We start from the raw sequence: 205,000 nt of genomic DNA on the forward strand, positions 1-205,000 counted from the left end.
AAAATAAAATAAAAATTAAGATATCCAGGGGTATCTTATATATATATATATATATATATATATATATATATATATATATATATGTGTGTGAAGGAAAGATATATATATATAAAAGATACCCCTGGATATTTTAATTTTATTTTATTTTTTTTTTATTTGAGCTGGAATTGAACAATAATACATTTTTTTTCTGTCTGTTATGTCACTGTTGCTTTGAATTTAGGCAAAACCGCCCTTTCCAATGAGACAATTGTGAGAACTGCGCGTGTTCTGAGTCCTCTTTCTCTGGTCCTGTAAAGCCTGCGCCTATAAGTTTTCATCGTGGCTCGTTTACTAGACTGCATAGGGTTAACGGGTTAACACATAGGGTTCATCGCGAATCCCTGTCCGGCAAGATCAAACATAGAGTGAAGTTTGCGCAATGGGAGTCTGCTGTGCGCGAGATTCCTTTCTTGTGCGGTCTGGTATCCATGGGTCAGACAAGGCATTGTTTTAACATCCGATTTAGTCCAGATTAACACGGTAGTTCATCTGGAGTGGCTCAGTAGGGTCGCGAATGCGGAAACTCCGGACCTATCTTTGGGAAACCAATGTCCTATTTCGTCACCCGCATCAGCGCGCCGTAAAAGTGATAAAAGTGTTTCGCACCGTCTCGTGGGGTAACAGCATCAGCACGCCATATTTATCGCTGTCAATATATATATATATATATATATATATATATATATATATATATATATATATATATATATATATATATATATATATATATATATATATATATATATATATATATATATATGAAGGAAAGATATATATATAAACGATACCCCTGGATATCTTAATTTTTATTTTATTTTTTTTTATTTGAGCTGGAATTGAACATTAATACATTTTTTTCTGTCTGTTATGTCACTGTTGCTTTGAATTTAGGCAAAACCGCCCTTTCCAATGAGACAATTGTGAGAACTGCGCGTGTTCTGAGTCCTCTTTCTCTGGGCCTGTAAAGCCTGCGCCTATAAGTTTTCATCGTGGCTCGTTTACTAGACTGCATAGGGTTAACGGGTTAACACATAGGGTTAACGGGTGATTTTAATTGCGTGAGCGACACCAATGAACGTGTCAGTCCTACACATGATGCTCACTGCGACCATTGTAAACGACCAAAACATTTATTGCCGCGTGCGTTAACAATGGCAGTCCAGCTTTCCTTTCACCAAGACGTTGTTTGCCGCGCGGCAAATGTTTAGGCAAGACGTACGAGCTACGGCTATTGAAACTGGTTCTTAGGTAATTTCATGAGAAACATCAGGGGCATACATTTAACAAAAACTCGTACAACATGTATGAACTGGTATGTAAAGCACGTCGATTATTTGAAATTGATAATAAAATTGCTTGGGTTAAAAGTGAATTGAAAGTGCGCGATGCGGAATGACTCAGCCGTGCCGGAGCTCGTTCGCGTAATGGGTGCATTTCACATGTGAAAGCTCAATAGGAAAGGCATTGCTTTATCAGCGCCTCCATGTGACTGCAAAATCGATACTGGGGATGATGTCCAATGGCATCCATGTTGAGTAGCACGAACGAAGTAATGCCGGTATTTGTCAATTACGGCAACGCGTTGAGTAGTGCTGTTCCATTACATACATCAATTAGGTGCATTATTCAGACATTCTCACATTTTTCACATCTTTGAACCGCCTTTATCAGGAAGTGATTTTGTTTCTAGTTGCCCTTTCATGCAGCAAAAAAGAAGACCTTGCAATTGGTCAGTTACTTACGACTGCAATAAACGCATAGTCCTGATGGGATTTTGCGTGAATTTTACAAACCATTTAAGTCTATGCTCACTCATATCTGGCTACGGGTCTTCGAGATGGATTTTGATGTACCTTTCCTCAGTCTTTTATAAAAGTCACTCAACCTTAATTCGGAACAATTACGGGTGAATGGAACATTTGCTCAGTAGAAGGCTGTAAACCCGCCGCATTGACAAATTTATATTACAAAGCTTTCGCTAACATTTTATCGAGTCGTTTACAATTTGCAATTTTGGTTCAGACGTGCGGTTGGAGGACCATTCTATTGTGAGTAATGTAACCTTGACATGTATGTTTAGCATCCTCGAATCATGCTTCCGCTCTCAAGGCCAGGCTACTTTACTTCGCATTGATTCTTTTTTTTTTCTTTCTATTTTTTCACAAAAGAAATTTTAATTATTTTTTTCTAAACATGTTTTGATGTCTCTTGTTTCATTTTAAACCACAATTATCGCCTAGCCAATTATATCCAATTTCCTCCGGGGTGCTCCTTGCCTTTTAGGCTTCATTTTGAGTTGATTTAGCAGCAAAAATGTCGTTTAAAATGCTTTCGGACCAGCCTTCGAGCCTGAACGTTGGCACAGTGTACCGTCTAACGTTCATAAACACGGATCGCCCGCATCAGCTTCGCCAGAGTGTTGAATGCCTCGTATTCAAAATACGAAAATAATATGGGTCAAAAACACAAGAATGGTGCGGTTCCCGCTTTACAGCATATGTGGCAACATAATAACGAAATACTCTGTCATAAGGTTAAAATCCCTTTTTTACAGCTTAGGGACACCAACTTTCCAGGGGCGTTGACGATTCTGCAAAAACGGGAGTACATGGTGGTTTGACAGGTAATGTACTTTATGGAAGAGGCAGGACCCGCAGTCCCGAATATCTTGCACTATGAAGCAGCGGGAGGTCATATGCTAAAGCACATCAGAAACCTTTTTCAGACCTAAATCATTGTCTACCGGTGCTTTGTTTAGTTCTACCGCCCTCCTGCGCTTCTGCTATACTTACTTTTTCAGGTCCTACTAGGTTGGTTGAGGCGACAGGAACGACATTATCAGCAGCATAACTAAGACCGGCTTGCGACTCTCGAGATGGACGCTTTTCCTCCTCTAGAAGCTGTGCAGAGGAAAAAAGAATTGACTTGATGGAGTTGGTGGGATTGTGAGCAGCGAGACCAGCACTATGTTCCTGTCAGGGGAACGTGAAACACCGTTCGCGGAAAAACGATCGGTGTCTGCCCACATAATTCGATCAGCAGGAACCAATTAGGTCCGGTGATTGATGGTGGGACAGAAATGTGAACGAGGAAAAAAAAGTACTTCTCCACAGCGGCTTCCTGCTTACGGGACTGAGCTGCGGCTTGATGGACCGTGATGCGGGTTCTTGTCGTCGACAGTCTTGCGGCGTTCAGTGATTAACGGTAATGCAATATGACGGTCTTGCGTCGAAAAGTGAAGCTCGGAATATATATGGTCGAGAATCTCTGCCTAGGATGTCTAGCTTACCTGGACTTTCTCTTTTGCAAGCCAACTCAGTGCTGATTCCCCTGAACGAATCCCGGCCACGGAGGCCGCCTTTTCCACGGAGGCAAGACGCAGATGGCGAACTTAATGATTGTGCGATATCGGCGCAAAATGACAGAGCTATAACAACAGCAGCTATTTTGTGGAAACTCTTGCTACTGTAACGAATTCTCTTTCCTTCGTCTTTGTAAATGAAATAAATAACTCCTTGTGCCTGAAAGTAATCCCGAAATCTCGTCAACAGAAACTAATTCTCTATGCTTTTTCTTTCATTCTCTCTTCACCAATTCGCTTTATATCGCCTTTTCTTAAAGCATTTCTCAACATCTCCTTTTGCATGAAAGATTTCTTTCTTGGTGCACAAGTATAAGAGTTCATTTCATTTTCATTTCAGTATATTTCATTGAACAATTTGTTTCTGGCTGTTCAACGGATGAAGAAATGTTCTTTTTTTCTTTTACACCATGCCTATATTACCAAACATTTGTCTGTTGGAAACCTACTAAACTAAACAGTGTCATTCTATATAGTTCAATACCCTAACAACAACATCCCATCAAATTTAGAAACGCAGGCGACAGGTTAAGAGCATTTTTGTTCGCAAGAATTGCAACGACAAGTACGAATATTAGTTAAATCTACAATTAGTATTGAGTTTGGCTTCCAGTTGCATTTTATACACTCGATTGGGTAGCAAAGCTACACTGTTCGTATTCGATTCGGTTTTGTAAAAGTGCTATTCAGACGTCACTAATTATTGTAGTAAAAAACAGCACAGGGCGTTAACTTACCCACAGATTTGTTGGCAAGTCATCGGAGGACGGATTATACATCACTAAGCTATTTGCATGCCTGTCAGTTCAGATTCACTTTTTATAGCATAAGTGCTGTCAGCTCTTCTTGACAAAGCTTTATTATACTGCATTGAACACAAGACCCGGTATGACACACCATGGCTTCACTTTGAGTCATGCAGTGCCAAGCAGAAGGCATACATCTAGACGATCCAGATAGTTGCCATCGTCTGAACGGAAGGCGGCACATCTAGGAGTGGTGCTAGAAGCGAGTAAATAAAAGGAAAATAAAAGAAAACATGGAACACTCAGATGCAGAGTGAGCAAGACTGGAGTGATGGAGCATACGGGATGGAAGTGAATAGCGCACTAATTAGCATGGCCGAGCTCACAATGGAGGGTGGTAAAGGCGTTGGCAAACGGACTAAAATGATGTGGCCTTACTTACTGATGACCAGCGATGTCCCTGTATACAGTCAGCTTTTTTTCTCAAGGCACTCCCTATTTTGCGGCATTTTGTTTCACAGCGCAACGCAAAATCATCACCTCAACCCCCCTCCCTCTAAAGCAGTTTTTCTTTTTTTTTTTTTTACATGCTCCCTGCTTTCAATTCCAGGGAAAGTCCCTGCGGAGAACAACAAAAACATAACGGATTCCTGCCTATTACGAAGGAGTTGGTCATAAGTACAAACTTGTTAGGCACGTTTTTTTTTTTTTTGTTTTTTTTTTTTTTTCTTGCGCAATTCTTTATTCTTTATTCAATGATTACCCCGCTTAGCCCGAGGGCGCTACAGCAGGGGGGTTACAGAGTGGAAAAAAACACATCTTCATTTGTGGAGTACACTTGATGACCTGAAAGCCGATTCCATTCACTGATGGATCGAACAAGAAAGGAACTGGCATACATGTTAGTTCTGGCACGGTATTCCAAAACTTTAAAACAATGACCTTGCGAGCAGAGACATAATGTGGCCTATGTAAGTATGTTTCCTTTCGAATGCCTGTTTTGTTGTGGTATATTTGGTACAAGAGTTTAAGTAGTAATTTCCTTCTTCGAGAGGAGAGGGTTTCCCATCTGTCCCTTCAGGAATACAGGCGCTCATAACGGCGCTAGGGTCGTCCATCAGGCATAAAGCACCCCGCTGGCCATATGCACTACTTGCAGACACGTGCCTGGACTTGGTGAAGCTGTGCAAGGAAAGCAAAATGGTGTCCCTGCCGATTTTATTTCGAGCTTTGTTTGCAAAAGTCGTTCTACTATCAAGTATAAAACATCGCATTCCCCATTACAGAAGATAAAAAAAGCTAAACGTTTTGGGATGGGATTGGGATGGAGCGCATTTGGCAAGCACTCGCAGATTATGTCTAGCAACTTACCGGTATCGCTAAAGAGGAAAGTATATAACAGTTGCATCTTACCTATACTCACCTATGGCGCTGAAACGTGGAGGCTAACCAAGAGAGTTCTACTTAAGTTGAGGACAGCCCAGAGGGCTATGGAACGAAAAATGGTAGGGGTAACATTGAGAGATAGGAAGCGTGCAGAGTGGGTCAGAGAAATAACTCAAGTTACCGACATTCTAGTAGAAATTAAGAAGAAGAAATGAACATGGGCAGGACATGTAGTGCGGAGAGAGGATAACCGATGGTCGCTGAGGGTAACAAACTGGATTCCAAGAGAAGGAAAGCGTAGCAGGGGGCGGCAGAAAGTTAGGTGGGCGGATGAGATTAAGAAGTTCGCAGGGGTCAAGTGGATGCAGCTATCACAGAACCGGGTTAAGTGGAGAAATATGGGAGAGGCCTTCGCCCTGCAGTGGGTATAGTCAGGCTGATGATGATGATGATGATGATGATGATGATGATGATGATGATGATGAAACGTTTTGGGAGGCTGTGATACACACAGATGCGATACTATGTTCGTACTCCGGGATGGTCTCAGATCGAAGTTTCTAATTTCTCCTCCAAAGTAGGGAATAAGTCTATTGCAGTTAGGGAAGATAGACGATTTATTTTGCATGAGATGTTATAACGTGAATGAAGCGAGAAGAGATAATCCACCTAAAGTTGAGTCTTGCAGACTGCTTTAATAGTTGGCAATTCCTCAGGTACCCATCTGGGGAATCTTGGTCAGTAAATGACGTCTATCCCGTTTGTTGCCGAAACCCCCCACAAAAAGACGGCACCTGCACATCCTCGCAGTTCCGCCGACAGCGATATCGACGTCTTGTTCGCTCATTACCCCGTGGGAATACAACGTTTTACGGCACCGAATAAGGTGATCTATATTCTCGCGGTCATGCTGGACCTATTGCTTGGTGATGTGCAATCCCGGAGTCTGTCGGTCTTGGATGAACTTAAGAATCCAAACAGCGGCTGTCACCACTGATGCCTCTCGGCTTCTCGGCTGAACTACTGTGTTTCAACCGTCCCAGTCGCCGTGCCTCTCTGGGCAAAGGCCAGCTGGCATTTTCAGGCTGATTGACAGCACTCACAAAACGGCAAAGGACAATGGGTCGTGCACTGACGGCCCCACCTACGCAGGAAGAATTCCTTTTGCCACAGTAGTGCTTTTCGCTCTTTCGCGATCACGCAGAGGGCAACGGGCCACAGGTGAGCCTACGTGCGCACGCATATATAAAAACTCGCGGCCCATGTAAGCACACATCCGCACCAATGTACCACTCTCAGGCCAGCTGAAGCGAACTGACTGTTATTCCAGTCAGTCAGACCTGCTGGCGCCGGCTGTTTGCGTTGCAGGGGACAAGTCGAGCGCAGCATATTTTCTCAACAACAAGTCAAGAAATATGCGTAAAACGTACTCCTTGAAAAGGCAGAGGAACGGAGGCAGAGGAACGGATGCGTGGTTACTCACTCGAAAATAAGGGATTTTAAATTTCCTCCGTTTCCATATCTTCCCCTCAAGCGTACCAGTTTCAATGTGTTGTACAGTGAATTGCGTAAAATGAGGTGCAGGCTGGTTTTCTTTAGCGCGAGAGCGTTACAGCTAATTGTGAGCTAAAAATCACGGGTATGACTATAGCAGGTCGTAAATGACATGGCCGAGAATCGATTCTTCGCTGGGTTGTATGGCGTAACGAGACCACGTGGTATCACAAAGTTGGGAGGGGCTGCCAAATAGCGTTGCTGATTTTAGTTGGGAGGGTGGGATAACAACGTTCTTAAGTGTTGTAATAAGTTGCCATCAAGCTTAAGATAATTTTTTAGCACGGTGGTATCCACTCTCACTAAGTGGGACACCCTTCGGAAATGAAGATCTAACAGAGAAGATCTAACAGCCTGCCTCCAACATAGAACGTGTTCCGATATCTAATAGACCTATCTCAATCTACGACACCACTAAGACATTACCTCCCAAAACTAAATCACACTTCCCACACACTGCCCACAGAGCTACTTGAGGACATCAATGAGACATATACTTCTCATCTCACCGACCAACGCCCCACTCAGACTATCAAAGACTCCCTAATGATCTTCTAAGTCAGCCCATCACTGAATCAGAATAAATGGCACTACTACAGAGCCTAAATACCCATCAGCTCCCGAATTCAAATGTATCACCATAAAAACTTTTAGCAACTTAGACATCCCCTCCATAACCGCCTTAACCAACTACTTTAATGAACGATTAACAAGACAACTCACCGACCCAGTGGAAGGATCGAGCTTCATACCAAAACCAGATAAGCCGCTTCTCCCCACCAATCTCCGACCCATTTCCCTCAATTCTTGTATAGGAAAATTAACGGAGCATGTGATTCATACACTACTTTTCACCTTCCTCTAGAAACGGGAGCTTCTGCTCACCTGCATGTTTGGTTTCTGTCCGGCTCTGGCAATGCAAGATGTATTTCTCATCATACACGAGCCATTCTTGGAGTCGACCTCATCAAAGCATTTGTTAATGTAACACACTCTGTCATTCTTGATAATCTACAAACACTACAAGTAGGCATCCATATATATAACTACATAAGGGCCTTCCCCAGCTACCGAACAGGGACTTTCACACTGTGCCCCCATATTCTCCCTAACATCAAGCTCGGCGCTCGGGGAACACTTCAAGGAGCGGTCGGGGGGTCCTTGCACCGACACTCTTTAACACATTGCTCTTATTCATCTCTCGAAAAACTTTCCAGACATTCATTTCTCTCTCTATGTGGACGACAACTCTGTCTAGGCATGCCGAGGCAGTGACGCCGTCATATAGACCCATCTTCAAACAGCCTTCAAAAAGCCTTCAACACTATACTGACCCAAATGAGGAGAGAAGCTTATCCTACTCCCCGCCTAAGTCTCAACTCTCCCTCTACCGACCCAAATCTACTCACCTTGATAGCCTACCCGAAGTCTCACTTTCCAGGCTGGGGAGGAACGGACCGGTGGGGAGTGCCCGCTGTCCTTGCGTGACATCCTTGCCTATATACTACTGCGAAAATAGAAGAACATACGCACTCCCTGCCCCGCCTCTCACAATCACACAAGCTGCCCATTGGCGAAAGCTATAGAAACGCGCACAGCTCCATACCTCATCCTTATCCACGCACGCTTTCCTGATAAATTTCCTTTTTCGCGCAAACTCTGTGCTAAACCTGGTGACTTTATGCAGACACTACTCACCTGCCCCTCATTCCCGCATCCTGCTTCGCCAGAGGTTGCCCTAGATTACTGAAACTACTGTTCAGCACCTCCTATCAGGACCAACAAGATTATTGCCAGCGTGTTCTCTCACTAGGATAGCCCAACAAGGGCTCTCCTTTGATTTGTGAGATGGCCCTCCCTACAATTGAGGGGCACTAAAGTGCCATGTATGGGGCTGCGTCCAAACCCTCTCTAATATTTGCAATAAATGCTTCCACTACCCCCGGGGTAACGGTACCATTATCCAAATATTCCGACGTTGGCGTTGCCGGCATCGTGGCGCTGTGAGCGAAATATAACGGGCTTGGCCTGGCAGATGGCAGCCGAAATGGCATGACACTGATTAGTTTACGGTTGTGCGACGTCTCACGACCACGTCACATGGCGGGATCTACCAACTCGGACTTCTGATCTCAGGGGAGGTGAGAGGAGTATAACACTCCAGGACCCTTTCCGGCGAGTAAGACATGTTCGTACGGCTTATATCTCCGCTTTAAGTGATCTCGAAATGGGCAGTGAAGATAATCTATGAGTTTCGCGCGTTATTTCACTCTTCTGTTGACATTAAAATATGCGTCGGCCCCAGTGGGGGCAGTGGGAGCGGCGATATCAATAATTTTAGATTTTTGCCTCTCTCCAAATGTTGCTAAGCAAAATAATGACAAAATAAATAGAAGTCAGAAACTTCGATTACTAAAAGTCTCACTGTCTGCAGAGTTGGCTTGATAAGTCAAGATCATGCATGATATTGCCGCGAAACCTGCAAAACAGTATTTGTTGTTTTTTAACAGCCGCCGGCATACAGGCTTATCACTCTGATTCTGGACCGCGTATCAGTTCTGTAATCTTTGTTTGTTACTGCTCGATGTCGCGAGTCACACCTTTATCAGTTTTGTCGTAGCGCAAGACGCACCGAGATCTGTCTGGAAGGTTCCGGCCACTCGGCTGTCTTTCCACAATGTTCCAGCCCGTGCTGGTAGCTGTTTGCGATGTTATCTAGATTGTTCTGTGCAGCCTTTAAATTGAGCGTTGCCGAGTGTGACGAGCATTCTTTGTTCGACGATCGACGAGCACGTTTGTTTCTATCGCCGCCGCCGAGTTGCTTAGTTCTTTTGCGGGCGCAAGTCAGCCCAAATAAAGAGTTTCTTTAGTGCAGTCATCGACCCCTCATTTGTGTTGTCGACCTCGTCACCACTACGTGACATCTGGTGGAGGTGCTGCCTTTATCCTTCAAGCGAAGACCCAAGCCGTGTTCCTGTCGCCCTGGAAAACCATCCTACAGGTCAACGAGCCAGCCGCCGACTTCAAGGCCTACAACCCGAACACGGTCTGCTGCCTGACCCTACTCGATCTCGGAAGACATCGACGCTCACAATGGCCCAGCCTACAGCACCGGTTGTTTTCGTTCAACCCCGTGAGCCCCCCTGCTTCCATGGACGACCGGATGAAGATGCAGAAGACTGGGTGGACCTTTTCGACCGTGTGGCAGAATTCAATGGCTGGAACGACGCCACGAAACTCAGGCAAGTCTACTTCGTTCTTCAAGGACATGCCCGAGTTTGGTTCGAAAATCATGAGGCAGCTATGAAGGACTGGGACATTTTTAAGGAAGCGTTTTTGACTGCCTTTTCAAGCGTCGTCCGAAAAGAAAGAGCCCAGGACCTCCTTCAGTCAAGACTTCAACTTCCTAACGAGCCTGTGCTGGCGTACGTTGAAGAGATGAAGCGCCTCTTTCGCCGCGCTAACCCTAACATGACTGAAGCTGAGAAAGTCAAATTTTTAATGCGAGGCGTCAAAGAATCGCTTTTTGCAAATCTTGTCCGAAATCCGCCAACAACAGTGGCGGAATTTGAAACGGAAGCGTCTGCCATCGAGAAGACGTTGTACACCCGGATGCGCCACTACGAGCGACCACTTCAACCAGACTACTCATGCCACTACCCCAGCGCATCTGCAAGCGGAGAGAACCTTCGGGACATCATCAGGGAGATTGTGCGAGAAGAGCTCCGCAGAATGCAGCCATCATCGCAACAACCCCAGGTGGCGACACTCGCGGACGTCGTCCGTGAAGAAGTCCAGCAGGCGCTGGGCGTTCCTGAAGCGACGGCTGCGACTTTTCCAGCACAAGAGGCAACAGCGATGAACTACGCTGGTGCATTACGTCGCCCTCCGCCCCGACGTGATGACTTTCCGAGCCCTCGCCGCTACCGGCCTGTTCCTGAAAACCGTCCCTTGGCTCCCGCCCGCCAAGCCTACCAACGACCAACAAACCCCAGGAAGTGCGACGCCTGGAGGACTGCAAACAACCGGCCATTATGCTTCCACTGCGGTGAGGCCGGCCACATTCTACGCCACTGCCCGTACCGACGAATCGGTCTCCGCGGATTTGCAGTCGACGCTCCACGACCACGCCCAGGTGAACGGCCACAAGAAATTGACAACTACCTGCGTAGCGGTGAGATTGCGCCACCAAGCCGTCGATTCAGGTCTCCATCGCCGTACAGGGCCCGCTTTGCGTCGCCAGGACGTAACTATGATGAGAGTATGCGCGGAAGGTCCCCAAGCCCGCGCAGGGGAAACTAAAGGCAGCAACCTTTGGAGGTAAGGTTGATCAACGGCGAAAAGAAGAAGATCCTCCGCCGCCGACGACCACTAACGACGACGCAACCATTTCATCGCCGCTCCACACGACGACATCGCCGACAACACGACCAGAGTGCAAGCAGACACCGCCGCCCAGCGAAGTAACAACGGTATGCCCCGGCCATGACCTGAAGAAACGACGAAGCCGAGATCGGACACTAAGGCCCACGTGCAATGCGAGGACGCGAACAAGTGACCTTGAAGTTGATATCGACGGTCGCAGAGTCACTGCCCTAGTAGACACCGGAGCTGACTATTCAGTCATTAGTGGACCGTTAGCCTCTCAGCTCAGAAAAGTTACCACCGCTTGGAATGGCCCGCTGATTCGCACCGCAGGTGGCAACCTGATTACTCCATCGGGACGATGCACTGCAAGAATAACCGTAAATGGGCGTACTTACCCCACCAGCTTTGTGGTCTTGCAGCAGTGCTCCCGCGACGTGATTTTAGGTATAGACTTCCTAAATGAACATAGGGCTATCATCGACCTGCGATCCAAGCTCATCAAGCTCTCTGCAGACAAAGCCATTCCTGCTACGACGACGTCGATGCAACACATCGCTCTAAACGTCCTCGATGAAGAATTGACCGTCCCGCCCCGATCAAGCATCGCAGTCTGCGTAGGTAGCGCAAACATTGAAACCGCTGAAGGCATCGTCGAAGGAAATATCCAATTGCTCTTAGAACGAGGTGTCGGCATCGCAAGAGGCATCGCGAAATTCCGGAGAGGTCAAGCTCAGGTGCTGGTAACAAACTTCACCGAAGAATACCGGCATCTCAACAAGGGCACGACGATCGCTTTTCTCGACGAATTAGCCGACCTCAAAGATGTATTCTCCCTCCACAACCAAACGCTGGAAGACGCACCGGACCTATTCCGTCAGCCCACATTTGACATCAACCCGGCATTGACCCACAACAGGAAAGACCAGATTCTCAGTCTGCTTCGAAGCTACGGGGAGTGCTTCTCATCGTCATCGAAGGTACGACAAACACCACTGGCCAAGCATCGCATAATAACGGACGAACACGCCCGACCTCTGCGCCAAAGCCCTTATCGTGTATCGCCGCGAGAACGCCAGGCCATTCGCGATCAAGTTGAGGAAATGCTGCGTGATGACGTAATCCAGCCATCGAACAGCCCCTGGGCGGCACCAGTCGTTTTGGTCAAGAAGAAAGACAGCACACTTCGCTTCTGCGTTGATTATCGCCGCTTGAATAGCATAACGAAGAAGGATGTCTACCCGCTTCCCCGCATCGACGACACTCTCGACCGGCTCTGCAATGCAAGGTTCTTCTCATCGATGGACCTGAAGAGCGGATATTGGCAAATTGAGGTCGACGAAAGAGATCGCGAAAAGACCGCATTCATCACACCGGACGGCCTTTATGAGTTCAAGGTGATGCCATTTGGGCTCTGCTCCGCACCAGCCACGTTTCAACGAGTAATGGACACAGTCCTGGCAGGCTTGAAGTGGCAAATTTGTTTGGTGTATTTGGACGACGTTGTTGTCTTCTCGTCAAACTTTGAAGACCACCTAAAACGACTACAGACAGTGCTGGAAGCCATCAAGTCATCGGGACTAACGCTAAAAGCAGAGAAGTGTCACTTCGCCTACGAAGAACTCCGGTTCCTAGGTCACATCGTTAGCAAGGACGGTATTCGCCCAGACCCGGAGAAAACAGCTGCAATCGCACAATTCCCACCGCCTGCCGACAAGAAAGCTGTGCGCCGATTCCTTGGGCTGTGCGCTTATTATCGACGATTTGTCAGAAACTTTTCGCGGATCGCCGAACCGTTGACGCAGCTTACAAAGACTGACGTACCTTTTAAATGGGAAGCGCCGCAAGGAGAAGCCTTCAACGAACTTAAGCGCCGCCTGCAATGCCCTCCTGTACTTGGCCACTTTGATGAAAACGCCGAGACCGAAATTCACACCGACGCGAGCAGTGTAGGCCTAGGAGCCATTCTCGTCCAGAAGACTGCCGGACAGGAAAAAGTAATCGCCTACGCTAGCAGGTCTCTCACAAAAGCCGAAGTCAATTACTCGACGACCGAGAAGGAGTGCCTTGCGATCATCTGGGCTACTTCTAAGTTTCGTCCATACCTATACGGCCGACCATTCAAGGTGGTAAGCGACCATCACGCGCTCTGCTGGCTGGCTAATTTGAAAGATCCTTCCGGCCGCCTTGCCAGATGGAGCCTACGACTTCAAGAATTTGACATGACTGTAGTCTATAAGTCGGGCAGGAAGCATTCCGACGCAGACTGCTTATCCCGCGCTCCCGTCGATTCTTCCCCGAAGGACGATGACGATGACGCCTTTTTGGGACCGGTAAGCGCCAACAGTTTCGCAGAACAACAGCGATCAGACCCTGAGCTGAAAGCGCTAGCCGATTACTTGGAAGGAAAGACCGCTTCCCCTCCTGGTGTGTTCAGACGACATTTATCATCCTTCACGTTAAGCAATGGCCTCCTCGTGAAGAAGAACTTCGCACCTAACAAGACCGCGCAGCTTCTCGTAGTGCCTAAAACCCTTCGGCAAGAAATTCTGCAGGCGTTGCACGATGAGCCAACAGCAGGCCACCTCGGATTTGCGCGCACGTTGCGTCGAATCCAGGAGAAGTATTACTGGCCGCGACTGCCTGCCGAAGTTGCCCACTACGTGAAGACGTGTCGTGAGTGCCAACGACGCAAGACGCCGCCGAACAGACCAGCAGGACTACTAAACCCGATTCCGCCCCCAATCCTGCCCTTTCAACAAATTGGGATGGATCTCCTCGGCCCCTTTCCATCTTCGTCTATGGGTAACAAGTGGATCATCGTGGCCACTGACTACCTTACCCGTTACGCCGAAGCAAGAGCACTACCAAATGGTACCGCGGCAGAAGTCGCCAAATTTTTTGTCGAACAAATTCTCTTGCGACACGGCGCCCCAGAAGTGCTCATCACGGACAGGGGAACGGCGTTTACGGCAGAGTTGACGCAAGACATCCTGGAATACAGTCACACAAGCCATCGACGAACAACTGCGTACCATCCCCAGACCAATGGCCTTACGGAGCGCCTGAACAAAACGATCGCGGACATGATCGCTATGTACGTCGACGCTGAACACAAGACCTGGGACGCCATCTTGCCGTACGTGATCTTCGCGTATAACACGGCAGTCCAGGAGACGACCAGAGCGACCCCGTTTAAGCTTGTGTACGGCAGGGAGCCCACGACGACGCTCGACGCAATGCTGCCGCACGTAACCAGCGAGGACAACCTTGACGTCGCCGCCTACCTGCAGCGTGCAGAGGAAGCCCGACGACTCGCACGGCTGCGTATTAAAGACCAACAGCGCACCGACAGCCGACGATACAATTTACGACGACGTCACGCAGAGTACAATCCAGGAGACCAAGTGTGGGTTTGGACACCAATTCGCCGTCGCGGATTAAGTGAAAAGTTGTTGCGTCGATACTTTGGGCCATATAAAATCCTTCGCCGCGTCGGACCCCTGGACTATGAAGTCATTCCCGACGGAACATCAGCATCACAACGGCGACGCGCACGCCCAGAAATTGTACATGTTGTACGACTGAAGCCATATTACGCGCGTTAAAGAATCTGTGGTGTTTATACTTTGCAGTGTTTATGTTTAAGTTTCTTTGTTTTGAAACATCGAGGCGATGTTTTTTTAAGGGGGGAGTAATGCCGCGAAACCTGCAAAACAGTATTTGTTGTTTTTTAACAGCCGCCGGCATACAGGCTTATCACTCTGATTCTGGACCGCGTATCAGTTCTGTAATCTTTGTTTGTTACTGCTCGATGTCGCGAGTCACACCTTTATCAGTTTTGTCGTAGCGCAAGACGCACCGAGATCTGTCTGGAAGGTTCCGGCCACTCGGCTGTCTTTCCACAATGTTCCAGCCCGTGCTGGTAGCTGTTTGCGATGTTATCTAGATTGTTCTGTGCAGCCTTTAAATTGAGCGTTGCCGAGTGTGACGAGCATTCTTTGTTCGACGATCGACGAGCACGTTTGTTTCTATCGCCGCCGCCGAGTTGCTTAGTTCTTTTGCGGGCGCAAGTCAGCCCAAATAAAGAGTTTCTTTAGTGCAGTCATCGACCCCTCATTTGTGTTGTCGACCTCGTCACCACTACGTGACAATATAGTACGCGAACACGTTTTGCAAGTCACTGGAGTAAGTATGTGACTGGCATTTTTGATCTGTGAATCGCCATTCCAGACAAGAAAACTTTATTGCCTTTGAACTTGAAATGCAGAATCAGCTCGCCACGATGGCTCAGTGGTTGCGCACTCGACTGCTCAAGGACTCAAGTGGTCAACTCAAGGACGTAGGGAACGCGGGCCAAATCCCGGCCGCTGTGACCTTTTTTCTTGAAGCAAGCAAAAAACAAAGCGTTCGAGTACTATGCGATGTCAGTGTACGTTAATTAACCCCAGGTGGTCGATATTTTCAGCGCCCTTTATTACGGTTCCCTAAAAATCCCGTTATACGCGTTCACACGCTAAACACTATAAACCTACGAAACCTAATCCAGAATCACGCGCCAATTGACATATACAGGGCTACAAAAAATAGCGCTCACTAAGCAGCGCGAGTACTTAAATTTCCAGGCAATAACCAGCAAAAATGTGGCAGTGTGAAAATATTTTGTGCATGTTGGCAGCGTTGAATTCATCCGCAGCCTAAATATCATTGTGGTCGACAGCGCTAAGACGCACCTACAGAGGACAGACATAGAAAAGACGACAAAACAGGCGCTTCCGTGCCAGTCTTCTGTCAGCGCTGTCAACCACAGTGGATAAGCACCAAATAGCCAGACAGCTCGTCCTATTCAAGGCGAAATATGCTGCCAGAAGAATGGTCTGAAATGCGCACTCCAAAAAAAAAAAATGAAAGATAGTCATAACATGAAGCTGTGCTATCCACACGAACTACAAATAGTGCTACACCAAGCAGCGCATCCGGACGAAATCTGCTCATACATCACCGTAGCCCCCATCCCGCGAAATATGCATCCTACATACAACAAAGACCGGCGCCTGGCAAGAGTTCGGGCTCTGAGCAAAGTGCACGGAACAAATCCGGAAACGAGATACACTGATGCAGCAAAATACCCGGGAAGACAAGCCCACTCCATTAGCGTCATGGATTCCACATTTACAGAAAAGACCTCTGCAACTATTCCAGCAAATGACACTGCCGCAGCCGAAGAAGCCGCAATTGCATTGGCGGTCTCGACGAGCAAAGAACACGTTGTTATTCTCACTGATTCACAGTCTGAATGCAGAAACTACCAAAAGGGAAGAATTTCCACCATAGCACTTCAAATCCTCCGTCGCACCACAACTCATCATCTCCCAGATACCTACATCATATGGACTCCGGGACACGCTCACTTGGAAGAAAACGAGGCCGCCAACACCTCAGCCCGAGGATATGCTAACCGGGCACCATGTCCAGAGAGGTTTCGGAGCACACATGATGTACCCAAGAAATATACTGACATCCTCCTGCATTACAGCCTTGACAGAAGAAAATATTCGCCGCCCCACAAGAAACTAACCAGAGAAGAAGCAGTCACCCTCCGAAAAATCCAAACCAACAGCCACGTCCACGGCACCTTACTACACAGAATCTCGCCCACCACCTCCAGATATGAATGCGCATTTTGCAACGTACCAAACACCCTACAACATATGGTGTGGGGATGCAAGGGACCAACTGGTACTATAACCACCATGGCCATAACGGAGGAGCAGTGGGCGACTCTGCTGTCAAACCCCAGCCTGGAGGATCAACGTAGTCTGGTCAGCCGGACTCGGGAGATAGCTCGGGTCCACGGCTTCCTGGACTGAAGAGACTGCCCACCTAGGGCTGAATATTTCACGCCTGCTCATAATAAATGTTTTTCTCTCTCTTTACTACTGGTATGCTGATCTTTCTTCATAATGGCGAGGGCTTTCTGTCTAATATTTCAATGCTTAGACAAGAGAAATTTCACAAATTCATGCGCCCTACGAAAGAACACGTCCCTTGGCGAACACGCTTTCGGTTTCGCATTTGTGGCACATGCAGAAAGTCGGAGCCATCGCGGCACGCATCGCGTGACGACAGCGCCATCAGCTCGTTGCGGCGGCGCGACAAGGAACTGCTCTCCCCTCCACTTCCGCTCCCCTTCCCCGGCGTCCGTGCGGTGCGCGTTCAATGGTGGCCGCGCTGTGTCCGTGTGCGTCTTCGCTGCTGTGCTTCCTATCTCAGCCGAATGTGCGGTCATCTGTGAGCCGACGCCAATGCAGGATGGAATAATGATCTCAAGGGGAGGTGCGACGTTGCCGCAGAAGGCGGACGGCAAATATGGCACCGTCGGCGGAGGCGGCTCGCCGACCAATCGCGGCCTACACCACAACGCGGGAACGCTTCATGTGAGTTGTCTTTCAAACCCTCGTCTGCTCTGTCGGCTTGCTTTCACCCCTCTACGACCCCTGGGGCCGCGTGCACAAAGGCTCGTTAGACCCGGTGCCCAGCCCTAGGTGTGATGAAAGCCCGACGCGGCTTCTAACAACGTACCGTCTGATCTCACCATCGACGTCGCGGTGGAGTTCGGTGTTCACTGGCCGCGTCTGTCGCTTTGCGACAGCTAGAATCGAGTACGATATCGAACAAAGCCTAAGTAGCCGATCTCGCTTGCTGTCCTCCGCACGCTGGACCTTTTATATGCCGGCTTCGTAAACTGCACGAAGCGGGCGTAACCAAATGTGCGGCCTTCGGAAGAAAGGTCTGTCTTTCGCCCCCTACGCGTCGGCGGTTCGCTTCTCCTCTCTACGCCTTCCCGCCCCGACTTTCCGGTCTCCCATCTGTGCGCGTCGGCCTCCGCCGGCAGCTTTCGTTTTGGTTGTCGTCTTGCGAAGGACTTGCTGTGACGGCGAGTTTCATTGCGTGTCTCGTCTCGCGGGTGTCTGCGTTTGTTCGTTTGCATCGTCCATGGCATGTCGTCCCCGTGTTTCTGCCTGTCTCACTCTTCAGAGTACTTTGCGCCGATTGCCGCTGTTGCTGCTGCGTGTACCGGAACGCTGGCGAGAACAAGAAAAGGCCGGCACATCGAGCGATTGTCGTCGCCGAGCGCTTGAAACGGAAAAGTGGACACTGCTTCGATCGGCGTCGCGTTCCAGTGCTGCTGGAGCTTTTTGTGTGTGCCCGTTCAGTTGCTACTATTGCTCATGTCGGTGCCTGTTGGAGCAGGCGCTCGATTCTGCCTTTTGTGTCGTTCTTATCTCGGAAACAGTTCCGGTCGCCCGAGTGCGGGAAAGCAGCGATCGAAGCAGTACGAGCAGAAATAAACAGAAAAGAAGAATGAAAATAATCGTCCGTATGCCGAAGCGCAGCTGCATATATGCTAGCACGCGACATTCGGATAGCGCGCGCGGGTGAGGGAAGAATGGGTAGGTGGAGCCGTGTTTTGCTGTTTAGTCTTTTTTTTTTTTTTTTTTTTTGCGTGTACTTCATTGACGAAGTCTGCGCAGTGGTTCGTGACGAATACATCTTCTCTATATGGGAAGTCGCGTTCCCTTGCAGACTCTTCGCAGACGTCTCGTGATTCGATTCCCGGCATCTTGCCGACCTTGCATGTTGTGTTTGATGAAGCTTGATGAAAGGCAGTTTCTTTCGTGGAGCGCCTCTCATGGAAGGCATTCAAGACAGCCGCTATCGTTGCAGTGTTTCACGCATTTGTATTTGTCGAGTCTCGAACTCGCAGAAATACGACGCGGCGAGTCGTATTGTTTTGCCTTAGTGGCAGCTGGCGGTTAATTGTCCTTCCGAGGTCCGTGTTCAGCCTTAGAAAGCCGCAGCAGCTGCGTTTTGCTCGTGTTGATAGTGTGACAGCTCGCCGTTATTGGTGCGATGACGATTGCCTTGGAGAGGTGAAAGCTCCATTTCGAAGTTCACGGTGGCTGCATGATGTGACAACAAAATGTCAACCTTTCTAGTGCGTGTCTCGCTGAAACGCGTGAAAAACGCGTTATATTGTGGCAGGAGAGGATCATATCCGGTATTGTTGACAACTGCTTGATGCTGAGTTTGTTTTTCCCTACTTTACCTTGTTTAACAGTGTCGACGTGCGTCATAATTTTAGTGCTATTGTGTTCCCAGTAACACGTCCCAGCAGCTGCTTGAAATGCACGGGCACAGTTCCACTACGAACTCGCAACTCGGTGACGTGAAAATTTTTCAAATGCGAATGCGGCGCCTTGAGGTCGCCTTTGTACCTTTGTACCTGGCCGGTAAAAAAAGCACGCATGCGTCGTCCAAGGCATCATCATGTACGATTCCGCCGTGTTTTTATTTTATTTTTAATTAACGGGGAAGCTTGACCACAAGAAATTTGAACAGGGAGCGGGTAAGCGGCACGCTGCTCAATTCGGTTCTCTCTCTCTCTCTCTCCGTTTTTTTTTTTTTTTTTTTTTTTTTTTTTTTTTTTTTTTAACAGGACAGTACGTTCATAGTTGGCTTAGTTTATATTTTAGGGCTCTTTAAAAAGGCAGTCATTTGGCGTTCAGGGCAGTTTCCGCTTGTAGTGGGGTGTCGGCATATTGCAGGAGGGGGAAATAGCTGAATGAAATGATGCTAAATCGGCCTAGAGAACGGTTTTAACCAAGGTTTTAATGTGAGAACTGTCCGTTCGTTGAAGACTCCTCACTGCATGTTGATGTTCTTTCCACCGCCTCTTCGTCGGCTTCGGGAGCCAAAGCCATGCATGACTCGCGCTGTACGTGTAAAGGCAGGGCCCGATAATAATAATAATAATAATAATAATAATAATAATAATAATAATAATAATTGGTTCACAAGAAGAGAAAGGCACAGTATTTGTCACACTTGTTTCTGTGGGCACCTGGCCTCCGCCGTAAGAGAAGGGAGGAAGGTGGGAGTGAAAGGGGAGCCGTAGTAGAGTAATTTCGACCACTTGGGGATCTTGAACGTGCGCTGACATCGCACAGCACACGTACGCCTCTTCGTTTCGCCTCCATCGAAACGCAGCCGCCGCGGTCGGGATCGAACCCGGGTACTCCGGCACAGTAGTGGGGCGCAGGGCCTGATACGATGAAGAATACGGTAAAGTGAGAACCCTACAGCGCATTGGTCAGGATTAGTCTAGGTCGTAGTCGGGTGCTGAGACGAGTGGGGAGGTAGACAGCTGTTCTTGAGGACGAGGCTGTGAAAAAGCGCAAAGGGGAGGCAGGCGGGATCACAGTGCAGCAAGAATGCTGGCGAGTCGGCGCGATGTGGTTGGTAAACATTCATTAAAACAGTCAAGGGGCCGAATGCCCAGATCTAGGGGTCGGCCAAGACTACTTGGAATCTGGCAGCATCTAGAGCGAGACCGATGAGAGTTCGTTGGTTGTCCAGGGTAGAGCTGCGCAGACGAGCCTCCCAAATATGTTGTGTTGGTGTTGCCATGTGTTGTCGTATGAAGGAGGTCTGCTGGGATATTGGAGTGGATGGATGGATGGAAACAACTTTATTTAACAAAAAAAAAAAAAAAAAGTCTTCCAGGGTGGTCCCCAGTGTTTACACATCGGCATATATCGTTCAGGAAATATATTATGGAATCTTTTGGGATTGGGGAAAGTGTCCGTCTGGAGTTGGCGCCACATGACGCCCTCTGTCTTTGTTAGTTTTTGGTGCGGACCTGGATAGAGTTGGCGAGAAAGACGAGAGTGTTAGAGCATGGTCGCGTGAAGTGATTATGGTGTCCTTCCTGCCGGTGAAAATGAGAGCAGACTGACAGTGGATGATTAAGGTGAAATGGTTAGTCAGAAAGGAAATCGTGATAAATGCGACACTGTAAGACTGACTGCTGAAAAGAGCAGTTATTGAGTGAAACGATTGGTGCGACTAAAAGAGTAAAAATAAGGACCAAGCATAGAACGATAACAAGGAAATAAACATGAATCATAGCATGAAATAAAATTGGCACGTCTTCGTTGCAGTCATCGTTTCCATGGGTCCCGCCGGGGTTGGCGCAATGGTTAGGGCGCTCGACTACTGTGCCCAAAGTTGCGGGATCGAATCCCGACCTCGTGTTAAGACGTCCGTGTGCTGTGTGATGGCAGTGCACGTGAAAGAACCCCAGGTGGTCGAAATTTCCGCAACCCTCCACTGCGACGCCCTTAACACATAAACTGGCCAGAATAAATGCAGAGTTGAAAAGGCAGTTTCGGATTACTGCGGTTGGTCATCTCGAAGCTTTTTTTTTTTTTTTTTCCGCTCTCAGACATTGATTGTGCTCGCTTTTGTTTGTTTGTTTGTTTGTTTGTTTGTTTGTTTAAGCTCGTTTGGGGAAGCAAGGCAAGAAAGAGTTCGTTGGTGTGTAAGTTGGATTTAAAAATGGACCAGCTTCTTCCCGATATGACGTCAAGACCGAAAAGCGTTTTGAATTGAATGGTGGTATAGCATGTCTTCAAAGATCTACGTCAGTAAAAGGAAAAAGAAATAGTGGCGCACCGCAGTGTGTTGCTGAAACTGCTTGGTCTACGAAAAGCGATACCTGAATTTAATTTCTGATATTTTCAGTAGATTATAAAAGCCCCCTTCGTAGCGGATGTGAACTGTTAATCGCTGGAATGGCGTAATTCGCAGGGACAAGCCAAACAGATAACTGACGGTTCGTCCCTGTAGTGGAGCGTATGTTAATTTCACTATGCCAGCGGAGAGTCGAGTCGGGAGATCGGATTAATGCTGGGGTAGAGTGGGAGTTACTGGCAGCGATATTTGTCGTGCAGTTCACGGTAACCTTGGCAGGTATACTTGTCGTTTTGGAAACAGTAGCGAAGTCAGGAAGGAGCTGCATGGTTCGAGATTTCGAATTAACGAGCAAGGAAAAAAATGTTTCCTTGCCTGAAAATTCGGCCTTAAACTCGGCATTGCTGTTCGGGTCGCATTGAGGAAATTTCGTTCTTGAGAGCCAGGAGCCGAAAAATAAAACACAATATAAATGCATGAATAATATAAAAGACAAGAACATGAAGTAATGAAATTGGTTAGAACGAACAGAAACGTCCTGCTCCCGTACCACACTCACTAATCTACGGGAAAGGAGCAACGGCGCGTGTTCCCTTCTAGCTAAGCGCCCAACGGTCGTCACTTCAGGAAGGCTAGGATAGATATACTGGAAGGGCGCAGCTGTTAATAACGGTCGTCACTTCAGGAAGGCTAGGGTAGATCTACTGGAAGGGCGCAGCTTTTAATTCAACAGTCAGTCATCATGAGCATGAAGTAAGATGAAGTTCTAAGTCAGAATCCGCCCGCACCACTAATGTGTCGCGGGTAGTCATCATGAACAGAAGACAATAAAGTATACTTGGAGATAAGAGAGGTGAATTGACCTCCGCCTTTTTATACAGGGTTGTAAAGTCCGCTTGAAGTTCGTGGAGATTTTGTGGCCAATGTCTGTTTTAATTTCCACAAAGAACGCGTGCCGCGTTGTGAAGAGATCTTTTAGTTATTTTAGTTGGAAACCGAGTCTGGTATTAAAATTTCATGGAAGCTCGCGCACACTTTGGAACAAAGGCGGATAGTTTTTGAGCTAGCGGGCCTCATCACACCACCTCGCGGGCCCAAACTCACCAGGCAACAATAGACGATCCTGCGTCGAGCGCAGGCGGGATCGCTTGCGCATCCCGTACTGATGAACCGAATATGCCCTGCTGAGCATGATATGCTCTGTCTTTTTTGTAAAAAAGAAAAGGGCACCCTGCCGCACGTTTTGGCAAGGAATGCACAAAACTCCAAGACCTCCCTTTCCCGTCAGTACCCCTAATCCCCAACCCCTTGAGCGATGGGAGACCTTATCCAGCCCCGCCCTATCGATTCAGCTCGCACTGACGAACAGGGGTCAGGAGCTGCTGGGAACATATGGGTCCCGCAACTAGGGAACCACCCCGTCTGATGCCTGCATGCACCACCGATTTATTTCGGGCCTAATAAATGTTGACTCCTCCTCCTACGCGTGTTTGAGAAATCTGGTTTTGAATATTGTGTTCTGCGTTCGATTTGTTCATTCCTAGGAAGCGCTTGGTGTTCACTGCGTATACGTGTGGTTTGATTGGTATCAAGAGCCATTGCTTATTTATTTCGCTTTTTTTTTTCTTTTCTTTTTTTACTAAAAGGAGTGCTTCGCCTCGTGTGAACGGTAGCGTGGTGCTCGATTCCCAGTGCGGTCATTGATACTGTCACTCGAACATCGCCCTGTCGCACAAAGAAAGTAAAAAATCTGTGCAGGTGCCTGGTTGTAGAGACAACGGCTGTGCTAGAACGGATGCTCTTAGGCATATTATTTGTAGACTGACAACTGCACTGTACCACTTACAGAGCAGCCGAGCCAAGATTTCACTTTGTTTGCTCCGCTGCACACCGCTCCAGTGCTCTAGACAGGCGTACGAGCTCTCCCCTGACTTTGTGGTCGGCTTCTGTGCCCCTGGTGAGAAATGCTTGCCACAGTGTTATTTGTGAATAGGAAAGAAGCGCGCATCAAAGGAAATGAACGGGAAAATTGGTGTCCCAACTGAAGAGAGCTGCGATATACTTTCAAGCACGCTGCCGCTGTTAAACGCCGGGGAATTATTCGCGACATTTTCTGTCGCTTTATTTACTCGAAATTTTTTCGGAGTCGTGGTCGTTGTTGACATGCCTTGTGAATGGGGAATTTCGCCACTGAGTCAATGCTCTCCGCGGCAGCGCGGAGCGTCGCTTGCCCTTGTGTTCTCCGCATCTGACGTCGTATATACGTAGGCTAGCCGGGCCGCCGCAGTTTGGCGCGGTGCCGAAATATGCCGCCGGTCTTGCTCTGGGTGCAAATCGTCAGCTCGGTTGTGTATTCAGCGTGCGGCTTCCCGCACCCGTTCCTCTCGGTCGGTCATAACAGCGGCGTTGACGTGAACCCGACAGGGCCGCTTTGAGTCTTCACTTGTCGAGTGGACAACCGGTTATCGGATTCGTGTAAATGCCGTTGAGTCTGTTCGAGTCGGAGATGCCCGACTACTGTGTCAGCGTTCCCGCTGGTTCGATTCCGACCGCCGGCGGCTGCGTTTCGATGGAGGCGAAACGGAGAGGCGTCCGTGTGCTGCGCGATGTCCGTGTTCGTTAAAGATCCCCAGGTAGTCGAAATTACTCGTTAGCCCTCCACTACGGCTCCTCTTTCTCTCTTTCTACTTTCACTCTAACCTTCCTACCTTCCATTAAAGCTCGGTTTCGGTGTCCACGGAACAAGTGTGACCAGATACTGCGCCTTTCCCTTCCTGTGGCCCAATTATCATTTATTAAGGCGAAAGCATTTAATCTCTCATCGTTCTCAGCAGGAGCTGTCGGCAGAGAGTGTCACGTTTTCGAGAGCGATAGTTAAAAATAAGTTAATAAACCTTGTCTCCACCGGGAATCGAACCCCCATCTCTTTGATCCAGCCGAGCACTGTATACCAACTGCGCCACGCCCCGGATCGTGAAACGCTCTTCATAATTCCTCTTGTCTACGAGGATGATAGCGGGACCTTTCCTGTAAAATAATTATAGCAAGCCGGTGAAATTTGATGCGCTCAATGAAATGCTGGCTGTGTTCGACACGGGGCGCGCGATGTACCGGCACGACAGGTCATGACGTCGCCAGGCGATTCATGCATATACGAAGCTGACCCACTGGGCGTCCGTGCGGCGCCTTTCATTTTCCGCTTCCTTGAACGCCGCACCACAAAGCAAACAGAAGTAGACCCAGATGTCTAGGAGGCGTTAGTACAGCAGGCATCAGCGGCGTTTGAAATTGATTAACAATGTAGGAAAGGCGCAGTATTTGTCACAATTATCCGCATGTACCAGCAGTAAAGGAAGGCAGGAAGGTGGCACTGAAAGAAGAGAGGGAGATAGAGTTGCCGTTGTGTAGGACTATACGATCCAGCGCGCTATAATGGCCTTCGCCTTATCTCACTTTAGTGGTCCAATTTGCCCTCTAGAATTTTTATTATTTAGCTCGGCGTGACCGTGACCTTTCGTCAGACATGGCAGTAATTCAATTAGTCATGCAATTACTGTATTCATTACTGTAGTTTATTCCTTCTGCCGGTAATTTTTTGCTGTAATGAATTACTTTTCCGATCTAGTAATTTAGTAATGTATTGAATTCTTTAGGGTAGTAATTTCGCAGCATAAGTAATTCCTTTTGAAATTACTATTATTAAAGTGCACCGCTGCTCTTTCAATAGACAACACGGTAGAGTGCCGCGAAAGCAGCAACGGCGCGCGGTAAGCGTGTGCCATCGTAATGGATAGGCATGCAAGAAGAGACAGAATTGAGTAGAATGTAGAACGACATGGGGCGAGGGAGGGGAGAGACAAGCGGAAAGATCCCTAGCCTGAACATTACTGAGCGTAAGTTGCCGAAGTAGATTCCTAGGACCGTGAAAGCAATAAATAACTTAGCTGTTTCCGGATTCGGGGGCTTCAAATGGTGGATACAGCTCCGAATCAGCAAGTCTGTGTTCGCCGCTCGTTTCTGCCTTGAGCGCAATGGAAGAGGCGAGTCTTCGGCCATGTTTCTGCTCAGTTTAGTTGCTGTTGATTTATGCTGGTAATAGCGCGCACTACGGAAAGATGGAGGGATCAGCTGTTTGGGGTGGAATTTGGCGGGAAGATGGAAGAATGTATGCGTCACGTCGTGAGAGAGGTTTTTGTTTTGTTTCCTTAGTTTGCTTATATAGATCAAAACTAGAGAGCAGTTTTTAATTGCATTACTGCAGGAGTAATTCTGGTCTAACGTCATTACTTTTTAGGGGCAGTGATTAGGGATGTATTTTGATTGCATTTTTTTTTGCGATTTTCAGCAATAATTAGTAATGCAATGTAATTCGTTTTCAGAAGTAATTTTGCCTTGTATGCTTCTGGTACGCTCGCGCACTCGGTATATTAAATCCTCTGCCTCGGCTGAGATTCTGGCGGAAAGCGCTCTCGGTACGGAGCCGATCGCACCCGCCGTGAAAACCGGCATTATACTCCGTTTCATACATCAAGTGCAACACTACCAAAGCTACAGCTCTTGTTTGCGCTCTCTGCATCCGCGATAAAAAATACTGCCTGCTCTTGACGAGAGAAAATAATAGTTGCTTTGTCTGCAACCTTAATACATTTTACATTTCCCATCAACTTCATAAAAAGCACCTTTTTTAGGGAGAAAAGGTCGGATTCGGCTAATTTGTATGTTTTTTTATGTCGTTTTTGTTCGTGCCGCGTTTTGCCGCCGCGCAACCTTGCCAGCTGTGCCACCAGATGGCGCTGGCTGTGCCCTCCGCGCTGCGCATCTCTTTTTGAGAAAATGGTTCTTTGGTGCGCATTTTTTCTATAACATCCGCTCTGTGAAGATGTCTAAGCATGCGAAGCATGTTATTGCAAACGTGTATGCTCGGAATAGAGCCCGTTTCGGCAGAAACCACTCGCCTACAGAACGAGCGCGTAGTGATACGCCTCCTGATTTTTTTCTTGCGGACTACTTGCGTAGCTTTCGCTGCGTTGCACCTGATGTATGAAACGGAGTATAGGAAAGGAGAAAACGTTAATTGTTCCGGTAGTGGAGGAGACATTCCGTCTGCTGTGTGAAGTTATGTACCTCGTGAAGGGTAAGCACGAATACTGTAATGACAGCCTTTGAGATTTAGAAGCTGTTAGCAAAGTTCCCTGCGTGTCATTATCCGTTATTGTATAAAGCTGTGGATTTCTATAGAAAATGGCATCGCAACAGGGGTTCATGGATAATCTTATAGGCAGGTGAAATTAGGTTATTATTTACGCTATAACGTAGACGTAGATAGTGCATGACGGATATGATTGGTAGTCATGTCCAAGATGCCTTTGGCCTTCGCTGTCTGTACTTGTCCGCTGCGACACGGCGAACAACTGTGACAATTTTTTTTTTTTTTCCTGTTCACTACATCACCCATGCGGCTCCGGTGTTATGTAAGCGAGGGTTGACACATGGTGGGCTTGCATTTTCTTTGGGAAGGCACTCGTCTGGAGCCATGCGCAGTAATATTTCAGTGTCACAGAATGAGGACGACTGATTCGAGTGCGCCAGTAGTCCTTTCCCGTGCGAGTTCTGTCTCTCCGTCACTGTTTCTCAAAGAAAAAGAAAAAGTGTGATGAAAGGACGTTCGGGGCCGGACCAGTGTAACGATTGTGTGCCGCGGTTCTTTCATGACCTTTAATTCGTTTTGTCGATCACCGTTCGATTTCGAGCAACTCCACATTCACTGCTTCCGCCGACACCTGCCAGTGGACGTGGAGTGGAGAGATTGAATGGAGCCCTCTTTATTCCACTCGGAGTTAACAGTTTTTTTTTTGTATTAATGTTTACTATGGATTTCTTCCTAGTAGGGGGTGAAGGTCTCAGGTGGTGCAACCGAAGCAGGTAAGTAGACGCTTACTATACCTCTCGTAGGTCTGTAGCACGGTGGTGTGACGAAAGCGAGACATAAATTCGCGTCTGTCTGTCCACTCGTGCTCGGCGCGAACTCACCGCCGGTTTCGTCAGGCTGTCTGCCGCCCCCATTCCGTCAGTTCACTCACATCTGTCAAAGTGTGACGTCACAGGCAAAAAGCACCGTAGCGCCTGCTTAAGCCCGTCCCGCCGGAGAGTAGTCGCGACTCGCCCGGCTGCTGCCTTGCTCGCGCGTCGTGTGCGCGTCCTGTTTCGTCCAGTTTCTTTTCGCATTTCGCACATTCCGGTGGCCGCCTCAGTGCGGCCGGCCCCATATTGTGTACGGCGTTACACTTCCGCGGTGATGGCTTTTCGGTGTCCGAAGGTGTGGCCGCGATCGAGAACTACTGCCTCAACCTTACGGTCAACTAGTTTAGTGGTCTTGAATTGGCCCGGGGAGTCGGGCCGAATTAGTCTTGTGATCCGGACCGGCGCGCGCTTCCTCAGTCATTGTGTGTGTCCGCTTCCTTTGTCTATATTATTTGGGCTAACTTCTTCGTGGCTAACGTGAAAAGGGAAGTTTTCGTCTTTTCGGTGACGCTGTCTTAAAGCCGGTTACTTGCTTGACTAGCGCACGGGAGCGCCGGCGACCCGTTGTGGTACTGACCCGGTTCGGATCTCGCATACGTTGTACATACAGAGCCCACAGACCCCGCGGAACGGCTTCGCTGTAGAAGAGTGGACGACGTACTTCGCTCCTTGCGGAGCTTCGCGAAGTCAGCCTACTCGGCAGTATATATTACGTGCGCTTCCTTAAGCCTTCTATACCCCGACCTTTTCTCCTGCGTAGGTCAAAGCGCTGCTAGCTAGCTGTCTCATTAGTTTCGATAATTGGGTCATTCCAAGGCACCGCTATCCCTTCCACCTCTCTGGAATATACTGAACCTGTACTGGTATGCGTTCTGAAAGCGGCGACTGTGGGGGAGGACTGCTTGGCCTTCCGCGCTGACTTGGCTGCGCGCCTGTGACTGCGGTTATTCTTATTAATATTTGGGCTGGTCACACACAGACAGACGCGAGCGGAATTCGTCTCGTGTGCAGTTTCTGAATCGCTTTCTCTTCCAGATGTTGTGCGCACACGAAGACAAACGCAAGCAGATGTCTTGTGCACATTTTCAAGCAGTTCGCGCGGGCGCGCCCTCACTCTGCAGGCGGCAGGCGCGTGTCTCGCACTGTAAGAGAGATTGAGGGGCACGTACGTACCTGGCGCCCCTGTGTATATACTGATGCAGCTCTGACAGGACAAAGCGACGTGGTGGCCACGTCACCTCCTCGTGCGTCGGTGAACGGGGGTGTGCATGTGTACTGTGCGGTATGGGTAGGTTTGTGCACGGTACGTGCATCATTCTGTTGCGGGGCCGCGTAGTGGCTAACCTTCGTTGTTCGTTTTATTCTGTTTGAAGGGGTGGGTTTGATGGAGGGGAAACGGAGTGACTGTTCGATGCCAATGCACGTTGTAGTAGGGCCCCAGGCGGTAGAAATTATCCTGAACCCTCTGCTACAGTGTCGCTCATACCCCGAGTCGTTTGGGATCTTAAACCCTGTATGCTAATCAATTTTTTTTTTTTTTTCATGGAGAACGAAGTTACAGGTACCTCACAGTGCTCCGAGCTTTATTTTGGGTACGTCTGGGGTAAGTGCAAACTGCTTGCTTCGGTATAGTTTATGGAGTTTGCGAGACTAAAGGCGTCCGTAAAGCGCCTGAAATATCCGGCGTGGGATCATGTAATACGCCTCTTTTTGCATGAAATGAGAATTCAACGCAGTCCTTTTCACTCGGCTTCGTTTTGTTGCAACGGCTCTGTTATTTGGCATGCTTGTTAACGCTGTTCACATTTAACCGCAGGGAGACTTTCCTCGGATTTGCTCCGGTAGCCACGCGCTGCAAGAATATATACGCCCACATGCAAACTTTCACTGTTAGTAGTTCGTGTAAAAGCGAGCGCGTGCGATGGGCACGTATGTCTCTCCGTGTTTGAATGTTTTACAGAGGAAAAGCATCCGTCAGTCTTGACAGCATTTTACGTTCTTCCGCGCCTCTTTCGAGTCTATAGCCTTGCTTGCTTTAAGCGTTTGGCATTACTCACAAGCACCGGGTCACGCATGGTTGTCAGCGGTGCTCCTTAGCATATGTATACAGTACATGCAGTATGTATATAGCGACGTTGAAATACAGTTCGCGGGCAGGTTTTGCGACGACCTTTCGTGGGCGCGCTGTAGCGAGAGAGAAGCAGCTGCCGTCAGCGCGGCCCGCGGATGATTGATGCCCGTGGACCGGAGTCCCATCGTAGGTGGCGAGAGCTTTGTTTTCGTCCAACCTTTTGGGCTTTGCGAATGGTCGCCTTAACACCGGGCGATTTCTGCAGCGGCTAGCTCAGCGAAGACCGGCCTAGGTGAAGCGCTTGTTCCACATTTGCCGTCGCTTAATCGTAGAGGGGGCTCTGGGGATTGTTATGGACACCTGGGGAGAAAGGTCATCAGTATCGGCTCTCGCATTGCAGTTGCCTATAGCTTTAGCTGCAGCGGTGGCGTAGCGGTAGAACATCCGCCTTGCATGCAAGAGGACCGGGGCTCAAATCCCGGTGCCGCGCAATTCTCCACCGGATTAAAAAAAAAAAAAAAATAAGTGTGTCGATGGAATTGCATAAACAGGTTTGGGGTGCGACCTGATGCCGGTGAACACCTCCGGCAACGCACTCCCTCACCAGAACAGGAGTTGGCCACCCTGGTGCAGTAATTGGCCGCAACCTCTCATGATAAGCTCCACAAAATTAGCCTAAATCTGAAGAAGGAACGCAACAGAGTAGTAAGAAAGAAACCCATCAACGAATTAGCGGTGAGGGGGAGGGCAGAAGAGTTCAGGATCTCGCTACAGAATAGGTATTCAGCTCTAACCGAGGATGGCGACATTACCCTAGAAGCAAGGAACAATAATTTCACAGATATCATTACTGAGTGCGCGGTAGAAGTAGGCGGTAGGACAGTTAGAGAGGATACCGGTAAGCTGTCTAAGGAGACGAAAGATTTGATTAAGAAACGCCAGAGAATGAAAGCTTCCAATCCAACAGACCGGATCGAATTGGCCGAGATATCAAAACTAATCAATAAGCGCAAGGTGGCCGATATAAGGAAGTATAACATGGAGAAAATTGAGCATGCTGTAAAGAACGGGGGAAGCCTTAAAGCGGTAAAGAAGAAATTGGGCATAGGCAAAAACCAGATGTATGCGATAAGGGACAAGGCGGGCAACGTCATCACGAATATGGATAAGATAGTCAAAGTAGCCGAGGAGTTCTATACAAATCTCTACAGTAGCCAAAGTAGTCAGGACCGTAATGAGATTGGCGGTAGGCACTAACATGCAGACGTTCCACCAGTGACGAAGGACGAGGTCAAGAAAGCATTAGAAACTATGAAAAGGGGGAAATCAGCTGGAGAGGATCAGATAACTACGGATTTGCTGAAGGACGGGGGGGGGGGGGGGGGGGGGGGGGATATCGTGTTAGAAAAACTGGCCACCTTGTATACGCAGTGCCTGGTGTCATCGACGGTACCGGAGCCATGGAAGAATGCAAACATTATCCTCATTCATAAGAAAGAGGACTCTAAGGACCTTAAAAATTACAGACCAATCAGCTTACTGTCTGTTACGTATAAGGTATTTACTAAAGTAATCGCTAATAGAATCAGGGCAACCTTAGACTGCAATCAAGCAAAGGATCAAGCAGGGTTTCGGAAACGGTACTCTACTATCGATCATATCCATACCATCACTCAGGTGATAGAAAAATGCTCGGAATATAACCAGCCCTTATACATAGCATTCATTGATTACGAAAAAGCATTTGACTCAGTTGAAACCTCGGCGGTGATGCAGGCATTGCAAAATCAGGGGGTAGACGAGCCGTACGTGAAAGTGCTGGAAGATATATACAGTGGCTGCACAGCAACCATAGTTCTGCATAAAGAAAGTAACAAAATTCCCATAAAGAAAGGTGTTAGGCAAGGAGACACAATCTCCCCAGTACTATTCACAGCTTGCTTAGAGGAAGTATTCAGAGACTTGGAATGGGAGGAGTTAGGGATAAGGGTAGATGGAGAATACCTCAGTAATCTGCGATTTGCTGATGACATTGCCTTGCTAAGCAACTCGGGAGATGAACTACAAATATTGATTGATGACCTAGACAGGAAAAGTAGAAAGGTAGGCTTGAAAATCAATATGCAGAATACTAAGGTAATGTTCAACAGCCTCGGGAAGGAACAGCAGTTTACATTAGGTAGCGAATTACTGGAAGTAGTTGGCGAATATGTCTACTTAGGACAGGTAGTAACCGCAGCTCCGGACCATGAAAAGGAAATAACAAGAAGAATAAGATTGGGATGGAGCACATTTGGCAAGCACTCGCAGATTATGTCTAGCAGCTTACCGGTATCGCTAAAGAGGAAAGTATATAACAGTTGCATCTTACCTGTACTCACCTATGGCGCTGAAACGTGGAGGCTAACCAAGAGAGCTCTACTTGAGTTGAGGACAACCCAGAGGGCTATGGAACGAAAAATGGTAGGGGTAACATTAAGAGATAGGAAGAGTGCAGAGTGGGTCAGAGAAATAACTCAAGTTACCGACATTCTAGTGGAAATTAAGAAGAAGAAATGGACATGGGCAGGACATGTAGTGCGAAGAGAGGATAACCGATGGTCGCTTAGGGGTAACAAACTGGATTCCAAGGGAAGGAAAGCGTAGCAGGGGGCGGCAGAAAGTTAGGTGGCGGATGAGATTAAGAAGTTCGCAGGGGTCAAGTGGATGCAGCTAGCACAGAACTGGGTTAAGTGGAGAAATATGGGAGAGGCCTTCGCCCTGCAGTGGGTATAGTCAAGCTGATGATGATGATGATAGCTTTAACACAGTCTGAGGAGAACTCTTCGTAGAAACGTATAGATGAGAGTCCACGTAGCTGAAAGGTTGAAGGAAACCGGTGGCGCCGATGTTGTTGCAATCGCTATTGCGTTTCTCCTATGCCTTGTACCGTGATGCGGAGTGATGTCCCTTGTTGCGCAGATACACTTTTTTCTCTTGGTTAGTTTCTGCAGCCGAGGGTTTGGTGTAATTCATTAGGTCTGTGGTCGCATTGTGAATCGCTCACGAATTCTCGGCGTCCGGGATGACCGAACGAACCATTCATGGTCGCGAAGGGCTCTCAATCGTCACTCTGGCCAGGTGAGCTGGGTTTAAGTTGGGAATTTTCGATGGCGAAGAAACATTTCGAGGATATAGATTAAAGGACTGGCCGAGAGCTTTAATTTCGCCAGTAATTTGATTTCGCGAAGTGCAAGTCGGCACAGAAGCCGATCAGCGAAGAACGACTCGTTTTTCACAGCGCATATATTAGAGACCACGAAAAGCTGTTTACCAAAACTCGCATGAACGAACAATCGGTATTCCATCGGTACTCCCCGCAACTAAGTAATATTTGCGTCACTTGAGAGGGCGTACGCAGAAAGCCCAGATGACGTCAACGGGAAGAGGACAGTACGAACGCGTGCTGATGTGTCGCCCTAATCGATTTCCAGCGGTCGACAGGAACACGTTTTGAGGATTATTTATATGGCTTACAGGTTCCACACAGAGCTTTTAAATTATACTCGACTACTGATACAGGCCACTTCTACGATATGTTAAACTAGAGTATTATCAGGGATACCGTTTCAGGGTCCCATTAACTTTCTTCCGCAAAATGCTCAATAATCATGCAGTGCGCACTTGTGTGCGCCACCCCTAATTGACTCATGTCGCCCTTACCATTCAATGTGCTAAAAAAGCGGGTGAAGCGGATCATAAATATATAGGCAGTCGTGCCTTGAGCTGGTCTCATCTATCGTTACTTATACATTGCGCCTAACTCGTTTCAAAAGGCGCTTGATTGCGCCGCGCATAACAAAAGAAAAACATCCACGTGCGTAGATTTATGAGGGACACTCTGAAAATATCTCATTTTCTCCTCGCAGTATCTTTCATTTCTCTTTCTCTCGAAGCCTCCGCCTCTCAGGATTTTTTCGTATATTAACAAGGAGACTCATTGTTAGTTACGCATGCGTTCCACCCCCTCTGGGCTGTGTGGCGCTGAGCGTTGTCGTGCGCCGGACTCGTACGGAGGTTCCAAACGTCACTCTTCGGTGTAGTTGTCGAGCAAAGCGTGGAGAGGGAGACTTGATTGATGGGGCACCTGCAGACGAGTGTGCGCTGCCGGTTCCTCGCTCCCAGTGTGCGGGCCCCGGGTATAGGACCGCTCTCCTCTGTCGGACAGAATAACGTGCTGCAGCAGTAAGGCAGCAGGAAAAAAAAAGTAACATCCGTTCGTTTTTGCGGTTTTTGTGCAGCTGACAGCTCTGCAGCGGCGGACTGCACGCGTTCTCGGACGCTGACGCATCAGCGCCGCACATTTCTTTTTTCTGCCATGTAAAAAAATATAACAAAAATGATCTAGCAGCGTTGTCTGACGAGGTTCGTTATGATCGGAAACATATTGTCACGATCCGTCGCCGGTTCTTGCATAGTACCGGTCGAGATTTCGTCATCCGGCGCGCTGCGCTGTTTCCGGAATTTGTTTCAGGCAGATATTTTTTTTTTTTTTTGCTTTGACGGCATGCTGTTGCAGGAGGATTCTTATTAACTCGTTATCATTGGCAGTCCCATCGTGAAGAAGAGGCGGCGTTCATAGAATAATACTACCACCCACGGCCACATCACCACAATAGCCAGATGTTGTCTGGTTGGCAGCAGGTAGAATGGGAAGGAAATTTCATATTTAGGAGAGGGAAAGGAGAGAATGTGGCTGCCATGGAAAGAATGTTATTATAGACCCGGCAAAGAACGATGCAAAGTTGCTCAGCTGCTTTCTCAGAAAAGTTGTGCAACTATACGTGGGAAAATATAAAAGATACGAAGGGAAGGTATGTATAAGAGAATCGATAGAACGCGAGAACATGTAATCCCAACGCATTGTAAGAACGTAGCGACAATTAAAGTTTCCGTAATATTTTTTTATTTTTGTTTTTAGTTTTCTTGTGTTACAATAGGGGCCGTTGTTATTAGACCTAGTGTTTTTTTTTTTTTTTCTTTTTTTAAGTGGTGGCTTTAATAGGGAGATCAGGTTTAATGCCAAGGAAAGGTTCCAGACTCGCTTCTATACCCACTACAGGGGTAATTACAGGGGACGAGTGGTGGTAAAATGTCAGGTGTTGGCGGTGATGATCTCTGAGAACAGTGATCATCTTCTGCTGCCCCTTCTGTCGCTTACCGGACCACAAAAGGAGGCAGAACCCGGATTGAAATGTGCTAATGTGGCAACACAAATCAAGGGGTGTTCGCACTAGTTCGCCTTTTCTGTTCTTTTCTTAACCACGCTGTAAAAATAAAAAGCTACAGCAGTCGCACCTCGATGATACATTCATGCCCGTTTAGATACACCGCTTGATAATGCAGATGTCACGCTTCGGGCATGTATATATAACGACGCATCCAGGAGTACGCTCCGAGAGTCTAGCTGGAGCGTTCGAACGCGTGCTGTCGTGTTTGCGGACACGTGATAGTTTGGGCTCGTGTAAGTTCGCCTGCCTGCTTTACATGGCGCCGACATTTCCGTCTTAGCGCGGCGTGGTCGAAGATCACGTTCCCGGACGGGCTGATAGCTATCGCTCTGTAGGATATCTCTCGGCGAAAGCGTGCACCGCAACTCTTCGGTGTCGCGGACGCCGCGTGGTGCAGCTGTTTTGCCGCTGCCTTTATTTCCGCTATTAGGCATAAGCAAGGTGCAAGAACATCCCGTCCTTGCAGCTCGTGATAACAGCCACACCATTCAGTCAGTGTCAGCGACGTGTCTTGTTGCGTCAGGCGCAGTGGAGGTTAACTCTTTCGCTACCGCGCCATAGGCCATCAGACATATATGTCCGACGATTTGAAAATGCCGCCAAACAAAAATTGAAGCCAGTTTTCACGGACAAGCTGCGCCATCTAGTTTGTTTTTCTGCAACTAACTCGTTTTCAGTTTTGTTTTCTGCATTTCTAACGTGAGGGGGCGTCGCGAAAGCTGAAACTTTGACAGGGCATAGGAGCGTCAGTCCGCGACCATGGCGTCCGTTTCGCTCCGCGCTCGCCAAAAGCAGAAGCCAAAACCGAGCACGTCTGCTGCTTCTGATGCCGCTTTTTGCGATGAGAGCAGCAGTGATGAGTCTGAGAATGACGTACAAACGTCAGATTTCAGCTCGGACAGCGACACTTCGTCTCAGAGGCCACGCCCCCATTCCACCCATAGAGCCCATTCGCCACCAACCGAAAAAAATGGAGAAAAGGAGGAACTGTAAGCTCTGCTATCAGAAAACAAAAGCAGAGCTCAGAACAAATGTTATGTGCAGCACATGCCAGATATACCTCTGCTTCACTTCCTCACGTGACTGCTTCTCAGAGTGGCACAGCTCTCATGACCCTTGACTTGAAAGGCCATGAAAAGTGTAGTGATTTTTTCACAAAGCTGAGACTTGCAGGAATGACAGCTACGAACATGTGCAGCAGTTTGTATATTTCAGTTTTTTTTCTAATCAAGTTTGGGCTCAGTGTCGCCGCTTATTTGTGTTTTGCTTGTCTTCTTTTTTTGTGTTCTCATCATATATAGAAAATAAACTTTCAAAATCTATTGCACACGCAACTCTAGAAATTGTTTTATTCAAAAGTGTAAATAATAAGCTACAATTTGGTACATTGCGATGCGCAATCCATTGAGCGTTTCTTGAAGAAATAATTTTTGTTTCCAGGCACCCAAAATCGGCCATTTTTCCGCGGTAGCGAAAGAGTTAAGCTGTACGTATACCTCCTCCTCCTCCGCTGATGTCAGTCGATTGGCGCAACGGGCGCCTCGTACATCTTCGCACCGCGTGAATAGGCGTCATGGCCTGTTTGCGTTGGGTCGGAGGGCATTGTTGCTCTAGTGGGCCTCATGTGTGAGTGTGCATAGACGACCTTTCACATCCCTTCTTTCTGCGATTGTCTGTCTCTCTCTGATGGATTTGCGAAGAAGGAGTGGAAGAAAATGCCCCTTGATTATTTCCCTGCCTTTACCGAACCGACCGAGAGTTCAAGATTGTTTTTTGCCTTCCTTGCCGGAGAGACGCTGTAGTACCGGTGGAGTTTAGGACTGTATTTCTCTTGAAGGCAGTGGACAGCGGGAGATTCCTGCGCACTTTGAAGGAAATATATGCCACCGCCCTCCCTTCACGCATACTTCAGATCTGCTGGCGTGGTGGCATCAGAAGGTGGCAGATGGAGTGATATCCTATGGTCGCACTGACCTTGTATGACAGCACGGAAAACGCACGTGGACGATATAAGTGCAGAACAGTTTGTTTCCTTACCCCTGCGAGTCTTTGGAGTTTTCCTCGTTGCTTATTGTGGAATGCTGTCCGGCAGATGCCGCGCCCACCGAAACGCGTTCCTTCACAAACTAATGCCAAAGCAGCGAACTCGTAAAGGAATGCCGAAGCGGCGAACTCTTGTTCTCGAGTGCCTTACATGTAATTGCATGGATTCTGCAGCGGCCTTGATCAAATTGGCCCGGCATGGACGGTGCTGAAGCCAGACAATTTTAACGGCGAGACATCGAGGCAAGGACGGTGAGGGAGGTCTTCGATGTGTGCTGCCTTTAGGTTTGTTGAGTCGGCCTGACGTATAAGTTAAGGCGCGTGTAGAGCGAACAGTCCTCTCTGCACGCTACTGTGCCATGCTAACGTCGCTTTCTGTAAAGCTGTTGTCCTTTCTTTTTGAAGCTTTGAATTGCATCTTATATAGGTAGACGGCCAGCGGTGCGAAGTTGTCCATCGCTTCAGGAGGTTGCATCAGCCGGAGAAACCGTCATGACGGCGGGAATAGGCTGATCGCGGCCACCCTTCGTCTGCAGCTGGCTCCAGTGTGAAAGGAAACGCACTAGCTTCATCGGAGCAGCAGCTGCTGTACAAGTAGGAGCGAGCAAGTACGTCTTTTGTGTTAAAATGCTCCTATTTTGAGTTGACAACGTTCACGGGGCGTTTTCCGCTTCAGCTGGTAGTAACGGCAGAAATTCGTCCTCGTGTGCAAAATGGTTGTTCCGTCCCATATTGGAGCTGCGGCCTACGCACAGACGCGGGGATCTTTTAAGTTCTTCGTCATCTCCACTGTATGTATCGATATCTTCGCGGCAGTTGAGGGGGCCATTCCTGAATTCTAGCGTAGCACCGACAGGGAGTGCATGAATTCAGCTCCAAATGCTGCCCGTGCGAGTATGTGTACGCTGTACAGCTAACACCCGGTCCGACCGGGCGTGCCGTTCTTTGTTCCCGGGCAACATGCGCTGCCGAATCCATGTATTCGTGCGCGTTTAGCGACGCGATTTTCGCTTCCACCTTTTGTGCCCTCCGCGGCAGCCGCGTGGCGGAAGCCAAGTTAAAGCCAAGGTCAGGCACACGCCCCATGTTCCGGACGCGTGTCCCGGACGGCGTCGTACACATACCTCCTGATCGGCCCTGCTGCTGCGGCGGCTCTGTCGGGCTCGTCTCGTTTCCGCATGAGCGGCGCATACGTTGCGGCTTCAGTGGTTTGAGTGGGATAACGAGTGCGATCGCTGGCGACGTGGGGGACGTTTTGCGGTGGGGGCGCTCCATGTTATGACTCATCGCGGGAAAGTGGTCTGCCGCCGACAGCAATGCGTGCTTCTCGTCGGCCGACTCGTGGGTTTCGTGCCGCGCTGCGTTCTTGAAAAATCGCCTCCCTCGCGGGGGCTTTGCTATTCGCTTTGCCTGTGGGGTTTTGGCAGTCTGCCGAAGTTATAGAGCGTAGTACGTGTGTGCTTCGTGTGCACGTGGCCGTGACTCGCATCGGGACGGAATTGAATTTTGGCAGCTCTCCTTTTTCTTTTCTCTCTTCGAAAGCGAAGAAAAACCTGGGCACGCCAGAGCGGAGATATTTCGCCTTGATATGTATTCCTTTACTTACGTGTCCAGCGTTTCGAACGTAAACAACTGAGTATGCCCCGTGTTCAGCTCGTTTCCCTAGCCGCCTTCTGCAGCTGTTTTTGAACGGCGCGCTCTTGGTGGCGACGATAGTCGCCGTTCCCTTCCTCTTGGAGGTGCGGAGTTCGGTCCTATGGGCCGGCGGCTGTATCTGAGGTTTTCAGCGGACATGAGGTTCCCCCTGGTGTGGGGTTCGGCTTGTCTGCGCTGAAATGCTTGGAAGCCAAAGCAAACAGTCTAAAACAGTTTATAGCCGCGGCTCCCTTTTGCTACACTGGACTTGCGCCGTTAAGTACTGTTTATAATAATCGTACTCATCGTCCCCACAGTCGAATTCGATTGCCGCTGGGCTTATACTCATCGTCCCCACAGCCAAACCAGGTAGCCGCTGTGCTTATAATCGTCGTATATACCGTCCCCACAGCCGAATTCAAATGCCGCTCTCCATCCACCGGGCTCCCGTTAGAGGTAGTTCGTTGTTATCTCCTGGAAATCGGGCCGAGTATATTTTTGTTTTCTTGAGTAGCGCCTTGGCTTGTTCGCCACTCTGCGTATATGCAAAATACTATTTATGCATGTGTGTGTGTGTGTGTGTGTGTGTGTGTGTGTGTGTGTGTGTGTGTGTGTGTGTGTGTGTGTGTGTGTGTGTGTGTGTGTGTGTGTGTGTGTGTGTGTGTGTGTGTGTGTGTGTGTGTGTGTGTGTGTGTGTGTGTGTGTGTGTGTGTGTGTGTGTGTGTGTGTGTGTGTGTGTGTGTGTGTGTGTGTGTGTGTGTGTGTGTGTGTGTGTGTGTGTGTGCGTGCGCGCGCGCGCGCGCGCGCGCGCGCGGTATAAATATTCACAGACAAATACCAACGGGGGCATGCGTCTTTGCTTGGTAGCCTGTTGGGCAGAAGTTTCGGAACTCCTGTTCTCCTTCCCAGGGGTTACGAAGAAGGGAGTCGACTGCGTCGAAAACCTCCTTTCTCTTCCAAGAGGCGACTGGTTGGTTGCGAACAGTCCATTCTTTCAAGCCATCTGATGGAGACGCTAGGAATAAGTCGGCAGGCATTGTGAAAATCGCTCTGCTGTTGGGTCTGGATTGCATTGCGTCACTAGAGTGGAGGGACGGTTCCGCATCGGGTGTTCGAAACACTGTTCAATAGCATTTCGAAGTGATTCTTTTCCCCCTCATGCATTCCTTGCCCTTCTTATCGCTTTCGGCGCCCTGTCGATGGACCTTGCTCTCTGTCTTCTAACTTTGATATCAGAGGCGGTGGCCGGAAGATGCGCTAGGCTAAAAGGAATGAATCCACAAAATGGCTGGAAAATAACGACCCTAGTTTTCCGAGTGCAGCGGGGCATAGATCGTCGTGTGTTCGTTCAGGATGCAGCGCCATGGGTCGATAGAATGCAGGGTGCATTCCTTTCGCATTGTTTCCAGCGATGCTGATTGTGCGAACGCCTCTGCTTCGGTTCACCGCGAGGCAGCAAGGAGGGGGCCGTTGCATTGTCCGGTTTCCCGTTGGCGTGTCACTTCCGCCCTCTTTTCTCCTCTCATCACCTCTCTTCTCCCTGGTTGCGTGAGTTCTCGTCTTTCACAGCAGGCCAGTGTGGCTCTGTCGCCAGGCGCTTCCGTGCAACAACGTATACTTCGCTCTTGTTTTTCACCCCTTTTTTTCCCTCTTCCATTGTAAACTGGGGCGCGTCCTTGAGCTTTCTTCTTGCACTTTTGTTTTTCCCGTTTTTTTTTTCCCAATAAACGCGGCGGCGCTCATTTGCACTCGTTTTCCGTCTTCTTCTCTTTTGGTTCTCTGTCATTGTTGGAAGCGTTCCGGTCGCAGCGCAGAGGCATGTTGCCGTATTGCCATAAAAAAAAAAAAAAAAAAAAAAAGAAAAGAAAACTTCAGTGCGGATTCTTCCAGGAACGAGCTGACTAACCTCGCAGCGCGTGGCTTCGTGTTCGGTGCGATGACGCCGAACAGTGTTCCTGTAGTCGGGTTGCCAGTTTTCACACCGGTGTGGGCACAGCCGCATACTCAGTCGCGGTCGCTGGGTGCCGTACTTTTCCTGCGGATGTGTACTCAATTTGACCGTATACAAATAGGGCTGTTTTACGTGGTAAGCTGCATCGCATATCCCATAGCTGCGTTAAAAATTAGGAGAACACTTAAGCTTCGTCCCAAGAGTAGACGCGATAGCGCTTTTAACCCCTCTTCTCATTATGTATTTTTTTTTCGCACAGTGTTTGGTAAAGTGTTAACTGAGGCCGCAGTATGTCTCACTTCTCGGTGGACATTGTTCTTGCAATGAATGGCACACAATTGGAAGTACTCAGTTCGAGTCCCTGTAGCAAAGTAACCTCAAACTTTACTAGCATATGCATGCGAAATTGTATGGCGTCGTCCTGAACGCTGCACAAAAAAAAAAAAAAAAAAAAAAACGGTTGCGTTGCAGTTTTAATGCGAAGTCGCGTGCGCATTTTTTTTTTTTTTTCTCTCCGGCACGTTTATCTTAATTCTGGGTAACGGCGATGCCGCTTCGATCTAACGAGCTGCGTTAGCTACAAGTAATCTTTTTTTTTTTTGTTACTGGCAGGTTGCAGTACTGCGCATTAGTGTGTGATATGCACGGACGAGGCACAGTAGTAGGTATAGTGTGTTGACGACGTTGGCGCATCTGTGCAGGTTGTTCGAACGCTGCTGTTGGGCGGGACTGTCTCTTCCCTGAGGTGGCCGTTTACTCAGCCCAACTTTACTCAGCGTCCTGCCCCCTATACCTCGTGCCCTGGAGCGAGTTCTCGTTGTCTCTTTGTTTGGACGTGCGCTCTGCTTCTCCGCCGCCGGTATTTTCTCGGGCGCGCTTGCAGCAGCTGTGTGCATTTTAAACACGGAGTCGCCGGCACGCACAGAGCGAGCGGCGGCGCTGCTCGAGAGCGGGCGCTATCTATTCTAGGGTTTTGACAGCTCCTGGTATTATGCCGCTTTAAATATTCAGGACACTTATCCTCTGCGCCTAAAAAAAAAAAATACAGAGAGAAACAGAACATGGCCAAAAATATGCGCGGTACACCTCACCTGACGAAGAATAAGCCGGCACTCATGGCCGCTTAGAGATTCGTTGACACGTTCGGGAGTTGCCAGTGCTGTTCCTGCTGGCGTTGTCATAATTGATGATGACACTCCGCTATTCGAAATCCCTCCGTCATATATCGAACTCAGTGAGGGGTGCGTTTCTCTTTTGTTGCATTCGTTTCCTTCCCAACGTTTAGATATTGATCGAGGGCCAGCCGCATTATCGTGCTACTTCGTTTTGTCACTTGCATCGCTGTGGCTTGGTGCGTTGAAAAATTAATGTCCTAACGAGATCGCCGATCGGCAGTCTAGGAAGGCGTTCCGCAATAGATGGCCGGGACGGAGGGAAAGTGAGGGGGGCGCGGGGTGGTTGAGGAAGGAGGCATCCCAGAAGTGGATGTGGTTTCGTATTGAGCTTCTCACGACCGAACCCGACGCTGTCGGTTGCGGTATAATTTTATGCCCAAACCGACCTCTACGTTTAGCACTTGCCGTACAGATTTCTGAACAGTACTGCCAAGCCGCAGGATTTAGTGTGTGAAACTAAATGGCACTACGTTGCACAACTGAAACACAGGAGCTGAGCTTCGAGAGATATCAGCACTCGCTGTCGTTCACTGTTTCGATGCTTAGAAGGGGGGGGGGGGGCCTTGAAGTTTACACGAATACGCTTCTGAAGTGCAATTATGTGCAGCGCGTGAGCCGACCTCTTTGCTCTTGCCAGATGTCCTGCATTCAACGTAAGTAGCGCTTTATTCCAGCCCGTGGCCTCTTATTTATAGGCCGCTCCTGTCGAATTCTCTGGACCGTGAATGCCGCGAAAAGGCTGTGATTCACAGTTTTTCAGCTCTTGCATACAGCTCTGCAAAGTGTTCAACCTAAAAGACTTTCCGCATTAAAAAAAAAAAAGAAGAAAAAAATTTCGCAGTCTTCGGTGTTGTTGTTGTGGCTGTAGAAAGAAGGAAAAGAAAATGCACGGGCCTGCTACTTGCTCTGTAGCTGAGCCACCTCCGCTGCCTCGTGCAGACAGAGGAGAAAATGAGAAGAAAAGAAAGAGGGAGAGAAAGACGCGCGCCGCAACAACAGCCGTCGTCCACCACCGAAGTGGTGGCGGGTGCAATGACGGCCTACCACAGATAAATATTTGGTGGCAGGCTGGCCCCCGCCGCAAGCGGCGGTGACCTACCTGTCCCCGCAGTCTTCGGTGAAACACCCTGTATAACCAGTGACGCGCGCGCCGGGAATTTTTTTTCGTGAATGAGATGCTCCAAAAACACCCGGTGTCGACTTAGTTGTTACCGGCGTTGTGGGTGAAAAATCGCAAGCATGTCTGTAGTCTGGGGCAGCTCTTTCTAGACAAGGCTATACAGAGGCGGCGGCTTCTTTACGGTGTTACTGCGCTAAGTAGTTCAGATTAATCTGGCCTCAGTTACGTTCTCAGTTTCATTTTGACGTCAACGTTGAAATAAGTTTTAAAATGTGTCCCTTCACGCAACCGAAAGCTTATGCGAACGTAAATTCGCGACGTTAGCTGTCAAAGCAAGCGTATAATTGCACTAAGTGCACAAAACGGACTGGTAGACGCAACACCGGCGTCTAAGCCATCTCGGATACCATGGTCATGCGTATACGCTTCATGATGTCGCTGCCATCGGTGTGCGCAAGACGTGTTACGCTCATGCTGCACTGGCTAGTACTTGGTCTAATAATAACGTTAACAATTCCGTAACAGTATAATTATATTCCGGAGCCAGATCCTCTTGATTTCGTGTGGGACTATACTCTGCTGCGGAGTGAGATGACGCGCTTCGGCTGTACATATACTTTCGCCGCATTGCCACAAAAAGCTGCCCCCATCCGTATGACAGGTAGTAATTGGCAGGTGGTACATGGCCAGGTAGTGATTTGTCAGTGGGTTGGCAGGGAGTCGGGAGCTCCTGCTAATCCTGAGAGTTTCTATTTGATGTGACGGTAAAATGGGAATCCGACCCGTGGCCAAACACGGTACCTACCCTATATTGCGCACTGGCACAATCGTACGACTGAGTTGGAAGAGGGGATTTTATTGTCTGGTGGCCTTTCACGTATGTGGTAGCTGGCGACTGTATGTCATTCTGTGTGCATGAATAAAATAGGCGCAAACTAATTAGGCGAGTAGCAAAAGGCATGTCCGCAAACGAGGAGTCGTAAGGGGAGCCGCGAACGGGAGCCATTAACTATTAACCGTCGCTTCGTGCCCTTTATAAGTGGCCTCATCCTCCGCCTGCTTCTCTCTCTCTCTCTCTCTCTCTCTCTCTCTCTGTGTGCGCGTGTGTGTGTGTGTGAGAGAGAGAGAGAGGAGAGAGAGAACTATGCGTAACCTCATGCCATGCAAACACTTGCAATGGCGCAGATAGAAAAGTACGAGCCTGCCTGCTTGTGTGTGCGTGTGTGTGCGTGCGTGTGTGTGTGTGAGAGAGAGAGATAGAGAGAGAGAGAGAACTATGCGTAACCTCGTGCCATTGCAAACACTTGCAATGAAAAGTACGAAAAGCTACAGCCGTGTAAGATTTTGGTCATGTGCTCTGTTTAAATTTTATCTTTTGTTTTGGTTTGTTTAAATGTTCGTTTCCGCAACGAAAGCAGCAAACCTGCCGTTTCCTGCCCCACCCTGTGCCCTTCGTTACAACACTGGTTCGGATGGCTGTGACATTTTCATCCGTGGACAGGCGCCCGAACAGCATGTCTGGAAGTCGTGCAGGCTTCTGCGCCTTGCCGGATTACCGCAGCTGACCGATCGCCACGACAGCGCCGTCTGACTTTTCACAGGGGCGGCCGCTTCGCGCGCCTCAAGGGAGCGAGGTTCGCGAAGTATGTCGCGTTCGACTGTTCGATGCGCACCGCCTCGGGCATGCGAACGTCGAGATCCAGTGCCGGCAAGTCAAGCCGTGGTCGGACGCGAGTGCCGCCAGGCTGGCCGTGGTCAAGCGTAACGTATACTGCATGCGCTGCAATCAGCTCGGCGTACGGGACATGTCAACTTTCCGTTTCTCATATTGCCACTTACCAGTCGGCGGATGCATTAGTATTCGTAGAGCGAAAGTTCATAAAATCTGTATATTCCGCTCCTCTGGCGCAGTACAAAAAGGCTTGAAATAAGCTGCGGACTGTGCAGCCTACTATGGAAGGGGAAATAAGCGATGCAGCGTTAAGTCAAATAGTTTGTCGGGGAACAAATGCGATCATATGACTCCCTAGTCGAAAAAAAGAAATGAGCATGGACGTGGCATGGGTACCCCCCCCCCCCCTCCCTCCCCCGCTTTTTCTTTTCCCGGAAGAAACACATATAAAAATAAATAGGGAACGTTATGCTCATATCTTTCATCTTCAAATCTGCGCGAATAAAACAAAACGAATCAGCTAGAAACACCTCTGATCTCTCATATCTTAGCCGTCATGTGATGTAGGCTACGTAAGAATGTACATGCGTATTGATGTGTGCCAAACCAGTGTTGCCATTGAAGGAACAAAATTAGTGGCGTTGAATGCAACTAAAGATTGTACCAAACCAGTGTTGGCGCTAAAGTATTCGTGGCATTGAACGAGCTAAAGAACGGTCACACGAGCTAATGAGCTAAAGAAGGTTCACACCGTCAGATGGCAGGCTTTATGGAATAATGAAATCAACAATAAACTACATCTCGTCAAACCACTCATCGAGGAATGGAAATCATGTTGTCATCAAAAACGCATCATTGAAGTTAATTTATGTCGCCTCCGCATCGGATACACACACTTAACACATAATAACTTCATACTCAAGAAAGAAGACAAACCTGCATGTGAGGGATGCGGAGAGGAACTAACAATAAATCACATATTACTTTCATGCATTAAGCTTGAGAAATTAAGGAAAAAATATTTTAAACGTTTTTACAATGAACAAATCCCGTTTTATCCTAGCTTGATTTTGGGAGAAGATGCACTGGTAGAAACTTCTCATGTTTTTAAATTCCTAAAAGAGGCAAATCTCCTAAGCAAACTTTAAAATTTCTCATCTACAAAATAAAAACACCTTGCTCTTGGCGCATGATAGCCTCAGTTGCTTACGCGCCAAAAACCCCAACACCACACAACACGCAAGAAAGGTCACTCGCACTTGTGGTTTTGACAATTCCGGCTTGCAATTACAAGGGCAGATAATAGACGTATACGAGCAACTTCTTTACTACGCCTTCGCTGTATGGCATCTTGTGGCAAAGCACATTCTCTCGGCTCATTTATTCCGTGACGTCGACGCATAGGTCAAGCGAGATAGAGGAGAGGACCGGGAGGAAAGGTCACTTCTTGCGGTAAGAAGGCGTAACTTATCCGGCACGTGGCGGCTGCACCCTATCGGCTGTGTGGATGACCAACGCGGGTGGCGCGCGTGTTATTAGGCCGCGTCCAGGCTTGCCTTGCGCGACCAACACGGAGCTCATGAGCCAAGCGGAGGAACCCGCGCGAGCAGCGAGAGCGAAATGGTCGGCGGCGACATCATCGAGGACGTGACTGGAAGAGAAAAGGGGGCTTGATTGCTGCCTCCTCCCAGCTGGCGTGGGAGCCGGGCGCTCATCAGCGATGCCGCTGGCCAGCCTCTCGGGAGGGGAAGCGGCATCCCTGATGAGCCTCCGAGCGATACGACGCGGGCTGCCATGAAGGACGACCGGTGCACGCGTCGTTGGTCATCGGGCTCGAGCCTGCTCTTCTCTCTTTCACTTTCATTTCACTCTGGGATGGCATATTTCTCGGGCGAGGCGTTGCACACGGTTTGTTGTGTTTTTGCAGTCCATAACTCAGACGTGTTGTCGGCAAAGCGTCCCCCGTTGCTGCAGGCGTGAAAACACTAGTTTCATGCGCCGCCATGTTGGAGAAGTAGCGCCACCGTTACTGAAACGGACATGAGCGCCATGTGTTTGTGAAAGCTTGCTGTTTCCTACTTAGCCTGGGTTGGGAACATTTCTGTGTAAGTTTTGTATCTTGGGGGGGGGGGGGGGGGGGGGAGGGATTGCTGGCTCCGTATTATAGGGTGCCTCGACGACGCGCGTGAGAGCATCGATGTACACTGTAGCGTCGCAAGGTTAAACATGGGGAAGCCCGGTTTTCAGTTACACATAATATTTTGAACCCGAAAGCGTTGAAGTTCTCATTCTCTAGAAGCGCTCCCAGCTTAACACGACCACGTTGGCATGGAGCTGCCTTTGATATGCAACGATAAGATCGCAGTCGAAGCCTCCGAGACCTATGGATCGCGAATATTATAGGCTTTTGATCAAGCAGACACGATTGTACGCCTTGATTAAAGCAGGGTTTTATTTATATCCTTGTCGTGTAGCACATGCCTTGGTAGCTTACGAATGTATGCTAATGAGTGTATATGTGCGATACATAATACAGGCACAGATTAAGGGATTAGTGATAAGCGAATAGCTAGGTGCGTGTATACGCCAACGATGATCTGCGAGGGGAGCCGTAGACGGCCGGGAGTCATCACGTCATATTTTTTTAATTGTACACTTCAAACCCCCAGCGGCGGAGTTTAATTGTTCAGTTAGCTCCAATTTCTCGCCTGTAATATAATATAATATAATATAATATAATATAATATAATATAATATAATATAATATAATATAATATAATATAATATAATGTAATATAATATATACAAATTTTTTTTCGCCGATTGCTCTGATGGTTGACTCGTAGCATTTTCTCCATGGGTTGGGCGGGTAGGAAAATAAAAGCAATACGAAACCCCCGACATCCTCGCGCTGTCGGCAGTTCCTAAAGCAATCCATGGACGTCATAAGAGCGTCCACTTTGACCCTGGAAGGTAGTGGACGCGTGCCACCGGGCCCTGTAATCTTTCCTATTTGCGAAAAAAGAAAAGCTTTTGTTAGCTTGAAAGCGGGGCGCTTTCTATAGCGGGTGTCCAAATCTGCCGCAAGCCCGCTCATATAGCTTTCGGAGGCGCGCTAAATCCGGTCGCATTTATATATTTCTTTTTTCCTTCGGGTAAGTGTCGTGCGTTGCTCGCTGAGCATTCGATCGTGTCTCCAAAGCCCCCTTCTAGCCTACTTCAGGACGGATGGTTCGGCGAAAGGCGCGCTGCTTTCAAACTGTCGCCTTGCACGACTCGGCTGCGAGAGAAGCCTGCTTGGAGTAAAGGCGTGTCGAAGTGCTGCGAAGGCTTCTGCGAGCGGTGACGGTGAAGTGGCTTGCGTGGGTTAGCCATTTGTTAAAAAAAATAATAATAATAAGACGGAAAGGGGGAGGGAGAGCACGGGGAAAACTTGAAAAAGAAAAAGACGAGTTAGAATGATGTGACAGCTATGTAAGAAAACAAAATTGTGCTGTCCCAAAACTGAACTACTATACTGTCTAGCATTTCGCTTTAGAGCCGCGTCCATCTTCCGTCTCCTCAGGAGCTGACACTTCCGTTCCCGTGGCGTATCGACGTGATCACTTCCGGCTTTCTGGCGACGTGAGCCTCAGAAAGAGGGAGAAAAAATAAGAGAAAGAATATTTTTTTTCTTTTCTCAATTTCGCTGAATGCCGCAGTCAGCGTCTTCTGCTCGTGGAAGCCTTGCATCTGGGAACCGCTTGGAAAAAGAAACCAGTAACCACGGAGAAGTGGAAGGAAGCCGGGCGAGTGACGGATTTTTTTTTTTTTTCCTTCTTTCTGAGGCGAGTACGAATGTATGCGACTGTGAAGCCCGGAAAGGGAGAAATATATTTTCATACAAACGAAAAAGGGCGGTTGCAAGTAAATGTGGGCCGCGGTGCAAGAAGCGTTGACGGAATGCCGCGAAGAGTTCTCGATCACACGGGGCGGGGTGACAGGCACGCCTCCTGGTATCCGGAGTGGTGACGATATCTACCACTCGCGGATTGACCCCGTAGGACCCGTTCCAGCGCCGTCGATATAGTATGCCTGAAAAGAAAAAGGAAAGCGAGGAAAGGAACGAAGTGGAAAAGTGTACGAGGTGGTGCTGCGACCGGCGGTGAGACAACGAAAAAAAAAAAGAAAAGAACTGCGGAGGTTCAGCTATCCTTGAGCCTAGTTTCACGACCATCACGCATCGCTGCTTCGATCTCGGCTCGCTTCCGCGCTCGGTAATTAAGCTTGTCAATGGGCTAGCCTGGCTTCTCGTTCTTCGATATTGTCTCGGCAGCCTGTGTAGCGCCGCTTCGGTCTGTGTATTTAGCGAGAGTGGCCTCTTCTACGCCACGCGGCCTCTTTTTTGTCACGCCGCCTGGTGGATTCGTCCGACAGCACGCTCGCGAACAGCGGCCGCACTCGCCCAGATGGCGTATTTACCTGATTAAATCAGGGAGCGGAGCAGGTGAAAGTTCACGAAGACAACGATGCTCACTGCACAGCGCGAGAGTGTCTTGGAGAATGAGGACGACGATGTTTGCTGCACTGTGCGAGAGGTCAAGGTCAAATGTTCGGAGCCAAATGACGTTGAGGTGTAGTATGGGAGCTGTGGAGCGTACGCTGTAAAAAAAGTCAAAGTAAAGTTTGATGACTGGTATCCTTGTCCGCTGTTGCCATCGAGCCATATACATTTATCGGCGTAATAACCATCGTTGTGCGTATCATTGTTGTATTAGTCAACACTGGGATGCGACGTGCTGCCGGACAAATAGCGTGGAATCTTATCGCAACTGCTTGGTTGCGCCTCGCGAATAGTGTTTTTTGGGCCTTCATCATTCATAATAAGAGGCAGTGCTTGAATGCAGCGATTGACTTTGAAAACCGTTGCTTGCATTAAAATCAGCAGAACCAGAGCGGTCCGCACGCTCCTTAACAGAACGCCTGGATCTGGCGGAGAGTATGCGTCCCGGCTCTGCATGCGTTTGGAATACGTACTCGTGTTCCTGCTGGAGCAAGTAGGTGTCGTTCGCCAACTGACGGAGGAAAAATCCATCATCCCTTGCGCTTGCCTTCGCAAACGTTGGTCAGCGCTTCATGTACGCGTGTCGTCTGTTTTCAAACCTTTAACGGATCTGCGTTACTTCCGCTATATTTCTCGAGATGGCGTTGACATCAACAGCCTATGCGATTGTTTCATTCATGTTCGCACAGCCGAAAGCTGAAGCACAAGCGTTCTTCGTCTCAGTTGTCGAATAAAACAAAGTCGCAGTGCCCCGTTTTCAGTCTCCCAAAGCAGAGCAGCAATTTATTTTTTTCGAGTTTACGAAATAGAAGCACATAAAGGCAGTTCACGTATAGCAGTCGCCCACGAGCTGAGGTTGCTCCCTGACTTCCTGTCCTCAAGAGCCAGCGCTAGTTCGAATTTCGGATCGTTTGCTAAAAAGCGCAGAGGGCAGAGCCGGCGCGGAGGAGACGACATGCTGCCTAAAATGGAGAGGGCCGCTGAAGGAATACGTCACGCAAACTTACGGCCGGCTCCGCCGATTTTGGCGGAGCAGTCTTGACTGCTTCACGGAGCGGCCTTCGCTCGGCGATTGCTCTCCATCTGCATTTGGAATGCGCGATCCGTGGTCCCGATCTGCGTTTGGGATACAGTTGCTCCGAAAAGAGCAGGAAACGTTGCTCGGAAGTGCTCCGACTCTGCGATTGGAATTCACCATCTGTATGTGGCGGTGTAGAAACTCCGTTGTTTAGTGGGATTGGGACACGCACCGCGCAGATATAATCCAGTTTATTTATGCTCTGCCGCACGGATTGTTAGTGTTAACTTGCGTTAATTGTACGGCTTTCTGGGCACAAGCAGTGTGGAAGTTATATTGAGGGACCGTATACCAGGCGAACTTAGCCGCATAAGTCGCATCCGCAAAGAGAATTCCCGCTGTTCTGATTACGAAGCTATAATTTGTCTCGCGTTTAATTATTTACTTTTGAGATTGCGTGCGCTTGAGGTGCGAGTGTGTCACGACGCCGCCTTCCTTGCGCGTAATAACAAACCGCGCGGAGTGGTGCTCGCCCTGCGCGATTCTGCAACACATTGCAGATGGCTGTGTGCGCGAAAGCTGATCTCTCGGAGCGGGGGCGGGGCAGCACATAACGAACCTCTGGTAATGAACCGATGGTAATGAACCCCCCGAGGTAATGAACATGCGCCATAATGAAGCCCGAGCCGCGCTTGCGCCCCGAGCGCAAAGTATACTGCGCGCATAAAACGCTCTCCCCCAGGGTCCGTGTAGAGCGTGCCGGTGCCTGGGAAAATTCTTGGCCCCGCACTCTCGCGCTCCCCTTCCTGATGTGGCTGCCCTGTTGTTTTAACTGCTACGCCGTAACGGGGGTTTCGTTTGTCCCTAACAACTCTGCTCCTACGAAATGGCACATACGCCTTATCTTTGCAGCGTTGTTTGTTGCGTTTGCTCGGAATGCTGTTGGCTTGCTGGTACTGCGACGTCTGCACACTGCCGATGCGTGCTCTAGGGCCTACATCGGGCACCAGTATTGGTTGACGATTCTAGAGCAGTCTCTTTAAGCAGGCGGAGTACGCGTGCTGGTGTCGGAATTGATGGTTTCTTTGTTTCTTTAAGGATATGAGTTGCACACGCGCATATAACGAAAGGGAAGGCGGTAGAAACAGCTATAGACTGGGGACCTCCGGTGCTGAAAGAGGCAAAAAGCCTCTGGTCTTTCTCACGTGACCTCTATGACGTTAGGGGTGTCTTGTGCAGTCAGGGAAGTTCATCTTCGATGGCGGCGAGGTTTTTGTGTGGCCGGAACAATAGTGCTATTATGTTTTAGGTGCAATTCCTTGCCTGACTTTGTGGGTCGAGTCATTGGCTAAATCCAATCAGCGTTTGGCCGTTCGCCTGCATGCGCGCACGTCCATGCTCCGGTTACGCAGTTTGCGAACCTTTCGTGGCAATTTGGAGGGTGTCAAGATGAGTCCGAACGGGAGTTGGTACGACGACGTCATTTCGAAGTAAACTGCGCGCTGCTTAATGGCGGTGTAACTTGTGCATATAATTCACCTCCATTGCTGTCGCTTGCGGTATGCGCAGACGACTTCTGGGGACGCATTTTTCACTGTTGTGCGCAGATTGCCGAGGGATTGTTGCGAGTTCCTTCGCCCTCCTCCCTGTCCCTCGTCTTCCGTACTGGCCGCTTCGCCGACCTTCGTTGCGACCGGGCGGCGTTCGAGACGCCTGCGTACGGGCAGACGACAAGCGAAAGATATTGCCGCATGATTGGCACGAGTGGGCCGAACGCAGCAGCGAAGCGAGTGGATCCGTCCTTCGGCGCGGCTGTCACGGGCGAAATATACGCTAGCCGCGACGCGTTTTACACCAGCGTTCGTCATCATGGGCTTCGAGCCAGTCCCTCTACTCCAGCAGAGGGCGAAGGCACCGCTGTCTCATCCGCCATCTCGGAGCTCGGGGTAGTCTCTCTGCCGCCGTCGATGAAGTTTCCATACATGCCAGGTGTTTCACGAAAGCCGGCTACTAATTTAAAAAAAAAAAAATCTGGTTCTTGAGGTGTGAAGACTGCTTTGGCAGCACCATATAATGCCAATGTTGGTGGACATGAGAGAGAGAGAAAAAAAAAAAAAGGTCACTGACGTTAATTATTGAAGTTAATCGGTGAGCTGGTTAATTTTTTATATAACATTTAAGTACGCCATTTAAGTACCTGGTTGCTACTGGAATTCGTAGCCGTCCGCTGGCAGTGACCATATCGGTTTTTAGAATTTCGACAACGCGACTTCCCTCGAAGCTGTGTGTCTCAACAGAATTTCGCTACCCCGCGGCTAAGAAGCGAGGTTTCGCTAAACCCGCGCTCTGAAAGCAATGTCCCAACGCTTTCAATTAGTAGTTATATAGCGCCGGCCTTCTCTGCACGTCTGCGCAGCGGTTCTCGGCATCGCTCGTTGCTTCAGCCTACGTGGGACACAGAGGCGGACGGCGCTTCTAATGAGTGATGTAGTATGCAGTAATATATATAAAAAAAATTCGAGGGCACTTTGCCGACTAAAGTGATGAAAGGCGAAAGCCTGAGTGCTGCATTCTGCTACGCGACTGTTGCGCATGTAGCCATGAATGCTGCTACGAATAAAGTGAGTTACTACTCTTACACATTCTGCGGGTGCATTTATTCAGTGAATTCTCCTTGGCAGCGACGAGATCGCGTTCTTTGTATCTTCGCAGTTCTGTTTGCTGTTGTTTGGTTGATTTTACCGGGTGCGCGACATTAATTAGTAATAATTACGCAACTGTCAATAATAAGTAATTAATAATGAATTAGAAATTAACGAGTGATTATATATTATGAATTAGTAATTAATCAATTGTTAGTAATTAATTGTCAGTTGATTGATCATTGAGCATTCGCGCATACTGTGATGGTGCTCTGTAATTGGTCGAGACATCCATGACGTCATCCCGTCTCGACCAATCAGAGCCGCCGCAAAAGCGTGACACTTTTGCTGACGACAAAGATGAGGCAGTAAAGGCTTTCGCCTTAATATGACGTAATATGCGTATAGTTATCTCAATTAAAATTCAGGAGACAAATAATTTTCAACAGCCAAAGGAACAGTAGTTTGCGACAGGAAGCGAAGCGCAGGAAGCGGTAAGGCAATACGTCTACTTATGACAGGTATAGGTTTGGTTTGGTTTATGGGGTCTTCGGAAATTTCCACCACCTGGCGCTTTTTAATGTGCACTGACATCTTAATCGAAAAGCGCCCGCCGCGGCCGGGATTCGATCCCGCATTCTTGGGCACAGTAGTCAAGCGCCGTAACCACTACAGCGGCGGGCATTTTCCCCAATGGACAGTATACTTCTATAGAGTGAAATGATTTTCTCTTTCCGCGCTGCGCAAGCTCGCAGTAAAAGTATTGAGAAAGTTAGCATTCCGCATAAAGACTGCCTGAAGCTAATCCAGTGTAAACAGAAAGGTAAGTGGCAGTCTATGTGCAATAATGAAGAAAATAACAAATTGCACCTCATAAAAGCTGTAATAGAAGAATGGAAATCGAGCACACAGCAGCAACGTTTCATGGAAGTGACAGTGTGCCGTCTCCGTATAGGACACACACATCTTACACACTTTTTAAAGAAACACGATAAGCCCATTTGGGAGGAATGCGGAGAGGGGCTCACAATTAACCACATCCTAATTACATGCCCAGAACCTGAGTCGCTACGGAGAAAGCATTTTACCATTTTCTACAATCATGCCATCCCTTTCCATCCCAGCTTTACCTTTAGGAGAAAGCGCAATAGTTCACCTAACAAGTGTTTTCAGTTTCCTAAAAGAAGGAGACTTTCTAAACAAACTGTAGTTTTAGCACACCCGTTTTCCCATTTTTTCACAAAAGAAATTTTAACCTTGCTGTTTGCGCATGATAGCCTTAGTTGCTTACGCGCCAAAAAACCCAACACAACACAACACGCTCTTCTCCTGTGGACCGGGCACACTTAGGCTAACGCAAGGGCTATATAAGTTAAACTGCACCGCGCAAGGAGCTATGGAAATGAATATAACGGGCCTATCGACAAGACACGGGAAACGAACAGGGTGTAACGGGCGCTAAACACAATGAAGTTAATCACATCCAAGTCGCAGTCAGTGGTGGAGAAACAGACGCGACACGCAGTTCGAAGGGAGGGGCAACCTACGGTTTCTGAAGCGTAGCGGAATGAATTGCTAGAAAGGGTAAACGCAGCGGCGGTCGTCGGGGTCAGGCAAAACAGATCAGTTAATCGAATTTCCGTGTGCTGCGGCTGGCTTGGGACAGGGTTGATTGGAAATCTGTGGGCTAGGGTGTTGTCTGGCAAAGAATTTAAGGTGATGACCGCAACGACGTTGCGTCCGTCTCGCCGAGCCACGGCGGTGGCCAACCGGCGCCGGCTGTTGGACACGTGGCGGCACGTCGCTCCCGCTCGACCTCCGGCCAATCGAAGGACGTCCGGCTGTGCTGCACCGATGTGCGAAGGCAGCGTCGGACCGCGAGCACAGTTACGCCCTCGGTTCCATCTCATCGCGAGTGGTTAGCTCAAGGGCGCATCACAGGGGTTATGAGGAAGCGAGCTGAACCAACGCGACGACGTCCGCTTTGCACGCGTCGTTGCAACAACCCTTCGTGGCTCTTGAGCAGCTCGCGCGATTTGCGTTGCGCCTCGGATGACGAATGACGAATGGCGTGTTTCGGATGGGACTCGCTCCAGGAAACTTTGCTGTTCGCGCGTCCTTGGATACTGCGCAAGTACATCGCCTGCCTTTTGAGGTGGGCGCATCATCGTCGTCGACATCATATTCAGCTTTAATAGAAGAGACATCTGGGCGAGGAGACATCTGGGCGAGTTGGTGCGGTGACATGATGAATAAACAGCGCTACAGACTAGGACGTAGGTCAAGAACAAACACAGCGCCCGTCCTGTTTGTTCTCGACCTCCGTCCTAGTCTGTAGCGCTCTTTATTCATCATATTCAGCTTAATTGGCTAGGACCTTTATGGTCTACCTGGTAAAAAAGGGAAGCCTCAGTACCAATCCAATCCACTCCAATTAAGCAAGCCTGCTTCAGGGCGATGGATGCGCAACAATTTACTTATGTGCATTGGTAAAAGCTGACAGAAGTCCGCAAATGAATTTGTTTCGCCGTATATAACGGCAAACGCATTCCCTCCCACGGTGCGCAGCTGTTAAGAGGAAACGAAACCATTAATTTGTAATATAATCTGAAAGGATGGAAATACTTTAGACGAATGTTAACTTTCCAGGCATAAATACATCCGATCCCATGTCCGGTGCACAGTAACTTTAGGCCTGCCTGTGTCACAAACGCTTCGCTCCCAAGACGCAATTTCTGTTTTCTACGCGGGCAGGTGCAAACGCATCCGTACACACGCAGGCAGGCATATCCACGCTGTCTCCGCAAATCTCATGTGGACAAAAGGCAGTACAAACCGTGCACGTATATACATGGTGGTAAACCTTTGTGGCACGGGGTCTGCTTAGGGGCAAATAGCGCCATGACACGTTTCTTTCCTTTTCTTTTTTTTTTTTTTTTGGTCTGCACAAAGCGGAGTACAACACTATAGCTTCCGAACGTTTCGCCTCCACTGAAGCCGAACACGTGCAAGACCCTGTGGCATATTGAGGATCGGAATGGGGACACAATATATAGTTGCACGCAGGAACCGCGAGTGGCTTAGGGTTAGGCAGTTGCAGGGGCAGAAACTCGCCACTGAATGGCTCGACTCTTGCCATGCGCTCGTTTACCTTGCCTGGTGTGTAGGCCCGCCTGGCAGTCAGTTTAACAGTGAGACGTGCGGAGCACACCAATGACGATGTCAAAGGCGAAGGAAGCGAAGTGCATTCGACGCTCTGCAGTTTCTCTTTTTTGCGGTGCGGGGAGACAAGGTGGAGAGGGTAGTGCTACCACAGTGCCCTGTGACGTGAACCGAATGTCGACGTCGCTGGGTTGTTGTTTGTTCTCTTTACTTCCTCCCTTGACCTCTTTTAGCTTGCATTGCCTCAGCGCGACAGCGTATTAGTTCTTCCTGCGATAGTTTTATTACTCATGGTGCCTGCAAAGCTAGAGCTTAACGGTGGAGAATTAGACTTGACTTGCGTGACTGATCCAAGTGTTTCTGTGCTGCGTAAAATACCGGCATCGCTCAACCGCCAAGGCAGAAAAAGAGAGAGAGAGAGAGATGATAATTATGTTAAGGTCACGGTTGATTAGAGGCTAAACGACGAGGAGCGCGTCCACCTTTCTCGTGACCTTATCTGAATTTGTTGTAATCTGTCTCCTCTGCCATGAACGAGTGCCGTATACTGAGCGTGCGTACAGATAAGATCCTCTTGCGTCGCGTGCTGTCGCTGTGCCTCCCCTCCGCAGCGATGAGATGCCTCCGACGGTCTGAAAAGCGCGTCACTAGCGCATCTGAGAAAGCAACCTCTTTCTGAAAAGAATGGCCAGCCCTGTTTGTGGCATGCGAGAGCAGTCCTCTACAGTATTCCTTTGTCTCGTAACGACTCGTGGTCCGTGGACGTGAATAGAAAGGGTGGGGCAGATGCACAGATGACAGGTTTAAGAGAACAACGCTGGGCGGCCGGCCGCCCTTACTGCCACGTTCGCTGTCGCGTGCGTCTGAAGTGGTATTTAATTAGTATACGTTGTGCCGAGAAGATATAGTGGGTTGCAAAACTGAAGAGAGAAAAAAAAAATAAAAAGCCTGTGTTAGGTGCACACAATCGCTTGTCGATTTACATAGGTCTTTCAAATGCATATATTTCTCATTTTGTATATTTTTGTTTTCGGTTTATCGCGCGAAAGCATTTTCGTACACACACCGACATTCACTGTGCATATTGCAAATGCTATACTGTCAGTAATAACAGATAGGCAAAACTTAGAAAGCAAAAATAATTACAGCTTTTGTCGTAAGAGTCAACGAATCGGACAGTGGCATACGAGGGGTGGGGCGACGCGCTCGCGTTAGGCCCGTCGGGCCATTAAATCAATTATACCTTCAGCCATCCGTCCGGCCCGTCGTAGTCGTTATAATTCTAGTTTTTCTGTTATAGGCGTGTTTTTTTTTTTTTTTTTTTTTTTTTTCTGAAGGATGCTTTGTTGAGCTTTTAGGTCGTTTGCTTACCGCGTTTTCTTTTCTTTTTTTTTTTTTGTCATTATCACGCAGTAGGATTTTAGCATGATCGGCCCCTTTACAGCAGCGTTGTATTGTTTCGACCAAAATGCTACTGATTTTTGCCTATAGTTTTTTCTTCGTTTCTTTTCCATCAGTACATTTAATGTAGTTTTTCGGTAGCTGTTATTATTATCAGCTGTTATTATTGCATTAGCTGCTATTATTTGCCCGAAAAAGCCTCTTAAAGTAAATAATAACAGCTAATGGGCGCCCACGCACACACACGCGCCACACCACGCCACGCCACGCCACGCAAGGAACATAGTACTGAGTAGGCATTTTCTTCTTACATTTTTGATCGTGTCCTTTGTTCGCCTTGTCTTTTGCGGCGCGCTGTTAGTGTACGTTCTCCCCAAGCCAAACCTAGCTGGCAAGCTCGAAATATCAGCAGCAGCGGTGAACAGACACTGGAGGGGAGGACGGTTTACAGAAGCTGCGAATGTGCGGGTAGGTGCTGTTTGGCGCGCGATGTGCAGGGCCTTGGATTGCAGAAAAACAAACAAAAAAAAAACTGGAAAAAGGAAGCAAGAAAGCTGAAACGCGCACAAAATAAACCTTAAATTAACGCGAGGACAAGGAAAATTCGCGCGGCAGAGTCGAGCGAAAATGCGAACCACTTGCTCTCGTGCCGCTCGGTTGACCTTGATCGACCTTCTGCTGCTATCTTGTTTTTTCGTCTCGTTTTTGTCGCAACATAAGTGGCAGCGCTGGCTGCCCTGACCTGCTGTGCGTGGCGCCATGCGGCCCTTGTTATGCGGCGCAGTGTTTTCCTTTTTTCGACGCAGTTTTGCTTCCGTTTTAACATAAGAGTCTTGCCGAAGGTTAAATATACAACGAGGCACAGTTGGTAGAGGCAGTTTCAGGCACTGGACGGGCCATTGTAGTAAATCGCAGAATATGGTTCGATTCAAAAAATGAACACAGTGAAAACGATAGCTTTTTAGCCATTGCGTTTCTGGCGAAAACTGTAGTGCGAAACTGTGGAACATCCGCAAAAATCTTTTGAATAAGTTTTTATTTTGATGGATGAGTATTTCCTTTTTTCCTCTTTTTTTTTTTTTTTTTTTTTAACGCCAGAAAGGGAGCGAAATGAAAAATCCCAATTGCTACTCTACGCTCTCAAATGCGGAATTCGTGGACGTAACCGTGCTTGATGTTGCGGCTTATGTGGCAGTGCGAAAACAGCAATGTGAACCCCGTCCTTTACGGCGCGGTTCAGAAGTTTGACAATCGCTGAGCTTTTCCTTTCCTATGTAGACCAATTTGTATTTTATGTATATTTTTTTTTGTAGCTCCAGCTTAGAAAGTAACCTGCCGCGGTAGCTCAGTGGTTAAGACGATCGGCTACTGAGTCGGAATACCCGGGTTCGAACCCGACCATGGTGGCCGTGTTTCGATGCAGACCAAACGCTAAGACGTCCGTTTGTTGTGCTATGTTAGTGCACGTTTTCCGGAACCCTCCACTGGGGCGTCGCTCATAGCCTGAGCCGCTTTCGGACGCTAAGCCTTACAAACCAGCCAAACCGATTGAAATCATCAAGGCGTTGATTTGTGTAAGTAATGCTTTAGCAGTAGGGATTGAATGAAGGAATATGTGATTTATGCGCAAGTTGTATATGGGTTTTGTCTATGGGATTTAAAGTTCCAAACAGACTCAGACTATGAGGAACGTCGCAGTGGAGGGCTCCGGAATTTTCAACTACCTGGGGCTCTTTACCGTGCACTAGCATCGCACAGTACGCGGGCGCCTCGCTTTTTGCCCCAATCAAAAAGCGGCCATAACTTGCGTCCTTGGGATCGGTAGTCAGCGCCAGACAGGCGGAATAATTACACGGAAGAAATAGGATTTATTTGAACAGATTGCCGGTTCGGGGCTGTTTCTCTCTCTCTCTCTCTCTTTTTTCTTCAACTTTGTTTTCCTTAATAGTCCATATTCCTGGCTTCCTTTTTCTTTTTTCTGCTGTGCAGATCGGACCTCGTTGGAGAAACGTTTTTCTAGCTTGTGCGGACTGCGTCGCGCATAGCGCGATCACGCGATGTCCCATCAAGTCGGACCACACAGCATTGCGCGCTCAGAGACCGCGTCGCGCAGAATCCAGCGATTATGTCGGCGGTCGTCACGTTGAGACCCGCCTTGCGTGGTCCAGCTGCTTGCCTGCCTGCCTGCCTGCCTTGCTTATCTATGTATGTGTCTGCGGTGGGAGGGAAGAAAATATTTGTAGACTCCACGTACGCACGGCTAGCGTCGTCGACTTGCGACACCTATTTTTCTCATCGCGTTCCCTTCCATTGTTTTCTATCCAGAGTTTCCTGGAGGTTTCGTTTACTTGCAGTATTTCCAGCCATGTGTCTCTTCACTCGGCTCTGACAACAGGCCCGTTAATGAAAGGCAGCACAGTCTTCATTGCGTACGGACTCATCAGCGCCTTTGTGCGGGGCGTGGAGCAGTCTGCAAAGGGGACAGCTCGGCGCCGCTTCACAGTCAATGCAGCTAAGCGAACCCGTATACCATAGCAGCTCCTCGTAATTTGCGACGCTCATTTAGAAACTGCGCACTTGTGGCTGCGGGGGTCGGTGTCCTTCGGCAGTCGAATCTATGGCACCGAAATACGGCGAAGGAGTGGGGTGGAATACGACGAAGTGGCTATTTCTTCGTGGCGCGCTGTTGTCTTGCCCCTTGGAAGCTCTTCATGCTTACTGCTCAGGTTCCTTTGCAATCGGTGCGAAGACACGTGGTCGTAGTGCGTCGTAGTGTGAACCTCCCGCGTCCAGCTGATCACCAATCTTGCAGGGGGGAAAGAACGCCGAAGGCAACGGTGAAGCAGGTGTCTCCTCTCCGCCAGATCGCCAGAGCCTCCGGACCGCATAGATCACGTCCTCCGGCTGACAGGTCGCTGCTCTTTTTCTGCGCGTTTCTGCGTGCCGTTTGACCTTAGAGGAAGAGCCGGTCGATGCACAGAGGATTACCCCGGTATGGGTAATCCTTTATGTGCAATGGGAAATAGTTGAACCAAACTCCTCGTCTCTCTCCACTAGCGCTATTCCTGTACAAAACTCGAATAACTTAGAAAAAAAAAAAGACAGTCACCACATCCCATTTCATTCAGCTTTGCTTTTAGTCGAAGAACCACTTGTCTATATTTCGTATGTTTATAGGTTTCGGAAGAAAGCCAATGTTTTAAGTCAGATATAACATCTAGGCACTTAAATCAAGAGACTAGCTAACCTTGTGTTTGGCGCATGATAGCTGCAATCGCTTATGCGCCATAAAACCCAATATAACTAGCAATTCCTACTTATCACGGGATGAGCCAAGCTGTGCCAATCAGCCTCAGACAAATAAAATGGTCGCTACTGTCACTGTTGTGCGGAACGCCGCGGCATTCTCCTTGGTTCGTTCTCGTTCCCGGCTGGATGATCGGGCCTTGTTTCCCGTTCGCTCCCAACACCCGTATCCCTAACGGCGCTGTCTGTCTTGGCTGGCATGTTCTTTAACCTCGTTGTTAAGCTTCTTTCTGGGACGCGGCAGCGGACGTCGTCGACCGAAGGCGTTCTCCTCCTTGGTCTCGGGCTTCGGTTCCTTCTTGCCGTCGGCCCGTATCCCGTCAGCGAGCACAAATCCCTGCTCCTGGAGAGCGCGCACGTCGAGTTGGTTGCGCCGCGACGCTCCGTCGTTCGCTCGGTTCATTAGCGCCGTCCTGGGCCAGGCGCGCTCCTTCGCTAGTTGTAGTATTCCTGCTATCTGGAGTGCCCAGCGATCGAGCGCTGCTCGCTGCGTTGCCGCTGTTCCCTATGCGACAGCGTGTGCACAGGGGTTTTGGCGTTCTGTCCCTGTAGCGCTCACAAGGAGGCGGGGGACTCCTTTGCTACTAAGCAATGTGCACGGGGGGAGAGAAATCGCATTGTAGAGTTTTCGAGTAACGATTCGGAAGGCACGCGTGGCAAACACGCGCTGCTCTTTTCCGTCCTTTTAGCTTTGCCCTTCTCTGTCTGCCTTGCGCACTCATTTGTTGTCTTTTTAAAGGGATATTTTTTTTTTTTTTTTCAGCCTTTCTTGCGTTAAGAAAAGCGCTTGGGTGGATCGACTGGGTACCAGTATCTTTTCTGTTTGCAGCAGCAGGTGGGCACTGCTGCCTCCGATGGAGTCCGCGTTGGGTTCGTCTTCTTGGACGTCTACCTTGGCCTCGGCGCACACGGAATTTTATGTGGTAGTCTTTTGTGCTCGTTGTACCAAAAAGCCGTCGCAGCAGTTTAGAGAAACGTGTCGGGGCGAAAATACCTGACTATTTGCTATTTGTATGTAAAGCGTGTTCCGCTCAAGCTCTGTATTGCCGAGAGGATCTAGCAGTGAAAAAAAAATAAAAATGCGGCAGAAACTACAAAAGTACAAAGTGTCATGGGTGTTGAAAAGGAGCAGCAGCGTTGGAAAAAAAAATAATAATGTGCTGAAGTTTACGATGAATTGGTGGCTTTTTTCAAGTTCTCTCGTCATTACTGCTTCCGGAATGTCTCGACTGTAGAGTTCCAGCGACCGCGGAATGACTTCCGGTAAAGAAAGGCACTGCATGCATTCTTCTTTTTCGCCCTGCTTTCTTACAACGTGGGCGCCGACGTATCGCCCATAAGTGGGTAGCGAGGCTAATTGACGCGCGCTCGTTCGTACTCCTTCGCTGCATCGACGACACTGCTGGTCGCTTCTGTGGTCGCTCATGAGCGCTGAAAGCCATGTTCTTTTTGGCAGCTGCGACGCGGACAAAGCTTTTGCACGCGGGGCATTCGTTGAATGCTTCACGTGGGCTGGCTAAACAGAGGCCGTGGGCTGTTGAATCGCCGTCAGGCTGTGCCTTCATCCAATGCTGCGCTTTTTTTACCTCGTGTCCTGTTTTGGTTAAGTTAGCCTGGTGTGCGCGTGGGCATATATAAATAGCGGGAAAATGGCTGTGGATATATGAACCCGGGGAACATGGAAAAAGCGCTTATTCACTTGATGGACAGGGAGGAGGATTCTGCACACCGCCTGTCTCGGCACAATGCTTTCGCCTTGGCGCTGAATAACAAAACATGCCCCTGATGCGAGGTTTCAGACCATTTCGATCTTACCGAATTTCGATCTGCTTCGAATGCGGGCTGTTCCACGTGGCGGGCAGGTGGAGGCACCGGATATGGGAGCGGTACGTAAAATGATAAAAAGAAGGGAACTATCGCTTTTAGTTGTTTTTTAGTGATTTGAGACGCGGAGTTGTGCTGCTTGCTTTATACATTTTCACTTATTAATTGAGCTCGTGTGTCTTTTTTTTTTTTTTTCGGCTGTTTCACTGATTCCATTTCCATCAACCGCGCAGCGTCAGTCACTACGTCGTATCAACTGTTTCGAAGTACTGTTCGTTTTGCTTCCCACAGGCCACTATAGGTAGTCAGTTTACTCCGTTTTTTTTTTTTTCTTACTGAGATCGTATTTTGGTACCTGGTATGTGTGGAGAGCCTCGGAACAGGATGAAGTCCCCATATTACCCGCGTACGTCAGCTGTAAGTATACTTACCTAACCATATATGGTTAGCGTCGGCGGTCTTTGCGGATCAGTGGTGCGTATACTACGTCTTTGTGGAAGATGAATGCAGGCGTGCGGTTGTTAATATGGCACTTTGGTTTTCAAGCAGAACTGCCCATAAAGCCGCTCAACAACGAATAGTGAAGAAATTGTTTTTTGTTTTAAAACACGCTACAATTTAGGTCTGCTTTGTGCATAACAATGACGAGCGAGGTTGAAAGTCGAGATAGTATTGAGAGCTACAAGCTCATTCTCCCGGTCACCATTATGCTCGTAATAATGTGATGCAACGTTACGAGTCTAGTGGTCCATGATATGCTTGATGCGTCTCACGTTTGAATGGCAATTCGCACGACAGCTGTTCACATCCCACGAACAGCTGCGACGTAGCAGCACTTGAGCGGCTGAAAGCTGCGTTTTAAAACGCGGTGCAAGCTGCAGGTGTTTTGCTTCCCAGTCATTCGAGCAATACGGAAAATGGTCAGGTGCATCGATTGGACAACTTCTCACTGCAAACTATATATATATATATATATATATATATATATATATATATATATATAAAGAGAATGAAACATCTGGTTTGGGCAGTAGGGATTTTGTTCTCATCACTGACCATATGCGGCGCAAATACATGGGCCTTAATAGGATTCGTGCATTTTCTCCTTTTCTGTCATCCGCACAACTAAATTGCATATCAACGAGGCTTAAATACATAGAAAAATTGATGCCTGAATATGTCTATAAAACGAGTCACCCATATTAACGGGGGTCATATGACTGCACCTCCATCCTCGGTTTGTTCTTAGTTTGTGAATTCGAAGTCGCCTTTGTGTCTCTATCGTCGCAAGAAACAAAACCACAGAAACGACAGGACAGAGCCCTGTCGTATTTGCGGTTTTGTTTCTTACATGTCCCACCAACTGGCCTGCAAACACGCTCTATTATGTGTCTCTTTCAGTCCGGGGAGTTTGGAAGGTTGCATTATCGAAGCGCTCGAACGAGCTGGAGGGGAAGCTGGAACAGAGCGCTGTTTTCGTGCCCGAACACGTGGGTTGCCGTCACTACAGGCTAGCAGTGTAACTTCGCAAGATGAAGAACCCAGTCTTGCCTGTGGGAGACGCGAAGAGCGGCTTCGTGAATGCGCACCCCACACCAGAAAGCGGCAAAAATTCACGTGGTGCCGTGCGGTATGCGAACGTGGTTTATGTTCAGAGGAAGAGCTGGCTCATCAGCTAGCCCGCATATTCACATCCAGGCGCCTGTGCTTCCGTGTTCCAGCCCTCCGACGCTGGCCTATGAACCCACAATTGAAGGACACTGCCGCAAACTAAAAATTACGGGAGGCACTTAAGCTCTGCCTTTAAGGGTATAACAAGATAGCGTAGGCTACAAGCTAACATATAAAGCCCCGCTTTAACCGAGCCGTATGAACGTGCCTGCGTGGCCTATGGATAACGTGAATGCAAGGACCCTGGCAGGCTGATTCTGATATCACCCTCCCTTATGAAGGGAGAGGCCCGAGTTGACAGCTCCTGCCAAACGTAATTTCTGGTAACCCTACGTCCGGCTAATGATCGGTCATGTCAGCTGCCAGCTACTGCCTGCCTGTGCCATGCATGATTTCGGTGAACGCTGTAACGATATCGCGTTAAGACGTTATATATAGACACGTACCCCGCCCCATCGACATCGACGTTACTCATGCGCACACACACTACAATGCAGTCAAGCAAACGCTGTTATACACCTTCCCAACAATTCCATTCCGTCCTCGTTCTGGCTACTCCTGTCCCAACTGTCCTGCCCTGTATAACAGTCTAGAACTTTGCCAGTCCTCCTGTCCTGTCCTGTATGTGTGTCGCCCAGTCCAGTCCCTACATGCCCTTCCCTTCAGCCCCCACTCCTGGAGGTGGTGTTAATGGGTGTGGTGTCAATTGATTGACAAGCCAGGTTATGGTTGCTGTGGCGCATCCGCCACCGCCTATTGCTCGCGTTGCGTCTTCGCCCGAATATAGTACCTAGAAAATAACCCAACTCGCTGACAAAACCTCACCAACTCTGGCCAGACGGAGGGACCTCCGAGCAATGGCTTTCTGCGTCGTTTCCCATCGCTGGCTCGACCACTTCGAGCCTATCTGTTCCACTGTCTCACTGCATATCTGTCAGTGCGGTTAGGAGGTTACCGGCTGCGAAGAGGCGAGGCATGTTTTGGCTCAGTTGCTTCGCCCTCTTTTCTAGTCCGGCAGTGTTCGCACAGCGACAGTGCGGCCATTTGTGGTCTCCCCTCAGATCGCGTCTCGAGGCAGATAAAGCGTTGCGCTGCCTTTCCCCTCGTGCCGTGCTTTCACTTTCCGCTCTACCGTCGGTCGCCTTTCGTTCTCGAGAAGGGTGATGCGTTTTCGCCGGCCGGCGTTTTTCGGCCTCACCAGAATTCTCCGCTTTCCTTTCTTCGCCCTCCTCTCTTAGCACCTTCTCCTCGTAATGTCTTTCCACGGGCGTTTTCTTCTCCCCGCGTGGCTTGTTTCTGGTTGTAGGGCACAGCCATGAACAGTCCGGTTTCGCGTCTCCTGTCCGCCACTCAGTCGCGTTGTCTGCTCGAGGCCGGTCGTGCCGGTGTGTGTGTGTTGGGTCCAGTCGCCTTCGCGTAAGATCGCTGGCACGCGTTGCATCGCTGCGCCAGGCGCATTGCAATTTATACGTCGCCGGACAAGGACGTCAGAGCAACAGAAACAGCGGCGGTGAATCGGCTTCGCCATCCATGCAACGGGAGTTTGATTTTTGCTCTTCTTCCTCGGCGTCGTTCCTCTCCTCCGCGACTGGCGACGGCGCCGTCTGCGAGTCGCGCCGCAGTGCTTTGCTTGGCGTCGTCTGCTGTTGTATTCGGCGGATGGTGCGTCGTCTGCTCCTCGGCGTCGCCGTTACGGCCTACGGTGTTGCGTTCCTGCGTGAGCTAGTCGACGTCACCGAGCATACGTGCGGCTCGTTTCCGTCGCTGCTGACGTGACTACCCTACAGTGTGCAGAAAAGTTCGCTAAAGAACGATTGTTTCGCCGCGAAGGTAAACGCCAGGAAGCTGCTCAGTGTCGCCTGCAATTCACAAGGTCTGTCGTCTGCTGCCATATTTCGCTTTTGGAGAGTTTTCAGACGTAGCTGCACCCTATGCAACCCCGGTTGTTTACTCCCCGTACTACAAGCCAACATCTCGATGTGGACATTCTCAGTCTGCCGATTGTTCGCTGCACCGCAACGCCATTTTCCAGCCTAAGTAATGAATCGTCTGTGAAGCAACGAACGAACGTTCGACGTTCTCTGCGCTGCCGCTTCTCTTCGACTTTGTCTTCGTCGCCGTGTTGTGCCTAGCGCCTGGTGGCGCGTGCTTGGGCTCTCTTCCGCTGTCTCGGCGCCGTGCTTTGTTGTGCCGTGGCTGCTGCAAGCCGGCGTTCAACCGGAACCATTGTCTCAGAAACACTGTGCGCGTTCTCGTGCGTGGGCTGTGCGACGGCGGGGAACTGGTAGAGAAGCCTCTCGAAAAAAAGGAGTCCCTTTCCCCCTCATCCGCGACCACCTGTGTGTTTTGTCGAGGCACAGACCACGCCGAGATGATTCCTCACGGCGTGAACAGGATGTACGCCAAGCGGGTACGTAGTGTGCCTACTAATATACCGCGTTATGGTTTAGCTGACGACATTGCCGTGTAGCCCTCTTGTTGGCGTGGCTGCTCGCTTTGTTTTTATGCGCGTTTGTTGCTGTCGTCTACCAAGCGGTCGGCGCCACCGAGGGCGGTTGTTCGTTCTCAGACGGTACAGCATTTTTTTTACTTATCTGCCGAGATGAGCCGCTTTCGCCGGAAACTGCGGTGAATCATCGGCCGTTTTCCGCGCTACGTCAGCGAGTGTGCGTGTGGTTACGGTTTATGGGGCTGCGCGTCCTCTGGCCCTGAACGCTGACGTGTTTTAAGTGCCTGTTTCTCTTTTCACATAATGCCCTTTAGCGGCGTCGACAAAGGGTAGGTCGGCTGTTTTTATTGAAGGCTATATGTCTTCTGTACTGTAGACTTGACCGCAAAGTCTTACAAAAATACAAGGCGCTCAGTAAAGTGCCAAACAAGTGAAATATGGAGCGTGTGTGAACTGTTAAAGCTCCGTGGATGTCAGATGGGTACAGGGTTTACTCGGTTCCGGTCGTTGACCTCTTCCGCACTGCCTACGTTAGAGGGGGTTGGGGGTGATAGCTGCCAGGGCTCGCGTTAAGGGACAAGCCACTTTCTTCGCGATCGATTGGGATTTGAGCCAGAACAGCGCTGTCCCCGATAACGCAGCAGTACTGATACCTTGTCGGCTAGTTAGGCGGAGCGCAGAGGTGTAGCGGAAACTGTGATAGGTGGGAAGGGCTGTAATAGTAAACGGGCCTTTGACGTTGGGAATGATTATCATCGTACGTGTGTGCACGGCGGTTTCTCCTAAGGGGGTAGAGCGCGTCGAAACAGGCCATGGAGTGTGGCAACTATGTATGGACACTTGGGCACATTGTGGTCAGCTCGAAAGGTAAATTTCTTTGTTATCGCGTTTAGTGGCCAAATAACCAATATTGCAGGGCTGAAAAGGTGCAGCATGAAATAGATAATGGACTCTAGGACATCCTATAGTTCGGCAGGAGACTGTGGGCTTGGCATGTGAGGAGCAGAGAGAGCCGTGGTGGGTTCCATAGGTAGGGTAAACGTCGCACGGAGGCGTAGGCTTAGAGATGAAATGTTGAGGTGCGAATAGAAAGTGTGTTGCCAGCGTCTAAGCGCGGTCGGATGCTAGTCGCTTGTTTGGTAGGGAAGGTTTCACCAGGGAGGAAGCGGAGCCGGGACGGCACCCTGAAAACGCAGTTCAATTGGCGAACACTCCGAGTGTTTTGGAAGCCGGAACTGTGCTTGTTGACGGCATTTCAGGGACGAATTTCAGGTTGGTAATAACCATCATGTCCCGGGAAGAGCGTGCGATATAGTAACTTGGCTAGTTTAATAGAGCAGGTCTGTGCTGACTAGTAAAAGTGTATGGCTGGTCTCGCCTAGTTGTGCGCCTTACGGCACATGTTCGAAATGAACCGCTGAAATGGCCCTGTAGGAGAAATTCGGGTAGTAGGTGACGTACAGCCTTTGTCAAAAGTGCAGAGCCTAGTGGGTCCGCTTCTGAGCCGTGTACTGGCGCTGATTTAGCATTACTGGAGGATCTTCCCATTGGAGAGGGTAGGGCAAAAATCTTCTGGCCACCGAGAGATCGATCGGGACACTGGAAATGCATCAGAAGCCGCACGAAGTGGTTCAGAATCACACCCTGTGGGTTCTATACTTTTGACAACGACTTTACATTGCGTGGTTGCTATGTTGGTATATCAACAGCCGATCGTTGAGAGTTCTGCCAATTCGTGTAGTCTCCACAGTTCACTGGTGAGATGCTGTTCAAGTCGGGCGGGTGGATGCACCATGCAGAGCCGGCTCTTCACCGTAGCCGATTGAGCGTGATCAGTGTTGGTATCGCGGAATCCGCCACCTGTATTAGTACACGAGATCACGCAGTGGAAGTTACACTGTAAAAACAAAAACACCTTATTAGGTGTTTTCGCATGTCTATAACTAACACCCATGCACCCTTGAAAAAAAGTGGCTTCAGAGTGCCAGTACACCCTCAAAGATGGTGCTTTGGTTGGTCATAACACCCTTCTATGGGGCCAATGCACTGGGGTGTTTTCATCACTTTTACACCCTATTGCAGGGTGGAAGCAGAGGCATTGCACCCTTACACCCCTTGATAAAAATCAGTGCGGATAACGTCCATATATTGCATTCTCTAATTAGGAATTACTTTTGCCACTACACGTTCCTTAATGCTTTTCCTATGTGCACATTTGCAATCAAGCTTAATGGTATTCCTTTTAACCACCTGTAATGCCAAATGAGCATGTAAAGAGATGCTGCATGCCATTATTTTGACATCTGGAGTGGCCCATGCCAGTATGATTGTTTTTTTCAAATTCACAGAGCATGTTACAAAAAAATGTCACACAGAAGGAAACTGGAAGTCTTTTATTCGGCATAGAATGGTCAGGGTTCGGGCTAGTGGGTGCTCGGGTGCTGGTGGAGGAGGGGGGGAGGGGGCAGGGGGGCACTTGTGTTCTGTTTCTTCATTGATGCGCGCTATGGAACCTCATTTATTTAACAATACTGCCACTCTCCACCGAGAGCCCAGCAGACGGGCAAAAACAAACATGGTATGTACGTAAATACCTAAAAAAATGAAAGAAGCAAAACGGTTCCAACAAATGCAGACAACAAAGTATACAATTTTTTTCAAAAACAGAACCGAACAATGAACACAAAGCATGGTGACATTCCTTAAAAAACAACAAAACGTTTAGTCGTATGCAACAATAATCGCAGTACACAATATTAATCCTATGCTTTGTCAGTGTCAACGCGTGCGCTTGCATAACATTCGGCCTTAAGCGATGAAATAAAGCATCGTGCAGCGCATCTTGGCTTCGACACGCAGACGCCCAAAAGGAGGTGCTCTATAAAGCAGCACAAATTGTCGGACCCCTTGTCATATGTCAGATTGAACAGCCAAAATCAACCCATTATTGGAACAATACCCTAAGTAGAGTCGATGACTCGAAGAAGCTTCCGCTGCTGAATGAAGGGGAAATGCTCTTCAGCTTCTTTGATGCTGCTCCCAGTATATCCGACGCACGGCGTGGCAGGCTTTTCTTCCTGTTCCTTGATAAAATTGTGAAAGAAGTGCATAACAGAGCAGCTGTATAAATATGCACTGCACCTGGCAAAAAGCAAATTCAACATATTTTCTACTCTATATTTAGAATACGCCAATGTCCCTTTAGTGTACAGCAGTGTGCTGGAAAAGGGCCCTATCGGAAACCACTGGTGGTTATCTCACAATTAACAATGCAGAATATACTGTTATGGTTGGTTCAGGAGGCACAAAGCCAGCAGTCTGATCAAGTCATAAATGAGAGCACATAATGTCAACCCATTTTTATTCATGCAGCATGCTGTTGCTTGGTAATTTTAGATTATGCAAGCTATTTTATCAAACAAAAATGGCTACACTCATCAAAAGCACCTGGGTTAGAGAACTTCTACGCTGCCCCACGAACTTTTCATTTCACATGAACTGGAATGCTTATTATGATAGTTAAAAATGTAAATAAACAATAAACAGCGCTGGAGCACGGTGTTTACTACTAAAATATTAACAGCTGGCTCAATTCAAGGCTTCACACAAGGCCTACAGCATACCCTGCACTGGCCAAGTAGATACTGCAGAACCAAACAAAAAAAATACGTGGAAAGAGCATACTTAGTGATGGGGCACTACAAAAAAAAAACAAAGTGCATGTAATACATAACACATAATGCATTTCTGAACTTTTGCACGTCTTCTTGTGCTAAGTATGAACCAGCCAAGCCCTAGGTCATCGCAATGCTTCCTGAAGTGTTTACATTTAAGGTTTAGTAACAAGGAAAAAGTGTTCTCGCTGCTCTATGTGGCAGTTCTGAAACTTCATCACACATTATTAATTGAAAGTGTACACTGGAGCTTTGAGTCGAGCGACAATTACATGTGCAACAGCAGAGCATTACCAAACAACCAAGCAGCAGAAGCTCTAAAAAATGTCAACACTGAAACATGGCATGTTAAAACATTTTCCACGCATAGCACATTGTATGCATAGACATCCAGAACCTCAGTGGTGAGCCTCAAGAGGCGGCAGGAAGCTCAAGTGTTCAAGAAGTTGTAATCGTTATAGCGGCAGGCAAGTCTGAGCACTTTGAAATACTAAAGGTTCGAATACTAAAAATATGTTGACTAACCTGAAATGCAAAAATAACAATTTGGATTTATTGAGAATGTTTACTATAAATGAGAATGTCTATGACAGTGCCACATGGTTAATGCATGAAATGTTAGCATCTGTAGTTGAAGGCATTATATTTATACAGCATGAACCTTGAAACACAGCAGTATTTTCTCCCAACCAATGTTGTAAACCTAATCTCAGAAGAATTAAAATTATTACATCATTTCAAACTTGGCTAGAAAATTATAGCATTTTTTTAAAAACAACCATTAAACTGCATTACCCACCTTCAGAAGCCTGTAGGATAAGACAATGTGGCAAATATTTCTTTTGAAGCAGTCTCAGATTATATATTCCAGGCATTAGGAACATGTTAGGTACTAGCATGCATGAGCAGGTTGAGAGACCCCTTTCCAGCAAATGCTAAACCCCACCAAGCTGCCTGCAAGAGCCATCTGATAAAGCACTGCTGGTCCACTGCAGCAGAGTGCTTAGTCAAATGGCACGCTGCACCAATCTTGACATTACCAGTGCTTCATCAGGTGACTCTTGTATGCAATACGACGTGGTAAGCATGTGATGGCAGGAGTCTCTTAAAAGTGCTTTTGATTGTACTTACAGTGCAACTAATCCTTTCACACCAAAGAATTCACAGTTGTGATGAAAACTTGTGTAGTATTTCTATTTGAATTATGAATCACTAATACATATTACAAGTTAGACTGTAAACCATTTTAGAAACAAAGAAAATTCGCTAATAATGTCGGTTTCAAGTAGGCTTCCTGAATATTCAAATGACAAAGAGAAAACTTACAAATGATACAAACAACATCCAGAGCTCTCGGCTGGTTCCCAATGTTTGCCAAGAGTTGCAGAATGCATACTGTCTGTACATCTACAATAGAAATAAGCAACACAACAATGGTGTACCTCCTTGCAGGTAAAAAGAGACAGCCGAGTTTCGAGGCGATAATTTATTGTCTAATTTAGGAAGGCAAATAAACAAAATTGAAAACATGTAGAGGCACGCAAACTGAAAGCCGAACATCTGACAGCAAAAATTAGCAAAGCTTGTGAAGATTTGAATCAGGTATCACCTAATTCTCTGCTACTAGTTGAACAGATTCGAAAAGGCTGCACCATTACAATGGAGAAGAACAATAGGTAATTTAAATTTAGCTAATGCAAAAATTGTTACATAAGAAGAAATGCACAGGCTAGTTATGGTTTTATTATTCTTTCTGATGCTCAGCCATGTCTTTAGTATATCTATAAGGCAATGCAAAATTGCAAAAATGTAGGCATTTAGCGAAAACTGCCAATTAGATAGCACATGCAGCAAACAAAAGGAAACAGCTTAATACTTACGCTTCTTTCTCCTTTCACGCATTCCCTCAGAACATACTTCGAGCACCCGGGCAATGTCCTTTTTTCTTGCACGAATGGTGTCCTTCAAAACCAAGACAAGTGTCTTGTTAAGGCCAATTTCAAATGCCTCTTTGCCGTCCTTCTTGATCAGCATGTTGACGTCATGTAAGAGCTGCAAGTTTGTGTGAATGATAGCCATGAAGAATTCATTTTACTCAATGTTTCAAGTAACTGAATATTAAAAATCATTGTACAAAAGCTAAGGCAATTGATGCCTTTGTACATATCTGAAAAAAAAAAAAAACTGGCATTAGCAAACAGCAAATACAAATATTTACGAAGGTTAGAAAACTGCAAAAACCATCAGTATTTTGGCACTCATCGCCAAACTGCAAGGAATATTAAGGAAAGTCTAATATAAAAAATAACAAAGCAAAAATTATGATCCTCCTTTCCTCAACTTGGCACACGGCTGAATGGCAATAAAATATGTAATATATCTCTAAACTAAAGGTCCCCGCTCAGCTTTAAAACATAGGCTTCAATTCTCAGAGACAATCTACAGACATGCATCGTTAGCATATGAAAGTCAAATTGTTTTCTGGGCCCTTTAAATCAGTAAACTGCTTTCAATACATACATTACAAATTTTTTAATAACAGTAAGTCACAAATTTGCCTGCAATATGCGCACTGTGATGAGCAAAGAAGGTAAACATATGCGACTAAGGCTATGATAACCGCTTCATATGTACATTTAAGCAAAAGACAAAAAAAGTAAACATCTGGTCAGAATCAAACTTTGTAATAGCAACATCCGGTACAATATTTGGCCACAGAATTCAAGCTGTCGACCTCTACTTGAATGCTGAGGCATCAGTATCGAATATCCATTTATTCTAGTCTAAAGACACTACAAAAATCAAGTAATGCGGTCAAACAGTTATGTTGAAATGTGACCACAAAAATAATGAAAACTGGATGGTTTGAACCACATCAGCTGACTTAGCACGTGTACAAGTGCCTTAATTGAAGTCTTGCTGAAAATAAAATACTGTACCTAAATGATTCTTCGAGAGCGAAAGTAAGCGCCATAACAAAAGCAGCATAATAAAAATGCAAATTCGCACTCCATGCAACCACAAAATATGGTCCCCGTAAAATGAAAAATGTTCCCATTGTGATTAAAAAAGGCAAATCCAGACGCGGGGAAGTTAACATAGGCTGATGATAGCGGCATATAGTTTACGCAGTTTGGAATAAACTATTATGCAACCAGGCCGGCCGACCAGCGCACTTCGATGCCGAGAGCACGAGCGCAGAGGCGTGCCGCGCTGAACGGCTGCCGAAAACGAACATAGCCTCCTGAACAAAAAGTTTAAACGGAAGGGCTGCGGGAGGACGCTCCCCAAGCAGCAGGACAGTGCGCGCCTATGCTCCGAGTAAATAAAAAAAAAAGGGGGGGGGGGGGTCGCAGCGCTCCGAGTGAAAGAAGACGACGAAGCATGAAAGAGGTTTCAGGAGAGCGAGCGCGAAGTGTAAGAGATAAGGGAGGAGGGGGGGAGGGGGAGTCGAGAGTGCTAGGAGAATTAAGGTAGTACGCCAACATGACCTTGCCGCACGAACGGAAACGGTAGAACAAAACCGAGTCGTTGCGAACTGAGCGCAAGTATCAAACTGTCAAGAAACGAAAATCGTTTCGTGAACCTCCTGCGCGCACAAAATGCAAGGAAACGTAGCACATACATTATTTCTGTTCAAGAAAGTTGAGACTGATGTTCTTGTGCGAAACCTGCGTAACTCGCCGCGACATCTACTACATGTGCGATGTCATTTTGGCAGCCAGGTGAAAACAAGCGCTTGTCTTACGTTTTCATTTCAGCCCATTCTGGAGCGTTCCGGCACAAAAAGACACAGAATGCAGCAATCCGGCAGGACACTGTTCCCACAAAGCGCAATATGCGTGAGAATAGGCTTACCTTTACAGACGATTGCGTCAGCCGCAAAGTACGCTGTCCGCCTTCGTATCACCGGCACCGAACCAACCAGTGCGATTTCAGCGCGAGTGCAATATAATCAGCGCATATACCTCTTAGTCACGCAGAAAAAAAAATCGTCCATGCCTTCTTCTTTCGAACATCTCAAACATAAAGCGATGCAGCAGTCCTTCGGCCTGAGCAAAGCAAAAAGAAGCCCGGACACTTGCCGACACGATAAATGCCCGTTTGCGTTAAACACCACATGTAGAAGGCACTTCACAAGCGTACACACTTCTGTAACACATATGCATGGGAAATGCAACACATTTCACGAGGGTACACAATCGAAGAAGCACATTCAGCATTCGCCGAAACGTGGTCGAAACGCACCCCACAATGCTAACGGCCATATTGTGAAATTTGAAAAGAGCGTTCGTAGCTACCGGCGGCCTCCTGGCGGTGAAATTTTGTTTGTTTCTGTTTCATTTTTAGAAACCATTCGTGTGTAATTTTAATTTTAACGTTACTTTTGGGGCTTTATTTAGGTGTTGGGTTATATTAGCAGCGCCGCTTGTGTATAAAAGGCTACGAAGTTACGCAGCCATATACCCCCAGCATGTTAGGTGATATTGCTTGCCCATAACACCCTAAGGCATATTCTCCAACCAAAGCACCCCTTTGGCATGCAAGAGGTGATTTCCAATGGCACGAACACCCTAGACTCAGGGAGTAAGGGTGTTTTGAATCAGACAAATGCCCAAAAAGGTGTTTTTGTTTTTACAGTGTAACCTTCGTAACCGAGGTGGCATTCCTTCTCGCTTTGAAAGGATGAGGATGTAGGCAGAGGGCGGAAACGCCCGAGTACTTCGACTTCGGTGAGGGTCCAAGAATACACTGTACAGTGCATCTCGTATAGCTCACCCCGTCGTAGGCCGCAGTATTAGGAAAGTAAAATGGTCAGAAAAGCGAGTCGTAGAGTCGGCGGCACAGAGCGCCAGCTGACTGCATTGCAGGTGGCGCCCGCTGCGGTTCCTATGTTGGCACACCAACCAACTGATCAGTGAGGCGAAGGTGACTCGCTGTGCTGCATGGTCGGTGTGAAGCGGCGATCGACGTTCACCTTCGAGTACCGCACGGCGACGAGCAGCTGGTTGTATCGCGGAGGCCGGAAAGCGACCTGCTGCGCCGCCGGATCCGCTGCCGGGTTGAACGGACCCGTTATTCACCCGCGTCGATATGTGTTCTCGCCCGTTGGGTCTTTTGCCGGAGGGATGGACGAGCTGCGCCTTTTTTCGCATTGGCGGAAAGTACACGTCTCGAAGGAGCTCGAAGGAACAAATAGCCCTGCCACAGGCTATTTGTTTTGTTGGAACTCTGCTCCTAATTCGCCGTGGCTAATGACGCTCTGGCGGCCAGCAGTGATTCGTGGGCAGCCGGTGTCTCTACCAAGGGCGAAAGAGTAAATTGGAAAGTGAACGGTAAACACCGGTTCTGTGGTTTTGTTTCGGACGCGCCATGTCCAGAATTCGCGCGTTTACGTGGTGTTGGTATAGCGGCGGTTGACGGTCGTTGGACACCACATAATCATTACCGTCGCGAGGGAGGGCCGTTGCTACTGCGAAAGTGCTGTCGTTAACGCTCGGTGTGAATTCCTTCGTGTGGCCCTTCGGGCAACAGCCGGGGGCGTTAATAAAGTGTGTCTACTTCGAGGGAGCTCATTTCGCGTGCGTTATATATATTGCTTGCAAGCGATGAAGGCCCTCTTTATGCGCATGAGCTGTGAGGCAACGGAGGTGGAGGGCTTCAGTTTCGTTATGTCTGGGCTTTCCGTTTTGCCTTGCGGTCTTCCGTAGCCGCTTTGTTTTGCGGTTCCTTTCCTTTTTTTAATTTCTTTCAGTCGTGTCGAATAAAGGCATAAAAAAAAAAAGAAAGAAAACGCGGAGCGACTGCCCGCCTGCTCCTTGCTCAGACACCAAAAACCATGCAACCTCCACTGCGATGCGCGTGCACGTATTTGACTGCTTGCAAAGTAAGTTGTAAAATGAAAAGCAAAAAGAACGAAAATTAAAAAAAAATACTAATTTTTTCTTCCGCTTTGTTTTCTCTATCTAAATTTTTTTTGTGTGTGTGATTTGACTTTTTTTTTTTTGCAATGAACAGAAATTTTTTTTTTAATTCACGAATCATTTGTTGTACTACGTTTTTTTTATTTTATTTTTCTTTCATTGCACGGGGGTTTTTGTTTGTTTTATTTTTTCTGGTGCCGCTTACAGAATGACGTCTATTTTTCATTCATTCTTCTTTTATTTTGCATGTTTTGTTGCCCGTAAAAGGCAGACAATCCCGTTGCACGGAAGCTCTTTTTTTTTTTTTCTTTTTGGCGCTGGCAGTATTCGATGGCACCCATAAAGTTGGCCTAGCAACATTCGTTGTCTAGCCACCGAAACGGCGAATGGAATGAACGCATACATGCGTACAGATACCACTGTGGTACGGAGCCACTTCGCACGTTAAAGATCCCCAGGTGGTCGAAATTTCCGGAGTCCTCCACTACGGCATCTCTCATAGCCTCAGTCGCTTTGGGACGTTAAACCCCACAAACCAAACCAAACTTGCCCTTCTCTTTTGTTCCACTATATGCTCGTAGGCACCAATAACTGACCTCAATGTGGTGCCACTAGTTATCCCTTCATGCATCAAAATTGTTATGCAGCTGTTCTTCGGATGGCTCCTTCTTGGCATGGTTATACCGTCTCGCTTCCAATTTAGCAGACGTCTACTATCCGAGTACTAGCGGCGATAGGGAGTTGAGCAGACGACATATGTTTCTAAATTTGTTTGCCTTCCAACCAAGACTTCGGCTGCAAAACAGAAAATTAGTTTTTCTCTTTTTTTTTTTTATTGTGAAAGTGTTTCGGTCAATACGGGAACAGAAATTTTATTTCAAAATGCCTGTTATTTCACGCGCATTTTCTACAGGGATATAACTCCGGAATAAGGGACTCCACCTAGTATTGTAAGGGGAGCAGCCCACTAGGGTTGGCTCTTCAAGAAACCTCTCATTTTTCAATAAATGCTTTCCACCACCACCACCCTCTGGGCCATACTCGAAAGCTAAGCATCGATCTGTATTTCAGGTCAGACGTTCACACATAGAGCGGATGATTCGAGCTTGTCATGGTGGCTTCTTTCAGGAAATGCACAAAACTAAACAACTTGACGTTGACGTAGTCGGGAGTGCACGCTCACATACTTCATACTGTGTCGATAACTTACCGCGTTCTCATACGAAGAGGTGCACTTTAGTCAAAGCCGGCGGCTGCGTTTCGATGAGGGCGAAACGAAGAGGCATCCGTGTGCTGTTCTATATCAGTGCTACTGTTGTTGTTTGGTTTGAATTGGGGGGTCTAACGTCCCAAAGCGAATCAGGCTGTGAGAGACGCCGTAGCGGATGACTCCGGAAATTTCGACCACTTGGGGTTCTTTAACGTGCGCTGACATCGCACAGCAAAGGAAAAGAAAATGCACGGGTCTGCTACTGGCTCTAGCTGAGCCACCTCCGCTGCCTGATTTATTTATAGGAAGGGAAAGGCGCGATAACTGTCTCACTTGTTTTCTGTGGACAGCGCAACCGCGCCGTAAGGGAAGGGAGTAAGGTGGGAGGGAAAGTGGAAAGAGAGAAAGAGGAGCCGTAGTGGAGGGCTACGGAGTAATTTCGACCACCTGGGGATCTTTAACGTGCGCTGACATCGCACAGCACACGCACGCCTCTTCGTTTCGCCTAGCTGAGCCACCTCCGCACGAGGCAGCGGAGCTAGCTGAGCCACCTCCGCTGCCTCGTGCTGACTAGAGAAGAAAGAAAAAGAAGAGGGAGAGAACGACGCGCGCCGCAACAGCCGTCGTCCACCACCAAAGCGGTGGCGGGTGCAATGACGGCCTACAACAGATAAAAATTCGGTGGCAAGTGAACGGTTGCCTGGACATGGAGCTATTGCGGAGGCCCGCCCGATGTGCCGTGTACTCAGTGACCTAAGACATTTGCGGGTGGGCCTCAAGCAAACTACTGTATACTGTACCATAGTGTATATATTTCTTTTATTTTTACCTACTCTTTTCTTTCTCCCTATCACTCACCTCTTTGATTTCCTCTACCTTCTCCTCGCTATCCCTTTATTTCCGCCGCCCCAGTTCAGGTGCTTCAGATATAAGATAGCAGATACCGGGGCTGGCAAACATCTTTTCTTTCCTTTTGTACATACAATAAATAACCACTACAACAGCTAGCCCCCGCCGCAAGCAGCGTTGACCTACCGTGCCAGCCCCATAGGGCCAGGAACAGCCCGATATCGGTGCATGTCCTTCACTATACGGCACCCCTTTCTCTTTTCGTTTTCACTCCTACCTTCCTCCCTTACCTTACGGTGCGGTCAGGTGTCCACAGAACGTGTGTGACAGATACTGTTGTGGCTGTAGGAAGAAGGAAAAGAAAATGCACGGGCCTGCTACTGGCTCTGTAGCTGAGCCACCTCCGCTGCCTCGTGCGGACAGAACAAAACATAGAGAAGAAATGAAAAAGGAGAAGGAGAGAAAGACGCTCGCCGCAACAACAGCCGTCGTCCACCACCGAAACGGTGGCGGGTACAATGACGGCCTACAACAGATAAAAATTCGGTGGCAGGCTAGCCTCCGCCGCAAGCGGCGGTGACCTACCTGTCCCAGCCCCATCAGGGGCAGGAGCAGCCACCCCCCCCCCCCCCCTCTCCTGACAGATACTGCGTATTTCCTTCCCTGTGAACCAATTATTATTTATCATTAGCCGAAAATGAAGCTTTTGCGAAAATCTAGATATGGTAAAAACAGGAATGCCCCGCCGGGCTGGTGCAGTGGTAAGACGCCCGACTACTGTGCCGGAGTACCCGGGTTCGAATCCGACCGCTGCGGATTCGTTTCGATGGAGGCGAAGCGAAGTGGCGTCCGTGTGCTGTGCGATGTCAGCGCACCTTAAAGATCCCCAGGTGGTCGAAATTACCCCGTAGCCCTTCAAGTCAAACAAAGGGCATAGTAAAAATACCAACCAAACGGCCCTGTTCATGTGCCACCTGTAAATCCGCTCCCCTCTTTACAACGTGGCGCATGATAGCCTCAGCTCTTTTTGGCGCATGATAGCCTCAGTTGCTTATGCGCCAAAAAAACCCAATACAATACAATACAATCTTTACAACGTGATATATTTGTGCGAGATTGCGTCTTCGCTGCCGGCATATGCATCTGTCAGTGATGAGGCAAAAGTACTCTCGTCCATTCGGTTCTCTCGCGTTGGAAAGAATCTGGGCTCGCGCTCGGCGCGTGTCTATAGGACATTGTTGCGCGTCCTGCTTTGTCCGCTCTCACGGCACTTTCACTCTGACGTTTTACCGTCGTCAGCTGCCTTGCCTCTTGCCCGTCTTCACTGTATACGGATGAGCCAACTTGTGTATCTCTATCACCTTTCTCCTTTCCTTGTGCACGAAGACGTCTCGCAGGCTTCCGGCGTCCCGCGGTGGATTATAAACACCGCTAGGTCGCATTTCCTTCGTTGGCGTCTGGGTGACACCGCACTACTACTACCTGTGGATGTTACACCGCGTTGATAGCGATAACGGGCTGAAGTTATAGCTCTGGCTGTGTCACCAGAACGGCGCCCGTGTACTTTGCAATGTCAGTGCAGTTAAGGAGCTGCAGGTGGTCAAAATTATTTGAGCCCTCCGCTACGGTGGCGCTCTCCACTCGTGTATAGGTGTGTCAGTCCGACGTTTTACCGCCGTCAGCTGCATTGTCTCCTCTCACCTGTCTTCACTGCGTCGTTTTGGGACGTTAACCTCCCGTAAAACCACACTATTCTCAATTGGATTTGCGATTTTGCCGTTTTGCAAGTCTGTTTCGGTTTTTATACCATCGGTGCCGGAAGGGACGCTCTCATCTGCTATTGATTTGGCGCAGTCAAACGTGCCTCGCCGGTTCAAGCGACGAGCCGAACTGTGAGTTGAGCTAGTTGGTGCATCATTTTTTTTTTTTTTTTTTAGATACGCAGCGCAACAAACATAGGACAAGCGAGTCCTATGTTTGTTGCGCTGTGTATTTTTAAAAAAACGACGAACCGAAGTTGGAAGGCGCGGGCGAAACCTCGCGACTTGTGCTTAGTCGTCCGCACGATCCAGCTTTCTTTCGGCGGGCAGAGAATGCGTTCCTTCCACTTGCGCGACAACAATATTTCTGTTGTAGGCCGTCATTGCACCCGCCACCGTTTCGGTGGTGGACGACAGCCGTTGTTGCGGCGCGCGTCTTTCTCTCCCTCTTTCTTTTCTTTCTTCTCTATTTTCTCTTCTGTCTGCACGAGGCAGCTGAGGTGGCTCAGCTACAGAGCCAGTAGCAGGCCCGTGCATTTTCTTTTTATTCTTCCTACAGCCACAACAGCAATGACAGCAATATTCACTGTCATTGCTTTGTACGCAGATCCCCCTGGGTGTGCCTTCGAGGAGAGTCGAATAAGCCTAGTCGGCTCTTTCTGCGGGGAGCTTTTGTTTCCTCTTTCTGGCGTCGGATTCCGGTCACCGAATAGCTTATTTATCGTGCGCGAAACGCGTCATGCTACTCCGGCCCTATGGGTGCGCATTGCTCGCATGCTTGGGTTATTTGCTAAGGAAGGCGCGACTGGAAACCGAGCCCTGCGCCGTGTGTGTGTGCCGATTTCAAGGTGCCCGATAAGCATTCAGCCGCCCTGCACTGCCTGCAACGGGATACCATCAGGTGGGAGGCGAACTGCGTCCATTGTTTTCCACCGCATCGGGAACAAAGCGCGTGCCGCGGGCCTCGGTCGCATTTCAGCCGTATTGGTTGACGAGCGCCGACGAGTTCGTATGTTGCATCGGTCGGCGTCACCTAGACGCTGTGCTCTATTTTTGTTTGTTGTTATTGTTGTGGTGTCGTGTAATGGTGCTTTTATACGACGTCGCGGGCGCCTCTAAAGCTTTAATTGCATGAGGCGATCATGTTCTTTGGCGATGCGTCCGCCGCGCAGTGACGTCGTTGCCGCTGGTGCCCCTACACGAAGCGACGGGACTCGGTTATAGAGCGGCGCCTGATCGGCGTTGTTCCGTCGCGTTGCCGTTCACTCAGCCGTCGATGAAGTATAATTCTACCGATATTCTGTTTTTGAGGCTTCACGGCGTGAAGTAAGGTAAAAGAATTGGTGCAAATTCTTCTGGTAATGCCTCGCATTTCTAAAGGACACCTGATGCTTAGCCATGTAGCGACTTGAAAGAAGTGACTTCTTCCGCTTCTTTCGGTAATAATTAGCAACTATCCAGCCGCAACAGTTTTTCTTGACCTTTATTACCATGCCAAGCTTGCATCGGACTATATCGATGCTCTTTTATGCACGGCTGAGACGATGCGAGAGTCTGCATGTTATTCGCATAAGCCGCGCAAAGAAAACAGATTCCGCTCGCTAAAACAGCCAGAACGGAACTTCCGTGCCCCACAAAATTTTTGCTATTGGCTGCATCGTGAGCTGATTCTGGGCGATGCGCGAAATTATACAAACCCATAGCCTGAGCGACGCCAAAGCACTCGCAAAAGCGAGTGCTTTGGCGGCCCTCACGCCAACGCGCGATGCTGTCGCGTGGCCAGTTGACGTGAATTGTTGCCTCTTGCGGTTAGCGCTTAAAACTCTGCTGCTATCAACTGGCGCCTGATCATTGTAAAATCCTGGAAATACGGGGTTTTGTTTCTCACTCTCTAGCGACTTCTCTTTCACAGTCTAACGTTGATTATGGTGGGCACAACGGCACCGCTACTAATGCTATAGCGAAAGGGCGTCAAGGACTCCTTATGTTTGCAGATGAGTTTGACCTTAACGATAGCGCTCCCGCACGGAGAACCGCTGCCGCCGGTCTGGCGGCGCGTTCCCCTTGGACTGCGTACCGTGAGGAAGAAAAAAAGAAAGAAGCCGATAGTGTGTATGATTTATATTTTATGGCACATTCAAGACGGCCGTGCGCCGACTTCGTGTCCCCGTGTTTTGTTTTGCAGTTATTGCGGCAGAACACCGAAGGCATGCCAAGGCGACAGTGACGGAACTCAATAGAGAGTTTTAGTACTGCGTACGTAAGCATACGCAGAACCCTTGCGTACGTAGGCGGCCTGCGTGCTGCTTACTGCGCATGCGTCATACGCAGCACGATTCTTGCGTACTGAGTATACGTTGCTTGCATACGCAGAAATTCCTACATCTGCGTGCGTTTCCTGATCCGTCTGCGGGTTGCTCTCGTGTGTGAGGAAGCTCGACAGACACTTTTGGCTATATTGCCGCGCATGATAAGCAGCAAACACGCAACACGTTCGTTTCTTTTCTTTTATTGCAGACGATTTGGCGTTTCGCGAGAAGTAAAAACTTCTAATTAATTTGTTGCGCCGCGGTAGAGGGCACGTATTGCAAATTGTGCCTTACGCGACGCCCAAATTGTTTTCTATGAATGCACTGTGCGAACGCTCCAACTTCTAGCTGGTGTATTTCGTCGCCAGGATCGCTGAAACCTGTAGCAGCAAATACCAAGTTTCCCGTGGGCTTCACACCTAAAGACAAACGCCGTGTTTACAAACAAATGGGGCGCTCTCGACCCTGCCGCAGACTTGGGGTGAAATGTGCAGGCTTACCACCCATGAGAATATGTGGAAGCGAAATATTTCAAAGCCATTTTATGTCTTTACGGGGCACCTATGATGTTTTTTTTTTTTTTTTTTTGGTATAGAGCAACTACAAGCATTCTAGAAAAGACTGGGAAAATATGAAATGCCATTTCAAAGGCGGAGTATCTATATGACGCTGCTAGACCTATAGGGGTACGAGTTGGTAGGGCCCTTAAAAAACATGTAAACACAACTTACTATTGTTCTCGTTTAGTGTAGTGCCAGTGGAGGCTGCCTATAAATAAAAGTTGGCGAGTGCTTTGAATAAATGTGTGATAAAGTATGCTGAGTCATTCCACGGGTAATCTATTTATAAACACCGCTAAAATGTGTGTTGTGAAGCCACACATACCGCATACACGCTCGCTATGCGCTGGGTGCTTCTCCCAATCGCGGAAGCTTCTCGTATGCAGCTGCCGCACGTACTACATTTTTTTAATATCTGTCGTTCAAAGTAAGCAGCCCATAGACACTACATTCAAAAAGCATTTTTAAACGTCAGAAGGGAACGGTCCATTGTAGCAGACAGCAGCGCAGACGACGTCGGCGACCACGAACGACATTCGTGGGAGCAAACGGACTGTTGGGCGTCTGCTGCTGTGCACGGTTCGTTCTCGTGCCGAGTGATGACTACCTTCAGCTTAAAAGCTTCTATCGTTTCAGCGGCTGCATTTAATAGGAGACATTGAAGCTCTTGGAAGAGCGGACAGCTAGATTTCAGGCGTATGTTGGTCTTTACAACGCAGCTTCCTCGAGGCGCATTTAATATTTCTTGGCTCCGAAAAAGCCATGGCATATTTTGTCATACTTTTTCTTCAAAACATTCGCTAACTTTTAACCATCTGTCGTGATATTAGGGCTGGCCTAAACTGGAAAATTATTTTTGTAAGTTTTCTTTGCCTATGGGCCATGGGCCATGCTCCCGACTTTACGGCTTACGTTTCGTGGCGTTTTAAATATACTCCGTCCCTCTAATGAGACTGCGTTAGTTTCGCTGTGTGTTCTCCGATGTTATAGTTACTTTTCACTGAATGATGACATCATAGGCGCACTGTGAACTCAAAAAACTGCTTTCACATGGCATCGTTTCTCTTGGTAAAACGGTTTGCTTCTTCGGATTTCAATTTTGCACGGGGTTGTACTGTTAATTTTTGCTTTCTACTACGTTTGCAAGAGTAGTGTCCCGATTCAGTCAAAGTTATTCCTTACATTCTCATCCTCTGCAACAACGACGAACCAAAGCAGCACCTTTGCAGCATGGGTTCCATCTCTCGCCTGTCGGAAAAACAAAGAAGCAGGAGTTCCTGCGCTAGAAAATTCAGTTTTTGGATGGCTGCGAGATGGCACTACACAGGCCACTGCACTTGCCGCGTTAGCTTCCGGACTCCTGCGTACGTATGCGCTTCCGCCCTACTAAAAGTCTTTCTGTAGCATGTACGCGACCATGCCGTAGCGTTCCGCAAAGTACGTGGGCTGTGCGTACGTGGCGCTCACTACGCAGTACTAAAACTCTCTAATATATTTAACGTACGCTGACATCGCGCAGCACACGGACGCCTCTTCGTTTCGCCTCCATCGAAACGCAGCCGCCGCGGTCGGGATCGAACCCGGGTGCTCTGGCACAGTAGTCGGGCGTCTTACTACTGCACCACCCCGGCGGGGCACAGATCTAGCCCCCTGTGCACGAATTCTATAACAAATAAACCCTCGGCGCTCTGAAATGCATTCGCGATGCTAATTAATATGAACGACGCGGCGCGCATGCAAGCCGGTTTTTTCTTCGTGCATACACAGTAAAACACGCGCCGAAGCTGTCCCTTGACCGCGTTTCCCTTCGCGCGGCTTCTCGCACCTGCGGAGGCCCTCGGAAGCGTCGCGTTTCCCAAAGCGACCTCTCGTTTATTGATAGGCCATCCCTTATTTCGTTTTGCTTGTTTTACTCGCATCTCGGCATCGTCGCTCGAGCGCAGCGAAGCGTCGTCCCGCGCGTGTCTCGAGACGCACTAAACCGCCGGGCGGCCTTGACACACCGGTGCACCTATACCCTCTCCTCCTCATCGTCGCGTCTAATCCCTTGGCTAATCGGCCGAGCTTTCTAACCTCGCAAGTTGCGCCGCTTGTGCTTCCAGTGATGCCTGCGGCCCCATTAGACGGTTGCGGCAGTGCATGCTATTGCAGCTCTGTTTATTTGTTACCGGTTCTACTCGCGTATGATGAAACGACCCTTGTGCTTGCACATTCGGCGGCTTCGGCGGCAGTCAATTCCGTTCGCCTCCGATCGTTTTAATATTGCGCGAGCGCCGCCGCTTTCCCCAGCCAGCGTTGCATATGGATGGAGGCGGGAGTTTGGTGGGAACCGGCTGTCCAACACCGATCACGGCGTCGCGAGCTACATGGCCGCTCCGCTGGCCCAGTAAGATTTGTGCGCGCGGTGTGCTTACGGTCGAGGCAGGTGCAATGAGGCCGGGTGTCCACACCCGATCGCGGGGGTATGAACTCTCTCACGCCCCCTCTCACGCCCCTGTCGATTGCGCACACACGCACGCTCGTTCGCTCGTGAGCGGCTCGCAGCGGACGGGTGCACACACGGTTTTGCGCGCGCCCATTTCGAAATTCCCGCTCTTTGCGAGCGCGCGCTGGTCTCGCAGACTGGCCCCGCCAATCCCTCTGCGTGGTTTCGCGGCGTTGACATCGATCGGCTTGATGTTTGTTCACTAGCGCGCTCCCAATTAACCGCTTTTCAAACCTCGCGCCCTGTGCAACGAAACATGTGCCCTACTCAGTTCCCGCATCACTTTCGCAACCGCCATATACCCCGTTGATTGCGCGTGCAAGTTATAGTTTAACCGCGTTGCGCCAACGATTTGCAGTCGAGTTGGCCACCACCGGCGGTGTACTGCGATTGCGGCAGACTGGCGGGCCGCGCGTTTCTTGAGCTTGGCGAAGTAGACGACGGGCCTTCCGCAATGCTCGCGAATAATCTAGTCTCTGCCGGCCGAACAACGCGGAGTGCTGGGCGAATATTCGCACGGTAGGCGCGCGTGGGGAAATCGGTGCTTTCGAAACTGCCGCCTCTGCGCCTTCGTAGCCGGGTAACACCAATAACCCGCGCCGAGCGCGCGTTGTTCGTGTGGTTTGTGTCAACGGCCAGCGGGGCTGTTCGGTTGGGGGAAAAGTGGCCTGCTTTCCCAACTGACGTTGCCTTGCGTTGTGCGGTAGATACCTGCTGTGAAGAGTCGTAGTTTCTTCAAGCTACCCTAGTTTCTTCACGTCGCGCTTCTGTGCAGTGCGTCGCGCGGTGAGGTTTACTGCATCCGATTATTTATCCAGTGTGAAACAGAGGCGAGGTTCAAGAGCGTTTTTTTGTGGGAAGGGGTGTTCGGTGGGTGACCGGAATTCCGTAACAAGAAATTTTCTACTGTGGCCCGTACACGTCCGCGTTGTTTTTTACCAAGGCAGTTTAAGAACGCATGATATACAGCAGTGGAAAAACTTGCTGGTGGTAATGCTGCAATTTTAGCTGTGCATGTGGCGCCATCTAGGAGACGCCGCGTCAAATGTTGGAGGCTTCCGCGATCAGCTCCGGTTACAGTGTAGCTCGGTTAGCTCCGGTACAGCGGCGCGCTTGTTCGCGGAGGCCACTAAAGCTACACTAAAGCCGTATGTGGCGCTATCTGGAAGCCGCCAGGTTAAATGGCTGATGTTTCGTCATAATCAGCCGGACTATACACACTGCAGGGCGAACGCATCTCCCCTATTCCTCTGATTAACCCGGTGATGTGCTAGCTGCACCCACTTGACCCTCCCGAACTTAAACTCATCCGCCCACGTAATTCTTTCTGTCGCATCCTGCTAAACTTTCCTTTGCTTGGAATTCAGTTTGTTACCATTAGGCTGATGTTTACCTTATTTAAGTGTTGTAACGGGCGAAGACACCTGGCGCAGTGGCTCATTTAAGACGCTCGGCTACTGAATCTGAAGTACCCGGGTTCGAACCCGACCGGTTCGTATCCGCTCCAATGGCTTTTTTTTTTTTTTTTTTTTTAAGTGCGCAAAGAAGTCATGACCATCATAGTCTCCATCACTCTCTCTGTTGTGGCGAATTTTAAAGACCCGTCAGGGAGACTCGCCAGTTGGAGAGGCTATACCGAATTTAGTTCGAATTGCCCGCGCTAAGCTACGCAGTTGGTCTCACGAACCAGCTTAGTCATTCAAAGCGAAGGCGCAACAACGGTCGGACAACCGTCTGCCTGCACTTTAAGGTAGCGATATCGAAACAAAAAGGCGCCTTTGTGGTAAAAAAAAAAAAAAAAAAGAAAGAAAGAAAGAGAGAGAGAGAGAAATCGAGACACCCGGGGCCGCCTACGTCCGCGAAAGCGAAAGTTCGCTCGTGCAGCGACGGCCGATTCGAAAACGCTCGTGTTAATGTGGGGTGATAAGGGCATACATTTGAGACCACATGAGTCAGTTCGAATCGCTGTCACTTACCAAGGCCACCTTAATTTAGGGCTACAATCCGTGTCCATACTTAGAGAATCTAACCTTCTACTTTCTCTCTGTCTCTAAAACCATTGGCATTATTATGTGCCATTTCCGGTGCCACTTCATGTGGACGATTTCCATGACAGGTTCCGATGACAGGAGTTCGTCTGATGAGCCATATATCATCATCCTCAGCCTGCCTATACCCACTGCAGGGCGAAGGCCTCTCCCATATTCCTCCAATTAACCCGGTCCTGTGCTAGCTGCATCCACTTGACCTCTGCGAACTTCTTAACGTCATCCACCCACCTAACTTTCTACCGCGCACTGCTACGCTTTCCTTCCCTTGGAATCCAGTTTGTTGCCCTCAGCGACAATCGGTTATTCTTCTTGCGCGAAGAAAGTATAACCTCCCATGATTAGCCATATAATTATAGTGGCCTTAATAAGTTTACGCCGGTTAAACGGCTCTGAGTAACTCGACTGCCTTCCCGCTATATCGTCGCGCGGACGCTCGCATTCGTATCTCCCTTTCTTGTCGATATTGCTTGCCAACATGTATTTAGGAACTTCGACGATCATAGTCGACGCCATTAAGACAACGGCACAAAGCTATCCGCGAGGTTGCACCTGCAGTCTGCGAAAAGAAATGTGCCTAATTGCTGGTCGGTTAGAGCTGCTGGCCACTTGTTCGCAGTTACTTTATTGCTACTAACAGTAACTATAATGGTAACCCTTCCAACATCAAAGCTTTCTATACTTTTGTACTTGCTGGAACACACTCTCGAAATATGTTCATGTCCCCATGACATATTTCCCAGACCAGACAGTATAGTCGCCGACCAAGTCCTCATGTCAGGTGTAACATCGATCGGTGTCTACTGAACCTGCATACATATAGCGCTCCATAGAGCCAGTATACTGTATGTTGCGCGAAGTACCAACGATATGGCGTCCCTATAGTATCCTGAGCCGCTTCGGGACGCTAAACCTGCATAAATCAAAGCAAACTAAACCAATTGTTTTTTTGTTTTTTTTTTCTCTGTTTATTTCATCTAGAATGGAGGGTGTCGTGTGAAAGCAGCTTTAGGGGTCGTTCTATACTCTTATTCTGCCTACGCGCGCAGTCAGTGCAGAACAGCTTATTTCTGTTGACGAAACGGAGGGAGCTGTGCCAGCTGGGTCAGTGTGCCTGCCCTGTGCGCGCGATAGAGGCGGGCTCGGGTTCAGAGACCAGTTTGTGCGCTTGTTTCTCCTCATACCGATTTCCACCTTTCGTGTGATCCGAAAAAAAAGCTTTCTCGATAGAGGCGGGCTCGGGTTCAGAGACCAGTTTGTGCTCTTGTTTCTCCTCATACCGATTTCCACCTTTCGTGTGATCCGAAAAAAAAGCTTTCTCGCGACGCGTTTTCGTTTTCTTTCGCACTGCGGGAGGTTAATTATCGCTTGTTGAGCTCAACCTGAGCGGCGAGACATATATTGTCTTGTTTCGTGGGACGTATTGGGTTCTGTCCTTCGACGCCAACCTCTCTCTCCTTGATTGCGAAATCAGAGCGGCCGTACGTTTCCACGGTGTGACGCTCGACCCGCGCTGAAAACATTTTTTTTTTTTTTTTTACTCCTTTTCTGTTCCTTTTCGTTTGCCAAGCGTCGCCGAAGGAAAGTTGACTGCTCCACGTGCGTTGGCTGACGTACACGAAGACGGTGGTTGAGAAGCCCCCTGGAACTCTTTGCTTGCACGTTCCTATGAGGCTGCTCATGCGCAACCACAGTTATTACCACGTGACTGACTCGGAGCGGGAACTTGCTCCTTTCTCTCTCTGTCTCTCTGGAACAATACAATAGAAGACCGTGTTTCCTCTCTCTCCGTTTGAGTGCTGTTGCGTCACCGGCCTAACTGTGAGTTCTACTCAGAGTGCGTAAACACGCATAGTATATCCCGAGCTATACCACTTACGCAACAGCCAAACAGGCGAATGAGCCCACGAGAGCGCTGCGTGGGAACTCTCGACTCTTTGTCGTCCGAGTCGTTGCGAGAGAGACCCTCGGAGTTCCTGCCTTGCGACGACGACGCTGCCAAGCGGAGCTTCTTCCTCCGTGACGGCCGGTTTCGAGGGAGAGCGCGCTTCCTAGGCTTGGGGTGGGGAATGGTACGACTTCTCTTTCACTGCCTCTACAGCCCCTTTCTATGTGTTTGCGGTCTTTGCTGGGGACGTGGCCTGTCCCCTTATTAATTTATCCCATGTGGCGAGACCCGAGAGGCTCCTTAATTAGACGTGGCGCGTGGCTGCTTGCTCTGTAGCCTCTGCTTGAGCATAGTCCACCTTTGTCTGGAAAGCGGCGGCCACTAATTGTTCCCTTGCCCCCTTTCTCACATTCTGCGTGAGCTGAAAGCGCGGTGCGTTTTGTGCGGCAGTGGACTGATGCGAGCCGAGGTTTCTGGGCTGCGTTGCGAGCTTCGAGCGTTCTGCGGCTTCAAACTTGAAATCAGTGGACGGAAGGCGCGCGTACGGGCGATGGAGACCAACGCTTCGCACACTTGTTCCCGGCTTCTCTGGGATCTGCTGAAATGGGTGGGAAAATGGCGCTTTGGCATCTCCTTAACCAGGCTAGCTATAACGTTAGCAATTTCTGTTAATGAAGCCTCTCTTGCGGCGTTCAAAATCAACTCGTAATCAGTAGTTTACGCGCTCCTTATTATTAGGAACATGAATTGTAAACCACGTCCATGGGATAAATGTTCTTTTGCACCTTTACCTGTATCGCATGACGGCGGTAACAACGGTTCCAGCGCGTGATTCTGCTTTTGCTGTCATCGTCTCTTGAACCCTAACAACGCCCACTGCGGAGCAAAGGGCGCCTCTCCCGCAGCCCTACGAATTATCCCGGTCCTGTACCAATCTGGTCACCCTTCCCTTGGAATCCAATCTCTTATTCTTAGCTACCATCGCTTATCTTGTCTCCGTCTTACAGGTGCTGTGTGTGCCCTTTTCTTTGTGATGTGTTCTTTGTGATGATGCGTGTGCCTCGCATAAAAAGTTAAAACTAAAAGGTAACGAGGCACCTCAAATACATTAAAAAAGCTAAAAAAATCAATTTGTAAAAGAAAAGAAATGGCAGTGCAAGCGGGATTCGAACACTCTATCTCTTGCTACGTAGCGTCCTGCGCTAACCACTCGGCCATGCCGAGACATGCGAACATAGAAAATATTTTTGCGTTTTATGTCAGTGCCGCATTTATAATGTTGGAACTTTACGTTTCGAGGTGTACAGGTGACTCGCGGTGACGTATACGGTATATGTACTGCCTGTCACCGCAATGCAGCGCCGCTTCGGAGCACGTGAGCGCGCTATTATGCGTATAGCTCTAGAACGCGGAACAGTGCACGCGTTAACACGCAGTGATCCCGCGGCGCCGTCCTGTCTGCAGTGAAATGCAGTTGGCGCATGGTTGGCGTGCACGTACACACGCGTTTACCCTTTCGTAAAGGCCGATCGGGGTGCAACCTTGAGCTCTCGCTGATTATGTCTTCGTGCGCTCTCAAGTGCGCTACACTGCGATCCAGTGTGACACACTTCCAGCATAGACCGTGAGGGAGAGTTGGATCGCGTCGCCTTTCGCATCGAGATAACGCAGCGGCCCCCTTTGGCAAGGTTTCGATATCAGCGTCTTGATGCGTTGGCACCTTTTCGCTTGCGCGGCCGCTCAGTGGAGGCGCGACCTTGTCACTTGCATCTGTTCGCACTGCAGTGGAAACTACTAGCTCGACTGGGTAGCTTTCACTCCCTTTTAAGCTGCAAGAAGCTGTGAGGCATACGATTTTCTTTCCGGGCAATGCGAGTACTCCGAGCTTATCCAGCTAGAAGCAGTACGAAAGGGAACACGGTAGCGCGTGGCCTTCGCATTTCGCAAAGCGCTGCCATCAACGGAAGGCGAGAATGGCTGCCACTAGGAGCATGCTCTGAAAGAGCAGCCGACTAAGCTTACTTTGGATGCGTCTTTACCACTGATTCTTATCACCTGTCGGTGACAGCGCATTTGAAAGCGCGGAGGCCACGCGCTTCAGTGTTCCTTCGCATATTGCTTCTAGCTGTGCACCTGCTGCGTTGTCAACTGTTCACTTATAGAATCTGTCGCGTTTTCTGGAAACTGTGCGTCGACTGGTCACATGTCCTCGATACAGCCAGCAGCGCTTGTGCAGTGGCACTGTTTCGAGTAGCTCGCATTAGCGGTATTTCTGCGCAATTTTAGGCGTCAAAACCACGCACGCTCTTTTCGAATTAGGTGCAGTACCCTCGTCCCGCCGCTCACGCTCCGTAGTCCCTTCAGTTTAGAAGGTGGAATAATGACAACAAACGTGTCTCTTTAACGATCACGCCGTATCTACCTCACTGCCTGCTTCTCTGCGCCGGATCTGGCGGGCTTCGAAGACTTTCTCCAACGACATGCGTGACGAAGACTGCAACTGCGAGTCGATTCGCCATGGGCGCTGTTTAATTGAGTCGTTGCGGTGGTGCCTTGGTCGATGGTTATCGCACGGGGCGGCCCTAATTCGGCGCCTAAAGGGACGCGTGCCGCTGCTCCAGATCCCGCGATGGTTATCGCTGGCGCCACCGAGTCTGTTCTTCCCCGCTGCCTTGGCCGCCACGCCGTGCCTGCTTGAGCAGGGAGCCTTCGACATCGTTATCTCCGCGTATCAGTACCCGGGCAGCGGGCGAATGCTACCTTGAGACTGTTGCCAGCGCACTGCGAAAACTACTCAGCGGATACTTTCGCCAATCCTAGCCAGCGCAGTGTTGCGTGATTGCCGCGGTGCGGTTTTGAGTGCGGTGCTATTGGACATCTGAATGCGTGGTCTTGGCCGCACTTATCAATGTGTATCAACTGACCAGGAGGTCAGGGTCCCGTTAAGATTTCAGAGGAGGCCTTTGTGTATGCCGACACGCATACGCGCGTTAAGGACCTTCCTCGTGGTCCAGCCGCTATCCTGGCTCATGAAAAAAAAGAAATATGCACTAACTAGATTTAGCTCCGCACGCGCCTCGTACGTGGCTTGCCAATGGAGAAGTCCTTGAGTTTTGCGCATGCCGCCGGGAGTTGAGCTGTACCGAGCGCTGACGCGCGTGTTACTGGCAGGAAACGCGGAAATGCCTGCGCGAGCGTAGCGCGTTCGGGGAACGCGTTCACGAACCCCGTGGCAAGGCTCTGGTCGGTCTCATGGGCTGCAGTGCAGGCTCGCAGTCTGTTTCTCGTGGCTTCCATGGAGAAACGCTCGATTGGTTTTAATGTCCGTTAACCTGTTGTCATTATTCTACTCGTCCTTCGTTTGATGTCGCTAGGGTGGGCGATATTTATAGGTGCACACCGAAAAAAATTTGAAGTTGGTTCATATTGATAGATTTAGATATACTGTAGTAACACATCCAAGCGACAAAGAAGCCGTATAAGCACCCCCCCCCCCCCCCCCGACACACACACACACACACACACGCGCACGCACGCACGCACGCACGCACGCACTGAAGTGTTCGCCAGTGCTAGGCAGGGGCCATCCCCTAAAGTAGAGTGCACTATACCTAAAGAATAATCCGGACGTGTATTCGACTACGTTATAGACACCACTGCTCTAGAGTTATTCGTTTTCCTCCCTCCGTTACTCCGTTAGCGTGTTAGCATTCAGAACAAAGGCTTGAGCAGGCGTTGGCTGTCGCAGAGGCCTTCTAGTCGAGCGAAACTATATATATAGTATTGTCACGGAATGCCCGGTCACATTCCGGACGACGTCGTCGGCGAAAGAAGGGCCGGTGGTTTCGCTTGGAAGACTGTTTCGTGGACGAACGTGTGGTGTCCGCACATTGAGGCTCAACTCTGCAGCAGATACAGCAGCGGGTGCTTCTCGCGGCCGCGCTCACTGTAGTGGCGACAAAGCGCTTTCAGGGTGAGGAGTGGAAAGCGCGTACGCGTTAACCTCCAACATCGCAGAAAACAGTAGCGCCCGCCTCTACAATCATTCTTGGTAAATATGTGTCCCCTCTCGCTTCGCGTACAAAGATCGTGTAAAGACGTCTGCCGGCGGCTTCGAGCGGGAACATGCTTGCATTGCAGCGTTTCGCGACAAAACGGTGTCGTATATTAAGATGCCGCGTCGTATGTGTCGCTGCTGATAGACCGTACACGCGCACAGAATACAATGCAATAATAATAAGTTTATTTCCAGGTTCAACTGAAGGGTTTCCCGGATAAAAGCTGCCTTGGCAGCTTGACAGTGTCTAGGAAACCCAATAGAGAGCGCAGTCAATTCGTGCGTATTGTAGCGCAAAAAAACTGAGAAAAAAACTAGACACAACCGAGTGCTGGCGTACAGATATATGGCTGCGTTTATATTACAGTTAATTCCATTTCGTCCTTTTTATTTTTTCCCAAATAATACTCCAGCCCCGGCGGGGTGTTGCAGTGGTTAGGGCGCTCGACTATTGTGGCCGGGGACGCGGGATCGAATCCCGGCTGCTGCGACCGCTTTTCGATGGAGGTTCTTTAACGTGTGATGTCAGTGCGCGTTAAAGAACCCCAGGTGGTCGAAATTTCCGTGTCATAGCCTCAGTCGCTTTGGGACCTTGAACGCCATAAATCAAACATAATACTGCAGGTCCGAATTCATAGGAGGGGCTTGTAGTGTTGTTGCTCGTATCCGCAGGTTGTCTTCTTTGCTTGAGTGATTAAGAGGGAAAAAATTACGAGGGACTTTAGCGACTAAAGTAGTGAAAGGCGAAAGCCTGAGTGCCGCATTCTGCTATGCAACTGACACTAATTAGTAATTAGTTAATTATTATTTCAGTATGTAATTATTCAGTATTTAATTAAATAATCATTAATTAGTTGATGACTTACTTAGGCATCAGTTGATAATTAATTCGCTAATTAGTAATTGATCATTGATTGACATATGGCCGTATAGACTCTATTCACTATCAGATTTAGCAGGCGGCAGATGTGGCAGCCCTGTACTGCGGAGACGCCATTGGGCGGTTTGAAACTAAAAGCAAACGGAAGAATGTTTCCGACGCATCAGCGCTCCCTGCTGCGTGACGCTCATTTGTCGGACACTTGAGGCCCTTTCTCCTATCATTTGCCTCTCATTATTTGCCTTTTATCGGCGTTCGTTGTAGTGCTACACAATTATAATTATAATTGGTTTACAGGAAAGGAAAGGCGCAGTATCGGTCATACTTTCTCCGGCAAGTGCGAATTTGGACGGTGCACCATCGCTCCTGTCGCGTGGCGTTCCTTGGCGCTCGTTCAAGTGCGGGATTGCAGATGGCAGGAGCGCTAGACAAGATGAGACTTCTGGTTGGTCGTTTCGAATTTGGTGGTTGGTGACGTCACTTCTCTGTCGACCAGTCAGGTGCGCCGCTCGCGCAGACAGTTTTTGTCGACGACAGTATGAGCCATTAAAGACTTTCGCCTTAAAAGATGGCGTATATAACAGTCACATCTGTTTGGAAGCGAGCATTCAGCGGGGAGCGCGCTACCGCACTTGGTGTCTCCAGACAGGAAGCATGGGCGATAGACGTCGGCTCACGGCTCACGTGAATTTCTCTAGAGCTGTGGCTATGGGGTGTGTCGCAAAGCAATGCCATGTTGTCCCGAGAGTCAGCGCAGTCGCATTTAATAATTTTTAATTATTTCAACAAAGCAACCTTCATTTTACTTTTGACGGCTCTTGTACAATCCTGGTTAAAAAAGAAATTGAGCCGAATGTATTTTTAGTATCGTAGGGCATTTCAATATAGCACCCGAAAAAAAGTCTTAAACGTCGAAGAAGTAAATGCGAGAGTTCCTCCAGCTTGATCAACGCACCAAACCCCTCGGGATCATTAATTTTCAGGAAGCGTGGCACATACACTGCATGTAAATGGTGCATGGCTCAATGTTCGACTAATGATCTCGCAGGTTGCCGAAAGTTTCACATCCCTGTTGTCATCATGCGGTCGGTAGCTGCAGCCATTTCTAACCGCTCGTCGCGCCTAAACCAATCTTTCTTCTCGAAGCACCCTTGCGTAGTTCGCGCGTTTTCGCTCCTGAATACCGGCCGTGCAGTCAAACTCCATTGCTTCGCCGCGCACTGCCCAAAACACCACTGGCATCTGCGGCGGCGTCGGGATGCCCCATGTAAAGTGCGATCGGGAAGAGCTACCGCACTTGGTGCCTCCAGACAGGAAGCGTGGGCGATAGACGTCGGAACAGCTCTCCGGGGGAAAAGTGGTTATAGAGCGGTAACAACGCTATATCCTCATCTGCGATGGGGAAGACGACTCGTGAGTTTCCCTCGAAGCAGGCTCTCCCGCAACGAATGGCACGCGTCATCTAGTCTGCGAAGAGCTGGCGTCAGATGACGCCACGATATGTATGGATCGCACTCGGTGGGCCATTCCCGACTCCTTGAGGTACTAGTGCCTCTCCCTTCACGATGAACTTCTCGATCCCTACCTGTCCCCGCATGCGCGAAGTATGCGGTAACGAGCCATCTGGCTCCCTTGTTTGATTTAATGCTGTTCTCTAAAGCCTGCCATTTAATGCTTGTATATTTGGCTAGCTGATATCTCCTCTCATAGCGGGACTCGAGCGGCGACGGCACGCTGCCGCCGCTTGAGTCCGGCCGTGGTTCTCTGGTGATTCATTTTGTCCGGCTGGAAGCGTTGATGGCGAGTCCGCTCATATCGGAAAAGTCAGATAGATGCGAGCCGCATTTGAGGCAGATCACAAGGAGGGATAGGTAACTGCAATCTCATCTCGCTTTTACCGTATGCGACTCGTCGGTCTTTCTGGTATCCAGTTTCGACTATTCCTACCATGCATGTCCTGATTCACAGCGCGCACTGCAGCCGCCGGCTGTCACGCAAATGGCAAAAAAAAAGATAAAAAAAAAGAAAAATGCTTTAATCATTCACATCGATCACTTTACACGCTGCGACGACGACCCGCTTTGGATCACCTTTCACCCTTGCCTAACTCGTTGCAAAGCCTTCGAGCCCGCTTGTATCGTTCTGATCGGACAGTAAACACGGGCGGGCGGCCGGTTGTTTATTTGTCAGCGCTCTCGCTAGCCTGCGCTGGCCCGTCCTTGCGCCGCTTTGCGCTGCGCTCCCGCAACTGTGTTACGGGGTGGCGGCCTTGGCACAAACCCTGCGGGTGGCGCTTGCGGAACCCGCGATGCTTATCCGGTGGACTACGCCTGAAACGTTGGCCTGAACGGCGATTATGTGCACGCATGTATGCGCAATGGGATTGCGTGTGGCGTTTGCTTTTTCGTATAGTCTTTGCTCGCTTATTCATCGGGCGGAGTCATAGAGTGATTGCACCAGTCTGACGATGGATGTCAATCGTTTTCTTTGGCTTTTCTTTTTTTTTTTTACCAGTGCCGTTAATAGTGGCGCAGGGACCACGGTTGGGTATCTGCGTTCCGCTACTAAGATGCGTAACTGTGTATCCGCACCGCAGCGCAGGTACCCCCTAACTGTGCCCGGTTAAACAACCACCCCCTTCGTTACAGAGCTGCCGTACGCTGTACATGACCCCCCCGCGCCTCCTTGTCCCCCGTCCGGATTATATATATATATATATATATATATATATATATATATATATATATATATATATATATATATATATATCACTGTAAACATGTTTATACCTTTTTGGGTGCAAAAAGGGTGCTCGAGTGTTCCAGGGCTAACAACCTACGTGAAAAACGGCAAAGCAGGAGTGAGGCATGGCGGTTAACGATCAGGAATTTCCGGTTGGCTACCCTGCTTTGTGCAAAATGGAAGGAGGGTATATAGGAAAACGCTGAAAAGAGAAATGCGGCTGAAAGCTCAAAACGGCTGCAGCAGTGTCCCGAACACTGAGGGATGCCGCGCGCTGCGGCCTCAACAGAACACAGCATCCGCTGCCAAACAAAGAACATTTTCACTACGAAGGATGTTCGCACAAAGAACGTTTGCACGCCAAATAACATTTGCATAACGAAGGATGTTCCTCGCTGAAGCAGTGCTGCTTTACTCATAGGGTGTTCGCCCTGGGACAGCGTTACACATTTAAGGGTGAAAGAAGATTTAGAGTGATATGCTAAGCAGAATGGACTAGTGGCGATAGTTCTCAGTTGAATAGACACCTCCTGAGCCTGTCCCGATTCTTGCTTCTCTTGCACGCACATTTAGGCGTGTATCCAAAAAATAAGGAACGAAAGAAAGTACCATTATATGATATACGTAATTCTCGCGCGGCTGCCGTCGTCTCTCGTTCGTGTCGTCTCCCGTCTGCAAACGAGGCCGCAAAATAGGCTGTGCTACCGTCTAGCCTCGTCCGGCGATGTGAATACGCGCCGCCTCTTCCTTTCCCTTCCGAAGACAAGTCTGCTGCACGGTTTGAGCGCTCCGAGAATCCTTTTGACTCGCTCCGTCCACTGCGTTGGCTGCTACCTTTATTTTTTATTTTTCATTTTGAAACCGTGCTTCGAGAGGAGCGTGATGAGACCTCGCTAATGGACTTTGCTAATGACGCGGCGCGGACGGAGGTAAACATTGGAACCGCGCCTGTCCTCGTCATCTCTACCGGTCTCCTTTCAGCGCCTGCCGTTTGGCGGGAGACGTATTTATGCCACATCCGGAGGAAACCCGCTGCTGCTGCTGCTGGCTGTCTCGTTTTAAGCGCGAGCCGTGGGCTCGGCAGTGGCGTGTGCAGCGAGGCTTTAAAGGCACCAGCGCTCGTCTTGTTTTGTTTTTTCCTCCTCTTCTTTATCCTTGGCTGTTTAAAGCTGTCGTCGAGGTACGGCCCATTACACCCATTGAGATTCGAGGGGGGATCTATAGGAGCTGCCCGGATCGATGGGCGGATCTATAAAAAGGCTGCGCCGATAGTGCGCCCCGGGCCGGGTCTATGTATGCGTGTGCGTTTCTGTGTTTGTGCGCGCACACGCGGAGGTTGAATCAGAAGGGAACACACTCCCCTGGTGTCGGTGCGACCTTGCCCCAAGGAGTGTAAAGGCGCTGCTTCCCTCCTCTCTTCGTTGTCCTCTCCGAATTCGGCCGTTTAGGCAGTGCGTCTCTCTCTCTCTCTTTTCCGTCAATCTTCGTTTTTGCAGCTCGATATCGGGAAACTCAGTCCGAGCACGCACCGGTCGCCCAGTCGTTCCTCTGTGTGGTGGTGGTTTAATATGGTAGCGCTGTAAGACCTTTCTGATAAGGAAGGGCTCGCTAGGCTTCGCCATATTGCTCGCTGGACTGTTATGTGTCCCTGCATTTAACGTGCCAGAGGCGGTAACAAAGTCTGACGAGTCTCCCTCGTCAGATGTAAAGATGTGTTAGTGAGGGCTGCACGCGCAGCTAGAAAAAACTGTGTACTGATAGAGCGTCGCCGCCGCTCATCGCGAAGCCTGCGTACATGTCCCATGTGCCATCTTTCATCAGTGGCGGATTATTTTACTGTACCCTGGACAAAGACCTTTCTGTCCCTTCTCCCGGAGTAATTTTCGGCCCGAATTCCTTAAATGTCAACTCGGTGGACTTGTGGGCGTGGGCCCATAAGCCCCTACTGTGCGGACGTGACTGCTGCCCTTGGCGTCACTCGACCCGGTCTTTAATGTTGCGTCATGTCGGCTGAAACTGTCCTTGCCATCGCATGAGTAGAAGTGAGAGAAAATGCCCCTAAGCTTGTAATGGTTGCTACATGTTCTCAACTTGTCACAAAATGTTGCCCATGCAGCACAAATCTTGGACCCATTGCTGGTACAGTATTGGCAATGTCCGGCCAGCTATGCCCTATGTAGGACCGGTCGTTATACCGACGTAGAACCACCACTGGGCCCAAGGTTTGTGGTGTCTGGGTAGTAAATTTCGCGTTCGTACTCAGCTGCTGCGATGCAGAAGCATGTTTTTTAGTACGGTGAGACTGGTTAGGGGGGGGGGGGGGGGGGTTAGAACGTGCGACGCCTATGTGGACAACCGCAATTAGCGGACTCTTCCGGAAGGCGGAAACTCTGCGGAAACTCTTTGTTTCCGCAGCCGCGTCCTCCCTCCGTACCTTATTGGTGTAATACCCACAATACCCACAATTTGGCTACTCTGTTGTCACCTCTTTGGGCTTCATGTGGGCGTGCACCCCCATTGACCAGTTAACACCGATTACGTCATTCTTGAAAGCTGCCTTTGAACCAATGTAACACATTTTTTTGCGGAGTGCGTACAAAAGCGTCAAGAAATAGTCCACGTTGTCCCTTAAATATATAGTTCCTTATTTTTCTTTTTTTTTACGTTTTTTGGGGAAGTTTGTGTACAAATGCAGCGAATTAACAAAAAAAAATCAAGGAGTGATTGCAGGTTAATCTTCAATGCGCCTATATTACCCTCCTGCTTGATGTGCGGTAATCTCTTTATCCCGAGAGCGTATGCGGTAATCTTTTTGCTGCCCTTTTGACGGAGCTCCCATGGAGACTCAGGTATCCTTCGAGACTATCATTATACCGTCGCAAGGTGCTCCGTTTTGATGTCCTGGGTACATCAGTCCTATTATGGCGAAGCGGGCTCTTTCTGATGTTCGTGTAATATTTCGCCCTATAGCTTTATGGTCATTAGTCAGGTTGTTTAGCGTTCCCGGAGCAGGCGTAGATTCGGCCTTCGTCTAGGTGTTCTGAGTGGACGGACGACCGGAAGCGGGCGGGCAGGGGTAACTGAACTGCGCGAGACATGATTAGGGGAAACTCAGTGTCACCATGAAATGCATCCCATGCATTAATGTCGTTAATGCATGGAATGCATCGTCCGATCATTACTAACGTGCACAAGTCGTGGCTTTCCGCTGCTCATATCAACTGAGATTTCGCAAAATGTTACCGAGTGCCCGGAGTAAGGGGAAAGAGTGGATATTCTGTTTCCGAAAGCAGTTTATCTGTCACAGACCTCGGGTCTTGCGTGAGTGGCTGAGGAATGCGGCGCCGACAACAAAGAGGAGGCGTGGCAGCAACGCTCTGATAACGAGCTACTACTGTGTCAAAATAGTCTTCCGTTGACACTTATATAGTGTGAACAGTGGGAAGCACGTAGAGGCATGGATTGCGGACCTAATTCCACCTGCCGCTATACAAGAGAGCTCCTATGTGTGTGTGTGTGTGTGTGTGGGGGGGGGGGGGGGGGGTGACAGTTTACTGCGGTTTCTTTTAACTCCCCGTAGTGCTTGGTGTTTGCAGCATTTATTTCGGCGTTTTTCTCATGTCTGAGCAAGTTAAAATTTTGCGGTGCCGAGTTTTTCATTCGCAGCAAACACTCTAAAGGGAATCGCATTGTGCGGATGGTTTAGGCAAAGTTGGCTAATTAGACCGCGCGTGAAACAAAAAAAAAAAAAAAGTTCCTGTGGAGTTGTTTCTATGGGCAGACACTGGGCGAAGACGGCGGAAAAGCCTGTTCTACTCGGCGGTGCTTGCTTTAGTGACATATCTCCTAACAACAGTCACTTGATTAAACGTCGGAAGAACGCTTCGGTTTCCTTCGAGTCTGTGGTCCGAATTTTCATTGGGATACCCCATATAGATAGATGCTGAGCTGCCGTAGTCTCTGTTCACTTCATCGTGAATAGCTCGCCATGGAGGTGCAGTGGTTAGGGCGCTCGACTACTGTGCCCAAGGATACGAGATCTAATCCTTGTCGCGGCGGCCGCTTTTCGATGGAGGTGAAAAGCAAGGCGCTCGTGTGCTGTGCGATGTCAGTGCACGTTAAAGAACCCCAGGTGGTCTAAATTTCCGGAGCCCTCCACTACAGCACCTTTCATAGCATGAGTCGCTTTGGGCCGTTAAACCCCATAACCAAACCAAACTTCATGAATACGAATGCTTGTAATATTGCACACCATACGTAGCAATACATGTACTTTACGTGCTTAATTTTGTCTATCTATTATGGCGGTAAACGATGACAAATTCAACAAGCCATCCGTACAAATATATATGAAGCAGGCGACACAGAAGGCAAATAACTGTGCGCACGTGGAGTGATAGCGTGTGGAACGAATTGTTTTCGCATGGATGAAACGCATTGATGGCGCGTTGCACAGCAAGGACACACAAGCGCGCCCCAGTGTACGTGTCAGGGGTTGTTGACGGGACCGTTATTGATGTTTTTAACTTCCGGTCTATTGCTCCCTTGAACAGCTAGAAGCAATATGAAATGAGATACGGGAGCGCGTGGCCCCCACGCTTTCAAATGCTCTGTCACCGACAAGCGATAAGAATCAGTGGTAAAGACGCATCCAAAGTAAGCTTGGTCGGCTGCTCTTTCCGAGCATACCCTCGGTGCCACCCATTCTCGTCTTGTGTTGGTGGCAGGGCTTTGCAAAGCACGGAGGTCACGCGTTCCCGTACGTGTTCCCTTTCATAGCGGCGCGCACGCCGTCGCACCGCACAGTTGATGACGATCCGCATACTTTAAAGTCCAGCAGTGCGCGACCGTTGACCCGAATTGGCAATGCGTCAGCGCGCACTGCTAAGCTGGCAACGTGCCTTCCGATACGTGTCTCCGCCCGTGCTTTTCTTCTTTCATTGATAGCGGTTCGTCCGTGTCTTTTTTTTTTTTTTTTCCTGTCAGCGTTTCTGTTTTGTTTTGTTTTGGGGGCTTGTGTTTACCCCGGGTAGTGAGGTCGGCGGTGCGCTGTCAGGCTGCAAAGAACGGAAGTGACCCGGTTCTTGCCTTCTTTTTTTTTTATACTTTTGTTTAAGTTGATTTTTGGTGAAAAGCGCAGTATCTCACTTTTCGGCGAACACCTACACTTAACTAGGTCGAGGTCATTCGAACCTAGCCAGGCAAAATCCTAAGCTGCACCCCAAGTAGTACAGTTTGCGCTCCCGAATACTATCTCGAAAGGCGCTTCAGAAAGAAATCCTCCGAGCAAGTGCTCCGGCTCTATGGAAGTGTTGCCGAGGCGCGCTTATCACTCGGCGGCTATTTCTGACGCGTCGATTCGCTAAGCGATGTCCCCGCGGAAGGAAACCCGGTTGAGTCATACCGGGCAGCAGCACACGTGGCTGTCCGCTGGTTGGCGTGAGCGCGGTTATCGTGTGAGGCACACGCCGGCGGCAGCGTTTGTTTGACACCAGCCGGGAATCGGTGGCGCAATAGCGCGGAGCCGACAGTTTGCGCGTGGCTCCTTGCCAACTTTGGGGAAATAGCGTGCGACACCGAGGGTCTCTGCATATTCGATCGCCGCGTTCGCCCGTTCGGCACATCCGCCATTTTGTGCCTCCTCAGTCTCCTCCTCGGTGTCGGTGCCTTCGGTACCACGTTCAGTACTGACAGCGTAATCGGTATCTGTACCTCCTGGGAGTGGTGCAGAGGGCGTGCCCGCGGATGCTGACAGTGTGACGGGAGCGGTGTACGTGGCGCTTCGAGTTTCCCGTTACGGGGCTCAAAGAGAAACTCGTGCATCATGCGAGTTGAGAAAGAAAGAGAAAGAGAGGTCTGCGTCGGGGCCTGTAATCGTTGCTGACTAAGCGGGCATCATCTCGTGGACGTAGTGCATGCCTTCAGCTGGGCGTATTCTCTTGGTCCAGAAAACTGCAACCACCGCTGCCTCTCCCGTTTCGGTTCGCATTTGCTGTTCAGAAGGTCCCGCCGGCGTTGAATCAAATACGGCCGCTTTTTTTTTTTTCTTTTCCCTTTTTGGAATACCGCCGTAAGATATGCACTTCGGCACTGCCGCTACAATGCTATTCGTGTAGGGACAGGTGGCTCTGAATTCAGCTTTGGCGGCGTTAAGGAAACGAACCATTTGGATTTCAAGCAATCGATGAGAATCCAAGTGAACGTCATCATTTCGCGGACATTCGCGGAAACGGTCCCCGGAAGGAGCAGGAAGCCCAAGTGGGCGGAGAATGGCGGAGCCAGTGGACTTCGGCATGTTGAAGCGGATTACAGGATGGAATCCACCACATGACCCCGGTAGCCGCACCATACCACCCGGACAGAAAAGTTTGCTGTAAAATGTAAATGTAAAATGTAAAATGTAAAAATAACACGAGAAGGCTTCATACTCAAGTAACACCAGCGCGAAGAGCACGAACACTATCTCGGTTCGTCGTTCTAATTAAAAAGAAAGGCATTATTTCCGCATGTGACGCAATCTCCTTCCCCTCTTTCCGTCATATACCGCGAAGTACCCCAGAATTACGGCAGCGCTGATCAGGCGCTCGACTTGTGGGTGAGGTGTCACCCCGGACATGAGTAGTTGTGCAGCGCGGTAGAAGAGGAACTGGTCGAGACTCGAGGGAGCTAAGCGATTGCTGGCCGTCTGCTGTCAGCATCCCCTCTATCGTCATAGTCGTCGCGGTCCGGGGGTTGCCAGTAGCCTTGGAACGACCTCTGTTTGTTCCTCGCTTTAGCTCGAGGACTAGGCGCACTCCGAAGGCGCATTGCACGCGTCATAAGCATGCTGGCTGGTGTTTCGGTCACACAGGGGGCGAAACATTTGATGCGATGCATGCTGGGCAGTGATAAGTACGGGGGCACTTATTTGGAGACTCGCTCCGTGGATGGGGTTCGTTGCTCATTGCAGGGCGGGCCATAGATGTTGCCATGAGTGCCTTTCAAATCAGTCATCTGGTTTTTAGACAGGGTTGCTCAGCTTTTCTTAAGCCTTAAAAGACGCGTTCGGTACCCCTTCTCGCAATCGTTTTTGTCCGCATACATGCCGTTCTCGTGTCCATTCCATTCGGAAAAGATTTTCTGTTGTCACAACAGCATTTCTTTGCGGCTTTTGACAGTGAACCTGTTGTGACAACAGAATTTTTTTGTCAGACTACAGAAAAATACGACAGGAGATAACTACACAACTGCAGAAAAATATGTCGTTTACGATAGAACTACAGAATATTTTGTCGTACTTTTGACACAGTTCTGTAGTTTCTTTCGACTCTGTGCTTGATGTCCGTGCTTCGGTGTCAAGCCGGCGTCGCAGGTCAGGTTATCTCATAATACTAAGTACCATACATTCGTGAGCTACCAGATTTAAAAAAAAAAAAAAACCACCTGGCATAGATATAAAATTGTGATTCAAGGGTCCCGGTGGGTTATATCCCCGTCTCACGTTCCTGTCTCATATGAGCTGTCCGATTTGGCAACTCCTGCCATATTGGCCAAACTATACATATAAGTCCAAACCAGGCCGTACGGACGTGCCTGCGTGGCCTGTGAACAGTGTATTTCCGATCTCATTGAGAAGCCAGAGTTGACAGCACCTGCCATGTCGTGCCACCACACCACTCGCAACCGATGAGCACCCTGCCATGTCACTGGGAAGCTGCTCCCGCCAGAGCCATGCCTGTCATATTTCGCTCACAACTCTAATTGCGCAGGATTTTCTGCGGAGCATGGCCTATGATGCTATCTCGTTAAAATATATGAAAACGGGTAGTACCTCCTAGAACCTTTCTAGCATGTGCTCAGTCTGTGAGGTGCAGTGCAGTCAAGACTCCACTCTACGGCGCATTCAGGCGTGAGTTACGGAATCGCGCCACTCCATTGTTGTGTAAGTGTGGCGCTGCTAGCTTGGCCGTGCTGGTGCACCAGAATCGCCGTGCGTTTCTCAAGGCCGCCGCGCCGTGGTCATTATGCGCATATTCCCCTTCTCCTTTTACCCTCGCCTTCTCGTTGTTCCAATTGATCGCATCGGCGGAGGCCCCATTTTTCTTTCTCTTTTTTTCTTTTGGTTGGCCGTTGGCTCGAATGGCCCCTTTCACCGCGAACAATGGCCGCTCACAATGACCGTATACCCAAATATCGCGAGAGAGTGTGACGACCGTGAGAGAGGGAGCATGGTGTCCGCTTGCGCTTGACTCCTCTGATGCTTGTGCCGTCGTCTCCAACGCTGGTCGGGGCAGTGGAGTGTACTCTGCACCGACGGAGTAGTACACTGCTCACCGCAGTGCTGACCTCTTAGCCCGGTGCGCGTGCCCTCCCATTGTTGTGATTCTCCCCGCGTCATCATCGTTCATCGTCACTCAGGCGGGCTTGACCGCTGAAACGAGAGTAGCGGCGGTGCTTATTCATTTGGCGCTGATCCGGCTTATCGGTTCAAGCTGCGGGCTTTGTCGCTGAAGCGCACTTTGCCAAAGCGTCTCCTCCTCTCACTCTTGGGAGACATGCGGGCGCGGGCCCGCTTTATCTTCGCCCGATAAAGCGAGATAGGAGGGCGAGGCTCGTGACGTTGGGCACGGGCGTAGCGGTACACTTCGCCCCATTGCGTCTGAACTCTACGGCAAGCTTTCCCTCCTCCTCTTTCGTATCCTATCAGTTCGCTGTTCGCCTCATTGCGTCTGCACTCCACGACAAACCGTCCTCTTTCGTGTCCTATCAGTTCGCTCTTCCGTGTGCGCGTGTATGCAGGCTTCAGAGAGACGGTGGCAGTCAGACGCTGCCAGTCGGTGTCTACTCCCAGCTGTGTGCGAGCACTTTGCAGGAGTGCCGGCTCGACTGGAACAGCATCGCCGCTGTAGCAGCTGTTGCTATATGGTTACTCGTCTAGGTGTACCTGTGCGCCGGCCGTGTTTGTTTATACCTCCGTGCGTTCCCAGTTATTTTTTGTGGTGACGAGTTGTGCGCGTGTGTGAAAAAACCACCGCTGGTGCCGAGGTGGGCAGCGTTGCCGACCATACCTTTTGTTGCTGTTTGGGGAAGAATCTGTGCGCGTGGCGGCGACCATGATGAGGCGGCTGGAAGCTGCGTTTCTGGGGCGCAGGGACGCGCACATCAGCGACGCGTGCAGGGAGGATGAGCGTGCCCAGGACCGGCGCGAGAAGCGGGTAAGAACTGGTCAGAGAGGAGGAGCCGGTCACTCTCTCCCCGACCGTGTGTTGTACTTTGCGAGTGCGCGTGTGTGTCAGCCGCTGAGCCTGTGACCGCGTGCCTAGAAATTGTAAAGCGCTCTGAAAGTGACGTTATTTGGAGGTGCCAAATTCCGATGTAATCAAGCACGTGTTCCAGTTAACTCATGCTAACCCTTTCACCTTCGTGCACGTACGGACACCGGTTACTGGTATTTAGCTGATCCGATCCGATGTGGAAACTTCCTTGTTCGCGGCCGCCACGAGGTATAGCGGTGGGGGCAGCTGGGAGACACACACACACACACAAAAAGCAATCACGGGAGCCATTTGGCTTACGGCATCTCTGTGTTCCCTAACTTTATTACTTGTCTCCATACTGTGCCTGGAGAACGACAGCAAAAAAAGAAAAAAAAGAGGGCTTTCCACTTGCAAGCATACATCGGCGGCTTGATTGAAGGCAATTTGTGAGCTTTTCCTGGCTCTTTTTAATTAGTGTTCGTTTGTTCCGAACGTTCAGCGCCTCTCCGCGCAAGGGAGGGAACCCGAAAGCTTTTACATGGAAGGAAACAAGACGATAATAGGCAGTAACACATCTGTATACTTCCACTGTTGTCAAAGTTCCTTGGGCTGTTTTGTTTTGTCGCTGTGTCGCCAGAGTTGTCTTAGCAGTTCGCCCCGATTTTTGCATCGACATTACCCTGTTGACATTTATCTTTGTAATGGTTAATAAATAAGAGACTGCACACCTAGAAATCTTGCTCAAATTCTGAGAAAAAAGTTTTTGAATTTAATTTTTTATTTATCATGTTGTAACTGAGTAATTTTATCCGCAGATCCTCCCTGGACAGGCTTCTAGTTTCCCGCTATTTTCAAAGATACATCCCACTTGTTTCCTGTGGCAGTCTTAATTACTTACCAAGGGAAAACTCTGAAACTAAATTTACACATCTCTGTCTTACAATATCCCGTCTCAGAATTCGAAGGTGTCGTGGTAAGCTGTACTTGATATTCCAGCTGTTCGTACCTTTCAGTTTAGTGCTGCCCAACTATGAATTATCTTGCCGTTAACAATTATGTCGTGCTTCAAACAGTTTCCGTTGTCATCGCTGGTACAGATCCCCCCACAGTGTAACCTTGTGCCAGAATACTCCTCCCTGCGTCGTCCACCGCCGCGTGCTTATCGTCTTCCCATTTGGGCACCGAATGTCCGCTTTGATTTTCTTCGGTTGCAGCATATAGTCCTGACGGAGAGTTCTCCGGACGGCGCTCGCGGTTCGTCGTTGGGCGTCCGGTCTTTCGCCGCCTGTGGCAATCAGCCTGACAAATTCGATCACACCACCGCTCAGATAGCGAGAGACCGTTGTAGCAGTGAGCTTTCTGGGGGCTTTGAAGTAGAGCTTGGAGGTATGTATAGACAGCGACAACTCTAGCGCTGTTTACGGCGATGGAAATAGTTTGATGCTCAATAACGCGTCGTGCGGATTTGCTTCTCCCGTACTGCTCCCTGCGAAATTGCTGTTTCGGCGGCGAGGCCGGCCCGGAGTGCACGACAAAATAATAATAATAATAATAATTATTATTATTATTATTATTATTATTATTATTATTATTATTATTATTATTATTATTATTATTATTATTATTATTATTATTATTATTATTATTGTTATAAGTATAATAATAAATAAACCTGTACTGGGTGCCTGCCAGCTGAAACTGCTATTGATATAATGAATCGGCGATCCGGGCCAAAATCTTCATTTCTCATTTCTTGGTGCTGGGAAGTGTATGCAGTACCTTACTTAATTAGCTTTATTATTACTGCAGTTACTTCATGAGCACAGTGCACTGCTGCGCACAGTCCTGCAAATTTTTAAGCCGGCCGGGCGTTGCATGCTTGAATTGCAAGTGCCACATATAGTCGTGAAGTAATGGAACGTGAGCCCGACATAGTCCAGATAGGTATTTTGGTGCACAAAAAGGAACGAATGAAAAATTGTGGAAGTGTTGGATTAGCATCTAAGGCTGATTATTTTGTTAATGGCGTCGATATAGCAAACGCTGTCAACTTATGCGCACGTACTCGTGCATGTACCGTTTCGCAAACGTATTAGAAAAAGCAAAAGAGGATTGGACTGCTTTATGCAAAATCGCCCATGTTGTGAGGTTATTTCTCGCAGTAATAAACATCTACGTAGTCGATTGCAATCCGTGCAACGTCATAGCCAAGAGTTTGCCCAGCCAAAAAGATCAATTCACTCCAATTGGCATTACCAATGGGAATAAATTGGAATCAGTTGGAAAATATACATTCCAGTTGGTTACGATTGAGTGAGAGGAGAAACCGAATGATTCCAATTGTATTTAGCAGTGGGAATGAACTGGACCAATTGGGAATTTACTGACTTCAGTTGGTTATGATTGAGTCATGATTAATTCCAATTGAGTCCAATTGGTCTTGCAAATTGGAACCATTTGGGAAAAGCAGTTGGTGTTGCCAATAGGTCCAATCGGTCTGCCTAACTGCGTCCAAAATATCCATGAGAACGTTTGCATATTTGACATATACGGCAGAATATTTATGGTTTTTATATTAAGAGCTTTCAAGACGCTAACTTGCAGGATCGTACACATGTCATTTGTGTTTTTGTGCTGTTGAAATAAAATAAAATAACTGTGCTGAACTAACAGACATTACTATTCCCAGCATGAGAGAAATATACCGGATATATAAGTGGGAACAAATATGTCCCATGAATATGCTTTCGGGTTTTGTTAGCAGTGTGTGATATTAATAATGCCCATTGAGTGTGATGCTTGTTTGCTTGTCTTGATTTATGTGAAAACAAGTAGTTGTCATGATTTGCACTCCTTCGTAAAAAACGGTACAATAAGGTTGAGTGCCAACCATGTACACCTATCACTTGTGAATGTCTACTGGGTGCTATTACCTCCATGAAACCTTATGGCTGGAAAAGGTCAAGTTCCAATTGGTCCAACGGTCCTACTAATTTACGACTGGAAATTTCCCAATTGGTTTTGTAAAAGTTTTGCAATCGACTACTCACAGTAAAGCGCGGCTGCACTAAAGCTTAGTCTCACCTCGGGGTCTGTTGGCCACGGCCATTTCATTAGATATAAGCTAGAGTTGGCCTCGGTCCAGCACGTCGCCACCCGTCGCATCGTGTTATCAGGAGGAGGGTCGGGTTTTGGCGAGTGATGCCGGTCAGTGTGCCGTCCGCGGCGGGTGTGTCGTCGCCTCGACATTCCTATTTTGTTTTACTGAAGCGGTGCGCAAAATGCTTGCCGATCGTTCCACACCCCAGCAAAAGCGCTCGTTCTCAGATGCACACCATATATATATATATATATATATATATATATATATATATATATATATATATATATATATATATATATATATATATATAGACAAAGTAGGTGACACACGGTAGAAAAAACAACACTTTATTCCGACGTTTCGGCCGGGGTCCGGCCTTTGTCAAGGAATGTATAAAGAAGCTGTCGGTTCCCATTTCTTATATACATGCACAATCGAAGAACACGTGACCAGCTAATATCAACAAATAAACATCAAAATATCAAAAACAAGATTTCACACGCGTGATGTAATGGCGGTGCAAGGTATATAGACAGAATGACACGTGTTGCGCTTAGGTCATGCATCTTAATATGTTGCACAAAGAAAGGAAGATATATCGCTTAAAAGATTGTTGTCACTATCAGCGCACAAAACAAAATATCACGAGGTTAGGATGGGTGGAATACATGCCACACTTAATTCTGCAATATTCAGGAGGGGGGGGGGGGGGGGGGGGGTCTATGCCCTACCGGACCCATTCGAGCTTCAACCCCCTCCCTATATATATATATATATATATATATCGGAACATCAATGCAATGCGGTGAGAATAGCTGCGCAAGCGATTACAAAGAATACGCAGTAGGACCTTGAGGCGGAGCTCACTGCGCATGGCAGGAAGATTGATGAACAAAAGAAAAATGAACGAGCAAAGTATTTTATTGCGAGAGCAATACTGCGCCAGGTTTCGGCCCGTCGCGTCGTCCCGGGAAGGGCCACATTTGACCTTGAACAGCCGCGAAGAAGATGTTGAAGAAGAACGCTCGGTCACCCGCAGCTAATGCTTTCGCTCCACATTCGGTTCAGCAGCATTGAACCCTTTTCATTTATATGTGGGCTGGTGTAGATTACGCTCTAGCTTAAGTGTCCACAGTAATGTAGCACCTCACACTGATAGGGGAATAAAGTAGCAGGCAAAAGAAGCTTCCGCCGTTGCTATCGCAACTCAACTAGGGTTAACCATAAGTAAACCACAGCTAATTTTTTAATACTCTTTTTTATATCGTAGCTCATGCCGGAGGACGTCGTCGTGGAACCGCGGCGAATACTGAAGGGAGAACGTGAAACCGAGAGGCGAACTTTCTGAAACTTTCCGTCTGAACAGTAGTAGTAGTAGTTGTACATGGTTATTAATTAATAGATATCAGAAGGATATATGGAAAAGATGTTTGCCTGCTCCGGTATCTGATATCTGAAGCAATTGAACTGGGGCGGCTGAAATAAAGAAATAGGGAAGACGCGGTAGAGGAAATCATATAGGTGAGCGACAGGGAGAAATGAGGACAGGGTATACGTCAAAATAAAAATAGAGATATGTACACTATGGTACAATATACAGTAGGTTGCTTGAGGCGCGTCCGCAAATATCTTATGTCACTGAACACTCGATCGGCACATCGGGCGGGCCTCCAATATATCAATATACAGCGGACTATTCAGTAACCGACACGCCGCGCACGCGTCCTGCACGCGTTGTTGGCTTATTTTAAAGGCTCTGTCGTGCACGGCCGCTCACTACGTGACGGCCGTGGCTCTGCTACCAAGGTAGAGATAGAATTTTTGGCTGCAACGCTGTATGTCATGCAGAGGTTCCGCCTTGATATCGCGACCCGGTGGCAATGATGAGTTCGGGCGTTCGGGGCGGACAAAGAAAAAAAAAATAGAGGGTCTCTTAGATGTCTCTTAAGAGGAGAATGACGAAAGCCTACCCTTTCTCTCCTATCATTTGCCTCTCATTGTTTGCCTTTTATTGGCGTTCGTTGCAGTGCTACATATAATTATAATTGGTTTACAGGAAAGGTTGGTTGGTTGGGTTGTGAGGTTTAACGTCGCTTAAGGCTATGAGAGACGCTGTAGTGGAGGACTCCGGAAATTTCGACCACCTAGGGTTCTTTGACGTGCACTGACATCGCACAGCACAGGCTCAGTATCTGTACAGTGCCTAGAATATACTATCTGTCACATGTGTGCGTTTGGACGGTACACCGTCGCTCCTGTCACGTGACGCTCCTTGGCGTGCGTTTAAGTGCGGGATTGCAGGTGGCAGGAACGCTAGACAAGATGAGAATTCTGGTTGGTCGCTTCGAATTTGGCGGCTGATGACGTCGCTTCTCTGTCGACCAATCAGGTGCGCCGCTCGCGCGGATAGCTTTTGTCGACGACAGTATGAGCCAGAAAAAGTAAGAAAAGAAAAAGAAGAGGGAGAGAAAGACGCGCGTCGTAACAGCCGTCGTCCACCACCGACGCAGTGGCGGGTGCAGTATTTTCTCAGAATTCTGTCTGCACAAGGCAGCGGAGATGGCTCAGCTACAGAGCCAGTAGCAGGCCCGTGCATTTTCTTCTTCTACCTACGTCGCAACAACAGCAGTATGTTTGTTATTAATACTTTAATAACCTTAATAAATGGTTTTTGGTGGCTTTAACGTCCCAAAGCGACTCAGGCTATGAGAGACGTCGTAGTGGAGGGCTCCAGAAATTTCGACCACCTGGGGTTCTTTAAATTGCACTGACATCGAGCATGATGAGGTTCGCTGAATAGGCATTGGTTCGGGCCACGCGCTCCAGCGTTCAGGAGGCATACGTCTTGGCTGTTGGGGCTGTTGGCCTGACTGTTTGCCTGGCTCGGTCTACGTCCAGTGAGGCCGAAACAGTAAGAGGTTTGGCATATGGCCTGGATGAAATTCGTTTCAAAAATTTAGCTAGGACTATTAATAAATACGCTCGAAAATATGAGGATATGAGAGAGGCTGTTTATTTTTACGCCATCTATACTTTCGCGCGTAAATCATGTCCTTGGTCCTGCTGATGTCGATGGTAGGTGCGTTGGGGAAAAGGGCAGCTTTGCCTTCCTGCCTCATAAAAAGGTCGCGCGCTAAAACGCGCGTAATTTTCTCCTAGGATTCAACGCACGTACTGCTCGACCGAGCCCTTGGAGATAACTTCTTGCTCCGTGACCGAGCCGATCGAATCGAGGCAGCGAACAACTATCTTTCGAGTTGCTCGTCTGTTTATTTGAACGCTTCCTAGCCGTGTAAAGGTTCTCTTCAGATCAGACTAGCGTCGTCATCGGATTGGACGCCAAGCTCTCACTTTCATCTTGATCAGTTTTCGTTTTTATTTTCTGTCCTTCACTGGCTAAAGAGGCGCCACTCTCCCGCAATAGCTGGGTCTGAGCCAATTAGCAAAGAGCGACCGCGGGTTGTCGCGTGACTTCAGCTTGTGACAAAGAGCGGGAAATTCAAAATTGAAATGTAACTGTGATGTGGTGGTTACATTGTCCTTGCCCTGCTGGCTAATAGAGGCTTAATCTATGTATACTGTGTCATCACAACTTTTATTTCTCTTAAATTGGATGGAGTTGCCACTTATGATTATTCCTTATATTTGGTGTTGTTGTTTCTCTCATTATGTGCTATTCATGGCCAAGTAAAGTCCAAGTGAACACTTGAATAGATGATGGGGAAGTATGCAGTGCACTAAGCTCCCAATGTCAATTCACCTGAGCAGAAGGGGAAAAGGTGGCCTAGTTTACGGCTTCAGTGTGCCTATTCATTTAAGTCAAAGCGGAATGTCTGGCTAGTTGCGAGATTCATATTGTTGTAGAAGTAATGCTTGAAACCAAGGGCCAAGTAGTAAAAGGAGGAGAGCATTTGCTAACATCTAGTCTTCATGCTTCCTGTCTTCTTCTCTTCCTTGTTCCTTCATTGTCTGAGGCAGTATTCTTTTTATAACATTACATTTCGTTCTTGTCACCACTATATGTCTATGGTTTGTGGTGACATGAAGCTCCAGCATTTACTCACACGTGCTCATCGCAACAATTTTTAATGTCATATCGATCATGTATGAGTTGGTTCACATGCTGGGGAACAAAATGCCAGTGACCATATCATACACGATAGTCACTTTGCATAGATGTAATTATCACAACTGTTTGTATTCTGTCTAAAATGTGGTATCTGTGACAGTGCAGGTACAGAAAGAGGGCCAAATTAATAGCTGGCACTGGCACCTACTAGTGAAGATGATGGGTCAAATCACTGAGAAATTGTGCATTGAGAATCATCATTGCCTGCATATATTGAAGGTCATTGCCTATTTGGCACGCAGTGGAGCAAACGTCAAATCTTCCCCGGCAACAGAAGTGCTCTGCTGTCGGATGTTCATTTCTTGAGAGTGCTCTGGTCTTTCGACGCATGAGACACTTACTGCCCGTATGTCAGGCTATGATTGGCAAATATTTGCCGCCAACATGCGATGAGAGACGCGGCGTAGGGGAGAGGGCGCACACAAGGCTTCCAGGGAAGGAGCCAGTCAAGTGTGCCAGTCCCACTCTGTGTGGGCCGGTGCACTGATAACCCGTTTTTGTGTCTAGCAGGGCATAGCTGCGCTAGCCTTATCTCATCTCTCTTTGCACTGGTCCACTCGGTTTCCCTGCTCGATGGTCGCTTATCGGTGGAGCGTTGTAAACACCTCTGACACTTCACCATGCGCGCAATGCTTCAGCTCCTTTGAATGAGTTGGGCACTGATAGCTGCTGACGTCATAATGACAGGGCAGTCAGAGTCATCCTTGGACAGTGTTATTACGCGGTTGGGATGAAAGGAAAGAGTACAATGTGTCATGAAAGGAGTGCCTTTCTGAACTCTCGGTTGAGTGGTTTTCACCATGTGTGTTTGCAGAGGCCCTCAGCAAAATATCTTTTGTGAGTTGCAACACATTACAGTGTCTGTATTTCATTCTTTTCTGCCTATCTACTTTGTCACACTGGAATGTTCGTGTTCTAGATGTCATAACGTTGTTTCAGTGAACAGGGGGGCAGCCATTTTTAGAGCTATTTGCACATTGTCGTGGATTGCACTTAGCCATTAGCTTGGCTGCGACATGATAGGATGTTATGCTTAGTCATGACCATAGTATATTTATAGTGATAGTTAGGGAAATATACAAGACCATGGTACTATATGAAGTTTCTTTGCGGTAAAGAAAGATGTTCTGATTCTCCTTTTAGCATTTTTTGGCCTGAATGTGATAAGCTGTTTGTTTGTTTTTTTAGCACAAATTACCTTGGAATCACACGGGAGAATTCATTTCGTAAGGATGGATTTTGCTAGGAACAGCAAAGTGTGCATTTCTAGTAAAGAAAAGAGAGTCACGGAACAGTTTCTTTGTGACAGATGGATGAGATCAGTTGAAAATAGAATAGAAACTTGTGAAAAGACCTAACATTATACCACTCCTCTTTAAGAATACACAGGTGCTTTCAGACTTAATAGCTATTCAAGCAGATGCTACAGCATGGATTTGGCATGTCCAGGTCTAATCAGTGTCTTTGATACAGCTTGGAATTTCTGTACTCAGCTCATTCCTTCCTCTCGCTGTCAGCCTTTGGCCTCCGCAGCCAAAATGTTTATCTCTCTTCTCTTCCTAGCTTATCGTGATTTACTCATTTTATGTGTAGTTGGTACATATGTTCTCGGGCTTCATGTATCCACCCAATTTCGGGCCATAACGCATCCTGTGTCCCTCTGTGGCTCTGCAGGAGATGGAGCTTCGGCGGCTGCTGCACCAGGTGCGGTGCTGGCTGCGGGTGATGTTTGTGCTGGCCAACAACCTGTACTGCATCCCCACCTACCTGGCATGGATGTGGTGCATCTTCTACCCGCTGCGCCTGCTGCTGCCCCCGCTCTACTGGGCCATCGAGCGGCAGCTCTTCCGCCTCCTCCTACTCATGGTCTCCTTCTGGAGCTGGAGCGCCGAGTATTACGGTCAGTCCACTGGCCCACATTACGAACTGGTCTGCCTTGTTTGTCCCAAGGGCTCTTGCACTTGTATTGAATGGCCTAAAGATAGGGTGCTCCAACTCTCGTGCAAACTGTGCAAGACGGGCGTCGGCTTAGGTCCAGTAAAGATTGACGTTTGTTGTACCATGATGCGAGAAAATGTCACATTGTTTATTTGCAGAAGTGTTTTACCTACATTTCAGAACTAGAAAGCAAATTCGAGGGGCACTTAGCGAGAGGCTTGACATGATGGCTTTTTAATGGGTACTTTCAGCTGGTTGATGTTGCCTTTATGCATCACTTTGCAGGTGCAGATATTGCTTTTATTGTTGTTGTTTTTTGTAGCAAAAGTTACACTGCAGTTTGTTTTTAAGACCTCGGGTGGCTGCAGCTACGCCGTGGAGAGGTGTAGCTATGGTCTCCTCACAAAAAAATCAGCCTGCCATGACATTTGAATTCACGTTACCCTTATGCCACGGGCAAGAGCTTCCAACTCGGGTCCCTCCTTTCATATGGGAGGGTGATATCAGAATCAGCCTGCCAGAACCGTTTGCATTCTCATTACCCCTAAGATTTGCAGGTACATCTATATGACTTGGTTGAAGCGTGACTTTATATATGGGCTGGTACCTTACGCTCTCACGTCATACCCTTAAAGGATGAGCTTGTGTCCCTAATACTGTAGCACCTTACACTGATAGGGCATGATAGGGGAATAATGTAGCAGGCAAAAGAAGCTTCCGCCGTTGCTTTCGCAATTCAACTAGGGTTAACCAGAGTTAAGCCGCAACTAGCTTTTTTATTTACCATGATATACACAAGGTCTTCCTTAATCAAGTCAAAAAAGTTTGCCTCAATGGCTAATTCAGTGTGGCATGTCAGAATCTCAACGCCGGGCTACTGCGTTCGTTTCCTACCTTTACAAATTTTCTTTTCAGTACAGTTATTTCACTTCGCATTCTTACATGCCGTAGCGATGTTTAAGTCAAGTTGCAGTTTTATGTCATCACAATTATCTCATGTCTCAGTCAATTTCGATTTCATGTGATGTTACAACCCGTTTGATTAAGCAAGGGTTACCCGACACAACACAATATGACAACAACTGCGCCGAAGTTTCCGCTGAACAGGACCCTTAATATAACAGCTTGAGGGTCAAGTTGGTGAGGCCTAGTACCCAGGAATGTGGTGCAACAAACACAATCACATGATAGCGCTTGTGTTGTGTTTCTTCTCATGTGATTGTGTTTGTTGCGCCACATTTCTGGGTACTATGAAGGACCCTTAACGTTGCCGTGCTAAAATGCACTTTCTTTGTGTGTGTGGTGCACTGGCTAGATGTTGGCTAAAACATGGGACATGAAGAACCCCAGGCGGTCAGAATTTCCAGAGTCCTCCACTACGGCGTCTCTTATAGCCTGAGTCGCTTTAGGACGTTAAACCCCACAAAACAAACAAACAACCCTTTTAACCAATAGGCAGTGTAGGCACGAGCGATCCAGGTTCTGTTGATTTTTTTTCTTGTGGACATGTCTGTGCTGAAACTGATGCTGAAAGATGTCTCGAGTTTGCGTCGACAAGCTGGCTTTTAGGTGTTTAAACTAGTCTAAGTTAACTGGGGCATTGCAGCTGCGGTTAGTACAGAGGAGTGCCTGGTTTTGACAGTTGTGAACCCATCAAAGAAGCAGGCATGGGAGTGCAAGCTCTTGGCTTGGCGTAATCACTGGATGAAAAACATTCAAGAAGTTATTCCTGCCTCCCATATCATGACATAAAATGTTGTATTTTTGCGTTGCACATTGTGTCGACATTTTCCACACAAGATATGTCGAGGATCTTTTACTGCTTTCGTCAATATATCAGCTACGGGTTGGCTGCAGTTAAGCAGTTTGTGCTGCTGTTGTTGTGGCAAGATGTCAGTCTATTGGGGTTTAACTAATGACGGCAGATGTTGTGTGCTGGCCTGCACAGCATAAAGGCATTTTAATCTGGTGTTTGGTGCACAATAGCTTAGCTTAGTCACTTATCATAACAGTAACAACATCACAACAGCAGCAACAACAATAACATTATTTCCAACACTTAATTCTGGGCAGCACTTCCTTGAGGATCATGTGAAGGTTGATCAAGAGACTGCTGTATACTCTCCATACAGTCTGAAAATCACCGGCCTTAAAGGATTGTAATAATGACCAAATGGAGTGGATCATTAGTACGACCCCTGCATTAGGCACCTTGTAGGGCAATTACTGCTCCTAATGCTGTCCAGTTATTCCGGTGCTGTGCCAATTTTTGCCACCATATCAGCAAATTTCCCAGCCTCACCTGACTGTCGGCCTTGCCTGGCCATATGTTTTCCTTGATTTGGATTTCGCTTTGTTGCTCTTAACAAGCGATTAGTTCACTGCAACACATGTTTGTCCATAGGCAATTTTTCGTTCAATTTTTTGTCCCTTCATCATCGCTCATCTTTCTCACATCCTCTTGTGCAGTCGACGAGGTTGGCGAGGACGTGAGCGAGTGCTACGGCGACCGGACACTGGTCCTCGTGAACCACCAATCGACGGCCGACGTGCCACTGCTCATGGCTTCCTTCCAAGGGAAGCGCTCGGTCACTGAGCACCTCATGTGGATCATGGACCGCCTCTTCAAGTACACAAACTTTGGGGCCGTCTCAATGACCCATGGCGACTTCTTCATCACGCAGGCAAGTGCCTTGACGCTAATCAAAATGCGGGACACTTATCCCATCCAGTCACACAGTGGACCAGTGATCGAATTAATGAAACAATTTTCATACATATTTGACATTTTGAAATCATTTTAAGTTTTTTTTCATCATAAGCAGGAAGGCCAGAGACCACAGCCTTAAGAAAAGTCAATTGTACAACATTGGCAACAGCTGTTTGTGAAGTTCATAAAAATTTAGGAGGAGCAAAGTGCTTCAAGGTGTCAGGCAGGTGACACGGTAGTTTAGCTTAGCATGATGAGGTGCTGCAAAGACTTTGTAAGAATTTGCTGATAGAGCACCTTGGTCTATTCTAGAATTATACTAATCTGTGTTTTTTCTAAAGAAATTAAACCTATTTCGGCTGTTATGGATTGTTTATGCTGTCCATTGTGGGCTAACAGCAGTATTGTAGAGTGGATGCCAGTATTTCCAGAAATGCTACATTGAAGCACCACACGTGATTGAATCTATCCTTAGCTCGCATGTGCTGGAATCACTGTCTCCATGATTGTGAGATGGGCTATCAGGTCTTCAAAAACGGTCAAGGAGTAATGAGGGGTAGAAACCACAAATGCTAGAACCATTTATATGCCCTTATCTCGCAGAGCAACAAAAGAGTAGGTGCATGCCACAAAGCACTGGCAGCACGTAGGCTATCTACTATTTTTAGTACCTATGTAAGTAACCCAAGCACCTGTATAGCCTGAACACCTGCGTAGCTTGAATGCCTGTGTAGCTTGTGAGTATATGTGTATTCACCTGAGTTTTCTATTTGTCTTACGACCTGTTTATAATGCAGGGATGCATTTACCACAAATTTTTACCATCTGGTGTCGGTCTGCATTGTCCTCTAGGAACTTTTTAAACGCCGAAGGGGCTTCTTATAAGGGGTTAAAAAGAATTTCTCATTTCCTGCTTCTTGTTACCTGTTACTTTTCAATATCGTCAATTTGAGCTGCACCAAGCTTGCATGTTATTAAATAATCAGCTGCAATAACAATGTTGCAAAGGCAGCTGACATACATGGCATCACACAGGGGATTGTTGTACTTGAAACACTGGGCAATAGGAGCCGTATAGCACCATTACGTGGTTAGCCCCCATTGTTTTGTGTACATTCTCTTACACTCCGGCCACATTATGTGCTCTTTGCAAATACATGCTAGTTGTTGATACATTGTGCCTAACACAGCCGTTTCAAGTCTCGCCCAGTACACTAGATGAAAATGCCATTGACTCACACCTGAAAATTTTGCTTGCAAGATGTGTTGCTGAGACCGAAGATCATGAGCCAGCCCACATTTATTCCTGGAGTGGAGTAATCTATATAGCGCAGGTTTTTCAGCAACATTTGTTTCGGGGCCACTTGGTTCATGTTTTCAAAATGAAATCCTTTTTGGAGTTAAAGTAGAACCAGAGTGCCTGTCTTGTCCCTCTTATGTGTTGCGCTAAAAATAGATTCCAGTTTGATAGCACAGGTTGCACTGCTTCTTCTTCCTGCTGTTCTATGAAATGAAATTAACCGCAGCTTTCTCTACTGGCTTCCATGCCCACTTTATCTTTGCTTTTTTTTTTTAGCACTTTGTATATTAGTTGTAGGCTTGCGACATCATAGACCCATCTGATACTCCTAGCACTCGAAAGGTCAAGGAGGCTGAAAGGGCATCCCCCTCCTTTGTTCAGACAGTGGAAGTGCCAAAGTGGCAGTGATAGTACTTTGGCCAGATATCGTTTCTCTGGCACACTTTCAATTACGGTAGCTCGAGAAGAAGGGATGTGAATGGTTAAAGATGTTGGTGGGGTTCTTCCACTTGCCCGGTGTTGTGTCACGTGTGAGTCCTGAAGTCCTTATTCCCAACGACAGTGGTGGTGGCTGCCATGCAGGGCAAGGACACGCGCAACACTCAGCTGCAGCGTCTAAGGGACCACATTGCAGAAGTGTACCTGCGGAGGGGCCTCAAGTGGATAGTCATCTTCCCCGAAGGTGGCTTCCTCCACAAACGGCGGGCCACCAGCCAGAGGTATGTACCCCACACCCTGGCTCTCTCTGCCGCTCTCCTCAAGTCGACCTTGTGACAGACGTCTCTTTAAAACAGAAGCACTGCAGAAGGTAAGCTGCTTTGAGAAAGTGGTCCTCCATGAACATTCCTTAGTAGTGGGCTTTAATGAAATGTACACCTTGCAGTTGGCCTGTATAGGCAGGTCCATGCCCACAATGTGGCTACTGTGACGGAAGCTGGGGCTTTTACAAACTATAACTGGTTAGGAAATGAAGTGCCAATATCGCCTCCACTAGCCATTTATTGTGAGTCAACCGCAATGACACCAAAACTCTGTCTTGTTCGTTGATGCCAGAGTGTTACTTGTGCATTCAGTCACTTCCAGGCAGTGATCGTAGAATCTGTTTCAGTCTTGATGCCACGGGTTTGAACCGAGTGGCAAGGAAATGACATGTTCCATTTTTTTATAATCAAATTTGATTGCCAATTGCAGCATCTTTTGCTCATGTTTGCAATTTTCATAAATAAAAATAAACACTTTTCACTTTTCATATCCAAAAAGAGCCATGAAATTGATTTTTCACTCAAAATAAAAATAGGATGGAATTGTCCTCTGTAGGTGCCCTGTAAAAGAGACGGAAACACTGTATTCTAAGCATGTTGCAAACACTGAAAAAAATACTTAGAGAGACCTTTTTGATCACTACGTATGCCCATTTTTATGTATCCCAATGCTGAAAAGCATGTTTAGCAAGCACAATAGCAATCACACATTGGAAAAAGTCATTAAAAACCAATATAAATATCTCCTGCCAAACAGTTAAAACAGTTGTGTTGTAAAGTAGCGGTCATTTCATTTTCCATACTCAAAGCTGTTATGATACAGGGACGTACCCCCTTGTTGATAAAAACTTTGGTGGACAGTGATCACCACTTCAAGATATTCAACATGCTGTGGCACCATAGCGACAAATGCTGAAAGCACATCATCGACAGTGAAAAGGGAGTGGCAGTTGAAGGGAGTGGCACTAGCTGCTGCAGAAAGCCATGAAGGTTGAGCAGAGTGTCAGGCTGCATCCGTTGATGGTGCATTGCTGACACCGAGTTACATCAAGCAATCCTTACGATAGAAAGCAGCACGAAGCTGAGTTAGCAAGTAAAAGAGCAAGGCTCAGGTCACTGTTGAAATAGATGAATCTTCATCCTTTGCCGGGGTTGCTGGGTAAGCAGAGTGTGACCATGTTGAGCAATAAAGTTTAGTAGTCAAGCCAAACCATGTCAACTGAGCTATCACTTACGCACTAGGTTGAGCCGATCAAATATTTTTAGGGGAATCCCCCAAAGTGTAGTAGATTTGTAATAAAGGAGTAATTACTCCCTTATTACTCTCTTATTACTAGGTTGAGCCGTGTTGAATGCCAGCAATTTTTTTGAAAACGCGCTGGAGGGAGTATAAAATATTCGAAAGCGTGACAAGTATCTTTGAAAGAACAGAAAAAAGCACCTTTTTAACGAAAGAAATTAGAGATATTTTATAGAGATTAGATCACGTGATGGGCTGCACTGATATCAGCAAAGTTTCATCGTAAGGTGACACTTACATTCATTTTGTGTGACTTTCAAGGCCAAGTTAAATTTATAAATCCTGGTTTCTTTGGTGTTGAGTGCCGAGTCGGTACAGTATGGGCAAGATATTTTCTGCCATAATATTCTAGTACATTTTGGTCAATCTTGTGTTCCTTTAAAGGGGCGATGACAAAGTTGTTCGATGTATTGCCGTTTTATACTTCTGCGAATAATATATGATTCTACTCGCAAAAGTTTTGTACCTAGCGCGCAGCACATATTACAAAAAAACGCTATAGAAATTGGAATCTGGAGACTCCTCCCACCGAGAACGAGCGCCATATTGAAATGCTCGTATGACGTCACAGGAGATAGATCAGCAGATAGTTGCCTAATATTTGTTTTAGTCAGATCGGAGGCCGAGCGAGAACTTGATGCCCAATGAGTTAATGGCCTGAACAGCTGTCTGTAGCTTAACTGTGTTAGAAATAGAAAAACAAGCAGCTACACTTTAAATGTTTCCACTTTTCATCAGCAATGACCTTGGCCGGAAATGCCAGTCTGCGCTGAACTGCCGGCCTGTTATGCGACAAGTAGGCCTAGTGCGAGTACGCGGAGTTCGGGTCTGTAATTTCAGCTATTACGGAGCACGCATACAAACTTTAGAGGTTGCATGGGGCCATTGAGTGTAGTTCTGGCAGTAGTGACTCCAAATCGATGACTGCTTACATCACAAAATGCGTGCACATTGAGCGAGAAGCGTTGATGTGACCTGCCTGACAAGCAATACCGAAGCAACCAGCAGCTGTTGACGCCACTTATGGCACCGGTGCAGGCAGCGACGTAGCGCCCGCCGAAGTGGCGCAGTGGCTCCAGCGTTCGACTACTGTTCCCACCTAGCAAACCATTTCGTACTCAATAGACATTCAGTGAACATTCAGAGTTCCTTGGACTGCCAGAAGATCAAATCAGTCGATATTGTCGACCATAAACCCTGACTGCTCATTGGAGGGTCAAATTCTAAAGTTAAAGCTCAGCTACTTTGGTCATCTGATGAGAAGAGAGTTGTCGCTGGAGAATGATTTCATGTTGGGAAAGGTTGAGGGTCGCCGGAGAAGGGGTAGGCAGCGAACGCGATGGTTAGATGGCATTCTCGAGGCATTGCAGATGAAGCTATGTGATGTTAAGAAGATAGTGAGGGACCGGAAAGCGTGGCGTGACATGGTCCATAGGGTCACGAAGAGTCGGACACGACTGAACGCCTGAACTGAACTGAACATCCACCACAAGATATCTGATGTCTATGTGATGTTTACAAAAGCTGATATTATATTGACATAACATCCATAGAATGTCCATTTTGATACGTGTGGACACCCATATATTGACCACAGCATGTCCATACAAAATATTGATGAGACATTAAGTGACATTGTATGGATATTATAGCCAATTTATTTTTAGGTGCTGTGATTTGTCCATTAGGAGTGCGCTACTTTATAAAGCGAGTAATTGCTTAATAATGTCCACCCAAGCACAACCATATGGCTCCACTTGGGCGGACGTTATTGGGCAGCTACTGCTGTCCTGCAAATATGCTTCACCTTGGGGGATATCCCCTAAATGCATTTGAAGTGCACTATCTTAGATTAAATAGATTGTATACTTTGCAGCTACTGCTGAAAATCACCAAGAAAAATCGTTGTTCTACGTACAGTCATGTTTATTTGGTCATTTATGTTTTACTTTGCGTCTGTAAAATCAGGTTTAGGGTGTACATTGATGACCTGTAAATATAAAAGTGCACATATATCATCATATGCTCAATAGTAACGGCAGCACATTTAACAAAAACATGAAAAAAGAATGATGGGTATGCTGCGATTGAAACATGTTCACTGATGCAATCTGAGCTTGGAAAAGTGAACTCAGCAGCAGTCAGAATGCACTGGCAGTATATCCTAAACAAGCACACTTGTGGAGACCCCACTGCATTCTTCACAAAATATTTTGAAGAGCCATGGCAAAACTCACATTGTAAACACACTGCAAGAAGTGTTAACGAGAGCTTTTTTAACACAAACATGAAAAAAAAAATGAAATGGTGGGTATCTTGCCGAAGAAAACTTGGTATAATTATACCAACAATATACACATTCATGCAATGTAACATTTGCTGGGCCTCGCAAGCAGTGGAAAAGATTTTGATGCAATCTTCCAGCTGTGTTCCCAGAACAACATTCAGTGACTCCCAAACAAGAGCAAAAGCATAGCAAATTTGCTCATAAGAACTTAAACAGCTATAAAAACCCAAGCCCTTCTGTAATTATACAGGGTCTTGAATATTTGGGGGCTGGGATTTAAAAAATTCCTATGCAAAATCTACTACCCCATTCGAGCTGAAATATCGTTCACAAAGTAGCAAAATATCGTCTACATTATCTGATAAGTGATTCAACATCGGCACTTGCCTAGATTTCCCGAAATCGAGAAAAAACTGCTCTCGGCGGCGTGCACAATTTTTGCAGAAGAGAGTCGAAAAGCTATTTTGACATGATACGTCATCTGTCGAGCAGTGAGACAAGCTCCATCCCGGCCATTGGCGCGCTTGTCTCGCTGCCCGACAGATGACTCACCATGTCAAAATAGCTTTTTTGACTCTCTTCTGCAAAAATTGTGCACGCCTCCGAGAGCAGTTTTTTCTCGATTTCGAAACATCTAGGCAAGTACTGATGTTTAATCACTTATCAGATAACGTAGACGATATTTTGCTACTTTGTGAACGATATTTCAGCTCGAATGGGGTAGTAGATTTTGCATAGGAATTTTTTAAATCCCAGCTCTCAAATATTAAAGCCCCTGTAGATAACGTTCAGCCTGTATTGAACGCCTGCCATCATGCTGTGTGAGAGTAGCAATGAATAAGCGGCTCTTGGCAGTTTCTTTCACCATTACAAGACAAGGCCAGAACTGCCTTCTAGAGTTGCGCTAGGAAGCTGTCCACTTTACTAGTAAGAGGCAATGTATATTATGGTAGGGGGCGGGACTACCCTGCAAAGTGGTTTATGCACCCAAAGCCGCATTTAATTGCCTCCAGCTTGGCTGCCCTCCCTATTGAACAAGTCCCACACTCACAGGTTGCCTTCTAGAGGCAAAGAAGCGGCACTGAGTATTTCTTGCCCATATGGACAGTTCAATCATCCTAGCTCGAACCACAATGACTAAATGTCATGTATTTTTAGCGCACCACTGCCGTGATTCATGTTTTCGATCGCTGTCTTGGCACCAGATCGCAACCCTTGTCCGAAAGGTGACCAGGGCCCGTATTCCGAGTTTGCGTCGTTATCAGAAGTGTCACTATCTCCCCCAACCGCGGGTCATCTGATTTGTGGAAACGCCGGAACATGTTGTTGCCACTTCTTCCGGTTCCGTAGTGGCAACACCTGGTTCCGGCGTATCGACCAATCAGGTGACTCGAGGTCACGTGAGATAGCGACACTTTAATAACGACGCAAACTCGGAATATGGGCCCAGATACTCGAACGCAGCGCTTGTGCTTGAATGACCATTTTCGTTTTGGATATCCCACTTGTTAACTACCATTTTATGTTGCTAAGGTTCTATGACCTCTCATACTGGCATCATTATCGGCAGTACCCTCCACGAGTATCGCTGTCGCTAATCTCTGAGAACACGATCGCCTTCGGAAGCGACAAGCAAGAACACTGACCACAGAAGAGGACAGACAGCGTAAAAGCCACTACCAAAAATGCATTTTGCACTTATTACATCTTTGCACTACTTGTCAATATAACCAGCATGAACAATGTGTCTTATTTCAGTTACCACATGCAATTACTCATTGTCCTGCGGCATTTTGTGGTTGCCCCTCAAAGTAAAAAAGTTCTGCGCTTGTGCGTCCAATGCCACCCCGTGCCAGGTGTCAAATAGGGCCAAGCAGTGACAAGCACCTTCATGTGTTGGCTGATTCACTTTCCTTCTCGAACCGACTCACTTGATTAGAGAATTTCACACATTATGATAAGAGCAGCTCTCATTCTCCGTGGCAATAACAGAAACCTCACAGTCCGCCGGTTTCTGTGAACCGATAAGCTGTGTGCAGCTCGGGTGCGGGACGACAGCGCCGCATGCAGGAATGCCGCATGTGCGCCCAGGAAATGTGGTCTAGCTTATTATCTATTGAGAGTCTTTGCTTACGAAATTTTTCCATAGAAACTCTTCTTTCACATCTGTAAACAAGTTCTTCATCATGCATTTCTTGAAAGTGCAACCAAAGAGCTCCTTGCTGATGAAGCATCCGTGGTCTGGCTGTAGGGCGTGGCCAGTATAACTCAAGAGGCCCAAGGCCGGTGAGAGACCCGTGCAAATGCGAACTGCTGCTTAACATCGTGCGAGGTGCACTCGGCCTGCTTCCAATCGCATCTGCATCGCAAGCACAGTTGTTACGAGGTCAGCGTGTTGATATGGCGTTGAAGCTGAAACTATTGGAACTGTCAACTGACTTAACCCGGTTGCTAGATAGCATCTCCTCTCGCTTGAAGCTCTATCCTGATAGCACTGTATTATTAGCAAGGCCAGAACTGTTAATTTAGGCTGAAAATTGTTTGGATTCGCGTATGGTACGAGGTGGACACAGACAGGATAAATTCGAAAGAAAAAAAAATTCTCTTATTATATGCGGGATTTTACGGTACATGACCAGCCAATGACCTTTTCTTCTCCTTAATTTTCTACTAGAACGTCAGTAACTTACATTTGTTTCCTGGCCCGTTTGGCATATTTGCTTCCTGTCGCTTACCGTGTGGTCCTCTTTTTACGTTGAACTCTCTTCATTCACCTTCGCGTTTCTGTCCCATAGCTCACACAACGAGCGCTGACTTTCAACAATGTTTATTTTGGAACACCCTCAGCTTCTTATACCCTAACGCCACAGACGCGTACAGATGACTTGCACATATTAGCAAAGTTACAAGATGTGCAAGTCATCTGTACGCGTCTGTGGCGTTAGGGTATAAGAAGCTGAGGGTGTTCCAAAATAAACGTTGTTGAAAGTCAGCGCTCGTTGTGTCGTCCTCTAATCTTGTGCTCCCGTCCTGTGTTCCGCGCTGTTATCCTCAAGATGCATAACCATAGCTGAGTACAGGCAAGATACAGTTTTTATATACTTTCCTCTTGAGGTATATAGGTACAACCTGCAATTCACTATCTGATAGTACTTACTGAATTCACTCCAACCCAGCCTGATTCTTTTAGTGATTTCCTGCCACTCAGGCTTTGGAAAGGTGTATGTGTTCTTCGCGCTGAGTAATTTTGTCGACCTTTACCTCGGCAGATCACAACCCTTAATGTTCATGTTTGTTTGCTTTCTTGATCATTTCTTGAGAATAACCACTGCCTTCTTTGCCCATTTGCAGCCTCATTAGCCAAGATTCTCTCAGCTTGTTATGCAGTTCGAAATGGGAGCTTACACCAGGTTCCGCCGCATACATCTGACATTGAGGTACAGAGCAGTAATGGATCATAGCAACAAGTGAAACAAGTTGCAACAACCTCAGCGATGATGCAAGATCAAAATGTGCATTGCTTACACTAAGAATTCTTTACTAGGCTGATGCCAGTTTCATTCGCTCCACTGCTGGAGCTTGCACCTAGTAGTTCTTATAAGTGCACGCTACACGCTCGGCGCTGAACTCGCCAGTGCAAAATGCACCATGTCATGCCTGAATTGGCCCGGGTTCACAAACTGTGAAAGACTGCCATTAACTGCTACATCAAGAGAGACGCACAGCTATGTTCTGTGGATTTTGAAACAATGGGACAAAACTCATCCGGTAAAGTCGACTGGTAATGACACGGGTATCTCCTGTAGGAACAATTAATCGTTACATGTTCAATCCAGCTTTATGAAGTGCAGTGGTAGCGACACTAAAATTCTAAATACGACTGATCAAGTTTTGCATTTGCTTTTTTTTTTATCTGCTTCATTCTGACAAAAGTTTGGAAATATGCTTAGTTTGAACATCTTAAAATTTTAACATCTTACATTGTCGGATGAGTTCTCAATTACCTAGTTCCTGCTGTAGGTTTTGTCACTTAAGCTTTGATTTTAGTGCTAGTATGCTTTTCATTCCTGTGTTGTGCTCATTGGCTATCACTATGCTTATCGGCTCAGCTCCACAGGACAGCGTTGTGAAGGTGTAGCTGCCCATATGTGTTCCCATTCCCATGCCCATGCCCATTAGGTTCCCATTCCCAGCTCCAGTTGTTGTTGTTGTGGCTGTAGGAAGAAGGAAAAGAAAATGCACAGGCCTGCTACTGGCTCTGTAGCTGAGCCACCTCCGCTGCCTCGTGCAGACAGAAGAGAAAATAGAAAGAAAGAAAAGGAAGAGGGAAAAAAATACGCGTGCCGCAACAACAGCCATCGTCCACCACTGAAGCAGTGGCGGGTGCAATGACGGCCTACAACAGATAAAAATTCGGTGGCAGGCTAGCCCCCGCCGCAAGCGGCGGTGACCTACCTGCCCCAGCCCCATCAGGGGAGACTTGTCTGTAGTATTGCTGGCCAAGCCTGTGTGACACATTGAGCAAATTTGACTTGAGCATGTAGAGAGGCGCTTTTTTTGAGGTGTTGTGTCTGCAGAAAGCATTCACCAATTCGTAAATTGCATTGCAGGCCACGCTGAAGTGAAAGCCAGTTCTGCTATTTGTGGACCTTCTGTGTGCTGCCATTGTGGCACCTGACTGAATATTAATACCGAGCTATCCTCGCTTGTTTGAGTCTTACTGCAGCAGTGGACAGGTGGTTTGATCGTCCTGCTCGGGTGTGGGAGACATGATATTTTCTCTTCTCAGTGCGACTTAGTACAGTGGGTTCAGCGTTTGCCCTGGGCTGACGCTTGGCTTCTATGGGCCAAAATGCTTGGAACGGTCTCGTGCGTGTGTAGACAACAACACTTTCTACTGTGTAGCACTCTTTGACTGAAGCTGCCTTTGCACTGATCGGAAGTCTCCACCAGGCCGTGAGACAGTTTGATGTTTGTGAGCTCATGGAAGCATTTCATCTCCTTTGCGCAGGTATGCTAGGGCCAACGGCTACCCCATCTTGGAGCATGTGACGCTTCCCCGGGTAGGAGCCATGAAGACTGTCCTGGAGACACTGGAGACCGAGAACCTGGCCAAGACCCACAAAGGTGTGTGCCAGCTTGCTGTCAGTTCTCTATTTTCCTAATGCATGCACACCTGGGCATAACGCGAGGGGGAAGGGAGGGGGGGGGGGTCAAGATGCAAGAAAGTTTGTCTAGAAGAGCTAGCTTATGGTATACTGTCTGTGCCACCTGCCTGCCCATGTGCAGTTATCGCCCCGTGCCAGGCGTCCTTACCCAAGCCAGTGTGAATTTTGTCTCCGCATAATTTGCCAGCCTCAGCTGAGTAAGCATCATTTCAAGAATTTTATCAGCACCTCATCGTGGTGGTGCAGTGATTAAGATGCCCGACTAATGTGCCGGAGTACTTGGGTTCAATTTCAATCGCCGGCGGCTGTATTTCGATGGAGGCAGAACGGAGTGGTGTCCATGTGCTGTGCGATGTCGAAGAACTCCAACTGGTTGAAATTTCTGGAGCCCTCCACTACAGCTTCTTTCATAGCCTGAGTCGCTTTGGGACATTAGGCTCTACCCAAAACAAACCAAACCAAACCTTATCAGATAGCAATGTGATGGCAGCAGGAGCCCACAAACGGGATGCACTCAAGGGATTTATGTCCACTTCAGCAGCAACGCAAGGGTTAAGAGTTAATCAAGGACTTCAGTGGTACACGTCATGTACTATGTTTCATTCTAAGCACGCAATGCTCAGCTGGAATGCAGGTGGCTTGCCCGGGCACAGCAGCGCATAGCAAAAAGACAGGAGTATTGGAAGGATACTCAAGTTGGAACTCGCGGACCCCCCTTTCCCCCCACACTAGGAAAAATAAACAGTTCACGGAACGAGTATAAGTATAATTTTCATTTACACTGAAATATATCTCGGGTGTAGACAGGATTGTATCGGATGGGCATGCCAGCCATATAAATATCACTCTGCCACACTTTGCAAGGTCTTGGTATGGTTTGGGTTGAAGATGGAATAGGGTACTCATTGCCAGTCACAGTATATTTACTCGAATGTGACGCGAGTTTTTTTCTCACGATATTCGTCTCTCAAAGTCTGTTCCCATAATCGAATAATCGAGTCTGTTGCTATAATCGAATGCAATGATCCGATTGGCCTAAAGCAGTGCCATGGTGCAGATAATTTTGAAGCCGTCGCCCCTCGGTTTCAGTTTCCATGTTTCTACAATGTTATGTTGGCAATATGGGTACCAGAGAAACCAAATCCCAATCCGTCCAGAGTCACATCGTAGCGCTTTGTGCGTGTTTGCTCGGGATTCCATTATCACATGCTTGTCGCCTCTTTCTCAGTGGGTTGGTATGGTTGTTTCGGTTGTTATCACAGTTTGTATGATACGCCAACGCATCATGCACAGTACAGTGCTCACTTCAGAAGAAAAGCTATCCTAATAACTGAAGAGATCAGAAACTCTGTGGCAGCCCAACAACTGGCTATTAACGAATCTACCATACATGGGTGGCGGCTGCAGCGGGAAGGGATTTTTAATGTGAGCCTGACCGCAAAGGCTTTTATGGACCTTGCCATGGCCATCATGTTGAACTCGGGGAAAAGGGCCGGACTTCATAATTAGTGCAACCTCCTCATTGGGTTCAGTGTCAAGCTGATCTGTTGGAAAGGCCAGAGACGTTGCTCCCTTGGGGAAGATTTAGAGCATCTCCTGTGTGGGTCCAAAAATTCATGAGGAGGAATGGCTTCCTTTTTTGGCAAACAGTACCAATAAAACAGAGGTTACGGGGAGACTTCAAAGAGAACTGTTAGAATTTTAGCGCTGCATCATCAATTCGGGCCATTCGTCGAATGTGCCATTGGGGCATATTGGCAACGCCGACCAAACTGCGGTGTGCATGGACTGACTGTGCGCACTGTAGGTGCCCCTGAAGTTCTCATTAGCACCAGCAGTGAAAAAAACCAGACTGATTGTGATACTGCAATGCCTGGCATATGGCCACAAGCTGCCACTGTACATCATTTCTCGCCGCAGGACGGTAGCGAAGGCGGACGTTTCCAAAAATAGGATCGTCCGCTGCTAGGAGACTGGGTGGATGCAGGCATTGCTGGTAGTCGACTGGATCAAAAATGTGTGGCACCATCGACCAGGCACGCTTCCTCACCCGGTGTCAATCCTGGCGTTGGATTCTTTTCGCGGACACCTAACTACTGAGGGGAAGAATTTGGAGGACACGAAAACCTACCTTGATGTTATTGCTGGGTAGATGACATTTGTACAGGCACATATATCTAACTAAACCATTTAGGTACAGAATGTGGAATATGCCGTATAAATGCGTGTAAGGGCTGCACCAGTGTAAAGGCCGCACCCCCTATTTCCCGAATGAAATATAAAAGAAAAATTATGTAAGGGCTGCGCCCAAACCTTTCGCGACCCACGTGGGAATAGCTTTCAAAATGCACGCGCATAGGAGCTTCCAGATTGCGCCTAAGTACAGTTGAATCCCGCTATAACGAAATTCACGGTGCACGAAAAAAAATTCGTTCTCGCGGAACTTCGTTATCGCAAAAATTTGACGTGAAACGCAGAAAGAATTGCCCAAGCAGCAGCAAAGGCGTTTAATGCCAAAAATCTGTAAGTTTGCTTTGCTTACGCTTCACGGCGAGCAACGCCGTCACGCGATTTTCGCACTCGGTCAGCAAACCCATTGCAACATCGTCGTCTCGGACAGCAACGAAATTCCTGATGACATCAAAAGCGTCCATCACCTGTACGGCGGTTGCCGCAGCCGGCGCTTCCTGTACGTCGTCGTCTTCTTCATCGGAAGAGTCCTTATCATTCCGGGCAGTTTTCATGATCTGCTCATCACTCACATCTTCGTGAACAACACAAGCGTCAGCGCCGATGTATTCGTCGAGCTCGAGATTAGGCGGCACGGTTCCTATTTCTCCCAGCGTTTTCCAGGCGGCCGCGATCCCCGGAGCCGGTGACGCCTCTTCGTCGTCGTCTGTAACGCCTGGTGTTAGGCCAGCAGAGTGTACGGGTCGACCTTCGGCAAATCCGGCGTGCCTGAAACAGTTCACAATTACTGAGCGCCCCAGTGTGCTCCAGGCAGCAGACATAATCTGCAGTGCCACGTACAAGTCCACCTTCGTGTCTCGGTCGGTTTCAGTGTTAAAAAGCAGCCGCTGAATTAACCTCCCGCGGTAAGCGCGCTTCAGGCTAAGAATCACGCCCTGATCGAGAGGCTGTAAGACAGACGTGCAATTGGGAGGGAAAAACCTCAGCTCCGTGTTAGTGAGCTTGACTTCGTCGGAGTGATGCGCTGAACAATTGTCCAAAAGCAAGCAAACTTTACGGCCCTGCCGCTTCATGTCGCGGTCGAATGCCATCATCCACTCGGTGAAAATAGCGCGGGTCATCCATGACTTGTTGTTCGCCTTGTACTGCACAGGTAGGCTACGAGTTCCCTTAAAACAGCGCGGCTTGGCATTTTTGCCTATGACTAACGGCGGACGCTTGTCCGAGCCATCCATGTTTGTGCAAAGCAGCACTGTGATGCGTTTTTTGCTGTGTTTGCCGCCGTGACAGCGCTGCCCCTTGAAGTCGAGCGTCCTAGCCGGCAACATCTCGTAGAATAGCCCGGTCTCGTCGGCGTTGTAAATGTCTGCAGGCGCGAAGTTGCTTAAAATTCCGGCCATATTACTCGCCTTCCAAGCAGCTGCTCCGTCCACGTCTGCTGACATTGACTCGCCGCACAACACTTTTCCAACGATGTTATGGCGGGCCTTGAAACGGTTTAGCCAGCCAATGCTGGCTTTAAAATCATCAATGCCAAGTAGGCATGCATAGTTCAAGGCTTTCTGCTGGACGATGCTTCCGGACAGGGGGACGTTGCTGGCTCGTGCTTCCACAAACCACGCATGCACTGCTTTGTCCAACTCTTCATGGAGGGGCCGCGTCACCTTTTTGTGCTTCGAGGATGTGCCTGAAGCAAGTGCCATTCTCACGCTGTCCTTATTGCCTAGAATCGTTGACAGCGAACTTGCAGGAATTCCGAAGTCTTCAGCAATTGCCGCTTTCTTCCTTCCGCTTTCTGCTTGGGCGATTATTTGAGCTTTTTGCTCAAGGGAAAGAGTTTTGCGTTTTTTCACTTGCGTTGCCATCGTGTCCTGCGGATGAAAACTCGTCGTTGTCGAAGAGAAAGGCAGCGAGTGAACAACGCGACCACGACACAAAGCCAAAATGGCGGAACTGCAATCACGTGATTTCATGCTTAATGTGGCTTTGGATTTGACTTGGACTTCTCGCCAATAAAACTAGTTTCGGTTTCGATTTTGAACGCGAAAATTTCGTTGAAGCGGAAACGCTCTGCAAAAATGGTTCGTTGTGCAGAGAAATTTAGGCCATTAATTCTTATAGGATACTCGCGGGGAATAAAAAATTATTCGTTGTCGCGGAAATTTCGTTGTGGCGGTATTCGTTGTGGCGGGATTCAACTGTATGGCGTCTGAAGTCGCAGGTCATCATCATTATCATATTTTCCATCTGCCATGAGCTTCCGCAATCCATATCGGCATCAGTATCGCCAGCCCCGGCCACCCCGGCGCCCAAGCTTTGTTTTTCGACTGCCGAAGGCACATGAGTAGTGGTAGCGTGGTTGGCGTGGTCGCACACCGTAGTTGCGGCTCTTGCGTGCTCTCTGCTTTATTTTTCGTTGCAAACGGTATTAAAGCAGACTGATGGCAAACGAGACACTGGCCGAGTGGATTAAGAAGGCACCGCTCGCGGCTGTGCTTGGCTGGATTTTGTCTACATGGAACTCTGTATCTACGGACATTGTATCCCGTATATTCAAGGTGACCGAGATTTCAAGCAGTTTCGACGGGATTGAAGACGACAACTTGAGGGGTAAACGTGCACCAGAGCACAGCACCAGCTGGAATCTGAGGATTCCGCGAGTAACAATTGAATGGCAAATAAACGCTGCACATTCAATGATTGGTCTGTTTTCACTTGAAAAAAAGGTACAACATTTTCATATGTCGCGTGTGTGAGCCGCTCCCTGAAAATTGTCCCTCGAATCTGGCAAAAAAAGTGCAGCCCTTGCACACGTTTATACGGTATATACATCAATTCGTTCCGAGAGGATCAGGCTCTGACACAATTCGGAAGGATAAGATCACTGTATGCATCTCAGATTGCCAAATGGTATCTACCGCTTGTTGTAGCCTGTTTTGTGACACGGTCACTCGCTGTTTCAAGTGCTCTATATCGAACAGCAACGGTACAGAGGATGACATCATCTGGGAGTTGACAGAGAGGAGGAATGCTGTTGTTTCCGAGGGCTCTGGCTCCAAAAACGACGAGGAGGATGATGAATGAGCAAGTTTTCGATGAGATTGTGAGTGCAGGTCGCAATGCCTATTAAGCATATCTTTTTTTTCTACCACTCGTCTTCATTACGTTCATTTTCTTTTTTTCCCTTAGGGCAGTATGCAAAGTTAATTTGTGGCCGTGTTAAATTCGAGTAATTACGGTACTTGCGGTTTCTGCAAAACCAAACACGATGGCATACGAACTGGCGTCTACAAGCCAAGGCATGGGGGAATCCTGGAAGTTCGAACAATTGTCCTCTGTCTGTAGCTAAAATCGTCCTATTCAGCGGCGATGGGAACTTACTTGGTAGGGTGAGGGAAGCAAGGGGAAAAAAGGCGTAGGAATGCGCGCGGACAAAAGAGGAGCTCTTGCTTCGACGGAAACGAGTTGCACCTTTGGCGGTGGGTGCTGAAGCTGCCCATGGGTGGCTTGTCATTGGTCCCTACCTGTGAATCATTTCCGGCGTCGACGTTGAGGTCTGGCACCGCCAGATACCTGCGTCTTTCAGCGTCGCTTCGCTTCAAGGGCCAGAATTGCGCCTCCGGCGATGCTGATAGCCAAGACGCTGACGCGGCACCGAAGAAACACTGCCATGAGGTTCAGCCTTAATACATTGAATGGAACATGACTTGGTTTAAGGTTGTCATCGACTACAAGCACGTAAGTGAGCTGGCAAGAGCGGCACTTGGCGTCAGTCACGGCTACGAAAGTCTGGTCATGCATTGAGCTTGACGTGACCGATACAAATGAAACATGAGGACCAGAAGAATTGAAAGCCGGATTAACTGCCTTTCACCACAGTTTAAGGTACTTAACCAGTGCTCATATAAAAAAAAAAAGGAGCGCGTCCATCAGACTGCAATACAGCTCAAGCACAGTAATGTTGAATACAAAGTGAGTCGCAAAATAGTTGGAAGTAATTGATAATTCAGTCTATAAAGAATTGCCACAATGATGATAGCATACTGCTTACATTGACTTTTCTTCACGCTGGCAGTGCACTGCTTGCTAGATTAGTGCTAGACTTAACTTGCTTCTTATTGAGGCCACAGTGGACAGTTCTTCGAAACTAACCACTATCTGTCGTAAGATGCCTAATCGTGGTGCCAGTACACTATAAATCGAATAATTTTTCTCTAACGGTAAGGTACATTTGGTTTCTCCTTCAGCAGATAACCACGCCACTGCTAAGTTCGGGTTAAATCGGCTTCACTGAGAAATGTGACTTAGGAAATGTGTACAAGACGTCAGAGGTCACCCGCGCCGTCAAGCATACTCGATGCACACATCTCGCACCGCTACACTGAATGAACAGCAAAAGCTGCGTGACTTTCTTGTACTTTTGCACAAGATTTTCAAAGGAATAATTGTGCCGCTTTGTTGGGTTTAAAGGGACACTAAAGAGAAAAATGGAGTGGGCTTGCATCGATGGAATGCCAGTTCCTGGTTACAAAAAAGCCACTCTTACTGAAAACAGAGCTGTTATAAGGTAGTAAAGAGGAAGAGCAGAAATACAGGTATCGCCACCACAGCCGAAATGGCCGAGGCTCGCAACTACAAATCACGTGACGCGCAAGGGATCCCGCAGGCTGACAAATGCGAATTACGTTGCCTGTTTGAATGCGGTAGTCGGTTTTGTCTGAATATGATAACATGCTTTTATCACACATGAACGACGGCGAAAAGACAACATAAATGTTGCAAGGCAAATATACAAATTTACTCATTTCGTCTGCTTGTCGGTAGATGCCGCTAATCTCTCAGCTAACACAGCGCTACAGGCGTTCACTTCAGTTTCGGTTATTTTTCGCTCAGGCACTTCATGTGTGTTTGGGCCTGCGGCGCCTGAAATACGAGCTCGGAGCAGCAGATGCGCCTACCCTAAGTGCGTATCGAATGAAGATTATGACTTGGCACGCACCTGCAAAGTATTCTTCGCTCCCCACTGCCCCAGCAATCACGGAGTCTCCGCTTGCTTCATAGTGTGCGTCATCCTACGTAGTAGGAGAAAACAGTTTGAATTCAACCGGAGGGAACAAAAAAAACGTCAACTTCTTATCACAATATCTCGGCAATAATTCGATTTTTTGCTGCCGGAAATGCAGCGACAGTATCACCAAATGTCGTTTATTAGATTTTGATAGCATATTTGTGTGTCTTTAGTGTCCCTTTAACGTCGCAAAAGTGACTTAGGCTATGGGAGACGCCGTAGTAGAGGACTAGAAATTTCGACCACCTGGGGTTCTTTGCACTGACATCGCACAGCACACGGGTGCCTTGCTTTTCGCCTCCATCAAAAAGTGGCCACCGAAGCCGGGATTCGATCCTGCAGCCTTGGGCACAGTAGCCGAGCATCCTAACCACTGTGCCACCCCGAAGGGCTGATAATTGGTATGTTGGATGTAGCCAATAATTTAAAAAAGTGGTTTTGATATGCCATGCTCGAATTTATACAATAACGAGATGTAATCTAAACAGTGCAGACGACTGGTTCCTTTTCCTTGTCCTGTTGTCTGCGCTGTTTAGGTTACTTTTTGTTATCTATAACCGCCAACTGACCCAAACTGCCATTCTTATCGTGTTTATAACCAACAAAGTAAAATTCCCCTGTCTAGAGACGTGAAAAACACAGCTAATTGCTGTGTTTGAGGCTCTCTATGTCACCTTGTCTGCTTCCTGTAAACTGGTGCACCTGTTACTTTTCTGGTTGTCTGCAAAGTCTTTCTCAGTGTCCAAATTACAGCACTTCAAATAAAAATGCACTTGAAACTCGGTACCGCTGTTGTGTATTCTCTTGTCTGTGATGTAGTAGATTATGACCAAGCGTGAAACCGCTCGATTGCACCGTGCATTTTGTCGTGATTGTATTGCAGGGGAGGAGCCAATCAAGTGGGTGGTGGACATCACCATCGGCTACCCAGACATGGGCAAGCCCCTGGACCTGTTTGTCATTTCGGGAGGCTTCCGGAAGCAGTGCGTCATCCACATGCACTACCGTCGCTTCCCCATCTCAGAGGTGCCCATCCATGACACAGAGGTGAGCGCAGTGGTCTCGGGACGGCTTGGTACTTTGCTGGGTCACGGGCTTTACTCTCATTGCTTATTATGTGCAGTTCAACCTCTCGGCATCGAATGATGTCAAGTAGGAAGGAGGAAGAGAGTTCTAGAGTAGGAGAAGTAGTGGTGATAAATTGATTTCTGGCTATCACAGTCAACAAGAAAGCTATGATGTTTAACCGGGATAATGTGGGCTTTGCATTTGAAAAAATAAGTTAGAAAACAACTTTGCACTCTGTACTAGAAGGCTGCGCAGCTCGGTATATAGGCTGGGCCAAGCCCTTCTTGCCACTTTTTCTGTCCGGACTGGACTGCAGCTGGCTATCATTTTCTAATGACCAGCCAATTCTGACATTGACCTTCATTCGGTTAAGATTCGGCTATCAATAAACGGCCTTTTGAATTTGAAGTGCACACAGCTTTACTTACTTGGAGAGGAGACTTCGTACAACAGGGAGAAATACGGAAGTATCACTTTCGGATAAGAAGAAAGCTCCCCCCCCTTCAAGTGGGACTTTTAGCTTTGACAAATACAAATGCTCTCCAGATACTAAGAAAGGGTTTTGAACTGAACACTTTCGGTGCCTCTCTCTCTTTTTTTTTTTTTTCTTTACTTATTGATGCAGCCGTGACAAGCATCGAATGAAGATTTGACCCCATCTTTAGGACATACCGATCACTGGAAAACATGCTTTTGCAGTAAAGCTACTGAAAGCCTAGTTCGATACTGTCCACCTCTACAACGAAGTTGATTCTGACGAAACTAATGGCTCAGGTGAACTTACTACGTGAAGCACGCCCCAGCCTGTAGTCTGCGGAGGATGTAGTAAGAATATTCGAGAAAATTCACGAATTGGCCTACCATTGTTTAGGAGATAAACGGCATCACATTACACATCAATGCCAATTTCATCGTGCGAAGCAGAACTATCTTTCACTGCTCTGAGAAGGCTGAGACATGCCCTTGGGGTACAATAGGGATAGAGCACTTATGTAGCATGGTGATGGTGCATGTTAGGATATAGACAATATTAACTTGACTGAACGGATGAAAAAAATTTGTCAGTGCTTGCCCCAGCCGTGCTTTGATTTTTGGACCTGCTGAAAAGTTATTGGTCATGGAAACAAAGCCTTTAAGCCGTTAAGCAAAGCCTTTTGCTTCGTTTGTGTTACTGTATGAATGCCATCTGGATCTCGCGTTACTCTAGGTACCTAGAGAATAAGCCAATCAGGTAGCTTTTGCTGAGTGTTTTAGTGATATCTTTATTTACTTTTATTACTTTACTGCATTTTGTGGTGTAATAAAGTTGATCGTGATAGCTCAGTAACTATTATATTGTTACGGGGATGTACTTAATGTGACGGCACTGCGATGGGCTGAACTGGACGCAAGACTTCGGTAGCCGTGCCATCTTGGTGGAGGTCGCGGGTTCGACACAATCTGACGCTGGATCTCCGCAGTGGCCGTCACATCGGAACCGTTACGATGACAACCGACGCGGCTCCATCAACCTCCGCAACTCCAACTGTCGTCGTAGCCCACCCCCGTGACCCTGGCACATTCTGCGGTACAGATGAGGTAGACGTCGAGGACTGGCTTTCGCTTTATGAGCGTGTTAGCCAGCACAACAGGTGGGACGCCACGCTGATGCTGGCCAATGTCATCTTCTACCTTACCGGAACGGCACGCGTGTGGTTCGAAACACACGAAGCAGATATACCCTCTTGGGATGTTTGCAAACAAAAACTCCGTGACCTGTTCGGAAAACCGGTTGGCCGTCAACTCGCCGCCAAGAGGGACCTCGCCACACGTGCCCAGACATCTACCGAGCCTTATATTACGTATATACAAGACGTTCTGGCCCTCTGCAGAAAAGTCGACAAAGACATGACAGAACCTGATAAGGTGGGGCACATCCTCAAAGGCATAGCCGACGATGCCTTCAATCTTCTACTCTGTCGGGACTGCTCTACGGTTGACTCCGTTCTGCAAGTTTGTCGACATTTCGAGCAGGCCAAACACAAACGCATTGCACATCGCTTCAATCGGCTCCCCAACACTGCCCCTAGCTCCACGTGCGAGGATCTGCCGACCCTAAGGCAGCCTTCCAACACTGAAAATGTGACCCGCATCGTGCGTCGTGAACTGGAAGCGCTCGCTCCTGCTGCATCCAACCCGCCCTCTTCGGACAGTAACCTAGCGACGATATCCCTCATTCAAGCCGTCGTTCGTCAAGAGGTTGCTAACTTGGGCGTCCCCTATAGCCACAACGTGGAACCCCCCAGTTCGAGCCCCGTCCCTCCCATGGTCGCCCACGCTGCGCCCCGCAACACCTACACGCCACGCTACCGATACCGCAATCCTGAGGAGTGGCGCACCCCTGACGACAGGCCGATCTGTTTCACGTGCTCACGTGTTGGCCACATCTCTCGCTACTGCCGCAGCCGCTGGACATCACCACCTCGACGTTTCCCTTACGTTGACCGCTACTCCGATTACGGTCACCGCCGTTTCACGCCTCGTTATGAGCCGCCCCGCACCGATAACACTCCGCCTCCTCCTGTGTCCAGTCGCTCTCCTTCGCCGCCAGCCCGCCGTTCCCGTTCACCTCTTCCTAACCGCAGTTCCTCGCCGTCCTCTGCCGGCCGCTTCACGGGAAACTAGCCGATGCAGCTCCCGGAGGTGACGCTGCATTGGTACCCCGACCTGGAAATCCTCTGCCCATTTCTTCGCCCTGTAACCTCCTCTCCCTGCTCGTGGATGGTGTTCCCGTCTCTGCCCTCATTGACACTGGTGCCCAAGTCTCGATCATGAGCTCATCATTTTGCCGCCGCCTCAAGAAAGTACAGACCCCCGCCGCTTCGCCCACCGTTCGTGTTGCCGATGGCAGTACTGCTGCCGTCACTGGGCTGTGCACTGCCCGAGTCACCCTTGCCGGTCATCACATCCCTGTTTTGTTCACCGTCCTCAACCAGTGCCCTCACAATGTGATCCTCGGCCTTGACTTTTTAACGGCCCACTCTGCCCTTATCGACTGTTCCAGCGGCCTTCTTCGTTTGGACTTACCTGTCTGCTCAGAACATCCTCCATCTACACCCCGCCTTCGCTCCACCGAGTTCGCTCGCCTGCCCCCAGACTCTGCTGTTTACCTACCTCTGTCCCCTTTCCCGCCTGTGCCTGACGGTGACTACGTTGCTTGCCCTATCACCGAGGTCTTTCTTGACCGCAACGTCGTTCTTCCTCATCTCATCGTACGCGTTACACAGAACAACACCTACCTTCCTATCCTGAACTTCAGTCTGTCACCCCAAGTTCTCCCCGAAGGAATATCCCTTGCTACCTTGTCTCCTCTCACAGACTGCACCATTTGTGCACTCACTCCTGGCCCACATTCAAGCGTCCTTCCAACACCCGTACTCCCCACCACAATTACCGACCCTATTTCCGCAATGATTGCCTCTGACCTCAGCCCCGAACACGCTCAGGACCTGCACAACCTTTTGTTATCCTTCTCCGACATTTTTGACTTTGCTGCCGGTTCTCTGGGCCAACATCCAAACATCAGTTGTGACTCACCGCATTGACACCGGCGATTCAAAACCTGTACATCGGAGGCCTTATCGTGTGTCCATTTCTGAGCGCCAAGTCATCCAGCAGGAGGTCGACAAGATGTTGGCCAACGATATCATCGAACCTTCGAACAGCCCCTGGGCTTCTCCTGTCGTGCTCGTTAGAAAAAAAGACAACAGTTGGCGCTTTTGCGTCGACTATCGACATCTGAACACGATTACAAGGAAAGATGTTTACCCGCTGCCGCGAATAGACGATGCCTTGGACTGTTTACATGGAGCCCGCTACTTTTCCTCTATCGACCTTCGTAGCGGCTACTGGCAGATTTCTGTTGACGAACAAGACCGCGAGAAGACAGCTTTTGTCACACCCGATGGTCTTTACCAATTTAAGGTTATGCCTTTCGGACTTTGCAACGCCCCTGCTACGTTTGAACGAATGATGGACTCCTTACTCCGTGGCTTCAAATGGACGACTTGTCTATGTTACTTGGATGACGTCATTGTCTTCTCGCCCTCGTTCGAAAGCCATCTTCGTCGCCTTTCTTCCATCTTGGCACTTTTCCGCCGTGCCGGACTTCAACTGAACTCAAAGAAGTGCAGTTTTGGTCGCCGCGAACTTAAAGTGCTTGGCCATTTGGTGAATTCCACCGGCGTGCAACCCGATCCTGACAAAATTCGTGCTGTCAGTGCTTTTCCATCTCCCCGTTCACCCCGTGATGTCCGCAGCTTTATAGGACTGTGCTCTTATTTTCGCCGGTTCGTCCCAAACTTTGCCGCTATTGCTCGTCCTCTCACCAATCTCCTGAAGAAAGGCGTTCCTTTCTCATGGGGGCCAGAGCAGGCTAACGCATTCTCCACCCTCATCGCTGTTCTCACCAATCCTCCTGTGTTGGCCCATTTCGACCCGTCTGCCCCAACGGAACTTCGCACCGACGCCAGTGGCCACGGGATTGGTGCCATTCTTGCACAGCGACAACGCGGCCAACACTGCGTGATTGCCTACGCCAGTCGTCTCCTGTCATCAGCGGAACAGAACTATTCGATTACGGAACGGGAGTGCCTGGCTCTCGTCTGGGCCATTGGAAAATTCAGACCCTACTTGTTTGGCCGACCATTCACTGTAATTACCGATCACCACGCCCTATGTTGGCTCTCTTCCCTCAAGGATCCTGCTGGCCGCCTCGGCCGCTGGGCACTGCGCTTGCAGGAGTATACCTTTTCCGTTCTGTACAAATCAGGCCGGCTCCACCAGGATGCAGACTGTCTGTCCCGTTATCCCGTCGATCCCCCTTCCTCTACTGACCACGAGTCGGACCCCTGTGTGTTCTCTATATCGGACTTTTCTCACATAGCCGACGAACAGCGCTTGGACCCAACCCTCAGTTCTCTTATCGACCGCCTCCGCACACACAGCCGTGACTCTTCCCTCGCCCTGTTCTTCCTTCATGGGAATACGCTATACCGCCGCAACATGCGACCTGATGGTGCTGAGCACTTGCTCGTCGTTCCCCAGCACCTACGCTCTGCCGTTCTAGAACAAATGCACGACGCCCCTACAGCTGGTCATCTTGGCCTCTCACGCACATACGATCGCGTGCGCCGGCGTTTCTTCTGGCCTGGACTCTACCGCTCTGTCCAACGTTATGTAGCCGCTTGCGACCTCTGTCAACGCCGGAAGAAACCCCCTGTGCTGCCACCTGGACACCTGCAGCCGATTGCTATCCCGACTGAGCCATTTTCTCGTGTCGGCCTTGACCTCCTAGGGCCCTTCCCCGAGTCCTTATCAGGAAACAAATGGATCGCTGTGGCCACCGATTACGCCACGCGGTATGTGATCACTCGCGCCATTCCAACCAGCTGCGCCACAGACGTTGCTGACTTCCTTTTGTACGACGTCATACTACACCATGGTGCTCCCCGTCAACTACTTACCGACCGTGGCCGCTGTTTCCTTTCCCGAGTTGTTGAGGAAATACTTCGTTCTTGCTCCGTTCGGCACAAGTTCACCACTGCGTACCACCCTCAGACGAACGGCCTTACGGAGCGTATTAACCGCACACTCACCGACATGCTCGCAATGTACGTATCCGACAGTCATCGCGACTGGGATATTAGTCTGCCATTTGTCACCTTTGCATATAACTCTTCGCGTCATGACACTGCTGGGTACTCTCCATTCTATCTTCTCTTTGGACGAGACCCCTTACTGCCCTTTGACACTTTGCTTCCCGCCGCTGGCCCCGTCACCACCTATGCCCGCGATACCATCGCCCGAGCCGACGCTGCTCGCCAGATTGCTCGTCACAACCTCACCGTCTCTCAAGAAGCTCAAAAACGCCGCTACGACGCTCACCACCGCGATGTGCACTATCCTCCCGGATCTCTGGTGTTGCTCTGGCTTCCGTGCCGTCGTGTGGGGTTGTGTCAGAAACTTCTGCCCCACTACACGGGTCCTTACCGTGTACTACGCCCTGTGACCGACGTGACCTATGAGATTGCACCCCTCCACCCAAAGTCACCGACTGCTAAACCCACTTCCGAAATTGTACATGTCGCCCGCCTCAAGCCATATTACTCCCCCTCCACACCGCACGACTAATACGCACCGGGACGGTGCTTTTTGCCGAGGGGGGTAGTGTTACCGGGAAACGCGAGACCAAAGTGATGTGCTCACTGACAAAGACGACGATCAAGGAACGCAGGCACGACGAAGCGCTGAAAAAGAGAACGACGCTGAGAGAGCGGATTCTGCACGGCTACCGAAGTCTTGCGTCCAGTTCAGCCCATCGCAGTGCCGTCACATTAAGTACATCCCCGTAACAATATCTTCTATCTTCTTAAATTGACCTGTACAAAGATCATGGTATTTTCGCATGATAAAACAAAGTGCATTAAAAGCAGTACAATCGTCAATGCCAATAACTCTATTTTACATCAAAAAAGGAAAAATATTTAAAATGAATGCCATGAAAAGCTACATGTACCCTCCTGGAACTTGCGTATACTTATGCCACTCTTGATACAGTATAACCTCATTATAGTAAACTGAAGTCTCAGTTCATCTGTGCATTTTTCCCTTGGATGACTCTACATTTTTCCCCCTTCATAGCAAAGAGATTTTTGATAAAAATCAGTTGTAGTAAAGTGTATCTGGCCGCAGTAACGACTTCTCACGACTAAAAACACGAGGCAAATAAAAAAAAAAGAAAAAAAAACTTTTTTTTTAATGTCTTTATTAGTAGGTTTACAACACTCCAGAGAAGCCAACTTTACGGAGGCCTTAGCTGTGAAAGGAAGCATGCAGCGCATAGGAATAAAAAAAGTAAACATGTCTACAAACATGAAAATAAGGTGGTGTGGTATGCTCATCTATTGCCTTTTAAAAGATGGGAACAGCGGAAGATGATGCCATGTTTATGCAAGGCTTTGGCTTTCAGATGAAATCAAGCTCTTGTATTTGTAGCCACGTTACTCTCATATTTTTTTTTGCTTACATATTGTGCAAGTACCTCTTAAGTATAACTGAAAAAAATGACAGGAAGGGACGATAAGAGAGGTGGAAGCTGTTTTAGAGAATTTTTTTTTTCATTAAGCAACAAAACACGTTCAGTAAGTAGGCATTTAATTAATAGACAGCATCTTCAGGACCATGTCATAATCAACAACTGATATAGTAAAGACCCTGACAGTGACTTTACTATAAAGGGATTCTACTCAGCAATTAGAAATATCTGAGGAATAGCTAGCTGCCGCGTCCTGAAGGTAAAAAACATTGACACCTGAGAAGAAAGCTTTTTTATTATTATTTACAATTCTTTTTAACTAGAGTGTTAATTCCCAGCTTTTTGGGCAGACTATGCATCTGAACCATGTAAAATAACTAAGTAAAATGCACGGAGAGAATGTAGCGACAATGATCGCAGGTGAACGTCAAGAAGGGTTTCACACCAGGTTATCTACACCTTTAATTTGTTCTTCTCTTTAAAGGAGGTCCGAAACAGTTTCGTGCACTCTTCTCAGGCTTTGAGTATTGACTAGACCGGCTCGCACCGTAGCCAAGGTCCCGGTGCACTCGTAGCATTAACAGGCAAAATTGTACGCTTTGTGGGTTCGAGCCTATTGTGTTCTGCGTGTGGGAAGACAACACCGACACTCCTCTCTGCGCAGGCGCTCACCAAATGGCTGTACGACCGGTGGGCTGAGAAGGAAGAGCTTCTCGATATCTTCTACCGGACCGGGCGCTTCCCAGGGCGCCTCCATCAGGGCGGTGGTGATGAGGATGGGAAGAAGGACCTGGCACCCCTGCGCGAGGCGCCCCTCCGCGTCGACTTCAACATTGTCTGGATTGTGCTGGTGCACGCTTTCTTCATCATGTCAACACTGTTCCACGTGGCCCTCTTCCGCTGGCTCTTCTCCCTCGTGCCCTTCTGGTGACGTTTGTTTTCGACAAAGAAGGGTGCGAGCGGCTGTGTGCTTGTGTATGAGTGTGCGGAATGGCGGGTTTCTCGTGCAAGGGTCTTATTAAAGGGTGAGAGGGAACAAGCGCGTCTCGCCTATTTGGCTTCTCCTTCCTCTGTAGGCAGTGTCACATCCGAAAGTGAGGAAGATTTTTAATAAAGAAAAGTTAGCGATGAGAGGTTTTCCTTTCTTTTCTTCTCATGGTTGGAAAGGAACCTGCAAAAGAAAAGCGTCCTCTAAAAACTTTCTAGCCAGTTTCAGTCTCGGGAACAACTGAAAAGGTGCTAGGAAGAATGTGCACCAAGGAAAATCCTTTGTGGAAAATTCGGGAATTTCGTAAGCCCTAGGGAATACAGAAAGGTGTAGAATAGAGAAAGCATTTTGTTTTATCTGGAGACATTAAAAGACTGTTGCTGTGCGGTGGAAACGTTAGACTACAGGGGAAAAGGAACGTACGGAATCTCGAGGTGAAGCCAAGGTCACTTGGAACTTGCTGCAGTGGATAGAAGCAGAAAGCAGTACTGGTGTGTAGTTTATAGTGATGAGGTAAAGAAAAGAGCCTAGTGGCACTGTCTGTGTTCACAACTGCATTTTTTTCCTTTTTTATTTCCCTGATAACAAATGTGTCTTTAGGTAACTACTGGTACTGTTTTGAGAAGTTCCTTCTTCAATATAGGTTAATATAGGTTAAATATTGAATTGGTAGACACTATGAGGCAGGCGTGCATTGTGGCAAATAAGTCACCGTCCTGGCCGTCGTAAGGCAAGAATTAGAAACTCTGTAGAGTTAAAAAAAAAAAGGGCACTTTAAAACTGAAGGTGACATAAACTACATTCAAGAGATCCCGTCAAAAGGTATTCGAGGCAGACATGTTGGAGCCTGGCTGTTATGGAAATTGTTTCTCTTTGAATCCAACATTACTTTGAGTCATTCATGCTCTCTACCTCCTCATTTAGGAATCAGGATTTAGCCGAGGAAATCATAGTCCACCATAATTGGGAACTAAAGAGATAATTCAGTTTCATACTTCATTATGTAGACAATTTATTGCTATTGTTTATCTGTCACAATGATTTTAGTATGTTTTTATATGGCGTTCGACACCCTAGTAGTAGTCATATTGGGCAGCTGAGCTTGTTGCAAAGGTTGATAGATGTGTATTCAGGTGTATTTTAACTGGCTATAGGTGCAAGAATAAATAGGAGTCTAGTCTTGCTGCAGAATGGCACTGGCTTACCAATTTTCTCATTCTTTGCACACAGAGGCTATCATTAGGATCTAGATGAGAGAGGAGATAGATCAGCTGTTGGCACTGCATTCGGGAGAAGTAGCAGCCAAGAAAGGTGTCGCACTTGCATGCTGGGTCGGAAAATCAAGTGCGGAAGTAATAAAAGCAGAGTGCCGTTTTCGTGAAGCATCTCACTCCAAGCTGGCCTGCTTGTGAGCCGTTTGATTGTGAAGCAGCACATTGTCTATCGTCACGTGGTTGAATACGAGATCCCGGGAAACAACAAGCCCACCGCCGCCCATGAAAACGTCCAGGACAATCGTGCCAGTGCCCATCGGGTGACCAAACTGTGCGTCCTCCTCTTGGCAAGACTCTGTGGGGACTTTTGTGCCGTGACCACGTGTCGTCGGACAGATCTGTTTCTGTCACCCGTAGAATGGGGAGTGAGAAGTGAAGTTGCGGAGTCAGCGAGAAGTTTGCTGTTGCTGCGAGTTGACCGTCGTCGTGTGCTTTGGCTTTTCGGATCGAACGTTGTCGCAGCTTTCCCTTTTGCAGGGATGCACAAATGGCATTTCGCCACTGTGCTTCTCATGGAGAAAGACTCAGATTTGCCCAGCACAGAGAGCAAAAGAGAGAGAGAGAGGGGCACTTGTTTGGGCTGTGATTCTAGTGTGGAAGGCTTTAGTCAGTGCTCTTTTTTTTGTTTGTTTTCCTTTCGCAAGCAAGTTTCCCGGCCTTATGGACTGAGTTTCTTGCATTTGGACAAGCCCAATATCTTTTTTTTTTGTGACAGTGTCGAGGGGTTGACAGTGGATTGTGCCCTTTGGCCTGCGACAAAGTGACCACTGTAAGCTGGTTAAGTTTTGAGGAGTGAAACACTTGTTAGCTCGTGAGTAGAAACAATCACTGGCCACAGGTAAGAAGGGATCGTTATTTTTGGTACATGTCTGCCTTTATGTGTTGCTGAAGCTCTTTTTTGTAGCCATTGTATTCTCTCTGCAACTATGAGGGGAAAAATCTTGTGCAACAAGTTTCTCTGATTGGTCCACTGCTATAGCGAATGCGGTGTCTTGTTTCGAACTTATATAAAACCTGCCCATTATGGAAAATAATTTGTTAAGGGCTGTTTGAGGCATAAATTTGCAGCCTGGCATACATAATTGGTATTTATTAGAACCTTTCTGTCTTGTCTATAAAACAATGGCGCCTTGTTAGCTCTGTTCTCCATTTTGAATTCAGCAGTACTGTTCATGGGAATGTTCATGCATTATTTGCTCCATTTCTAGGCTCCTTCTGTTGCCTTTTCTTGGATTACCTCTTCAATATGTGTTCAAGACGTTAGCCATTGTCTTATTGAAATAAAAATTGGAGCAACGCCGCTCTAACTACTAGCTCACAAAAATCCACTAGTGGGCCAACCTGCGAGATTTATTTTTTTAACTGGCACGAGGCAAGAAGGTTTAATACGTGCACATGTGATGGGGCTTTCTTTTGACAGCATTTGCATGCCTAAGACCTGTGCGCCTGCAATGGAATGAAGCAGCAAGGAAAGATAGCTTGTAGAAGAACTTGGCGGTATCGCTCTATACTTGCCCGTTGTTTGTGCAAGTCGGTCTAAGATAGCTTGACCGCAAGTCAGTTTCACGACTTTACCATTTTAGCACGTATTCCACCCACTGCTGGTGTAGCATTCACTTCCGCGTAGTCTTAGCAGGGCTCTTCACTTCGGCGAAGGTAATATGTAGAGTGTGCACATTTTTGGACGGAAGGGACCTGAAACGTTTGTTGTATAAAGAAAAGCGGCAACTTGTAGGCCTAGCAGGTCGAATTATAAGACGCTGAGGTCTTGCGTTGCCTCGACCACTTGCATTATGGCCGGTAAAATTTTTCAGAAACATTCGTGTTTGCGCCACAGTCACAGAGCAGAACCACTGTGTTGCTGGCATTATCGATGAAAGCTGCCGCCTTTCATCATTTCCGGTGCGAGCTCTTGAAATGGGTGAATTGTGTGGTTTTGCCCCATCACCGATTACAATGTGTTATTCAAAACTGTGATGGCCCTCGTAAAAGTGGTTTTGCACCATTTTAGTCGCAAGTTATCTTGACTAAAAGTGTTGTGGGTACCACCATGTCGAGTTAGCATTGCACATATGCACTCCAGATGTTGCCACTTCGCCATTGCTGGTGGCTCCACGTGCACAACTTGGCGCGGACACGGTTTGGAGTGCTTTAATGTAGAATAGGTTTTCCCCAAGCTTTAGAGAGAGGGAGAGGCTCAGCAGATTTGTTGTTGTGCAGTCATGATGTCCTCGAGCTGTTCCTGGGAAGGAGCTGATCATGCACAATAATAGATCCACTTGGCACACAAAGCACCAGGGTGGAATGCCAATCAGAGTCATTGATTTCTTTTCACTCTTGCACCCCGTGGTGCCCGTTGACTCATCATGATTTGACTGCCACCGTATATTATTATGTCTTGTTGTAATTTCAACGAAGTTTGTTATGTTTCGATGCTATTGTATTGCTGTACATATAAATGCTTGTTTTTTTATTGTATGCTGCATAAATATGTTACTTTTGTACAAAAAGTACATAAAAATTCTCATCATCTCTTGTGTTGTGGTGTTATGTACCAGCTGCTCCTTTGACGTCATGATGAAAATATTTCTCGCCAAATACTTAAGTACAGTTGTGCCTCGTTAATATGACCCTCGTTATCACGGACGGGGACGGTTCAAATTATAGACAGTTTTTCCGAGGACCAGGGTTTCTAATTAGTGTATTTACACCTCGTTGATATTGAAACTGGACAGGAAAAGCAGAAAGGTAGGCTTGAAAATCAATATGCAGAAGGCTAAAGTAATGTTCGACAGCCTTGGGAAGAAACTGCCGTTTACGTCAGGTAGCGTAGACATTGAACAAGAGGAAATTTCACAAAGCCCCAACCAGATACTTCTTTTCTGCATTTTTAGTGCAGGATATTAGAGAAAATTCAAAAGTGCAAGTGACTGAGCGATGATCCTTTCCTTTTGTCATTTTATGCTTTACAACATGAAGTTGCCCACTTTATGCACCTTACTGTTTTTCATATTGCACGGATGGCAGTGAAGGAAACACTGCAGCTTGTGCCGCATACAAATCGCATTGTGCAGTTTTCTACCAACTGAATGCTGATGTGAATCGGTGGTTCATGGGATGTGAACAGCTGTAGTGGAAGTAAAGTTTTTATTGATCCATGAGAGATCATCAAATATATGAAAGACCGTTGCACGTGAAGTTGCGCCGCACTATTTCAAGCCTAATGGTGACTGGCATAAAATGCTTCTGGCTCACTGGATAGTTTTGTCTTCAATGGTCACCACTGGGAACTAAATTAAGCCTTAATCTTGCCTTTTTTTTTTTTTCTGATTATTTGTCTTTTTGAGATTTGTTACTATAGATGGCTCATTTTTTGCGCAGTTTTTTTTTAGAACCAAAGTGTGTATATTAACAAGGCACGGCTGTATTCCTCAAATGCATTGCAAATGAATTCTCATCAGGTAGCATTGCATTCACATGTGCCATTTTATTGCAATTCTACGCAACCCCCAATTCGAAGCACACCCACTAATCTTACAAAAAGAAATGGAAAAAGATGGCATGCGAATCTAGGCACCCCATTTTTTGCAAGGAGTGCATGGACAAGGCTTCCAGCATGCTTGCTTTCTCAGTAGTCCGAGTTCCAAGGTGGCACAGCATCCACAGTGCGATTTCTGGCTTTTTTGTGTTGCTGAATTCTGACACTATGCGGCAGCTGGGGGCACAGAATGCCAGAAGGCTGTTGAAAGTGACCCTGATAACTCCACCAGCGTATTGTCACACAGACCTAGAATCTGCATCTTTTCGGCAGAGCTTGGGAGGTTTCGCAAGCATCGTGGGCCCGCATTGTTTGGTTTGGTTTCACCTGTTTGACAGCCTTAACGGAAGTCAGAGTGAGTTTGAAGAGGGCTGCCTCAGCTTGAAAGTTCAAGTGAACTGTAATCACATTTGCTGAAAATGTGTGCCAAATAACATAAATTCCCCCTCCCATCTCGTTGACATATCTGGGTGGGAGGATGGGAGGGTTTTTGAATCAGAACCCCCTTACTTTCGGCATCGCGGTCGTTAAAAATGAGAGAGCTTAGAATCGAGTAAATATGGTATAACAATGCATTACACATAGAACACCAGAAAGTGTGGCAGAGGCCTATTAAACTGAGAAGAGCGAGACATGAAAAACCGTTAATGGTGCACTTTCTTTCCTGTGCCATGGTTACATTGTGGTCATCCAGATGTATCTAACCCAAATATATTGAATTATTATATCCTAACAAAGAATCCCTCTGAAAATCCTGATCACGTTTATCAAACACCCTTGAACAAAACATTCGATGCATCAAACTGCATTTCGTACCTCTGCAAATGGCGTTTCTTTTAGTGACACTCCCGCCATCTGTGTTTGTGTGCTATTAAATCAGGGTCAGGCATTGTGCTATCCACACAACTTTCTCCGATGCTCTGCCCCTTTCTGGTGCTCTTTCACTCTGCGCTAGCTGTCCACTAACTCTGCCGACACCACCTAGTCTCATTTCTCTACTCTCGCACCCTACCTGCCGTTGTGGCTCGGTGGTTAGAACACTTGGCTTCTGAGTTTAGTCCGCGGGTTCCAGCTTGGCCATAACGACCGCATTTTGATGAAGCCGCAACGCAAAAAGTGGCTGAGGTTTACCCTGCTAAACCTAGTTGGGCATAGTGAAAGCATCATTTTGCTTGGTTTTGCTTTGGTTGGGCTTAGGGCTAGACATGGGCGGGCATGGTTTTGCTGCGATTAAATTGTAGAGACTATGAATTCGAGGATGCCATCAAATGCAAGAGGAAACACATGAGTGTGCCATCAAAGATCAAGGTCAAGTGGTGTGACGCCACAGGTAGTAACCATGGTGAAGATGTAGCCGCACTAGCTGTGACCTGTGGCCCATTGAAAGTCAAGCAACCTGCAGGTTGACTTTGGCTGATACGTACATGGCATAGTGAAGGTTTCGCTTGAAAAAGTGTTTATGCACTGAAATATGTGAATGTGCGTTACGAGAACCCGGAGTGGTTGATTTTTATTTTTTTTTAGTAATGTTGTTTATTGCCTCGGGGCACAAAGGGTGTCAGGGGTAAAGGAGTGGTTGAAGTTATTCCTCAGCCCTTCACTACATCACCTCTTTCTTTCCTTCCTACCTTCCTCCCTTTGTTCATGGTGCAGTTCAGGTGTCTATGAAAAGTTCAACAGATATTGTGCCTTTTTTGGCAAAATATTGAGAGCGATTTCTGGCACACCACGACATTGACTACGACTGTGGGTTGTGTCGTAATGAAGCATATAAGAATTTCACGTCAAAAGCACCGTCTGCGGCTGCTTTGATTCACAGCAGGTTAAACATGGCAGCACCCAGCCAGCGTTGCGCTGCTTCAGTCGGATACAACTCAAGAAAAAAGCATCAAATGCCCCGCAAATGCCTGTCAGCCAATTACCTCACCTGATGTTCATGATAGTTAAGCCATGGTTAACCTCCTTTCGATTGTGTGCCACACCCTGTGATAGTTTGTCTCTCTACCGGGTCCAAGGGGATATATGCGTCATGAGAGTTGGTCAGTGCCATTGGCTTCAGGGGGGCCCTTTGAGGGGCAAAAACTGCACATTTCTTGAGTTGTACTACTCAACTGTAGTAAGCAAGGGGATGGCCCATTGCTAGAATGCATCATACTGTTGCCTTCTCCAGGGCGCGCTGTGCCACCCGTGTCCTTCGTGGTGATGACCGATAAACCGATCACACAGCTCTGCTCTCTGCAGAATTTCTGTGCTTGCGCGTGTTTGGTGCGTGTTCGTCTTATCCATGCTGTATAGAAGTCCAGCACGAGCTTTCTGCGTCCCGCACTACTGCATGCTGTGTGGCTAGATGGAGCACGCCGTGTTTCTAAAACATTTTTCATCATTCTAGCCTGGCACGATGGAGTTCGCTGATTTCTGGTTTCCGTCCGCTTGGCCGGCAACAACCACGTCTAGCTTTGCATGCATATGGCTCTACGTACAGCTGTCAGTACGCTTAACACGAATGCTCGAGTGCATGGCCTGGACCAATTTAAGCTGCCTGAAAGTAACATTCATATATTGTAGCCTCAGTTACGTTGCCACGACGTTACGTGCGAGCAACGTTGAACCAACTTGGGTAAAAACGTCCCCTCAAAATTTTTAAGTTACATCTAGACAACATTCGTGAACAGAAATTTGTAACGATGCGGACAAGGCTCGCACCAAGACAGCAGAGTTGAAGTGTTAAAATAAAAATTATTAACAACATGGTCATACCACTTTATTTATTTTTTCATTGCTAGCTCAAAGGTGATTGAAATATCTTCTCTCAACTTGCGAGTGTCGCTAACTCTAAAACTGGTGGCATCATTTAGGGGATAAGCTTGCTGAAAGTTCTTGCTATGTGTGTGAACATGCGCACAGTGCAATGGTGCTATATCTTGTTTGTGCTTTGGCACAGTGCTTCTTGTCCAACTGATATATTTGACCTTATCACCGTGATAATGTTAGCGTTAATTATGTCACATCCGCTCCTTGCAGTCTTTGTTGTCTTAGAAAGTCCCTATATGCTTCACCTTGGCAGAGAGTCCCAAATTCTCTGCACGTAGGATGTGCGTGTTTTTCCCAACTGCTAACATAGATTAAGGAGCATTGTTATTCTGTTTCCTTCTTGTTAATATAACATATATATCATATATGTTATAATGTCATATATGTCATATAATGTCATATATATCAACGTTTCCTAATGTCATATATATCTACTCCCAGTGTCACATTAATGTTGCCCAAACGTCGTACTAACATTTGTGTGTCACGTTGCTAGCCGTAAAAAAAGACTAGCAGGGTTTCAATTAAGATTAAACCGAGTTAGAAAGCACAGTTTAATTAGGTTTAACTGTGGGTTGGCATTTCTTTTTATTTTTGCTCTTTTTTTATTTGGTTGCGATCTAGGATATACATACATTTAGGCAACGTGCTCATGTTTACGGCGTCTTCCAACTCGGCCCGCCAGATACGGCATGCTTTTTCGGCCGAGTCAGTAGAAGGACCTGGCTATACTTGCCATCCTGGCGTGGTCTGATGTGCTGTAGCAATTGTGCAGAGCACCTATGCAGGCAAACAAGGCGTGCAGCAAGATGTATTATTTTTAGTTTTTATTTTGTTATTTTATCCCACTAATTATCATGTAATACCTTATTAGTATTTGTTATTAATTACCATCATCACTATTTTTAAATACTCTACTATTGCTTTCATTAGTAATTGGTTTACAGGAAAGGGGCTGTATCTGTCATGCGGTCTGTGGACACCTGAATTTTTTTTAATTGGTTCACAGCTAGGGAAAGGCGCAGTATGTCAAACATGTTCTGTGGACACTTGAACCGCGCCGTAAGGGAAAGAAGGAAGGTGGGAGTGAAAGTGGAATGCTACAGAGTAATTTTGACCACCTGGGGATCTTTAAGTGCGCTGACATCCGAAAGGAGGTGGTGAGGGGTGGCAGTTCCTGGCCCTACGGGGCAGCTGGGACGGTAGGTCAACGCCGCTTGCGGCGGTGGCTAGCCAGCCACTGATATTCATCTGTTGTAGGCCGTCATTGCACCCGCCACCGCTTCGGGGGTGGCGAACGACGGCTGTTGTGGCGCGCGTCTTTCTCTCCTTTTTTTCTTTCTTGTCTTCTCTTCGCGCGGTAACTGTCTCACTTGTTTCCTGTGGACACCTCAACCGCGCCGTAAGGGAAGGGAGGAAGGTGGGAGTGAAAGTGGAAAGAGAAAGAGGAGCCTTAGTGGAGGGCTTCAGAGTAATTTAGACCACCTGGGGATCTTTAATGTGCGCTGACATCGCACAGCGCACGGACGCCTCTTAAATTACTTTTCCGCTGTACTTCCTCCTCGCTTGGCGTGCACGTAGCGCCATTGGCGCCATCATGCGTGTGGCACACGGAATAAGATAGACAGGGCATGGCCTCCGAGATCTTCATCACGCCGGCTCGAATCGTCAACGATGTTGCCGACGAACTACGACTGCAACTTGAGGCCCGCGCGTTTCGGCAAGGTGGCTGGCAGCGCTTCTACGTCCCGGAAGGATTAATAAATAAAAAAAAATTACCGACGATTGCGTTACTTCCTAATGCGAAATTTGAGGGCAGCAAATAAGCAGTTTCACCTTTTCGATAGATTGAGGCAAAGAAATCGAGCAACACATGTATGCGCTATCACAGAATTTTTTTTTTATTTTTCACACGTATTCCTTTAACAAAGACTGCACTAACAGTTCTCGACAGTCATGAAGGAAGCTTTGTGGTCGGAGAAATAGACATATATGTTCGACTTGGTACACCAATGCTTGATTCTCAAAGACGAGATCTATACAAGTGCCTCGCGAGGTTGTCACAGCCGTGGGACGCGTTACGAGCGAGAGGAACGGGATACGAAGAGGCGTCCGTGTGCTGTGCGATGTCAGCGCACGTTAGATCCCCAGGTGGTCGAAATTACTCCGTAGCCCTCCACTACGACTCCTCTTTCTCTCTTTCCACTTTCACTCTCGCCTTCCTCCCTTCCTTTACGGCTTGGTTGCGGTGTCCACAGAAAACAGGTGAGACAGTTACCGCGCCTTTCCCTTCCTATAAAAAATAAATCAGTTTTTCTACGCGGTCATGCCCCGCCGGGGTGGTACAGTGGTAAGACGCCCGACTACTGTCCGGAATACCCGGGTTCGAGCCCGACTTCGGCGTTTGCGTTTCGATGGAGGCGAAACGAAGAGGCGTCCGTGTGCTGTGCGATGTCAGCGCACGTTAAAGATCCCCAAGTGGTCGAAATTACTCCGTAGCCCTCCACTACGGCTCCTCTTTCTCTCTTTACACTTTAACTCCCACCTTCCTCCTCCCACCTTCCTCCCTTCCCTTACGGCGTGGTTCAGGTGTCCACAAACTCGTGTGACAGATACTGCGCCTTTCCCTTTCTGTGAACCAATTATTATTATTATCTACGCGGTCACGTTGTCTTGACTCGCTAGCGGCGGCAGCGGCATCAGACAGTCGCTGCTAGCGCTTCCTCCGGCGACCCCTCCCCCCCCCGCCCAAACCCCCTTCCTTTCCCTGTGCTCTCCGGCTGCTCCGGCTTCCTGCGAGGCTTCGGTTGCCAAGCGCCGGCTCGAACTGGGGATGAAAGTGGGGAGGCGCTGGTTACGAGGCCGACGCCGACGCGAAACCCAGGAACGAGCGCCAAAGAGCTGCGCTCTAAAATGAGTATAGCAAGTTGCTCTGTGTAGGAATTCGAAATAGAGCCTCCCTTCTCAGTGCACGCCTCAGCCGCATTGTAAGCGAAGGAACGCTTGTACGCGCGAACTGGAGCCGAAAGGTTCTCTCGCAGAGGCCGCTAGGGAAAGCGATGACGTCACCGCTAGGGCATGAAGCGTCTGACCATGAGCTCGCTTTTGAGAGACGTGTAATGAAAGCGGTTGCGTCTACCAGTGCCGGGCGCACTACGGTGTCTCTTGTGCTATAGCGTTCCATTCTTAAAGGCGAAGCTTAAGCGTCCTCCTAATTCTTCATTTCTTCCTACAGCCACAACAACGCTGACATCGCACAGCACATGGCGGGAAGGGGTGGCTGTTCCTGGCCCCATGGGGCTGGGACGGCAGGTCTACGTCGCTTGCGGCGGGGCTAGCGCAGCCACCAATTTTTCTGTTGTAGGCCGTCATTGCACCCGCCACTGCGTCGGTGGTGGAAGACGGCTGTTATTGCGGTGCGCGTCTTTCTCTTCCTCTTCTTTTTCTTTCTTCTCTATTTTCTCTTCTGTCCGTAAAGACGCCCGACTACTGAAGAGGCGTCCGTGTGCTGTGTGATGTCAGCGCACGTTAAAGATCCCCAGGTGGTCGAAATTACTCCGTAGCCCTCCACTACGGCTCCTCCTTCTCTCTTTCCACTTTCATTCCCACCTTCTTCCCTTCCCTTACGGCGCGGTTGAGGTGTCCACAGAAAAACAAGTGAGACAGTTACCGCGCCTTTCCCTTCCTATAAATCAATCAGTTTTCTCCTCTGTCCGTTGTTGTTGTGGCTGTAGGAAGAAGGAAAAGAAAATGCACGGGCCTGCTACTGGCTTTGTAGCTGAGCCACCTCCGCTGCTTCGTGCAGACAGAAGAGAAAACAGAAGAAAAGGAAGAGGGAAAGAAAGACGCGCGCCGCAACAACAGCCGTCGTCCACCCCCGAAGCGGTGGCGGGTGCAATGACGGCCTACAACAGATAAAAATTCGGTGCGCGAGGCAGCGGAGGTGGCTCAGCTACAGAGCCAGTAGCAGGCCCGTGCATTTTCTTTTCCTTCTTCCTACAGCCACAACAACAGCACACAGACGCCACTTCGTTTCGCCTCCATCGCAACGCAGCCGCCGCGGTCGGGTTCGAGCCTGGGAACTCCAGCACAGTATAGTCGGGCGTCTTACCACTGCACCACCCCGGCGGGACGCGTATTTGGGTTTGCTCGGTACGGTGGCTCCGCAAGGGACAAAGCAACAGAAGAGACGAAGAAAACGGGCTGTTCCGACTAGCATCTACCGACCCCAGGAGCCGAGCAGCCTAGCGATTAGCGGCGCATGCTTTTTCAATGGGCGTCACGTTGGACGCGGCACTAGCTTGAGAGAGCCTATACTACTACTACTACTACTACTACTACTACTACTACTACTACTACTGCTACTACTACTACTACTAATACTACTAATACTAAATAATAATAATAATAATACACAGTAATATTTATCTGCTAATTATTATTATTATTATTATTATTATTATTATTAGTAGTAGTAGTAGTAGTAGTAGTAGTAGTAGTAGTAGTAGTAGTAGTAGTAGTAGTAGTAGTAGTAGTAGTAGTAGTAGCAGTATAGAGGAAGACTCGTTTCACGAAGTTGGCACTGAATTGTCTAGTTAACGGCCGAACCGAGCAAACCCAAATACGCCGGCGGGACAGGACACCAGAATGATATAACTGTTTTACAGGAAAGTAAAAGCGCAGTATCTGTGGTGTACATCCTGAAGGCCCGGTTAGACTTCGTGAATAGTGCTTCCGCACTACAAGTGACATTAACATCCAGACGTGGGCAGGCAATTGAAGATATTAAGGCAACGTTTTGGCAACATTTTGCGTTGCTTGTGTCAGAGCTGGGCGATAGGTCTTTCCCATTGGTAACCTCGTCAAGGTATGTTGCTTTATTTCCGCCTATCATAATGTTTTTTTTTTTTTTTTTTGATAATTGTCCTGAGACCCGTGTAAGACTTTCCGTGAGTAGGATGTTCCATCTTGTAGAAAATACATATCCGACAGCCGCCTGCAATATACGCCCAACCATAAGCCCTTTTATTTTATTTTCATTTCTTTCGGTCTCCCAAGATGCTTTTTACATATTTGCTCTTTTGTATAAATGTTTTTATAGTCCTTGAATGTTTGCCTTCAGCCGACATTGTTTCTTGTTGCTTCATTTTTCAAATTTCTAAGAACTGCAGAAAAACTGCACTGACCATTTTTATATGCCGATGCCGTTGTGCTAAATTGTGTACTAAATGGTGTATACGTGCAACCACCAGTTTTCTTAAAGAAACCTGACGCTGCATTCGTGCGGGAAGCGCGAAATAACATAACCGGCACGATGACCTAATGCTGTAGACCAAAAAAAAAAAAAAAAAAACACGCTGCGTCAAACCAGAGCGGAGGTATTAAGAGGCAACCTTTTGGAGCATTTTCTGGAAGCCAGAACTTATACTGACGGTTGTGGGAACGCTAAGTTGGATGTTTGCGGGAAGAAAATGAGAACCTTGGGGAGATTAAAAAGTGTCCTGATGGATTATTAATGAGACATTAAGAATATAATAATAATTGGTTCACAGGAACGGAAAGGCGCAGTAACTGTCACACTTACTATGTGGACACCCGAACCGCGCCGTAAGGGAAGGGAGGAGGGTAGGAATGAAAGCGGAAATAGAGAAAGAGGAGCCGTAGTGGGGGGCTACGGAGTAATTTCGACCACCTGGGGATCTTTAACGTGCACTGACATCGCACAGCACACGGAAGCCACTTCGTTTCGCCTCCATCGAAACGCAGCCGCCGCGGTCGGGTTCGAGCCCGGGAACTGCAGCATAGCAGTCGGGCGTCTTACCACTGCACCACCCCGACGGGGCTGAGACATTTAGAAGAGATGGCTTTTGGGGTCAACGTGAGGATTTAGTAGACGTACATAGTGAGCCCTGAATTTTCACAATTGAATTTTATTATTTTCACCAATGCGAAATTTGGATCCTGCTAGGAGACTGGAGCGATGCTGACAGGCTACGAACGCGTTTCGCTTTGGAAATGACACACAGTTCGCTTGAATATCCACATAACAGAGTTACAGGAGTGAACAAAAAAAAAAGCAATTCAAAATGTGTACAGAGGTAACGCCAAGGGTATGCATGTTCCCTTACCGCTCTTAACGTGCTATTGAAGGTCAAGCAGGACTTTATGCAGCAATCGAGATTTTCATTGAATAGACGGCCATTTGGTAACAGAAGTGCGGTTACAAACCTTGTCAGTAAAAATATAATGCAGGTTGCCGCTGATTGTTCCTAATGCGCTTTGCAGCAGCTATAAGGGAACGAACACTGCGAGATTAGCATCATGAAAGTGGAACCTATATATATGACGCATAATGAATGCACCCGATAAACTAACCAGCACAAATGAGGCCTATAACGTCTACATCAAAACTATGATTATTTGGCACCTAACTTACGGAAATAATACATGCACAGTGACCTCTAATTAGGAATCCGTTTGCACTTCAGGCTTAATGCACATTCATAGACTTTAAGTAGTACACCGTTTAAGTTCAGGAAAGCGACGTCTGCGCAAGTTCCGTACGCTTGCTGCGGATTTTGTCCCCGATGAGATGTCGACGGCTTATATTTTCACATGAGTGGTCGTAGAAGTGATACAGAACAAGCAACACGACGTCCATATAGGTATGACTTCTCCAATGGGTCCTACTAGAAGAATGCACATTTCTGCCGCACGCTCATATTAGACCCTGGGTCGCATCGAAACGCTTCAGCAAAAGGGCGGAAAGCCATTACAGCCTTGTTGCAGGCTCTCGCCGACTGACCTCGTTGCTGATGACACATTCCGAGACACATTGTTATGAAAAAAACTTGCGCTTCGCTCATCTTCATTAACAGCTTGGACTCTTCGGCTTGCTTCTCAGCAGCTTTGCGGTACGCCTTGTAGGCCACCTCCACGGCAGGCGCTTCAGGGTAAAGATTCATCGCACCAAGGCACGTCACATGCTTATAATACTCCCGAGCAGATGCTCTAGACAGCCATCGGTGAGTAACGCTGCCGTACGCGTCAACATGAATCCCTGTGATGTCTAGAGTCCGTACAATTTGTCTTGCATATTGGTAACCGAGGCCCCCGTAAAGCATCGCCTGCGTTCCGGATCTATAGAAGAAAGGCATCGCCAAGGCTGCCATAGAGATGAACACAGTATTCAATACATGCGAGTAATGGACTAATGACTCTGTGTAGATTCCCGGAGAGCCGAGGATCTCCGCGCATTGTGCAGGGTACCGCGCGTTGTAATTCCTGGTGGCCCCTCGTGTCTGCAACCAGTATCCGCTGAAGGAAGTTGCTCTGTCAGGAAAAAGGCGGTAGATTTCGAAGAGACCGCCGTCCGTCAGGAGCTCACCCCGAGGCCAAAGCAGAGTCTTGATGCCTTCAAGCTTTGCTATAGCTATGCTCTGGCTGCGCCATTCCAGCCAATCCGCGTCTCTCACTAACTGAACTGCTTCTTGCTGCACTGCGCTCAGCAGCCCATCGATGGACTCGCGGTCGGCAGGTGTGAGACGAGAGACGGCGAACAATGCGTTGACCAAGAGCTGGTAGCTCGCTTCCACCACGAACGAGCAGTAGCGGAGCCGCGTCTTGTTCGCGTCAATGCCAAGACTATCCGACAGCAGCCGAGACGGGTCGGCTATTGGGCCGTACACGTCACGGAACAGCCAGCATACATGCTGCAGCAATTCTTTGTTTTCATATCTGGCGAAGACCGCGTTGCTAGCTTCCAGAAGGCGAGCTTCCTCGAAGATCATCATGTCCTTGCTAGAAAAGCTCCAATTAGGTTTAATATGCTGGTTAAGCAGTAGTGTCATGTTACTAGCGAAATTGGCGTGGTTGGAGGCATCCCCCAGAGAAAACTGTCGCGGAGTTTCGGTTGGTGATACGTTGCCACCCAAAAACATTCGGAAGATGTTCATTCTAGTCTCGAGGTGTTTAGAGATGAGTCTCTCACTAGCACGCACGCTCTCCGCATCGCTCCATCGTCTGCGGTAATGTTCTGTCCCATTGAATGCCTCTAGTTCTGCGTGCCACTCAGCCATCTGCGGGTTCCGGCTGATGAAAACTCTGAGAACCGGATGGTAAGTGTTCGGGGGCAACACGGCTACACGGAACCACAGCGGTGCCTGCCAGTTGTACGCAATGTTTAGAAGAAGACCAAATGCGCTCGTCTCGGGCTCGTGTGGCTCGAGCCAGCGCAATCCTAGCATCTTCATGAACTGCATCACGGCGTCATTGGTCGATCGATTTTCAGTCATACAGGCATTGTACATTGCGGCTGCTTTTCTACCGGCTCCCAGGACTCGTTCTCCTTGCTTTAGCAGTTCCTGAAGTCCGTCAAGCCATCGCCTGTGCATAACCGAAATCGTTGACGTGGCCGCGCCCATGAATGTTGCATCTTTTGAATACGCCTTGCGGTGAGGGCAAACGAACGCGTCGAAATCTTGGCACGGGTCCACGCTTTTGTCCAGAGCGGAGTGCAAGAGCATCCTGTGGGCCATGCAGTCTTGCGACGCGCATAGGCGTCCGCCTTCCCCTCTTCCGTGCTTCGATTTCAAGAGCAGTATGACCAACAAGCAAAGAACCAATAGAAGGATGCCGCAGAGAAATGTAGTTGCCTTGTTTTCCATTTGACGAAGGTGTTGTGCAAAACGGGTGGTCTTTCCCGTCGCACCCTGCGAACGAAAAGAGCAAAATTATGCATACATAGAGCAGCCGCAACCGCTGCAGCATTAAGGATTCACAAGATCTTTTGAGTAAAAGTTCAGTTGTATCGGCACAATGTACACCTTCATCATGATTTTAATAGAATAATTTAGAGGAACTCCAAATCTGTTAGAGTTGTTATTATCCAATTACGTATAAAGTAATGATTTCAATGTCAGTGCAGAAAACACTGCGTTACAGCCTTCCTCGCAGCACTGCGTGTCGATCAGAACAGCGCTGGAAACGGGCACACCTGAGAACAATACGCGGTTATGTTGTGCCCAACAATTTTTACGGCTCTGGGGTTTGATCGTCCGAAGCAAGCAGGGTATGATGTTTGAAAACAAGAATACAGTGTTGTTTCAAACTGTGCTTTAATTATTATTGTTGATGGCATGTGGAATTATCGGGTTCATTTCGCAAAGAGGGGGTAAAGGGACGGAAATTACTGCTTTGTTATCAAGACGTCGCTATTTGCGAACAATCCGGACGCCTCACGTCGGTTCCCAGAAGTTCAAAAGATTTTTTCAACACGCCACTATTTGCGGGTAATCGAGACGCCTCGTGTAGATTGTCACAGTTCAAGACTACTTAGTTTGTTCTTCCTGGCGTTCCTCAGGGCCATCATTTTAAGGCTTCGGCTTTATTTTTATTAGCGATCTACCCGGTAGCCTTACCTCTTCTGTACACCTTTCCGCTGGTAACTGCGTTTCTTATCAGGGAACTAGCAAACATCAACCACCACTCTATTCAATTTGAACTTGACGCATCTTATCATTGTGTCAAACTTGGCATATGACAGTGTGCGCAAACATATGCATATATCTCTCATGCTATCAAAAATTTACCACTATATACTCTTCATATTGCCTCTGACCTTAGCTGGTCCATACACGTATATACGTTACTAAAAGATAATCATATGCTCAGATATTTGAAAAGTAACTTTCATTCTGCCCCATTAAACGTCAAGTTTCTTCTATGCACCGCTCCATATGCTCAATGTTAGGATATGCTGCATAAATCTGAGGCCCTGGTGTTAATTAAAGGTTTTATCGATATGCTGGAAATAGTACAGTATAAACCAGCGCGCTTTATCTTCTCCAACTATGAATGCACATCAAGCGCAACCACGATGAAGTCTCCCCCAGGGCCTAACATCACATGCATCACGGCGCAAAACTGTACGCCTGCGTCTTGCATAAAATGCTTCATTATGAGTCCATTCGCCGCGAGCTGCTTGTTCCCTTTTCGTATATTTCGTTTCGCGAAAATCGTGTGCATAAACTAGGCCTCACCACATGGTAAATTAAAACTTTCTTAGATATTTTTTTTTTATTCCTTGTACATAACAGGACTGGAGCCACCCTCGTTCTTTCTTTGCGACAATTAATTATTCTTCTGCTTTTCCTATACTTGCTATGTGTAATAGTGTAATATTGTATTGCTCATTACTTAATTGTTCGCATTGTTTTCTGAGTTTTGGTGATTCATTGCTCTCTGTTCTTGCTTTGTATTTTTTCGATGCTTCTATGTATTATTTCCTCCCCTACATAATCATTTGATTTGAGGGCATATTAATTAATTATTTACGTTTATCCAAGAAATTTGCTCTCGATGTTGACTTTCTGGAGCTACGACCAAATTGGTTCGGAAGGCCGTCTAGAGGACTTGGAGCTGTCGGTACTGCCAAGATTTTTTTTTTTTTGAAGGTAAAAAAGAGGTTAACAAAAGCCTTCGCTTTAGAGCGCGGTTCTTAAGCGCTCGCGACTCGTAGTCGGCATTGTAGTCGGCGTAACCGGCCACCTGCTAACTGTGACAGGTTGTATATGTGTCACCTGCTACGGCTAGCCGGTGCTAGAGACGGAAAATCGAAATCTCCTCCCCACATTTAGGGCACATGGTGGAGAGAGAAGCAGTGTGAGAAGATATATACAGATTACTTGGGGGATGGCTAAATCTCCTCCACACATTTAGGGCCTAATTGGGAGGTGGCTACCATAGAAGGATGGAGGTTATAAAGAGGCCGGAGGAATACGCAACCTGAGGGCAGTGGCACGAGAAGGAGCCGAAGGGTGAAAGCAGAAGGTTATGGAGAAAACGAAGGAATGCAAAACAAGAGGGCGAGAATAAAAGTTGAATAAGGCAGATGTGTCTACAGAGTGGGAAGGGCAGTGGTAAAGGAGGGAAAGGTGGAAAGTGGAGGAGGAGGGTGCGGAGGGAGTGATGAGATGGTCGTCACGCTCACCTTGCACTGCTGATGAGCAGTATGCCGCGGCTGTGGTAAAACGAGATTTTGTATTCTGTCTTTGAGAGTAAAGCTTGTATTTGCGGAGTGTGGCTCTATACTTTGAGCTCGCGAAGCTGTGGTGGAGCCGCTTGAAGAGGACCGCGATCATGCTTGCCTGCATTTTTACTTTCAATAGCAATTTTCGCGGTGAGCCAGAAAATGCGTTCGTCCCCGGTTAAACAAACGGCTACACACTATTGTACCTAATGAGATAATTTAATTATGGGATGACTGCAGAAGACTACGATATGCTCTCAGGGAACTCAAGGAGCAAGCGCGGACGCAGGCATTCGCGAGCGCCTTAAAAACGGGAAGTCGATTGGCGGATACTATAGACCTATTCCCGAAGGACAGCAGAGGTTTTGACTCCTCGATCCCAGCATGTCACCGTGAGCTTCGCGCTTTTCGTGATGCCCATGTCAAACTGACAAGTCGCGTCGTGTGCACACAAAGTTATCGTAGGGCAGGTGTTATTTTTCAGCCTAACTGGTGCAGAAATGCACAATATTTCAGGAACATTTCAGCCTTCGTGAATTTTGGCATTGCCTGTGACGGGTCTATAAGGGTGGAAGAGAGTTTGTGAAATCAAACGAAATTATACTGCCGACCGTGGAAATTTACCAGATTAGTATAGTAACAGCTGATTCAATCAAGATGCTTATTATTACTATTACTGACCAAGTAATGACGCCTTGCACTGGAAGCTCTGACATCCCGTCGTTACAGTCGGAGTCACGTGTGTGCGTTTTTTGATAATCGTATCTATCTAGTGGTGTGAGCAACACGTGCGCTCCTACCAGAATAACCAGCTTATAATATTCGCCGCTTCGTTCGCCGCTTCGTTCGCCGCTTCGTTCGTTCGCCGCTTTATGCGTGGCTTAATGTGTTCTTGTTAACACTCAACCCATTGGAAATTTAACTGCATTATCTGGATTAAACTATAGATAAAGCCTTAGCTGCTAGATGGTCCAAGAGGGTTGAATAATTTATAGGTCAAAAAAAGCATGCTAATTTCACATCTTTGCGTCTACAAATTCTCTCGTGAAGGGGATGGAGTTATCTGGACGATTGTGAAATGTGGTGAGCAGCTCTGTGCGAGCGCGAATGAAATGTGGCTGCTTGAAGATGCAAACCTGCAAACATGATTGTGCTTCGGAGCCGATGGTAAGAAAATCATATTTCAGTTGCACTTATTTCTCACCGTGATTGTTGACTGGGCGAAGGCGCTTGTGAAACCGCTGCGCAGATCGGCGATGTCAGTGTACAAGCTGAACCTCTTTCCAATTGAGGTAAGTGACACACGCGAGATCCGCTTCACATCAGGCATCGGACGCGGCTCACGGGATGCCATAAGTTCCGGTGAAACCTAAAGGAATACCGGCAGATTGTAGGATCGTGTCAGACATATGCTTCCAGCTTCAAATTTACACACATCACTACCTTTCTATATTCATCGCTACTTGTTTATGCACAACACCACCGTGGTTTCAACTTTCCCGTCTCGAAATTTCGAACATTAATGAACACTAGCAACTTCGAACGGGCCAAAAAGAACGGTTATAATAGCTCTTAAAATGTAATGCATTACGGACGAAGGTGGTATATTCTTCATAAAGGCTATACCGGCGATATCGCGAGGAAAGGGCTAACTTTAAATCACCGAAGGGTTGGAACTGGTGGACCGTGTGAAGTTTCGGTCACGAAAAATACGGTTACCGGCCAGTGACGATACGTCACAAAGGCTTTTTTTTTTTTTTTCTCTCAGTCAGAGAAAATACGTTATGAGCTCGCAGTTACGGCTTGACAGCTAAGCCAGCTGAGCAACTTCCGTTAGGCATGCCTTCGTTTTGTCTGTACTCGTCTCACATATTGAAATTAAAAACGCTGCAGAGATCTTTGACTCGAAGCTTCATATGAGAGAGTAATTTTCCTCGCAAACATTAGCGGAGAAGACATCAAGAGCACCGCGATACTAATACCCGGAATATTGAAGAGATAGAATTCATGCACTTGAATCATGAGTACAGTTCTCTGTATCCTCATAACAGAGTACTCTTACTCTACTAAGGACGCAAATTTCAACACCGCCAAATAATCCTAGCAGCAACTGTGGCTCAGTGCGTCCTTGACTGTTTCAAGAGTTGGTTTAATTGAATAAAAACATCGAAGCCCCCAACGAATAATAAATTTGATGGCTAAGGACATCATAAGTGAACAAACTGAACTGTCGCTGGTACGAGTGAATTCGTTTCGGCACAAATCTGTCACACAATGAGACTCGCATTAGTGACATGCCCCATCGCATAACCACGTTGATGACCGAGGTTTTCCTTTTTTTTTTCTTTCTTTTTTTTTTAACGAATGCTCTGCACGAAATGGAACCTACCACAGATACACGTCTCGCTGGCTGTGTGTGTGTCTTGACCGGGGGGTCACCGTCAAGCAGATGCAAGGAGGTCGCAGGTAGCGTTGAGACGGGCTTGTAAACGTCGAGCACGCCCTCAACCTGTTGCGAAGTGGGTGCAGCTGGCGGCGAGCCGGACTTGGGGACAGCGGTGACGTCGTCAGGTGATGATGAACCAGGAGCATCATTTGGCGAGACTGGCTTGGAGACCACGGAGACATCTTTGGGATTTTGCGATGAGGACGCATCTAGCAGTGAGACAGACTTAAGGGCTGGTGGGACGTTGCCAGGAGGCAGTGACGAGGGCGCAGCATTAATCAAGACGGGTTTGGAGAGCGGTGACGCGTCGCGGCATATCTGATAGCGGTCGCCGGCTTCGGCGTCGTTCCAGTCGCTGCCTCTAGTCCTGCGCTCGGCTTCGGTTACCGCAGAAGCATCAGTTGGTGGCCTTTCTCCGCGTCCGCCACTGGCGTGCGAGACGAGAGATGTGCGCGATTCCGTCCGGCGTTTCCTGAATTTGTGCAGAGACCACATCGCTGTCCAGTACGCTGAGGGGTTCGGATTCTTCTACTTCTCTTTCTTCTCTAAGTAGTGATGGCATGATGCGTTAAAATAGGTGGCGTGGTTGGAACCACACTGATAATATAACACTGGAGAGTGAACAACCATAGTAATACTACGAATAATAGCCGTTGTACCCGTTTATTCAGTTTACTTGGCAAAAATCAACAACAGATTGAAGGCAATTAACGATTAAGAAAGAAGCTGCGAAAAAGATTGATACAACTTTAACGTGAAAAAAAGTTGGCACGATAATATATAATCCGATGCATAATAATCTTAGAGCCTTTAAAGTTCTTTGTGCGTTTTATAGGTCGGCATGCGAGTCTATTAGTAACTGCAGTCAGGTAGAGGACAACGACGAAACCTCGAGTGAGCTTTCTGGCTACAATCATCATCACGCATGCAACAACGGAAGTAAAAGGTGGTCTGCTAGGGTAAAAGCAGCAGCAGCAAACGATAACAAATGTTTATAGCTCCGACGTCTATCCGGTTTTTGCAGCACAGATTTGAAAGCTCACTCGTGGCACTTTGGTGGCGGCATGGTTATAGCCATCATAGCATGGTGCTGCAGCAAGGTCACGTACGTGTCTGGACCGAGCGCGCATGGGAGTGCTTCGTCGAGGTTAAGAAGCAGAGGCAGCGTCGGGAGCTCATTTTACATTTCACAGGAAATTGTTGCTGCCGAAGATATACGTCAGTTAGTAGTGTGATGATCGAACGCGCTCGCCAGTGAACGTACCCCGGACATTGATTGTCGACTAGATTTATTTGTGTGCGTGCGTGCGTGCGTGCGCGCGCGCGCGTGTGTGTGTGTGTGTGTGTGTGTGTGTGTGTGTGTGTGTGTGTGTGTGTGTGTGTGTGTGTGTGTGTGTGTGTGTGTGTGTGTGTGTGTGTGTGTGTGTGTGTGTGTGTGTGTGTGTGTGTGTGTGTGTGTGTGTGTGTGTGTGTGTGTGTGTGTGTGTGTGTGTGTGTGTGTGCTCGTTTCTCTGGTCGCGGAGTCTGCTGCTAATAACCTCGGATGCTAGTAAACTCCCTTCCTTGTCCACCAAAATAACTACACAAAGCTTACAATTCGTTCAAAACGAAAGGCCCGATGTCATTAAATGGGAGGGGGAGTGTATTAAGTTTACGTGACCCCGCCCCGCTGAGCGCGCGAACGAACTCCGTTGCGCATCCATACCGCTGGAGGGAGAGCCAAAAGAAGAGGACAGGCCGTAGTGGCAAGGAGAAATAAGGTACGCCAACTAGGATCTTGCCCATGTACATTCGCTCATTAAACCTACATTCTCGGTGAACTTAAACTGCTCTTGTTAGACGGTGACAATATTATTTTCTCAATTATTTCTTTTGGAGACGTTTGTGTGTTGTACAGTCAGTGCACGTGAAAGAACCCCAGGTGGTCGAATTTCCAGAGCCGTCTCTCCTAGCCTGAGTCTCTTTGGGACGCTACACCCCATAAACCAAACCATGAAACATGGACTGGGCCTTTAAAGAAATGACTGAGAAAATATGTAGCATATCTTAAATAAATGCACTGATGAATTCATTAAGCTCAAAATATTGCTATGCAATTCTCCACGTTCAATCGCCCGCATCGTCTGCGCTGTAATTAAGGCATGCATTATTGAATACCACGATGATCTCTCTAGAGCTTCTCGCTCCGTTTGGCCTTATTACCCGACAGAGCGTAAACATATTGGCGCTTAAGCCCCTGCGAGCTTGGATCAGTTTCAATTCGCGTCGTGGAGATTTGCTAGCAAGGACTGGACTTCTGAAATCTCGAGGGCATATCTGGTGATTCTACGATATTTAAAGTACGATCCCAAAACTTACGCGTGGCATACGTGAAATAAATTTACCGATGTCCCTGCAAAAAATTGCGGTACGCGTAACATCTTCGGGCACGGCGGACCAGGCAACGGCCCGTGGCCTCATGCGCCTTCTTTCTGCTTTTTCCAGGCATTGTTGCTTGGTCTGACCGGAGCTTCGAACTCTCGAATTGCGTCGTCTATCGTCACGTGCAACCAGGAAAACACCGCATCACCGATCCTGCTTCACCGACTTCGTCCACTCAGTGACGTCAGGAATGAGAGCTGCGCTTCACCCAGAGTTAGCGCCACCTCAGGGCCACGTTACCTCAACCTGCAAGGCTTTAAAAAAAAAAAAAAAAAACACTGTCCGCAAGGCTTCGTATTCAGTGGGCACGGCCGGCGGACCAGGCACTGGCATGTGACCTCATGCGACTTCCTTCTGCTTTTTCCGGGTTTCTGCTTCTTACAGCAGAATTAGAAGTGATTGCCTTTGTCTTTTGGTTCTGCCATGCCCAAAACGATGCATATGCATTGTATATGATGCGCATTGCTTTTGTAAGCTTGTTCTTTGTGGCGATGTGGAAACAAATCCCGGACCACCCATGGTTGAACCCAGTACTCAGGACCTACTCAAGCAATTATTGGCACGACAAAATAAACTTACAGAAGATGTAGCGGCTGTTCGAATTCAGCAGACTAATATGGAAGTAAATGTAAATTGTAAATTGGTTCACAGGAAGGGAAAGGCGCAGTAACTGTCACACTTGCTCTGTGGACACCCGAACCGCGCCGTAAGGGAAGGGAGGAAGGTGGGAATGAAAGTGGAAAGAGAGAAAGAGTAGCCGTAGTGGAGGGCTACGGAGTAATTTCGACCACCTGGGGATCTTTAACGTGCGCTGACATCGCACAGCACACGGACGCCACTTCGTTTCGCCTCCATCGAAACGCAGCCGCCGTGGTCGGGTTCGAACCCGGGAACTCCGGCACAGTAGTCGGGCGTCTTACCACTGCACCACCCCGGCGGGGTAATATGGAAGCGCTGATAACTGACTTCCGCTCAAAGCAATTGTTGAATTGGAAACACGATCAAATGAAAAAATAGAAGCACTCCAACAAACAATATCTTGGCTTCAAGCTAAAGTTAATGACCTCGAGGACAGAAGTAGGCGGTCAAATGTAACTGTTTTTGGTGTAACAGAAGATGAAGCTGACGAAACTGACTCTGTTCTGAAAGAAAAGATTTGCACTGAGATCTTCTCAAAGAAACTGGGCGTCGCGTGTACCTCAGTTAGTAGAATCCACAGGTTTGTAAAATGTGGCGAACAGAGGCCAGTAATAGTATTTTTTCAAGATTATAACGAAAAACAAGAAATCCTGAAAAACGCTCGTAAACTTAAAGGTTCAAAAGTATCCATCCAAAATGATTACTCGAAGAACACGCTTAGGATTCGAAAACTACTGTGGGACAGCGCCAAGCTTGAAAAAGACCAAAAAAGAAAAGTTACACTAATAAACGATAAACTACGAGTTGATGGAGTGTTCTACAAGTGGGATGAAAATAAAATTGCAGATTCACTGATAGTCAGAAAAGGCCAACAGAAACGCAGTGACTTCTGCCACCCAATATTCTTGAAGTTCTTGAAGTTCTTGAAGTTTGAAGTTTATTGTATTTCAAAGGTTAACAAAACATGAATACAGAAGGAGGTCCCAAAGTCAAGGACTGCGGAACGGGACCTCCTATGATGATTATTGAAAAGAAATACATATTGAGCAGTTGCAGAAATTATACAATATTTCGCATCAGTGGGTTGGGGCGAATGAAACATGAATTAGTACAGACGCTATTGATGTAATAACAAAGAATAAACACCTAATCACATAAAGAAAACATAGGAAACAATTCATAAAAAAGATATAAAGGATAACACATGAACAGATTACCTTGAAAATTACGATAAGTGTGATAACAAAAACTGACGAAGAGCGGATTTAAAGGCAAAAATAGTTAATGATTGTTTGATAGTTGTAGGTAATGAATTCCAAAGAGTGGTAGCAGAGAATCGGACTGATTGTTTCCCATAATTAGTGTTTGGTTTAGGCAGCAAGAAGTTGTTGTTGATGGCGAAACGTGTGTCCGTACGACGCGGAATTTGATCATTGGTGGTTAGTGAGAATGGAAGTAGCTCTCTAACAGATTTGTACATTAGGATACATAAACTGTAGTCGATTATTTTCTTTACAGAAAGAATATTGTGTGATTGGAGCAAACGAAGGGCATTTTCTGAGCGGTGACTGCAAGTAATAATGCGTATAGCTTGATTTTGGATAATTTGCAGGGAAGATAAGTGCGAAGGGTACGTGTTTCCCCAAGATGAAATGCAGTACTGAATGTGAGTGTGGATGAACGAGTAATATAGAGAAATGAGCGTGAGAATATCAAAATACGGCCGAACTTTAATTAGCACTCTAATGCCATAAGCCATTTTACGAGAAATAGATGTGATGTGAGTCCGAAATTTTAGATGTTTATCAAGTTCCACACCTAAAAATGACACATGATCAGAAGCAAAGATAGAGTTAGAGCCGATGTTAACAAACGGGGTTTCGCAGATAATTTTATGAGATGAGCTGAAAACTATAAAACTAGATTTGGATGCATTAATGGGCAGCATATTATCCCGGCACCAGCTTAATACAGTGTCTGCATCAGCATTCAGTTTTTCAACCACAGTGTTTATGTGTGAACCCGATGTTAAGATGGTGGTGTCATCTGCATAAAGAAAACAGTTAGAATTATTAAGGCGCACAGGGAGGTCATTAATGTACAATAAAAATAAGAGAGGACCAAGAAGTGAACCTTGCGGAACTCCAATGTTTGTGGTCTTGTATTTTGAATATGTCTCTGATATGAATACCGCTTGTTTTCTTTCGAATAAATAGCTTTTGATTAGAGTAAGGGCAGGCCCAGTTATTCCGATAGCGTCAAGCTTATTGAATAAAATAGTATGGTTAAGGGAATCAAATGCTTTGGAGAGATCGATGAATAATGCACCAGCGATGTTACCCGCATCAATGACGGATTTAATTTGATCAGTGAGAGCGATCACAGCTAATTCAGTAGAGAATCCTAATCTAAAACCAAATTGGTTAGGCGAGAGAATGTCAAATTTAGATAAATAGCTATTTAGTCGGACAACAATGGCTTTTTCGATGATTTTACTGAAAAATGACAGAATAGCTATAGGGCGGTAATTTGAAATGTTATGCTTATCTCCCTTTTTGAAGATAGGAATGAGCTTAGTCTTTTTCAGCGCAGTAGGAAAAATTCCGGATTTGAACACCAGGTTAATAATGTGAGCGAGGACATCGCAAATGAGATGAGCAATCGTCTTTATGTGAGAAGAATGTATATTATCCAGACCTGGACTGGTGTCCTTCAGATTGTGTATTATTTTGCAGATCTCGTCAGGTGACACAGGAAAAAGGAAAATGCTATGGCGAGATCGTTGTAATGTATAACTTGTAGCAATGTTAGAATTACCTGATGGTAAATCAAATGAGTCACTAAACGCTTCAGCAATGTCTACCGGGTTGCTAAATGTTTTCTCGCCTGAAGAAATTGCAGATATGGGAACTTTTGTGGTGGTTCTATTTAGGAATGCTTTAATAATTTTCCACTTCTTGTTAACGTCATTTCCGGCTAGATTTAACTCTCTTTCATAGTATTTTTTCTTAGCTGTTGTGAGGAGCATGCTTAAAATATTAGAATAATTCTTATAGCGTGCTAGAAGTCTCAAGTTGAATGGTTGTTTTTTTGCTCTTTTTGTAGAGGTTATCTTTTTCCCTTAAACTGTTTAATAGGCTGGAAGACATCCAGGGATTAATCGGAGCTGAATATTTTTTATTGCGCGTAGATACAGTGGAGCTTTGATTAACAGCATTAGAGATAATAAGAAAGAACTGGTTAAATGCATTATCAGCGTCTTCAATGGCCTTGATTACTGACCAGTCAACACTGGCAATCCGTTCAAGGAATAATGCAGCACTCAGTGTTTTTTTAATGCGGAGTGTATGCCTAGCCTGGTTAACATAGTTATCCAGCTGAATGAAAATAGGGCAGTGATCAGTTAAATCAGCGGTCCTGGTTCAAAACAATATCAAAGCTTTTCCTGTCCAGCAAATTGATATCCACGAAAGCGTTTCCTTGAAACTTTTTTGTTGGGGCATTTCTTTGTTGTTGTTTGCTGTCTATCGCGCACCTGATTCTCCGTCGCAGTTTCTAAAAGATTTGGCTGACCAATGAATAATTTTCGTCATGACAAGATGCTTCTGGTGAGTGACTTCAACCTGCGAGAAATAAACTGGAATTGCATCTTTCCCAAAAGCTTAGGAGTGCAGTGGGGGCATTTGTGTGATATTATGTTTAGCCATGACATGCAACAAGTGGTAAAAGAGCCAACTCGTGTCCAGGGAACCTGTCACTCTGTGCTTGATCTCATTTTTGCAAGTAGGTCACTTGATCAGTATTCTGTCTTACTTGAACATGGCATTTCGGATCACAACATGGTTTATTTTTCCTGTCCCTTACAGTTAACTTCCTGCTTGCCTCCTCCAAAACTCATTTCTGTTAGATTTACCTCGCGCCCAGGATGAAAGTGTGCTAGATTACCTAAACTTCGAAATTGACAGCTTTCATAGAACTAACGTTACTGATTTGTGGAGTAAATTCAAGGACAGTGCAAGTACTGCCTTGACACATACCAAATAAAAGAAAAACTGGCAAAAAATCGCCCTGGATTACTTGAGAAATCTTGCATTTAACTAGAAAAATCAAGCGGTTAAGACAAGGGAGCACCTGTCGTATCATACGAGGTAAGCAATAAGAGCTTAATAAGGCCATTAGGGAATCTAAAGAGTACTATTTCAAGCATGCCTTGCCGAATTTTATTCGAATTGCACCAAATAAATTCTGGAAATAGTTATGCAAAAAGAAAAAAATCTATTGCTCAAATAATGCATGACGGAGTGGTCCTTGTCAAAAAATCAACCATTGCGGAGAAATTTAATTGCCATTTTCCTAGTTTGTTTTCTGAGCATTCTACATATGAGCACTATGTTAATCATGCATGCTTGGTTGTCCCAGACATTGTATCGTCTTCTGGTGTAGTTAATATGTTGTTAAATCTCAAAACAAAGACATCACCAGGACCTGACGGAATACCAAACAGTTTTCTTCGTCGCTATGCTGAAGCCATTTTCAAAGTTTTGGTTATAATTTTTAATGCCTCAATATCATCTGCTAGCCTTCCATCTGACTGGTAGACAGCACACGTGCCGGTGTTTAAGAAGGGAACTTCACTAATGGTATCTAATTATCGCCCAATTTTCCTTACTTCAGGTTGCTGTAAATTAGTTGAACATATTATCGCCAATGATATAACCATAGTCCAAGCATTGAAGGACTCTGATATTACTAAATTTCTAACTGAAAATAATGTGTTGTCTTCTTATCAGCATGGATTTAGGAAGGGTTTTTCTACTGTAACACAGCTTACCTCTGTTATCCATAACTTTGCAAGTGTTTTGATTCTTGAATAAATCAGGCCAGGTTGAATCAGTGCCTGCCCAGGTCACCTGCCAACTACCACCTGCCAGAGGCATGCTCGTGAATTTTCTATTATGTGAGGCTTCAGGCTGTCGACGCCAGCGCTGCCGGATATTTTTTTTTTTTTTTCTTTTGGTATGGGGAGATCTACACCCATCGGATAAAAGCCTTCCAGAGGTACACTTATGATTTTTTTCAAGACTACGAGGCTTCAGACTTGACGACACCAAAACTAACGCTGCAAGATTTTTTTTTTTTTTTTTTTCATGGGACTACAATGGTACAACGCCCTTGCGTTAAAGACCACTCTCGGCCGAGGGACTTTACTCGGCCGTGCCTCGTGGTGCCACCTCTTGTTGCTAATCTGAGGTTGTAGCTATTTGTGCTCAATACTGCTGCGAGGTGACGCCACACATCACATACAAATAAAAACCTTACATACAAGAGAACATCGAAACTCGAGGGATGTATTATTTCAATTAAAGACAAAATTAAAGAAATTGTCCTATTTTAATTCAAGAGCTATCGGTTGAAGCAAAATCAAGTTGTCCTAGAACGCGAAACTACAAGATGATATTTAACTGGAATAATTATAGGATGATGGCACATGTGCTGCATACGTTAATTATGCCGCAAAAATGAAATAAATTGCGTTAAAATGCTGCAGTGCTCTTCCGGACGTTGATACTGTTACAATATGCTCCTCTAGATGGCAGCACCATACTAGCATCGTTTCTCTCTAGCCCGTGCCTCTCCCGGCCGTGCCCGTGCAAGCCACGCGCAATACGCGGGCTTGGGATGGTAAGAACCCAGAACGCGCATTGAGCGACTGCGGGTGGAAGGAAGGGGTGTGTACTTGTTTTCTAAGGCACCGAGGAACAAAACATTTTTTGTCGTCACCACCGGTTCGAAACTCGCTCTTGGTAATAGTCTCAATGCTTCTTTATGGGTGGATAGCGTGCGAAAGGAGTATGTTTGAATGTTACAAATAAGTTCTCCTTAAATTTTCATTATCGTGGTTCGGTTTCACGTTCGCTGTGGTTTCTAGGCGATGTTTGGATGAGTTTGTGTAGCACGGGAGCTGAAAGAATTTGATGCTTAGAAAGCTTTGGGTTAATGGATGAATAAGCAGGCACTCGGGCTTTGCGTAATCAGGAGTATATAAAAATTCTTTACAAAAATGTCCGCTTCGAATGTTAAGCGCGGTAATTGTCCTGCTCGGAAAAAATTTATTTAAGAACTACCACAGAAGGGAAGGGAAGCAGCGGGACTTTAGCTCACTACTGTTAGTTGCTTGCTGAGTTATTCATTCAGTTCGTATGGGAAAACTTGGGTAGAACTAAGTTGGAAATCTCAGTAACATCCGCTATGCTGATTTCAATGCTATGCGAAGCAACTTAGGGGAATAATGACAGCGCGTTGAGAATTAGAACTTAATGTGGCAAATAGAATTTTGATCAACCATACGAGTCAGAACAAGTCGCTTCCCAGCAGTAGGTTTTCAGCCTATGACGGCGTTTTTGATCGCAACCGATTGAGACATATATTTCAGAACTTTTACGTGAGATCTGTGAACTTTTACGTGAGAACTTTTACGTGAGAACTTTTACGTGAGTTGATGTAGAAATCGCGTCAGAGATGCTTCTTCTAAGTCCAGCTACTTCTGTTCTAGCTAGCACCATGGCTGTAGTCTTGTTTTATTAGTTGCATTTTTTTTTTTCGATTAAATGCTCTGTGCGAAGGAAACAAGACTTGGATTGTTGACATTTGCAGGTGTGCAAATTAGGTTTGTTGCTCGCAAATACGCTGCGGACGTCCGTATGAGACAAAAATAAGCGTAAATCGCTTGCACAAATTTATGCCACTATAGAGGGCCAAAATAAAACTGCGGAATCTACAGCGTAAAAGCTCAGGCGCTTCTTTCTGTCGTGTCTTTTCTTCTGCCTTTTTAAGTGCCGTGCCACACGTATGCGACTGCCCATGAAAGACGAAAGTGTGGTTGCAAAGATTCGAGTCCCCTTGACGAGTCGGACATCACTCGACTCGATTATGCCACCATGCATATCGCTTCAAGTATGATCTCGTAAAGAGAAGAAAAGCGTGACAAACGCGTTCACGAATGGCGAATTGTAAAGTTTGGTTTGGTTTGTGGGGTTTAACGTCCCAAAGCTACTCAGGCTATGAGAGACGCCGTAGTGGAGGAGTCCGGAAATTTCGACCACCTGGGGTTCTTTAACGTGCACTGACATCGCACAGCACACGGGCGCATTGCTTTAACTATTGAATATTGTAAATCGCCCTCGACTACAAGCATTTGTCGAAGACAACAGCCTAATCCCAATCACCATGCTAGGGTTCAGGACCAATCTCTCCATACATTCATGATGATATACTACAACTCAAAGCAGACACAGTTCACCCGTGTTATGGCTAGGGAACCAAAGTCATACTGGGACTAAACCCAATCAAAGCTTGCGACAATGTTGCAAATGGTACCATTTTGCGAAATTTCTTATATAGGTATAATCCCGGATGCATTAACAGTGAGATAAATTCGTTTTTTTTTTCTTCGCAAGAACAGAGCGGCAGAGTTAGCCGTAGCAGAAATTAAATCGAACCAGTCTCACTCTCACTGGACGGAAGAGGGGAGCCACAAGGCTCGGCTTTATCATCATTCCTCTTCAATATCTCTTCCTGATCAAACTCCCGCCTAAGCTCACAGATATCCTAGGACTGCAACACTCCTTCTATGCAGTTGATATTATTCTCTGGGCCACCAAAGGTAACGACGGTCAAATTGAGGACATTCTGCAACAGGCAGCGTACACCATTGAGGACCTATCATAGCCAAAACAAAATCCTCCGTGACCATGGAATTTTATGGCTATAGCTCTAACCGTAACTAAGCCAGACACTGGCTAATTATTACTACTTACTACTTACTACTACTACTTGCTATGGGCAGGACCTTTTAGGCAGCGATGCATATACTGAGGCAAGCCAGTTAATTAACCAAGCAAACAGAATTTATACGAGTTCCAGCTCACCCGGGATACCCAGGAAACGAAGCAGCTCGCAATAAAGCTCGAGGTTCGGTCAGCCGAGCTGCAGGATAGCCCCCGTTGCCATTAGTTTATCGAAGGATGGCCTGGTATCCATTCATGATGTAACCAATGGTTTCAAACCGGAAAGGCGTACTTTTCCCGTAGAGACAAGTCGTCGGGCTCTTTCTTAAACCCTTATCTACTAGCACTCATGTATCCAGGCAACCATGAACGGGAATGAAAATTGTAAGGAGGCCTAGCCACTTCTGTTGCATACTATGGAAGTGTAAGGAAGAGCCACCTCCGGCGACTTCTTTTGGGCGATGGGAGGCCGTGTTGGCCACACGGCCATCGAGCGGACCACTCATGTCGCTGTCAGCCGTGGTTTGATGGCATCATAAACCGTAACCATCTGTCTTTTCTGACGAAATGGATGTTTTGCACTCCAATCTAGTGCGTAGCAAAATCTTTCCTCGAAAGTTTGTTCTGAAAGATTTCATGGCATAGAACGCTTTTGAAGATATCGGAGCCGTTTTTTATAAAAAACTGCAAGCCTCCTGAGGGGGCTCTGCGGACACAGAGTGATTGTTATAGTGTAATTTTACGATATGAGAAAAAATTGCGCCCAAGAACAGCTTCTCATTGAAGAATGTGCCTGTTCTGAAATTCTGGGTGCGTTTTCAGCGTGGAAAGCGCGCGCAGCGACGAACGATGGGGGCAGCAGCGCGCGCAACAACCGCAGAACACGAAGAAAAGCCGGAGGCAGCGCTAGCAGCGACTGACTGGTGCCGCTGACGCCGCTAGCGAGTCAAGACAATGTGCTGCGCGTAGAACACCGTCGCCGCCATGCAGAAAGAGGAGGAGCGCGCTTGGCCACGGCCGGGCTCGAGGGATAGCGAGCTTGAGCGCTCTCCCTCTATCCCGGCCGTGGCTCGCCTGCGACGCGGAAGGATGGTGGTTCGAGTCCTGACATAGGCACGATTTTTTTCTCTAATGAATGAGTTATTGAGAACCCTCCTGTGATGACACTCTGTGTCCACAGCAATGTACTCGCCACTCATTAGGCAAGGAAGGCATTTATTTATTTATTTATTTATTTATTTATTTATTTATTTATTTATTTATTTATTTATTTATTTATTTATTTATACCCTCAGAAAGAAAGTGAAGCGTCACAGAGGGGAGCGGAATACAAAATACAAGACAAAATTTGAGGAATAAGGGGAAAGCATAGGAAAATACATAAGGGTACAGATCGAAAGATCATAAATAGCACAAAATAATCAACTATAGGAACACCATAATGTGCAGTAAGAGCACTTTTAAACAATTTTATATCAGCGCTAGCGCCGCAGGAATGTGGTTCCGATCATTAATTGAAAGCGGGAGGAATGAATTGTAATGCGTTTGTTGCTGAGGATCCAGTTTTATGGTGATGGTCCACACGAGATTATGTGTCAGAGGGACGCCGAAGGAAATGAGCGTGAAGTGTACTATGATGGCTTATGTAGCAGACATAGTCGGAGTATCTGACATCTCAGTGAGAGTGCAGGGAGGTGTAATGTGTTTTTCATTTTAGTTGTGCTGGTGGTAAGGTGGTAATTATATTAGACACCAACGCCGGGATTCAGAGGCGGCATATTGAAGCTTGGGATAAATAAATGTTTTGTAAAGTCGAAGTTTAAGGATCGAAGGAATGTTAAGAAAATTACGTTCAAATAGCTTAACGAGTAATTAGCATTGTTAGTTATATAGTTGATGTGTGGTTCCCATGATAGGTTAGAAGAGTTAAATATACCCAAATATTTGTAGTCTGTTACCTGTTCCATTAGGGGATTCTGCAGGTGATAAGGTGAAACCTGAGAATTAGTATGCTACAGAAGCATTACCTTACATTTTTCAAAGTTAAGATTCATTGACCAGTCTTGACACCATGCAGCTATTGAATTAGTTACTTTGCGATAAATTACACAGTAGTCTGCAAAAAGGCCAATGCGTGATTTAAGTCTAGTGAGCAAATCATTTATACAGATTAGAAATTGTAAAGGAGCGAGATTGGAGCCCTGATGAACAGGGGTATGATTTGAGTAGTTTCGTTAACCATTACTTGCCTGTAGTGATTAGTAAGAAAACTGCTCAACCATGCAATAAGATTAGAATCTAGGTTGAGTTTAATTAATTCGTAAAGCGGTAGACTGTGAGATGTCATGTCAAAAACCTTAGAAAAATCTAAAAATATACTGTCGACAATACCTCCTCGGTCGAGGACGCTGTGAAGAATATAGGTGAATGATGCCAGCGGCGTTTCACAGGAGTAGTGCTTTCTGAAACCATGATGGGAATTATGGCAAAATGAATGATAATCGGGATGAGCAGAAATTTGGAATGATATCATATGGGTAAGGGATGCTGGTTGACGAAATCGGAACATGTTTGTCACCTTTTTTATGTATGGGAACTACCTGCAATCTCCAGACGTCTGGTACCAAGACTATTGATAAGGATTGCTCGGAAAGTTTGGTTAAAATGATGGAGGAGCAACGTTTAATGTTTTTAAGCAAAATTTAGTTTATCTGATCGGGACCACAAGCAGAAGAAAGTTTCAGGTTGTTAGTAAGTTTTTCTACGCCAGGTGTATTGACAGTAATATGAGGCATTGGTGAAGACAAATAAGCGTCAAAATGGGGTTTTGGGATGTCTGTATGACTAGGAATCACGCTGCGAAAACATCATTGAATACAAATACACACTGTTCTGCAGTTAACGGCACACCATCGCTGTCAGGGCCATTCTACAGTTCGCCAGAACTGTCTAGGATTAGAATGTAGCAGATTGGAGAGGGTGTGAGAATGATCGTTTTGATACGTGTAAAGCGCGAGTATAAGTAATATTTGTGAGGTGATAGGGATACCAACGTTCTGACCAGTTACACATTTTAGCGGTATACAAAACAGTTCTTTTTATTGGCTAGTCTTGAGAGAGTTTTGTTAAACCATGGGGATTTAGTGGTTTTAATCACTCGTATGGGAATGTATTATTTAACATGTTCGGCTACTTGGTTTTTTTTAATGTATGCCAGTTTACCTGCAGGCTGAGATTTTCAAAACTGCGCAAAAATGCATAACAAAAAGACGATAATTAAAAATTAATTGCTTCCTAATTTCCACGGGCATAATTTCTAAGCATCTTTACCCTTTTTTTTTCAAGCACGTATCTGAAACTGGGCTGGGATTTTAATTAGGACTGGAAATCCAATTTGTGAATGGTCGCTAACGCCAGGAAAAATACTTCTATTTGAAATTGATTCAGGACATGTTAAAATAGGGTCAAGTGTATATGCTCTCAGGATAACTAGTGCATCTTGTAGGTTGTGTGATCAATTGAGAGAAATGATAAGTTGAGCCTAGATCTATAAATTACTTGGATTCTGGATCGGTCGGACTATTCTTGGGGCTTTCCACTTCCCAAGAAATACTTGTATAATTAAAATCACGCAGTAGAAAAATCGAATAATCAAAGAACCGCACACAAATGAGATTAATTGCCTCATGAAGATTTTTCACAAAAGCTGGATCTGTCCCCGGTGGTCAATGCACCAAGTTATAAGCGTTCTGCTTCATGTTTAATAAAACCCATACAGTTTCTAGATTGCTTGCACAGGGATTGCGCATGAGGTTAGTTTGCTGTAAACAGCAATTTATTCCGCCACCTGACCTGTAATTGCTGTCGTTGCGGTAAAATTTGTAGCTTTTGTGGCATTCTAAAATTTCATGGTCTCATATTTTACTCGAAATCCGTGTTCCTGTTGTACTACTATGTAGGCTGCACACGATTCAAGAAAAATGTTTAACTGTTCATGCTTCTTCCGAATAGTGTGTATGTTAATGTACAGAACAGAATGTTTTCACCACAAAATATAGCCGCAATACAGCACAAGTACACTTTGGAAGCTTTGAGAAGGAAATAAGGTACAGATAAATCTATATGCACCCGATTAGAACACTTGGCAGAATCTAAGCCAAAACTGAAAAGACAATAATTACACACGCACTGAAAGTTTCTAAAAACTCCGTGAGGCAGAATTGAGCTATACCTTGTATTAAAGCCGAAAAGAAAGTGTAGCGAAAGGAGGACAGAAAATAACGATATTAGAATGGCAGTTAAAGTTTCATGATAGCCATGTATAAAATGTCTACTGGTGCTTGTATTTGCTCATGGCTCGAAAGATATATTTGAGGAGAACTAGAATTCTTGATATGTTCACTCAAAAGCTCTGAATGGCTGCCTGAAGTCATCGTCAGATTCGTATACTGTATACCCTGTTTTCCATAGTTTGCTCCGAATTTTTTAACGATTCTTTTAGTGCTTCTAATATCTATCAAGTGGAAGTATGGTGGACGTCATCAGTATATAAATACTTTTGGATGTCAGTTACATTAACCTTAAATTTTAAGTTCTTTTAACTGGCACGATGTTATGTTTGGAGAAACATTGTTGCGTGGCCAGGTCTATTATTTTACCTTTGTAATTTTTTACGGTTCGAACTACGAGCTGCTGAAGGAGAAACATTATCCCATAATTACTATCAGGGGTAGAACCTCACATCAGCATGTCACATTGCAATTTGGAGTAGAATAGCGGTCATTATGTTAATCTTTTCAACCCCATAGGTAAGATATCAGACACTTTGGTTAAATATATAACAGAACGTGGGAGTTCTGAAATGAGGTCATTGGCATGGTATAATTCCATCAAACATGATCGTGAAACCATATTCCAAAATACCTTTTTATTCGTACTTTTTCGAACTAATGGCCTTGTCTTGAAACATTATATCAATATCACGTGAATTTTTGTTGATGGGTTTGAGCATTATGTATTAGTTTTCTGTGCACTTAGACCCAATATTTTAGCCGCCGCGAGAATTATACCAGATAAACATTAACTTCATTTCTGATTTCTTGGATATAGCGTGTAAAACTTATGTCATCAGCCTGATGACCTGATGCTAAATGTGGGCTTCAGCGCGGTGATGTCGTTAATGTACAACAGCAGTATGACTGGTCTCAGTAATGAACCTTGAGGTAGACCTGATATTTGTATGTAATTTCTGGGACCTCATGTTCTTCAATTCAACCTACTCTTGCCTCAATAACAAAAATTTTTAGAAAGATCTGAGTTAATACGCTTATTTCATATCTGTTGAATTTTCGCGTGATGTCATGGTTTACCGAATAAAACGGTTTTCGCAAATCGAGGAATATACCCAGAGCATGCAGTCTCCTTTCAAGGTTATCAATAATTCGAGTTTTCACATTTACAAGCGCATCTTCTGTCGTTTTGTTTCTTTGGTTCTTTAAAGCCATAATGAGATAGTGAAGTTGCGCACCTTGCACATGTGGCTTGCAAGGCAGCACTGTCCCCCTCCCCACTCATCTAACCGACAATTTCCCTATTCCCTATTTCCTTTTTTTTTTTTTCTCGTACGTCTGCCCTTCTCTCGGTCCCCGAAATGCCCGCACTGCGGGGACCGTCCATCCCTATTGAACATGGTATGGAAATTTCAGGCCATACCCTCTATTTCCCCTGTTCCTGACCCTTCTCAAACCTCTAGGGCGGAGCGGCTAAGTGACCCCACCGCTGCTAGACAGAGATAGCTGGTGGCAAGACTGGAGTGCCTGGCCGAGGCACCTATAGGGTCCCGGAAGGCTGCTCTATACCTAGGAGGCGCACATATATCGATAATAAACTTGTGTATTCCTCCTCATTAGCGAAGTACCAACGGCGCCACCTTGCGCCTATCATCGGCTGGCCGGGCGGCGTTCGGCGCAGAGTTCCAAGTGTAAAGGCAGCGCAGAAAATACCTTTTCCTATAGCTCTGCAGGCTGAAATCGGCTAGCGTGACTGCGTCTTTGACGGAGCAGTTATGCACCGTTTCGTCCCCAAAGAAACTGTTCAATGCAAACTGCAATGACGTTTACGCTTGTATAGAAAATTTAAGAAGGAAAGTTAATTGGATATGGTATCAATAGCATACCCTTACCACTCACAGAAAGATTACCTATAAATGACAGTCGTCAGGTCGTGACTTTTGTATATTTACAGTGCACTAAAGTTTGATTTGCGCGCCCACTCAGCCATTAAAAAAGCATCATACGGCCTTCATGCACTTTCTAAATGCAGAAATTTGTTCCCACTAGATGGGATTCTTAATCTTTATCGTGCATTTATCCATTCGCACACTAATTACTGTTTATCTGCTCGGGGATCCACACATATTCATCGTACATTGTCCCATTGTACGCGTTTCAATAAACAAAAACTCTTCGAATAGTGGCACAAAATATTCACTGTGAGTATTTGGATCAATTATTTACAGTATTGGGCATCCTAAATATATACAACTTGGTTACATACAACATTGCTTCCCTAATTTATCAAATCATTAACACCTTAAATGTAACAACGGTATCTCTTCGTCACTCACCACGCACTATTATACGGCACCGGGTCCTCTTTCCAATTATACACACCAATTATGGCCGACAAACAATAGAGTTTAGGGGAATTTGCCTAGTGGAAGAGTCTCGATTACAATGTTCACTTTTTACCTACGCTTCGCGCCTTTCAGACACGACTAACATTTTTTCTACTGAACTCGCCCTAGTTTGCATTTTGTTGTGTTCGCGAATGTTGTTTGTAGTGTTTGTACAGATGTGTTTATTTGATGTCACCACTGTCAGTTCCTACTGCTCTCATGTGTTTTGTTAGTTAAGCTATGCTGTCAAAAATAACTGTTCAGTTTGTTGGGACCTTTAAAAAAATTTGTTGGGTCCCTGAGGTTTTACTTTTGTATTCTCGTTCCTTAGTACAATAAATGAAACTTTCCAACTTTCAAATACTGCAAGTTTTAGGATCGGAGAGAACATAGTGTAGGGCAGGAGACAAGCATACGGCCTCGCGGCTTGTGTAATCAGTGTTAAGCTTGTTTCGTCACGCTATAAATTCAGTTTGATTTGGTTTACAGGGTTTAACTCCCCAAAGCAACTCAGGCTATGAGAGACGCCATAATGGAAGGCTCCCGAAATTTTGACCACCTGTGGTTCTTTGACATGCAATGACATCGCACAGCACACGGGCGCCTTTTCGCTTCCATCGAGAAGTGGCTGCTTCAGCCGCGTTTCGATCCCGCATCCTTTGGTTCAGCAGTCGAGCCCCCCCCCCCCCCCCCCCCCCCTCTCTCTCTCTCTCTCTCTCTCTCTCTCTCTCTCTCAGAGCCACTGCGGTCTGGCGCTATAAATTTCATTAACAGTAACTCAAAACTTCAGCCCACAGGAGAACACTTAATCACTGATTACGAATGAAAAGGCGATCGCATAGCCAGCCGCTTCCAGTAGACAAAGCACAGTTTAACCTGCTGCAATAGAAACCCTTGCATGTTCTGGTCGACGCTTCGACTCGAGACCATTGACTAACAAAAATTGCGGCTAACAGTTCAGTGTACATCTCACGCATTATTCAAATGCAATCAGTGCTGCTCTTGTACCCACTATCAATGCACCAGTAACCGCTTTTTTTACAGTCTGACAATGACACAACGTCGGTAAAGGCGCCTCAATCGGCTCCTTGCGTTATCACATAAAAAGAAGAACGGATACTTTTACGCCAGACGTCTGGTTCGTGCACTGAGGAATTCTTGCGTCGTTAGTGTCACCCTCGCCTTTCCTAACGTAAGGCGTAAATTCTACTTCGAAACGAAAGGCTAGAGCACGTTGTCGTGACGCTGGGGCTATGGCGACCCGGCCTTCACTTGGTAGCGTGCAGAGACTCCGGGTTGAAGAAGGACTGAATCTTCGAAGTTGGTAAAATATGTACAAGCAGGTTTACTGGCACTTTGAGAAAACGTATTTACAAGAATATTTACATGAAGAAGAAGGGTACATCAGCAAAATGACAAGTGTTAAGAGTTCATAGCGAGAAGCGACTGGATGAGCCGTTTACCCAGGGCCCAGAGCGACATTTCGTGCTCTGCAGCGTCCTTAAAAACCCCCTATGTCCAGCCCCTCTCTGAAGATGCTGACCAACCAAATCCAGGGCACGCCCCTCAGGTATCGGCATCCAATCGAACACATCACTGCACTGATGGTCTGAAGCACTGACTGGTCCGGCATTCATTCGTTGGGCGTGATCACTTGTTGGCGGGAAAAGCTTGGGAACGGCGAGGAGAGGAGGTACATTTCTATTCTTCAGCAAAGAAACCACAGGCTGGTTCTGGGGGTTTTACTTCTCAGAAACCCGAGTGCACGTGGCGCCGCATAGGGCTCCCAACATGGTCCCTTTTCGACAATTGCAAATCTTTCCTGCATTCCCGGGAAATCACTTAATGGCCGTATGAGTCATGCTCTTCTCTTGTCCTGCACGTCAGCGGACATGTCACTCTGTCGTCTCCTTTGGATAGGAGGCATTCATCACTGGAGGATAGCACTTCTCGACTGGAAGGGTGAACAAAAGAAAGCATTTCCTGCTATTTCCCGCAGGGGGACGTTTCTTTGTGTTTTTCCAGACGTTCTCTTGACAGGGCCAATTTGGCATTTGCAGGTTATCCACAAAGCAAAACATGCTTACAAAACAGGATTCCTGGAAACAGGCTCACTTAGAGCCAATGGACCATCACCACATATTCACAAAACTTTTCCATGCCCACAGGCGAACAATAGAGCGCGCAAATGCGGATGCTTGGTCGTAACAGCCTCCTCCCCCGCCAGAAGAGACTCGGAGGGCAGCAGCCGCAGCTGCTGCATGAAGAGACGACTTAATGGCCTGCACGTGAACGCTTGAAGCTCGCTGTTGCTTGTCGCGTTGTCTTGATTGTTGTAGGCCAAATTGCTTGAGCTATCTGAAACTCAACCACATGTCGAAGCAAGCACTCGGCTCCCGTCTGAAGAGACCAGGTCAAAAGAAAACTGCCATTGTTGTTCGAGAAAAGCCCACTCTCAAGACGTTCAGGACCCACGTATGCCTTGAAAACCAAACGTGCTGCTTTACATAGTCATCTATATTCAAGCGCACGAAAAAAAAAAAAAAAACCTGATTATCAATTTGGATACATGGTGAGGAACATCTCGGACCGCTTAGAAAGAGCGGCTAAGCGCGTCCGCATTCCCATTTAACTTCCCCTTTTTGTATCTTATTTCAAAATTGTACTGCTGTAAAATCAAGCTCCACCTAAGAAGGCGACTGTTCTTCGATGTCGCAGTTTGCAGCCAAGCCAGGGGACAATGGTCCGTCTCTACGGTGAATTTGGCCCCTCCAAGATAGCACTGCAATTTTTGAATGGCCCATACAATGCAAGCGCATTCCTTCTCTGACGCGCAATAAGCCCTCTCTCTAGAACTCAGTTTTCTGCTCAAGTAGAGCACGGGGTGCTCATTACCGTCGTCATCTCTCTGGCAGAGAACAGCACCTAACCCTCGATCACTGGCATCACACTGGACCGTGAATTCTCGGCCATAGTCTGGAGCTCGCAATACCGGACGGCTAATCAGCACAGCCTTCAGGTTTACGAAGGAGGCTTCCTTTTGTTCGTCCCAGACTACATTTGTCGGTTCTGTCTTGCGGAGAGCGTCGGTCAGAGGGCTAGCCAAAGCTGAATAGTTAGGGATGTAGTGATTGTAGTACCCAGTCAGACCCAGGAATGCTCGAATTTCCGTCTTCGTGCTCGGCCGCGGGTAGTCTGCTACCGCAGAAATCTTAATCTCGCTGGGTTTCCTGAAACCTTGACCTACATTGTGACCCAAGTAGTCCACGGTCGCCCTTGCCAGGCAACATTTCTCGGCCTTTACGGTTAGTCCAGCTTGACGCAAAAGGCTCAGTACAGCTCTTAGATGTACCATATGGTCCGCCCATGAGTCGGAAAAAACCGCAATGTCGTCTAAATAAGGCACCGCGAATGTTTCACACCCCTTTAAAACCCTATCCATGAGTCGGGAAAAACAAAATGGAGCATTTTTGAGCCCGAAACTCATCATTGTTGGCTGGTAGCTGCCCGTCGGAGTGACGAAAGCCGCGTATCTGCTGGCGCGTTCAGTGAGCGGTACTTGCCAGTATCCTCGAGTAAGGTCCAGCGTAGTCACATATGCCGCTCTACTGACCTGTTCTACTCTCTCCTCAATATTCGGAATAGGATACACTTGATCCCTGGTGAGAGAATTTAGCTTTCGGTAGTCTACCACAGGCCTAGGGTCTTTACCTGGAGCTTCTACTAAGATCATAGGCGAAGCATAATCGCTTTCCGAGGGTTTTATTACTCCCAATTCCAGCATGCGAGTTACTTCCCTATCCAGAATTTCTCTTTGCCTTGGAGAAAATCGGTAGCACCTTGATCGCACTGGCACGTCTGAAGTCAGCTCAATATCGTGCTCAGTCAAATCAGTTCTGCCTGGCCTGTCCACGAAGCAGGCCTCAAACTCTGTTATTATCTCGCCCAGATCGGACAGCTGGGATTTCTTTAGTTCTCCTCTCTGCTCCGTCTTTTTGAGAAGCTCCTGAGCGTTGCTTCCTTTTCCGCTGAGGCAAATCAAGTTGTCCCCCATCTCCTCGGGAAGGTTTAACGTTAGATTTACCACGGCTTCCCTCTGCACATAAGGCTTCATAAGATTGCAATGATAAATGCGCACTTCTTTACGCCTACCGGGAATTTTCACTGCGTAGTTAGTGTTAGAAAGCTTTGCAACGACTTCAGCCGGTCCTTCCCACTGTACTTCGAGCTTATTCTGCCTTGAACTTCTCAGCAACATCACCTGGTCCCCGATACCAAACGTCCTTTGACGGGCTGTCTTATCATAGTACACCTTGGAACGAGCCTGGGCTGACTTCATGCTGGCCTCAACGAGTTCCTTAGTGTTATGTAAGCGATTCAAGAGGTTCAGAACGAATTCTACTACTGTTGGGTCTTCTCCGCTCCCCTCCCAGGCTTCGCGCACCATTCGCAAAGGTGAGCGCAGTGACCTTCCGTACACCAACTCGGCTGGGCTAAATCCAGTGGATTCGTGCGGCACTGACCGCAAAGCGAAAAGCGCTGCAGGCAGGCAGGTATCCCATTCGCGCTTGTTTTCATAGCACAGTCCCCTCAGGACTCGTTTGAGAACAGAGTGCCATCTTTCTACGCTGTTGCTCTGCGGATGATGGATCGAGCTATGCACTACCTTAATGCCGCATCGCTCGAGAAATGAGGTGGTGAGGACACTCGTGAAAACGCTACCCTGATCACTTTGGACCTCGGAAGGGAATCCAACTCGTGCAAACACTGACAGCAGCGAATCCACTACACTCTCGGACGTCACCTCGCGCAGCGGAACAGCCTCTGGAAACTTTGTGGCTGGGCATAACATAGTGAGGATATAACGGTACCCTGACTCGGTCACAGGAAGTGGCCCAACTATATCTATTACTAACCGGTGAAACGGCTCGGTAATGATTGGTACTAACACCATCGGAGTTTTCCACTTATCTTGCGCCTTTCCAACCCGCTGGCACGTGTCGCATGACCGTACAAAATTTTCCGTGTCCTTAAAACATCCAGGCCAATAGTATTCTTGCAACAGCCTCTGCTTTGTTTTCTTTATTCCAAGGTGACATGACCACGAGCTGCCATGGGAAAGTCGCAGTAAGTCTCCGCGGTACTTTTGGGGAACGACTAATTGGTCCCGCTCTACTCCGCGCTTATCCTTGAATAAGCGATACAGCACTCCCTTTCTCATCTCGAAAGAAATATTGTTTGCTGTCTTAGTGGCGCGGTGGCGCTCCCTTATCTCCTGTATATTGGGATCATTGGCTTGCTCTATAGCTAAGTCCTCTCGGGTTCCACTTAAAAGTCTCGTGAGATTACTAGACACTGGCGGCAAGAGGTTACTCTCAAGAACGTCCTCATTCCGCGTCTCATCAAGCTCACTTTCAAGTTGACTTATCTGAGATGCCTCGCTCTCAAAGTTTTCTGACCTGCTATCTTCCGCATTTACCATTGTTTTAACTGCCGTTTCCTCCGCTGTGGATTTTTCTGGAATGAGCAGTGTAGCTAGTTCTCGCGCCTTTGAACGTGTTAAGGCTTGCACAACTCTGTCTCCGAAAAGGATGCCCCTCTTTCGCAGCAGCATGTCCGATTTGTTGGAGAACAAATACGGATAGCACTTAGGAAGCTTTCCTGAAACGGCAGCCTCGGTTGTTAATTCGCCGAAAGGGCCCTCGATGACCACGTTCGCGATCGGCAAGCACACACTCTGTTCCTCAACTACCTGTCGGATCCATGCACACTGTCCTGTATAGTCGGAAGGCGATACATACGCCGGATGGACAACATCCATCGTTGCGGCCGAATCGCGCAGTACCTTGCAAGGCTTCCCGTTGACTACTAGGTCATGCAGGTAGGGTTCTAAAAGCTGCATATTTTCATCGCAGTCCCTGACATACGAGAAAGCAATCTTTTCTTTCCGGCAGTTGACGGCAATGTGACCCTGCTCATTACACCTAAAGCATGTGAGCGGCTTCCTAGCCTCAAGCTTATTCTTTGTGTTCTGCACGTTGGTCACTTCCCCACTTTTCTCACTGCCGTCCTTTCTAGGGAATTTGCCTGAAGAAACCTTCATTTCTTCGTTTCCAACTCTAGCAAAGTGCCTTTCCTGACGGTTTTTCACACTGAACTTGGGATTGCGGGGCCTATCCACTGCTGGGTTGCTGAATTGTCGGCGCGAAGCATACTCCTCAATAAGTTCGGCAGCTTCAGTTGCCGACTTAATTTCGCCTCGGTCCTGTAACCAATTTCTTTCTTTTTCTGGGAGGCAGTTATAAAACTGCTCCAAAAGAATTTGCTCGACTACAGCGTCCCTATCACTGTAGGAATCTGTGCTCTTTAGCCACTCGCCCAAATTAACTCTTAAATTGTACAGGAATTCAGGGTAACTCTCGTCCCTGGACTTAGTAGCTTTCCGAAAACGTTGTCTGAACGCCTCGGCGCTAAGCCTATACTTTCTCAGAAGGCAAGCTTTGACCTTCTCGTAGTTGTCCGCGTCCTCCTTGCTTAGCCGCGCGACAACCTCCGCTGCCTCGCAGGGCAGAACCGTCAATAATCTCTGAGACCAAGTGTCTCGCTGGAAGGACAGTTTTTCGCAGGTTCGCTCAAAGTTAGCCAGATACAGACCGATATCCCCTGATATCACATATGGCTGCATGTACTTTGACATCTTGAAATCTGCCTCCTTGTTGAGAAGAGGTACCGCTAGCTGGGGACAATTGCCCGACCTCTTGCTCAACTCTAGTTCTAATTTCCGGAGCTCAATTTCTTGGTCCAGCTTTTTTTCTTCTCTTTCACGCTTCTTTTCCTCTTTTTCCCACTCACGTTCGCGCTCCCTTTCCTCTTTTTCCCTCTCAAGTTCACGCTCACGCCTCTTTTCCTCTTTTTCCCGCTCTTTCTGCTCTTTTTCCCGCTCCTTTTCCTCTTTTTCCCGCTCTTTCTGCTGTCTGAGCTGTTCCTTTTTTTTGACCGATGAGGTTCCATGCTTCACTGAGCTCCTCATCATCGGCTCCCAAATCTGTGATTGCCTTTATAATCAAAGGTTTTCGTGCCAAACCACTTGTATCAATTCCCAATTCCTCACACAATTGCAACAGTTCCGGTTTCTGCAGCTTTTGTAGGTCCATGATCGCTCCGAGTGTCGGCTACTTCCAAAACAACAGTGCAAACTACCAAACCTAAAGGCGTTTCCACACTCTCTTTACCAGTTCTAAAATCTAACCCTGTTCTAGAACCTGGTCCACATCAGAAGAAAAGCCAAGCACTCACCCACACATGCGATCGATGTTCCGAGCTGCCCTCTTGTTGGCCGATTGTTGCTCCTGCTTGTTGCTTGAGATGCCACCTCCGATCACAAGGTGTTGTGGCTTGTAGCTTCAGATCCACCTCCAATCACCAGATGTTGTGGCTTGTAGATTCAGATCCCAACGCTGGGCACCAGTCGTTGTGCTTGTAGATTCAGATCCCACCGCTGATCACCAGTTGTCGTGACGCTGGGGCTATGGCGACCCGGCCTTCACTTGGTAGCGTGCAGAGACTCCGGGTTGAAGAAGGACTGAATCTTCGAAGTTGGTAAAATATGTACAAGCAGGTTTACTGGCACTTTGAGAAAACGTATTTACAAGAATATTTACATGAAGAAGAAGGGTACATCAGCAAAATGACAAGTGTTAAGAGTTCATAGCGAGAAGCGACTGGATGAGCCGTTTACCCAGGGCCCAGAGCGACATTTCGTGCTCTGCAGCGTCCTTAAAAACCCCCTATGTCCAGCCCCTCTCTGAAGATGCTGACCAACCAAATCCAGGGCACGCCCCTCAGGTATCGGCATCCAATCGAACACATCACTGCACTGATGGTCTGAAGCACTGACTGGTCCGGCATTCATACGTTGGGCGTGATCACTTGTTGGCGGGAAAAGCTTGGGAACGGCGAGGAGAGGAGGTACATTTCTATTCTTCAGCAAAGAAACCACAGGCTGGTTCTGGGGGTTTTACTTCTCAGAAACCCGAGTGCACGTGGCGCCGCATAGGGCTCCCAACATGGTCCCTTTTCGACAATTGCAAATCTTTCCTGCATTCCCGGGAAATCACTTAATGGCCGTATGAGTCATGCTCTTCTCTTGTCCTGCACGTCAGCGGACATGTCACTCTGTCGTCTCCTTTGGATAGGAGGCATTCATCACTGGAGGATAGCACTTCTCGACTGGAAGGGTGAACAAAAGAAAGCATTTCCTGCTATTTCCCGCAGGGGGACGTTTCTTTGTGTTTTTCCAGACGTTCTCTTGACAGGGCCAATTTGGCATTTGCAGGTTATCCACAAAGCAAAACATGCTTACAAAACAGGATTCCTGGAAACAGGCTCACTTAGAGCCAATGGACCATCACCACATATTCACAAAACTTTTCCATGCCCACAGGCGAACAATAGAGCGCGCAAATGCGGATGCTTGGTCGTAACAACGTTCTAATGTGAGCTAATAAGACAATCGCGGAAATTTCAAATAACTGCGGAAATATAGCGGCGACAGTTCAGCAGTGTACTACTACAAATGGTGGTCATTATACCAGACGCTGTGGTAGCCTTATATGAAACCCCATCGGGAGTTTCGTGAGAAGAAGCATTGAAAACTTTGATATCCGATATCGCTTACTCAGAGGCGGTCCCATTTTCGCTGTGTAACAGTTTTCAATATCATTGAGAGTGTCAAGGTTTCTGGGACGAAGTAACATTTTCTTAACGCGTAAATGGCATCCTGAAGGAATTCTAGCGTACGTATTGCCCGTGAAAGTCGGCCGAACGGAGGCCATCGCAAATAGATATCATTTCCTCTGGGAGACTCTAAACCCTTTCCGAGCCAGCCATTGATCACAGCAAGCTGTCAAAAGAATGAGCTCTGCTCGAGCATAACGGAAGTGTTTTACGGACGAGCCAAGTACTCGGGGAGCACATCCCCGGTTTTTCATCTCCATCGCTGCTCGCTAAGGGCCGGAGCAGTACTATATAGGACGGGAAAATCGCCTCTCGGCGGAAACGCAGATGAGCCCATATCTGTTGCGGGCCGTATTCGTCGTGCCAGGCTCGTAACCGTAAGAGACGTCGTTTCCGGTTCCGGTAGGTCACGTGTCTTACATGGCGCACGAGTTTCGTCCTTTCCTTTGGAAAGCACCGAGCCGACTGTACTCTCCGGCTAGCTCTCAGAGGGACCTGTAAGCGATGAGGTTGAACCACCGCGATCCTCGTCTATGTGGCGGAGTTTAGTGCACCTATTTAAACGACATCCTTTTCTTTTTTATTTTTAGCTAAAGGCTTGTAATTGCTTCAAACGCTCGCCCGGATATGGAATAGAACGTCAGTGACCGCAGTTTTATCTAAAATAAGAGTTGTTACGGCCACGAATGTACAGACCAGACCCATTATCAACTATTTTATTTACCTCCTTTTTTTTTTTAAATAAAATTCAGGCGCGTGCCTTCAAAGCTCTGCTTATACACCGTTGAGACTGAACATAAAATAATTCGCGGGAACACACGCTCTCCTTGTGGAATTCTGGCCAGTTTGCGAACTGCCGCTTAAAATTCCTGGACCCTGACCTGAAGCTCCGACTACCACGTGGCCTACCCTGACGCGAAGAAACTTTTCTGTGCTGAGTATGAGTTCTTACTCTTATTCTTTTGTTATAGGTACGGCAAATAGCCCTGCATGTACAAACTGCGGGTGCGACGAGACTATAGGCCGCATTCTTTGTGAGTGCCCCATATGAGGAAAGACAGTGTCTATGCCGTGCGCTGGAGCGTCTAGATGGACGCTCACTGACAAACTAAAATCCTAGGTCCCTGGCCACGGCGATCGTCTGCGGTGAAGGCCTCCCAGGCACTGCTCCGCTTTATGAAAAGCACAGGATTGATCTAAAGACTATGATTTTGCTGTTATGTTACGTGATATGACTGTGACGCGATGTGATGTGACATGTCTGTGATGTGATTGTACTGACTTCACCCAAGACCCACAACTTTTATATCCACTCACCCCTTTCCCCCAGTGCAGGGTAGCAAACCGGTTTCTTTTACCGGTTAACCTCCCTGCCTTACCTCCTCATCTTCCTCCTCCTCCAGTGGTCCGGATATTTCTACGTTAAGTAGAAATATCTCTCGACCACTTCCTTCCGAGGCAGTCGAACATTACTTTAGATTTTTTCATGCAATAATTTTTAAACTTCTTCATTTCCTGTCTATGTACTCGATACTGCATCCTTGGCAGTTAGACCCCTCAGTTACTTATCATGGCACTATCATCAGGAAATTTTAGGTTCCTAAGATATTATGTTTTATATTTAACCCCAAACTATTTCCAATCGAGTTTCCTCAATACCTTGGGTAAAGAATAGGTAAAATTAATAGCTCAGGAGAGATTCTGTTTCTTTGCCTTGCACCCCTTTTCTTTGGGAATTTATTACTTTCCCTGTGAAGGACTAATCAATTTGAAACCGCTAGACATATTTTGCAGTATCTACTCACGGTCATCCTACACGATGATTCAGTAATGACCACGGTGGTAGAAGTAGTTCAGGTGATACGACGACACCTCCGGAGGCGGCAAACATTTGTACCAACTTCCGTCGTCCGACCCGAGATGGCGCTAGCGTGAGTAGGGCCGCCCGTGCCTGTCGTCGAGCCTGTTTCTCGTCCTGCCCTATGGGTGATCATGTGAACTCTGGCGCTGCATTTACTCGCCTTAAGCGAATACCATTAATGTTACATGGCACTGTTAGCGCGAAACACCTTAGTGTGCATGCCAATCAAATATAAGCGGTTTTGAGCGCGAAATCGCCGTTGATCGCGATGTACCGAACTGCGGGCGCAATGGTTAGGTGCTGTGGGGCGGCGCAGCGCTATTTAATATAATCTATGTTCACCTTTTTAATATTTATTTTTCCCATACCTAATGCCACCCACTCGGTTCATGAGGCTAGGCAATATATATCTATACTTTTAATATCAAGCTAGTACTTGTGTGAAGCTGCAGACAAGCTGCAGATGCGATTCTGTAGCGCAGAGGAAGTGAGGCAAGTAAATTGGCAGAGTCTGGGATACACAAGATTTATTTTGACAAACGCCAGTGAAGCAGGGCAATAATCAGCAATGATAGCACTTGTTAAATAGGGACAAATACAGTAGTGACGATATTTTTAACAAAATATTTACAAGGGCTACGGAGTAATTTCGACCACCTGGGGATCTTTAACGTGCGCTGACATCGCACAGCACACGAAGAGGCGTCGTGTGCTGTGCGATGTCAGCGCACGTTAAAGATCCCCAGGTGGTCGAAATTACTCCGTAGCCCTCCACTACGGCTCCTCTTTCTCTCTGTCCACTTTCATTCCCACCTTCCTCCCTTCCCTTACGGCGCGGTTCGGGTGTCCACAGAGCAAGTGTGACAGTTACTGCGCCTTTCCCTTCCTGTGAACCAATTTAATTTAATTTAATAACAGCAGAAAAAAAAATTGCACGACACATTGCAAATCTGTACCTACTGTAAAAGTAATACACATCTTTAACCACACCTCACCAAAAAATGTGAATCTTTCGTTAACATTTGCATGCAGAGTCATATTAATATAAAGATGATCAAGCAGGCCTAATGACATGTAACAGAAGGCAGAAGTTATTTTTTTTTTTTTTTGCAGTGAACACTTAGCTTTGTGACGTGAAAATACGCATGTCTTGCTTTTCAATAAAATATTTTGATCCAAATGAGGGTTGTGAGGAGTCTGTACTGGGAGTGGAAAAGCCGAACAGCCCAGCAACTTAAACGTTGACTGCAGGCGCTCAGCGCGCGTTAAGAAATTTTTCTTTCTCGGTTTTTAATAAATAGTTCGTATCGAACATCTCATGACCTTTTGCTTGCGTGCTGGCTGGTTTCCTAATAATGATACTTGGAGCATTCATCTTACGTTCAACTTTGATGAGGTTATCCTCTCATGGGAGCCCATTACATTCAATAGAAAGTCGGACTACTGCTTATGCCAGCTTTGACAGTTTTCGAAGGTTTTGGCTTTTGTTCGGCTCATTTTTCTTGAGCTGTTTGCAGTACTGGCGCATTCGCAATCCTACGTATAGTCCAACACTTGTGCCATTATATCTCTTTTATGTTCCGCACATGGAAAAGATAGATTGAAGTTTTCTAGCGCATAGTCTATGGCTATGTCATACACTTGTTTATCGTCAGCGTGCTTCTGAAATATTTCTTCTGTCTGCTTCATGAAGTAGAAGAGCGCAGAGTGAGGATGTTTAAGCCCTCCATGTGTTTTGCATAAAACGAGAGCTGCTTCAGGCTTTCTTGCCACATCATCTGTGGCTACTAACCCTAGTCTACACCTTGAACAACTAGTGGTTTTCAGTAGCTTCCTCGTCAGAAAGCCTGTCAAATAGTAAACAACGCAGTCTGTCACACTGGCTTCTACGGAGACATTATCAAACACAGCCTCGCATTCAATTTCGCTCTCCATATAGCTATCAAGTCTTGCCTTAAGCTCTTCCAATCGAGACTTACTGGGCGCATCTTCTAAAAATGCGGCTGTCAGATCAGACAGACTCAGCAGATGTGGTTCTTCTTTAGGCTCCAACTGGCAATTCCCGTACTTAGGCGATCTCATGAGACTGGAAATAGACAGCATATTGTAAAGCTGCAGAAACGTTGGCAGGCAGGGGTGTTCATTTTGGCCACCTGCATGACGGATTACGCCAAAAAAATTTTCCAGGGTATCCTGATTAAATTTTGCGGTCAAGACATACTTGAAGTCACATGTTTCCAGGAGGTGTGTAGAAAGCTGGATTGTTGAAAGAATTGTCACTCGCAGCCCTTCAGCAGTTGAGTCCGATAAAAAGCTACGGGGATCAATTTTTCCAGCCTTGACGTCTTTCTGCCACTCATAATTAGCCACTGTAAAGAAGACTCCAGCACCTCAAGATCCAGACCACCCAACCTCAGGCCTTCGTTTGCATGTCTACGATTTAGTGCGTCAAACAAATTATTCATTCTGATTGTGAACTCAACTGTACTTTCTACGTTTCTGAGTCCCTCGATCTCTCGCTTGGAATAAAACTGCAAGCCGTTCGCGACGCTCATACTAAATAGCTGAGTAGCCAGCTTTACTCTCATCTTTTCTGTGTTGGTTGGGTTCAAATGAGAAAATGAGTTTTGGACATGCCCTGAGTCGGCCTTCAAATTTTGTGTCCTCTACATACAGCTTGTCATAATGCGACCACAGCACTCGGCTCCCATTTATGCAAAACATTTTGTATTGTAACAGGCGATTGCGTACACATTTGATGAGGTGTGGTGCGTCCGAAAAAACAAAAACATTGCGGTTGTCGCATGCAGGGTTCAAGAAGCTATTTTTGGCGCCGTCTAGAGCTCCTGTTACACCGAAATGTTTCCACATTGACCGATTGGTTGCAGCACCGTCACATACAATTGCATCAACAAGTGCACCAGCATTTTCAAGTAGAAGGATAGCCTTTATTATAAGTTGTGCCAATATGGTCCCTTTTGTTGGCCCACGGCTTGCGAAGACTGCGATAGGTTGGAAATAATTTTCCCCAAAAGAGCGAAACGCGAAGACTAGTTCATGGTCTGCCAATTGGTTAGGCGCTTGTACCTCGTCTCCAAAGCCTGCGTGGCCAGTGTAAGTCATTGTTCTTGCAGCAAACAGGGACACCTTTTCAGAGCACGTCTTGTAACCGGAGTTACATCGAGGAACGAAGCACTTTCTCCCCATGCCGTCACTTTCCCATTACTTACACAAACACTGCGAGACTGGACACAACGGTCGTTGAGAATTATCGCTTCTGCGTGTAACAATTCTCGTGAACAGGAGAGCGCCGACGACCGTCAAACACCACACAAAGGCTGGCTACCAAATGACACGACCCGCACGTGCGAACGTTTCTATCTCCAGGCGCGGACGCTGCCGGCCCTTCCGACCCGGCGGCCCAGGCGGATGGATGGATGGATGGATAAGGCTGAACCCTTTGAATCGGGCGGCGGCGCCACAGGCCGCCTAGCCGTGAATAGTAATATATAGTGTGGACCTATTCTTGCCTTCCTTTCAGCCACCAATCAGCTAACCTTCGTTTGGTTATTTCTACCCTTTTAAAGTCTATTTTCCCTTCATTATCCTTAAACCCCAATGCTTTGGCTAAATCTGGCCCATTGCCTTGAACTATAGGGCGGAGCCCTTTACAGGAAATTATTAAGTGTTCAGGCGTTTCCTCATCCTCCCCACACACCCTGCACAGCGTGTCTATCTCTTGGTACTTGACTCGGTACGTCTTAGTCCGCAATACTCCTGTCCTAGCCTCGAACAACAATGGGCTGCCCCTAGAATTATCGTAAATGTTTTCTTTGGCTATTTCCTGCTTGAACGTTCGGTACATTTCTAATGCTGATTCAGTCTCCATCCCTGTTTTCCACAGACCCCTCTCTGTTTCCTTAACCTTTTTCTTAATTGATAATTCCTGGCTGGTCCCCCTACTGCTGTCCAAATATTTGCTTGCCAATTTTCTTGTCCGCCTTCTCCATCTTGTGTCAACATTCCTCATGTAGAGGTAGCTGAAGACTTTCCTAGCCCACCGCTTTTCTCCCATTTTTCTCAATCGTTGCTCAAACGCTATCTTGCTGCCAGCTTCCCTGCTCTCAAAAGAAGACCATCCCAGGTCACCCTGCACACCTTGGTTTGGCGTATTCCCATGAGCTCCCAAAGCAAGCCTACCCACCCCGCGCTGTTTAATTTCCAACCGTGCTCGGACCTCTGATCTCATACACAGGACTGCGTTGGCAAAAGTCAGACTAGGAACCATCACCCCTTTCCAAATCCCTCGCACCACTTCATACCTATTGTAATTCCAAAGCGCCCTGTTTTTCATGACGGCTGCGTTTCTACTTCCCTTAGCTGCCACATATTTTTCATGCTCCGTTAGGTATTCAGCTCCAGTATTTATCCACACCCCAAGATACTTGTACTTATCCACTACTTCCAGCATGTCCTCCTGTATCCTATGTTCGCCGGTCTCATTATCATTAAAAATCATGACTGCCGATTTTTCCTTGCTAAACTGCAGACCTAACTTATCTCCCTCTGTACCGCAGATATCCATCAACTCCTGCAAATCTACCCTGTTGTCAGCCATCAGTACTATATCATCTGCATACATTAGTCCTGGTAATGACTGTGGGATAAATTCTCCTTGCTTGAATAAAGAAAGGTTGAAGCCGAGTCCACTCCCCTCTAGTTTAGCCTCTAATCCTTGCAGGTACAGCATGAACAACAAAGGTGACAGGGGACATCCTTGTCTAAGCCCCTTCTTTACCTCTACAGGCTTCGACACCTTTTTTTCCCATTTTATTAGCACTTGGTTATCCTTATAAATATCCCGGCTTATCCTTATAAATATAAATAGCCCGGCTCAGTGTGGCGCCACCTCTCGGCTTGCTGGGGAAGTTCGTCCCAATGTTCTCCGCGGCGGTTGCATGGCGGAGGCGCGCCGTCGTATCACCTAAAGTACTTCTAACACCGTGGTAATGACCACGTGACTTCTGAGTTTAAGACAGAATCGAATGCTCTCTCGTAACCTATAAAGGATAAATTTTCACAAGATGAATACATCTTACACATTTCTATATTACCTTACTGACGCTGTGAACCGGGTCTATTGTCGAGTAGCCTTTACGAAAGCCAGCCTGACTGGTTAACTAACAGCCCAACTGTTATCGAGGCAACCAATAGCATAATTGCCTCGATTATCACTACCACCCGATATAAACGTTAAAAGGCAGTATCCAACTATAGGCTTTACGATGCCGCTTAATTATCATTCAGGGTAACGAGACGTGTTAATTCCTTGCGTATGCTGAGAGTGGGGGTCGCATTTATGAAGCGGCAATTACACTTAATTAGACACGTGGGCCCTTCAGACTTCTTTCCCTGTCAAGCAACTGTTGCTGTGGCCCATTTAATGGCTGTACCTCCTGTATATACTTGTGCAAAAACAGAAAAACAAAATGTGGTGTTTGCCGATTTCTTAACGCGTTTCAAGAGCTGATCACCATAGGGGGAACTGTATACTTTAGAAAAGTTAGCTTTTGGACTAGTTAGCACTGTTTATTTAGAGTCATGCAGTAAGAAAGAATGCAACAGCATACGGCCAAAGAGATGCCAAAGAAAGAAGAATTGACGAAATACAATGCTTATACAATATATATATATATATATATATATATATATATATATATATATATATATATATATATATATATATATATATATATATATATATATATATATATATATATATATATATATATGAAACTGCGGAGAAGACTGAAAGCCATCGAAGTTATAATCAGCGATAACGTCACCATTGAAATTAAAATATATATATTTGAGATGTTCCGCCTGAAAGTTTCACAATTTCAGCTTATGTTATCTTGCTGAATTTCATACTTCTGCAGTTTATTTATTTATCTTCTTCCATGGAGCGCAGGGCTTCCAATTCTTCTGAGATTTTTGTAGACCCGCATTCAGACTCTAGATGTTGCTCAACGTTGTAATAAATATCATTTTTTCCCACCTATGTGTACCCATTTAAGTTGTTATTCCAACCATTTAAAGTAGCTGCGTTCAAAAGGCATCAATATAGGGCATCTACAAGGCATATACATTGAACGTCAAATGGAGAACGTCAACTTAGGGCAGCCATGAAGCTTGCAAATCTGCTCTCGGGGAGAAGAGGATTGCGGCACACTGGAAACTTATCCAATAATTTTAGAAAGGCCTTGCAGCTAATAACGTCTCAAACAAATTCCCACCATGTCAACCACCTCACTGTCTTTAAGTTAGCCCCGCCATTTTCGGTATAACATGAGCATTTATTACGACTCTACAGCTTTGATTTTTCAGTGCATTAGAAAATTTCATTTTAGAGGGAAAGAACCAGGGATGAAGTTTCTTTTTTTTTTTTTCGGCTCTGCGGAGTGGACTATACAGCCAACGTTACTAAAGTTGGGCGCAGCAGTGTGCGCGTGTCAGACTACGTATACCCAACCGACAGTTTGATTGATTCATTATGATCGTCATCAGCCAGAAGGCGTTTCACTCCGGGTGAAAATACTTTTTTCCTATTTCGTTGCCCTGCAGATAGACGTGTCCTAATACTGTCTCTCGGGTAATTTGTATAGCCCAATGCCGTCTATTTTCCTTCTTCTTTTTTTTTTTTCAGGTATACCACTAAATGAAACTATGGTCCATTGGCGAAGAGCTGCTCGTTATTTCCAGCAGCATTATCTTTCTGCCTTTCGTAGGTTTTGCTTCATGAACTTTGTTTTCTTTTGGGCAGTAGTTGCAGACAGAGTTCGAAGAACTGCATCCGATTTTTTTTTCGCTTCCTTTACTGTTGGACACCGGATGCTCCTAATGTCAGCTTTATTAATCTTTAGCACCACGGATCGCTCGCGGCTCCGTTCTTTGTTCGGGACGACAAACCTCGCGAAAGTTAGCGGCTATATAGCCGCTTTTTTTTTTTTCCCGTGTATCCCTCTTTTTCTTCTCTTCTCTTGTTTTTTTCTCTCGCTGCCTTTTCCGCACCGCTCTCCTCCCTAGTCTTCCCTGTTTTCCTTTTCTCTCGGCGAGCGTCAGCTGCCCGTGACTGGACCTCAGTTGCACCTGACTCGAGCGCTCGGCCCTCAAGCTCCCCCAGTACTCCCCTAGCTCCCTATACTTCAGGCCAGCGTGCCGAAAACAAACGCCGCTCCCAAAGCGCCGACAGGCTTCCCAGCAGGGCACCGTGCTCGACGACAGACAGCGATGGTGACCCCAGCAGGCGCGCAGGCAGGCTTCTTATTGTGCTCCGAGCTGCGTTTACGAAATAGACCCCCTCTTTTAGAGTTCTCCGCTGCTTCAATGATCGTGGTGGTAATTGTTGTAGTCGAATGCCCGTTCGCACCGCCGCCTGCTGATAGGAAAGAATGGCGGGATATCGAGACCACGTAGCGTCGCGCGCGATTTGACGGGCTCATTGTTAGATGTCCAGCTACGTAACGTATAAAAACTCAGCAGCACACGTGTCGCGAAATTGCTCGTCCTTTGTCCAGTAAGTTTTCTCGCGAGGTATATCTGGCCCACTCCAAACGTGTGCTATACTCATACATCCGCACACAAGAAGAGACCTTCCCCTTATGGGGCAAACAGCAGTTTTTGAGACGAAAATGCGTAACCAAAGCTTGGTTACACGTAGCACTGCGAGCTGCGCCACCTATTCACAGAGTGTAATACACTCCGGAGTGCGCCATTAATGGAAATCAGTTATATACCTGCAACCAACGATGCAGGTGTTACCGGAGTGCCGTCCCGTTATATACCCTGCAGCGTAATCGAGACAAAAGACCCACGCACTGCTCGCCTGCTGTATGGGACGTTGCGCAATCAACGAGGTGTATACATAAGGGGCCCCACAGCGGGAAATGGGTATATGCGGCTGATGTGCGTCTATTGGAGTTTACGCCAAGAGACGGCGAAATAAACACTGGGTGATTATATTGTACAGCGCAGATATGCAACGTCTTCACTTCAGTATTGCGAGAACAGCGTGCATATATAGTTAAAGGAATTACAACACGCCTACGAATACTCTATAGCTAATGCTTTATGCAGCGTGTCTATAATGCCCGCAGCGGGCACACCAGTAGTTTACTATATAAGATGAATAAGCTCGCGGATCTTCGATATCCGCCGTTATTACCCCCACTGAGCTGGAGCTTAGGTGGCAGTTCGCTGGTCTGCTTGCACCTCTCCTCGATGCGAGCTACTATTACATAACTTTCCGCATGCCCCTGTGAAATATTCGTGGTATCTTTATATTAAAGTAATTATTTGCATTACGGAAGCCTTAGTTCGTAATCTTCGCTTTGTGTTCATAGATGTAAGCTAAGCACCTAGGTGGTGACATTAAGAATTACAAGTATACGATTGACAATTAGTTGAGATGAAACGAAATTACTCTACAAGCTTCATTGCGGTTTGGGAAATACCAAATTGTAGAGCAGGAAAAAAAAAAAGCTCTCTAGGAGCACCTTTTTTTTTTTTTTTTTTGTATTCCTCTTTCTGTATTGTTACATTATTTATGCACGAATCCGCGTCTACATATACATACATCGCTCTTTTCCTTTTCATCTATTTCGCACTTGCTTTGCTCCAGGACACAAGCTTGCGTTCACAAAATTATTTATTCAAACTTTGCACAATTGCTTCAAGAACATTAGTCTGCCATAACATTTTCGACTAAATCTCTGTTATTACTGATTCGCACTAAAACTTTTAGACTTCTTTTTGGCGAAGTCTTCTTAAGAGCTTTTCCGGGTTCTATGCTGGTACCCAGATGTTTTCTTCTGGCTTTGGTGATGCATGGGAAAAGGAGCATAAAATATTTATGCAAGTTTTTTGGGTAACTACAAAGAGGTCAGCTTTGTTTTGATGCTTTTTGTTGTTGTTTTTTGTAAAGTCAATTCTTCCCTTCTGAAATGAATGCAATGAACTTGAACGGCTTGTTTAAGTTATGACGCTATGACGCGCTATGTGGTATATTTGGAGCGAAACATTAAACTGCGCGTAAATAAATTTTATTAGAAGTCTTAGCCTTGTCTGTGCTTGCGTGTGTTTTTCGTCTACTCTACTTCGCGCAGTTTTAGTCATTTGCTTGCTTAGCTATACAAGCAAAAAGTGAACACATTTCGAAAACAAGAAAATATAGGAGATTGTTTTGCTTATTTAGTGAGGCAGTGCAATTGACAAATAATTTTTGTAGTATAGAAAACAATAGAAACAAATTAAACAAGAAAGATTTGCCACTAGTGCGAATCGAACCCTTCGCCTACGCACCCCGAGTGCGATGCTCCACCAACTGCGATGCGCCTGATGGCGTATCGCTATTCCTTCTAATTTCGAATATTCTTGCACCAATAAATTTCGTAGGCTAATCTTCAGTTCATCTCACTGCCAATATCTAGCTAACGCTAGATATTCCTCTGCAGTTTCTTTAGCTTCAAAAAGTGTCACCTTCCTTCGAACATTATTTCCCGTGTGTCTGACTGACTGAAATTCAGCACCTTCTATATATGGTCCACGCAGTGTTTTCACGTGTTTCTAAATAAACGGTGACACTGCTTAAAAGTATGCACCCCAGTCTTGTTATTTCTCTCTCTCGTCGGTGTATTGTTATTGCCATAATCTTCCCCTGCAGGAACAAACCAACCGCCAAGAGTGCAAACCTTGCATGGCTGTGCGGCGACTGATCCAACAAAATGAGAACCTCTGTCAGTGCACAAAGAATAAGGTGAAGAGAAACAAAGCAACTAAACTCGCTCTCCTGTCACAAACAGACCACTCGGAACGCGGGCGCTGCGAATCTCACTTCTCGCCCATTGATTGCTAGGCCCCGGATGATGACTCCCTTCTTCGCACGCCGTGGTGGGCACAGCGTTCAGGAAGGGGTTTGTACTCTTCAAATGGCACGATACCCTCCTCTGGCCGTTCCCACGTGTGTATGTCTGTATCTCGCGGTGAAAGCTAACACTACGTGGACCACAAGCATAGGGAAGAAAGGGGAAATATAAGGGAGGAAAATAGGGAG

The 205,000-nt window shown here is 47.4% G+C and overlaps 1 protein-coding gene and 1 long non-coding RNA gene across 4 annotated transcripts; one reads left to right on the top strand and one right to left on the bottom strand.

Annotated features, from left to right (window-relative positions):
- Positions 1-17,631: 17,631 nt before the first annotated feature.
- On the top strand, positions 17,632-145,970 carry LOC146175634 (acyl-CoA:lysophosphatidylglycerol acyltransferase 1-like). 3 transcript variants are annotated; one of them, XM_084582027.1, is made up of 7 exons: positions 17,632-17,891; positions 115,493-115,718; positions 118,226-118,440; positions 120,349-120,485; positions 129,126-129,241; positions 137,424-137,587; positions 145,348-145,970. In XM_084582027.1, exons 1-7 carry the CDS (start codon positions 17,760-17,762, stop codon positions 145,612-145,614), a joined length of 1,257 nt encoding a protein of 418 aa, XP_084438153.1. In that variant the 5' UTR covers positions 17,632-17,759; the 3' UTR covers positions 145,615-145,970. The 3 variants fall into 3 exon arrangements, with proteins under 3 accessions (XP_084438153.1, XP_084438155.1, XP_084438154.1); XM_084582029.1 differs by lacking the exon at positions 17,632-17,891 and adding an exon at positions 66,833-66,925; XM_084582028.1 differs by lacking the exon at positions 17,632-17,891 and adding an exon at positions 106,158-106,544.
- Positions 69,426-72,675, bottom strand: LOC146175635 (uncharacterized). Its single transcript, XR_014701147.1, has 3 exons — positions 72,519-72,675; positions 71,965-72,045; positions 69,426-70,047 (listed from the first exon to the last, which is right to left on the bottom strand). It is a non-coding gene; the product is annotated as an uncharacterized LOC146175635 (long non-coding RNA).
- Positions 145,971-205,000: the final 59,030 nt, after the last annotated feature.

This window comes from Amblyomma maculatum, chromosome 10, assembly GCF_055883805.1.
Source record: "Amblyomma maculatum isolate TAMU_Amacu chromosome 10, ASM5588380v1, whole genome shotgun sequence".
Lineage (NCBI taxonomy): Eukaryota > Metazoa > Arthropoda > Arachnida > Ixodida > Ixodidae > Amblyomma > Amblyomma maculatum.

Bases quoted from the DNA above. Each gene is read 5' to 3' on its own strand.
- LOC146175634 (XM_084582027.1), top strand. From the start codon at position 17,760: ATGCAGGATGGAATAATGATCTCAAGGGGAGGTGCGACGTTGCCGCAG. The intron at 118,441-120,348 runs GCAAGTGCCTTG...GCTGCCATGCAG, and splicing joins GCGACTTCTTCATCACGCAG to GGCAAGGACACGCGCAACAC. The intron at 129,242-137,423 runs GTGTGTGCCAGC...ATTGTATTGCAG, and splicing joins CCTGGCCAAGACCCACAAAG to GGGAGGAGCCAATCAAGTGG.